This window comes from Rhinatrema bivittatum, chromosome 15 (assembly GCF_901001135.1).
Source record: "Rhinatrema bivittatum chromosome 15, aRhiBiv1.1, whole genome shotgun sequence".
NCBI classification, from domain to species: domain Eukaryota; kingdom Metazoa; phylum Chordata; class Amphibia; order Gymnophiona; family Rhinatrematidae; genus Rhinatrema; species Rhinatrema bivittatum.
The window spans coordinates 9,565,040-9,853,397 of record NC_042629.1 but is presented as its reverse complement, the minus strand read 5'-3'; the positions used below and the strand labels follow the sequence as shown (position 1 = coordinate 9,853,397).

At 43.2% G+C, this 288,358-nt stretch overlaps 2 long non-coding RNA genes across 3 annotated transcripts; both read left to right on the top strand.

Moving 5' to 3' along the window:
* Positions 1-57,802: 57,802 nt before the first annotated feature.
* LOC115076960 lies at positions 57,803-68,611 on the top strand. The gene is made up of 2 exons (XR_003852917.1): positions 57,803-58,033; positions 68,066-68,611. It is a non-coding gene; the product is annotated as an uncharacterized LOC115076960 (long non-coding RNA).
* Positions 68,612-105,455: 36,844 nt separating this feature from the next.
* Positions 105,456-252,356, top strand: LOC115077006. Of its 2 annotated transcripts, none has more exons than XR_003852931.1 (3): positions 105,456-105,575; positions 250,123-250,244; positions 251,871-252,356. It is a non-coding gene; the product is annotated as an uncharacterized LOC115077006 (long non-coding RNA). The 2 variants fall into 2 exon arrangements; XR_003852930.1 differs by having other exon boundaries at positions 105,459-105,575; positions 250,119-250,244.
* Positions 252,357-288,358: the final 36,002 nt, after the last annotated feature.

Below are 288,358 nucleotides of genomic sequence, written 5' to 3'. Positions count from 1 at the left end.
TGACTGCTTCTGGAATTAGTAAGCATGCAGCCGCAATGCTTCGAAGACAACCTGGCCATCCTTTTGCAACATTGTCCATTCCTTTTGACAGATATGCAACAGGTCGTTCCTATGATTCTAGAGTTTGAGTCAATACCCCAATGGCCATTCCTTTCTTTTCATCGACGAATAGATGAAATGGTTTCAGTACATCTGGTAACCCTAGAGCTGGGGATTCAATCAAGGCTTCTTTTAGTTGACGTAAGCTTGCCAGTTCGTTTCCTTCCCATTGGAAGGGTTGAGATTCTGCCTCTTTACCCCGCAGCTTGTCGTACAGGGGTTGGGCAATTACTGCATAGTTAGCAATCCACAGCCTACAGTATCCTGCAGCTCCAAGGAACGCCCGGAGCTCTTTCTTGCAAGTGGGAACAGGTTGATCTCTTATAGAACTGGTGCGAGAAATCCCCAGACATCGGGTTCCTCCACGTATTTGGAAGCCTAAATACTCTACTTCCAATTCACAGATTTGCGCTTTCTTTTTACTTGCACGATACCCTTTTGAGTACAACGTCTTTAGCAGCTGAAGAGTGGATACCGCACATTCGAGGTACGTCTCTCGAAACAACAGAAGGTCATCCACGTATTGTATGACTGGCCCATACTTTACTTGATACATCTTTAAATCTTTTGCCAGTTGCTCACCGAACAGCGTAGGTGAGTGCCTAAACCCTTGAGGCAACCGTGTCCATGTGTACTGCTGCTTTACTCCAGTATCTGCATCTTCCCATGTGAAAGCAAAAATCTTTTGACATTCCTCCGCCACCGGGACGGAGAAGAAGGCATCTTTAAGATCAATGACACTGTACCACTTTGATGCAGGAGAGACTTGAGCCAAGATTGAATACGGATTTGGGACGAGGGCTACTAGATCTGCTACTTGACTATTCACTTTTCTTAAGTCTTGTACTGGTCGATAGTCATTAGATCCAGGCTTCTTTACTGGCAACAAAGGGGTGTTCCAAGCAGATCGGATTCGCCGGAGAATGCCCAAATCATACAGTCTCTGCAGATGTATCTGGATTCCTTGCCTGGCCATATATGGAATGGGGTATTGAGGTTGATTAATCACCTGTGCATTCTGTTTCATCTCTATCCATATGGGGGTAGCGTCGATAGCTATTCCTCCCGGGTTCTGTTCGAACCATACTTGGGGTACACTATCCATCAGTTGTCTTCGTTTTTGTTGAGGGGGGTGTTGTTTTCATATCGATGTTCGATGGTTCGTTCGACTATGGGAAGATGTAGTCTCCATTCTTCTTGGAGGGGACAGATGAGTATCACTGGATGGTCCCCGAAGGAGGCTTTAACTTCCCCTGTTGGTTGAAATCTCAATGTGGTCTGAGGCTTACACAGCAGGTTCCATCCGATAAGGGATACCATGGTCCCGCCTACTTGTATACTTCATTCTTTCTGCAGAGGGGCAGTGAGTACCTGACCTGAGGCACCCACTATAGAAACAGTCTCTTTCGTCGGGGGGGCCGATTGGTGCAGTCATGACAGATCGTTGGCCTCTGAGTCCAACAGGCCCCTGATTTTTGTTGTGTTACCTCGTGGATCTCCACCAGAGGGTCAGTGGGGATTCTTCCCTCCCGGTCTCTTCAGGCTGTATGCTCCTTGTCGCCTCCCCCGCCATCTGCCAGTGGGGGTTGTCCGATCTCCTTCCTCCTCGGCCCCTTTGTGTCGGTGCAGGTCCATTTTTGTCGTTAGTATTCACTGCAGGGCTCCCGTATTTCTTTTGCCATTCTTCACAGTCTCTCTTCCAATGGCCTTCATTTTTGCAGTACGCACACTGATTCTTTCCCAAAGGGGGGGTCTTGTTCCCCCTCCTCTTCGCGGTCTGCCATTGTCTTGGCTCCTTCCCGTCCGCGTGTCCTCGAGAGCGGCGGCTAACAGTCACTTTCTCCTTCATGTCTCTACTTGCTTCTCTCTTTTCTCTTCCACTTCTCTATTTCCACATACTTGGTCTGCTATAGCTTTTAACTGGCTGAGGCTCATGCCCTCAAAGCCTTCGGCCTTCTGCAGCTTCTTTCGGATGTCGGGTCTCTATTATTAAGTTCCTGGTTGCAGGGACGGGCCCTTTTCTTCTCTTCCTGATCCCTGTTCCAATACACCTCAAAATATGATGAAAAGATCACAGTCCATCTGGAAATTGAATAGGTGACCTGCGCCTGGAGGCAAATCAGTTCTGACGAGGCTGAGAAGCTGCAAAACATTGCTTCCTTCATACTTGTAAGTTTGGCATTGGGTTAATTCAATAAAGTAAACCTGGATCTGCAGGCAAGGATCCAGGGGGGGGGCGCTTTAGGTGTGCAGGAGTGATGATCAAACCCTTGGAAGCCTTGTATCAATTACATTGCAAACACTAAGAACATATGGTAATAGCCAGAGCCCAGCCCCCACCAGTGGTCAAAGAACATAATTGCAATATATATATATATATATATATATGGGTGTGTGTGTGTGTGGGCCACTACTTTATCATTTGGGCCGACTCATATTTGCTCTTGTTCCTAATCTTGCATAGTGGCCCCTTCTCTTGCCCACAACTTCCAATAATCCTTATCTTGCGCCTGCCACTGAATCAAAATTTTTAATATTAAGTCTTTGTTTTCTCCGGTTTTTTTTTTTTTTTTACAAACGGCATCCTGTAATTCTCACAGTCAGCGCTGCACATGCTTGGCTGTCTTATCTTGCCAGTTCCTTAAAACAGGGAGTAGCTCTGCATATTTAACTACTGCTAGCCAAAGAAGCAACAAGAAAAACTTTAACAAAGAACCCATTCTTAATCATTTCTCTAAATTTCCCAGAGACAGCTTCAAAATAAACTGCGTCAGCAAAAGAGAGTTCATACTTTATCATGCGTTCCAATGTAACTTTTAAATAACAGATAATATATAGGAGACAAGTAAGAACAATAATTAACATGGTATTAGAGAATAGAAAGATAAGCATAGGGAGGACACTGGGATAGAAGATATGAGAAAACTGAAAGCTTCTGATTAATAACGTCAGCATTGAAACGCACAGCCATATTGAATGCACTACGCACTGGCTCAACGTCTTTTTTTTTTTTTTTTTTTTCCTCTGGCTCGATTCCCTCCTCTCTCCTGTAATTATCTCTGCCGTTAACCCTTAACTGCCATCAAGTTCTAAACTTCAACACCAGTAAATGCATTCTCCAGCAATCAAATCAGTATTTTAACTTAACACTGTACATTAATTTGTTGTATAGTAGTCTTGTGCAGCATCTGTAAACCAAAATCTCTTCTTATTAGGGTTTAAAACAATTAAAACAATTAAAAAAATCCCTGGTACATGTGCTTGCAATTCACAGATAGCAGTTACATACATTACAATCCTTAATTAATAATGGGGACTTCCAGTTCCCCATTTTGTGCGCCTGAGCCACCATTACGAGGGCGGCTCCCTCCACTAACTTCTTTGCCCACGACGGAGGATTCTCAATGACTGCAATCCAAGCAGTTATGTACGGTATATCCTCAGGGCAACCCGGATTCCCTTCTTCACTAACTATTTTCTGGACCCTCGTGGCCGTTTGGAAATCGAAAGTTCCTACCGGAGGCCAATTTACACACAAACTGGGCCACCTATGGGTGCATCGTTGAATCATTCCGGGTTTAGTACATTTATGTCTATCGAACACTTCCCTATAGTGTTCCGTCATGGCTTTTAATGGAGTCGAACCGCCCCCTCCCATTAGGATAGAATTCACAGACAGAGGAGGGAAGGGAAGACGGATAGGTAAGGGGTCCGTATCCGTCAGACACAAAAGGGTCACAATCGCCCCGACTAGGACGCGGTCAGCCCGGCCTAGAACTGCGAGGCCATTCACTCTCTTTCACACAACAAGAAACCTATTCCCACTATCGTATGCGTTACTTCTTTTTCCTCTTTTTATGCGCGTGGCTTTCGGAATGCAATTCCTACCAAACCACCGCTTGGGGTGTGATCAAAGCCCCCTCGGTCCCCTCACGGATGGACCGGTCATTTGCTACTCTTTTAGCTATTCTTCACTTTTCCCATCATTCCCATAATACTCGCCTGCAGGGTTCTTCCGATCGTCACGAAAGCCTTCTTCCCAGATCACCAGCCCAAAGGTCTCAGAGGATCTCCGTGGAATGACCCCCTCAGATACCTGATCACTGAACTCAGCGGTGGCCACTCACCAGGCAAGTCTGGGGGATCACTCCGCCACAAAATCCCCTGGACCAACTGGGGGGCTAAAATAGCGTCCCCGGTACCTCCTGGCTGAGGCTCGCCAAATGTAACCGTCTCTTTTTAGTCAGTAAGGAGGTCCAGACAACTGATCCGTAAAGATAGACTTTTATTGCCAGCAAGATGCAGCTAAGACAAAGGCTCAGTACAACTGCATGCCCCTCCCCTCCAGGAGCAGACTCTTATGCACTTTACAGTTCTTATCTTTTACACATGCGTTCTAAGCATTGCTGAGCAAGCATATTCCGGCTGAAGGGGCTACTGACCCCCTCCCTAGACACCCTGGAACTTTCGTGAAACTTCTCCCATGTTCTGCAGGAGAGGCTGCTGGGACTTGCAGTTCTGGAAAGGAATTCGCGAGTCTGCAGTAATACAGCCCATCACATAATACATCCATTGTTCTAATCTAGGTTACAGCAGTGAAAGCTTATCAGAGAATAAGAACAGCGAAGCCAAAAAAATGAAAATGTGCAATGTGCTGACAGAGAGTTTCTCAATGTCCTAATTACAGCTGTATTGCAGACTGTAAGTAAACCCGTCATGAAGCAGGGAATTCTGGTACATGAAGTCCTTTGTCAGGTTGAAGCGTTCAGACCCCTTCATTACTATTTCTGGTATGCTCTGGGAGGGCAATTTTCGAGTGCTAATCAACTACCCTTTATGAAAGGGGGAGTCTTTTCTAAAGGGATGGGCTCCACCTTAACCAGGGTGGAACCAGGCTACTGGCACTATCCTTTAAAAAGGAGATTGTTCTAGTTTAAAAGCTGCTCTAAGGGGAAAGCTGATAGTTGCTCAGCAGCACATGGTTCAGAGGGAGGTATCTTCAAAGGATACTAATGAAGCATTAGAGTTAGGGCATCCAAAAAGAGAGGTTTCAATAATAAGAAAAGTAGTCCAAGTGCCTATAATTAAAGGCTCACCTGAGCTAAACGCGTGTAACCCTTTTAAAATGTGCCCCTAAATGCATAATCAAATTATTATGGGTAGAAATCTTTTGTGTGTTGGGGAAGAGTGTCCACCTGGCCAAAATGGTGGACAGACAGAGAATTGCTAAGAAAAAATTAGGGAAGCTAACCAAACTGGTAGTACAGTAATAATGGGGGATTTCAATTACCCCAATATTGACTGGGTAAATGTAACATCAGGACTTGCTAGAGACATAAAGTTCCTGGATGGAATAAAAATTTTATGGAGCAACTGATTCAGGAACCAACGAGAGAGGGAGCAATTTTAGATCTAACTCTCAGTGCAGCGCAGGATTTGGTGAGAGAGGTAATGGTGGTGGGGCTGCTTGGCAATAGTGATCATAATATGATCAAATTAATGACTGGAAGGGGGACTGTAAATAAATCCACAGCTCTAGTGCTAAATTTTTTAAAGGGAAACTTTTATAAAATGGGAAAAATTGTTAGAAAAAAACTGAAAGGTGCAACAGGCATGGACGTTGTTAAAAAATACCATCCCAGAAGCACAGTCCAGATGTATTCCACACATTAAGAAAGGTGGAAAGAAGGCAAAACGATTACCAGCATGGTTAAAAGGTGAGGTAAAAGAAGCTATTTTAGCCAAAAGATCTTCATTCAAAAATTGGAAGAAGAATCCATCGAAAGAAAATAGGATAAAGCATAAACGTTGGCAAGTAAAATGTAAGTGTTGCACTCCTGCTCGAGGGCTGTGCCACAAGCAGGTGCTTACCTTGCGGTCTGGAGGCCGCCACTGCCGCCAGTCCTTCCCGCGACATGAAGCCAACCCCGGACCTCTCCACGCGGCAGAAGGCCACCTTCCTTCTTCGGCAAGGCGGTGCTGGCGTTCTGGAGTGGCAGGTGCCGCTGATGTCATCTTCGCTGCGGCCCGGAGGCCGCAGTTCCCAACCTTGCTTGCGGCAAGGAGCCGCTTCCAGCATCTTTGTGGCTCAGATGCCGCCCTCCATCATCGGGGCCTGTTCCCCGACCCAGCTCTGCTCCTGCACTCTTCATGGCATGGATGCCGCTCTCCATGGTCCTGCCCACTTCCCCTAAGGGGTGAGGCCGCGCCTTCCTTCTATATTTAAAGGGCCTGATGTTCCAAGTCCTGATGTTCCAAGTCCTGATGTTCTTCTTGTTAGCAGCCTGCGCCTCCGGAGGTTCCTTGTTTTTAAAGTTCCAAGTTCTGAGTATCCTGTTCTGACCAAGGAGGGTCTTGGGGCTGCTTTGTCCTTGACTCATATTTGATGTCCAGAGCTTGCCCTGCTCTCCTTGTGATCTGCGACCAGCCCACTGGCTGTGTAGGGTGCATAGGGAACAGTGAGGTCCTTGACCAGCCCAGCCGGGCTGTGTAGGGCACCTGAGGGTCCTTGCTCGTCTACGTCTGAGTCTCCACGTTCCACGTTCCTCATCTGAGTCTCCACATTCCAAGTTCCTTGTCTGAGTCTTCATCTTCCTCAGCTCGAGTCTTTGTCCGTCCTGGCTTCTTGTCTGGCCTGCTACGTCTGCCGTTTCCCAGTGGCAGGTCCAAAAGGTTTTGGAGTGGGAGGACTACTCAGAGACCAACCTTGCGTGGTTGTCCTCACGGAGGCCGTGCAGGTTGGCGAGGGCCTGGGCTTCCGGTTTCCTCCCAGATGAGGTTCCATCTCACCTGCCTCGGCACTTCCTCAGAGCTCCTCTCCCAGTTCGCCAAGTTCCAAGGGCACACTCCACTCATTCCAGTGCAACAGGTTTCCAAGGCCTTTGAGTGCCTCAGATAGCCAAGGCCTCACCACTTCATCTCCCAGAAGCGGAATTGCTCCCTAGCACTCCTGCAACAGTTTGCCAAGGCCATGTGTGCACAACAGATTGCCAAGGCTATGTGAAAAGGCCTTGTCCCGGGTTTTGTTCCTGGACTTTATCTTCGATCCAAGAAAAGATTTTTTGGGGGCTTCTTACGACCTGCAGGAGGCGCCTGCACTCCAAACATGACCATCATTGGTTGGGCTCTGGATTACTTTGTCCTCATGTTGATACAGCAAGTTAGTCCCGCCCACCTGCCCCGCACTCAAGATCCAATCAGTTTCCATGTTTCAGCCTGGTTCACTATCTTCTTGTGTCCTTACGCTTCCAGAGCTTCTTAACAGTTTGTGAAGACTCTAGTGTTCCTGCGTTGCTTCTTCCAGTGTTCCTGCGATGGGCCACCTTGGATTCCCAAGAGATTTTTTTTTGTTTCTCTAGGAAGATTTTTTTTTTTTGTTCTGGGTTTCAAACGACCTGCAGGAGGCACCTGCGTCCAGAATCCCATCTCCAGAGTCCAGTTACTGTGTTTCCAAGTTTCACGTTCCAATGTTTTTTCCTACAACCTGCAGGAGGCGCCTGCACCAATTGATGTTCCAGTTTCAGATGCTGTGCTTGCTTTTCAACCTCCTGAAGGCGGGGAGGGAACCCCCTTTGAAGGGGGGGTGCTGTTGCACTTCTGCTCGTGGGCTGTGCCGCGAGCAGGTGCTTACCTCACGGCCCAGAGGCCACTGCTGCTGCCTGTCCTTTCCGTGGCATGAAGTCGCCCCCGGACCTCTCCACGTGGCAGGAGGCCGCCTTCCTTCATCGGCACGGTGGGGCCGTGCTGGCATTTCGGAGCAGCAGGTGCTGCTGACATCATCTTCACTACGGCCCAGAGGCCGCAGTCCCTGGCTACACTTGCGGCAAGGAGCCGCTTCCAGCATCTTCTTCACGGCTCGGATGCCGCCATCATTGGGGCCTGTTCCTCGGCCCAGCTCTGCTCCTGCACTCTTCGCGGCATGGACACCACTTTCCATGGTCCTGCCCACTTCCACTAAGGGGTGAGGCCGTGCCTTCCTTCTATATTTAAAGGGCCCGCGGACGGATATGCCCCAGGCTCCACCTGAACGCCTCCCTGGGCGTATCCTCCTCTTCAGCCCTATTTAAGGGCCCTGCTTCTAGTTCTTCCTTGCCTTGGCAAGGAGCTTGTTCTCTTCTAGACATCTCACTTCTGCTCCTGCCTGGCATTCCATTGTCTTTGTTTTGGGATCCCTCGTCTATGTTCCTGATCTCTTCAATGAATGTCCTTCGTCTTGTCCTTTCATCCGCCATATGTTAAGAACATAAGAAATTGCCATGCTGGGTCAGACCAAGGGTCCATCAATCCCAGCATCCTGTTTCCAACAGAGGCCAAACCAGGCCACAAGAACCTGGCAATTACCCAAACACTAAGAAGATCCCATGTTACTCATGCAATTAATAGCAGTGGCTATTCCCTAACAAAACTTGATTAATAGCCGTTAATGGATTTCTCCTCCAAGAACTTATCCAAACCTTTTTTGAACCCAGCTACACTAACTGCATCCTCTGGCAACAAACCCCACAGCTGCCTGATGTCTCTCCTGTTCCAGATGATCTTGTCCTCTTCATCTATGCTCCTGATGTTCCAAGTCCTGATGATTCAGTCCTGATGTTCTGTGACCCAGTCCTGATGGTCCATGACCAAGTCCTGATGTTCAGTGATCCGGTTCTGATGTTCCAGGTCCTGATGTTTCAAGTCCTGATGTTCTTCTTGTTAGCAGCCCGCACCTCCGGAGGTTCCTTGTTTTTAAAGTTCCAAGTTCCGAGTTCCATGTTCCAAGTTCTGAGTATCCTGTTCTGACCTTGGAGGGTCTTGGGGCTGCTTTGTCCTTGACCCATGTTTGATGTCCAGAGCTTGCCCCGCTCCCCTCGTGGTCAGTGATCAGCCAACTGGCTGTGTAGGGCACGTAGGGGACAGTGTGGTCTGTGACCATCCTGGCCGGGCTGTATAGGGCACCTGAGGGACCTTGCTTGTCTGCGTCTGAGTCTGCACGTTCCAAGTTCCTCATCTGAGTCTTCACGTTCCAAGTTCCTCGTCTGAGTCTTCATCTTCCTCAGCCCCAGAGTCTTATTCCACCCTTGCCTCCTGTCCGGCCTACCGCCTCTGCCGTTTTCCAGCAGCAGGTCCGAAAGGGCTTGGAGTGGTCGGAGGACTACTCAGAGACCAATCTTGCGTGGTTGGCCTCACGGAGGCCGTGCAGATTGGCGGGGGCCTGGGCTTCGGTTTCCTCCCAGATAAGGTTTCGTCTCACCTGTCTTGGTGCTTCCACGGAGCTCCTCTCCCGGTTCGCCAAGTCCAAGCGCACACTCCACTCATTCCAGCGCAACAGGTTTCCAAGGCCTTTCACCACTACAGATAGCCAAGGCCTCACCACTTAATCTCCCAGAAGCAGGATCACTCCCTAGTGCTCCCGCGACAGTTTGCCAAGGCCTGTGTGCGCTACAGTAAGACATTGATAAAACAGGCTAGGAGAGAACATAAGAACACAAGAAAATGCCATACTGGGTCAGACCAAGGGTCCATCAAGCCCAGCATCCTGTTTCCAACAGTGGCCAATCCAGGCCATAAGAACCTGGCAAGTACCCAAAAACTAAGTCTATTCCATGTAACCATTGCTAATGGCAGTGGCTATTCTCTAAGTGAACTTAATAGCAGGTAATGGACTTCTCCTCCAAGAACTTATCCAATCCTTTTTTAAACACAGCTATACTAACTGCACTAACCACATTCTCTGGCAACAAATTCCAGAGTTTAATTGTGCGTTGAGTAAAAAAGAACTTTCTCCGATTATTTAAATGTGCCCCATGCTAACTTCATGGAGTGCCCCCTAGTCTTTCTACTATCCGAAAGAGTAAATAACCGATTCACATCTACCCGTTCTAGACCTCTCATGATTTTAAACACCTCTATCATATCCCCCCTCAGTCGTCTCTTCTCCAAGCTGAAAAGTCCTAACCTCTTTAGTCTTTCCTCATAGGGGAGTTGTTCCATTCCCGTTATCATTTTGGTAGCCCTTCTCTGTACCTTCTCCATCGCAATTATATCTTTTTTGAGATGCGGCGACCAGAATTGTACACAGTATTCAAGGTGCGGTCTCACCATGGAGCGATACAGAGGCATTATGACATTTTCCGTTTTATTCATCATTCCTTTTCTAATAATTCCCAACATTCTGTTTGCTTTTTTGACTGCCGCAGCACACTGCACCGATGATTTCAATGTGTTATCCACTATGACACCTAGATCTCTTTCTTGGGTTGTAGCACCTAATATGGAACCCAACATTGTGTAATTATAGCATGGGTTATTTTTCCCTATATGCATCACCTTGCACTTATCCACATTAAATTTCATCTGCCATTTGGATGCCCAATTTTCCAGTCTCACAAGGTCTTCCTGCAATTTATCACAATCTGCTTGTGATTTAACTACTCTGAACAATTTTGTGTCATCTGCAAATTTGATTATCTCACTCGTCGTATTTCTTTCCAGATCATTTATAAATGTATTGAACAGTAAGGGTCCCAATACAGATCCCTGAGGCACTCCACTGTCCACTCCCTTCCACTGAGAAAATTGCCCATTTAATCCTACTCTGTTTCCTGTCTTTTAGCCAGTTTGCAATCCACGAAAGGACATCGCCACCTATCCCATGACTTTTTACTTTTCCTAGAAGCCTCTCATGAGGAACTTTGTCAAACGCCTTCTGAAAATCCAAGTATACTATATCTACCGGTTCACCTTTATCCACGTGTTTATTAACTGCTTCAAAAAAGTGAAGCAGATTTGGGAGACAAGACTTGCCCTGGGTAAAGCCATGCTGACTTTGTTCCATTAAACCATGTCTTTCTATATGTTCTGTGATTTTGATGTTTAGAACACTTTCCACTATTTTTCCTGGCACTGAAGTCAGGCTAACCGGTCTGTAGTTTCCCGGATCGCCCCTGGAGCCCTTTTTAAATATTGGGGTTACATTTGCTATCCTCCAGTCTTCAGGTACAATGGATGATTTTAATGATAAGTTACAAATTCTTACTAATAGGTCTGAAATTTCATTTTTTAGTTCCTTCAGAACTCTGGGGTGTATACCATCCAGTCCAGGTGATTTACTACTCTTCAGTTTGTCAATCAGGCCTACCACATCTTCTAGGTTCACCATGATTTGATTCAGTCCATCTGAATCATTACCCATGAAAACCTTCTCCATTACGGGTACCTCTCCAACATCCTCTTCAGTAAACACCGAAGCAAAGAAATCATTTAATCTTTCCGCGATGGCCTTATCTTCTCTAAGTGCCCCTTTAACCCCTCGATCATCTAACGGTCCAACTGACTCCCTCACAGGCTTTCTGCTTCGGATATATTTAAAAAAGTTTTTACTGTGAGTTTTTGCCTCTACAGCCAACTTCTTTTCAAATTCTCTCTTAGCCTGTCTTATCAATGTCTTACATTTAACTTGCCAATGTTTATGCTTTATTCTATTTTCTTCTGTTGGATCCTTCTTCCAATTTTTGAATGAAGATCTTTTGGCTAAAACAGCTTCTTTCACCTCCCCTTTTAACCATGCCGGTAATCGTTTTGCCTTCTTTCCACCTTTCTTAATGTGTGGAATACATCTGGACTGTGCTTCTAGAATGGTATTTTTTAACAATGACCATGCCTCTTGGACATTTTTTCTTTTGTAGCTGCTCCTTTCAGTTTTTTTCTAACAATTTTTCTCATTTTATCAAAGTTTCCCTTTTGAAAGTTTAGCACGAGAGCCTTGGATTTGCACACTGTTCCTTTTCCAGTCATTAAATCAAATTTGATCATATTATGATCACTATTGCCAAGCGGCCCCACCACCGTTACCTCTCTCACCAAGTCCTGTGCTCCACTGAGAATTAGATCTAAAATTGCTCCCTCTCTCGTTGGTTCCTTTACCAATTGCTCCATAAAGCTATCATTTATTCCATCCAGGAACGTTATCTCTCTAGCGTGACCCGATGATACATTTACCCAGTCTATATTGGGGTAATTGAAGTCTCCCATTATTACTGCACTACCAATTTGGTTAGCTTCCCTAATTTCTCTTAGCATTTCACTGTCCATCTCACCATCTTGACCAGGTGGACGGTAGTATACCCCTATCACTGTAGTCTTCCCTGACACACAAGGGATTTCTACCCATAAAGCTTCAATTTTGTATTTAGTCTCATGCAGGATGTTTATCCTGTTGGACTCTATGCCATCCCGGACATAAAGCGCCACACCTCCTCCCGAGTGCTCCTCTCTGTCATTGCGATATAATTTGTACCCCAGTATAGCACTGTCCCATTGGTTATCCTCTTTCCACCATGTCTCTGAGATGCCAATTACATTTGAAAAGAAGTTGGCCACAGAGGCAAAACTCACAATAAAAACTTTTTTAGATATATCCAAAGCAGAAAGCCTGCAAGGAAGTCGGTTTGACTGTTGGATGATCAAGGGGTTAAAAAGGCACTTAGAGAAGATAAGGCCATCGCAGAAAGATTAAATGATTTCTTTGCTTCGGTGTTTACTGAAGAGGATATTGGAGAGATACTCGCTCTGGAGAAGGTTTTCATGGGTGATGATTCAGATCAACTGAACCAAATCAGGGTGAATCTGGAAGATATGGTAGGTCTGATTGACAAACTGAAGAGTAGTAAATCACCTGGACCGGATGGTATACACCCCAGGGCTCTGAAAGAACTAAAAAATTAAATTTCAAACCTATTTCAATTTATTTGTAACCTATCATTAAAATCTTCGATTGTACCTGAAGACTGGAAGATGGCCAATGTAACCCCTATATTTAGAAAAGGATCCAGGGGAGATCTGGGAAACTATAGACCGGTGAACCTGACTTCAGTGTGGGAAAAATCATGGAAACTGTTATAAAGAATAAAATCAAAAAACATTTAGAGAGACATGGTTTGATGGGACACAGCCAACATGGATTTACCCAAGGGAAGTCTTGCCTTACAAATCTACATTTTTATGAAGGGGTTAATAAACATGTGGACAAAGTTGAACTGGTAGATGTAGTGTATTTGGATTTTCAGAAGGCATTCGACAAAGTTCCACATGAGAGGCTTCTAAGAAAACTAAATAGTCATGGGACAGGAGGCGTTATCCTTTTGTGGATTGCAAATTGGTTAAAAGACAGGAAACAGTCAGAGAGTAGGATTAAATGGTCAGTTTCCACAGTGGAAAAAGGTAAACAGTGGAGTGCCTCAGGGATCTGTACTTGGACCGGTGCTTTTTAATATATTTATAAATGATTTGGAAAGGGGTACGATGAGTGAGGTGATCAAATTTGCATATGATACAAAATTTTGCAGAGAAGTTAAATCTCAGGAGGACCTTGTGAAACTGGGCTTCCATATGGCAGGTGAAATTTAACATGAACAAGTGCAAAGTGATGCATATAGGGAAAAATAACCCTTGCTGTAGTTACACATTCTATCTTAGGAGTTACCACTCAGGAAAGAGATCTAGAAGTCATAGTGGATAATACATTGAAAATGTTGGCCCAGTGTGCTGTGGCTATCAAAAAAGCAAACAATTTTAGGAATTATTAGGAAGGGAATGGAAAATAAAACAGAGGATGTCTTAATGCGTCTGCATCGCTACATGGTGAGACCACAGCTTGAATACTCTGTGCAATTCTGGTCACTGCATCTCAAAAAGGATTTAGCTGCATTGGATAAAGTGCAGAGAAGGGCGACCAAAATAATAAGGGGCATGGAATGGCTGCCCTATGAGGAAAGGCTAAAGAAGATAGGGCTGTTCACTTTGGAGAAGAGACAACTGAACGGGATATGAAAGAGGTCTACAAAATCATGAAAGGACTTGAACAAGTTAATGTAAATCTGTTATTTCTCAGATAATAGAAGGACCAGGGGGAACTCCATGAAGTTAGCAAGTAGCTCATTTAAAACAGATGGAAGAAAATTCTTTTTCACTCAGTGCATAGTTAAGCTCTTGAAATCATTGCCAGAGGATGTGGTTACAGCAGTTAGTGTAACTGGGTTTAAAAAAAGGTTTGGATAAGTTCCTAGAGGAAAAATATATAAACTGCTATTATGGTAATTAATAAGCAATAGTAGCTTGTGATGTTTGGGTACTTGCCAGGTAAAGGTTTATTGTGGTTCATGATGTTTCTGGACAGGCCTGTTTCAGTATATGAGAGAGAGAGAGAGAGAGAGACTTGCTATAGTGCCTCCTACCTAGACAGGTATTTGTATCCCTATGGGAGGCCCACCTAGTAACTCGAGGTGAGGGTTAAGTATTAGTGTAGGGGGGTAGGGGCCACTTTGACATTCAACGTGAGATGTACGAACAGAACAGTGGTCTCTTGTGAAGATTTGCTGGCCTTTGGAGTGAGGAAACTCTCCAAGATGGGATTTGAGCAAGGTTCTCTCAACCTAGCTTGATGTTACCCAGGTAGAGAGTCCCTCAAGCTAGGATGAGAGAACCTTGCCCAAATCTCATCTTGGAGTGAGGTTCCTTACTCCGAAAGCCAGCAAATCTTCACAAGAGACCACTGTTCTGTTCGTACATCTCACGTTGAATGTCAAAGTGGCCCCTACCCCCCTACACTAATACTTAACCCTCACCTCGAGTTACTAGGTGGGCCTCCCATAGGGATACAAATACCTGTCTAGGGAAGAGGCACTATAGCAACTCTCTCTCTCTCTCTCTCTCTCTCTCTCTCTCTCTCTCTCTCTCTCTCTCACCTGTCCAGAAACACCATGATATATACTGGCAATGTAGCCCAAATTGGGCTAATAGTGCAACTTGTGATAAGAGCTGATATTGCAATGCACATGCTTATTAGCATAAGGTACACCCCTTTTTTGTATCACATGTGATATTGGAAAATGAGGCCCTTGGATTGGCCACTGTTGGAAACAGGGCTTGATGGACCCTTGGTCTGACCCAGTATAGCATATCTATGTTCTTATGTACCCATGTAAAAGGAATGTCAGAAAGTGCATCTGCCAGCTAAAATCACACGAGGGATTCCATGACTAGCCAACTTTTAGCTGCATGAGGTGGTGGTGGCATTGCTGGGAGTGTGTTTAAGGCCGGGAAGAAAATAAATGCACACAAGTTCTTTTTCAAGCACCCTCCGACTTAATATCATGGCGAAATTAAGTCGGAGGCCCCGAAAGTAAAAATTAAAAGAAAACATTTAAAATTGACCCGCGGGTCGGAAGACAGACGCTCAGTTATGCTGGCATCTGTTTTCCGAACCCGTGGCTGTCAGCGGGCTCGAGAACCGACACCAGCAAAATTGAGCGTCTGTCTTCCGACCCGCTGACAGCCACCGCTCCTGTCAAAAAGGAGGCGCTAGGGATGCGCTAGTGTCCCTAGCGCCTCCTTTTACCGCAGGCCCTAATTTGCATAGGCCACCCTCCTGAATCGCGCGCCTGTGTGCGCGCCGGGAGAGCGGGCGCTCGCCTGCTGTCCCGCGCGTTTTTCTGAATTGGCCTGAATGTCAGCATTATGGAAGTTGACCCATGAAGTTTCCCCTTCTTTTAATTCTTGCATTTTTCCAACCTTTGGACTATTTTTCCTTAAATACATTTAACGGTGTTAATCCCAAAGTGCTTCCCACCCCAGTGACTGGTAATTATGGATAATGGTGGAGCAAGAGCAGAGATATGCAAATGAAAGAAAGTGAGATCACCCAGGGCTGAGCAGGAACTGACCGCATGGCTTAGCTAATCCTTTTGTTTCAATTTGCAAGAGCTCTTTAAAAGCTGAATCCCTAATCCTGACCTGAATTTCTTTTTGTGAATGAAATCATCTTGATAATTACTTGTACACATAAAAGCCTAACAAGAGCTCCATTCTATGGCTGTTTTTCTATTAAGCTCTGCCCATGCCACATGATGTGTTTTCTATCAAGATATTCAGATCATCCTTGCACAGAGATGATATTTTTTATTAGCGCATAAAGGAGTAAAAAAGAAGTTTATCTGAAATAAAAAGAATTACTTGTGATAAAAGTTCAGCTGCCTGTTCTATGTAAATATGTGCATAGGCTTAAGAAGACATGGACATCATCTTTACAGTAAGAGTGCACACAAACAGAATGTTTTGCATTGGAATCAGTGACCTCCTCCATCTGTCCCACTGTGAAATGGAGCCTTCTATCCAAGAGTTTCAAAAACTCATTTGGAAGGGAATTTGGTGTTCTTCAAATCTAAACCGAAAGGTATACATTTAATCAACCTTGCAAATGAGATGGCAACAGAATCAATGCTGAAAATGAGATGGCAAATGAGATGGCAAATGCAGATGGCAACAGAATCAATGCAGAAAAAGATGTGCTCAAATATTAATTGTTTATTCTGATTCAGAAAGGATCCTGTTCCTTTAATCCTGTCTCTTTAACGCTGCCACTTTTGCACAAACAGTAAGTAAACAAGTTCTTTTTTTTTTTTCCATGTTCATCATTTGGGAATAGTTTCTCTTTCCTCAGATTTGCAAAAATCAAGTTGAAGTAGAGAACAAGGTTAATTAAAGGGAACAGAAAAAAATATTTGTGGACATGAATAGGTCTAATTACTGTAAGGCATCAAATGAAAAGCTTCAAAGTTGTAATTAATCCTTGCCTCCCACTCCCCACCCATAGACTAGTCCCCTCTGAAACGTTGTCAAAGGAATCATACATGTTAGATTTCATATGGAGCCCTGTCCAGGAGGCCTTGTGATGGTGGCTGCAGATAACACTCAATTGGTGATCAAAAACGTTGGATGCTTGGGAATGCTAAAGGATTTAAGAAATGGGATGGGACAGAGTGGAGGGAGGAAACATCTTGGATTTTGAGAGTTCAGCATGAGGGGGCAAGCAGTTAAATTGCATAGAAGTGTGAGGGAACACGTTCAGTAGGGGGCAGCAGAGCACAATGTCAAATTGGGAGTGGAAGGGATGAGTATGTTTTTTGTTGTGTTGGATGTGAGAGCTTAGATACAAAGAGGTGAGATTGTTGTATGCATTTGTATGTGAGTGTAAGGAGTTTAGAGAGGATTCTGACCATGCTATATGCTAGTATAGCAATGATTAAGGGTGTGCTATTAAAAATAGTGAGGGAGACAGTAGAGGAAGGGGAGAGCAGATTTTGAGCATTCTGCATATTAATTACAGAAGATCCTGATGACCTAAATGATGGCCTTTAAACCATAATGTGATGCTTTTAATTCAGTGTGTTAATGTTATTGTGCTGACTGTATCACTCAACACTCACACGTCAAAGAGCAGACTTCTGTTTTAGCACACAGTGGATAAAAGAATGTCAAAAGCCAGAGATTCATTGGGGGTCTGTGAAATAAATCGGTTTTATTTCATTTTTGGCCATCATAATCTTTCTTTCTATGCTTCAGTACTGGCTGCAGTACAGCAATATGTTAAACATATAATCAAACCTTGTTAAAACTATGGTTTAATAATTGAAGGTTAGAACTCTAAGGTGCAGTAAAATAATTATAATGAACATTGTAAATTCTTCAAATGTTTTCTGTTGGAAATACAGATCTTTAAAAAATATTACATGAAAATTAAAGCCTGATGAAAAGTGCTTATATATTTAAATATCTTGTTCTAATGAAACATTTCTTGCAAATTAACATAGTGGTTCAATAATTTAAAACATTGTGGTGTCTGTGCTTGTTAGAGTGATACAGAAATGATGGTTCACATTTTTCTTTCTTCAGAGGCATCATGTGCACCAGACAAAAGACAGATGGCATGAGATATTTGAATCTGGGCATGTCAATATGTACATAATTATATAAACACAGGAACATTTCTAGACTGGGTACTGATAAAACAAGCTGAAGAATAATGTCGTGCAGTACAGTCACCAATGTCATTAATAATTTTTGCTAACATTGTTAATTAAAGGTAAGCACATAGTTTTACCCCCTTAATGGCCATATTTAGTTACTGAAGAAATAGGCTGCACCGGATTTGGTGTTGATTTCCAGCACTAGGTGGCCAAATGACAGTCCTAAATCCAACTGACCTAATTTTGCCATTTTCAACTGCAGTTTTATGTGACTGAAAATGAGCCTAAGATTGCTAGCTGAGAATTGGCCTTTGCCTTTTTCTATTTCCACCCCATTTCATAGTATATAGGAATCTAAACCAAACTGTATTCAAAGAATTACAAAGAATAGTACAACCTAGTACTGGACTTTAATCTGTAGTGAAGGAAATGTTCCTTATATTAGCCATTTTTGTATGCACTGTAAACTAACATTTCACAAACTGTAAAGATACCTTTCAAATAGCCGCACGGGTGTATATTTACGCTCATATGTCAGCTCGCAAGAATGGACGCAGCCATTTTATAACATGCACATGCTATAAAATTGGCAGTGCGCACGTACATGTATGCACAGTTTTATATGGGCATGCACATATGTGTGCAAATGCTGGCTGTAGTGTGTAGTGTTATTACAAATGCTCGCCGATACAATTACCAGTTTCCCCAGTCCGTTGCCAGTTCACCCAGGTAAAGGCTAGGACTTCCTAACCCCCCTAATTAACCTAATTCCCTTTTACCCTTTTAGCCCCAAATCTTCAATCCTCGCTAACTAGCCTTGGTTTGTTTTTTTTTATTATTATTATACTAGTTACACCCCATCCATAGCAGAAGTAAAGATCCGCAGATAAGGGATCCCCGACGTGCGCTTGAGCGCGTAAACAGTTACGTGCTGTTTTAATGCTAAAACATGGGAATGCCCATGCCCCACCCCTTTTTACCCCCCAAATCTTTGTACGTGTTCCAGGAGATACGCACATATTTGTGCATTTAAAAAAATCCATACAGTGCGCACTGGCCCAAATGACGCATGCATCTCCTGGTTTTGGCACATGCCGAGCTCTTAACATGCAGCCCTTACTGTTTATATGTAAATAAATAAAAATGTTAAATAGTTTGTACCAAATCGCTAATCTCAGCAACCACTTAACCGATTGCATTCAAATTTGGACACAAGTTTCACCTCACATACGGCAAGGATCTTCTACACTTACATTACATATATGTCATACCGGGGGCTGGTAAAAAAGTTTTAAAATTTGGTTCCACAAAACAGCGACATCTGGTGGACGTAAGCGGAAGCTCTTACACCTTGCACAAACGCTCACACCCCACACACACGTGACCAATGTTTGCAATTCACGTACCCTCCGAGAAGACACAAATCCACCCTCCTCGCACCCCCCGCACACATGCCAATTGTACTTATTTCACACACCCTCAAAAAACACACAAAAACCCACTAAATACAGCATGCTACACCAGGAGGCCACTCACATGCCACATGTTTGCAATTCCCACACCCTACGAACTCACACATAAACACCCTCCTCACACCCCTCACGCACATGACTTTTCTACTTACTGCCCTCAACCTCCGAACGCACGGAAAACTGCAGAATAGTTCGGGCTGCTCCAGCGGGAGGGGGCAACACCACTCCGGGACACATCGCATACACTACACGGCTGTCAGCTGCCAGCAATCAAAATGGCGCCGACGGCTCTTTCCCTTACTAGGACACTCGGGAACGCCAATACCAGCAGTAGCCCATGTGACATAGTAAGGGCAAGGGCCCGTTGACGCCATTTTCTGAACTGGCAACCGGCGCACCTTCGCCCTTACTATCTGAGCAAGACGACTGCTCCCATTGCTCCACCTCGAGGGCCCAGCGCCAAAACTTCCATGCCGGAACGAACGCCCGCTCCACCGACTACCATTTTTAAAAGGTATCATCGGGCCTGCAAGGGGGGGGGCGTGCGTGGGGATGTTCTTGCGTCCATGTTCGGGGGGGGGGGGGCAGGGGGCAGTTCCGAGATTCTGCAACTCTTGTGGGTTAGTCTATTTCGCCGGCCTGGGGGGGAAGGGAGGGTGGGGGAGGCTTATATAAACACAACATTTCTGTGGGGATTACTTTGGGGTGCAAAGGGGGAGGGCACACACAAACACATACACAAAATGTGCACCATCTCCGAAAGGTTACAAAACAGCCCTCACCAGGTGGGGAGTCACTGAGGTGACAGTGAGAGGAGGGAGAATGAGGAGGGAGGTAACTGTCAGGGGAGGAAGAATGAGGGGAGAGGTGAGTGTGAGGGGACACAGTTGGAGTGGGGACAGGGGAGGGAAGGGGGGGGAGTGACCAAGGGGGAAGAGGATGAGTGACTGTGTTGCGATCCCCCCTGTTGCTGCGCTACAGGAGGTATCTTACCTTCCTTCCGGAGGCCGCTGCGAAGCCAGGGCCTCTCCTGTGCACCATCCGGGACTTGCTCCAGGGCCTAGGAGGCCTAGCGGTTCCTGAGGCCTGCCTGTGGCTTGCTTGCTGGCATTTGGACTTCCTGTTTGGCGACGCCCTTCTCCTAGGGGCCGGCCCACAGCTCTCTACCCCACTTATAGGGCCAGTGAGGGGCGGTCCTGGCAAACTCCTCCCAGGGAGTTGCCTACTACCTCCAGTATATAAGGACTTTCTTGTTACTTGCAACTTGCCTTCGGATTGAGTGCTACAGTTGCCTGTACTTCTTCCTCGATCCAGGTCTTCGTGGTCTGCCTTGTATTGATGGCTCCTTGTCCTGTCTCTGTCCGGATGTTTGCTTCCTGATGTTCCTGACGTCTGCCTTGATGTGTTCCTGATGTCCTGATCCAGTTCTGCTTGTTCTGCCCTACGTCCTGTCTGGCTCCTGAGCCTTCTGGCCTGTTGGGCCCTGGAGTGGCCAACAGGTGGGATTCTTCCCTGAGCTCTGGAGCTTCCCTGCCTGCCAGCCGAAGGGGCTTTGGATGTCAGTATCCCAGCATCGGAGTTCCTGCTCGCCTGGATCTTCCCTGCGCTCTCCTGTTCTCAACGTGGTCCACGACCAGCCTTCCTGGGCTGTGTAGGGCGCGTATGGGACGGGGTGGTCCACGACTCAGTCCCGTGGGTGGGCTGAGTAGGGCGCCCTCAGGGACAGTGCCCATGTCTCCTTCCAGCCCTCCTCTTCGATGTCTGCACTAGCCTTTGTCTACGATGTCTGCACCTGCCTTGTCTACGATGTCTTCAGTGTAAAGGACTCTGTCTGCCTTCGCCTCTGTCCGGCCTGCTGCCCATTGCCGTTCCCAGCGGCAGGTCCGAAAGGGCCGGGAACAGTCGGAGGACCGTTCATCAGTCAACTTCCCAGTGTTGGCTACCATGGGCGTGCAGGTCCGGCTGAGGGTCGGACTCCCTGCTTTTGTACCCGCCTGGTTCCCCATGCCTGCTCAGCTCACCTACCACGGTGTGGCTTTGGGCTCCTCCTTGAGTCCTGCCGTGGCCCAAGGGCTCACCACCCGCTGGAGACGACCGCGCCCCCGCGCGCTCGTAACAGACTGAGCTAAATGAGCAAGGGGAAGGGGCAGGGAGGGCAAAGAATCTGACTCAGCCACTGCAACGCGTGGCAGGGGTCCGCTAGTCTGCTCTGCAATAAAAATAGAACTAACATGAGATAGGCATTGTGAATAATTGCTCTATTCTAAGCATGCTGCTCGAGATGAGGAACATTACTACATATTTCTGTATTCAAATCTGATCCCAAGGTACCTTATAGACGTTTTGTTCTATAAATATATCAGCAACCACCGGTGAATGTCATGCATGACACAAATCATTTCTGATGGAGAGAAGTAAACAGGTTATTAGTACACAATTGTGGTTGAGTGAACTAAGGCACAAGATGATTAAGGGCAAGAAGTACTAAATGGAGGGTTTTTCCCATTTTGGGTCTATGGGGAAAATGCTTAGTACACAGGCTCCTCCTAAGTGACTTGTCTAATGCTGCCACAGAGTCAGTGGCTGAACTGGGATGTGAATGTATTTATTTCTAGATAAACATTTGCTATGCTGCTTTTTACCAAAATAGGCCTCGTGGATTACAAATTTAAAAACAGACAATACTATTTGAATTACTCTACAGTTAGTATCAAATTCACAGCTAGGAAGTCTCAGCTTCAGATCACAGCTCTAATCACTGGGTTACACATCATTAATACTTCTCCTTACAGTGCTATTATTTTAGCATGTAAAATGGCAACATAAAGTTCTCATTTTACTATTGAATGTGAATTAGACTAATATTATAGTATTGAAAAACATAATTTACTCTAACATAATGTAACGTGTAATTGCATTTTTACTAACCCTTCAGGCAACAGAGGCTTCATGTCACTCTGGTGATAGTCAGTGTTGAAGAGCAATAAATGAGTTTTTAAAGTTTATGCTTGGATTGAGTTTGAGTGACTGTTGCCACAGCTTACACCTAAAGTTGCCTACAAGAAAATCTAGAATACTGAATAGGGCAATCAGCATTAATACTGGGCTTTGTAAGGGTGACATTAGCATGAAGCATCTTTACGCACACACACAAACACAAGCACGCACACACACACGCACCATTTCTGTGCTGTTTCCCTCTGTTATTTGGATCCAATTGCTGTTGAACAAGAAGTTAACAATTCGAATGTTGAAATCTCCACAGATGGTGTCAGTACAATAGGACTACCTCCAAATTTAGAAGACAGAGAGAGAGTAATTACATGTTTACACCAAACAGAATTCATCATGTTTCATGTAGTTCACCTCACAGAGAAGCATTTTTAGACAGTCCCATTTTTAATTACAGAATGCAGAAACAGATGTTCTTCAGTATGAATCCACTATATTTGTTTTTTAGTTAAAAGGAAGACCTGCAAAGCTGAACTGTAGAAGATTAATGGATAAGAAATATTTTTTAAAGAAGAGTTGTCATTGAGAAGGCATTTTTTTAAAAATTAAATCTGCAGCTTTGGTATTAGAGCATATTAAATTCCTCTTAACCATACTACATTTTATTGAAGTCTTGGAGAAAAATCCATATGTTCCTCCTTATGCACACCAGTCACATCTTATTATCTTAGTTCAGTCATCAGGTGCTTTACATACATGTGGAAGCCTCTGGCACCACAGCACCTGAATTTCCTTCATGGGTACATTTATGTCGTGTTGCAATCTGTTCCGCAGTTTAAAACGTGTGAACTTGTTTGTCTCTATTAGACTTAGATTTCATGCCAACATTTGGCATTCTTGGCTCAGGAGCTGCATCCTAATCCATTCTTCTGCTGACATCGCCAAATTCAACATTTGTAAATGTTTTGTGAAGTTAGAACTCCCTGCAGTATTGTGGAAGCAAACTTTCGGTTTGCAGATACAGTGCCCACTGCCAAGTCCATGAAAGCCTCTGAGATTTTGCAGTTGTGCTACAGACATTCAGTCAAATTCCAAGGTACTGGCCAGAGTTTCCATTGAACTCAAAGGAGACTGTCACAGCTTGCTGCAAATTCCCAGACTATTTAAAGGTTGGCGCTGTACTGTCTGAAAAGTTGGCAGCCATATGCTGGAACTCTGCAAGCATTGCCCGTTGATTGCAATACACAGAAAACCATTAAAGGTAACATAAGAAAGGATTAGCCTACTTAGTTGTATATGAACTTACTTGTGGTGCTCAGGGGCACATTTCTTTAATATACAGTAGAATTTAATATAGTTGTAACATTCAATGCACAAAGGAAATATAGAAAAAATATTGATGTAGCCAATATGTGATTGTGCTGTTTTGAAATACAGTTGGACACACAGAGAGCTGTTTGGCTTCCCAGTAATGTCACACTTCAATGAAAATCTATTAAAAGCAATATTTTACAGGCCTGATGTATGTTTTGTTTACAGGTCATGAGCAATTAGGGTTGTACAGAAGATATGTGGTATTTCACTCAGAACATCAATATTAGACAAAACACTGTAGCTCCTTTTGTGTCAGAGAACTAAAAGTACAATTCTGGACATGAAAAATGAATATATCCTGGGTGTACAGTTAGATTGTTGCTGTCTGTTTCAAGTAGGCACTCTTAATCTTGTAAGAAATGCACTACTATCTATAATGGCCACAGAAGGGAGAAACCTTTGGATTAGAATCTCAGCAAGGAAGGCAGGCTTGTAGCAAAGTGCTCTGAAGTTACTCCGGCCTGATTCCTAGCCATTGCATCTGCTCATGCCGAAGGATTCCTTTGTAGGAAAATGACTGTGCTAGCAATTCTGGTGAGAAAGAACAATATAGCATCTTTCCTGGTGGGTCTGGCTTTTCTGTGATTTTTCACAAACATAACATCTCCTGGCTTGTTGATTAGTCAATAACAACTTTTGTAATTGTCCCATTGTTTAAGAATGATGATTGATTCATCAAGGCAAGATGGCGGCATAGCAGGAGGCAGGAACGTTTGGTGCTCCTAGCTGGAAACTTTTTTCTTCTAAAATTAATATGCCTGCCAAGCGTAAGGGTAAGGTGAGGATTTACCCGGTTGAGTCCTTGCCACCCATGACCCAGCTGGAGATAGACCGCTTCCTGTCCGCTTCAGTCGTGCAAGGAACCGAGGAAGCCGTTGAGAGTCAGTGTGAGGGAGAACACGGGGCTCTCTTGGAGGAGGTGTCCTTGAGCCCCGAACAGCGTCAACCTCCAGCGCAGCGCGAAGCCGAAGCTGAATTAACATCAACCCCGGCGCCGGCTGATGACGCGGTGGAAGCGCCACGGCAGGAGGGGGGAGAAGCTCCGGCTGGAGAACACGCGGAAACATCCCAAAACGCCGTGGAAGAAGCGGAGTTCGGCGTGAGAGGGGGAAAATCTGGGTGTCAGATGGCCGGAGGGCTGGAGAAGGAGAGGCAGTCTCCGGAGGATCGAGCCCAGACTACAACAGCCTCTGGAGGTGAGTCCGCGGTCAGTTTTTTACGACCGCAGACCATTACCTTGGAAAGTCTTTGGGAGGTTATGGTGGGACTCGGAACCTCTATGGACAGGCTTGAGAAAAAAATGGACTTCGTTGCACAGAATACCCAAGAGAAAGCACAAGAAGTTAAAGAACAGATTGCACAGATGTCCACTAGAATTGGAGTGACTGAAGATAAGATCAAAACTATGCAGGAATTAAATGGGACTATAATAAGAGAACAGATATCTTGTACAAGGAGACTGGAAGCAATAGAAAATAGCGCAAAACACTTAAATATTAGGATCTTAAATTTCCCAAAGATAGCGGGAGAAATCCCTTTTACCACTTTGAAAAAGTTTCTAAACGAGGTTCTCTCTTTTTCACCTGATCAATTACCGTCTGTAAATTCATGTTACTTTATTAACAAGAGAACCTCGGCTGTAGAAACTAATCAGTTGAATATTCCCGCTAACCTGACTAGTTTTCTTGAGAGCTCAAGTTTGGATATTATAGAGAGGGGTACTCTTTTAGTATCCTTTATCTATAAACAAGATGTTAACTCAGTCATGAAATCTTATTTTAGGAAGTCCCTGTTAACTTTTATAGTCAACCTGTGAAACTATTTCCAGATGTAGCTCAGGCTACTCAAATAAGGAGAAGGCAATTTCTTTCTTTAAGGCAAAAAGTTATTGATTTGGGGTTTTCCTACACATTACGATATCCATGTAAATGTATGTTAAAGAAAAGCAACGAAGTCTATGTTTTCTTTCAGTTTGATCAGCTTAAAAAATTTGTAGAGGCAAGGGTTCCAACTACTTCTTCCCCAATTCCGACCAATGTATAAGGGTTAACTAAAAACAGTACCTGGAGAAATGCTATGTAATTGCCCTGATTAATATTAAGGTTTTTTTTCTTTAAATTCTCTCTATAGTTTGCACTTGCCTTACCCATAAGTGTTTCTTTAATGCTCTTATTGAGAATTATATAAAAATCAATCCTAGTATACTTTGTAAGGATATGCGAAGTAAATTTTCCTTATTTGTTGAAATGATATGTATAACAGTGTATGTTATGGATTGGATTTATTTCTATTATATAATGAAAAATTTGAATAAATAAAGAATTCAAAAAAAGAATGATGATTATTTATGTCTTGATTTTTGTTTTATTATATGTGATCATGTATATTGCTTAAGGCCTAGGCATAAGCAATCAACAATTTTTAATAAAATACAAATATAAAATACAAATACATTTCTTAGAATGTCTCAGCCTAGCTATGCATATTTCAACTAAATCAGTGCAGTGGACCCCTATGATTTGTAGTTGTACACGAAAAGTAATAATGATGCCCACCCACCACAGAACTGTTAAGAAATATGCAAGTCACATTCATGCAAGCCATATACAAAAATATCAACATTCATGAAGTAATTGTTTTCATAAAACAATCTTATTTTAGAAATTCTTACAAAAAACCATAACAGTTTAAAAATGATATCCATCAATTATAATTCATTTCAGCACTCATCCCTGGTAAACATTTACAATTTATTAATAGTTAAAAAATGTCCTATATGCACTACACAATCTGGAGAAACATCACTGGAGATCCAGGTCATTGGAAAGAGCACCTAGTAATGGTTTCTACTGTAATTAAGAAAAGAGCTTCAAAACTGAAGAACAGCAGTAAGTAACAAAGAGTCCAAGTTCAAAATTCTGTAACACTAAGTAAGAGAGCATCAGACCATGGTGGAGTGCAGCTATATTGACTTGCTATGGACCACAGAAATCTTTTATCTCGATAATCCATGAAAAACTTTTTAGAAGTGAGTTTTTCAAATGCAAATCAAAACCTGCAAGGTATAATGGCACCAGCCTCCATCAAGTGAAAAATCCCAACATCAGTTGATGTTTTGGCAGTGCCTTGATGGCTATGACTGCATCAGGGGAATATACAGGTCACTTATAAAACAGACTTGTCAATGGCCAAGATTAGTCACTAAGATGCAACAGGGAGTTGTAGCTTCATTAATGTATAGATTCCATTAACAAACAAACAGGTGACAACACTTCAACCCAAAGATGTGACTGGTAATCACAGCTCTCCATTCTTATTCAGGGGGGAGAAAACAATGAGTCCGGTATGTGATATTTATTTATTTTATTTAGACATTTTATATCCCCTCGTTCCATGTGTGGATCACAATGGCTTACAAAGTGACATTCATAGTTATAGATTCAGCAAACAAAGAATAGTTATAGAGTTGGTATTTGTGGGTAGGTACTGAATCCATCTAGTAAGAATTTCTAGTCCATATGGAATTAAACTAGTACATAAGGGAATGAATATTGATATTTACAAACAAAATGGTCGCTGCCATATAACAAAAACTTACTCAACTGAAACTAAATCTAAACCCAAAAAAACCTGAAATTGTGGGTTAAGGAAAGATAACAAGATAATCAATCCGCCAATCCTAGACCTAGGAATCACTAATATTATTCCCTCAGATCAAATACGAGACTTCGGAATTCAGATCGATGAGAACTTTATGATGAAAAAGCATATAAACAAATTAATCAAAACAGGGTACTCAAAGCTGAGAATATTACATTGACTGAAACCTTTGTTAACAATACAGGACTTCTGCACTGTCTTACAAACCCTTATGTTTTCAGACTTAGACTACTGCAACTCTCCATTACTAGGCCTACCTTCCAATCTACTAAAACCACTACAACTTTTTCAAAATGCTGCCGCAAAACTCTTGCTAGGAATAAGGAAATTTGACCACATCACCCTCTTGCTGATCACCCTGCACTAGCTTCCTGTACAAGCCAGAATTCACTATCAAGTTCTATCCCTAATAATGCAGGCATGCGCATGTGATAAAATCGGGGGTCGGAGCGCACAAGGGGGTGCAAAATTGTGCACCCTGTGTGTGCCGACGCCCGTGGGCTTCCCCTGTTCCTTTCCCTCCCTTCCCACCCCTTCCCCTAACCAATCCCCTCCCAGCCCTATACTAATCGCCCCCCAAATTTTAATTTACCTTCTGCGCCTGCCTCGGGGCAGGCGCAGGTTGTGTGCATGGGCAGCCTGCCAGCATGCGATCCCCTGGCACAGTGGCAAATAGCCACCGTGCTGGAGGCCTCTGGCCCCGCCCCGCCCCCAGACCACCCCTTTTGTAAAGCCCTGGAACTTAGACGCGTCCCAGGGCTCTACGCGCTTCGCCGGGCCTTTATAAAATAGGCCCAGTGCGCGTAACCCCCCCATATGTGCGTAAATCCTCTGGATTTACACGCATAGGGCTTTGAAAATCAGCCCCTATGAATAGAGAGAGCATTAGGTAATGAATGATGTGAAGTACATTGTTAGAGGGACCAGAACCTTTAATCTCTGTTAGGTCAACTTAGAAAACCCATGAATATGTAACAGATTATATGGTAGCAGCTAGTGCAATTTCCTAGAATATTTATGATTATGAACTAGAATAAGATTATGAAATAGAATATGTATACAATGCAGAAACAAACACTAAGGAGAATACTAAGAACATAAGAACATAAGAAAATGCCATACTGGGTCAGACCAAGGGTCCATCAAGCCCAGCATCCTGTTTCCAACAGTGGCCAATCCAGGCCATAAGAACCTGGCAAGTACCCAAAAACTAAGTCTATTCCATGTTACCATTGCTAATGGCAGTGGCCATTCTCTAAGTGAACTTAATAGCAGGTAATGGACTTCTCCTCCAAGAACTTATCCAATCCTTTTTTAAACTCAGCTATACTAACTGCACTAACCACATCCTCTGGCAACAAATTCCAGAGTTTAATTGTGCGTTGAGTAAAAAAGAACTTTCTCCGATTAGTTCTAAACACACAGGGGCAGATTTTAAAAGGGGTATGCATGTAAGAAACGCGCGTACCCCCCGAAAACCTGTCCCAAGCTCCCCCTGCGCGTGCCAAGCCTATGTTGAAAAGGCTTGCCGGCGCGCGCAAGCCCCGGGACACGCGTAAGCCCCGGGGCTTTCCTTGGGGGGGCATGTCGGCGTGTCGGGGGGTGTGTCGCCGTGCCGCGTCATCTGGGGGGTGTGGCTGCGGGCATGGTTCCAGCCAGGGGGCGTGGACGAGGAATCCGAAACCGCTTCTGGGCCAGGGAAACGCGCGCTGGCACCAGTCGCACGATCAAAAGTATGCACGGGTGTAGTTTTTTAAAATCTACCCCACAGTATAGGACCACTAACCGTGACTATATGTATGAGTATTTTGTAAACCGTTGTGATCATCTCTTGGAACAACAGTATATAAAATGCCAAAATAAATAAATAAATACGTTAGTTTTCTCATCCTAGTCTGTGGATTGTTTTATGTATCTTGCATATTTTTCATGACACAATTATTATTTTTGCCTTTCTGGGTTTTGTGGTTCTGTCTAATATAATGTTTTTGTTAAATTATAAGCATTTTTGAAAAGCCATGTTTTGAATTTCTTTCTATCTGGTAAAATACACAACATCTTAGGCAGAGAGTTCCAGTATAATGGACCCATTATACTTTTGTTTGCGTCAGATGTTTGCTTCATATTGTTGGAATAATCAATATCGCTTTATTTTGGGATCTTAGTGTTCTCAGAGGATTGTAAGGTTCTAGTTGTTGCGAGTGCGGAGGCGCGATCGCTTCTCGAGGGATACTGCTAGCCCTTGGATCACAGCACGGCTCATGGAGGAGCCCCAAGACAAACCGCGAGAGGTGAGCACGTACAAGCACGGGCAGAACAAGAGCAAGGTTAGACTGAAGACAAGGCAAGGAACATCTGGAACACGAATAAGGCAGGCTCGGCCCTCCACTGGACCTACACACAGCAATGAGACCCAGCAACGTAATGCTGGTCTTGAGAGTAGCCCTCTGGCCACGCGATAGCCCTTCCGGACCCGCCGCTAGGGAATGACGAGTGCGTGAGGCCAGATGGAGGCTGAGGGCAGGAACAAAAAGACTCAGATGAAGACTCAGGATATTCGGAAGATTCAGACGAAGACTCAGGATATTCAGATGTAGACTCAGGATACTCCGAGGACTCAGACATAGACTCAGGACACTCGGAAGACACAGACAAGGATGCAGGTTACTCAGAAGACTCAGACAAGGATTAAGGTTGCTCAGAAGACTCAGACAAGGATTCAGGATACTTGAAGGTTTCAGGCAAGGGTTCAGGATTCAGGAGAAAGTATTGGACGAGTGCTGCATTGCAGCGTGCCCTACACAGGCATCCATGACTGGTTGCGGACCAAGCCAAAAGCGAAGCAGACTCCAGATGAAGCAGTGGAACTTGAAGCCAGGACATCTGGAACATCAGGACATCTGGAACAAGGAACAAGTGATGATGGAGCTCTGATGAGGGACAAGACTAGGAACATCAAGATGACGGAAAACAGGAGCATGAATAACATGGAATGAAGATCCATCAAGGCACAGGAAGACCATAGAGGACCTGGAGTGGAAGAAGACCACAGACGCTGTGAAGACCGGATCCAAACGCCAGGAGAGACTGAAGCAGGACCCTTTTATAGGGATAGTCCAGGCAACACGATGATGATGTCATCCGGTGGGGCCACAGGCTTTTCCTGCTGCTGGCCCTTTAAGAGAGCAGGCGAGGCGCACACCCACACCTATGGGAAGTCCGGGGGGAAAGCTGCATCGGCGGCGTCCCTGCCGCGTGGGAGGCCAGGTGGAGAGCGGCTTCCCTGCTGCTCCGTCAGTGACGGCAATGGCACACAATGCTGCGAAGATAACAGGCAGTGGCAGCAGCGGCAGCAGCGGCTTCATGCCACTCGAGCGAGGACCCCAGTGGAAGCTCCAGCCTTTCGCACTGAGGCTATCTCCCCAAGGCCTACTGCCCAGGAGGGAAGGGTTAGGTCGGCCGTCATAGTTGGTGATTTGATTATTAGGAATATAGATAGCTGGGTGGCTGGTGGGTGTGAGGATCACCTGGTAACATGCCTACCTGGTGCGAAGGTGACGGACCTCACGCGTCACCTAGATAGGATTTTAGATAGTGCTGGGGAGGAGCCAGCTGTCGTGGTACATGTGGGCACCAACGACATAGGAAAATGTGGGAGGGAGGTTCTGGAAGCCAAATTTAGGCTCTTAGGGAGAAAGCTTAAATCCAGAACCTCCAGGGTAGCATTCTCTGAAATGCTCCCTGTTCCATGCGCAGGTCACCACAGGCAGGCAGAACTCCGGAGTCTCAATGTGTGGATGAGACGATGGTGCAAGGAAGAGGGATTCAGTTTTGTTAGGAACTGGGGAACCTTTTGAGAAGGGGGAGTCTCTTCCGAAGGGATGGGCTCCACCTTAACCAGGGTGGAACCAGAAAGCCTGTGAGGGAGTCAGTTGGACAATTAGATGATCAAGGGGTTAAAGGGGTAGTTAGAGAAAATAAGGCCATCGCGGAAAGATTAAATGATTTCTTTGCTTCGGTGTTTACTGAAGAGGATGTTGGGGAGGTACCCGTAATGGAGAGGGTTTTCATGGGTAATGATTCAGATGGACTGAATCAAATCACGGTAAACCTAGAAGATGTGGTAGGCCTGATTGACAAACTGAAGAGAAGTAAATCACCCGGACCGGATGGTATACACCCCAGAGTTCTGAAGGAACTAAAAAATGAAATTTCAGACCTATTAGTAAAAATTTGTAACTTATCATTAAAATCATCCATTGTACCTGAAGACTGGAGGATAGCAAATGTAACCCCAATATTTAAAAAGGGCTCCAGGGGCGATCCGGGAAACTACAGACCGGTTAGCCTGACTTCAGTGCCAGGAAAAATAGTGGAAAGTGTTCTAAACATCAAAATCACAGAACATATAGAAAGACAGGTGGTGATGTCCTTTCATGGATTGCAAATTGGCTAAAAGACAGGAAACAGAGAGTAGGATTAAATGGACAATTTTCTCAGTGGAAGAGAGTGGACAGTGGAGTGCCTCAGGGATCTGTATTGGGACCCTTACTTTTCAATATATTTATAAATGATCTGGAAAGAAATACGATGAGTGAGATAATCAAATTTGCAGATGACACAAAATTGTTCAGAGTAGTTAAATCACAAGCAGATTGTGATAAATTGCAGGAAGACCTTGTGAGACTGGAAAATTGGGCATCCAAATGGCAGATGAAATTTAATGTGGATAAGTGCAAGGTGATGCATATAGGGAAAAATAACCCATGCTATAATTACACAATGTTGGGTTCCATATTAGGTGCTACAACCCAAGAAAGAGATCTAGGTGTCATAGTGGATAACACATTGAAATTGTCGGTTCAGTGTGCTGCGGCAGTCAAATAAGCAAACAGAATGTTGGGAATTATTAGAAAGGGAATGGTGAATAAAAAGGAAAATGTCATAATGCCTCTGTATCGCTCCATGGTGAGACCGCACCTTGAATATTGTGTACAATTCTGGTCGCCGCATCTCAAAAAAGATATAATTGCGATGGAGAAGGTACAGAGAAGTGCTACCAAAATGATAAGGGGAATGGAACAACTCTCCTATGAGGAAAGACTAAAGAGGTTAGGACTTTTCATCTTATTGAAGAGACGACTGAGTGGGGATATGATAGAGGTGTTTAAAATCATGAGAGGTCTAGAACGGGTAGATGTGAATCGGTTATTTACTCTTTCAGATAGTAGAAAGACTAGGGGGCACTCCATGAAGTTAGCATGGGGCACATTTAAAACTAATCGGAGAAAGTTCTTTTTTACTCAACGCACAATTAAACTCTGGAATTTGTTGCCGGAGAATGTGGTTAGTGCAGTTTAGGGATGTGAATCGTTTTTTGACGTTTTAAAATATCGTCCGATATATTTTAAATCGTCAAAAATCGTTAGAGCCGCGATACAATAACAATTCCCCCGATTTATCGTCAAAAAATCGTAAATCGGGGGAAGGGAGAGGGGAAGGGGGAGGGCGTGAAAACCGGCATACTAAAACAACCCTAAAACCCACCCCGACCCTTTAAAATAAATCCCCCACCCTCCCGAACCCCCCCAAAATGCCTTAAATTACCTGGGGTCCAGAGGAAGGGTCCCGGTGTGATCTTTTACTCTCGGACCTCTGGTGCTTGTAGAAATGGCGCCGGCACTACCTTTGGTTTTTCCGTACGGAAAATGGCGCCAGCCATACGCCCTAGTCTTTTGGCAAGTCTTGTGGGGGTCAGGAGGCCCCCCCAAGCTGGCCAAAAGTCCCTGGGGGTCCAGCGGGGGTCCGGGAGCGATCTCCTGCCGCAAATCGTTTTTCCGTACGGAAAACGGCGCCTGCCATACGCCGTATGGCCGGTGCCTGGACCCCCAGGGCCAAAAGTCCCTGGGGGTCCAGCGGGGGTCCGGGAGCGATCTCCTACGCTCCTGACCTCGGGGACAAAAAACAAAATGGCGCCGGCGCTACCTTTGACCTGTCATATGACAAGGCAAAGGTAGCACCGGTGCCATTTCTACAAGCACCGGAGGTCCGAGAGTAAAAGATCACACCGGGACCCTTCCTCTGGACCCCAGGTAATTTAAGGCATTTTGGGGGGGTTCGGGAGGGTGGGGGATTTATTTTAAAGGGTCGGGGTGGGTTTTAGGGATGTTTTAGTGTGCCGGTTTTCGATTTACACGATTTTCACGATATTTAAAAAACCCAAACGGCGACGATCCGATTCCCTCCCCCTCCCAGCCGAAATCGATCGTTAAGACGATCGATCACACGATTCACATTTCTAGTTAGTATAGCTGTGTTTAAAAAAGGATTGGATAAGTTGTTGGAGGAGAAGTCCATTACCTGCTATTAAGTTCACTTAGAGAATAGTCACTGCCATTAGCAATGGTAACATGGACTAGACTTAGTTTTTGGGTACTTGCAAGGTTCTTATGGCCTGGATTGGCCACTGTTGGAAACAGGATGCTGGGCTTGATGGACCCTTGGTCTGACCCAGTATGGCATTTTCTTATGTTCTATGTCCTTATGAAGATGAAAGGAGGCATCGGGTGGCTCGGTCTGCTGTGAGGGATGGCGGTGGTGGTGGCAGACTGCCAGAGTAGGGGATTGCCTACGGCTAGACCTGCAGGCAAAATTCCAACGCTAGTGTCATTCCTAACAAGCTGGTGTTGATGGGATGAATGATGCTGAATATTATCATTAGCTCTTTATAGTAGATTCTGGATTGTACTGGTAACAAAGCAGTGCCAACAATGAGGGTGTAATGTGATCATATTTCCTAGATCCTAATAATATTCTTCCTGCAGCATTCTGTAATAGTTGCAAGGTTTTAGGTGACTTGCTGGAAGACCTAGAAGTAAGGAGTTACAGTAATCAAGGTTTGAGAAGATTAAGAGTATGCAGTACTGTACAGGAGTCCTGAAAGGTTAATAATGGTTTCAGCCGCTGTACTATAAGCAGTTTTACGTAACCTGTCTTAATTTATTTATTTATTTAGAATTTTTCTATACCGACATTCTTGAACAAAATATCAAATCATATCGGTTTCCATTTAAACAGAACAGTCGTGGCTATGGCGTTACATAGAACACTGAGCAATGAACATGGAGCAAGTCAACAATAACAAACAACAGTAAAATAATTCGTCAATGAATAACATAATATATAGAGCAACAGCAACTGGGGCAGCTGTGGGCGTAACATCAAATAATACATTTAATGCATAATAGATAAGGCGTGGCGGGGGCCTAAGGCATAGGGTAGCAATGAGAATCTGGCTGAAGGATGGAGGGAAGGAGGAGTAGGGAGAGGGGAAGGATGTGAGGCGTTGAATCATGATTGGAGGAATATGCTAAGGAAGTAATGGATGATCAAGTATCTCCTTAAAGTCCTGATATGTCATATGCCCAGAGGTTTCCTGTCCTTTAACCAGTTTGTAATCCACGAAAGGACATCGCCTCCTATCCCATGACTTTTTAGTTTTCTTAGAAGCCTCTCATGAGGGACTTTGTCAAACACCTTCTGAAAATCCAAATAGACTACATCTACCAGGTCACCTTTATCCACATGTTTATTAACCCCTTCAAAAAAATGAAGATTTGTTAGGCAAGACTTCCCTTGGGTAAATCCATGTTGGCTGTGTTCCATTAAACCATGTCTTTCCATATGCTCTACGATTTTGATCTTGAGAATAGTTTCCACTATTTTTTCCGGCACTGAATTCAGGCTCACTGGTCTATAGTTACCTGGATCGCCCCTGGAGCCTTTTTTAATTATTGGGGTTACATTGGCCACCCTCCAGGCTTCAGGTACAATGGATGATTTTAATGATAGGTTACACATTTTAACTAATAGATCAGAAATTTCATTTTTTAGTTCCTTCAGTACCCTAGGATGCATACCATCCGGTCCAGGTGATTTGCTACTCTTTAGTTTGTCAATCTGGCCTACTGCATCTTCCAGGTTCACAGTGATTTCATTCAGTTCATCTGACGCATCACCCCTGAAAACCATCTCCAGAACTGGCATCTCCACAACATCCTCGTTAGTAAACATAGAAGCAAAGAATCATTTACTCTTTCTGCAATGGCCTTATCTTCCCTAAGAGCCCCTTTAACTCCTCTGTCATCTAATGGTCCAACAGACTCCCTCACAGGTTTCTTGCTTCGGATATATTTTAAAAAGTTTTTATTATGAGGTTTTGCCTCTATGGCCAACTTCATTTCAAATTCTCTATTCGCCGGTCTTATCAATGTTTTACACTTAACTTGACAATGCTTATGCTTTATCCTGTTTTCTTCAGATGGATACTTCTTCCAATTTTTGAAGGATATTTTTTTGGCTAAAATAGCCTCTTTCACCTCACCTTTTAAGCATGATGGTAATCGTTTTGCCTTCCTTCTACCTTTCTTAATGCATGGAATACATTTGGACTGCGCCCCTAGGATTGTATTTTTAAACAATGTCCATGCCTGTTGAACCCTTTAGCTTTGCAGCTGCACCTTTCAGTTTTTTTTCTAACTATTTTCCTCATTTTATCAAAGTTCCCCTTTTGAAAGTTTAGTGTTAGAGCTGCAGATTTACTTTTTGTCCCCCTTCCAGTTATTAGTTTGAATTTGATCATGTTATGACAACTGTTGCCAAGTGGCCCCACCACTGTTACCTCTCTCATCAAATCCTGCGTTCCACTAAGAATTAAATCTAAAATAGCTCCCTGTCTTGTTGGTTCCTGAACCAATTGCTCTATGAAGCAGTCATTTATTACAGTGGTCCCCAACCATATCCTGGGGGCCCACCAGCCAGTGGGGTTTTCAGGATATCCACAATGAATATGCATGATAGAAAATTTGCATGTTATAGAAGCAGTGCATGCAAATTTTCTCTCATGCATATTCATTGTGGCTATCTTGAAAACCCGACTGGCTGGTGGGCCCCCAGGACAGTGTTGGGGACCACTGATTTATTACATCCAGGAACTTTATGTCTCTAGCAAGTCCTGATGTTACATTTACCCAGTCAATTTTAGGGTAATTGAAATCTCCCATTATTATTGCACTGCCAAATTGGTTAGCTTCCCTGATTTCTCTTAGCATTTCATCATCGGTCTGACTATTTTGTCCAGGTGGATTGTAGTATTCTCCTATCACTATACTCTTACCCAACACACATGGGATTTGTACCCATATAGATTCTACTGATCATTTAGTCTCTTGTATGATCTTTATCCTGTTGGACTCTATACCCTCTCGGACATAAAGTGCCACATCCCCACCAAGTTGATCCTCCCTATCATTGCGATATAATTTGTACCCTGATATAGCACTGTCCCATTGGTTATCCTCCTTTCACCAAGTCTCTGTGATGCCAATTATGTCAATCTCATCATTTGCTGCTATACACTCTAACTCTCCCATCTTACTTCTTAGACATCTGGCATTGGCATACAGACATTTAAAAGTGTGTTTTTTTGTTTGTATTAACAACCTGCTTTTCAGTTGTTAGGGATAATTCGGAAATCATTAGCTTTGGTGATTTTTTACATAAAGGCACATGGACTATGTTTGCTTTTAATGGAACCTCTCTGTTGGGATGCCTTAATTCTCCTGTTTCATTAGTATCCTTCAAGGATACATTTCTCCGAACCATGCACTGCTGAATGACTGTCAGCTTTCCCCCTTGTTCTAGTTTAAAAGCTGCTCCTTTTTGAAAGTTAGTGCCAGCAGCTTGGTTCCACTCTGGTTAAGGTGGAGCCCATCCTTTCAGAAAAGTCTCCCCTTTCCCCAAAGGTTTCCCCAGTTCCTTACAAAGCTGAATCCCTCTTCCCTGCACCATCCACGCTTTGAAACCCTGGAGCTCTGCCTGCCTCTGGGGACCTGCACATGGAACAGGAACAGGAAGCATTGATTTGAGGAATTCATTTGAGAGTTACCCAGGTCTAGCGCTACTGGTTTAATTATTGATGAGTTTCTACTCAATCAAATTATTTCGGTCTTTTTAGGGTTTAATGTCAGTTTAAGTTGCAATAGTTCTTGTTGTATTGCTTTCGTACACGTAGATAGTATCAAGGCTGTATTTTCAAATGATGTGGAGAGTGGTATGTAGAACTGTATGTCATCTGCATATAAGAAGAAATGTATTCCTAATTTAGTCAGTAATTTACACAATGGGAGCTTTTTGGGCTTATAAAAGTTTGGTGAAAGGTGAAATTAAGGGATATATTCTTTAGAGTTTGTGTGTGTCTGAGGTAATAAGCAAGCCAGAGATAGTTAATTCTAGTGCCTGTCTTTCCCACCCACTCAACCCTTGATTTTTAGGCACGAGACACTTTCTCATTAAAAATCAATCAGGTTCTTATCTAAATCATATTATTTTGCCAGCCCTTACTGAAAGTTTAATCATCCCCTTGTAGGACACTAGCTGATTAATTAGTAAATTCACCTGTAAATTTAAACCACTCATTCCAACTCCCTTAGTATCCTAAACTTAACTAGGAACTCAATAAAACTAAGATGAAGGCAGCAGTCCAGCAGCAAGATGGGGGCTTTCCAGTCTTTTGCATTGAGTATCACATGTATGATTTTTTACCTGCCGGTGAGATATTGTATGTGTGCGCTCGGTGCAAAGAGCTCCTGGCTCTCAGGGAATGAGTCCGATCTCTGGAGGCTAGAGTAGCAGATTTGGAGGAGCTGAGGGAGACAGAGAGGAACATTGATGAGACCTTCAGGAACATAGTAGCCAAGTCCCAATCCAGTCTGGCAGCCCTAGTGCTGCCTTGGATCAGAAAGTTCTCCCTGTAGAACATCACCCTGGTGTAGCAGGAAGTTATCCTGTAGCAAGGACCTGCTCTCCAGGTGATGTATTGTCCTCTCGCACCGAGGACAAGTCTCCCAGGGCTACTGCCCAGGAGGGAAGGGTTAGGCCAGCCATCATAGCTGGTGATTCGATTATTAGAAATGTAGATAGCAGGGTGGCTGGTGGACGTGAGGACTGCCTGGTAACTTGCCTGCCTGGTGCGAAGGTGACAGACCTCATGCGTCAACTAGATAGGATTATAGACAGTGTTGGGGAGGAGCCGGCTGTCGTGGAACATGTGGGCACCAACGACATAGGAAAATGTGAGAGAGAGGTTCTGGAAGCCAAATTTAGGATTTTAGGTAGGAAGCTAAAATCCACAACCTCCAGGGTGGCATTCTCTGAAATGCTTCCTGTTCCACGTGCAGGTCCCCAGAGGCAAGCAGAGCTCCAGAGTTTCAATGCGTGAATGAGACGATGGTGCAGGGAAGAGGGATTCAGCTTTGTAAGGAACTGGGGGAACTTTTGGGGAAAGGGGAGACTTTTCCGAAAGGATGGGCTCCAACTTAACCAGAGTGGAACCAAGCTCCTGGCACTAACTTTCAAAAAGGAGATAGAGCAGCTTTTAAAATAGAACAAGGGGGAAAGCAGACAGTCACTCAGCAGTGCATGGTTCGGAGCAATGTATCCTTGAAGGATACTAATGAAACAGGAGAGTTAAGGCATCCCAACAGAGAGGTTCCATTAAAAGCAAACATAGTCCATATGCCTATATGTAAAAAATCACCAAAGCTAATGATTTCCGAATTATCCCAAACAACTGAAAAGCAGGTTGTTAAAACAAACAAAAAACACACTTTGAAATGTCTATATGCCAATGCCAGAAGTCTAAGAAGTAAGATGGGAGAGTTAGAGTGTATAGCAGCAAATGATGAGATTGACATAATTGGCATCACAGAAACTTGGTGGAAGGAGGATAACCAATGGGACAGTGCTATATCAGGGCACAAATTATATCGCAATGATAGGGAGGATCAACTTGGCGGGGGTGTGGCACTTTATGTCCGGGAGGGTATAGAGTCCAACAGGATAAAGATCATACAAGAGACTAAATACTCAGTAGAACCTATATGGGTAGAAATCCTATGTTGGGTAAGAGTATAGTGATAGGAGTATTCTACCGTCCCCCTGGACAAAATGGTCAGACAAATGATGAAATGCTAAGAGGAATCAGGGAAGCAAACCAATTTGGCAGTGCAATAATAATGGGAGATTTCAATTACCCCAATATTGACTGGGTAAATGTAACATCAGGACTTGCTAGAGATATAAAGTTCCTGGATGTAATAAATGATTGCTTCATGGAGCAAGCGGTTCAGGAACCAACAAGAGAGGGAGCTATTTTAGATTTAATTCTTAGTGGAACGCAGGATTTGGTGAGAGAGGTAACGGTGGTGGGGCCACTTGGCAACAGTGATCATAACATGATCAAATTTAAACTAATAACTGGAGGGGGACAATAAGTAAATCTGCAGCTCTAACACTAAGGGGGTCATTTTCAAAGGAGTTATGCATGTAAATGTGACATACTATCGTAGCAATTTTCAAAAGCTATTTACTCGAGTAAAGTGCACTTACTTGAGTAAATCCTATGGACAATTCAATGGCATATATTGTAGCAATTTTGAAAAGCCCACTTACTTGAGTAAAGTGTATTTACTCGAGCAAAAACCAGTTTTGCTCGAGTAAATGCTTTTTAAAATCTACCCCTAAACTTTCAAAAGGGAAACTTTGATAAAATGAGGAAAATAGTTAGAAAAAAACTGAAAGGTGCAGCTGCAAAGGTTAAAAGTGTTCAACAGGCTTGGACACTGTTTAAAAATACAATCCTAGAAGCACAGTCCATATGAATTCCACGCATTAAAAAAGGTGGAAGGAAGGCAAAACGATCACCATCATGGTTAAAAGGTGAGGTGAAAGAGGCTATTTTAGCCAAAAAATCATCCTTCAAAAATTAGAAGAAGGATCCATCTGAAGAAAAAACATAAGCATTGTCAAGTTAAGTGTAAAATATTGATAAGGCAGGCGAAGAGAGAATTTGAAATGAAGTTGGCCATAGAGGCAAAAACTCATAATAAAAACTTTTTAAAATATATCCAAGAGATCACGTGACACGTGAGAGGGAACGGATGTAGCCGACCCTCTCGGGCTCCCTGATTTCTAATCTAACCCCATCCGGCCCTAATTGCTGTTCATTTTTGCGTGGAAGTCTCTCAATATCCCAGCGGCTATTATTGGTGAGCGGAACGGTAGCCAGATGTCGACCCGCACGGCGCGCAGGGACAAGGATTCGGCAAAAGAAAAAGTCAGGCCTACTGACTCGGCCTATGAGGAGGAACACAGCATGGCAGACTTACCGGCACCAGCGAGCTGGGCAGATCTTCGCACCGCGGTAGTAGAGGCACTGGAGCCAGAGTTTAAAAAACTTTCGTCCCAACTCGGCGAGGTGACCGCAGCGCTTGCTGGCTATGAAGCGCGATTCTCAGCCCTAGAGCAACGGGTTTCGGGCGGCGAAGATGGCGCCCAGGCCATGCGGTCAGAGGTAGCGGAGCTACGTGCGGAGATCACCCGACACACAGCGCGTATTGAAGACCTTGAAAACAGGTCCAGGAGGTCCAATCTATGTCTGGTAGGCCTCCCAGAGGAAATTGCGGATCGAGATTTGCCCCAAAAAATAGAAAACTGGTTGATTCACGAACTGTCTCTGGGCACTGAGCACGGTCCCCTGAGAATAGAAAGAGCTCACCGGTTTTGGCAGAAAAGGGCTCAGCAAGAAAAACCAGGAGTAGTAATAATAAAACTGTTAAATTATGCTCACAAAGTAGCGATCCTGCAGGCCAGCCGTCGGGGGAAAGCGCTGCTGTATGAGGGAAAGAAGATTCTGATCTTCCAAGACTTTTCAGGGGCCCTATCTGCACAGCGCAGGGCTTTCTCCCCATTGTGTACACAGTTGTTTAATCTGGGTCAGAGAGCTGTGGTAGTATACCCAGCGAAGGTCCGTGTAAGTACACCTGGAGGACCCAGATGGTTTAGTGAGGTCGCTGACTTAAAAGCTTACATTGGAACCCTGGATCGTGGGGCTGGAGAAAGACCGGGCGGACGCAGCCCTGGGTCGGATACTGGATAAATGTACAGGACAGGCAGCCAGCTACTTAAGCTGAGAAGTTTCTACCGGCATGGCAAGCATTGCCTAATCTATTGCTTATGGGGGCAGGGGGACCTGCACCCTCTGGTTACTTAATATTTGACAGTTAAGTCTGTTCACTGTTTTTTTTTTTCTCTCTTTTTCCAAGTTTCTGGCACATGCTGGAGCGGTGTGAACAGATCTCCACTTTGTGCTGCAATGGGATATTGGTATACTATAGGTGTTTCAATATTGTATTGTAAAATTGTTTATAGGGGGGAACAAAAGCTGTTATTTGTTCAACTTTTATGTTATGTTATTTCTATGGAGTCCCATCCCTTGTTATGTTGCTGCAAGCTGGATGGGGGGTGAAGAAAGGGGGGAGGGGGCAGAGGAGCCCGAGTGTCTTAACAGGATCTCTTAGGTGGGGAATTAGTGGAGATGAGACTTCTGGGGAGTCTAGTTAGGGGAAGGGGGGTGGGGGGGGGGGGGGGGAAGGGGAAGGGGGGAGGACTGGAGCGGGGAGGAGGGTCAGGGAAAGATACAAGGTGCTGGGATGATACAGATTTCAAACATTTTGGTGGCATGTGGCATGGGGAAATCACATTCACAGGGAGATGGCCAGAGCTGGGGTGGTCATCATTCCCTTGGAGTTGGGAAATTCTCATTGTTCAAATTACTTTTCTATGGCGTGATATGGGGTAAATGGCTATGCGTAATCTCAAATTGATATCCTGGAATGTATGAGGTATTAATACACCTGTCAAACGGTCGAAGGTATTACAGGCCTTGAAGAGACAGGCTGCGGACATAGCATTCTTGCAGGAAACCCATCTTACAGATGTGGAGCACCTGAAATTATGTCAGTCTTGGGTGGGTTCGGTGTATTATGCCTCCGCCACCACGAGGTCAGCGGGGGTAGCTATCCTGGTGCGCAAAAATCTCCCGCTACAAGTTCTTTCTGAACATAAAGATCCTCAGGGTCGCTTTCTTATTTTAGAAGTAACAATTAATCAGATGCCTGTGGTGTTGTGCAACCTGTATGCCCCAAATTCTCAGCAAATGCCTTTCTTTCAGAATATACATAAAATGTTACTTTCATATATGGACAAATTCCTGGTAGTGGGGGGAGATTACAATTCTTTACGGGACTCCGAATTAGATAGCTCTGCCACTCTGCGGCGGACGGGGGTCAAGGGTCGGGGGATACAGCTCCTTGAACAGAGTTTGCACCTGGTTGATGCATGGCGAGCTCTAAACCCTTTTGAGCGGGACTTTACACATGTCTCCAGAGCTCATTCCACACAATACCGTATCGACTATTGGTTAGTCAGCACACATTCCTTCTCCAAAATTTCAGGAGTAGGAATTGGAGACATTATTGTCTCAGATCATGCCCCAATTTGGGTGGATCTGGCAGTGCTCCCTCAAGTGAGTGACTGTAGGGGCTGGCGCTTCCCTTATTATCTGGCAGAGGACACAGCGTTTCAAACCTTTTTATTGGAACGATGGACAGATTTTGCAACCCTAAATGCCCAACATAGCAGTGATCCAGTACTGTTCTGGAACACTGCTAAAGCTGTCCTTAGGGGAGATATTATCTCGTATATATCACATCGGAAAAAAGTGCTAAATAATAAATTATTGACCCTGACAAAGAAATTGCAACAGGCTAAAGGGGCACTAAATCGTTCTTGCACATCAGTAACCAAGAGTGATTATAGAACCATTCAATCAGCTTTGAACTCGCTGCTACACCAGAGGGCTAAACACAGCATTCTATATCACCAACATAGGCTCTATAGATATGGTAACAAATCTGGGAAGCTTCTGGCCAACTTAGTTAAGTCTAATAGAGGGTCCCGGCATATCACGGCTCTTCGTACGCCACAAGGCCACATAGTTCATGAAACCCCTAAAATCCTAAAAGTTTTTCGGGATTATTATGCGGCATTGTATCGGGCTGAGGGCTGGGACTCAAGTCAATGGGACTCATTTAGTGCTGCGTTAAACCTCCCTATCCTGACCCAGGCTCAGCAAGAGGGGCTTAACCGACCCATTACGGAGGATGAGGTTCGACAGGTTATTCGGAGTTCCCCAAGGTTTAAGGCCCCAGGGCCGGATGGATATAGTGCAGACTTTTATAGGTGTCTTTCAGAGCCCCTCTCCCCCTTGTTGCCATTAGTTTTTACAGCACTAATCTTGAAGGGAAGTTTTCCGGTGCATGGGAATAGGGCCCACATCACTCTAATTCCCAAGCCTGGGAAGGATACCCTGCACCCTGCTTCCTATCGCCCTATCTCTTTATTAGATGTGGACCATAAACTGTTGGCGAAAATTATGGCAGATAGATTGAGTGCCGTTTTGCCACAGATGATTCAACCGGGCCAAGTAGGCTTTGTGAAAAAACGCTATGCCTTGACTAATATCCGGAAGCTAACAATTGCTATGGATCTCTGCACCAGACACAATATTCCCTTCCTCATTGCTAGTCTAGATGCAGAGAAGGCTTTCGACCGGGTGGAATGGGGGTTTATGTTTGCCCTATTGAGAGACATGGGATTTGGAGGTTTTTTCTATCAAGCCTTGCAACTCCTATACTCGGGCCCGGTTGCCTCGTTAATGGTGAATGGTCAAATTTCCCCTGAATTCCAGGTCTTTCGGGGTACCCGACAGGGCTGTCCCTTATCCCCTCTCCTTTTTCTCTTGACCCTGGAGCCTCTATTACTGGCTATTCAAACGTTCCGAGCGATCCGAGGGGTGTTATTTCAGGCGCCGGGGAAAAAGGAGATTTTCAAATATGCCGCGTTTGCGGATGATCTCTTGGTATTCCTTACTAATCCAAGAGACTCCTTGCCGGCCCTTTTGGAGGTGGTTAGGGACTATGGTGGTATTTCGGGTTTTCGCATTAATTGGGAGAAATCAGAGGCCATGGGATTCCCGATGTCTATACAGGAGCAGTGGGAGGGCCCTTTCCCACTGCACTGGGCGAACGGTGTAATAAAATATTTGGGGATTGATATAGCCTTAGATTTACTTAAGTTATACGACTTAAACATCCAAAAATTACTGAGACTCACGAGAGATAAGCTCAAACTCTGGAAAAGCCTCCCTCTTTCCGTAGGGGGGCGAGTTAATTTGTTTAAGATGATCATACTACCTAAATGGTTGTATGTGTTGCAGAACCTACCTCTTATTCTAAAACGTAACGATTTGGCCGCCCTTCAACAGATGATGCGGGCATTTCTTTGGCAGGGGAAAAAGGAGCGCATACCATTGTCCTGGCTTATGTTGCGTTGGGGAGCAGGGGGAATGGGAGTTCCCGACCTTCAGTCTTATTGTGTGGCGGCCAACCTCCGGATTGTTAGGGAATGGATATTGGGAATCCCCTTTTGTACTGACTTGGTGGCTGAATCCACATTGGTGGCCCCCTTCGCGTTGACCTATGTACTGATGGGGCCGGGGAAGGAGCTACCGTCTGCAATCTCTCGGAATCCACTGGTTGTCCCGTTTCGAAAATCCTGGCAATACCTTACAAAGAAGTTGGGACTGCCTCGATGTAACTCTTACCTTCTCCCAGTTCAGGGCAACCCAGAGTTTTTACCAGGATCCCAAGATGTTAGTCTGCGGGGATGGGCCTCGAAGGGTATCACTCATTTGGGGCACTTGGTGAACCCGGAAGGGATACTAATGCCATTCCCCACAGTACAACGTATATATGGTTTGACCCGGGTCCAGTTCTTTGGGTATCTACAAATCCGACATTACATATTATCATTGCAGATTGGTACTCAGACTTCCACACATTTAGCGGCGTTAGAATCCTTTTTTCAGTTGGGAAGGGAGCGGCCATTATCTCTCTCGACATATTATAGGGCTCTTCAACGAGGTATGTCACAGCGTACCTATGAGACTTCAGTAGAGCGTTGGACCAAAGATGGAGTATTCACGGTTACAGTGGCAATCTTCTCTGCATGTATGGGGAATTTAAAAAGGTCCAGTGAAAATATGTATTACCGGGAAATGCAATACAAGTTTCTGCGGAGGGCCTTTGTCTCTCCACAGGTTGCGTGGAGAGCGCGGCTCATAACAGATTCGACATGCCCTCGTTGTCACCTTGCAATTGGCACTTTGTCTCACGCATTCTGGGCTTGTCCCCTTGTTCAACAGTTCTGGCAGAAAATTGTAAATTACTTACAACGCCTCCTGAAAATACGTTTTCAAGTTACCCCGCAGCTAATTCTTTTTGATTGCATTCCCCAGTCGGTTATAAGAAAAGCGGGATTGAGAACTCTGATTAAAAAGGCCTGGCTGGTGGGGAAAAAAGTTATTCTACTTAATTGGTTGGAGATATCAGCACCATCGTATTGGACTTGGCGTAATCATTTTCATCGAATGATGTATATGGACAGTTTTACTTCTAAGTTGTCGCCAACACACCGAAGACTTTTCTTGGAGACCTGGGAGGTATATGTGCAGACTTTGCCACATCGGGCTCGCAGCTTGATCCTCAATGCCTGATGTTGTTTGTTCTTCTTTTTTTGTTTTTTGGGTTAGTGATAGACCCATGCCTTCAATGTTATGATTGGACTCTAGTATACATGGATGTCTCAACTGGTTTGTCAGCCAGGCCTTGGGTAGGGGATGGGGGGGGGGAAGGGGGGTAAAGGGGGAGAAGCGGGACTGGGAGGTTTGGAGAGGGTGAGGGTTTGGGGATAAGCATACTGGACTCCTGTTCCTTCTTGTTTAAGCAGAGCTAGCCCGCTATAGTTGTTCAATATGTCAGACTGGGGGAGGTATCAGAGTGCAGCCTCTCCTAGTTTGTTGGCGACATGAGTATTCTCTAGGGTGGCTCTAGAGATGTCTTAGACACAGTTATAGATATCTGGAAGGGGGAAAATTGAGGAGTGTTTCCTTATGGTTCTGTGATTTGTGTCATCAATATCGTTTGCTGTATTATGTTTGCTTGTCTGTTATCGGCAAAGTTTCATATTGTGTCTGAGGATCACTCAATAAAAATTGTATTACAAAAAAAAAAAAATATATATATATCCAAATCAAGAAACCTGCAAGGGAGTCGGTTGGACCATTAGATGACTGAGGGGTTAAAGGGGCTCTTAGGGAAGATAAGGCCATTGCAGAAAGACTAAATGAATTATTTGCTTCCGTGTTTACTAATGAGGATGTTGGGGAAATACCAGTTCCGGAGATGGTTTTCAGGGTTGATGAGTCAGACAAACTGAACGAAATCACTGTGAACCTGGAAGATGTAGTAGGCCAGATTTACAAACTAAAGAGTAGGAAATCATCTGGACCGGATGGTATGCATCCTAGGGTACTAAAGGAACTCAAATATGAAATTTCTGATCTATTAGTTAAAATTTGTAACCTATCATTAAAATCATCCATTGTACCTGAAGACTGGAGGGTGGCCAATGTAACCCCAATATTTAAAAAAGGCTCCAGGGGCAATCCGGGTAACTATAGACCAGTGAGCCTAACTTCAGTGCCAGGAAAAATAGTGGAAACTATTCTCAAGATCAAAATCGTAAAGCATATAGAAAGACATGATTTAATGGAACACAGTCAACACGGATTTACCCAAGGGAAGTCTTGCCTAACAAATCTGCTTCACTTTTTTGAAGGGGTTAATAAACATGTGGATAAAGGTGAACCTGAAGAGTGGAGATGTAGATGTAGTGTATTTGGATTTTCAGAAGGCGTTTGACAAAGTCCCTCATGAGAGGCTTCTACGAAAACTAAAAAGTCATGGGATAGGAGGCGATGTCCTTTCGTGGATTACAAACTGGTTAAAAGACAGGAAACAGAGAGTAAGACTAAATGGTCAATTTTCTCAGTTGAAAAGGGTAAACAGTGGAATGCCTCAGGGATCTGTACTTGGACCGGTGCTTTTCAATATATATATATAAATGATCTGGAAAGGAATACGACGAGTGACGTTATCAAATTTGCAGATGACACAAAATTATTCAGAGTAGTTAAATCATAAGCAGACTGTGATACATTACAGGAGGACCTTGCAAGACTGGAAGATTGGGCATCCAAATGGCAGATGAAATTTAATGTGGACAAGTGCAAGGTGTTGCATATAGGGAAAAATAACCCTTGCTGTAGTTACACGATGTTAGGTTCCATATTAGGAGTTAGCACCCAGGAAAAGGATCTAGGCATCATAGTGGATAATACTTTAAAATCGTCGGCTCAGTGTGCTGCAGCAGTCAAAAAAGCAAACAGAATGTTAGGAATTATTAGGAAGGGAATGGTTAATAAAATGGAAAATGTCATAATGCCTCTATATCGCTCCATGGTGAGACCACACCTTGAATACTGTGTACAATTCTGGTCGCCGCATCTCAAAAAAGATATAGTTGCGATGGAAAAGGTACAGAGAAGGGCAACCAAAATGATAACGGGGATGAAACAGCTCCCCTATGAGGAAAAGCTGAAGAGATTAGGGCTGTTCAGCTTGGAGAAGAGACGGCTGAGGGGGGATATGATAGAGGGCTTTAAGATCATGAGAGGTCTTGAACGAGTAGATGTGACTTGGTTATTTACACTTTCGAATAATTGAAGGTCTAGGGGGCATTCCATGAAGTTAGCAAGTAGCACATTTAAGACTAATCGGAGAAAATTCTTTTTCACTCAACGCACAATAAAGCTCTGGAATTTGTTGCCAGAGGATGTGGTTAGTGCAGTTAGTGTAGCTGGGTTCAAAAAAGGTTTGGATAAGTTCTTGGAGGAGAAGTCCATTAACGGCTATTAATCAAGTTTTCTTAGGGAATAGCCACTGCTATTAATTGCATCAGTAACATGGGATCTTCTTAGTGTTTGGATAATTGCCAGATTCTTGTGGCCTGGTTTGGCCTCTGTTGGATACAGGATGCTGGGCTTGATGGACCCTTGGTCTGACCCAGCATGGCAATTTCTTATGTTCTTAAATATTGATTAGTGTTGCTGAGAAGGCTGAACCTTGAGGGATACCTGATTCGCATTGGAAAGTGTCAGATTTATGGTTGCCCAGTTTGACTTGGAATGTTCTGTTAGAACAAAATTAAGAGAACCTCTTGAGTACCATATCATCGATCCCAATGCTTCTCATTTGATGGCATAACTGATTATGGTCCACTGTGTCAAAAGCGGCTGTTAGGTCAATTAGTACAAGACAGTAAGATTTGTCTATATTTAAGAGAAGTAATGACTCAGTTGAGTGATGTTTACTAAATCCAAATTGATTTGGTTATAGAATGTTTTGGTCTTCCAAACAGTGTTTTACAAGTTGTGATAACACTGCTTTCTCAAGAACTTTTGCTAGAAATGGCAAATTGGATATTGGATGATAGTTATCCCAATCATCAATTCTACCAGACTTATTTTTTAAGGATCGTTTTTATCACCAATTGTTTTAATCACTGTGGCATAATTCCTTCTGATAGTGAATGATTGATTAGGGATGTGATTGTTGGAGTGATTACTTGTACTTGTTTTAAGGAACTGGCTGGTATTGGGTAATAGGGATGTGAATCGTTTTTTGACGATTTAAAAAATAGTAAGATATTTTTTAAATCGTCAAACATCGTTAGAGTCGCGATACAATACAAATTCCCCGATTTATCGTCAAAAATCGTTAAATCGGGCACGGGAATTATTTGGGGGGAGGGTGGGAAAACCGGCACACCAAAACAACCCCTATACCACCCCGACCCTTTAAAACTAATCCCTTACCCTCCCCCACCCTCCCGAACCCCCCCAAAATGTTAAAATACCTTGTGGTCCAGTGGGGGGGGTCCCAGCGCGATCTCCCACTCTCGGGCCATTGGCACCATTTTGGCTGCCACTAATATAAATGGCGCGATGGCCCGATAAAAAAAAACCCACCCGACCCTTTAAACCGATCCCCTTAGCCTCTCCCACCCTCCTGACCCCCCCCTCCAAAAACCTTTTAAAATTACCTGGTGGTCCAGGGGGGCGCGGGGAGCGATCTCCCGCTCTCGGGCCATCGACTGCCACTCATAAAGATGGCGCCGATGGCCCTTTGCCCTTACCATGTGACAGGGTATCCATGCCATTGGCCGGCCCCTGTCACATGGTAGGAGCACTGGATGGCCGTATTGCCAATATTCAAAATGGCGCCGGCGCTACCTTTGCCCTCACTATGTCATAGGGGCCGACAGTCGGCCCCTGTGACATAGTGAGGGCAAAGGTAACGCCGGCGCCATTTTGACTACTGGCAATACGGCCCGAGTGCAGGAGGTCACTCCCGGACCCCCGCTGGACTTTTGGCAAGTCTTGTGGGGGTCAGGAGGCCCCCCGAAGCTAGCCAAAAGCCCCTGGGTGTCCAGCGGGGGTCTGGCAGCGATCTCCTGCACTCAGGCTGTATTGCCAGTATTCAAAATGGCGCTGGCGCTACCTTTGCCCTGTCACATGGTAAGGGCAAAGGGCCTCGGTGCCATTTTTATTAATGCAGCTGATGGCCTGGGAACGGGAGATCGTTCCCCGTGGCCCCCCTGGACCACCAGGTATGTGTAAAAAGTTTGGGGGGAGGGGTCGGGAGAGTGGGGGAGGCTAAGGGGGTAATTTTAAAAGGTCGGGGTGGGGTTTTTTTTTTTTTTTTTTTTATCGGCGCGGGCCTCACTAAAAAAAATTAGTGATGTGAATTGGAATTGGAACAGATTCCAATTCACATCTCTAACGATCAGATTCCCCCCCACCCCCCCCCCCAGCCGAACCCGATCGCTAAAACGATCGGGCACACGATTCACATCCCTATTGGGTAACATGGGTAAGTAGCAGATTTAATTTTATTAATGATTTGACTAATTTCTAGCTTCGATACTCTGTTGAATGTGAAGCACTTTACCAAGTTATTTGTGTCTTCATGTGTTTTTGTTGGGGAACAGGTAGTGAATTGTTTTTTCAACTTGATTTTGTCTAAGAGTACGGTGGCATATTCATTGCAGGAGGCATTTGTGAAGCTATAGTTTCTGAAGATGGAAGATTTTGGATCTTTAATTAAATGTTTAACAATCTCAAATAGAAGTTTATAATTAAAGATAACCCTGTGAATCTATTTGGCATAATAATCTTTTTTTGCTTTATTGGTTAGTGTATGGTATTTTTTAAGGAAAGATTTGTATTTACCTAGGGATTCAGCAGACAGGCATTTCTGCCATTGTTTCTCTAATAATTTGTTTAATTGTTCAATCTGTTTGATGTAATTTTCTGTTCCTTGTTCTGTGTAAACCGAAGTGGTATGCACTAGTGCATGAACTCCGGTATATAAAAGCCTTTAAATAAATAAATAAATAAATAAATAAATAAATAAATAAATAAATAAATAAATAATATTCTAAGGTTCTGTTTAGTTCTTCTTAATTCATCATTGGAGTTATTCTTTTCTTTGTGAATAATTTTCATCGGAATAGGGCAAAGGTTTTCAGCTATGTCATTGACAATTTTATCCCATGAATCAAATGCCATTGTAGAATTTGTTAAGTTTATTTCATAGATCTTAATTTCTATTGCTTCCATAGAAACATAGAAATGACGGCAGAAGAAGACCAAACGGCCCATCCAGTCTGCCCAGCAAGCTTCACACATTTTTTCTCTCATACTTGTCTGTTTCTTTTAGCTCTTGGTTCTATTTCCCTTCCTCCCCCACCATTAATGTAGAGAGCAGTGATGGAGCTGCATCCAAGTGAAATATCTAGCTTGATTAGTTAGGGGGTAGTAGGGGTAGTAACCGCCGCAATAAGCAAGCTACACCCATGCTTATTTGTTTTAACCCAGACTATGTTATACAGCCCTTATTGGTTGTTTTTCTTCTCCCCTGCCGTTGAAGCAGAGAGGTATGCTGGATATGCATCTAAAGTGAAGTATCAGGCACATTTGGTTTGGGGTAGTAACCGCCGTAACAAGCCAGCTACTCCCCGCTTTGTGAGTGTGAATCCTTTTTTCTTCTCCCCTGCCGTTGAAGCTATGCTGGGTATGCGTGAAGTATCAGTTTTTCTTCTCCCCTGCCGTTGGAGCAGAGAGCTATGCTGGATGTGCATCGAAAGTGAAGTATCAGGCACATTTGGTTTGGGGTAGTAACCGCCGTAACAAGCCAGCTACTCCCGGCTTTGTGAGTGCAAATCCTTTTTTCCACATTTCCTCTTGCTGTTGAAGCTTAGAGTGATGTTGGAGTCACAGTAACCATGTGTATGTTTATTGAATAAGGGTATTGTGTCCAGGCAGTAGCCATCATTCTGGCGAGTCACCCACTCTTCATTGGCGGCCTCTTGACTTTATGGATCCACAGTGTTTATCCCACGCCCCTTTGAAGTCCTTCACAGTTCTGGTCTTCACCACTTCCTCCGGAAGGGCATTCCAGGCATCCACCACCCTCTCCGTGAAGAAATACTTCCTGACATTGGTTCTGAATCTTCCTCCCTGGAGCTTCAAATCGTGACCCCTGGTTCTGCTGATTTTTTTCTTATGGTAAAGGTTTGTCGTTGCCTTTGGATCATTAAAACCTTTCAAGTATCTGAAAGTCTGTATCATATCTCCTCTGCTCCTCCTTTCCTCCAGGGTGTACATATTTAGATTCTTCAATCTCTCCTCGTACGTCATCCGATGAAGATCCTCCACCTTCCTGGTCGCCCTTCTCTGTACCGCTTCCAACTTGTCTTTGTCTTTTTGTAGATACGGTCTCCAGAACTGAACACAGTACTCCAGGTGAGGCCTCACCAAGGACCTGTACAAGGGAATAATCACTTCCCTTTTCTTACTCGATATTCCTCTCTCTATGCAGCCCAGCATTCTTCTGGCTTTTGCTATCGCCTTGTCGCATTGTTTCGCAGACTTCATATCATTAGACACTATCACCCCAAGGTCCCTCTCCTGCTCCGTGCACATCAGCCTTTCCCCCCCCCCATCGAATACAGTTCATTCGGATTTCCACTCCCCATATGCATGACTTTGCACTTCTTGGCATTGAATCTCAGCTGCCATATCTTCGACCACTCTTCCAGTTTCCTTAGATCCCGTCTCATTCTCTCCACTCCTTCCGGCGTGTCCACTCTGTTGCAGATCTTAGTGTCATCCGCAAAAAGACAAACCTTACCTTCTATCCCGTCTGCAATGTCGCTCACAAAGATATTGAACAGGACCGGTCCCAACACCGATCCTTGCGGTACACCACTTAAAACCGCTCTCTCTTCAGAGAAGGTTCCATTTACCATCACACATTGTCTTCTGTCCGTCAACCAATTTGCAATCCAGGTCACCACCTCGGCACTCACTCCCAAGCTTCTCATTTTATTGACCAGTCTCCTGTGCGGAACCGTATCAAAAGCTTTGCTGAAATCCAAGTATATGATATCGAGTGCTCTTCCTCGATCCAATTCCTTGGTTACCCAGTCAAAAAAGTCAATCAGATTTGTTTGACAGGATCTTCCCCTGGTGAATCCATGTTGCCTCTGGTCCATCAATTCTCCAGACTGTAGATAGTTCACTATTCTCTCTTTCAGCAGTGACTCCATTACTTTTCCCACCACCGAAGTGAGGCTAACCGGTCTGTAGTTGCCAGCCTCCTCCCTGTTCCCACTCTTGTGAAGCGGGACCACCACCGCTCTTCTCCAATCACTCGGCACCACTCCCGTTTCAAGGGATCTATTGAACAGGTCACACAGCGGACCCGCCAGAACATCTCTGAGCTCCCTCAATATCCTTGGATGAATCCCATCAGGCCCCATGGCTTTGTCCACTTTCAAGTTCTTCCATCTCTATCTTTTTCCTGAAGGTAAATGTAAGCTTATTATCCATCCTATTATTGATTTGGTTAGTGAAGGCTATTTCTGTTCTGTGATTGGACCAGTGTGAGAAGTATTGATTATGCAATTACTTGTATTAAAGAATATTAGGTCTAGTGTGTGTCTCGCTTTGTGAGTGGTTTTTGAGATGAACTGTGACCATCCCAGGGCTTCCATTGCTTCTAAAAACATTTCACAGGCTAAGGTTCTTGGAGTTTTGTCTACATGGAGGTTAAAGTCTCTTACAATTACTGTAGAGTCTGGAGAAGGAAACACCTTAGTGAATAATTCAATTTGTGGTGAGCAATCTTTTTGTTGTAAACCTGGAGGACAGTAGACCAGTCCTATGTTTAGCATGTGAGATTTTAGGATTGCCACTTCATAGGGTGGGTTAATCTGTACTTTGCAAGGTACTAGTTTCTTTTTACTGATAATTAATAGATGCTTAGGTCTAGGAAAGTGAAATACTTCATAGTTAGGGTGGGAAATGTGGTTAAGTATTACATTATCTTTCTCAGTCAGCCAGGTTTCAGAAAAGCAAAAAATAGAGGGCTGTAAATCTTCTAGCAGGTCATTAATCAATGGGATTTTTTTAAAATATAGATTGAACCTTTAATAGTAGCAGAGTAAACATTAATCAGGAGGAGGCAGTGGAAGAGGTAGTACTTAATGCTGATAGACCATGGTTGTGGTCTTTGTTTGCTTCATACTTGTAGTTCTTCTGAGATCTCCATATACAATAAAAATGTAGGCATGACAAGCTTTCAAGAGCTGTGCACAAAATAAACAGTGTTGCCTGAATATACAAGTAATCTGTAGGCTAAGTTATAGCATTAGTGCCAGTTTTCAAAGCTGTAAAGAGATCTCAAGTAAGAAGATGAAGAGAGGTGTTGAAAGAGGGGGAATGCTAGGAGATACCACAGTCTCAATTCAACAATGGATATTTACAGACATCATTCTGTATATAGAAAACCAACTGACAGATGAAGTTACCTTCTCAGCACTGGAAACCAGGAGATAAAGATCCACAAGGCCTGATGAGGTTCCTCGGCCAGAACACCACATTAATTGGGAATCATCCAATATCTAATACATTGATTCGTTTACAGTGTAATTTCCCACTACCATAAAATAAATCTCATTAAAAATACTTTTGGCTGGAATTTTGGCCTTTTGAGAAACCTATAAATATCTTGCAAATGGAAAGATGCTAATGAGAAAATACAATTAGCAAATGAGTGTACAAATTATAATACTGGTTCTGTATGATTTGTGCTTAGTTTAGTCCTTTGTAAATGGTTTTGAAGCTAAACCAAGACACTTTAGAACAGCTCCTAAATAGTTTTCTACCTGTATTGTGCCAGAAAACCTCAAAAAATTATACAAAGTAAAGCAACCCATGTAAACTCTTTGAGCAGGATAACCTTGACTATTTCATTACAGAGTAGCCAATGAAGAGATGCTGCCAGCCTTATATTAATTACATGCTCTGTGTGTGCTTATGATGTCCAACCTAAGGAAAGCAATTTTGTCTTTTATTTAGGGTGGCTGAATGATGCACATATTAGTATAATGGGTAACACGCTGAGATGCTAATGGACTTCCTGCAGGCTCTCTCTTTATGGATAAACTAATTTTTATATCATTTGCATGATTCCCCATCTCGCTGGAACCCCTTGTCCTGCTTTTAAGTCTTTTCAAAAGATTTTCATCTACAGCACAGCAAAATAAACTTCAGAATATTCTCTTCCAAACTAATCACACGACTTTCCTGGGAATATACAAAGTTAATAAAATAACATAAATGTAAGTTTAAATGGACCTTGAAAAACTCTTTCTGAAAATAATCTATGAGTTCACAAGAAAAAAACAGTTTTAAAAAGGTGGCTGGATTTATTTTTTTTATGGGTGAAAAAGAGGAAAAATAGTTTCATGATGAAAATATTCCCTGTTTTAGGTTTGTTAGAAACTGGGGAACCTTTTAGGCAAGGGAGGAGTCTTTTCTGAAGGGATGGGCTCCTCCTTAACTAGAGTGGAACCAGGCTACTGGCACTACCCTTTAAAGAGGAGATAGTTCACCTTTTAAACTAGATGATGGGGAAAGCAGACATGGGCCTGGATTTTCTAAAATCACAGAGCTTTGTGAATCGCATGGTAACGGGGGTGGGGGCGAAGTGGGGGGGGCGGGCCTGTGAAAGCTGGCAGCGATCGCACTACCGCGGTGTTATCGCTGCCAGCTTTCACACCCAATAGTGCCACTGTGAAAGGTGGTGCTATTGGGCGCACTACTGGCGGCGATAAGGGGTCTTACATTTTTGCCGTCAGCAAAATTTCCGTGGCATCCGCCCCGACACCACCCCGACTCCTCCTCTTCCGGTCTGGATGCCGCCCTGACTCTGCCCTGACTCCACCCCTATCTAGCTATCGCACACAAAAAGGGACTTTTCGCGTGCGATAGGGATAGAAAATGATCCCCATGGTTTGGAATGATGTACCTTTGAAGGATACTAATAAAACAGGGAAGTTAGGGCATCCCGATAGAAAGGTGGCAAAAGTAGCTCAGGTGCCTTTAAGAAAAAAGCAGACAGAGCAGAAAGATTCCAAATTACCTCAGTTGACTGATGAGCAGTTTGTTAATACAAACAAAAACATACTTTGACATGTCTGTATACTAATGCTGAATGTCTAAAAAATAAGATGGGGGAATTAGAGTGTATAGCACTGGATGAAGAGGTAGATTGGCATCTCAGAGAGCTTGTAGGAGGAGGATAACCAATGGGACACTGAGATACCAGGGTACAAATGATATCAAAATGATAGGATGGATCAACTTGGTAGAGGGGTGGCACTATTTGTTAAAGAGAGCATTGAGAAAGAGGATAAAAGTTCTGCAGGAAACAAAATGCAATGTTGAATCTTTATGGTTAGAAATTCCAAATGAGAAGAGGAATAGAGTAACAATGGAGGTGTATTACCATCCACCAAGCCAGAATGAGCAAAGTCAGTGGTGAAATGCTAACAGAAATTAAGGAAGCTAACAAAATTAGCAACATGGTAATAATGGGTGATTTCAATTACTCCAGTATTCACTGGGTAAATGTCACATCAAATGCTAAGAAGATAAAATTTCTAGACGAAATAATTGATTGCTTCATGGAGTAGCTTGAACAAGAACTGACAAGAAGGAAAGCTATTTTAGACCTAATCCTTAGTAGAACACATGATTTTGTGTGAGAGGTGATGGTGTTGGGGGCCACACGACAGTGATCATAACATGATCAAATTTGACTTCATAACTGGAGGGAGCACCCTAAGAAAATCTAACACAACAGCATTTAAAAGGGAGAGTATGAAAAAAAAGGAGGAAAATAGGAAAAAAGTGAAAGAAGCAACTGCAAAGGTTGTTTACATCAGGCATGGACCTTGTTTAAAAATACCATCTTGGAAGCCTAGATCAGATGTATTCCAAGTATTAAAAAAAAGGTGGAAGGAAAGCTAAATAACTAGTTAAAAGAGGAGGTGAGAGAGACTATTCTAGTAAAAAGAATATCTTTCAAAAAATGGAATCTGAATGATGAAACAGAAAACAGAATACGAGTACTGGCAAGTTTGATGTAAAGCATTGATAAGAAAGGCAAAGACAGAATTTGAAAAGAAACTTGCTATGGAAACAAAAACTCATAATAAATGGTTTTTCAGGTACATTTGAAGGAAAAAGCCTGTGGTGAGGGAGTCAGCTGGACCAATAGATGATCAAGGGGTGAAAGGGGCACTAAGGGAGGACAAGACCATGGCAGAGAGATTACTACTACTTAACATGTCTATAGTGCTATACGACATACACAGCACTGTACAAACAGAAAAAGACAGTCTCTGCTCAACAGTGCTTACAATCTAATAAGACAAACATACAGGACAAGAGACTTGGGTATTTAATTGTTCTAAACTATTATGAAGTGGACCCTTATTATTTTTATTTATTTATTTTTAATTTTATTTGTTTTTTTTTATATACCGAAGTTCTAGTAGGGACTACAAATCACTCCGGTTTACATAAAACGAAGAACTGCTCAACAGATAGCGGAGCTTTACATGGAACCGTATAACATATGGAACAGTATAACTGGTTGACAATTTAAGCTGAAGAAAGGTGACCAGGATGTAAGTTGAAATCCTTTCTTGAGGAGGCGAGACTGGACAACACTGAAACCCCACTAATCTTCACTAAAACTAACCCTCATTCCCCTTAGTTTGAGCCCTTGGGTGCCGGGGTCAGCTGGACTTACGTGGGATTTCATATTGAGGACCGGACTCAGCACAGACAGGTGGATCAAAGTAGATAGTAAAGATCGATGGATGTCAGCCAAAAATTAAAGAATTTATTAAAAATAATTACTGGTATTTGACAACAGGAATCAGAAAATACAAGGAAAAAATCTGTAAATTACAGCAAGTCCAAATATCACAGGAAAACACAGAACCTCAGGAGATACAGGAGATAAAAAATTAAGAACTTGAAAGAAAATGTTGTCAAAGCACTAGTGCTGTGCTGGAACTTTCCTATATAATTCCCTGCATTGTGATGTCATTGTGATCTCAGAACTAGGTTCAAGAAAAAAAAAGAAACTATTGCTCCTTTAGAAACACAGAGGAGGACGACGGAGCCCTGACCACACAATCACCTCAGACTTGCAGCCAACCCCCGGCAGCGAACGATCCCAGAGGTAAACTGAAAATTAATTTAGAGACTTGACGACCAAGGCATCTGTCAGAAACTGCGCCACTCCCCGACTAACCCCCACGCGCACCGCCATTAAATTAGATACCCGACGTCCAGGGCATGCCATAGCCCGGCTTCGACGTCCGGGGCGTGCCACAGCCTGGCCCAAGGTAAGCGGATTCGACTGTGTAACAGTACCCCTCCCTCTAGACCCTCCTCCGGAAGGTTTGAGTTTTCCTGTATGATTTGCATGGAATTGTCGAATTAAATTCTTATCTAAAATGTTAGAAGCCGGTTCCCAAGAATTTTCTTCCGGACCATATCCTTCCCAGGACAAAAGATACTCCCATCTTCGTCCACATTTTCGAACATCCAGGATTTCATGTACTTGATAGATAATGTCACTCTCCGCCGTAAACTGTGGTGAATCAGGAATTCCTCGAGTGGGCCAAGAGAGTATGAGTGGTTTAAGAATAGATACATGGAAGGAATTATGAATTTTTAATGAAGAAGGTAGTCATAGTTGATATGTCACTGGTCCTAATTGTTTGAGCACTGAAAAAGGGCCAATATATCAGGGAGCCAGAAGCATGGAAGGAACCTTTAAATGGATATTATGAGTACTAAGCCACACTCTATCTCCTTGCAAAAATTGAGGTGCCAGTTTTCGATGGCGATCAAAAAATCTTTTAGCTGTTAAACCTGCTTGTTTAATCATTTGTTGGGTATGAATCCAAAATTGTTTCAATTTCTTGGCTGTCATTTGAGCTGTTGGAGATGGAACGGATAAAGTCAATGGCAAAGGTGGAAGTGGTTGTTTGCCATAAATGATTTAGAATGGTGAAACTCCTGTGGCTGTGCAGAAATGTGAGTTATGGGAAAATTCAGTCCATGGTAAAAGATCAACCCAATTATCCTATTGAACATTGATATAGGTTCTGAGAAATTGTTTTAGGGAACGATTAGTATGTTCAGCCTGACCATTAGCTTGCGGATGATATGCAGTTGTGAAATCTAAAGTTATATCAAATTTTTTACAGAGATTCCGCCAAAATTTTGCAGTGAATTGGGTACCATGATCAGAAGTAATATGTCTAGGAAGTCCATGTAAACGAAAAATATGTTGCACAAACAGTTGAGCCAATTGAGATGCTGAAGGAAGACTAGATAGTGCAGTAAAATGGGCCATCTTAGAAAAGCAATCAATTACCACCCAAATGACAGTCTTATTTTGTGATATTGGAAGATCCACGATGAAATCAGTAGATAAATGTGTCCAGGGATCCTCTGGAACTGGCAATGGTTGTAATTCCCCCCAAGGGCGACCTACCAAAGTTTTCTGTTGAGCACATACTGGGCATGAATCCACATAAGCACAAACATCTTTTCTCATATTTGGCCACCAATAAAATTGTTGAATTAATGCCAGTGTCCGTCCACATCCTGGATGTTCTGCAATGTGGGAATCGTGAGACCAGGATAATACCTGATTTCGAAGTCTCTTGGAAACCACTGTTTTTCCTAGAGGAACAGTTTCAGTGACAGAAAGAAGAATTCGAGCTGGATCAATGATATGTTGTGTAGAATCATCAGGTTCTTTGGAACAAATAGAATGTGAGAGAGCATCCGCATGAAGATTTTTTGCTGCAGGTCTGTAATGGAGATTAAAGTCAAAACACATAAAGAAAAGAGCCCAACGAGCCTGACGTGGATTAAGACGTTGAGCCTGTTGAAGATGTTCAAGATTTTTGTGGTCTGTATAAACTGCAATCCAATGTTGAGCTCCTTCAAGCCATTGATGCTATTCTTCAAATGCCAACTTAATTGTTAAAAGTTCTTTGTCACCAATGGCATAATTTCTCTCAGCTGAAGAAAACTTCTTGTAGAAAAAGGAACATGGATGTAAGGTACCTGAAGTCCCATGCTGAATGAGCACTGCTCCAACTCCGTCGGATGAAGCATCTACCTCCACCACAAAAGGAACTCTTGGATCTGGGTGTCAAAGACAGAGTTTCTGGAGAAAAGCCTGCTTAAGAGTTCTAAAGGCTACTTCAGCTTCTATGGACCATTGTTTAACGTTAGCTCCTTTATGTGTTAATGCAGTAAGTGGTGCAGCTAATTTAGAATAATTCGGAATGAAGCTGTGATAATAATTTGCAAATCCTAGGAATCTTTGAAGAGTTTGTAAGCCATTGGGTTGAGGCCAATCTTGAATACTCTTAAGTTTTGCTGGATTCATACGAAAGCCTTGACTAGAAACTATATAACTTAGGAAAGGAAGAGCTTCCTTTTCAAAAATACATTTTTCTAATTTTGCGTATAAACAATTGTCCCTCAGTTATTGTAACACTTTAGTGACATCTTGTTGATGAGATTGAAGATCCTTGGAAAAAATCTAAATATACCACCACACAATCATAGACCACCTCCCCCCCTTGCTCTTCTCCTTTTCCATCTGTGCCCCTACCCTCCCCCCCTGGAATTTGCTGCACTTCATAACTCCTGTACCACTTTCTCATTGTTAAAGATAAAGTTTTCTTAGTTTTGTATAAAGTTTCTCTTTCTTTCTACCTTTTTCCTCCATAGCTATTTAGTTCTTTTATGTTATTATATATAATCTCAGAATGTTTTTACGATGCTTATATCTTACACCATTTGCGTTTAACTTTGACATGTTATTCTGTTCATTGTATTTTCCTCCTTTCAGTTCAGTGTAAGCCGGTATGATGTGCCTCACGAATGTCGGCAAAGAAAAGTCAATAAATAAATAAATAAATAAATAAATAAATAAATAGAGGAGATCTCGAAAAATTTCATTCATTATATTTTAAGAAACAGCTGGGGCATTGCAAAGTCCAAACGGCATAACCAAATACTCATAATGGCCATCCCTGGTGTTGAATGCTGTTTTCCATTCATTCCTTTCACATATCCGAACCAAATTATAAGCCCCACGGAGATCCAGTTTAGTGAATATTTTATCTCCTTGTAAAAGATCAAACAACTCCGCTATGAGCAGTAATGGGTAACAATCTTTTAAAGTGATTGCATTTAAGCCCCGATAGTCAATACATGGTCGAAGAGTACCATCTTTTTTACTTACAAAGAAGAAATCCGCTCCTGCTGGAGAAGAAGATTGTCGAATAAAACCCTTTTGTAGATTTTCCTTAATATATTCTGATATAGCATGAGTTTCTGGAAGAGACAATGGGTAAACCTGACCTCAAGGGGGTGTAGAACCTGGCTTCAGATTATTTTCACAATCATACTTTCGATGAGGAAACAGTGAATCTGCAGGCTTTTTAGAAAAAACATCTGCATACTGGAGATATTGTGTAGTTAAGTTGTTAGGTGATAAGATGGTGGAAGAACAAGGTAGATCAATACAATTCTTCAAACAAGTTTTTTGACAAGTTAAACTCCAATGAGTTAATTGAAGTGAGGTCCAATCGAATTGTGGGTTATGTGTCTGAAGCCAGGGAATTCCAAGTACCACTGGTTGAATAGCCTTCCGAATGACATAAAAAGCTAGATGTTCCTGATGTTGTGAATTTGTGCAAAAACATTTTTTTTTATTTTTTTATTTGTCATCTTTTAACAATATACAAAATAAACGTTTGCATTAGAAATACAGAGAATGTCCACTAAAGTAACTATCATCTCGAAATAATTAACCCTCTTAACTCAGAGGGTTTATAATTACACTTACTATTTAAATTTCTCTTATTACATAGGTAAACATGGAGAGAAAAGAAACATAACAGAGGAGCATAAAGAGGAAAAAAACAAAATACAAACTTTAACTCCTGTTTTCCATTCCCAAACTAATTCTCCCCTTACAGTTCACTAGGTTGTCTCCTCCCATCCAAAAAGACCCGCAGTTGGTCCGGTAAGAAAAAATATATAAGTATTTCTGGCCAGTTTAATGATGCACTTACAAGGATAACGCAGCATAAAACTGGCTCCTAGTGCTAGGGTCTCAGATCTCATTTGTAAGAAAGCTTTCCTACGATGTTGTGTGGATTTAGCTAAGTCTGGATACACATGTACAAGACCACAGCAATATAATTCATTTAAGTATTTAAAATAATTCTTCATAATCTTTGAAACACTTGTTTCATCAAAAAAGGAAATAAAGAGTACAGCCCAGTCCACAATTTAAATACTAGAATTTTCTAAGTATCCGGTTAGGTTTTGAAAGTCCAACCTTTGAACATTTGAAATGGCTGAGACAGAATTGGTTCTTTTAGGTAGAAAGAATAATTTCTTTACAGCTGGAATCTCCTGTTGTGGAATCTTTAAAGTCTCCATTGCATATTTCCTAAAAGTTAACAGGGGTATCTCACCCATTACAATAGGAAAATTTAATAATCTTATATTTAAATGCCTCATATAGTTTTCTATGGATTCCAATCTCGACATATAAGCCCTCTCAGATATCATCGTGGCATTTAAACTATGGAGGCTTTTTATTTCCTCATTTACTTTCTTGAAAGAATCATCATATTCAACAAATTTCTGCTGATTGTCCCGTTCCTGTGTCGCAACTTTAGCTGCAATCTCATCCAACTTTAGGGCCTGATTGTCTAGTTTATCCGACATCCTCGCCATAAGGTCCCAGATTGTATCAAGGGTTACTACCGCTGGTTTAATAAATTGCAGTGGAGGGGATTTTCTTACCCCAACTCCAGTAGATACACTGGCTTCTCCCACTGGTATGGGGATATCAGTTGCTTCCTGCACCTCTCCTCCCAGCGAAGCAAAAGCTTGGGTTCTCAACCCTCCTCCAAGCGAACCGGCAGCTTCTGGGCCACCCAACCAGGCGCCCCCGATGATGTCATTGGTATGATCCTCGGCCCCTCCATTGTCGGTGTGTGGCAAAGCTCCCAGCGGCGTTCTCGGAGCTGGAGGGCTCAACGAAAGCTCCCCAGGGGAGTAAGGCTCTCCTCTCGCCTGCTCTCCAGCGGGAGTTGAAGCCCTCAAAACAGGTATGGAAGAGGTGAACTCAGATATCAAACGTTGCCCAGTAGCAATGGCAAAGTCGGCAAAGTCCGGGTGGGTATACCCGGACTTTGCCTTTTCTCTTATGAGACATGACTTTACAGGAAAATTTGCCAAAGCTTAATCCAAAAAATCTGAGAAGACGGAGCAAACGGAGTTGTGACCTCTCAGGACGCCATCTTGGTTTCTCTCCCTCGAATTTGTGCAAAAGTTTATTGGTATGGTAGTATGTGTAATATTTCCTGGAAGATAATCTCCATGAATAGAAGAAAGAGTCAGGGGTACTGGACAAACATGAGTAGGAATAGCCAATAGTTCCACAAGATCTTGCATTAAAAGATTTCTTCCGGCACAAGAATCAAATAAAGCTAAAGTGGAAAAATTCCGATCTCCAACAGAAAGAGTAACTGGCAGAGTTAATGGGGGGGGGGGGAACAGGTGAAGCTAGACCTAGGATCAATCCCCCGGTGAATCCTAGGCCCGGGAGTTTCCCGGTCGGATAGGACATTAAAATAAAATAAGAACATAAGAACATGCCATACTGGGTCACACCAAGGGTCCATCAAGCCCAACATCCTGTTTCCAACAGTGGCCAATCCAGGCCATAAGGACCTGGCAAGTATCCAAAAACTAAGTCTATTTCATGTTACCGTTGCTAGTAATAGCAGTGGCTATTTTCTAAGTCAACTTAATTAATAGCAGGTAATGGACTTCTCATCCAAGAACTTATCCAATCCTTTTTTAAACACAGCTATACTAACTGAACTAACCACGTTCTCTGGCAACAAATTCCAGAGTTTAATTGTGCGTTGAGTGAAGAAGACCTTTCTCCGATTAGTTTTAAAAGTGCCACATGCTAACTTCATGGAGTGCCCCCTAGTCTTTCTATTATCCGAAAGGGTAAATAACCGATTCACATCTACCCGTTCTAGACCTCTCATGATTTTAAACACCTCTATCATATCCCCCCCTCAGTCGTCTCTTCTCCAAGCTGAAAAGTCCTAACCTCTTTAGTCTTTCCTCATAGGGGAGCTGTTCCATTCCCCTTATCATTTTGGTAGCCCTTCTCTGTATCTTCTCCATCGCGACTATATCTTTTTTGAGATGCGGCGACCAGAACTGTACACAGTATTCAAGGTGTGGTCTCACCATAGAACGATACAGAGGCATTATGACATTTTCCGTTTTATTCACCATTCCCTTTCTAATAATTCCCAACATTCTGTTTGCTTTTTTGACTGCCGCAGCACACTGAGCCGACAATTTCAATGTGTTATCCACTATGACACCTAGATCTCTTTCTTGGGTTGTAGCACCTAATATGGAACCCAACATTGTCTTGCACTGTATTTTCATATGTTACGTATATCAGTGCAATGTCTACATAGTGTTCTTGCAGCATCACCTCCTGCTGACTGCTTCAAATTGATGGGAGTAGCTAAGCATCAGGAGCTTTCAAAGAGTTAAAACATTAGTATCTACTCAGAAATAAAATAGTGCTACAAGATGTGTGTTAGTGGGAAGCCAACACCCACTCCCTAATGCAGAGATCACTTCAAAAATTTTGTTAGGACAGAATGAGAGATGAATTGTCGTCATAAAAGGAAGACAAGCCCATCGCAGTCACTAGGAATTATCAGAAATATTTCCTGTGGGTCAGTCATGTTTTGACCTTCCCAACATGGCTACAAACCTCAACATTAGTCGAGCAGAAGGTATTTTAATTAGATATACCTAACATCTGATATAATGCCTTTTGTTATAACTTTTATATACTAGGTCCAAAGAAGGCATTACTCCAATTTGTTGCTTCAAATAATTCTTGGTTAGCCTTCTGTGTTTTCAAAATATTCTTATAGGCTGATTACAAAGATTTTTCTCCAATTCTGTGTCTATAGGAAAAGATCTTAGTGAAGCCAATTTTCAATGGGTTTAGGTTCAAACTTTTGTAGTTAGGCTCCTAAATGTGAGTGGCTAGACTGGGGAAAATGGGGGCTTTGCAATAGAGTAACATGGGTTTCAACGGCACACCTTTGCATTAGCGGGGAAAAGGTTTTTGTGAGAGAGAGAAATCAATATGTCACTCTATTTATACCACTGTAAGAGGGGGTACTTTTAATTCGGTGTGCAGTTTGGGGGATGGCTTGGGGGAATGGTTTGGGGGATGGTTACACAGTCAGAGGTACGAACAGCAAAGTTGCACACATGTTATAAAATGTGTGCACGTGCGGGCGAATGTCTGTCATGCGTGCAACAAGGGAATTTTTTAAAACTATGTGAGGCAACGCAGGTAGGCCTTTCCCAGTTCCCTCCCAGCCCACTCCAATTAAGGAGCCGACTGGGAGGGTACTTCCCTCACCCTATCCTTCCTCCCGACCCCTAACCTCACCCTACCTAGCCCCTAATTTTTTATTTCAATACTTACAGCTCCTCCGGAGAAGAAGTAACTTCCTTGCGCCGGCAGCCAGCCGAAGCATGCTTCCCTGGGTCAGCATCTAAAATCATTGTCCTGGCCCGCCCCCCACCCAGGCCACACCCCCAGCCCACCCCTTTTACTTGGCCCAGCACTTCTGGTTGTAACAGGGATTATGCGCGTGGCTGGACCCTTTGTAAAATGTGCTTAAGGCCCAACCATACATTTAGTCTCCAGATTTTACGCACATGCGGGTTTTCAAATCAGGCCAATAGAGAACACTGAAATACTTTAGCAAAAGCTAATAATGGCAAACTAAACCAATATTAGCTTAGTTTTGTGTGTCATTTTGGATGGATGAAACAAAAAATATTGTTGATGTTTTCATGTCATTTTAAAATGGCAGCACATCCCTAGGACACACTTTGATATCAAAAGATACAGGAAAATGATAAATAAAGACAAAACATGTGACTCAGTAACACCACGATTCCCAGTGCTTGCTTCTGCAATCAGCTGAAGAATCAATATGAATAAGAATTTGTTTGAAAAAATGTCTCTTTCATGCTAATGAGTGAAGAACATATGAATGCACTGGAAATTATTTGCAACAGCTTACATTGTAAACTTTTTTTTTTTTTTTTTTTTTTTTTTTTAAATATTTAGGTGCTTATTCATTTATTTTATTCTGTCTTGGAGCAAAACTCTGCTATTATTTTCTATAAATCTGGAAAAGTGAAATCTCTGGCAAAGAATATTAAACATGCTTTTCACATGCCCTGGAAAAAAGTGCTCAGATTTCAAATATTTCTGCTGGAATCCTGCATAGCTGAAGTATGGTGCCCTTTGGGGATTATACCCTTATTTGATTTATTAAACTGATTAAAGCAAATAGAGACTCGTATAAAAGAAAAAATAAACTTTGTTACTACTCTTAGCAGAAGGCATGCAGAATACTACCCTTAATCGATAAGCCTTGATGCTTTTAATGGAATTACAACATTGCTCCCTGCTTTAACAGCAGGGGGAAAAGGGTAATTGGATTCAGACAGTAACCAACGAGGTTCCCGACTTCTAAGGTCTGGGTTACTGATACTCAGACCTAAGGGAAAAAGCACAGGCCTGCTTCTATGGCCAAGTCCAAAAGCAAAACACACAAAGCAACACTGTCTGAATTTTCAAGAAAGCTCATCACCCAGTAAAAAAATGTTGCTAGGTGCAGGTTTTATGGGTTATCATAAGGCTTAGGGATAACTGCATGGACCTGCAGTTAATACCCTTAAGAGAAACATGGGAGTATCCTACACAGTGTGGCAGTTTCTACCTTAAGAAACTTACTTGTCAGACTGGATGGACCATTTGGTCCTTTTCTGCCATCATTACTATGTTACTATGAGAAGAACTGGCATTTAGGGGCACAGTATTGACATGGTCCTCAACAAGAGATTGTTTCTAGTATCAATCATAAAAGTTTTTAATCTGAGATATATATATATATATATATATAAAGAGAGAGAGAGAGAGAGAGAGAGAGATAGATAGACAGACATACACAGAGGTTCAGTTGAAAAGATTCCTTCATAAATATACTGACTCAAACAATATTCAGTTTCTCTATTAAAGTAATTCTGATGAACACAAAATGAGACCAAATCCTCAAAAAGAAACAAAATAAAGGATATTTTTCTTGTACTTTCATAGCAATCTGCACTACCCTTGTACAACCGCTAATGAATAGCATCAGGGAAGAAGGGTTCTTCTTGTACAAAGTATCCTTTATCCTGTCAAAGATGATGTCATCAGTGTGGAAGAGACATTAATTCTTCATAGAGTTGTGTTAGGCCTCTTTGGGCCTGATTAATTAAGACTTTTCTCTATTCTCTGCCCTGTGTGTGATACAATCCAGGAGCCCAAACATGGCCTAGAATTCTATTTTAAAATTTAAAAAATCCCATAGTGGCCAGAACATAAACATTTAGGGGTAGATTTTAAAAGCCCTGCGCGCCTATTTTGCATAGGCCGCCGGCGCGCGCAAAGCCCCGGGACACGCGTAAGTCCCGGGGCTTGCTAAAATGGGCGGTCCGGGGGCGTGTCTGTGGTCCGGGGGCATGTCTGGGGGTGTGTCTGTGGCCCAGAGCGGTCTGGGGGCATGGCCGAGTGCCCCAACACAGCGGCCTGTGTCGGGGTCTGGCCAGCCGGTGTGCACAAGTTATGCCTGCCAGCGGCAGGCGTAACTCCATCAAACAAGGTAGGGGGGGATTTAGGTAGGGCCGGGGAGGGTGGGTTAGATAGGGGAAGGGAGGGAAAGGTGGGGGGGGGGAACAAAAAAAAAAAAGTTCCCTCCGAGGCCGCTCTGATTTCGGAGCGGCCTCGGAGGGAACGGAGGCAGGCTCCTTGGCTCGGCACGCGCAGGCTGCCGATTTTGTGCAGCCTTGCGCGTGCCGACCCCGGATTTTAAAAGATATGCACGGCTCCGCGAGTATTCTTTTAAAATCCGGCGTACTTTTGTTTGTGCCGGTTGTGTGAACAAAACTACACGCGCACGCTGTTTTTTAAAATGTACCCCTTATTTTGTGGACCTATTGGTTTGATTATTTATTTTAAAAAAAAAAAAGTTATAATATCAGAGCCCAAGAAACATGCACAAAATCTGTTCTACTGGAAGAACGAAGTACCTAAGGGGATTGGTTTAGACTTGCTGAAAAATCGTTCAGTTCTTTTGCTTGTCTTTTATGTCGCTTGTTGCCTTGCTCTTTCTTCTCTTTAACCAACACCATCTTCTCCCTAGGCAAACAAACTGGCAAATCAAAGACTAAAATTATCAACTGGGGCTACTCTAATGCCAAGAACAGATGTGAGTGAGAAGTGCAGACCATGGACCATCTGCTCTTTCATCCACTCCTTGGGCAGACCTGTATGAAGGAGGACCTTGCTGCAGCCACAGGAAAGAGGCATCTCTTTTGCATGATTTTGGAAGAGAAACTGCCAAAGACACGAGTAATGATGTAGTTGCCATCTGTTCTTTCCAGGGAAAGGGATGTTGTTGTGGCCTCTCTGGATGGTGAACCTCTTCACCAAAGAATTTGAAATGAATGCCTGGACCAACTCCCTACAGGAATCTCCTTTTCCATATGTACAGAATGCAGGCTTTTACCTGAACACAGCATGTTCTTCCAACCCAAATCATGATTCCTGACCTTCTGGGCAATCAGGAAATCTTACTGCCTGCACACACGGAAAGAGTAATGAGGAATATTTTGAAGACTAGGAAACAAGCAGGAAGTTTGTAACTTTTCGCCCCTGTAGAATAAATCATAAATCTATAAAGCTAGTATAGACATGCTGGTTCCTTTGTAGTTTGACTTTTAAGTTTTCTGCTAGAAGTGTCACTGGAATCTTTTTCTGAAGGAGGAGATAAAATAAAATTTCCAAAGAACTGAGTCTGTCAAGACAGATGAGAAAATTCCTGCAGCCAACTATTCAAGCGATGGCAGCAGAATAGAAAAGCAAAATTCAAGAAAAGCATCAGTATAGCTTACATTCAAAATTTATTGTAGGTGTGAGAAAAGCAGAAACAGTCTCTTACTACCAAAGTTAGAATGAAGAGAAATATAATAATAGGATCTATAAAGCTTTTATTGATGTGACATGGACTTTCTTTATCATATCATGAATCTAACTCTGGTAGGTAGGAAACAAATATTCTCCACTCTTGTAGCTATGACAACCAACCATGTCTTCTTCTGAGGATTAGAAGGTGCCGTACCTGACTCGTATGGTTTATTTTTAGTCACAAGGATTAGCTCCAGATAACAAATTGTCTCACAGGTGGGCAAGTAAGGAGAAAATATAGCCTTTTAATGCTTTCCCTTAAGGTTCTTCCTTCTCTATCAGCTTCAGGCATGATAAATATGGAACATTCAGTTTAGTTAATGTGACTTTGAAAAGTTGCTTTTCCAACCATGACTACTATTTAAGCAGACAGGAATCTAATGGAAAGGAAATCTTTAAGGGAAAGAAGACAACGTTGTGACAAATGTTTGCTTGTAGAACACTAGCATCCGTCAACTGAGGAACTCGTAACATCAGAAATTCAGAAGGTTGCCATTGATATTCCGAGCTGGTCCACAATAATGTTCAGGCATGAAGTGGGCTTTTGACTTGAAAATAAAAGACATGAATGTCATTTTTTGCTTTTATGAGAGAGGGGACTAATATCGGCCCTGCTATAAACATGTCCGAGGCAGTGAAGCTGTCAGTTATAGGTGCACAGTGATGTTTACACAGCTATCAGGTGTTATATACTACTACATCTCTGCTATCATTCCCAGGACAAACCAAATCAACTACTCAAATCAAATATTTTAGGCGTATAAGCTCTTGTAGCCTGTTTATACTTTAAAAGTGGTTTTCTGGTCACAACTAACTGCAGGAATGGGAACTTCTTTTTGTCTAAAACTACAGGGCATTTTTTTTTTACGTCTAAAGATAACTGAACAATGTCTTTCTGGCACAGGGAAGTAATTGCACATAGATGATGAGTTCCTTTTAAATATTAGGGATGCACATGAAAAATAATCACTTTGGGGCAGATTTTTAAAAAGTACACGAGCGCCTACTTTTGTTCGCGCACCCGGCGCAAACAAGAGTACGCCGGATTTTAATAGATACGCACGTAGCCGCACGTATCTTTTAAAATCCAGGGTCGGCGCGTGCAAGGCTGCGCAAAATTGGCAGCCTGCGCACGCCGAGCCGCACAGCCTGCCTCCGTTCCCTCCGAGGCCGCTCCGAAATCAGAGCGGCCTCGGAGGGAACTTTCCTTCCGCCTTCCCCTCCCTTCCCCTACCTAACCCACCCCCCCAGCCCTATCTAACCCCCCCACCTTTATTCTAAAAGTTACGCCTGCCCGAGGCAGGTGTAACTCGTGCGCACTGGCCGGCTGCCGGCGCACGATTCCCCGGCCCGGGAGCAGTTTCAGAGGCCTTGGCCATGCCCCCGAAATGCCCCCGGGCCGGAACCATGCCCGCGGCCCCAACCCCCAGAATGCCCCCAATGACGCGTTGCCACGACATGCCCCCTGACACGCCCCCGACATGGCCCGTCCCGGGGCTTGTGCGCACCACCGAGCCTATGCAACATAGGCTTGGTGCACGCAGGGGGTGGAAGGGGCAGCTTTTCAGGGGTTACACACGTATCCTACGTGCGTACCCCTTTGAAAATCTGCCCCTTTATGTCATTGGGCTTTTATGTCAGTATATTATTTTGTATTGTTTCTGTCATTTGTGTAATTTCCATTAAAACCAATAGGGGGAAGCAATGAGCATGCTATTTTTTGCCTTTAGCATTGTATTTTTCCCATCAACTTTTTATGAAACTTGCAGGCATTGAAAATCCCTCTCTGCAGATCACCTGTAAGCACTGAGAGAGGGTTAGAGCAAACAGCAGGCTGGCATAGATTACCTATGGGGCAAAGTAGCAGAGGCAGAGGCATCAATGCCCCAAATACTGAGGGCAAAAAGTGTGAGCATTGGTTTTCAGTAGGGGGGTGAACCTTCAAGGACAGAGCATTTGTGTCCAGTGGGTGGGGAAACCCCTGTGGCAGAGTGTCCTACAGAAACCCTCAGGACACCTTAATAGACTGGTCCCACCTTATCACAGGGCATTCTGGGTCCAGGGTGCCTCTTCTGAGCAGGAATAAAGTGTAGGCCCTGGGGAAGATAAGGAGATGGCAGCTCCATTTAAGTAAGAAGTATGCTGAGGTAAGCTGCTTCTTTGTACCATTGTGAGTGTGTATAATGAAAGTATACAAGGGAAAACTGGAGTCCAGATTGTAATCTGTCCTTCAGCCAACCATAGACCATTTGTACTCTGTGAAATTATACTATATGCTCAGTGCTCTTGCCTCTCCCATGGGAATTCAGGGGAAACTCAGGGGAGGTTATTTTAATAAAGACAAATATTCTGCTGCCAGTCATGAACAGTGTGGACTCATAAGGACCCTTCCCCTCTAAGATAACCCATCCACTCTGCATGCTCGGCAGAAAGAAAATGCTAGGCAACCTTAGCAAGGTCTGGCCAGATTTTGGCCTTGTGTTTCCAGTGTGCTAAGACCTCAGTTATTGTTCAAGCATAGTTTCTGCAGTGGCCGCCTCTGGAGATCTTGACAAAACCCTTGCTGCCAACTGCTGAAGTCATAGCCTATGTCAGGAGAACCTATCCTGCCGTGGCAAAGGGGGGTGGCAGCTTAAGAGGTAATCAGTGGGGTGCTGCAAGGGGACCCTGCTCTGTTCTTCACATTTGCACTGTTTCTCTGCCTCTTCTGTGTGGGAATTATGAGCTTTGCTCCTGAAAGAGTATGTCAGGGGTTAAACTCTATCAACACATCCAACTTCCCCTTTCTCGGGCCTGCACTGAAGGCAGCAGAATTGTGTAAGCTTTAGCCTGCCACTAGCTGAGACAAGAAATCTGTCTGACAATCTACTTGCACCAGACATGCCTGCACCAGGAATGGAGCTCAAACTGTAGCAGATCGAAACTGCTCTTTGCCTACTTCCTCTTACACTTAGTCAGCTAGTTTAACACATCTTAAACTGCTTCAATGTCCAGTTTATGACCTTTCCCCTCCCGGCCTGCCAGCTTACACGTAGTCAGCATAAAGGCCAGGAAGGACATTTTATTTTATTTTTTATTTAACACTTTTTTTTTATACCGGCATTCGTAGGACACATCATGTCGGTTTACAAGTAACTGAGAAGGGAAATTACAATGAACAAGGGAGGGGCTAACTGGGTAATATGCAAAATACAAAGGAAGAGAGTCAACAGCAGAATTACAACTTTTTGCATTCAAGTTAGGGTTAAATATGCAAAAGAACTTATAAACAAATTAAGCGAGGCATGTACACTTGAGAAATTAGCATATGAGGGCTTATTTACAGTAAGAGGAGGCAAGTGCACATATGTATAGTTAAAAGCTAGTGGGGGGGGGGAGAAAGGAAGGAGGGAGCAGGGGGAGAGGGGCGGGTGGGGTAGAGTGAAGAGGGGTACAGTAAGGCACGGGTACTTTGAGGGAGGGGTTGCTAGGGGGTGAGAGGGAGGGGTAAAGGGGGGCTAGGAGTGCAAGGGAAGGAAACAGGAAGGGGTGGTATAAAGGCTGAGTGTGAGCTGAGGTGGTTCGTAGGACAAAATTAGGATTGAGAGGAGTTGGGGTATGCCTGTCTAAAGAGCCATGTTTTGATTCCTTTTTTGAAGTGGCTCAGGGATGGTTCTAGGCGGAGGTGGACGGGGATGACGCTGTAACAGCCAATGAATGATATATGTATTTGCAAAGAACCAATGATGTGATAACAAATCTGCATGCTATGCTTTATGATGGAATTATGTACAATAAAAGGAGCCCCGGGGAAGGAGGAGGGGATGTGGCCTTCCCGGGGACACGCTTCACCACGAATCCTGCCTGATGGGTCTTCATTGCTGCAACACTTCTGCTCACATTTCCTGCACCCCAGCCACCAGCTTTTCTTTCCATAGGGTGTTGGACTAGAGGGCTCCCCATGATCCATGTTTCACACGTGATGGCCAACACGGTAACAATGCAGCAGGGTGTAGGATGAGAGCTGATTTGGGGGTAATAGCTATAGTCCCGGCTCCTCCTCAGCTGGTTCAGCTTATACAAAACCCCAAAAACCCAGCAGCTTTGAGAGTTGAAAACAAAGCAGCTCTGGAATGAAACAGGTTTTGTGTAGTTTCAGTTGGAAAATGATACAAAATGATAAGTAACTGTTGTTGTTTTCACATCATTTTAAAATGTTAACATATCCCTAATTAATATTTAGATAAGAGAAGCTCATTTGCCTCAAAATTCATCTGTTAAATACAATTTATAATCTATGTTCACATTTCTGCTTCCCAATTTACTTAAGCACTGCTCTGAAACTGCGCTTTTGGTGCGTATTATGAAAGTAAGAAGCCACAAATAATATTCTTCCAGGCATTTGAGATTTTAAGTTGCAGCACTCAAAAAGTAAATTAAAAAAAAAATAATTTGTAAGTAACTGGTGGAAAGAGAATACGACAGGAAAAGACTAAAGGGTGTTTCATTTAAAGATGGCTTGCTCTACATCCATAAGGCAGAAAACTTCATCTGTTGCCTTCAGAAAAAAAAGAGGAAAAAAAATAAACATCTTCCAATTCCTCCAGCAGTTTTCCTAAGTGCCTCTAATCTTATCAAATAATACGGTTTACTAAAAACAATAAAATCTATCTTTTTTTATGTTTAGCATCTTGTATGCACATCCAATGACAAATAATTTAGCTCTGTATCCCTATGCGACATTAAACTTTGTTTCATTTGCAGGCAATAAAACATTATTTTATGGTATGCTGGTTATTTTATTTATTAAAAGCAGTTCACCGGCTGTATAGAAAATAGGTATTCATGTTGCAAATTTAGATTTGTTTAGGTAGAAATAAGAGCGAGTTCATTAATTTTGACTGCTTATATTTAACTAAATTGACTGTCTTGTAGGATAGCTGCTTATTGTGATTCTTCCTGTCCCTGTTTGACTAGAATAGTAGATGTACCGTGGACACTATCAGCTATCTGCAAACATTTTCCAGCTGTGGACAACCGAGCTTGCTGCATTCAACTAGGACGTTGGCTTCTCTGACCAGTGGATCCAGAAGATAGTCTGACTTCCTCATATCAACACTATTTTTTTCTTCTCTTTGCTTAACTTCACTACATTTCTTCTTCCTGGTGCTAACCCCCCCCCCCCCCCCCCCCCCACACACACACACACACACTGGAAACCACTCCAAACATCAAGTCTCTCTCTCTTTCACTCGCCATTCTCCCTTCTGCCTTGCCCACAGCTCTTCCTCTCATCCAATCATTGACACTCTCAGATTTATTTATCCTTCTCACTGTCATCACGCTTCCCATTCTCCTCTCCAAACTCTTGGATTTGGATTTAATTACTCGCTTTTCAAAATTCAAACTCAAGGCAATAACATTTTAGCTGCAGAAGGTATTTCAGGTACTTTCCTCTTCCTCCCCTCAGCTAGAGATCAATTTCAATCCTAGACCTTCAAGGCAACTTTCACCCCAACTGTACACATCAACCCAGTATCCTTCCAACTTTATCCCTGCCCCCTCCTTCCTCCTCCTCCTCTCCCTTGCTCATGTTCCCCGTGGAATGTCCACTCAATCTCCAACAATTCATGATCTATTTCTCTCTCATTCCCTCCATTGTCTGAGACCTGACACTGGCATAGACCACATGATCAGCTCAAAAGTCATGGTTATGATCACATTTTAAATTATTTCATATCAACCTTAAACTTCTTGGCCTTTTTGCACTTTGACCCATAAAAAACAAGTTTATCAAAATAACCAAGAAACTAAATCAAATTTTAAAACAATCACAAAATCCTTTTGGAACATAGCAGGACAATACATATGTGAAAGTCAGATTTACACTGAAAGGTAATTGACTCACCTAAGTCTCTTGAAGCAAGATAAGCTTTTCTCCAGTGAAGGAGATGGATACAGAGGTGGATAAGTCTTCTTTTTGCAAAACATAAACTCTCAAAAGTAGATTAAGCAAATAGTATTGGCATGTAAAATAAATGTTGCTGAAAAGCACATGGAGATTTATGAAAAAATAAATAGGAAATGCAGAGACCTAGTAGTTCTGATACATAGAAAGATTTTAGGATTTCAGCTTCTGGATATAATTATCTACAAACCTGATAATGAGCACAAAATATATTCAAAAAATGCCTGATCAATGATATTATCAAAGTTCTTTTTCTTACAATAGTTTTCTAGAGTCAATTAGCAATAAGCTTGCATTGGTATGAAGGAGTTCTGAATAACACAGAAACATGATGACAGAGAAAGACCAGTTGACCTATCCAGTCTACCCAAAAGTGGTCCTCAACTGACATAAACCATAGAAAATGCCACCTCTAAAGAGTGCATGATAAATCAAACCTTGGGAAAGGTGAGCACCGCCTGATCAGAAATGAGAGTTGTATGCAACTAAGGGGGTCACTTTCAAAGGCTTATCACATGCGATAAGCCTCTATCACACTTGAAAAGGCCCTTTTCGCGTGCGATAGCATGCTGGGAGCAGAGTCAGGGCGACGAGGGGAGGAGTCGGGGCGGTGAGGCGGACTCAACAGTGTCTTCGCTGGTGGTGATAAGGTTAGTAACATTATCTTCGCCAGTAGCGCGGCCAATAGCACCACCTTTCACGATGGCACTATTGGGTACAAAAGCCGGCAGCAAAAACACTGCAGTGGTGCGAAGGCTGCTGACTTTCACAGGCCCATCCCCCTTCGCCCTCCCACCCCCCTTTTTCACTGGATTTACCATTCTGCGATAGAATGGTGACTCCAGGCCTAAGGTAGAAATGATACCACAAGGGGGAAATAGATGCATCAATTCAGCATGCCACCAAAGATTCCTGGTAGTTACTTCTAAATGTGCAGCATCAGCACAACCATTTAAGTTAGCTGTTGGGAAACAAAGTGATTCTAGAGGATGCCACAATACTGTGAAATAAAACAGTCAGCCCTCAGAATAATTAATATGATGTTTAAGGAGTAAGGGTTGTATAAGAAATTAGAAGCATGCTTGATTTAGCCTCTCCCCTCCTCCTAGATGTGGGCTAGTAACCTTTTGATAATATATCGTGTAATGTTTGAATGTTATGCTCTTCTTTGGAATGCCTGTTTATATCATTTATGTTGTAAATGTTATAACTAATAAATAATAAATTTAAAAAAAAAAACAGTCAGTCCTTTCAGATGATCTATAATGAGACAAAATTGTCTGGTGCATTAGCCTAAACTGCTTCAGTTCATAACTGTGGTTAAGTTACTGTGCTTTTACAAACATTAAATATCTTTTTCCCAAAAGATTACTGCAGTAAAATGGCTTCTAGACCCAAATTAAGCATGTTCATTCCTTGAAGTACAATATCTTCGGCCATTTTATGTTAGGTCTTAAAGATTGCTTTTATAATTGGCTTATAGTTTGAATGCTCTTACTATGAGGTAAGAATTCTAGAAATGTCCTTTTGACTGCAGGTAAGCAGTGTACATGGAGACTTTTATGGCTTTTTGTGGAAGACTAGAAGACGTCTCTTGATGGAAATGAAGTTTATTAAAATCTTTACTCTACATCTCTAGAGTGAAGGCAATTTTTTAGATTACAAACCTCACTGAAGCTCTGAATATCCCAGCAGGCCTAAGTCATCTACAGCCCTCAAGGAAATAGAGAATACCCGCATCAGGCAAGCACTCTCTAAGCCACACATCCAGGCACAGTCATCCTTTTACAGCTCGCCATTTCTGTGAACTTTGCAAAGCTTATTTCCTTCAAATTTTGGCTGCAGGCCTCATAAAGCTGAGATTTCAGTCAAAAACTCTTCACGCTCATGCTTCCAAAAATTAATTCAAGCTTTATTCACAGAGTGGTAATAAAAATAATTGAACCTTTTATGAGTAATAAAAAAAAAGACACATTCAAAGCTTAGAACAAACTTTTCTGTAATCCCTGGGTTTAAGATTCAATGTATTTTGAAACTGTAAAATATATATATTGACCTAGATTCAGGTTTATATTTGGTTGCTTTTAATGGTTATGTTCAGTTGAACAAGTGACACTGTGTAGATCTATTCCACCTTTTTCTCTCCCTGTGAGTTTTGGTTTTGAAAGCAGTAGTTAAAAGTTGGCAGCATAAATCAAGTTAGCAGTGTTCATGATGCTCTAGTTTTTAACTGCTTGTCCTCATTTCATGCATACAGCCTGACCCACTGTAATCTTCACTGAATGGTGGCTCTCTGGATATCTCTGGATAAAAAATGGCATTGCCACAAAGTGTGGGATGGGTGTCTGTCTTTATGGCATTCTCAGACTGAATACCTGGAGGAGACGAGGATGAAGGAGCCAAAACCTACTATTCAGAGCAATGCCTGGGCAGCAGAGCTCAGCAGGGGCCAGTCCTCATTAAAGACTTTACTTATCAATAAATGTCTTAAGTGTTTAAGCAGACTAAATGCTATTTAAGACCTGAAATAACCAATTCAGCCTCTTATGCGTCCTTAAGGTCATTCTATATAAGCAGCTAGATATTTGTGGCTGAACATATGCCAGGGTTCATTCATCAGCGCACTGTTAACCTGCCCTTGGACGTGTGTTTTCCCTTATCCCTTATTCAGTAAGGGGAGGAAAACACGCGTCCAACCCGCAGCACCTAATAGCGCCCTCAACATGTAAATGCATGTTGATGGCCCTATTAGGTATTCCCGCATGATACAGTAAGTAAAATGTGCAGCCAAGCCGCACATTTTACTTTAAGAAATTAGCGCCTACCCAAAGGTAGGCGCTAGTTTCTGCCGGCACCGGGAAAGTGCACAGAAAAGCAGTAAAACTGCTTTTCTGTGCACCCTCCGACTTAATATCATGGTGATATTAAGTTGGAGGTCCCGAAGTGTAAAAAAAGTTTAAAAAAAAAATTTTAATGGGCCGGCGGCTGTCGGACTGAAAACCGGAAGCTTAATTTTGCCGGCGTCCGGTTTCTGAGCCCATGGCTGTCAGCGGGCTCGAGAACCGACGCTGGCAAAATTGAGCGTCGGCTGTCAAACCCGCTGACAGCCGCCGCTCCGGGCTAAAAGGAGGCGCTATGGATGTGCTAGTGTCCCTAGTGCATCCTTTTGCCTGTTTCTACCGCACCACCTAACTTGCATACTGAATCGCGCGCACTGGCGAGTGGCCGGTGCGCCCGCTGTCCCGTGGACTTTACTGAATCGACCTGAATGTTTTAATATAGAAAGTCATTTGTTATTTTAGAGCAGGTCTACACTAACAAGACTTGCTGCAATAAATATATCCATTCTTTGCATAGGTGGAGAAGTGTACTGTCTGCACACTGCTGGTGCAATTGTCCATTTCTTTAGTTTGGGAATGCAGAGATACTGAAGATAAACCGTTGAATCATTTAATAGCTCCACCTTTTGTCTTCAATGGTCCTGGAGGCTGACACACTACTTCATTAAAGTACACTGGTTAATTTCCATAAAACAGATGAAATAACCACTTTGGAACGGCTAATTAAATTACCTGCGGTCTGGCAAACCTCACGAGTACCTCATTACTCATGGGCTTTCCTGCAAAATGTCCACAGCTTATTTTGCTTTGATTATTTTCTCCCTTGAAAGAACCAATTCAAATTTGTGCCTGATCTTTGTGCAGGTATTTTTTAAAGGGAAAATCATATATAGATTTAAATATCCAAAACTACATGAGTACTTTTCTCTTCCAACCTAACTTTGCCTCTGGGAATTCCTACCAATTACATAAGTAGACGTAAAAGAACATAAGAACATTCTATACTGGGTCAGACCAAGGGTCCATCAAGCCCAGCATCCTGTTTCCAACAGAGGCCAATCCAGGCAAGAACCCAAAAACTAAGTGTTGCGGTCCCGGTTGCAGGTTTTGCGACTGGGCCCTTACCTCCTCTTTCGGGGCTTCAGTACCGGGATCCGCGGCCCGGTCCGCCACTTCCAGGCCCGGGAGACCGGCGGCGATCTCCGTGCTCGGTCGGGCCTGCTTTGCCTGCCTTGCAGCGGCTTCTCCACAAGGGAGACAACGCCGAGCCTCTGAACTCAACCCCTCCCCTCCTAGGCGCGCATGCACACAACACAGCCCAATTTAAAGGGCTTTTCCCGCCGGACCGTGGGCCGCCCCTTAGAGTGACGTCAGACGCCGGCAAGTACTTAAGGCCGGCGTGTGCTTCACTCAAACGCCTTGCAACAAGGTTACCTGCCGGTACCTAGTTGCTGTGTGCTGCTGGTTTTGCCGGTTCCTCTCCTTGTCTTGCCTTTTGGACCAGTTGTGCTTCGTTCCAGCTCCAGATCCGCAGTTCCAGTTCCTGATCTTCATCTTCTGTTCCAGTTCTCGCTTCAGTTCCAGCTCCGGATCTTCTTCTTCTGTTCCAGTTCCGGACCCTCTTCTCCTGTTCCTGGTATTGCCTCTCTGGTTCTTGACTCCTGTCTGCCTCCGACTCTCCGTGCCTGCTGCCCACCTTGACCTCGGACCGTCCCCTTCAGCTTGTCTCCTCGCCTAAGTCCCAGCGGCCCGGGTCCTCACGGGCTCCTCCCGGGGAGGGACCTCGTGTCTCCAGGGTGAAGACATCTTCATCGATCTCCTAAGTCCCAGCGGCTCGGATCCTCACGGTCTCCTCCCGGGGGGATTCCGGCTTCCAGGGTGTTCCCTGCTCTGCTAGTGTCCGCCTCCTGGCCTGCTTCATTGTTACGGAGACTCCTCCTCTCTTCTCCTTCACAATCTGTCAGGCCAGCCCAAGGGTCCACTGCTATACTCGCAACACTAAGTATATCCCATGCTACAGATGCCAGTAATAGCAGTGGCTATTTTTTAAGTCAACTTGATTAATTGCAGGTAATGGACTTCTCCAAGAACTTATTCAAACCTTTTTTAAACCCAGCTACACTAACTGCACTAACCACATCCTCTGGCAACAAATTCCAGAGTTTAATTGTGCACTGAGTGAAAAAGAACTTTCTCCGATTAGTTTTAAATGTGCTACATGATAACTTCAGTCCTTCTATTATCCGAAAGAATAAACAACCGATTCACATTTACCCGTTATAGACATCTCATGATTTTAAAGACCTCTATCATATCCCCCTCAGCCATCTCTTCTCCAAGGTGAACAGTCCTAACCTCTTTAGTCTTTCCTCATAGGGGAGCTGTTCCATCTCCTTTTTCATTTTGGTCGCCCATCTCTGTACCTTCTCCATCGCAACTATATCTTTTTTGAGATGTGGCGACCAGAACTGTACACAGTATTCAAGGTACGGTCTCACCATGGAGCGATACAGAGGTATGACAATTTTCGTTTTATTCACCATTCCCTTCCTAATAATTCCTAACATTCTGTTAGCTTTTTTGACTACCACAGCACACTGAGCTGATGATTCCAATGTATTACCCACTATGACGCCTACATCTCTTTCCTGGTTGGTAGCTCCTAATATGGAACCTAACATTGTGTAACTATAGCATGGGTTATTTTTCCCTATATGCATCACCTTGCACATATCCACATTAAATTTCATCTGCCATTTGGATGCCCAATTTTCCAGTCTCACAAGGTCCTCCTGCAATGTATCACAATCTGCTTGTGATTTAACTACTCTGAATAATTTTGTATCATCTGCAAATTTGATTACCTCACTCGTCGTATTCCTTTCCAGATCATTTATAAATATATTGAAAAGCACATGTCCCAATACAGATCCCTGAGGCACTCTACTGTCCACTCCCTTCCACTGAGAAAATTGTCCATTTAATCCTACTCTTTGTTTCCTGTCTTTTAACCAGTTTGTAATCCATGAAAGGACATCACCTCCTATCCCATGACTTTTTATTTTTCATAGAAGCCTTCTGAAAATCCAAATACACTACATCTACTGGTTCACCTTTATCCACATGTTTATTAACCCCTTCAAAGAAGTGAAGCAGATTTGTGAGGCAAGACTTGCCCTGGGTAAAGCCATGCTGACTTTGTCCCATTAAACCATGTCTTTCTATATGTTCTGTGATTTTGATCTTTAGAACACTTTCCACTATTTTTCCTGGCACTGAAGTCAGGCTAACTGGTCTGTAGTTTCCTGCATCACTCCTGGAGCCCTTTTTAAATATTTGGGTTACATTAGCCACCCTCCAGTCTTCAGGTACAATGGATGATTTTAATGATAAGTTACAAATTTTTACTAATAGATCTGAAATTTCATTTTTGAGTTCCTTCAAAACCCTGGGGTGATTACCATCTGGTCCAGGGGATTTACTACTCTTCAGTTTGTTAATCAGGCCAACCACATCTACTGTGATTTGGTTTAGTCCATTTGAGTCTTACATTTCACTTGCCAATGCTTATGCTTTATCCTATTTTCTTCTGTTGGATCCTTCTTCCAATTTTTGAATGAAAATCTTTTGGCTAAAATAGTCTCTTTCACCTCATCTTTTAACCATGCTGATAATCGATTTGCCTTCCTTCCACCTTTTTTAATGTATGGAATACATCTGGTCTTCCTGACCCCCCCAAGCTGGCCAAAAGTTCCTATTGGGTGCAACGAGGGTCCCGGAGCGAACGCGCGGGGAATCACGTGACGCCGCGTCACTCCGACGTGACGCCTCGCAAAGGAGTTCAGAAATGGCGTCCTGACTCCCCGCTGGACCACCAGGGAGTTTTGGTAAGTCTTGGGGGGGGGGATTAAGGAGGGTGAGGGGTTTAAATTTTTATTTGCACGTATGGAATTCTCCATATGTCCATATGTCCATATTGACCGAAATTGACCCCCCCCTTTCGACTTATGGACTTATGAACATAAACTTTTGGTCTGCACATCCCTAGTGAGGAAGCATGTGTGTGTATGTGGGTGAATCAGGAATCTTGTGAGAGAGATAAAGAGGAAGCGTGTACGTGTAAGAGATATGGAGGAAATGTGTGAGTCTCTCTCTCTCTCACACACACACACCCCTTTTTCACTATATCCAAGCTCTAGATTCCAGGCTCAGTTACTGGCTATCACCAGAGCCTTCACCTCTAGGAAGTGACCGGAGCTAAGACTCCATGTCCAGTACGTGCACAGTAAGCAGACTCACAAAAAGGATTTTATCTGAGGAAGAGATAAAATCAGCTCTTCTTTTCCAACAGGTAAACATTTGCATGCATTCTATGGGGCTCGGTTTCCATTTTTTTCTTTGAAAGAAATCAATTGAAAATTGCTCTGTGTGCTTATGTCAATTATAAATAGAAACAATCAAGAGTATGGTTCTAATTACTGCAGGGCTGTATGTTCTTTAGAATGCTACAGCCATAATTACATATAATTATGTTTCCAGAAGATTTAATAAGGAACTTAATAGCTGATACATTCTCACCCATTTTGCTATGCAGAAATTATAGATCGGAAAATGCTATCCTTTATTTCAAAGTTTCTTTTTTTTTTTTTTTTAAATCAAACCTGATTATACAAAATGTTAGAATCGAATACATTTCACTAGGCCTTTGTCACAACTCACCAGTGACCGGGGACTGAAAAAAAAATAGAACGTTTTACAAAGCTTGAAGTTTGTCAGAAGTTCTTCACAGTTCATGGTTCCCACCCGCAGGCTGTGCCTCCTCCTGGCAAACCAGCAGAAGCAGAAGAGCCAGTCATGCACCCCGGGCTCTGTACGTCGCCTCCAGCACACCGAGCAAGATTTCCAGAAGTAGCAACGCGTGTGCTGGTTCCTTACCCTAGTAAGCGCCAAGCATGCCTAGGAAGAGTTTCAGTATGTTAAGCACTGGGAGGGAAATGTTAGCTGTACAGCGTTGAAACATATCCATCAATGCCATGCCGATGTGGATAGAGATTACAACAGGCCTCGGCCGATGGATGCACCCTCGCAGTGCAGCAAAGGGGCGGGGCTGTGTGTGTGCAATTTTCAGACTCCTGGGCTGCTTGTACTTCCCTGCATACTTTGTATTCGTGGACATAACAACTGATTTTCAGAGCGAGCTTGCCTTTGATCCTCCATCGGTTTGTACGGCACGGGTATAAGAATATACACCGACATTACAGGCTGGAAAGTAGTGTGCAGCAAATGCAAAATGAAAGCTCAATGTGCACTTTGCATTCCCCACCCGCAATTCCTCCTCCCTTTACCCTCAGCTAAAGGTACTCAGACATGAGGCCATTCTAGAAACATAGAAATGATGGCAGAAGAAGACCAAACGGCCCATCCAGTCTGCCCAGCAAGCTTCACACTTCTTTCCTTTCATACTTATCTGTTTTTCTTGGCTCTTAGTAACCTTTGGTTCTATTTCCCTTTCACCCCCACCATTAATGTAGAGAGCAGTGATGGAGCTGCATCCAAGTGAAATATCAACCTTGATTAGTTAGGGGTAGTAACCACCGCAATAAGCAAGCCACACCCATGTTTATTTGTTTTACCCAGACTATGTTATTCAGCCCTTATTGGTTGTTTTTCTTCTCCCCTGCCGTTGAAGCAGGGAGCTATGCTGGATATGCGTGAAGTATCAGTTTTTCTTCTCCCCTGCCCTTGAAGCAGAGAGCAATGCTGGATATGCGTGAAGTATTAGTTTTACTTCTCCCCTGCCGTTGAAGCAGAGAGCTGTGCTGGATATGCGTGAAGTATCAGTTTTATTTCTCCCCTGCCGTAGAAGCAGAGAGCAATGCTGGATAAGCGTGAACTATTAGTTTTACTTCTCCCCTGCCGTTGAAGCAGAGAGCTATGCTGGATATGGGTGAACTATTAGTTTTACTTCTCCCCTGCCGTTGAAGCAGAGAGCAATGCTGGATATGCGTGAAGTATTAGTTTTTCTTCTCCCCTGCTGTTGAAGCAGAGAGCTATGTTGGATATGTATTGAAAGTGAAGTATGCATTGAAAGCCACATTATCTATCAACAAATATTGAATAAGCCTAATAATTGGTAATACCTATAGCTTATGAACTCTTCGTTAATTTCACATACTCTTGCCCACCCCTGTTTTTTTTTTGGTTTTTTTTTTAAAATATGGAGATGGCAGGCCTCCATCCTTCCGCTCCATGAAGGTGGAACACCAACCACTGGCCACTGGCATCCCGCTCCATGAATGCCTCTGTGGCTACTGCCGCTCTGTGCAGTGTTTTGCTGCCTCCTCTTTATACACTTCCTCTAGACCTGATGGATCCACAGTGTTTATCCCACGCCCCTTTGAAGTCCTTCACAGTTTTGGACTTCACCACTTCCTCCAGAAGGGCATTCCAGGCATCCACCACTCTCTCCGTGAAGAAATATTTCCTGACATTGGTTCTTAGTCTTCCTCCCTGGAGCCTCAGCTCGTGACCTCTGGTTCTGCTGATTTTTTTCTGACGGGAAAGGTTTGTCGTTGTCTTTGGATCGTTAAAGTTTTTCAAGTATCTGAAGGTCTGAATCATATCACCCCTGTTCCTCTTTTCCTCCAGGATGTACATATTTAGATTTCTTCAATCTCTCTTCGTATGACATCCGATGAAGACCATCCACCTTTTTGGTCGCTCTTCTCTATACCGTTTCCATCTTGTCTCTGTCTCTTTGTAGATAAGGTCTCCAGAACTGAACACAGTACTCCAGGTGAGGCCTCACCAAGGACCTGTATAAGGGAATAATCACTTCCCTTTTCTTACTTGATATTCCTCTCTCTATGCAGCCCAGCATTCTTCTGGCTTTTGCTAACACCTTGTCGCATTGTTTCGCAGACTTCATATCATTAGACACTATAACCCCTAGGTCCCTCTCCTGCTCCGTGCACATCAGCCTTTCCCCCCCCATCAAATACAGTTCATTTGGATTTCCACTCCCCATATGCATGACTTTGCACTTCTTGGCATTGAATCTCAGCTGCCATATCTTCGACCACTCTTCCAGTTTCCTTAAATCCCGTCCGATATTTTTTTAAATCGTCAAAAATCGTTAGAATGCGCGATACAATAGAAATTCCCCTGATTTATCGTGAAAAATCGTTAATGGGTTAGTGTCCACTAACGGGAGTTATTTGGGAGGAGGGCGGGAAAACGGGCACACCAAAACAACCCCTAAACCCACCCCGACCCTTTAAAACTAAACCCTTACCTTCCCCCACCCTCCCGACCCCCATAAAACATTTTAAAATCACCTGGTGGTCCAGTGGAAGCCCCGGGACCGATTGCCCGCTCTCGGACCATCAGCTGCCACTAATAAAAATGGCGCCGATGGCCCGATAAAAAAAACCCACCCCGACCCTTTAAAACTGACCCCTTAGCCTCCCCCACCCTCCCAACCCCCCCAAAAACATTTTAAAATTACCTGGTGGTCTTTAAAGATGGTGCCGGCCATCCAGTGCTCCTACCATGTGACAGGAGCCGGCCAATGGCATGGATACCCTGTCACATGTTAAGGGCAAAGGGCCATCAGCGCCATTTTTATTAGCGCAGTCGATGGCCTGAGAGCGGGAGATCGCTCCCCGCACCCCCACTGGACCACCAGGTAATTTTAAAACGGTTTTGGGGGGGGTTCGGGAAGCAAAGGGGTCATTTTTGGGTCGGGGGTGGGTTTTTTGTTTATCGGCTCGGGCACAGCCGATAAACAAAAAACCAATCGTGCCGGACTATAAAAATTGTAAGATTTGAATCTGAACACGAACCGAACTGATTCCGGTTCCGATTCACATCTCTACAAGCAAGCACAGAGTCTCTCAGACAATAAAGATAAGGACTCTTCTGTCAACTAGCTAAACTCATCCCTGAAATGCTATTAAGGCATGCAAATGCTCAGAAATAGATATCAATGTAGGCAAAAAGGTATCATTTCTAGCTAACTCTGTACAATTGTAATTGTAGAAAGGAAAACAGTGATAAGATCATTCGATTCTGTCTCATAGCTACTTTCTCGTAAAGAATGGTAACTGTAAGAGCACAATATCATTTCTAAATCCCCAAATAATCCTGGGTTTCAATGGTGAGACAATTTTACAGCAGAGCAGATCACACTGGTGGCCAAATTACTGAAAAGCCGTGCTCTGATATGCCAGGGTGCAAGAGTCTGTGGATCTGGCCCCAGTGCTTGTACTTTCAGGCTGTTTTCATCTCTTTCCGAGGCAGTCACTTTTTGTCACCTGTAAACAATTTAGCCGTACTTTATCCAACCTGTAAACTCTCCTGTTATGTTTAAATCAAGAAGTAGCAAATATGGCACTTAATGTACTGTTTCAAGCAATCGCAGACTTCTCAGATTATAAATGTGTGGGTTGATTCATAGGATATGCTTGATCTTTAGCTTATTTATAACAATTTTTTTATGTTCTGACTTTCATCACATTTGAAAGCAGATTACATTCAGATACTGTAGGTATTTTCCTCTCTCCAGAGGCTTCACAATCTAAGGGGTGAATTTTCAAAGAGTCACCCATGTAAGTAACATGTAGTCATGTAAGTGGTATTTTAGAAACCTCAAAAACAGGCGCGTACTTTACATTTTGCGTGCAAATAAACATGACAGCTTAGAGGCATTCCGAGTCGGGCCAAATACATGCAAAAGTTGCTATTTAAAAAGAAAGACTAACTCATGTACATTTGAAACTTACATAATTTTCAGCTACTAATTATTTTGCATAATTGATATCAAACTTGTTTATTAAGTTCTAGTGCCTGAGTGGGAGGTTGGGTTGAATTGGGGAGAGTCCAGACTGTAGAACCAGGAGGGTCTTGATGATGGAGGAGGACTGGGTCAACTGGTGAAGGAATTGGAAAATTGCTCATTTCAATTACACACCTGTTTTAAAATATAAGAACATAAGAATATAAGAAATTGCCATGCTGGGTCAGACCAAGGGTCCATCAAGCCCAGCATCCTGTTTCCAACAGAGGCCAAACCAGGCCACAAGAACTTGGCAAGCACCCAAAACACCAAGAAGATCCCATGCTACTGATGCAATTAATAGCAGAGGTCATTCCCTAAGTCAACTTGATTAATAGCACTTAATGGACGACTCCAAGAACTTATCCAAACCTTTTTTGAACCCAGCTACACTAACTGCACTAACCACATCCTCTGGCAACAAATTCCAGAGCTTTATTGTGTGTTGAGTGGAAAAGAATTTTCTCCGATTAGTCTTAAATGTGCTACATGCTAGCTTCATGGAATGCCCCCTAGTCCTTCTATTATCCGATTATCTCATGATTTTAAAGACCTCTATCATATCCCCCCTCAGCCATCTCTTCTCCAAGCTGAACAGCCCTAACCTCTTCAGCCTTTCCTCATAAGGGAGTTGTTCCAGCCCCTTTATCATTTTCTTTGCCCTTCTCTGTACCTTCTCCATTGCAACTATAACTTTTTTGAGATGTGGTGACCAGAACTGTACACAGTATTCAAGGTGCAGTCTCACCATGGAGCGATATAGAGGCATTATGATATTTTCTGTTTTATTAACCATTCCCTTCCTATTAATTCCTAACATTCTGTTTGCCTTTTTGACCGCTGCAGCACGCTGAGCCGACAATTTCAAAGTGTTATACACCATGATGCCTAGTTCTTTTTCCTGGGTGGTAGCTCCTAAAAGCCTGACTATACCAGATCTACCTCTCTCTTCACCCCATGGAGAATTGAGGTTCTACCACAGATGCTTCATCTGTAAACTGAAGGGCTCAGCTGGGATTTGAACCCAGGACCACTTGCACCCAAAGCGAGAATCATACCCCTAGACTGACTTATGCACATATATCAGGATTTAAGTGATTTATTTTTGCACATAAAAAGTATGGACATATATTTTTTAAATTAGAAGGAAAAGTGTACATATTCAATATATTGAAATACTTGCTTTCAATGCATTGTATGTATTCATGCATAAGCATAAATAAGCATTTTATAAAACGCGCGTATTTGTTTAAAAGGTTTGTATCCCAAACATGTCCAATGTTCAAGGTGCTTTTATAAACTACTGTTGTAGAGCTCTGTCTGCATGGCCATATGCATGTGTATATGCAGCTATATGGAGTGTGAAAGTTTAAAACTTATCCTGTAAGTTTATACCTGATGCATTGGAGGGTGAAAGATTTACCCAAGGAGTGTCAACTACTACTACTAGGTGGCAGAGCAGGACCTATGTACAGTACGGATACTGCCTTCTGAATGAGACTATGCTAGGAAATCACATCTTAAGATAAAATAAACACAATTTGTCCACTTTAACAGCCCAGTGAATAAGTTCTAAAACGCACGCACACACACAACTTTCAAAACACACAATTGCAATTTACAGACTTTCTATGTGTTAACAGCAAACTGTCTGACACTGACATAAAAAACCTTGGACCGTTTCATCCACTCTTAGAAATCTTGAAAAATGATTATACCATTTGCCAGAGGAATGTGAAAATCATTGAGAGGAATAAATTGCCCTAGCCTTAGCAGAAAGAAGGGACTTTCACTTCAGCAAAGCATTTGAGTGCCTGGAAATAGGTTTAGGTTTTGCATGAATACACTGACATGCACAAAAGGAACACGACAGATGCCACCCTGACCTCTGCACAATGAAATCCAATTTTGCTGCTGCTCTTCATGTCTAAGGACATTGCAGTGCTAAAACAGAATGGAATTATCAGGATGACAGAGACTTCAGTCTTAGGCATAGTCAGCTGCAAAATTGCAACTACCACATGCCTCGGACCTGGGAAGTCGACTGCTCTAGTGCAAGTTGAACGTTAGCAGCATAATTATCCAGGCAAGTAGGCGCGACAGTACAAGAAAACCATTCTTAATAAGCATACATAGTGCCCAGGGTAAATCTGATCATTTGTTCTTTAGTCCAGATGGAAAGAAGTATTTTTATCCTGCTCTTCTCCTCAGAGCAAGAGGAAATGAATGGCTTCCAATAAACCATAAGAGGAACTTCCCTTACGTTCATTGCAATGTTCCCACTAAGGTGCATGGGAGACCACCAGCACCTTTCTTCCCACGAAGCACCCTGCGGCCTTCCTGCAGCTTAACATTTGCAGGAATGGCAGTTCCCACAGATTACTGGGCCCAGTGCACGTTAAACCACAGGCCAGCAAAAGCAACCCTGGTGAAGAGAAAGGCGCCTGGGATTTCCCACCCACCTCAGAGGGAACCTCGTTCCCGAGTCATAGAAATAAATAGCTAAGTATCTGGAGATACTCAACTGACTGCAGGTTTTCTCATTCTGCAATGAGGCCAGCAGGGAGATTATTTGTTTCTGTCCCCTGGAGATTTTCCCTGTGCAGAAAGTTGTTTTTTTTTTTTTTAAAGAAATGTAAATTTTACAGAATAGATGGCTGTGTGTGCTTAGCTTTTTATTTCCCTCATCTGAAGCAATGAACATGATGCTGCTCTTTTAAGTATCATTATTATTCACGCGGGGTAATGTCTCCAAAACGGGTTTCTGTTGCACTCACCATGACAACAGAGAGCCTGGTAAGCCAAGGTATCTCTTGCAAATGTCCTGCTAGTGCTCGCCTCAGTACTTGCATCCTGCCAAAAAGATGTACGTCTGCAGGGTCTTAGGTTGTCCGTGGGGGTAACTTCCAAACTGTGTGCAAAGGTCTAAACTCTGGGGGTACGTTTAATCGTTTATACTGCCGACTTTCCAGCCCAAAATGACTCAGAAAGGTCCTGGGCACAGATGTGCACCTGTTACCTTCTCTCCAGCCCTAGCCCCAGCAGCGCCGCTCTGATCTATACATAAAGTTTCACACATAGGTAGATCATTTTCAAAGACCCCATAAAAACACTGTCCATGCCTTCCCTACAATTAATCATTTCTCTCAAGGTATATAATCATAAGAACATAAGAAATTGCCATGCTGGGTCAGACCAAGGGTCCATCAAGCCCAGCATCCTGTTTTCAACAGAGGCCAAACCAGGCCACAAGAACCTGGCAATTACCCAAACACTAAGAAGAACCCATGCTACTGATGCAATTATTAGCAGTGGCTATTCCCTAAGTAAAATTGATTAATAGCCATTAATGGTCTTCTCCTCCAAGAACTTATCCAAACCTTTTTTGAACCCAGCTACACTAACTGCACTAACCACATCCTCTGGCAACAAATTCCAGAGCTTTATTGTGCGTTGAGTGAAAAAGAATTTTCTCCGATTAGTCTTAAATGTGCTACTTGCTAACTTCATGGAATGCCCCCTAGTCCTTCTATTATTCGAAAGTGAAAATAACCGAGTCACATCTACTCGTTCAAGACCTCTCATGATCTTCAAGTCCTCTATCATATCCTCCCTCAGCCGTCTCTTCTCCAAGCTGAACAGCCCTAACCTCTTCAGCCTTTCCTCATAGGGGAGCTGTTCCATCCCCTTTATCATTTTGGTTGCCCTTCTCTGTACCTTCTCCATCGTAATTATATCTTTTTTGAGATGCAGCGACCAGAATTGTACACAGTATTCAAAGTGTGGTCTCACCATGGAGCGATATAGAGGCATTATGACATTTTTCGTTCTATTAACCATTCCCTTCCTAATAATTCCTAACATTCTCTTTGCTTTTTTGACTGCTGCAGCACACTGAGCTGACGATTTTAAAGTATTATCCACTATGATGCACACCCTTAAAGGTTTCATCCCTTTTGTTCTTCCTACCCCCTAATGAAGTTCTTTGCATTGTGCAGAAAGAAATCATACATTTCACATTCCTCTCAAATAGGTTTTGGGCAAACTCCAGGATAAATTACATGGCATGTGGGATTTGTCTCCAGAATATGAGTCTTTTCCAAAGCTTTGATTTTTAGTAGCACATCAAATTGAAAGTGGAAAATGGTTTACTGATGCAGAATAGGAGAGCTGTATTCCAATTGGTTGATTTGGCAACGTCAGTGGGCCAGAAAAAGACCAGAATGGTCGAGTAGGTTTCATTACCTCAGCTGTAGCACATCTGTTACTTCCTCAGTAAGGCAGGGGCGGCCAGGTACCCCCAGCTCTTAGGGAAATTGTGAAAATGAATCACTTTTGTGTTCTCTTTAACTTTTTAAATTCAGACAAATGAAAACAATGGATGCTAGGCCTTTCCCCTCACCACTGCAGGCTGCCCCAGCACTAAATCACTAAGATTCAATTGTAACAAATTAAGCAGCCAGACAATAGCTTGGTAAAGATCTTGCTACAAATTAATGAGGTTAATGGCCTATTTATTAGACAACAACTGACTGCCGACAAGATAAGACATCAGTAGGTTATTCAACTTATCCTGGCCTTGAGAACTGTATTGATTTGGGAACTCGTGCTTGATGCTGCTCAGGGTTTATAAGAAAGTAAAATAGCTCATTTTGATGCTTTCTATTTTTAAATGGAGAAAAATATCTTAAATCTACTCTAATTGGGACATTATTCATTATCATAATTAGACTTTAAAGCAGAGACAGACAGACTTTTTCCTGACAGATTTTCTTTTGTAGAATATGAATCTGAAATGATTAGAAAGAAAGAAGTGTGTGTGTGTCTGTGTGTGTGCGTGCGCGTGTGTGTGTACATGTGTGCGTGTGTGTGTGTGTGTGTGTGCGTGCGTGCGCGTGCGTGCGTGTGTACATGTGTGCGTGTGTGTGGGGAGGGGGTCAGTGTACTCCTGCATTGTAGCGCCATAACCAGCAGGAGATGCTAGGAGGCAAAACTTTATTTATTTGTACCTTTATAGCAGATCTTGGACATAGAGCAGCATATATTTCAAAACCTCTCTCCTGCCTTTCCTTTTTTTTGATGTAATGACTTCTTCCTGAAGGCAAAAAGTCCATTTCATAGAAATGTGATGAAAGAAAAATACAATATGACCTGTCTAGTCTGCCCATCCTCACCAGCTCCTCAGCTCTGCAATCCCTACCCCTCCCTCAGAGATCCTCTGTGCTTGTCTTTACCACCTCCACAAGGAGGCTGTTCCATGCATCCACCTCGGTAAAGAAATGTTTCCTTAGATATCATTCCTGGCAGGAATGCAGCTTACTCCAGAAGACTTTGACAACTTCAGTTCTTCATATTTGTTTCATTTAGATGTATCGTAATTTACCCTTGAACGTGGACCCAGGAAATTTCCCCTAATGTGCCGATTGTAATGGGCGAGTGGCTGGATGTAATGGGCAGGTCCTGTGGGGAAGCAGATAAGATAGACACAGGAATTCTACAATCCCTAGCCCTCCCTCAGAGATCCTCTGTGCTTGTCTCTACCACATCCACATCTGCGCATGTCCCTGAATATGCTCCACGAGTATTCAGCAGTGGCAATCTGCTTATGCCTCTGGAAGATTAACATCAGGGTGTAATATACTGCTGAGCATTTGCTTCCCTCTGTACTGAAGAATTTGAGGCAGGAGACAATATATAGTGGGCAGAGCACAGGCATGCATAGTGAGGATTGCTTTGTTCAAGCAGTCCCAAACTACGAAAATGTGTGGCTCAAGGCTCTTTGTACCAAGCAATCAGGCCGATACAGTTAACAGTGCGCTCCGGTGGAGCGCACTGTTAACTGTATCGGCCTGATACAGTTAACAGTTATTGGACGTGCTAGCTTTACCCCTTATTCAGCAAGGGGTCAAAAACGCACGTCCAACCCCCCCCCCCCCCCCCCCCCTGAACCTAATAGCGCCCGCAACATGCAAATGCATGTTGATGGCCTATTAGTTATTCCCGTGCGATTCAGAAAGCAAAATGTGCAGCCAAGCACATTTTGCTTTCAGAAATTAGCGCCTACCCAAAGGTAGGCGCTAATTTCTCCGGGCACCGGGAAAGTGCACAGAAAAGCAGTAAAAACTGCTTTTCTGTGCACCCTCTGACTTAAAATCATGGCGATATTAAGTCGGAGGTCCCGAAAGTTAAAAAAAGTAAAAAAAAAAGAAAAAAAAATTTTGAAATAGGCCCGCGGCTCGTGGGTCGAAAACCGGATGCTCAATTTTGCCGGCGTCCGGTTTCCGAACCCGTGGCTGTCAGTGGGCTCGAGAACAGACGCCAGCAAAATTGAGCATCGGCTGTCAAACCCGCTGACAGCCGCCGCTCCTGTCCAAAAAGAGGAGCTAGGGACGCACTAGTGTCCCTAGTGCATCTTTGTACTGCCAGCCCTAATTTTAATAAATTAAAATAGTGTATCGCCCGCTCTCCCACGATTTTACTGTATCGGCCCTAATGTTAGACTATCAGAGCTCAGTGCTTCACTTTCCCATGGGACTATTCGTATATGTACATCTCGAATGAAGACACAGCAATAAACTTGTATTTTACAATAGAGAAGTCACACTGCTTGTTTCTTTGGTTGTTGTGACTGCTGGAGACAGTATGATGAGATGGGAGATATTTTGTAGTGACTAGGGATGTGCTGTCCTTTTAAAAAGACAGTGAAATAAAGTCATCTAAAACACAATGAAATGCTGAGCTGCCTAGAGAGAGGTATAACTAACAGGAAAAGGGATATCCGCATGGAGACATATACTCCCACTTTCAAAAAAAAAACTGAAAACCTGGCTCTTTCAACAAGCCTACACCATGTCACCCCCCATTACATAAACTTCACTGTGATGTATCCACTGATATTTTATTATGAACGCCTTATGCCCGATGATTTTGTACTATGCACTCTTTTGTATATAGTTAGGGTTACAGCCCTTTTCATTGCATCTCCGCATTGATTTTGTTATATGTAAGGGCTCCTCCCAAAAGTTAATTGTATTTTTCCTTGTTATCTTTATCTGTTATTTGTACGGGCCCCGCCCAAAAGTTTTGTTTTTTGTGAACCGATGCGATGTGCGAACGGACATCGGTATAAAACAGACGTTAAATAAATAAATAAATAAATAAATAAATAGTAATGCCCTTGCCTACGAGCAAATACAGTAAAGTCCGCGATTCAATATGCAAATTAGGCCCGGTGGTAAAAATAGGTAAAAAGAGGCGCTAGGGACACTAGCGCGTCCCTAGCGCCTCTTTTTGGACCAGAGCGGCGGCTGTCAGCGAGTTTGACAGCCGACGTTCAATTTTGCCAGCGTGGGTTCTCGAGCCCGCTGACAGCCACGGGTTCGGAAACCAGACACCGGCAAAATTGAGCGTCCAGTTTTCGACCTGCAAGCCGCTGACCGACTTTAAATTTATTTATTTTTTTTTAACTTTTGGTAACTTTCGGGACCTCCGACTTAATATCACCATGATGTTGTCGGAGGGTGCACAGAAAAGCAGTTTTTACTGCTTTTCTGTGGACTTTCCCAGTGCCCAAAGAAATTAGTGCCTACCTTTGGGAATACCTAATAGGGCCATCAACATGCCTTTGCATGTTGATGGCCCTATTAGATTCTGGGGAGTTGGACGCGCATTTTTGACCCCTTACTGAATAAGGGGTAACGCTAGTGTGTCGAAAATGCGCTTCCAATCGAGGGTTAACAGTGCGCTCTGTCGGAGCGCACTGTACTGTATCGGCCCGCTAGATAGCTGTGTTCAGTTCTGGAAACCGTATCTCAAAAAGGATAGAGACAGGATGGAGGCAGTCCAGAGAAGGGCAACCAAAATGGTGTTTGTATCGGAAGACCTTTGAGGAGAGGCTGAATATGTATACTCTGGAAGAGAGGAGGTGCAGGGGAGATATGATACAGACCCTTAGATACCTGATAGGTATTAATGATGCACAAACTTCAAAACTTTTCCACTGGAAAGGAAACAGTACAACTAGATTTCATGATATGAAACTCCAGGTGGAATAACTCAGAAACAATATCAGGAAATATTTCTTCACGGAGAGGGTAGTGGATTCCTGGAATATCCTCCCAGAAGAGATGGTGAAGACGGGAACAGTTAATGAGTATGTGACAAACACTGTGAATCCCTAAAGACTTAAATAAAGGGATGATATAATATTTCTGCATGGAGTAATCTGCATAGAGTGGCAGTTACGAGCCCTTAACAGAAAGCATGGGGGTAACTTGCATGGAGAGGCAGTTACTAACCTTAACAGAATGCATGGGGGTAATCTGCATGGAGCGGCAGTTACTGCCCTTAACAGAAGGTATGGGGGTAACCTGCATGGAGCAGCAGTTACTACCCTTAACAGAATGCATGGGGGTAATCTGCATGGAGCGGCAGTTACTGCCCTTAACAGAAGGCATGGGGGTAACCTGCATGGAGCGGAAGTTACTGCCCTTAACAGAAAGCATGGGGGTAACCTGCATGGAGCGGCAGTTACTACCCTTAACAGAAGGCATGGGGGTAACCTGCATGGAGCGGCAGTTACTACCCTTAACAGAATGCATGGGGGTAACCTGCATGGAGCGGCAGTTACTACCCTTAACAGAATGCATGGGGGTAACCTGCATGGAGAGGCAGTTACTACCCTTAACAGAAAGCATGGGGATAATCTGCATGGAGCGGCAGTTACTGCCAACAGAAAGCATGGGGGTAACCTGCATGGAGAGGCAGTTACTACCCTTAACAGAAAGCATGGGGGTAACCTGCATGGAGTAGCAGTTACTCCCTTAACAGAAAGCATGGGGGTAACCTGCAAGGAGAGGCAGTTACTACCCTTAACAGAAAGCATGGGGGTAATCTGCATGGAGCGGCAGTTACTGCCCTTAACAGAAAGCATGGGGATAATCTGCATGGAGCGGCAGTTACTGCCCTTAACAGAAAGCATGGGGGATAACCTGCACGGAGCAGCAGTTGCTACCAAAAGCAAATTGCTGGACAGACTAGATTGACCATTTGGTCTTTTTCTGCCGTCAATACTATGTTACTATGAAATGTCATTTTGTTTCTGTCATTTTAGTTTGGTTTAAAACAATTTAGCAGGTGCTAAAAATGACAAATGAAATGAAATAAATAGCAAATAAGACAAACCCCACCCAAATGTATTTTTCCATGCACATCCCTAGTACTAATAGCTTGTGAGAAAATGATCAATAATTTAGATCCATATTGTAAAAATCAAATGCTAAACCTAATGTGCTCCCAGGCTATTAGAACTGACTTTAAATATTCCTATCTGGAGATAAATTGTACTATGACCAGCAACAAAGATTCTGGGTTGGTTTTTTTTAAAGAAAAACTGTTCCAGTTACTGTTGGTAGGCCAAATTATTACCAAAAAAAAAGGAAGGTCATTAGTCAATGCATAAATCATTTCTGGCTCATCATAATCCTGAGACTGGAATTTTCTCTCCAAAGCATTTAAATGTAATTAAAATTACTTGTTTAATTAACTCTGTAAACACTGCAGGCTCTGTTCTGTGAAAATTAAATGTGGAAAAAATTTCTGAAGAGGAATAAATGTCTCACAGGACAGAGCTGAAAATTCCAACTTGGAACAAATATCTTTTGGCACAGGTAATTTCTCACTAGCTTTTCAGTCCTTTATAAAGCTGGCATGGAGGAGTATCCTAGTGGACATAGCAGTGGGCTAAGAGCTGGGGAAGTCAGGATCCACGTTCTGCACCTTGTGACCCTGAGCAAATCCAGGCCCTGACAGAGAATGGGGGAAAAGCCTCAGTAAACCATGCCCTTAGATTGCAAACAAAGGTGAATATGTAAAAATACCATGTATACGAGTATAAGCCATTTCATAATCTTGAAGGTATGTGTCTATTTTTAATTTCATGCATACATTTTACTGGGGGAGGGGGGAGAGAGAGGCGTGGTCTAAGGGAGTTCCAGGGCATGGTTCAGAAGTACATGTGATAGTTGCTATTTTGTAATTGATTTAAATTAGCAAACTTATTAGTGCACTTTTACACCTGCTAATTGACTCATGCAAGTGAAATTGGAGAAACCTGTTGTTTGCAATTTTTGGGTGAGAGGTCTGGGCAAACTGGTGGAGGTTCAGAATGAAGTGCTAGATCATCTAGGAGGTGAACTGGAGATGGTCTGTGTGAACCGGCAGAGGTATCGGAAAACTGGTGATTTCAAATACATGCACAAGTATTTTCCAAATGGTTATTGCATACTCTAATATAACTTCCTCCATATTTAATTACAGATATTTATTAATGCAGTGTCATGATTGTTTCATGAATATGCATATCATTTGCATGCTATTGAATTGGTAACCAATGTAATGAATAAGATACACGGCTGATGTGTTTATGTGTGCTGACAGTCAAAATACGCGCTGCAGACTTTGGACAATTTGTATGGCCTTGAGCACAGAGGTCGGGAGACCTACATATAGAGGATTATAGTAATCTAATGAAGGAAAAATCAAAGTTTGTAGGGTGGCATGGAAAGTGCCCAATTCCAAAAGGGTTTGAGCCTTCATAATATCTGCAGTTTGAAAAAGGATGATTTGATCAGGTATTTAATGTGACTACACATCAGGAACTAATATTACACCCAGATTATGCAATTGTGATTTAACTGGTAATTGCGGAGCATCAAAAGTAAAAGAAGGGGCATCTACAGAGTGATGCCTACCCAATATCAGACTTTGGTTTTCCTAACATTGACAGCCAATCTGTTATGTGATAGCCAAATCTTAATTGCAGACAAACAAATAATTATAAATTAAAGGTGGTAGAGCATGATGATGTAAAAGACAAAATGAATTGTACATTTGAAAATGGTTGAGTAAATTTTGTAAATTTAGCCGTCTCTGTTCATTCGATGATTCCATTCTGCGAAAATCATTTTGTACCAACTTGCTGAAGGCAATGCAATGCTAGCCACTCAGGCATCGAGTTCATCCTATAGAAAGCTATTGCCTTTATCTTGTTTGCTGACTTTCATTGCTCTGCATCTCATCAGTCTAACATGGCCAAGATGCTAATGTTTATAGCAATAGGAGGATTTATGTGTGTAAAAGTAACATATCAGCAATTTTTATAAGCCCATTTATGTGCATAAAAACCATTTTTAAGTGCGTAAATCTTTTTTAAAATTATCCCATTGTATCTTTAATATTGTGTATGAATCAATAAAAAGTGTTATATATATTTTGTACACATGCAAAATATTATTGAATTATTTGACAAAAGATAAATTCATGTAGTATTTATTTTGTTAATATTTGTACTGCATTTTTTATATCTAAGTTTTTACATTTTGCGGACTACTTGAAAGCCTCAAGGGAAGGAATGCTTGAAGTTAAGAGAGATGCCTCACAAGAACACAACTTGTCTGCTTGCAGACAGTTGACTGGTTCTTGGCATCCCAAGAAGAAATCAATTCTCAGAGACAGGGCATAGCCTTGAAATTCTGTACAAGACCACTAAGTGTATTGAGCCAGAACCATTTACCATGGATTGCATGATCTATTTTTGGCTTCTTTTTTTCTGGCAGGCAAATGGGAACTAATAATGGTTGCATTGCTTCTTCATGTTTTCCATCACAAACTATTACAACTATCTGGACTGAAGGTTGACAGTATTTGGAATGAAAGCCGAGATAGCATTTAAATGTAATCCACTTCCAGCCTCCCTTTATCCTGTTGTCATTCATCTTTCTTTCATCAAATCCATCTCTATATTTCTCTTCTGCTGAAGAGATTCTAGGGCCAATGAGTGGCACATATTCAATATGTACTGCATATTATATTATATTATTAAACTGTCGGCAAAGCCAAGGTTAATGTGTAGGAGAGAGGAGGCAGTCAGCAGAGATGGGTACCAGTTTACATAATTTGTTTATTAGTTTAGTGCTGAAAAGGGGATATAACCAACTCTTTATCATACTTCTGGATTCCGGCAGGGGGCGCTTGATGCTTGTGGTGTTTTCTGAGCTCTCTCACAAACTATATACAACACCAGATTTCTAAAACAGAATCCAAATGCTGGGTCAATATGTGCATGTCTGATTGACTTTCTTATGGCTCACAGAAGCCAAGGGGTTGTGGGTCATCAAGGACTGATGAAGCATGGCTGTTAGAGTCTGCATTCAACAGTTTGAAACATGGTCACATGATCCCATTATTTGTCAACTCTTCAGAAACGTGTGGAATGTGTGTCATAATGTCATTAGTTGAACAGCTGATGACATCACACTTTGTTTTCTGTACTAGCTTTTTTATAGTACAACAAACCATGATGTCATCAATATCCTAAAGTCCCTTCCATATGGGTCATGAAGAGCTGAGTTTTAGTGCTATATTTTTTAAATCTGCATTATTAAAATATTTATGGCCTACATAAAAATTTGGTATAATGGAAAGCGAGACAGACAGAAAAGTGTGATGGTTCTCCATGACCTAGAAGGTACACCCAGATATTTTCCAAAGCAATTCAGTCCATTTCTAATCAACAGAATGGCTATGACAGGAATCGATCCATTCTGAACTATCTGTTGCCATCAAATTATTTCTGAAAGTCTTAAAAATAAAAGAGAAGGGTCTGGCAGTTGTTAAAAAGATTTTCGAAGCACCTTTGTACTCCTTTTATTCTTCATTCATTGCTGGCTAGAAAACTTCTGCTCTCCTTTCATGCTGAACTTTACAAAGGTTACTTGGTAAACTGAATCCAGAAGTTGCATCTCAGACAAGTTTATGGCAATATGTACCTTTGAGCTTTGACAAATACACAGAGCCAAAACAGTTCATCCATCATGCTGGAAGCAAAGGGAAAAGTTCATAGAAACTTTTCAACCTTTTATTTTCTGACTCTCTGGGAAACTGAGTATATGAGTGAGGAGATTGGAAGAGGGCGGTTTCAATAGAAATACTCATTTGACTGCAAATATTTTGCATGTTTCAGCTACTGTATGTGTGTGTGTGTGTATATACACACACAGAATGTATCAAATAGTTCTTTATTAGAGAAAGATGGTTCTCTACTAGATAGAGGTCTTTACACTTTCATTGATTAGGAGCTGGGAACCAGTCTCCATAACTGTGAGTAGTAAAGCTCATGAGTGAGGCCACCACTGAATGGATGATCCCTAAGGACCAGATGTATAAAGGTTTTATTTTTCCTTTTTGTGTGGATGCTTAGTAGAAGTGGAAAAAGTACACATCGATCGTAATATTTCCAGAAGCCCAACGTTTATGTAGTTGTTGTTCCATCCTTCCTTTGTCAGTGTGACACGATCAGGACCTCTCTCAGCACAGTTGTCTTAAAGGTGCAACCTTTCTATTAATGTGCAACCAGTATGTTTCATTCTGCATGAGTGGCATTCAGTTTAGAAAGGTGTCACGTTGACCCATAGTGTGGTGCTTGTAATCCGGTTGTATTATTTTACTTCTTTTTGTATGCCTGTGTGTGTGTATAGCATACAGATCCAGTAAAGAGTTGGATAATGCGAACAGGAACTGAAAAATCAAGTGAAGAACATTCACATTATCCACATTGTGCAATTTACCTGTATCATATTTATACATTACGCACACACACACACATACATATTTATTTCTTCCCTGCTGTACACTATCATAGACTGTGCCATAGACCTTTTTGATGAATTTATTATATTCTTCCACTTTGGCATACAACCAATAAATATATTCAGTCATTATATCGCTTATTATTCTTTTTTACTGACATTTTCATGCATTATTTCTGCAAATAATCATATGCTGTAGAGGAGGAAAAAAAGCTACACTATTACCAAAATCTCATCTGAAACCACAATAAATATTCCCATGTGAAAGCTGCAGAGAAACAAAGTGGAAAGAGATATGAGGGAAGAAAAATTGTAGTGATTTGTTTTTGAGATGTGGCTAAATTGCAAGGCTTGGGACTGAAGAGCAGTGATTGCCCCCATCATTTTCCAGGGACTGCTTATTCTGTTCTCCAATCAAAAGCAGCTCAATAGATCATCTGTACACAACAGCTTGCTAAAGTATGGGAAATCTGCTCTTTTATTAGTATGTTGTCTGCAAAGCAGGAAAAGGCAGAGCTGTTCAGCCTGACCTCTTCTTGGTGGAGAGGTCATGGGGAAAGACCACTTAACTTTTCACTGTTCTGGTTTTTTTTGGGGGGGCACCATTTGAATGTTTCAAACTGTGACTTGGATCATTTTCCACAACGTTTGTTTGACAGATCATTCTATACCTTTATATCACGTCTAATATTTAACCCTGGGTTACAGACAAAGAAAAACCTTGCTTCTGTTCACATAGCTGCTGCCTCTCATATCCAACTGAACTTTCTGGAAGGGTTGGAAACAAGCCCCCAATAGCATGGTAAGAAGCCATAAAGACAGAAAGAACCTATACAACTTAATCCCCAAAAGGCAGGGTCCCCTCCCCCCCGAATTGGTTGTACCAAGAGTGAAGCAGCCAATGCGTCGTTGCTTTCTCTCGTCCCACACTGTGGTATAAATACTTTGCATGATGGGTCATTCACGAGGATGTCACCAATAATCACGCTGCAATAATGTGACAGAAAGGAACTGTGACACTGGCTCATATCAGGGGTGTAGGGTGACCGCAATGACACCAATCCTCTGAGCTTCCAACCCAGCCTGACATCATCAATGACCAGGCCCAAAATATCTCTTTTGACACAGTGGCGTAGCCAGAATTGATTTTTTGGGTGGGCTCAAGGTTAACATGGCATGCAGGTCTGAGACCAACTAGTTGTTTTTTTACTGATAAATAATGCCATATACTGCACCCTAGAATGGCTTTCTAAGTAATTTGCAACAGCCATTATGCATCATGCGTGAAACTTTAAAACGTTTTACCTTAATTATTTCAAGCACTTACCAGCATTAAAAATTCCTTATTAATCAGAATTTATTTTATATTTATTGCAGTTTATAAATGCACAAGTATAGAAAACAATCAGATCCAATCATGTAATAAAACAAAAATTAATGTATTCTTTCATGAACCATCTTTGCAGAAAACCAGGAATCTTCATAAATACAATAAAATATAATTAATCATCAGAACAGGTGCAGCACTGAGCTAGGGCAATTCACATTACAACATGAAAAAGACATTTCAAATTCTGGTGTCACCTCAGCAAAAAATAACCCTCCACTGCTATTTTGTGAAGTAACAAACTCTTGCAAAGAAAGAGGCATCTAGAACCTTGCCATACAGTCACAGCACTGACTCTCAGGATTCAAATAACAGCAACCTTATGAAAAAGCAGCAATGCAAATACTACACCAGGCCCTAGAACATTAATACATCACCTACGGGAATAACAGAACAAGCTGGATTACTACTACTACTACAGAGAAACTACACACTAGCAGAAATACTGCATTTCAGTCACACACACAGGCAAAACTGAGACCGACCCTTACCTAATATAGAAATAAGAGACCATAAATTAGAAACAGAAACATGCAGATAAAACCAAAATAGAAAGCCTGAGAAACTAAAGTCTCTGAACAGTGGAATACTGATACAAAAATATAAGAAATGCACATTCCCAAAGATGGCATATGTAACATATCAAAATAATTATTTTTTACCTTTGTTGTCTGATCTTTGTATTTTTCTAATCAGTTAGTCCTGGTCTCTTTTTCCTATTTTTTCCCTTGTCGCTCATTTCCTAATTCCTTTTCAGTGTCTTTCTTCTACTACTGTCTTCTTCCCTTCCACCCACACACATACACACTTTCTCTCACAGACTCCCTCACACAAGCTCTCACTCTCATATGCTCTCCCCCCCCCCCACCCACACACACACAAGCTCACATTCTCTGCAGACACACATACAAGCTCTCACTTTCTCACCCCTCCCCAGGCTTACATTTTTATGCACACACAGACACACATCCAGGCACCCATTCTCACCCACACACTCAAACCCAGACTCCCAGTCTCACCCACAAACCGATGCTCCTATTCTCACCCACACATACACACCCACACATATTCAAGCGCCCATTCTCACCCACTCACAAACCCAGACTCTCATTCTCACCCACACATACACACACTTAAGGTCCCATTCTCACCCACATATACGCACATTCAAGCACCCGTTCTTACCCAGATATTCAAGCTTCCATTCTCACCCATACACAAACCCAGGCTTACATTCTCCCCCCCACACACACACACACACACACACACACAAACCCAGGCTCCCATTCTCACCCATATATACACACATTCAAGCTCCCATTCTCTCACACACACAAACCCAGGCTCCCATTCTCACCCACACATACACATTCAAACCCAGGCACAGCTTCCGCTTCCTCCCCCTCCCAAGCAGGAAGATCAGTTGGCCTCTCCTGCTGCTACCGGCCTCCTGCTATCTTTGGACCATACGGCCCACCGATCTTCCTGCTTGGAGGGGGAGGAAGCGGAAGCTGTGTGTGGTGCTTCTGCTCCCTTCCCCCCCCCAAAAAAAATAGGAAGATTGGTGGGCCATACGGCCGCAGGATCGCTTCCCCATGTGTGCACGGAATGGCGCACCGGTCCTGGGTCCTCTTCGCCGCGCGGAGATGGGATCCCGCGACGGCCTTGCAGGTCTGGTGCTCCACTTCCGGTTCCAGTTGTGTGGGCCTGAATCCAAATTGGGTGGGCAGCTGCCCACCCGTGGCTACGCCACTGTTTTGACATGTTAATACAAGCAACATTCAGCTGGCCTTTGATGACGTCAGGCTATGGGAGGCAATTCAGAGTGCTGGCAGCCCAGAGCAGGAGCAGGGCTTGACTTTATTGGTAACTGGTACCAGTAGTCAGGAATGAGTCAAGGCCCTCTGCTGCCTGCGCAGAGGGATATGATAGGATGAGATGCCCCCCAGCTGCCCCTGCTGAGGTATCCAAAAGAGATACACTCTCCAAAAGACAGGTCCACACCAACTCCCCATACCAAAATAGATTCTAGTGTCACTTCACTAACAGCCAGAAATGTTTTGAAGTAACACAAAATCATTTTAAAAAGACATTCAGAACCTATATAGAAAACATGCCAAACCATAACAAACTTCCAGGCTTCAAACAGCAGCAATTGTTTCTGGGAAGTAGCAGCACCACAAATATTACAACAGGCAATAGAACACCAATACACCTTCTACTGGAAAAAGAGAGAAGCCAGACACACATGCCAGCAGAATCCCTCACCGCAATCACACACAGAACACAAACTAAGGGAGCACAAATTAAAAACTGGAAAATGCAGACAAAAATATCTACAATACCTGAATGTAATCTGCTTTGAAATGCCAAAAAAATCCAAACAGAATCTAAATTAAAAAACAAACAAATCCCAAAACCCTGAAATGGAAACCCCAAGAAACCAAACTCTGCATGCGGTGCAACACCGGAGAAAAAGAAACAGCAATGCATTTCCTCCTGAAGTGAGCAAAATGTGAAGACATAAGAAATGCCCATTCCCAAAGCTGACATACTGCACACTCTAAAAATATTTTCTACCTTTGCAGTCTGGTTATTTTATTTTTGTGGTTGAGACTTCTCCATTCCACTTTCCATTTCTTCTCTTCTCCTTCCCTTCCTTCCCTCATCTGTCTCAGACATTGTTCTTTCCCTTTCTTCTTTTTCTCCATTTCTCTTTTCTTTGCCTTTCTATCTGCCCATAATTACATTTCACTAAAAACTGAAAATTAATGCATTTTCCTACCTTTCTGATCTTTTTATTTTTTGTAATCAGGGTGGTCCTGGTTTCTTTCACTTTCCTTTTGTTGTTCTTTGAAGTCCTTTTCAATTCCTCTCTCCTCCTGTCTTCTCTTCTTTCTCTATATCTGTCTCTGACATTCATCTTTCCCTTTCATCTGCTTCCTCCATTTCTTTCTTCCTTGCTTCTCTATCCTCTCATAGCTAGATTACACCTCTCCTCCTCCAGGCCCCATCTCCCTCTTTTCATCTCTTACCTCTCTTCCACTATCACCCCCTCCCCAGTCCTTCCCCTCCCCAGCCTTCTATTCTCTGTCTTTCACCCACTCCCTAGTTTCCTATTTCCTCCATCTGTACTCACCACCCCTCCCCAGCCCTCATCTACCTCTCTCATCTCAACTGCTCCACCTGCTTTCCTCACTCATCCCCTTTCTTCTGCCCCTACCCAGCCTCCTATTCCCAGTTCCACCATCTCCAACCTCTTTCACAGACATGTACCTCCACATAAGGAGTGCCCTGCTGGTCAGGGCAATGATAATGGTTCACGAAGCCCAGCATCCTGCCTCTGATCAAACCTCCTACCAAATCACCAAGTCACTACAAGCCTGCATACCCATTCCAATCCCTGACCCCCTACTCTTCCACTGAGTCTGTTTTTGTGCATCTCTTCCCTCATCCTTCCCTTCTTCCTCTCCCACTACCAACCTCCCCCTCTGCCTCTCTCCCTCCCCTCTCTCCTACTGATGTGCTCCCCATATCCCCCCTTCTCCTAACCTATGAACCTCACCTCCCACTCTTCTACATTTTTATCTTCCCTCTCCCATTTCCTACTCATTTCTCTTCTTCCCTTTCCAACCCTCCCTCTTTCTCCCATGTACTGTCTCCATTTTTCTCCCTCTACTTCCTTCCTTCCTGCTTAGTCACCCCAAATTCCTGACCCAGGGGAGGGGCGGCTCAGAAGAGGTGCATCGTGGTGCCTGCTTTGCAGGTCTATCAGCAACACGGGCACAAAGAAGCCAGGGCAGGGCAGGCCGCGGGGCCTTTGAGCATGCTCAGTGCCGCTTGTTTCCGTGGCTCCTCCCACCTCTCCTGCTGCCAGTACACTTTGCTGTTTCAAAAGCAGAAGGGCGGAGTAGCAGGAGGGGGCGACAGGGACCAGCAGCACTGCGCATGCTCCGAGGCCCCGCAGCCTGCGCTGCTGATAGAGCTGGAAAGCAGGCAGCACGGAGTGACAAAAGGCAGGGTCGATGGGGTAAGTTCAATGAATTAGAATATAAACCTTTTCGTTTTCGTTATTTACCGCGACAAACAAGACTCTCAGGGCACTGATCATCAGTCTCGGCAGGGGTGTAGCGCCCAGAGAGGACGCCACTGATTGGTGGTGCACGGTACACCACTTTCTAAAGTGCCCCTGAAACTAGTACTCCTGTCTATGACTAGTTCTGATAGCAGAAAATGTTGCTACCTTTTTCCTTCCCACTCATCGGATGCAGGAGTTCTGGACACGTCTGTATTTGTGATAAGCAATAGACCTTAGTATTGAAGAGGACAACTCATCATGATACAAGCAGAAATGCTGGAGAAAAATGGAAAAATAAAGAGCACCTGCATGATTACTTGCTTATATATTACATCACCCACTAAAGTAACTAGACCAGTGCTGTCTAGCCACGTTAGTAGCCAAATTCAAGTGTTATCATTTTGTAACTTTAAAATACAATTCAGTCTTCCAAGATTATGGACTTTTAAGAGCCATAAATTCAAGAGAATTGTAATAGGAAATGGTCTTTACAAATAGAGTAAAAATACTTTTAAATTAATTCTCTTTTGTGATGCAAAAAGAATTATAAAGTCAATGTTTGATCTTAAAAATAAATAGGCTAGTTTTCGAAGTGTTTTGGCACCTAGCTTCAGAAGTATGCTGTACGACTGCAAAACAAAATTGTGTAGGCTTCTGGACCAGCCAGCACCAGCAGGGCAGGAATCACTGGAGACCACAGGTCTGGATGTGAGAGCTGGGGAGAGGTGGAAGGAAAATGTTACATATTCATGTTTTTCCATTGACTTTCTCAGATGAAATTTAAAAAGAAAAAAAAAAGAATTTCAGGATTTTTTTTTATTTTTGTTTTTAATTGAAATGCATGGGTTTCATTGTATTTTTCATTACATTTAAAAAAGAATGCACATCCCTTCAAATAATTAGACTAGCAGACTGGGTATTTTTCATGCTTTGTCATCCTTCACAAACATGGCACTTTCTGTCTTTACAAATAAAAAATGCCTTCCTAATTTATCCTTTGCATTTATTATTTTACTGCTTAGTTATGGTATTTTTTGTCAAGAAGAACAACTATTTCAGTGATTCTCAGTCTGGTCCCTGCAGACCACCTGCTATTCTGGTTGTCAGGATATCCACAATGAATATGCATACTGTACTTAAAAATATCTCATGCATATTCATCATAGGCATCCTATAACCAGACTGACTGGATAGAGAAGCACTGACACATTCCACTGATATTCTGCAATCCGACTTCTCTCTTTCCCTTTGGTCTTCCATCATTGTGTTTCAGAAAATGGTAAACACAACCATGCTGCATTAAATTAAGGTGACATAACATTTTCTACCTGTGCTGTAGAAAGAGAAGTGTAGTGATCTGTTGAAGTGCTTTTGGTAATGAAAAGTCCTGACAGCAACAACATGAACAAGATTTATGAGCATAGTAATTGCTCAAGAGAGCTTTTTACAGAGTTTCTTGAAGGTTAAGATTAAACTCAAACTAAGGATTCATTATTTAATCTAACCATCTATTTTTACTTTAGAAAACAAAATTGCATTTCCTCACTGAATGTGAATGCAAAGTATTTCTCTAATGTGGAATATGTCGATGTATTAGTTGATATCCGGCGTCTGACTGTGACAAAACATTTCATATCTGAGAGACCTTGCTATGCAGCAGCTTCAAAATACACAATGAGAGTCACCTGATTTGGGGACATAACAAGGGAAGGAATAAATTGTCACAAAATAGGTCATACTATGTGTCTTCATATCAGGAGCAACTGGGACTTCACTATAGGTGACTGGAGAGAATGTACCAATACGCAATGCACAAAATCCCTCACAAGAAAAGAAACTACACATATTGCTTGCAGCATGCTATGGCAATATCAAATCTCCTAGTGATATGCTAAGTTAAATTTAATGGAGGTAATTTTCAAAGAGTACATGGGGGTTGCGTGCACATGGTGTTTCATGTAAATGTTAAGGGGGGGGAGGGGTTCAGGAGTAAGTGTACAAGTTTATGTGCACACATTACCAAACTTGTCTGTGCTCTTCCACACCTGCTATCTGACTCACCCAATTGAAACCACACTCACCTTTTGTCTGTAGTTTTTGGGTTGGAGGTCTTGGTGAACTGGTGGAGGGTCTAGGGCAGTGATGGCAAACTCCAGTCCTCGAGTGCCACAAACAGGCCAGGTTTTCAGGATATCCACAATGAATATGCATGAGATAGAGTTGCATACAATGGCAGCAGTTCATGCAAATTTTTCTTATGCATATTCATTGTGGATATCCTAAAAACCTGGCCTGTTTGTGGCACTCGAGGACTGGAGTTTGCCATTACTGGTCTAGGGGAACTGAAGAAGATATCAGCAAATTGGTGATTACAAATCACAAGCAAGTATTTTCAGAAGTGGAACATGTGCTTACTTTATAAAATACTTGCCTTTGTATTTAATTCTGGGTTATTACATAAAAATTATTACAATCATTGTGCATGTAAAATGTACACACCTTTTACAGAATAGGTGGAGAAAATATTCATGTTCCTGTATTACAAATACTTATTTGGTAGTGTTGCACTCTGCTGACTCCTGTTTGGAGGAGGGTTCAGAACCTTTCTTTGAAATCAGCAATGTTATATTTGAGTTGAATCCTGTAATATATCTGCTAAATGCTGTGGTGGAAGGTGTTCCTGTTAAGATAGCTAAGTTGATTGCTCATATTCTTTGGGCTGTGAGATGGTGGCATCACTGGAGGAAGATTGAGTTGCCTACTATGGATGTGCAGAGCAAAAGTTTATGTTCATAAGTCCATAAGTCGAAAGGGGGGGTCAATTTCGGTCAATATGGACATAAGGAGAATTCCATAAGTTGAGTCTATGTCCATACGTGCAAATAAAATTTTAACTCCCTGGTGGTACAGCAGGGAGTCAGGACGCCATTTCTGAACTCCTTTGCGAGGAGCACGTGACGTCGGCGTCACGTCATTCCCCGCGCGATCGCTCCGGGACCCTCGTTGCACCCAAAAGGAACTTTTGGCCAGCTTGGTGGGGTCAGGGTGAGGGGTTTAAATTTTTATTTAGGATCAACAATCGCAATTTCCAACGTATTCAACATAGCTATGTTGAATAAGTTGGAAATCCGATCGTTTTCGCCTCATCACTTTTTTAAGTTAAAAAAAAAAATAAGTTGCGTTTTACATTTAAGTTCAAAACTAATGCACACCCCTATTGCCTACTGAGATTGATTTATATAAGTGAATATGGGGCGTTTACCAAATGGACTGCAATTTGGAGAGAGATATCTAGCTTTTGAAGGAATGTGGAAGCCTTTTAGAAGGGGAGGCATTATGAATGTGGGCATCATGAGAGGCATAATCATCATTGTTTACTTGTAGTCGTGCTTTTCCACCAATAGAGCTCAAAGTGCATGACAGGGAACTGTGTTACAGAGAGTGAGGTTTGAGATTACGAAGGAGCATGGCTGAATTACAAGGAGCAGGGATTACAAAGGGAAAGAGTAATAACAACAATTAACAGTAGGTTGTAATATCTAGTTTAGTAATAGACTTACAGGTGCAGTAGTTTATAGTTCGAGATCTACTGGCGAAGCAGAGTGAGAGATCTAATGACTTGCGAGAATTAAGAGTACTCTGATGGTTGGGTGGGGGAACAGAGGTCCATTCCCAGGTTTGATGGGGAGTTTGCATGCCATAGGCTTTTATAAACAGCCATGTCTTTAGGGATTTCCTCAATGTAAGCAGTTCAGGGGCAAGTCTGACGTCATCTGGAAGAGAATTCCAGAGAATGGGGGCTGCTCCTGTGAATGTGCTTTTTCTGGTGGTTGAGTTTCAGTTCTCTGGGGGCTGGCACAACCAAGTGTGCTTGGGGGAGTGAGCATAGAGGGCAGGTGAGATGGGGGGGGGGGAGATGGTCGTGCAGATAGGCAGGCACTAGGCCATTGAGGACTTTTGAATATGAAGACCAAAGTTTGAACACTGCCCGGTAGTGTGTAGGGAGCCAGTGAAGGAATCTAAGGAGAGGTGTGATGTGGTCGTATTTCCTGGCCTTAAGTATAGCTCGAGCTGCTGTGTTTTGGATTGGCTGTAGGTGGTGGTCTAGTTTCTTGGGAAGACCAATGTACAGCGCATAACAATAGTCCAGCAGGAGATAACACAGGCCTGAATCACTGTTGCAAATGCACGGTCGTCGAGGCGAGGTCGAAAGTGACATAGTTGAAGTAACTGGAAGAAAGCAGATTTACTTACGGACAGAATGTGGGTGTCAGTGTTGAGTTTAGAGTCCAGGAGGAAACCCAGATTTCTGACCTGGTGTATAATGAGACAGCATAATACAGACACAAAGCAAAACCTGTATCTGGTTATTTTGCTTGTTTAATGAAAAAATTTCAATAAATATTTCATTAAAATGAAAAATACTCGCACGGTGAAATATATGCAGGTTCTTTTGTGCCTGAAATAGTAACATAAATCTCCACAGATCCACTTGCACCCAAGTGGTGTACGTGGACAGTTTTGAAAGTTGGGTTCAATAAGCAGAAAATATATTGTAGCAAAGAAGAAGAGGGTAAACCTTTGTGGGGAGTTTGTTCCCAGATCACAGTCATAAGCCAGTAAAACTACCATCTTGTTTTTATGGAGATGGGTAGACATCTTGAGAGTTGATAAAACATACAACTAAAAGCATGGGCGAATGCTATCATGTGAGTGCTTGGGAGTGCTCATACATTAATAACTTATGGTAAGAGACAGAGATGCATCATATAACTGACTGACCATACAACTCATCTCTCGAACATCATCACCAGCAGATTAACATGAAACTTCCAAATTCCACGAGAAGTGACATAGCCCCTGAATATGATTCCATGCTGAATACACAAGGTAGATCGCCTCCCACCAAAGCTCAGAGCTATCATCATTTCAACATATGGGGCAGGCTGGTATGGGTGGAAAACATGTGTACTGGGCCTCCAGTCCCACTGCCACTTTCTGTCAGTAGTGTGCCAAAAATAAGACTCAGTGACTTTAGATAACAGGCACATTTATTTGGCTCCTCTAACATGATTCCATTCACGGCCTTTTCCTAAATTATGGAATTCATGTTAGTTTATATTGTTAATTGAAATTCATATTATCCAGAAAACAACAACTACTCCAGCCACACATCAAACATCCCTCTATCACCCCAAGTCAGAGACCTAGGAGCCATAATTGACAATAAAATGAATCTGAAAGTTTTTGTAAACCACACCACTAAGGACTGCTTTCACAAACTCCAAGTGTTGAAAAGAATAAAACCGCTCTTCCATTTTCAGGACTTTAGAACTATACTTCAAGCAATAATCTTCGCAAAATTAGATTATTGCAACGCTATCCTCCTGGGCCTTCCATCTTCATACACCAAACCCCTACAGATGGTACAAAACACTCCAAAAGAAGAGACAACATTTCACCCATCTTAAAAAATCTTCAGTGGCTACCCATCCACTTCAGAATCATCTACAAGTCCATCACCATCATATACAAGTCCATCCATCACCTAACAGCTCTGGACTTTCAATATCCATTTAGCCTACATGTCTCCCAAAGACCAACCAGAGAAGCCTACAGAGGATCCCTCCAGGTACCGAACACAAAATCCACCAGGCATACAACTTCAAGAGACCGGGTTTTCTAGACTGCCGGACCCTCACTCTGGAACTCCATCCCTGCGAATCTGCGCCAAGAACCTTGTCTACCAACGTTTCGAAAAAGATTGAAGACTTGGTTATTTAAACAAGCCTTCCCTGACAACACAACCACCTCCATCTCCTCCAAAATAATGTAGCCACCTGGCACTGTAAATAATTATTAACCTATGTTAACCTATACTGCTATTTTTTCCTTCTCCCAGTTCTATTACCTTGTTTCATTGTAACTGCAACCCTTATGCACCAGTTAAAGTTTTATCATTCTATGCACCCCCTGTTCTAATGTAAACCGGCATGATGTGATCCGCTCATGAATGCCGGTATAGAAAAAACCTAAATAAATAAATTAAATAAAATAAAATATTAGACACATACAGTTACATATATAGACTAATAATTGAACTGAGGCTATATGGCACTTATGACATGCAATAGATAAAATCCATGGATTTTGTATAGATATGTTGATATATTCTGGATTCTGAAACATATTTCCACTTTTATATCCTGATTGCACCTTCCCCTCATACTCCATTATAAAGCTGCCCAGTATTTCATGTTTTAAGCCAGGGGTGGCCAGATTTTCAGGATGTCCACAATGAATATGCATGAGATATTGTACATCTGCATGCAATGCCTCCATTGTATACAAATCTATCTCATGCATATTCATTGTGGATATCCTGAAAGCCTTGCTTGCTCTTGTTTCTCAAGGACGGAGCTGGCCACCCCGGTATTATACAATTCTCTGCTCTGCAATCCAGACCTGTTGACAAAGAAGAGCAAGAGAACACGGAAAAGAAGCGAGTCTCTCAGGTTTCCTAAAAGTGTTCTTGTGGCCGTTGTGGCTGTGCTATTTTGAGGATGCCCGAGCTGTAATAAATCATGGCATCTACCAATGACAGTTTGAAATGAACGTGTTTATTGAGACAGACAGGTACATCAGTAAGAGTGTTATTTACCTCAGGTGCTGACATGCCAGCTGTTGGATTTAAACATGGACTTGGTGATTGCGACCGAAAACTATATCAGCATTCTAACAAGCATCTGTTCGATATAACTGAGCAGGGCATGCACATGGATAGGATAGGCTAGCAGAAAAAATGCAGATGGGGGCTTACATCTGGACCCTTGGCAAGGTCAAGGAAGTCACTGTAGGCTGGGACACACAAAACTATTACTGCCAAGACCGCTTAAATAAATGGTATTTTAGATGAAAAAAGCAGAATTTTGGCTGGATGTTTTCTGGTCTGGTACAATCTGATTATCTGATAATGTATTCTTTTGCAAATTTCTTAGTTACAACTGAATTTGTAAGTCTAGGTCAGGGGTCCCCAAACCTGTCCTGGGGGCCCACCAGCCAGTCGGGTTTTTGGAATATCCTCAATGAATATGCATGAGAGAAAATTTGCATGCACTGCCTCCATAACATGTAAATTTTCTCTCATGCATATTCATTGAAGATATTCCAAAAACCCGACTGGCTGGTGGCCCTCCAGGACAGGTTTGGGGACCACTGGTCTAGGTGTACTAACGGGCAATAAGGCATTTATCTTGCCCTAAAGCAGTGGACTGTGTGATAAATGCCTCTTGTTATGCACTAACCATTTACCACATCTCCTAAAATATAAGTGGTGTTATTGCAGCCACAATAAATGTTATCATGGGGGTCCTATAGAAATATGGTAATGGCCAAGCTAATGAGGAATAATTAGCTGTTTAGAATTTTTCTGATATGTTCTAAGGCACGATTAGTGATGCAATATTTATCATGATATTGAAATGGCAAAAATGTTGATGCCTGGCCAGTGGTGAGAAGTGCAAATTGCATGAGGTAGACAAGCTTACAGGAAACAAGATGACGTCTTTCGCTAACTAACATGGTCTCTTACGATGCTCTGTCTGCAGCCGCAGAAACAAAGGGAAGAATGAGACGGTGGGAAAAAAAAGGAGAGAGAAATTAAGGGAGGGGGAAGGAACTCAGAGGCAGTAAGGTAGATGGGGGAGAGGCCTCAGCAAGCACCACTGCAGGGGAGGCCACTCAGACAGTACAGAAGTAAGGTAGACGGGGGAGAGGCCTCAGCAAGCACCACTGCAGGGGAGGCCACACAGCAGCGTAGAAGGTAGACAGGAGGAGAGGCCTCAGCAAGCACCACTACATGGGAGGCCACGCAGGCAGTGCAGTAAGGTAGACAGGGGGAGAGGCCTCAGCAAGCACCACTACATGGGAGGCCACGCAGGCAGTGCAGTGAGGTAGACAGGGGGAGAGGCCTCAGTAAGCACCACCACATGGGAGGCCACGCAGGCAGTGCAGTAAGGTATACAGGGGGAGAGGCCTCAGTAAGCACCACTACATGGGAGGCCACGCAGGCAGTGCAGTAAGGTAGACAGGGGGAGAGGCCTCAGTAAGCACCACTACATGGGAGGCTACACAGGCAGTGCAGTAAGGTAGACAGAGGGAGAGGCATCAGTAAGCACCACTGCAGGGGAGACCACGCAGGCAGTGCAGAAGTAAGATAGACAGGAGGAGAGGCCTCAGCAAGCACCACTACATGGGAGGCCACGTAGGCAGTGCAGAAGTAAGGAAGACAGGAGGAGAGGCCTCAGCAAACACCATTGCAGGGGAGGCAATGCAAGCAGTGCAGAGGTGGGTTGTCGAGTTTTTTTTACCTCTGTGCATTTTTTCACCTCTTCTGATCCCAGGTTGGCTTTCGGCTTTTCCTCCAGGGCACAGGTCTGGATGCAGCTCCTCCATCTCTTCCTCCATTCTTGCTTTTCCAAGTGCTGCTGTGATCTCACTGTTGGCTCTGCCCTCGACTGCCATGAGTGCAGACTCAGAGAGTCTGCCCTGGGTTATGGGGTGACTACTGGTGGATCACTGCCAAAGGGGCATGGCCCTTAGTGAGCCATGTGAGAATGTTGTTTAGAAGACTTTGCCCCAACTTCTGCTGTGAGAGATTTATTTGAGATGGATTGTATTTTATAAATGTGCATTGAGGAAATAGTACTGTTATCTTGTATTTTAAAGGGGTTTCATTTAATTTTATTATACTATCTGCTTTTGATGTTTTGCATGCTCACTCTTATTGTTATACTTAGCTCAAATAGAGATACAGAAAACAATTGCATGCATTACAGAAAAGGGGAGGATTCTAGACACGGTTAAAAGATGCAGCCTCCTGACGTGAAATTCAACAGAAAAATAAGCTTTGCTTTGATGTCATCTTTCCGAAACAATATACCCTTAATTACTTCCAGTAATTAACTTCCCCACAACCACAAGGTATTTCTGAAGCATCAGTGACATGTTTCTCTTCTCTCTTTATTCCAAGTATTTTTTTAACACTCCTGCATTTCACTTCGACGTAACACTGTTTAAATAAATATTAAATGATTTCAGAAACTGTTATTTGACTTTCACTGACCTTCAGATTACCTTACATTTTAAATGGGCAAAGCTGCTCAAATCCTTAACCTGATCAAAGTGAAATGAAATGAAAAGGCACCTGAGCTGAAGTTATAATGCCCAGGAGAAAGGTACACATAGCACGGAGATATTTGACTAGACAGTATCAGCATCCGGCAGCAGGAAGTCTGGGACGAGAGAAGAAAACGGCCGTAATGAATCTGTATTCATTGCAGAGTCTCGGCTAGGGCACATGCTTTCTTTGTTTCAGTGCACACGCTTTTAAAGTGCCCACAGAGAAAGACATTTTGGGGGCGAAATTATTGTGTCCAAAATAAATGATGTTTTTAAGCTCATTTCTGTGCTGCTCTGTGGTTTCCTAATACTTCTGCTGAGAGAAGTCACATGTCTGGTAAGCTGAAGATGATTTCCCCCTTCAGGAGGAGCTCTGACTAATAATATCCTCTATTATTTTTTATACAGACTGATCTCTTCAGAGCGTTCACCTTACAAATGGAATAAAATACTGCATCAGATACTGCAGGCCTTCTTTCAAACCATGCCAAGACCAAACCATAACACCATGGATAATGCTTTGTTCATATCATCACAGTGAGGGCCACAGAGAAACAAGGCCCTGTGCAATCGAAGCCGAGATAAAACAAAAAGTTTTAGTGTGCAACTATAAAATGTTTACAAGCATGTACCTAGGGCATCTGACAGCTACCCTCAATGGCTGGGGGTTGCTGCCCCTGGCTGTGGCAGCCAGAGCAGTGCCAGTAGCAGGGCTCTCACCTGCCACCTCCTAGTGAAGATTGACATGGAAAGAATTCATTCTAGAGAGGGCAGGGCTCTCCAACCATGATGGGGTTTGATTTAAGAGGGGTTTAGCTATGTTGGAAAGTCCAGATTCTTGATGGTGTTGGGGTTGATCTTGTAGAGGTTGAGGTTCATGATGTATCCTGAGAGTTTGTGATGATCCGTGAGAGATGAAAGTGTTGCAGGGAGGATTTGTGAAGGTCCGAGGGGGGGGGGGGGGTGTTGAATGATGATGCCCATCAGGGGTTGGGGTGTGTGTATGTGTGGGATGTGCATGATAATTCTAATGCAATTTTTAGCACACACAAAATGCCCTTACAGTGCACAATACACATTATTTCATAGGCCCCCTAAACACATGCGCTAAGTATGCCCATTTCAACAAGAAAACATACACTAACGTCCACAATTACTAAATACTCTTAAAATACTTTTAATACGTAGAAACATTTAATTTGGCATCTTCTTCCAAAGAACACCACAGCATAATGACCAGTCCTTGAGAGACACTAACCGGACTGTACATGCAAATCTAACTCATGCATATTCATTGTGGGAATCCTGCAAAGCAAACCTGTTAGTGACTCTGGAGGAGTGGAAGTCGCTACCTTTCCCCTATCTGCCTCCCTTACCCTAGCAGTCTGAGAGAAACACAATAATCCCAGCCCACTCCCAGACTGCCTTTCTGTTTCATTCCTGAGGAGATATTTGGATTTATAGATCTTTTACTTAGGTACTTCTATTAGTATGAACCTAATTAAATTGCTATGTTGGCTCTTTTCAGAACCCCATATACTCATCACATTAATACAATGCAGATTCTGAATCCAGCAGGGGAAGAATATTTAAAAAAATGGCATGGGGGTATTAAAAGTTCTACATCGTTTATTGTTAAAAGGATGAAAGCACCAGAAAGCAAACTATTAGGACAAAATAAAGGAGACCGAAGCAAAGGAGCGGAAAGATGAGGCAGCAGAAGCAGGAAAGCGTCAACTTGATGTTTTGAGAATGGTAGCGGGTGCTGTCTCTGTGTGGAGAGACAGGGGCTACCTCAATGTAAAGCATCTGCTAACGGGCTCTGTGTGGAGAGACAGGGGGACCTCAATGTAAAGCACCTGCTAACGGTCTCTGTGTGGAGAGACAGGGGGACCTCAATGTACAGCGCCTGCTAACGGTCTCTGTGTGGAGAGACAGGGGGACCTCAATGTAAAGCGCCTGCTAACGGGCTCTGTGTGGAGAGACAGGGGACCTCAATGTAAAGCGCCTGCTAACGGTCTCTGTGTGGGGAGACGGGGGGCTACCTCAATGTAAAGCGCCTGCTAACGGGCTCTGTGTGGGGAGACAGGGGCTACCTCAATGTAAAGCACTTGCTAACGGTCTCGGTGTGGAGAGACAGGGGGACCTCAATGTAAAGCGCCTGTTAACGATCCCTGTGTGGGGAGACGGGGGGGACCTCAATGTACAGTGCCTGCTAACGGTCTTTGTGTGGAGAGACAGGGGGGCTACCTCAATGTAAAGCACCTGCTAACTGTCTCTGTGTGGAGAGACGGGGGGACCTCAATGTAAAGCGCCTGCTAACTGTCTCTGTGTGGAGAGACGGGTGGGACCTCAATGTAAAGCACTTGCTAACGGTCTCTTTGTAGAGAGACGGGGGGACCTCAATGTAAAGCGCCTGCTAACGGTCTCTGTGTGGAGAGACGGGGGGACCTCAATGTAAAGCACCTGCTAACAGTCTCTGTGTGGAGAGACGGGTGGGACCTCAATGTAAAGCCCTTGCTAATGGTCTCTGTGTGGAGAGACGGGGGGACCTCAATGTAAAGCGACTGCTAATGGTCTCTTTGTAGAGAGACGGGGGGACCTCAATGTAAAGCGCCTGCTAACGGTCTCTGGGTGGAGAGACGGGGGGACCTCAATGTAAAGCGCCTGCTAACGGTCTCTGTGTGGAGAGACGGGGGGACCTCAATGTAAAGCGCCTGCTAACGGTCTCTGTGTGGAGAGACGTGGGGACCTCAATGTAAAGCGCCTGCTAACGGTCTCTGGGTGGAGAGACGGGGGGACCTCAATGTAAAGCGCCTGCTAACGGTCTCTGTGTGGAGAGACGGGGGGACCTCAAAGTAAAGCGCCTGCTAACGGTCTCTGTGTGGAGAGACAGGATCTACCTCAATGTAAAGCGCCTGCTAACGGTCTCTGGGTGGAGAGACAGGGGGACCTCAATGTAAAGCGCCTGCTAACGGTCTCTGTGTGGAGAGACGGGGGGACCTCAATGTAAAGCGCCTGCTAACGGTCTCTGTGTGGAGAGACAGGGGGGACCTCAATGTAAAGCGCCTGCTAACGGTCTCTGTGTGGAGAGACAGGGGGACCTCAATGTAAAGCACCTGCTAACGGTCTCTGTGTGGAGAGACAGGGGGACCTCAATGTAAAGCGCCTGCTAACGGTCTCTGTTTGGAGAGACGGGATCTACCTCAATGTAAAGCGCCTGCTAACTGTCTCTGTGTGGAGAGACGGGGGGACCTCAATGTAAAGCGCCTGCTAGCGGTCTCTGTGTGGAGAGACGGGGGGACCTCAATGTAAAGCACCTGCTAGCGGTCTCTGTGTGGAGAGACGGGGGGACCTCATTCGATAGGAATTACTTTCTTTTGATATTATGTTTCTTTTCGCAGCTGCAGATGAAGGCGGAGCAGCTCCTATCTTACTTCTCATGCCATGGAAAATATCCAAAGGCAATTTTTCAGATTCTCAAGTGGGAAACATCTCGGCAGTGTGTGTTGTAGGGGAGGGAGGGGGATTCAAGGTCAAACTAAGACCTATCAGGTAGGCGCAGGTCATGCCTGCAGGAAGGCGATGAAATCTGACATGGCATACGCATCACGCCTGACAAGACCTTGGAAGATTGTTCACTGCTTCGGTGACTTTGCTGCTTTCTCTCCTGCTCTTGGCCGGCAGCCATTGTAAATATCAGTGCTGGAAAGCTTTGCGGACCACTCCTGGAACTCCCCTTTTGTAACAGCAGTCACCCCTGCTCACCTCCATGTCTGCAGCCGCTTTCTTTCCTCTCCTACTGTTCAGCTGATTTCTTTTTAGCCCAGACTCATGGGGCAAAGCCAGGGAAGACAGGATTCAAATTCCACTTCTCCTACAGACACTGCATGTGACTCTGGGCATGCCGCTTTATCTCTGCTTGCCTGAAGTACCCATTTAGATAGTAAAGTGTTTTGGAGAGGGGCTTATATTTATTTATTTAGACATTTTATATACCATCATTCCATCTATAGATCACAACAGTTTACAAAGTGACATTCATAGCTACAGCTCAACAAGCAAACAATGGTTTGCTACAGAGGTGTTATTCATAGACAGGCATTAATATTTATCAAGTGAAATTTCTAGTATATATTATTAATAAATCTGGTACTTAAGGCAGTGTATTTAATATAAACTGAAATGGAAGTTTTCACATCTTATTCAGTGGGTTATTTTTAGAATCTTAAATTCTCTCGTTTGATTTATTCTTCATGATTCAATTATTATCTTGTGTCCTTCTTGACTTTGTGGGTTTGAATATTCTGAGGTTTTTAAGTTAATTTATATGAGTTTTTGAATAGAGTATATAACATCCAGAGCTTTAGACCTGCTATAGAAAACGCATGACCTCTTGTTTGCATCAGATGTGTCTGTATTGTGGGAATAGCCAATAGTTGTTTATTTTGAGATCTTTGTTCTTTGTGGATTGAATGGTTGTAGTGTCACTCCTAACAAGCCAGTGTCATTGGAATGATGTTGAAAATGATCATTAATGTTTTATAGTAGATTCTGGATTGTACTGGTAACCAATGTAGTGACATCAGAGAGGGTGTAATGTGATCATATTTCCTAGATCCTATTTTGCTGTGGCATTTTGTAGTAGTTGTAGTGGTTTTAAGTGACATGCTGGAAGACCTAGTAGTAAAGAGTTGCAGTAGTCTAGGTTTGAGAAGATTAAAGTTTATAGTACAGTCCAGAAGTCCTGAAAAGTTAATAATGGTTTCAACTGGTGAAGTATCCCTAACTTGACGTAACCTGTCTTGATTAAGTTATTGATGTGCATTTTCATTATAAGGTTCTCATCTAGCTGTATTCCTAAATCCCATACTTGATTTGAGGGGTTAATTTGAAAATTAATTACCCAGATTTAAAGCAGGTGTTTTAACTATCAAAGAGTTTCTACTCAGCCAAATGATTTCAATCTGTTTTGGGTTTAATGTTAATTTAAGTTGTGAAAATTCTTGTTGTATTGTTTTCATATTGGTAGAGAGTAACAAGACTGTAAAACTGTATGTCCTCTAGGGATGTGAATTGGGCTTTGGACGATTGAAAATATCGTCGATATTTTCAAAATCGTCAAATCGGGGGCTCCCCAAAAATGATGGGAAAACCCCACGAATTGATTGTGGGGGTTCTCTTATCGTTTTGGGGGAGGGCGGGAAAAACGGCACACAAAAATAACCCCTAAACCCACCCCGACCTTTAAAACTAATCCCTTTGCTTCCCCCACCCTCCCGACCCCCCCCAAAAACATTTTACAGGTACCTGGTGGTCCAGTGGGGGTCCCGGGAGTGATCTCCCGCTCCCGGGCCATCGGCTGCCACTAATCAAAATGGCACCGATGGCCCTTTGCCCTTACCATGTGACAGGGTATCTGTGCCATTGGCCGGCCCCTGTCACATGGTAGGAGCACTGGATGGCCCATGCCATTTTTAAAGATGGTGCCGGCCATCCAGTGCTCCCTTTTTGTGACAGGGGCCGGCCAATGGCAAGGATACCCTGTCACATGGTAAGGGCAAAGGCCATCAGCGCCATTTTTATTAGTGGCAGCCGACGGCCCGAGAGCGGGAGATCGCTCCCGGGACCCCCACTGGACCACCAGGTACCTGTAAAATGTTTTTGGGGGGTCGGGAGGGTGGGGGAAGCAAAGGGATTAGTTTTAAAGGGTTGGGGTGGGTTTTTTGTTTATCGGCTCGGGTGGGTTGTGGGTGGACGGTGAGTGGTCCCCACCAGAGCGGTGCCTCCTATCTCCACTTTAGCCACCTATCAGCTTCCTTATGCTAAAATTGGAAAGGTAGCCTAGAAATACAAAAATTATTGCCATCAAACTTCAGAGAAAGGCAGCTAGATCATAGCCTTGAAATGTTATTGGTCCTGAGAGGCTAAATTGAGCCACTTAGATTCTGGGAAGTCCAAGTAACAGAATTAGGTTAGGTGAAGGAGCTCACCTGCTGGCTAATTAGGTTGGACAATCCTAGGCACATAGGTGGCTTAATTGTATAAGGCTAATCCTGCACCACCTGGATCATCCATGCACTCGTCCTCTTCCCGTGATCGGAAAAATAATCCACATGATCTGCTCTTCTTCCCCAATGTAGCTAATAGCATTGCGTTAAATGTAATAATTATATTATAATGTTCAGTAGGCAGAAGGATGTATGGGAAAATTATATGCTTTACTGATGTTGAGTAAATTATTCATATGCAATAGATGTTTGTTCTTTAAGGATGGTTGTAAATTACTTCAAGTCGATTTGAAGGTGATCTATAAATTCAACTATAAATAAATCAATCTGTTTCCCTCCCAGCCTCGTGGTACCCACTTTTCTTCTAAAGCCATGATAGCAAGTCTGGTTCCCTGTGTACCTGGGGAAATACCTCCCTGATTGCCTGAAACCTTTTCCCTTTTCATATTCATTTGTATTTCAAGGAATAATGTGTTGGTGTCTGCTCACAAAGCATTGGGGAATGTTCTGAAATTTGGCTGGAGCACGGGTAGAAACGTTATGTAGATACTTAATAATACACACTGGAGAAAGCTTAACAAACCTGCCCATAGTGATAAAGAGAAAAAACATTGCCAGTACAGTAGCAGAATAAACACCCAGAATAAGGAACTGGGATTTGAAATAGTGGCTCCCCTAGTTTTCCATACCTGCAGTATGACTCTAAATAGGCCGCAGTAGTAAACATTATGCTTGTAATCTGCATACCCCCTACTCCGCACTCTGAGAGCTCTAATTAGAAGCACTTTACAGACCCTTGAATGCACGCATTACCAGTTATTTGTATTGGACAAATGGCTGCAGAGCAAGTGATGGAAATACAAGAGGTGACAGCCTCTAATCTTTGTTTATTTCTTGTTGCTAGTCCCTGCTCTATATTGTTTTTTTTCCCCTATACTTCTATTTGTCATCCTTTGCTGAACCAATATCATATATATTCACTACACTGTGTGTTTTATGGCACAAGTATTTTGTGTGTGATTTCCTACCTCAGCCCCAGGTGCTAAGTGCCGTTTCATTAATGGTAACCAGGCTTTTATTATTAGACTGCATATCTCCGAAAGAGCACACCAAGACCCTCTTATTTTATAAGAAGGTCTCACTGTGATGGAGGTTCTCAGTGCATAAGACTCATTTATGCTGAGAGTCTTTTATATACTAAGGTCCTTTTAAAGTGAACACGTCTTACATATTGAGATTCTCTAATACACTGAGACCTATGGCCATGATATTGCTGGAGCGTATAAGTCCCTAGTGAGACCTCATTAGGAATACTGTGTACAGTTTGGAGACCACACTTCAAAAAGATATAAACTAGAGGGAGTTGGTCCAGAAGTTGACTACCAAAATGGGCTCTGGTCTTCAATGTAAAGCATATGGAGATGGAATTAAAGATGTAGACATGAATGCCCAAGAGGAAAGGTGGGATACAGGAGATATAATAGATACATGTAAATTTCATCATGCAATCGTTCCACAGAAGTGGGCATTTTTCAATGGAAAGGAGCTTCTAGAACAAGAGATCATCAGATGAGGGTGAAAAGGGGTAGACAGAAGTAATGTAAGGAAATATTTCTTTATAGAGAGGGATGTGCCTGCATAGAACAGCATCCCAGTTGGAGGGGGTAGAGACAAGGACAGTATCTGAATTTAAGAAAGCATGGAACAAGCACAGGGGATCTCTGAAGCAGTGATAGGGATTGTAGAAATAGACATTTTCAAGAGGCTGTTTCATGATAGGAAATTTTCTCACATTTGGACACTGATAAAGGACACCTTGGATTATCCCCTGAAGAAGGAAATTGTTCTGAAACACTGACCGTGTCGGAGTGGTCATTGAACCCAAGGAATATCGGGGTGGCACCTCGTTTGTGGATTGATAGCCTTTGAGAAGCTAAGTATTGATGTTCATATATAGAAATGTTTTACATGCACACAAACATTTTTTGAAAAAAAATGGGCACAGGACTAATGATTATATAATATGGGCATGGCAAGATAAGATTGCTCAAATGATGTTTTTGCCCAGGATATGAATTTCCTTATAATATTTAGAAATTGATTCAAGTGGTTGGATGAGTCTACTTTGAACTGCAACTACATTTGTCATTTGGTGTCAAGTTAAAAGATTCAGTGTTATTTTGAGAACTACATGGTGGAATTATTTTGTGTGGATTGTTTGAAAGTTCTACCATCAGATTTAATTTGGTTTAGCATTTCTAAAAAAATAAATGAATCCATCATGGCCAGCTTTAAGAAAAGTTGAAATCTCGGTCTGAGCATAGATTGGCTCTCAGAAGGTATCTGATAGTATCCCCTACTCTAGGATTATAAATTGTCTTGCAATGTAGAGAGAGAACCCTGGATTCATGGAGTGCATCAAGTTTACCATGAAGATGTGACAAAAGACTCTCCCTGTGAATTATGAAAAGGGGCAGTTTGTCATTCTTGTCATCAAGAATCAGCAACAAAAATTTCAGGGAGATTCTCAGTCACCCTTTTCCTTTCATCGGGCACTTAATTCATAGAGTACTCTTATTAACTCTTTGGGCTACAGATTTAGCCAGAGATTCAAATGACCCACAGAGAGCACCATTCCTCCTATTTTAGATGATTGGAGACTTTAAAATTCAATTGATCATCATTTAATGGAGTTTCTCAGGTGCCATTCATTTATTTACAACATTTCTATCCCACTGATCCACAAATCTCAACAGGTAACAAAAATACACGCATAATTAAAACTAGTCAGACAGCAGCAATAACAAATACACTTTGCATAAACACATTAGACAAAACCAAACCAAAGCAAAGCTGTGTCTGTTTGACCTGGCAAGGGAAAACCTTGAATGCAGTCAATGACATCTGTCTGCAAAAGCCATAGCAAACAAATGTGTTGTAAGATGTTTTCTAAAATGAAGCAAGTAATTTTCAGCTCTGAGCTCCTCAGACTGGACCAGCTACACTAAAGAGGCATTCTCTTGATGAACCTCAATGGGTATACTTTATGGTCAGCACTTCCAGTAGAAGCTGGGAGGAAGTGTGAAGGGCATACACAGGGGAGTAGCGATGGATAGCAAGTTGGAGACAAGTTGAGCAAGACCTTAAAAATGATATTGCGAACCTTAAATCTGATCCTAAGGACATCAGAACAGGGGAAATGTGTGCATATGAGGGGAAGCAGAAATCAAATCAGCTGCCTAACAGAGTTCTGAATCAATAGCAAGACTTTAGATGTGAATGCAGAAGGCCTAGAAACAGGGCTTTACAGTAATCCGGTGCAGAAAGAACTATCCGGAAACCTGAAATACCAAGGAAAGGTTTAAGAAAACATAACAGATGCAATTTGAAGTAAGAGGACTGAACCAAATAGCTAATTTGTGGACGCAAAGACAAAGGAGAATCCAGTTAATACCCAAATCATGTTCTTGATGTTTACTTGGGATGGATATATTATTAAATACAAAAGTAGAAGGAAAGGTGTCGAGTGGCGTCCTAGCCAGAAGCATCGGTTTGGTCTTGTTGATGTTCAATGCAGGCCTGTTATCAGCCAGCTCTTGAATTTTGAAAGGCAGAAATTTAATTTTTGCAGTGCCGAACTGAAATCTGAAGATATAGGAAAGGAAAACATTGTCATCAGCATATAATTTAAAAAAAAAACCTTTAATGAACCCAACCGAGCAAAATGGTGCCAATTAAATATTAAACAACGTCGCGGAAAGGGTGGATCCTTTTGACACAGCAGTAGATAGTAAATGTAATTCAGAAAGGCTGCCTGCAATTCTGACTCTAAAGGTATGATCTGACAGGAAGGAAGCAAACCAAGAGAATACTGTGTATGAAATCCCTAGAGAACTCAAAAGCTGAAGATATGTCTAATAATACTAGCAGAAAACAAGATCGCTTATCGAATCCATGCCAAATGACATCAGAGCTATCCAAAAGCAAAGATTCAGTGTTACAGTGTGGGCAAAAGCCAAATTGGGATTGATGAACCACATTATGACACGAGGATGCCATTTGGTCTGGACAAAATGTGCCAAGGCTATTTTCAATGAAGAAAAACTAAGCAAAACTGAAAGCATCTTTGATTGAGGACTGTAATATAAAAGGCATATATAACTTACATAACTTGTGTAGAGTATGTGCCCGAGTCGTAACTCTGCTCCCAGAACTACTCAGTGAGCGACTGCTGCATGCACCGAGGCCCAAAATGCCTCTTACACGCATGCAATCAAGTTTGCAATGTCAGACAAGACTTTTCCCTACTTTTTACTTGGAATATGAGAAAAACAAATCAAATTATGTGACAGTGCCTAAAAGCAACCCCCTTCCTATGATCCAGCTGTGAACTATTCTCCTTAGGGGTCTGCGTTCAGTGGTTTTAGCAGGAACTAAAATGTAATGAACAAAATGTGTTTGTATTTTTGTTTCATTTCAGATTGCAAATGACAAAATGAAACTATAAATTTTGTTATTGTTGCCCTGCCATTTAAATGAGCACACATCATGAATGCTCTTTAATGTAAGGGTGAGTTGGAAAGTAAAAGTGCATCTTCATGTATCCTAAACATTTCATCTTCGCCTCTTTGGCACCTCGGCATGGCATAGATGGTTCCCCGTCACAAGGATCTTCTCCATTGAAATGCATTGAAATAGCAGCGGCACTTTTGAATGGTTTCAGGGCTCGCAACAGGTCAAGGCTGACTCTTACTGGTTTCCACTATATGTTTGACATTTCATATTAAATATTACCAAGGTTTTTTTTTATATGCAATACAGACAGAGGATAAAACAAACAGCTTGGGGAAAGAAATCTATTTTGGAATCCTAACCAGGTAACATACTTTTTGCTAAAATAAATGTGGTCTATTCATTTAGACAGTTTGGATGGAAAAAGGACACAGGGGGATTGGAGAGCATTTTACTTCTCAGGGTTCAATTGCTAAGTTTAAAAAGTGCCTCTGTGCATCTTCCTGTGATGTGCCTGAGCTCTGATTGAGCTTCTGATCACGTCCTGAGGTAACGAGTGCTGAGAGAGCTCCGAGATCTCAGAGACAGCAGATTCCGAGAAAAGGTTATGGGCTGGGATTACCGGGGAGGGCAATTTTTAAAGTAATTTTCATGGGTATAGAGCATTAAATCTGCATAAACTGGCTATGCGTTCACTTGCAATAAGGCTAAAAGCACGCTCTTCCACACATTCATGGAGATGTTTTGTTTGAAAATGAGCCTGCATGTTTGTGGATACAAATGATAGAACTTGCCCTCCCATGCTACAGCGTCCAGGCAGCCCAGGGCTCGATTCTCTTGGCTTTACTGGGGCACAAGACAGCAATTCATACAGAGCTGCATCTCGGTATCTCTCCTCGACTACCAGGGATCAGTGACATACCAGGTTTCTGACTATACAAAGAGCAAAAGTCAAAATAAGAGTAACTAAAGGCATCACGTTTCTTCCCCACCCCCTGCAACCCACCCATACAAAAATACCCCCCCATACATCCACACACCTCCTCCCACACATCTACCCTGCCCTCCATACACACATGCAGAAATACCCCCCCACACATCCACACTTACCTCCTCCCTCACATCTACCCTGCCCTCCATACACACATGCAGAAATACCCCCCACACATCCTCACTTACCTCCCCTACACATTTATTTGAGGTTTCTTATATACCGAGGCACGTTTGAAAACAAACATCACCTCGGTTCACAATATAACATAACTTAGCAACCAGCTTTACAATATTAACATTAACAGGGAGAGGGTTAACAGGGGACAATACATGAATTATATACAGGAATAATATACAAATGTACATATTAATTTTAACAAATGAGTTAAATAAGGCAGTGACGGTATTTGGGGGGAAAGTAATGGATGGAGGGGAGGAGGAGGAGAATACCTACAGGGGTGGGGGGTAGGGAAGGAGAGGAGAGGTCGGGGATCGGTCAGGCGGTCAAGAAGTATCTTTGGTGAGAGATAGTTCGTTAGTCAGGGAACGCTAGTTTGAAAAGCCATGTTTTAAGGTTGTGTTTAAATTTTTTGTGGCAGGGTTCCTGGCGTAGTTGGGAAGGCATTTTGTTCCAGTGGGCGATTCCTGTGATGATGAAAGATCGATCTCTAAAGGTGGAATGCTTCATGAGTTTAGGAGAGGGTATTTGGAGTTTGGCCTGGTGATGTGTTCTTGTGGGTCTTGTTGGAGTGTGGAGCAGGAGATGTTCTGGGAACCATTGCATGTCTTGGATATGAATGGCTTTGTGTATGAGCGTGAGTACTTTATATATATCTCCCCTGCCCTCCATACACACATGCAGAAATACCCCCCCACACATCCATACTTACCTCCTCCCTCACATCTACCCTGCCCTCCATACACACATGCAGAAATACCCCCCACACATCCACACTTGCCTCCTCCCTCACATCTACCCTGCCCTCCATACACACATGCAGAAATACCCCCCACACATCCACACTTACCTCCTCCCTCACATCTACCCTGCCCTCCATACACACATGCAGAAATACCCCCCCCACACATCCACACTTACCTCCTCCTACACATCTACCCTGCCCTCCATACACACATGCAGAAATACCCCCCACACATCCACACTTACCTCCTCCCACACATCTCCCCTGCCCTCCATACACACATGCAGAAATACCCCCCACACATCCACACTTACCTCCTCCCACACATCTCCCCTGCCCTCCATACACACATGCAGAAATACCCCCCACACATCCACACTTACCTCCTCCCTCACATCTACCCTGCCCTCCATACACACATGCAGAAATACCCCCCACACATCCACACTTACCTCCTCCCTCACATCTCCCCTGCCCTCCATACACACATGCAGAAATACCCCACACATCCTCACTTACCTCCTCCCTCACATATAACCTGCCCTCCATACACACATGCAGAAATACCCCACACACATCCACACTTACCTCCTCCCTCACATCTACCCTGCCCTCCATACACACATGCAGAAATACCCCCCACACATCCACACTTACCTCCTCCCTCACATCTACCCTGCCCTCCATACACACATGCAGAAATACCCCACACACATCCACACTTACCTCCTCCCTCACATCTACCCTGCCCTCCATACACACATGCAGAAATACCCCCCCCACATCCACACTTACCTCCTCCCTCACATCTAACCTGCCGTCCATACACACATGCAGAAATACCCCACACACACAAATCCACACTTTTCTCCCCTCCCCCCCCCCCACACACACACACTCGCACACACGCGTACCCTGCTCCCTTGTCTGCTATACATGTGTAAAACATCTCAGAAATGCACATGCAAGGATTCTGCCGCCACATATATGCAGATGCAGTCTTCCTTACACACCAAACACATTTTCCCTGTAAAACAAATGAAGAACACTATGTTCACCGCTGGAATAAGTCACATAGAGGTTTCTGGTCCTGTGGTGAAGAGTAGAGGATGTAGAGAAAGGAAATGAAACAGAGAAAGAACAGAGGCAGAAAGCAGATAATAAGACTAAATGTGGCATGGCTTAGGTACAGGATCCCTTCTCTTACAGGTGACAAGCATCCCTCTCCCAAGAAGAGCTGAAGAATAAGATATCCCCTGGCCAGAGAACAGCAGAAGGTTACGAGCAGTGCAGGTCTGTGCATTAGAATCTGCAGCTGGTAGCTGTGTGTGATTCTGTGATATACCTACAGTTCATTGAACAGGAAAGAGGAGACAGAACTAAACTGGAAAACACCTGAGAGGGCTTTCAGAAAAACAAGGCCAATATTTATTCACCAGATGGCTGTGGTATGCAGGCAGGTGATTTTCACATTGTTAGTAAGTCCATGGGTACTTTTTATCCACGGTCTTCACAACAATTTTCCAAGGGAAGTGTGAGTGAGTGCTGACTTTGAAAATTGCTATGGATACAAAGTTCACACGGTCACCTGCACCGGCTTTTTGTACGAGTAGAAATTTCCTGAAAAAGTAAGAACATAAGTTTCCATACTGGCTCAGACTGAGGGTCCAGCAATTCCATCATCCTGTTTCCAAGTTACAAGAACCTGGCAACCATTTGAAGGAGCAATTTTTAAATGTCTGCAAGCAATTTCAAAATCCACCAGTCTTTTTACCCACTGAGTTTGTACCGGTTCTCAGAAAGGAAAGGACAAGCATAGTTCACTGTTCTTTTGATATTTGCCACAGGAGAAAATTACCCGCAGAGATCTACACCTGCTTTGTCTACAGTTACTTTCTGTCTTCAAAATAACCCACGTAGGAGACATTGGCAGTAGTGGCCCAAAGTGAACCTCAGTGGCTGGACATATGAAACATCCTGTCTTCTCAGAAGAGACTGTATCTATATCTAATTTAATGGAATATGGGAAATGTTTCTAAAAACTAATGGTCAAATGCAGCAATATGAGAAGAAAAATCATAAGAACATAAGAACATAAGAAATTGCCATGCTGGGTCAGACCAAGGGTCCATCAAGCCCAGCATCCTGTTTCCAACAGAGGCCAAAACCAGGCCACAAGAACCTGGCAATTACCCAGGAAGCCACCTGGGTGAAGGATAATCTCAGTTTACATCACAAATTAGAATTACTGGCATACAATGTTAAGAGTTGTAATCTTCATTTTATTAATTTTCCTGCAGCTGTTCACTTCTTAAGGAAATGTTGAACAGATATTTGATTGAATAATTACCACCTACAGCATCCGATTGTTGATTTAGCTTTCTGCGTGTTCCAGCTAGGGATGGGAGATTCCCCTTCCAAAATCATGAGTTGCACTGGACTCAAAGGCGTCCCTCTCTTCAGTCATGTCAATCAGCCTACAATAAGGGTGGGGCCACATAGAAACACCGCTTCTAGTGATGGGATGCACTCCTGGCAGTGGCTCAGCTGCTCCTATGCAGTTGCCTACTCCACCTATTGGGAAGCCCTCTCCAGTGTCTGTCCTGTGTCTCCCTTCCCCGTCACAGGTATATTTTAAAATGCACTGCTCGTGCAAAAAACAGCCCCGTACACCCGTATGTGGGCCGTGTGCGAGCAACGTGAATTTTAAGAATCCACGAAATACGCACGTGCGTCAAGCACAAGCGGCAGGGCATGGGCGTTCGCAAGAGTTACATGCATAACTCGCAATTTTAGAAAAGCTGACCATGCCACACATCGGTGTGTCATCTGCCTACCTTTATTGCTAGTCCTGATGAGGAGCGAGTCTGGAGATCTCAAGTTTTATGGATTTTCAAGTCTATGAACTATCATATATATGAGAGAGAGAGAGAGAGAGCAAGAGCGAGAGAGAGCACTGTAGGAGAGACAATATGACACTATATATATATATATATATATCTACCAATGTGGGTTTGAATCATAAGAACCTTATCCAAACCTTTTTTAAACCCAGTTTCTCTAACTACTGTAACCACATCCTCTGGCAATGAATTCCAGAGTTTAAATATGCATTGAGTGAAAAAGACATTTTTCTGATTTGTTTTAAATGAGCTATTAGCTAACTTCATGTAGTGTCCCCTAGTCATTCTGAGAGAGTAAATAACCAATTTACATTTACCTGTTCAAGTCCTTCATTCCCTCCCTCATGGCCAGGGTGCAAGGGTCTTTTGTGCACCAATGAAACAATAGACTCCTCCAAACCCACCCTGTTGAAAGTGCCCCTCTTAAAGTGGTAGATATATATAGTGTCATTGTCTCTCTCTCTCTCCGCCCCCACCCCAGTAAGGAGATGGAAAAGCTGGTATTCCCCTTATGTGAGCATACGCGAGTAAAAGCCGCTAAAGACCTGGTGGTAATATGTGTGGGACATTTACCCGAGCCGCCTCTTAAGATCATACGCATGGTGGGATATTTTAAAGGACGTGTGTGTATGTGCGCACATGATAGCTCAGCTCACGTGTTTATGGATGCACACGCGTTCTTTTTAAAATTAGCCAGTTCTGTTCTGAAACTCTTAGTGTAAGAGCAATGCGCACGTCCTCCAGATACCCACTGCCATTCAAACCCACTCACCCATTCCAACAGCTGAAGGTTTTATATTCTTTACAATTCTAATTGTTACAATTTAGTCTTAAGACTTCCTGCCCAGGGCCTTCTGCTTTTTCTAATTATTCACACGCAGAACTATAACAATTGTAAGATGCACGTTGGGGGATGCTAATTTGTAGGGAGAGGCTCTTTCAGGTTTAGGGACTTCTCATGTTTGACTTCAGCGAGGCTGTAAGTGGATTTCTATGGTTTGCTTTGCTCAACTTGAACATCAACAGATGGAGAATCTTAGATTCTTCGTAGAATCTTCAGTGCTCCAAATAATTAATTACTATCAAAACAATTAATCTTAGTAATTATTACATTCAGGGACATCACTGTCTGGCTTTGTTAACTTGACTTTATTCTTGTTACATTTTTAATTTCATAATTACTTGCAAACTGTTAACCCATTCAGGGGATTATGTACTAAAAGTCATGCTGCAAACGTCAATGTGCACACCAAAATAGCACTTAACATGTGATGCATTCAATGTTTTGGCACAATGCTACAAATAAACCACAATAGGATGGATGCAATTTTAATGTGCATCCTATCCCATACAATATAGGGTTTCCACAAGATCTCCACCTGGTTGTTTAATAGCATGTAGATGCTACACCAGTTAGCATGTACACACGAAACCGAGTATACATGCTTCTCTTGTTCTCATGGCGCTGTCTTTAATGTGGCAACCCTTATAAAAAAAATAAACCTGGCACTTAGGACTGGTTGTTGGTACTGACAGCAGAAGTGTGAGAGCATTTGGATCATGGGAGAGAAATTGAAAGATGAGACGAGACTTACAGAAGAGGAAAACTCAGAGCAAAAGCATACTTATGACTCCCAAGAAGGGAGGAGGCAGCAGTGGAGGAGAAATATATAGATGAATCAGAGCTGGGAGGTGAGGGAATAACATAAGAAATTGCCATATTGAGTCAGACCAAGGGTCCATCAAGCTAGCATCCTGTTTTTAACAGTGGGCAATCCAGGCTGCAAGTACCTGGCAAGTACCCAAACACTGAGTAGATCCTATGCTAGATGCCAGTAATAGTGGCTATTCTCTAAGTCAAATTGATTAATAGCAGTTAATGGTCTTCTCCTCCAAGAACTTATCCAAACCTTTTTTAAACCTAGCTACACTAACTGCACTAACCACATCCTCTGGCAACAAATTCCAGATCTTAATTGTGGGTTGAATGAAAAAGAATTTTCTCCAATTAGTCTTAAATGTGCTACTTGCTAACTTCATGGAATGCCCCCTAGTCCTTCTATTATTCGAAAGTGTAAATAACAGAGTCACATCTACTGGTTCAAGACCTCTCATGATCTTAAACACCTCTATCATATCCCCCCTCAGCCGTCTCTTCTCCAAGCTGAACAGCCCTAACCTCTTCAGCCTTTCCTCATAGGGGAGCTGTTCCATCCCCTTTATCATTTTTGTTGCCCTTCTCTGTACCTTCTCCATCGCAACTATATCTTTTTTGAGATGCGACCAAATATATTCAGGATGACCAACACATACTCTTATGACATCAAGTCAGGAAAGTCTGCAAGGAGGAGGAGAACTGGCATCAGAAGGTGCCTCAACCAGCCTTGGCAAATCCATCCCATGGATGCCAGAAAGGGAAAATCTGCCAGCTCTGAATGGGGAGGGCACCAGCATTCATGAGCATCCTGTAGATTTAGGGCCCAAACAGGCCTTGGCTCTGGTGGTGCCCTGTCCAAGGAAGGTGAAGAAAATGTGGGGAAGAGAATTGTGGTTGCATCCTTGGCTTTAACTGACACAGTCCAGGAGATTTTCAAAACACTTGAAAAAGAGATCTGCAGTTAAACAAAAGAAGTCCCCATTGTCCTTACTGTTGTCCTAGTCGGGATTCAGAGCACCTGCAATGATCTTTGCATTGATAGACCACATCAAGGACAGCAATGAGCATCACAATCCAGGCAATTTATGGAGAAAAGCCCCGCATTAGATGCTGTGAAATGATTGTCTTTATACATTGTGGCATTTACAACAATGTTGGAAATGATTACATATTCAATTTTGGCGTGAAAAGATTTTCTTGGTACAAATAAATGTGTAATAATTTATATATAAAAGGTGTGTTGATGTCAGTTTTTCAACAAGAAGTTTGGGAAGCTTTTATATAGGACTACAGTCTGAGTAAACTTTCAGGGTCACCTTTTGCATGTTTGATCCAACCATAGGCCACACTGTTTGCTGGTAGCTGATCCTTTAAAATACAATGGCATGCATTCCAGTTAAAGTTTAGGCCTTGGAGAACATGTGCTAAACAGCACCTGGACTCATGGCTCGTTTTAGGGGAGGTCAAGCAGGACCATTTCCGGGGGCAACTGAGATGTCACTGAGGCAGATCTTCAAGGCACCCAACACTGGCTGCCCACCCCCCCCCCCCCCTTAGTTACCCCTCTAGCCCCCATTTTTCTAATGCCGGGTTTGTGAGGACAGCAAGCATGCCATGCGATTTTATGTGCACCTGCTAAGCCTCATTTGCATCTGATGTTCCTCCAATTGTCTGTTCATCTCGCAGAAATCCTCTCTCGCCTACACTTGCTTCCCTTCACTGGCTTCCGATAAAATTTAGAATCATGTATAAAGTTTTAACAATTACTCACACTCTCATCCAGCATACTTCTTCTACTTGGCTTTGTACAACACTACGTATTTATAAACCAGCTAGACAACTGTGTTCTTTATCAAAAAATCTCTTAGATGTCCCTACTGTCAAATTAGCAAGCCTTGAATGTACTCGGAAAAGAGCTTTCTCTGTTCAGGCCCCCCTATCTTTGCAACTCTCTACTGGATTCCTTGCGACTTGTGCCATCATTGCAACAATTTAAGAAATCCTTAAAAACATTTGTTCCAAAAAGCTTTTAGTATTTCCTCTTCAAAATAATCATTCAATACACTCATTTATAATTATCACAACTTTTCCCATTAATTCATACCAATATTCCATTATGGAGGTGCTTTTTTGTTTGGTTTTTCTGCTTAAGAAAAAGGATGTGTTTAAGATTTTTGTTTGATTATCGTTTTCAGTGACAATTTTATTTAAATTATGAATGTTTTAAATATGTAAACTGTTTTGATTAAATCTCTATTTGTAAAGGCGGTATACAAACATTTTTAAATAAATAAATAAATTCCCTGTGCATATCCATTAACCTTTGCATGCACACACTAATGTCTTCAGGGGACAGTTTAACTTTCATGCTAGGGCCATTAAAAGGCTTAGTGCGTAGGCTTCCAAGTGCCTAAGCATCAACACTTTCTGTTTCCCCAACTGTACCACACTGATGAACCCTACAAAGGACAATATTATGTCTTGAGACCCAGGTCCACTTAAACCAACTGCAGAGGTTCTTGGTTGGTTCCTAATGACATTTGTTTCCCCGCTGCTGCAGTCATCCTTTTGACTTGTAAAGAATTAGCCCCAAGCTTGTGATTTGATTTTTAAAATGACCTCTCTTGGTACCAGTGCTAATAAATATTCCTAATGCCGCTTTCCTATCTTCATGATTAATGTATGCCTATACTCTGCTGTTACTTCACCCTGTAGGTGCTAAGCATGGGTTCCCTTTCCAACTGATGCATGGTGCTTAATGAAGATATCAGGATAATTGATCCTGCTTTAAACAGAATCCAGCTTGAATCTCCAATGGGGCCTAATGTCCATTTAGCACTGCTCAAGTCACAGGTCAGCAGTTATGTTTTGGATCCTGCTGTTATATAAACATTTTTTACATGCCATTTCTAGCCAACAGACGAGGCTAGAAATGGATATGAATATGTATGAAATATATGTGCAGACACTGCCTCCATTGTATGCAAATTTATCTCATGCATAATCATTGTGCATATCCTGAAAACCTGGCCAGCTTGTGGCTCTATAAGACCAGAGTTACCTACATGTGTGATAGACTGCATCCAGGTCACATGTGTGATAAGACTGTATTTGAATTTATAAATAAATATCTCCATCAACAGGGAAATCCACACTTTTGTTCTAATTTTCATGAAACTGGAAAACAGTTTTGCTATCTGTTGTACACTGAATCTATTGACTTATCTGGAACTACACGTCCATAGGCTGATCCTGCATTCGGTGACTAGGAGTCTTCAGGTAATTGTCTCTGGTTAGACGCCTCAGGTACTACGGTAACAATACCAAGAAAAGATACCATTTCTTACTCTAGGCCTACAGCTCATATTTTTATCTTTTGTAAGGTTTTGAATTGATAGTTATGGTAAAAGGAATACTGGGAAAGATAAAAGCGCAGGAGATTTCTTGAAGAGCAAACCAGAGTGATTACTCAAATTCTGAGATAAGTGAGGAATTCAGAAGTTTATTACAGACAGCATTCTGCTGCAAAACTGTTTGCATTCCTAAAATGCCACTTGCTCGATCACTCTATGACATTAGCTTCAAAGTGCAACCATTTTCAGCAGGAAATCATTTCTTTTTGCTTCAATCACCTGGTGGCGCTGTTGTTTAAGCCAGGAAAAGGCTCAAAGCTGCAGAAGTCCCTTCTAGGAAGGTGCATCTTATTTCTGTACTATGGAGAGTAACCATTGGAAAGTAAAATCTAGATGTTTACCAGATAAGATATAATGAGTGTTAATAAGGTCATGAGAAAGATAAAAGCCTGGAGGAGGCATGTTTCTCCAAGCATTACATACATCCAGATAAAGTTTCTAATAGAATTTCTCCAAGAAATTTTTATTCAAATATAATCTAAAGGTGCTGTTCGCAGGTTAGAGTAAAGTCATAGAACCCGTGTTTCAGGAGGAAGCTGTCTTGGGAAGGACTTACATCCTTATCAGCATAACAGTTCTAAAACAAAAGAGGCCACAGTAGCATCAAACTACAAAATAAAAGTATGGGATCACGAGCCATATGAGAGCAGTAGCAGAACTTGCTCGATAACCCCTGTTGCTTGCTTCTATGAAATCGTTTCTCATGATCTCAAAATTCGTGTGGATTGCAAGTCCGGTCATTGAAAGATCTGGTTGTGACAGCTAGTCAGAAACACTGGATTTGACAGCAGTTATAAGACCATAAGGCCCATCCAGTTTGTAGAGCATACTTCCTGGTACAACGCCATAGACCCCCGCTGATATCTCCTGCTTTCCCCGTATGTCTTCTTAAGAAGGGATCCTTCATGCTCATCCAAATCTCTTCTGAAGTTTGTTAACATTATTGTCTCTACTACCTTCAAAAGGAGCCTGTATCATGAAGAAATATTTTCTGCATTTGTTCCTGAGTCTATCTTGTGCCCCTCCCCCAACAGCCGTGACCTCTTGTTCTACAAGAGGCAAATAATGCGTGAAATGTTAATACGTTAGAACAAAATTGATCACTCAATGATTTTAAGCAGTCTGATTACTTTTTTTTTTAATAAGTAAATATAGACCATCAGACTAATGCTGTCTAATTTATTGCAGATTTCAATCACTTGGTCTAATATTTTGTTTAAGAATTTTCCCACTGTTGCATATACAAAATAGAATCCTCGGAGAAACATGATTATTGGCGCTAAAAAATAATCATGCACCAGATTGGAGCAAGTGGCAGCCTCCAGCTTGCTCCAACTCTAGCTACAATGGGGACAAGGAAGTAATTTGCAGCAGTTCAAAAAGTTCCAGGTCGGTGACCTGTTGTGCTTGGTCAGAAAACCAGCACTGTCATCTACATCCTGCAGAACAGGACCTAATATTCCAGGTAAGGCTTCTCCAATAACTTGCACTGAGGTTATTTGCCTCATTTTTTCTGCTCATTACATCTCTCCCTGTGATCGCCAGCTTCACTCTGGCTGCTGCTGCCTTATTGCATGGTTTTGCACTTTAAGATCATCAGATAAGATTAAACAGTGGAATTAACCCCTACTGATATAGGCAAATGAATAGCAGCAATACATGGCTGTAAACCCTATGGGGTAGATTTCAAGACGTGTGCACATGGATGCCCGATTTTATAACATGTGTGTGCAGGTGCGCGCATGCCATAAAATCGGGGGTCGGCGCGCGCAAGAGGGTGCACATTAGTGCAACTTTCGTGTGCCGACGCCCACAGGCTTCCCCCGTTTCCTCCCAGGCCACTCCAATTTAGGATTGGCCTGGGAGGGAACTTCCCGACCCCCTAATATATCCTTCCTAGCCCTATCCTAACCCCTTCCAAAAAGTTACCTTTTGCGCTTGCTCGTGCCAGCAGCCTGCCGGCATGCGAACCCCCGGCACAGTGGCAAATGACCGCTGTGCCGGGGGCCTCTAGCCACTCCCCCACCCCTTCTCTTCGGCCTTGGGACTTACGCATGTCCCGGGACTTTATGCCCATGGCCGGGCCTTTTTAAAATAGGCCCAGCACATAAGGCCACCTACGCGCGTAGGCTTTTGAAAATCCAGCCCTAAGCTCTGGCAGGGACAGGAACAGAACAGGAGTACATAAGAACATAAGAAAATGCCATACTGGGTCAGACCAAGGGTCCATCAAGCCCAGCATCCTGTTTCCAACAGTGGCTAATCCAGGCCAAAAGAACCTGGCAAGTACCCAAAAACTAAGTCTATTCCATGTAACAATTGCTAATGGCAGTGGCTATTCTCTAAGTGAACTTAATAGCAGGTAATGGACTTCTCCTCCAAGAACTTATCCAATCCTTTTTTAAACACAGCTATACTAACTGCACGAACCACATTCTCTGGCAACAAATTCCAGAGTTTAATTGTGCGTTGAGTAAAAAAGAACTTTCTCCGATTAGTTTTAAATGTGCCCCATGCTAACTTCATGGAGTGTCCCCTAGTCTTTCTACTATCCGAAAGAGTAAATAACCGATTCACATCTACCCGTTCTAGACCTCTCATGATTTTAAACACCTCTATCATATCCCCCCTCAGTCGTCTCTTCTCCAAGCTGAAAAGTCCTAACCTCTTTAGTCTTTCCTCATAGGGGAGTTGTTCCATTCCCCTTATCATTTTGGTAGCCCTTTTCTGTACCTTCTCCATCGCAATTATATCTTTTTTGAGATGCGGCGACCAGAATTGTACACAGTATTCAAGGTGTGGTCTCACCATGGAGCGATACAGAGGCATTATGACATTTTTCGTTTTATTCATCATTCCTTTTCTAATAATTCCCAACATTCTGTTTGCTTTTTTGACTGCCGCAGCACACTGAACCGACGATTTCAATGTGTTATCCACTATGACACCTAGATCTCTTTCTTGGGTTGTAGCACCTAATATGGAACCCAACATCGTGTAATTATAGCATGGGTTATTTTTCCCTATATGCATCACCTTGCACTTTTCCACATTAAATTTCATCTGCCATTTGGATGCCCAATTTTCCAGTCTCACAAGGTCTTCCTGCAATTTATCACAATCTGCTTGTGATTTAACTACTCTGAACAATTTTGTGTCATCTGCAAATTTGATTATCTCACTCGTCGTATTTCTTTCCAGATCATTTATAAATATATTGAACAGTAAGGGTCCCAATACAGATCCCTGAGGCCCTCCACTGTCCACTCCCTTCCACTGAGAAAATTGCCCATTTTATCCTACTCTCTGTTTCCTGTCTTTTAGCCAGTTTGCAATCCACGAAAGGACATCGCCGATTGGAGTAGGAGTAGTGTAGTCACTGAGACCAAACTTCTTTTGCTGGTTCAGCATAGGATTTATTTTTGACAGGAAGGTTACCACAAACAGCACACAGGTTGACTTCACCTTCAAGGATTCAAAACTAAGTTGTACGTTCCTTCCAGACATGGAGCAGGGAGCGCCCACGGTCCCTAGGAGTAAGTCCAAGTACAACAAAGCAGAATCAGTTCACAGTCACAACAGGTCCATTCCAAGGTCAAGGTGCCAAATTCACTTCTACATTTATGGCAACAGGTGCACACATGCAGTCCTTCACTACATCTCACTTTGGGAGGCACAGAGCACAGCAAAGCAGCCCTCAAGTTGCCAGGAACAAGGCTTTCCCCAGAGATCCCCTTGTCAAGGATGGACATTTAGCTCTGCTCCTCCAGGGACGTGGCCAGTTCTCCCTGCAGCCACATGCCTTCTCTTGCATGGACCAGGTTTGTTGGTGCTCAGAAGGCAGGGTTCTGGTCTCACATTCAGTGGGCTCACAGTGCAATGGAACCTGTTTGTGCGTAGAACTATTCCTGCTTTAGATTTGGTGAAGACCATTTCATAATTGTAAACCAAAGAAAAAGCACTAAGTTAGTGCAGCGTAGTACAGAGAAGGATGAACCTTTCATTTGTGAGCATCCCAGACGAGTGGGCTGGGGCTACTGACACCAACTTGAGGGACATTTATTAGTTTTTCCTAGCTGTGAGTACTCTATAGCAATAAAAACGTCTTTGGGGAAGACTAGTTTGACATGGAGCAGCCAAAGCAGCTGAGCTGAGGCTGGATGAAAGTTATAGCAGGGTCTGAAAGTACCAAGGTATTAAGCTGAGGCCAAAATCCTTTTCTTAGGATCAGTGAAAATTGACATTTTCTGGCTCATTTGTCTATTTGCCCAGGAACAAGTCTACATAAATATTCAGTCAGATCCTCAATTTGCTCTGGGCAATTTCTTTGTAGTCCATACTAATCCAGTAGGTTCTCACTTATATTGTGTTTTAATATCTGCTTGTTACATAGCCAAAAGGACACAGGCTAAACTTACAGCCTCTAGAATGCCATCTACACTTACATCATCTAGAATACTGTACCACACGCCCACCTCATTTTCAGCATCTGGAATAACGTACACACACGCCCACTACACTTACAGCATCTGGAATAACGTACACACAGGCTTGCTACACTTACAGCATCTAGGATAAAGTACACACACTTACATCATCTAGAATACAGTACACACACGCCCACTACACTTACAGCATCTGGAATAACGTACACACAGGCTTGCTACACTTACAGCATCTAGGATAAAGTACACACACTTACATCATCTAGAATACTGTACACACACGCCCACTACACTTACAGCATCTGGAATAACGTACACACAAGCTTGCTACTCTTACAGCATCTAGGATAAAGTACACACATGCCCACTACACTTACAGCATCTAGAATACTGTACACACACGCCCACTACACTTACAGCATCTAGAATAATGTACACACACGCCCACTACATTTATAGCATCTGGAATAACGTACACCCAGGCTTGCTACACTTACAGCATCTAGGATAAAGTACACACACTTACATCATCTAGAATACTGTACACACACGCCCACTACACTTACAGCATCTGGAATAACATACACACAGGCTTGCTACACTTACAGCATCTAGGATAAAGTACACACACTTACATCATCTAGAATACTGTACACACATGCCCACTACACTTACATCTAGAATACTGTACACACCCACCCACTACACTTACAGCATCTAGAATACTGTACACACCCACCCACTACACTTACATCTAGAATACTGTACACACCCGCCCACTACACTTACAGCATCTAGAATACTGCACACACATTCCCACTACACTTACAGCATCTAGAATAATGTACATACATGCCTGCTATAGTTACACAGTCTGGAATAACGTATACACAGGCTTGCTACACTTACAGCATCTAGAATGAAAGTGTAAAGAACATACACCGGTTACACTTACAGCATCTAGCCACATGGTTTTCTCTCCCAACCAAGGTTTTGCCCATGAGAAAGCTTCTTTTTATGTGGGTTAAAAATAAGCACTTTGTAATAAGTAAGCAATGCATGCACTTTTAACAGTCATATTGTGAACATAGCAAAATTCTTTTGTAAATTTGTGTGTTTATAATTCTCAAAGTTGCATTGCAAAGTGAAAACAAATTATTTTGTTTTCATTCTCCAGTTGCTTTGCTGCCCCAGATCTAGCTGCAAGTAATTTAGATGGCAGAAAAGTCATAACAGCATTTACTGTTCTGATTTTCTATTTAATGTGGCCCCACATTGGTCTGGACTATGAATTACCCCTATGTTTTGGGTGGGGAGTACCACATGAGAAATTATATTTACTAATACGATTCATCTTTGGGTTCGTAGTCTGAATGGGGGATGAGACAGGGTCCTGGTCACCCTGATACCACAATTCTGTGCCCTTCCCAAACAGCCTCTCACTTGTGACACCACAGACCAGATACAATCATCACACCAGAATAAAACACTAATTAACCCTTTTACTGATATTATGTGAGTAGACAGTAAATCCAACCAGAACATTAAGGGGCGGATTTTAAGAGCCCTGCTCGCCTAAATCCGCCCAAATCCGGGCGGATTTAGGCGAGCAGGGCCCTGCGCACCGGTGAGCCTATTTTACATAGGCCTACCGGCGCGCGCAGAGCCCCAGGACTCGCGTAAGTCCCGGGGTTTTCTGAGGGGGGCGTGTCGGGGGCGGGCCCGAACCGCGCTGCGTTTTCGGGGCGTGTCAGGAGCGTTCCGGGGGCGGGCCCGGAGGCGTGGCTACAGCCCGGGCGGTCCAGGGGCGTGGCCGCGCCCTCCGGACCCACCCCCAGGTTGCGTCCCGGCGCGTTAGCGGCCCGCTGGCGCGCGGGGATTTACGTCTCCCTCCGGGAGGCGTAAATCCCCCGACAAAGGTAAGGGGGGGGGGGGGTTAGGTAGGGGAAGGGAGGGGAAGGTGAGGGGAGGGCAAAAGAAAGTTCCCTCCGAGGCCGCTCTGATTTCAGAGCGGCCTCGGAGGGAACGGGGGTAGGCTGCGCGGCTCGGCGCGCGCCGGCTATACGGAATTGATAGCCTTGCGCGCGCCGATCCAGGATTTTAGCGGCTACGCGCGTATCTACTAAAATCCCGCGTACTTTTGCTGGCGCTTGATGCGCCAGCAAAAGTACGCCAAATTGCGCGATTTGAAAATCTACCCCTAAGTGGGAAAAGTATAGTAGTGTAATATAAACTTGCAGTTTTATTTTAAATCAAGCAATGCAGAAATAACACTGGGTATGGCCTGTTAACCACACAGGGTGCACCCTGTCCCAAACACAAAATTTTGTAAGAAAAAAAACAAGCAAGAAAATGAAGAAGTCCCTCTTGATAGTGGAACTGGGTAGATGACTAACCAAATAGATGAGCACTGCAGTGTGTGAAAGGTCTCTCTCTCTCTCCTGGGGAGCTTCCCCAGCTGGTTTACTTGGTACTTAGCAGAAAGCTGGCCTGGTTTCAGTCTCTTACAGAAAGATCACAGTCCATCAGCTTCTCTGTCCTAGCCCTATCTTGTGTGTCTGTACCTGTCAGCAAGGGTTTATGCTTGACTTCAGCTGAAAGGATGAAGCAGTTAAGATGAAATACTGAATTTGTGACAAAAGGCAAGGAAATAAACCTTCTCCCTCCTTTATGCAAAGATAACTTAACTCAGTCTCTTAAGAGGATATTCAGCCATGTGCTTCTGGGCCTGGATAGATACGGATAGGAAGTGTCTCGGCTCCAGGCTCCTCTGTCCCTTGTTGGGATTTTACATGTAGCTCGGATATGAAGCAAGGCTTCTGTCTCCTTCTCGCTGATTAGCTCTTCAGAAGAAGTACTGATTGCAGGGCTGGCAAATTCACCCTTTTCTTCCTGGCTCCAACTCACAGCCATCCCTGCCCCTCACAACCAGACAGAGCCTGCCAATTTGAACCTTGTCTTCCTTATATGGTCTCTCAGCTATGGCTTCCTCCTCTGCTAGTTTGTAGTGATGTTCTCTGGGCAGGCTAAACAGTACAACCCTTTTCCCAACTTATTAATACTGAGTGCTGGATGCTAGTTCTTACAGAACATTTGTCATTCACAGGTGAACACAGATGTTTTTGATGTATTTTTATATTCCTTCACCTTGACTGCAGTGGCTTGCAGTCTCTGCAGGGTTAAAAACCCATTTTTGACAAGTTCAAAACACATCACTCATATCCTGACATTGTAAGGCTTTAACACATAAGCTCATGAGGGAAGGAGCCTGGTTTATTGTAGCTTGCTACAATAATAAATCATGGCACTATACTGACCTGCTTTATTAGTTTTTGTTGTGTTCTTCTAGGCATTGGAACTGCGCTCTTTGTTCAGACTGCTTGTTACAGTTAGGAAAATGAATGTTTTCCACGTTACATGTGCTGTTCTCATAGGCACCAGTTCAATTTGTTGTACCTCTGGGTCAATTTCCAAAACGTTGCAGAGCACCAGTTAATTTGAGCCCATTATCTTTAGGAGAACATGCAGACTTTGGCTAAGATTTAGGGTGATAATATTCCTAGCCAGGCTAATTTAGGACAGTTATTTGTGTGACTGGGTGTCTGGTAACTTACGGCAGCTAACCAGTCAAGTCATAAGTCCACCAAAGTGGGGGATGCCCTTTCCTTGCCTGGCTAAACATGGCCAACTTATGAATTGAAATTGGGGAAAAACACATTTAAAAGCAGAGTTTTAACAACCTAATTCACAAAGGGGTAGATTTTAAAAAGTTGCGCGATCGTGTCCATGTGTGTGCACTACCTGGCGTATGCACATGGACACTCGATTTTATAACATGCGTGCACAGGTGCACGCATGTTATAAAATTGGAGGTCGGCGAGCGCAAGGGGGTGACAATTGTGCAACTTGTGCACGCCGACGCCCGCGGCCTTCCCCCGTTCCTTCCGCCGCTCCAATTTCAGAGCGGCCTCAGAGGGAAGTTCCCAACCCCCTAACCTAACCTCCCATCCCCTTCCCCTAACCTTCCCGCCCCCACCTTTATTTTTCCTGTTGTGCCTGCCCCTGGGCAGGCGCAAGTTGCACATGCGGGCAGCCTGCCGGCACGCGATCCTCCGACACAGCGGCATATGACTACTGTGCTGGAGGCCTCTGGCCCCACCCCACCCCTCCCTGCCCCTTTCCTTTTTCAAAGCCCCGGGACATACAAGCATCCCGGGCCTTTCTAAAATAGCGCCGGCATGCGTAGGCTTTTTAAAATCTACCCCAAAGTGAGCCAGTTAAACCTTTTGAGGCCCTATGTATTTATTTGAACACTGCACACTTTGCATCAATGTGCTAGATGTGCAGCCACTGAAATTGACTACTCAGAACACCAAAAGTTTTACTTTACTCAGAAGACATTTTTGTCCAGTTAGAGAATGTGCAAACCTTTCTTAAAGCAGCAGCAGCACTAGCCGGGTTATTCTAAACATCAGCTTGCCTGGGTCTTGCTTAGGTTGCCTTCCTTTTCCAGAAGGTCTCCTTTCTTACTTTGTCTTGGAATAATTTGGGTTTGTATTTTTTTTTTTTAAGGATGTGTGTTTCCTATTGCGGCTACAGCAGTCACTCTCTGAATCTTCTCTTCCGCTGATCTGGGTCTCACTGGTGCCTGTATGGGCAGCATCAGCACGAACATATCTTGATAGAGATATGGTAAAGTAGGAAACCCTTGAAAATCTTGGGGGGGGGGGGTGAATTTTCTAACTGGGACAAAGTCTGCAGGTGCTTTTTATCTGTGGGCTTTGTATCGAGCTTCAGGCATTGGTAGGAGTAGAGTAGGCACAACCCTTCACTTTGAAACGTAGCTGCAGCCTCTGGCACCTGCTCTTTGGGTGGATAGTTTTTTCCAAGGGAAAACGTGCCTTGTTTGCTTGCCTCGACCTAATCACACCCCATGAATACCTCTTTTGAATGTGGATAAACTTATATCGCTCTATTCTCAGAAGGCCAGTTTACATGGGTAAATCACTATTGACACAAGTAACCGGCTTTGAAAGTTCTCCTCAGTAATGCTTACAAGCCTGATGTACTAACGAGCTTTTCCTATTCTGTGTCCTATTTCTGTATCCATGAGAAAAATGCTTAGTACATTGACCTCTCCAATTGTTTTACTGCCAATTTATCTAATTTTTTTTCCTTTGGTACTGCTGCTCTAATAAGGTCTTTAAACAATAATTAGTCTACTGAAATCACAATTGTTCATTAACCAATCATGTATGCCAGCTGCAAGTCTATTGATGCAAATTATTTCCTTAAATAACTGACATGCATTATCATATATTTTAATGTTATGCTTTTACATATTTTTAGTATTGTTAAACATAGTTAGCAATGTTCTAGTAATTCATTAAATAACTATATCTTGCATCTAATTATACTAGATGACTGATAGATGAAGATACTAAAATTATCTGAATGACCTGAATATGATAACAAGATTAACATGCCTTGCATCCAAATAAGGAAATATGCCATGATGGAAAAAGATCTGTTTATTATCACCTGATTGTACCTATTTTCTGTATAGGTCTTTTAGATATTCATTTTTGTATTTTAATAGGTAGGAATTTGAAAATGCCACTTTACATTAAAAAAAACCCCCCTACACATAATATCCTACCCCATGGGATGAGCGTTCATGATGTTTGCCAAAATTAAAGCAGAGAGTGCAAGACTTTAAAATGATAGAATGACTGCTCTAAATCTTCCCAGATAGACTTTTAGATGTCTTCCTTTCGATACTGTGTCCCAGTTGCCAGCATCACAAATGCTTGTCAGCTTTGGTACTTGGAAGGGACTTATCCACAACATAGGCACAAAAAAAATGTCCTGTACCTTTCATAGGCAGACTCTTTAATTACCCTTCCTGACCCTGATCCTTAATTATATATATGGCAGTCCTTGTTACAGTAAAAACAATGACATCGATGACAATGGGAAAGTAATGAAGATGTACAATTAGCACAACAAAGAGGCAAGTGGGAGATTCTTCTATTGACATTTCTCAAGCTGCAGGAATTGCTTGCTAGGAGGGAGATTACATCCCTGATTTGCAACTTTCATGAAAGATTGCTTTCTCTATCACCAACTGAGAAAACAGAGTACTGAATGGTAGACGTCACAGATAAAGTTATCAACAGACAAACTCCTGCAGGTAGGCATTTTGAATGGTGGTACACAGGGCAATGTGAAAGCATGAAAGGCACAGAATGTTGGTTAAGCAAGCTGAGAGAAGTGAGATAGACAGAACAACTCCTGCTAAGCCCCTGGCATTAAGCCATGAATTGTCCAATTGCCCAGCCAAAAGGATCCTGCCATGGTGAACACATGCAGCAAGATCACTCTACCTGTGGGTTGTCACTTATCTTGGGCTCAGGGTGAATATATTTTCTCATCCATTGCTATGGATTTAATTTCCTAATTAAAATTTTGTGCTATTTAGAAGCAGATTGGAAATTTAACTCAAATGAGACCCCAATGAATTGCAATAAGATTTCCACATGCAGTGAAGCAAAGTGCCAGTTGTCTGAATAGGAGAGCCTGTACGTTTCTTTGGCCTGAAATGTCCAGCTGAAATATCCCAAAGTGTTTTTCACTTAATCACCTCAGAGTTGATAAAATCTGTAGCTGAGAAATATTTAGCACCAATTGGTGTGAATGTTAATGGCGCTGATAGTGTAGCATGCACATTCATGACTTTATGATATGGTACAATGCTTCCTAAAGGGATGAACATAACATACAAAGTAATACAGAGCTCAGACTTGTGAGAGAATTTATCTTAACTCCAGGTTGGTTGCTTCATACTGACTTACCTTTCAAGGACAATCTTGGCTATGCTTACCATAAAACTAAAGTATTGAGTGAACTTTCATCACCTGAGGCTCATGCTTTAAGAATTGGGTATCGCAAGTTAATGCACCATGTCCTTTGTCCAATACTGTCAGAGAGGTAACTTCTCAGTCCACATTAGCATTGCATTGCTCATTTTATTTAATTGATTAAATATTAAAGTGTAAAAATGCACTGAAGGGTCATTGATTTAGTCCATGTTCAAATAGTTGGCAGGGATGAATGTGTATAGCAGCAGTTTATTTTATACTGCCTTTGTGGGGGCTGTTGAAGGCTGCCAAGAACTCTACTGGTGTACAAATCACACTGGAATTGTGATCCAAAATCTTATTATAAAAGAACATTTTTTTCTAATGGATTCAAGTTTTTAGACTTTTAACCTTCAATGACGTTAATAACATTTTCCCCCGCCCCGTCATCACCTTCTCTGAGTCCAGGGGAACAACTCAGATCCAACATCAGGAAATATTTCTTCATGGAGAGGGTGATGGATGCCTGGAATGCCCTTTCAGAACAAGTAGTGAGAACTAAAATAGTAAAAAAATTCAAAATGGCATGTGATAAACACTGGACAGCGTGCATGGGTCAATGCCCCCTCCAAGGGGGCATTGCCCCATGCACACTAGATGTGTGCACATTTTTTTTATGTGAGCAACAATTTTTTTAAACCAACAAAGTAAAGCATTACATTTCTGTATATAGCACAAAGAAAAATGTATGTGAGTGACCATGTAAAGCCTGTGAGTAATGCTCCAAAATGTATGAGCAATCACTCACACACTCAGTTTAGAAGGAACTATGCATGAGAATAACCTGTATGGAGTGGCAGTTACTCCCCTTAACAGAAGGCATGGGGATTACTACCCTTAACCAATTAGCCTTGATGCTTGTGAAGCAATTACAATATTGCCTTGCTTTGATGGAGAGGGAAAAAAGGGAATTGGATTCAGAAGACAGCTAATGCTGGGCCCTTAACTTTCATGGTCTGGGGTACTGATACACAGACATTAGGGAAAAAGCACAGGATTGCTTCAATGGACAAATCAAAAAACAAAGCATGTTCAAGCAGCATTGTCTGGAGTATCAAGAGTGCTGCTCACCCCGTAAAAATGTTGCTAGCAGTAATTACATAAGAAACATAAGAACATGCCATACTGGGTCAGATCAAGGGTCCATCAAGCCCAGCATCCTGTTTCCAACAGTGGCCACTCCAAGCTACAAGTACCTGGCAAGTACTGAAACACTAAGTCTATCCCATGCTCCTGATGCTAGTAATAGCAGTGGCTATTTTCTAAGTCAACTTGATTAATAGCCATTAATGGACTTCTCCTCCAAGAACTTATCCAAACCTTTTTTAAACCCAGCTACAATAACTGCACTAACCACATCCCCTGGCCACAAATTCCAGAGTTTAATTGTGTGTTGAGTGAAAAAGAACTTTCTCCAATTAGTTTTAAATGTGCCCCATGCTAACTTCATGGAGTGCCCCCTAGTCTATTATCTGAAAGAATAAATAACCGATTCACATTTACCCATTCTAGACCTCTCATGATTTTAAAGACCTCTATCATATCCCCCCTCAACTGTCTCTTCTCCAAGTTGAACAGCCCTAACCTCTTCAGCCTTTCCTCATAGGGGAGCTGTTCCATCCCCTTTATCATTTAGGTTGCCCTTCTCTGTACCTTCTCCATTGTAACTATATCTTTTCTGAGATGCGGCAACCAGAATTGTACACAGTATTCAAGGTACGATACAGAGGCATTATGACATTTTCTGTTTTATTCTCCATTCCCTTCCTAATAATTTCTGATATTTTGTTTGCTTTTTTGATTGCCAGAGCACACTGAGCTAATGATTTTAAAGTATTATCCACTATGACACCTAGATCTCTTTCCTGGGTGGTAGCTCCTAATATAGAACCTAACATTGTGTAACTATGGCATGGGTTATTTTTCCCTATATGCAACACCTTGCACTTGTCCACATTAAATTTCATCTGCCATTTGGATGCCCAATTTTCCAGTCTCACCAAGGTCCTCCTGCAATGTATCACAATCTGCTTGCGATTTAACTACTCTGAACAATTTTGTATCATCTGCAAATTTGATTATCTCACTCGTCGCATTCCTTTCCAGATCATTTATAAATATATTGAAAAGCACCGGTCCAAGTATAGATCCTTGAAGCACTCCACTGTTTACCCTTTTCCACTGAGAAAATTGTCCATTGAATCCTACTCTCTGTTTCCTGTCTTTTAACCAGTTTGTAATCCAAGAAAGGACATTGCCACCTATCCCATGACTTTTTACTTTTCCTAGAAGCCGCTCATGAGGAACTTTGTCAAACGCCTTCTGAAAATCCAAGTATACTATATCTACCGGTTCACCTTTATCCACATGTTTATTAACTCCTTCAAAAAAGTGAAGCAGATTTGTGAGGCAAGACTTGCCTTGGGTAAAGCCATGCTGACTTTGTTCCATTAAACCATGTCTTTCTATATGTTCTGTGATTTTGATGTTTAGAACACTTTCCACTATTTTTCCTGGCACTGAAGTCAGGCTAACTGGTCTATAGTTTCCCAGATTGCCGCCGGAGCCTTTTTTAAATATTGGGGTTACATTAGTCACCGTCCAGTCTTCAGGTACAATGGATGATTTTCACAATGTGTTTGACAATTGTCTGGTTTTGATGATAACTATTACTACCCTTAACATAAAGCTTGGGGGTAACCTGCATGAAGCAGCAGTTACTATCCTTAAAGAAACACTATTTATTTATTTATCTATTTATCTATTTATTTATTTATTATTTTTATATACCGATCTTCTTGCATGGGATACAAATCAAACCGGTTTACAGTGAAACAATAACCTCGCATGAAAGCGTTATATAGAACATGAACTTGGGGGTAACCTGCATAAAAAACTTGCTGGGCAGACTGGATGGATCATTTGGTCTCTTTCTGCCGTCATTAGTATCTTACTATGTATATTACTATGAGTACATTCACTTTTTAAGATCAGATTACTCCTGTTTACAATATTTCCATTGCATGTCCAGAAAAATATCAATGAACCAATTGATGAAATGAGATCTATACTGGGCCAGGGCACAAATAAATATTTAACTTTTGGCAGGAATAAAATGCCACACTGCTTATCTCTCAGACATCCTGTGATCTTTACATTCTGGTACTGAGCAATCTCATCACAGAATCAGGGCCCACACATCTTGTCATGAGTTGGAGAGCTTAGAAGCTCGACACAGGGCCTAGGGATCTATGTGAAATGCATTAGTAATGCAGTTCCAAATCACTAAAAAGTATCAGCGCAATTTGGCACTATTTGGCATCGTTATTGTCAGCAGATAAACCAAGAGTAAATAGGTATGGAGACCAAATTACCCTTCAGGGTGGAGGCAGATTGGCAGGGCAGGATGTGGAAGAAGGAAATGCTGCTACTGGCTGTGCCATCCCTACTCCAAAGAGAACAATGCTGTTGATTTAGCACCTTACCCACAGGTAATTATAGTATTTCTGATGTGTATATTCTGCCTTTCATGATTGGCCAGCCACTTCACAGTGCTTTAGGTATTTCTCTATCTCCAGAGGGCTCCCAATCTATTTTACTAACCATTTTTCTCAGACACAGAATGGGAGAAAACCTTTGTGTAAATAGCTCCCTAAGTTTTACGTGAGGCAATGGAGGGTGAAGTGGCTTTCCCAAGGTTGCAACGAACCAAACTGAAAACCAAGTCATTCGTCATGTTTCTTCCATTTGGAAAGCACGAATGCACATCCCTTCATACTTCAATTTTGTGGCTATGATTTTTCCCATTGATTCCTATGTGTTCTGCTCAGCTCCAGATGTTCATCACATCAGGAGAGTGATGTGTACATTGAGAAAGCAATGATGAGGTTCGTGGATATTATAATGATGTTGTTTATAATTAGCTATTGAAAGCACCCTGGGTTAGGGTTCTATAGAAATAACCAAATAATAATTTATGGGATTTGGATTGGAGGCTGCTTTACAAACCAGTGTAATACAGGTTTATTTTCTTTTCCCGAGATACAGATGACTTGTGTTATAATTTTTGTTTTAACATAGAAGTGTATTATTTTTATTTGCCTCAGATGAAGAATATTCTGGAGGAACATGTTTCAACATCCCAGATTTGAGTGAAAGTACCACAGTGACTGATGCATTAGCATTTATACCCTCCAAAAACAAAGAGTTCGTAACTGACAAATTGCTAAAAAAGCATACAGTCCTGATCATAATATTTATAAGCCAAGAGAAGAAGAAAAATGAACACTACTAGGGGACAGGTCAGATTGTGAAGTGTTTCTGTAAATCTTGTACGTTAGTCACTATTGCTAATAAAGAAATACATTAAGACACCTTAAAGCACATTTGATCTCAATTAAATTATAAGTCCGACCGTTTAATGCTTGCAGTTTAAAATTTTTCGATAATGCCTCCCACCTGCTGATTTTCAAAGCAACATGCTCAGGACAAAGGCTTGGCAGAGTTTACTGCTACCCTTTTAATGTCTATTTAAACTTTTAAGAAACTCCAATAAAATCCATTTGTGACAACACAATTCATGGATTTCATTAGGCTGTCACATTAAGCTGTAGCAGAAATGAAATGCAAAAATGCTGACAGTCTCCCACTGCGCTCTTTTCTAGCTTTCAGCTCTTTCTTGCTCACTATAATTTTTTTCCATTAAACATTTTATTGTACTATAACTGGTATCCAAGTGCAATATTAATATAAGTAGTTTGCTGTTCTATACACTACTTTTTTAGTAGCAAATAATTCAACAGGATTCACAATCAAACAGCGTCATTGCATTGTTTAGCGTTCAGGACATGATGCTTGGCAGTCCATTACCATAGCATTGCATTGTGTATTGAAAAGTGTAGAATGTGCTGTACAGAGCAACACGCCTCAGCCCAAGAGCAGGAACTATGCTGGGGCCTGTAGCTCAGGTTGTTAAATTCAGGACAGACTGACAGATAAATTATCTATGTGCGAGTGTATTTGACACTCTGTGGCTTCAGGCACCATGCGCTTGCTTGGATTTGAATGGACATCCTCTGGTTTCCTAGGGCTTTCAGTTACATCCGCCCTACACTGCTCAACATTATTGTCCCATCACTAAAGACATCACAGGTGCAATGTCAAATGTTACAATACCTATCACTATTTGGGATCAGGGCTTAATTTAGTGGGGGATGGCCTGGAATACAGTTCCACAACTTCATTTCAGATTTAAAAGGAAGAGCAGAAGGAGTATTCTGCTCCAATCCCTCCTCCCTTAGGCAGCCTGCAGCAAAGAGGTGGAAGCAGACAGCCACTCTAACCCTGTTGTTCTGCTTCCTCCCCTCCTGTTTTTTACGGAACAGGAGGAGAGTGTAATTCTGAAGTAGTCACTACAGTACATAGAACAATCACAAAAAGAGGCTGAATTAGCACGTTTGAAACTTGTGAGCAGTTGTGTCAACCCTGGCTACTATCCTACTGCTCACAAGTTTTAAACTTGTGCTAACTCAACTCTACTTTGAATTGAATTTTGTCTGTTACCTAGGACTTAATTTATGGTGGAATGACCTTGAAAGGTGATCTGCCAACTTTTTCTGGGATCTGAAGAAGTGGAGCAGAGCCAATAGTATAAATCTGATAGTTAAAGGTTGAACATTGGTGGAAGCATGGGATGGAGGATCACTGAGGTACGGAGGAGGAAGTGTTTGAGAGAGAGTTCATGGCTCCACCCCCTTTGACAGGTCACACTTGGTCATGGTCCCTTCTTTGCCCCCCCCCCCCCCCCCAACACACACATTTCCACTTCCTTTTTGTCTACATATTAAGCTCTGTTCTGGATCAATTCTAAATGCATGTTTTCTTTACATTGGAATTTTTTAAATTTGAGTGTTGTTTCTATTACTAATGTATGTGGTTTCGTGTATTTACATTTGTTGTATACCACTTTTGTAGCTTTGACTGATGATGTGGTATATAAATCTGTTAAACAAGTACATATTCAATTACTATACAGAACAGTACTACATAAGAATATAAGATTTGCCATATTGGTTCAGACCAAAGGTCAATCAAGCCAACAGTAGCCAATCTAGGTCAGAAGTACTTGGCAAGATTCCAAAAGTCAGATTCCATGCTGCTTATCTCAGGGATAAATAATGGATTTCCCCAAGCCCGCCTTAATAGGTTATGGCCTATTCTTCCAGGATTTTGTCCAAACTTTTTTTAAACACAGCTATATTAACAGCTTTTACCAATGCCTCCAGCAACTAATTGCAGAGTTTAATTATGCACTGAGTAAAAAAAGGTTTTTGCTCCTATTTTTCTTAAATACCTAGTAATTTCATTGTGTGGCCCTTAATCTTTGTACTTTTTGAAAAAGTAAATAACCACTCATTATAGACCTCTCTGATACTTCCCATCAGCTACCTGTTCTCCAAGCCGAAGAGCCCTAACCTTTTTATTCTTTCCTCATAGGGGAATCATTTCATCCCTTTATCATTTTGGTTACCGTTCTCTGTACCTTTTCTAATTACGTTATATCTTTATTGAGATGTGGTGACCAAAATGGAGCAACACAGAGGCACTCTGATACTCTGGTTTATTCTCCATTCCTTTCCCAAACAATTCCCAGGATTCTCTTGCTTTCCTGGCCACTGCCACACATCGAGCAGAGGATTTCAACATATTATTGTTAGTATTCTGTTAGAATTAGTTAGTATGTGGGCCCTGGGCCGAGATGAGAGATGGTACCACCCATGGGGAGGAGCACCGTGAGCCTCACCATCAAGAGGTGAGGCCTCAGTGACAGACACAGTGTAAGTCTAGAGTCTTTATTAAAGATATAGAAACATTACCTGTGGAGCAGGGGGTACCAGAAAGGAGGTCTCATGGACCCAGAGACAGGGTCAGTGGAATGGGGGAAACGCAAACGGAATACCTCCATAGAGTTGGTAATGGTCTGCAGAGTAGGGTACACCAATGAGGTCTTCAGTAGAGATGGTAGTGGCCCGCAGAGTGGAGTACACTGAAGAAGGTCCTCAGTGGAGAAGGTAGTGGTCCACAGAGCGGGGTACACCGATGAGGACCTTAGTAAAGATGGTAATGGTCCGTGGAGCAGAGTACACCGGAGAGGGTCCTCAGTAGAGATGATAGCGGTCCGCAGAGTGGGGTACGCTGATGAGGTCCTTAATAGAGATGGTAATAACCCACAGAGCAGGATATGTCCAAGGGAGAAAAGGCCCACAGAGCGGGGTATGTCCGAGGGTGTCCTCCGTAGAGATGGTAATGGTCCGCAGAGTGGGGTACGCCAGGGAAGTCCTCTGTGGAGCAGGAAGTGATCTGCAGAGTGGGATACTCACGAAGAGAGTAGCGATGGTCCAGGGAAGCCCCAGGGAACGGAGCAAGCAGTCCCAGGCATCAGGCCCTCCAAGAAGTGGATAGCCAAAGATGAGAAGAGGGCCCCAGAGGAGCGGGTACCCAAGACGTCTACGCCAGGAAGCAGGAACTGGAACGCAGGTCCTCTGAGAGTGAGGCGGATTCAGCAAGAATGGATCTCTTTGCCAAGTTGTCCGTAAGCATGGCCAGCTCCTTTTCAAAAGGAGCTGGCCATGCTTATGGACATGCTTAAGACTCGCCTGTGTGCACGCCTAAAGGATCCCGATGGCAAGATGGCAGTCGGCGGGGTCCGTGCTGCCCCAGAAGGCCTGAGAGCATTGGGCAGGCCGTCGGCAGCTGGCGAAGGCTGACAGTCTACCCCATGGAGTCAGAGAAGTATAAAGAGAGGTGAGCAACAGCGCAGCCGTCTGCAACTGACGGGCGTAACAATTATCTAAGATGATGCCTAGATCCTTTTCCTGGGGGGTGACTCCCGATGTGGAACCTTGCATTGTATAGCTATAATTTGAATTGTTCTTCCCTACATACATCACTTTGCAACTATCCACTGTTATGGTTAAGCGGTGTTTGGGTGGATTCTTGGGTACTGTGGCAGATGACCACCCCCACGGGGAGGAGCCCCATGAGGCGCCACAGTACTGGGCTAAACGCAGACGCACAAACACAGAGTTTAGTTCTTTTATTAAACAGCTTGTAGTGTACCACCAGAGGTGGCAGTAGTGAGGTAGTCTGGATGTAGCAGTCTCAGGACCCTTGGCAGAGGGGACCCTTCTCACCCCATTGGTATAAGGGACTTCCGGTGAAGGTTTCCCAGCAAGGAAGTACTGTGGATGAGATAGACTGAGAGTTAGATTACTAACTAGATGGTTGCTGTAGGTATACGATTCCACCAGGTTGAAGAAGTTGGTACTGGCACCGAGGCAGGGAGAGCAGGCCCTCGAGGAGCAAGTACCTGATCCTGTAAGGCACCTGGAATAAAGCAGAGGGCCCCCGAGGAGTGGGTACCCAGGTTAGCAATACCCCGAAGGCAGAGAGAGCGAGCTTCCAGCGGCAGCACGGAAGTGACAGAGTAGCTTAGACCGGCCGAAATCAATCCTTTGCTAACTCAACGAGCTAGCAACTTAGTACAGGCTATATACCCGGATGGCATGACGTCAGTAGAGGGAATGTCCCTGAGGTTTGTGCCAATGCTGGAACAAAGATGTGGATGGCATGCACGTGTGCACCCTAGTAGGTCCTTGGGAGGAGCATGGCGGGAGGCAGCACCATAGCCATTCCGGGGATGCCGGAGAGGTCGGCTTGTAGATGCAGTGGTAGCTATTTTCCCAAAGGAAGCAGGAGGAGCCGTGAACAAGGTGAGGCAAACGAGACTAAGCCGTCTAGCACCGACAATGTCATTTGCCATTTGGTTATCCAGTTTCCCAGGCTACAAATTATGATTAATGATCATTACAGCAGCTATATTCAGAACAGTTCTTCCTTCATGGCTGCAAATGAGGATGTTCAATAATCTTCCACATGCCATCAGAAAGCAAAGTTTCACTCAAAGTAAATTGCACTCCTGTAGTATGTAGTATGGCACCTTGCATTTCTACAACAATCTCATCAATGCCCATGCTGCTTTCTGAGGCCTGGTACGATTAAAATGGTTTAACCCTCACAGGTTAAAAATGCAGCGAGTTAAACACGTCAGATCTTAGGGCGTAACCTTGGTGCAAAAATGTCTATTTTGGCTTCAGCATTTGCTGCACTTTGTAATCAACTGCGGAAGGAAAGAATAACCCTTGGAACCTGCCCAGTGTTTGTCACAGAATAAGGGGTTGAAGCTGTGCATTATGGGTAGGTAAAGCTTCTTCCAGACCCTTAGAAATATCTCTAATGAGAACATATCGAAACAGCATGTGTGTGAAAGATCATTTGAATACATTTTGTCCTTGAGCAATGTACTGCCAAGTCCATATCTTTTTGTTGCTGTTTGCTTATTTTTGCTCCTGCGGTTATTTTTAGTAAGTTAAGTTCTCAGCTTCTCGATTATGGTGCAATGATTGACATAGGATAGTTTACTGCTTACAATTCAAAGAGCTGGGAAAGATGGCAAGGAACAAAGCACTTAAGGCATTTTGAAATCTTTTGATGTAAAATACAAGGATGGAAGCCCAAACCCACATTATCTCCTAGCCTGACGTTTTTCTCCCTCTTCCGATCCATCTCCGTGATAAAGTGGGTGAAGCCCTGGCAGGATCAGCCGAGCACTTTAGTGCCTCTTTGTTCTGTACACCTCCACGTACAATTTACTGCAGAAAGTCATCAGATAGCTTTCTTTACAATGGTTTTAAGTCTGAATGTGATGTAAGTGAATTGCGCCTTTGATCTTTTCTTTTCTAAGATAGATGGAGCAGGTGTAGAGGAATTAATGAAGCAACTGGCAAATTGTAAGGGTCATTGGTGTGCCGAGAGCTATAAATTAGCTGGTTCTTATGGGAAATTGTGCTCTGCCTCTCTCGAGATGCTGCAATTCAGAACTTCATGTTTAGCCCCCCTGGGAAATAGCAGTCTGAAAGTTTGGAAGACATGAGTGCAAATTTATATTCTATTTTGGGACTTTTTAAACCAGAGGAACTATAAAATGATGATGCCGTGAACATTCATTAAAAAATAAACTAATGTCCCTATTATTCAACATGTTCTTTCTCTTTTTAAAGATGATGACAAGAAATGATTTGTTATACTTCTCAATAGCTTAACGGAGAAGACCAGACTAAAGCAGCCCTCCTTGTAGCCTTGCTTGTCGCCATGTATGTGAAAGAAGCCAGACCACTGCAGAGACATGGGCTGAGCCTAGATCACATCTGGAAGCGAGGGGGTTAGGAGTCCTAAAATATTTGTGATATCAGGCAGGGGGAGAGGTGTAATAAGCGGACCAAGAAAACAGATTGCATAGAAAACCACCTTCACTATTAAAGCCCCAATGAAGCCCAGAAGCAAGGGGGATATCCAGACTTTTGCTCCAAAAGCCACATATATGATTATCTGCCAGTTGGAGAGAGATTGAAAGTGCACACCTGAGTCAAAGAGTTCCTAGATCTTAGAGAATTATTTGTATTTATTTTTCACTTCAAAGCAGATTATATTTGGGTACTGAGGGTATTTCCCTGTCCCCAGAGGGCTTACAATCTAAGTACCTGATTCACTAAGGGGTTTTCCCCATAGACACAAAATGGGAGAAAAACCTTAATGAATATGGCCCTAAGTTTGTTCCTGAGGCAATGGGCACAAGGAGTAGTAGTGGGATTTGAACCCTGGTTTGTAGTTTGCTACTCTAACCACTAGGCTGTCTGGAGGCCAGAGTGGTGGACCTGGAGACACTGGGTAGACAGAGAGGTATATAGTAGAGTCCTGCCATCTAACAGCTCTTGTTCTGCTTTGGAGGAGCAAGGTCACTTGGGAGGAGACCATCGCTTTGGTGTGCCAGAAGTGATCCTGTAGCTAAGACCTGCTCTTCTGGTGATGCTTTATCCTCTTCACACTTGCACAGGGGATGTATCTTCTGCAGTTCATGCCTAGGAGGAAAGGATAGCCACTGAAGTAGAAATTTGTCAGAAAAAAACTAAAAGGAGAAATTCACAAAATTAAAAACCTGCAGAAAGCATGGGCATTGTTTGAAATTACCATCCTTGAGGCCTAAACAAAATGTATTCCATGTATTCAAAAAAGTCAAAGGGTAACCACATTTATTTATTTTATTCTGTCTTTCATTCATTTCAAAGCATTTGAATCAAGTGGTCAAAGAGGCAACTCAATGGAAAGCAGACTCAAATGAGTTAAATAGGGAAAAGCATAAGCTCTGGTTAGATGTAAAAAAAAGTAATCAGGTAGGTAATAGAATTTGAAAAGAAGCTTGCCACAGAGGTAAAAACAAGTAATAAAAACCTTTCTGGTCAATTTTAAAAGCACTACATGTGCCAAAGCCAGGAGATATGTGCATCTCTCGGGCTGGTGTATACCACATGGATTTTAAAAAGCACGCGAGTATGCACGCATCTCCCAGCACATGCACAAATCAAAACTTTCAAAAAGGGGTGGGGTGTGATCTGGGCAGGGCATGGACGCGTTGGGGGTAGACCAAGAGATGTGTGCACACTCACACGTGCAAGCACGCCAGGGGTCCATCCTGCGTAACTTTACTTCTGCTATGACTGCCATATAAGAGGAAAATTTCAAAAAGCAGGACTAGTTGGGGGAGTGTTAAGGGTCTGGTCTAATAGGAGAGAAGGGAGTTAACTGGGCAAACTGGGAATGAAATGGAAAAATGGGTAATTGCGTTGTCACGCATACCTAGCAAAATCCCCCTACTTATGCAGTAGAGCTGGCATTTGCATGTACATGCACACATCCATACCGCCAATTTTATAACATACATGCATTGTCGTGCATATGTTATAAAATGACTGCGTCCATTCATGCGAGCCGGCATAGACACATACATGTACGCAGGCGTGCCGGAATGAGTTACCGTTCCCAATACATTTGAAGCAAAAAGCCTGTGAGGGACTCAGTTGGACCACTAGATAACCGAGAGGTAAAAGGGGTGCTCAGAGAGGTCAAGGAAATACCAGGAAAATGAAATTAATTCTTTGCATCTGAAATTATCTTTACTGAGGAGGATGTCAGGGTCATACCCACATCAGAAACATTTGTTGATGGTGGTGGCTCTGAAACGAAGATGTAATAAATCAGACTGACAGACTAAAGAATAACAAATGACTGAGACTGGATGGCATTCATCCCAAAGTTCTGAAGGAATTAACATGAAATTGCAGACCTGTTTCTGGTGATTAGCAACCTATCATTTAAAACAGCTATAGTATCAGAAGATTGGAATATGGCCAACGCAATGCCAGTTTTTAGAAAGGACTCCAGGAAAGACTGGTAAGCCTGACTTTGGTGCTGGGCAAAATGGTAGAAGCTATTTTTAAAACAAGATTACTGACCATACAGACATTGTTAAATGGGGGATAGTCAACATGGCTTTGCAAAGGGAAACTTTGCCTTATCAATGTACTGGAATTTTTTGGTGTAAATAAACATGTAGATAAAGGTGAACCAGTTAATACAGCGTATTTGGGTTTTCAGAAGGCATTTGACAAAGTTCCTCATGAGAGGCTCCTCAGGAAATTGGGAGGTCATGGGTTCAGAGGATTTGTCCTATTGTGGATTGGTAATTTGATACAAAACAAGAAATAGAGGGTGGAACTAAATGGTCAGTTTTTTTAAATGACAAAGGTCATTAGTGGAGGCCCTAGAATTCTGTACTGGGACCTGCAGCATTTAGCATATTCAAAAATGATCAGAGAAAGGGCAATGGTTGAGGTAACAACATTTGTAGATGACACAAAATTGGTTCGAGTCATTAAAACAGCACCAGATTTTGAAGAATTAAGAATGACCTTGTGATTCTAGGAGACTGAGTATCTAAATGGTAGATGCAATTGTATTGTGGACAAGTACAAAGTAATGCACATAGGGAAAGATAATCTTAACTACAGGTTTACAAAGCTGGGTTCTGTGTTAGGCATCATCAGCCAGGAAAAGGACCTCAGAGTCCTTGTGGACAATACCTTGAAATCTTTATCTCAGTGTGCGGCAGCAACCAAAAAGGCAAATAGAATGTTAGAAATTATTTGGAAAGATTAGTGAACAAACTAAGATCATAATGGCTTTGTATAGATCCATGGTGTCACTGAACCCTGAATATTGTGTGTGGGTTGCTCCATCTCAAAAAAGACATAGCGGATACAGAAAAGGTCCAGAGAAGGGCAACAAACATGATAAAGGGGATGGAAGAACTCTTATGGAGAAAGGATAAACAGTTTAGGGCTTGGAAAAGAGATGAGCGAGAAGGAATATGATTGAAATTTATAAACTCATGAATATGGTGGAATGGGTAAATAGGGAAATATTTTTTCACTCGGCAAACAATCAAGCTATGGAAACTGATGCTGAGGATATGATCAAAGCAACTAACAGTGGGGCTCAAGAGAGGATTGGCTAAGTTACTGAAGGAAAAGTCCATAAACAGTTGTTAGCCAGGTAGATTGGGGATAGCCAGCGCTTATCCCTGGGAGTGAGATTCAAGAAATAGATTAACTATTGGAGATCTGCTGGTTACTTGCCACCCAGACTGGCCACTGTTGGACAGGATGCTGGGCTTAATGGACCTTGGTGTGACCCAGCATGGTACTTATGTTAATTCTTCAATCTTAAGAACAAACAGCAAATAATAGGCATGTGCAGTAAAACGGAGCAGAAAAACTAAATAAATAGGAGCCAATTTGTTTCTTTCACGGGGCTCCAAAATGAAGGGGCCCCAGGAATTAAACAAATCCTATTCATTTCATTAATTGTAAATAGAATGATTTCTATAAGCCATTATAGTCAGTGGACTTATTGAACTCATAGGAAGACAAGGTGCATGTGTATGTGTACAGTTAGAATTGATACAGTGTAGAGCAGATAGCAGAAAAGGGTAGGTTGGGCATGTTGTCAAGGAGACAAGAGGAATGACGTATCAGAGCGAAGCAATTTGCCAGTCTCAACTATCACTGCAGACCATCTACAGTAGTGATGGCTAACCTATGACACGCGTGTCAGAGGTGACACAAAAAATATCACAAAAAGGACACGGAAAAGAAGCACAAAAACCCAAGTTTTGATGTTCAAAAACACAGACTTTGATGAAATGGGGAAGTACCTGGAGGAAGAACTAAAAGGCTGGGAAAACGAGAGAGATGTGGATCAACAGTGGACCAATCTAAAAGGAGCAATCACCAAGGCAACTAATCTATATGTTAGAAAAGTAAAGAAAAGCAAAAGAAAAATGAAACCTATCTGGTTCTCAAAGGAGGTGGCTGACAAAATAAAGGCTAAAAGAACAGCATTCAAGAAATATAAAAGATCCCAAAAGGAGAACACAAAGAAGAATATCTGGTAGAACTGAGGGAGACGAAGAAATTAATCAAGATGGCAAAAAGTCAAGCGGAAGAGAGGATTGCCAAAGAGGGTAAAGAGTGGTAACAAAACATTTTTCAGATATATCAGTGAAAAAGAGAAAAGTTCAAAATGGTATAGTGAAATTGAAAGGTGGAAAGGATCAATGCGTGGAGAGAGACGAAGAAATGGCAGAAATATTAAATGAATACTTCAGTTCTGTGTTCACTAAAGATGACCCTGGAGAAGGACCGACACTAGTTAACAAGAAACTGGAGGGGAATGGAGTATAGATGTAACTCCATTTACAGTAGAAAATGTATGGGAAGAGCTGGTGAAACTGAAAAGTGGACAAAGCCATGGGCCTGATGAAGTTCATCCCAGAATACTGAGGGAGCTCAGAGATGTGCTGGCAGGGTCCGCTGTGTGACCTATTCAATAGATCCCTAGAACGGGAGTGGTGCCGAATGATTGGAGGAGAGCGGTGGTGGTCCCGCTTCACAAGAGTGGGAACAGAGAAGAGGCTGTAACTACAGACCGGTTAGCCTCACTTCAGTGGTGGGAAAAGTAATGGAGTCACTGTTGAAAGAGAGAATAGTGAACTATCTACAGTCGGGAGAATTGCTGGACCAGAGGCAGCATGGATTCACCATTGGAAGATCCTGTCAGACAAATCTGATTGACTTTTTTGACTGGGTAACCAAGGACTTGGATCGAGGAAGAGCACTCGATGTCATCTACCTTGGATTTCAGCAAAGCTTTGACACTGTCCCGCACAGGAGACTGGTGATAAAATGAGAAGCTTAGGAGTGAGTGCCGAGGTGGTGGCCTGGATTGCAAACTGGTTGACGGACAGAAGACAATGGTGTGATGGTAAATGGAACTCTCCTCTGAAGAGAGAGCGGTTTTAAAGCGGTGTACCGCAGGGATCGGTGTTGGGACCGGTCCTTTTCAATATCTTTGTGAGCGACATTGCGGAAGGATAGAAGGTAAGGTATGTCTTTTTGCGGATGACACTAAGATCTGCAACAGAGTGGACACGCCGGAAGGAGTGGAGAGAATGAGACGGGATTTAAGGAAGATGGAAGAGTGGTCGAAGACATGGCAGCTGACATTCAATGCCAAGAAGTGCAAAGTCATGCATATGGGGAGTGGAAATCCGAATGAACTGTATTCGATGGGGGGAGAAAGGCTGATGTGCACGGAGCAGGAGAGAGACCTTGGGGTGATGGTGTCTAATGATCTGAAGTCGGCGAAACAATGTGACAAGGCGATAGCTAAAGCCAGAAGAATGCTGGGCTGCATAGAGAGAGGAATATCGAGTAAGAAAAGGGAAGTGATTATCCCCTTGTACAGGTCCTTGGTGAGACCTCACCTGAGTATTGTGTTCAGTTCTGGAGACCGTATCTCCGAAGAGACAGAGACAAGATGGAGGCGGTCCAGAGAAGGGTGACCAAAAAGGTGGAAGGGTCTTCATCAAATGACTTATGAGGAGAGATTGAAGAATCTAAATATGTACACCCTAGAGGAAAGGAGGAGCAGAGTGATATGATACAGACTTTCAGATACTTGAAAGGTTTTAATGATCCAATGACAACGACAAACCTTTCCATAGGAAAAAATCAGCAGAACCAGGGGTTACGATTTGAAGCTCCAGGGAGGAAGATTCAGAACAATGTCAGGAAGTATTTCTTCACGGAGAGGGTGGTGGATGCCTGGAATGCCCTTCCGAAGGAAGTGGTGAAGACCAGAACTGTGAAGGACTTCAAAGGGGCGTGGATAAACACTGTGGATCCATAAAATCAAGAGGCCGTCAATAAAGAGTGGGTGGCTCGCCAGAATGACGGCTACTGCCTGGAGATAATACCCTTATTCAATAAACATACACATGGTTACTGTGACTCCAACATCACTCTAAGCTACAACAGCAAGAGGAAATGTGGAAAAAAAAAGGATTCGCACTCACAAAGTGGGGAGTAGCTGGCTTGTTACGGCGGTTACTACCCCAAACCAAATAAGCCTGATACTTCACTTTCAATGCATATCCAGCATAGCTCTCTGCTTCAACGGTAGGGGAGAAGAAAAACTGATACTTCACGCATAGCTCTCTGCTTCAACGGCAGGGGAGAAGAAAAACTGATACTTCACGCATATCCAGCATAGCTCTCTGCTTCAACGGCAGGGGAGAAGAAAAAAGGATTCGCACTCACAAAGCGGGGAGTAGCTGGCTTGTTACGGCGGTTACTACCCCAAACCAATAAGCCTGATACTTCACTTTCAATGCATATCCTGCTTCAACCGCAGGGGAGAAGAAAAACTGATACTTCACGCATATCCAGCATAGCTCTCTGCTTCAACGGCAGGGGAGAAGAAAAACTGATACTACACGCATATCCAGCATAGCTCCCTGCTTCAAACGGCAGGGGAGAAGAAAAACAACCAATAAGGGCTGAATAACACAGTCTGGGTAAAACAATAAACATGGGTGTAGCTTGCTTATTGCGGCGGTTACTACCCCTACTACCCCTAACTAATCAAGCTTGATATTTCACTTGGTTGCAGCTCCATCACTGCTCTCTACATTCATGGTGGGGGTGGAAGAGAAATAGAACCAAAGAGCTAAGAGAAACAGATAAGTATGAGAAAAAAATGTGAAGCTTGCTGGGCAGACTGGATGGGCCGTTTGGTCTTCTTCTGCCGTCATTTCTATGTTTCTATATGTTTCTATGACACGCCGAGACGTTTTTGCTGACACGCGCAGCGTTTCAAGGACTATCGGGATTTTTTTTTTTTTTTATCGGCTGCGCCGAGCCTTTTCTTTTACAGCTGCGCCGACCCTTTAAAATTTGTTTTTTTTTAGTATCCCCCTACCCTCCGGACCCCTCCACCAATGCCCCCTGGCTCAGGGAGGCTCATGCGGCGCAGCGATGAGGCTCAAGACAAAGATTGCGTTTAAACGCGCTGATGCTCCTCCTCCTTCCTGCCTGTGCGTCCCCGGAAGTAAACGTTGCCGGAGCCGCGTGGGCAGGAAGGATGTGAAGCATCAGCGCGTGCAGAAGAGGAGCAGCATTTGCGTTTACGGGCCGCTGCGAATTCCAAGTCGCAGCGGCCCGAGAAGAGGAAGAGGCCCGGTAGCAGGGCCGCCGTGGCCCGAGAAGATCAGGGCCGCTGCAGAGCCCATCCTGCGGCGACCCGCGAAGAGGAGGCCTAGAGGTGAGAGAGAGGCTGAGGATCTGTAGAGTGTGCATGTGTGCGTGTTTGAGATGAGCTGAGAGACTGTGTGCGGGAGTGAAGACCTGAATGTTTGCAGAGACAGCATGTGAGAGCCTCTGTGTGTTTGTGTGAGAGAGAGAGAGCATGTGCCAGTGAGAGCCTGTGTGTATGAATGATTGTATGAGAGAGAGCATGTGCCAGTGAGAGCCTGTGTGTATGAATGATTGTATGAGAGAGAGAGCATGTGCCAGTGAGAGCCTGTGTGTATGAATGATTGTATGAGAGAGAGAGCATGTGCCAGTGAGAGCCTGTGTGTATGAATGATTGTATGAGAGAGAGAGCATGTGCCAGTGAGAGCCTGTGTGTATGAATGATTGTATGAGAGAGAGAGCATGTGCCAGTGAGAGCCTGTGTGTATGAATGATTGTATGAGAGAGAGAGCATGTGCCAGTGAGAGCCTGTGTGTATGAATGATTGTATGAGAGAGAGAGCATGTGCCAGTGAGAGCCTGTGTGTATGAATGATTGTATGAGAGAGAGAGCATGTGCCAGTGAGAGCCTGTGTGTATGAATGATTGTATGAGAGAGAGAGAGCATGTGCCAGTGAGAGCCTGTGTGTATGAATGATTGTATGAGAGAGAGAGAGCATGTGCCAGTGAGAGCCTGTGTGTATGAATGATTGTATGAGAGAGAGAGCATGTGCCAGTGAGAGCCTGTGTGTATGAATGATTGTATGAGAGAGAGAGCATGTGCCAGTGAGAGCCTGTGTGTATGAATGATTGTATGAGAGAGAGAGCATGTGCCAGTGAGAGCCTGTGTGCATGAATGATTGTATGAGAGAGAGCATGTGCCAGTGAGAGCCTGTGTGTATGAATGATTGTATGAGAGAGAGAGCATGTGCCAGTGAGAGCCTGTGTGTGTGTGAGAAAGAGAAATGCATGTGAGAATGAGAACCTGACTGTGTGTTTGAGGGAAGAAGATGGAGAGAAAAGAAACAGAAAAAAAGACAATATAAAAGGAATTGGCAAAAAAATAAGAAAGGGAAGGTGGAAAAAAAAAAGCCTGTGACCAACCAATTAGAAAACTAACATCAGCCAGCAAAGGCAAAAAAAAAAAAATTACTTTTTAGTGATTGGCACATGTAATCTTTGGGAATGTGCAAGAGTAGCACTTTCTCTATGCGGATCTCATAATGTACGAGATCAGCATGGAGAAAGTGGAAGCCCATGGGGCCTGCACAGAGGAGGCAGCAGAATGGGCTTCAGTGTCAGTAGCAGCAATCGGCACCTCCCCAATAGCCATGTGGCAGCAGTGACAGTGGCAGCAGAGGAATGAGAGAGGTTCCGAGGTTGCTGGCAAAAGAGAGGGGGGTCTCTGTCTTTAGTGTGTGCATGTGAATGAATGGGACTCTGCCTGGGGGTGTATGTGTGTGAATGCATGGGTGCCTGCCTGGGGATCTGTGTGTGTGAGAATGAATGTGTGCCTGCCTGGGGGATGGGGAGGGAGTGTGAGAAAATGAATGGGAGCCAATAAAAGAAACCGACTGACAGATGAAGTTTGTAACGCTTGCTTGGACTTGAAGTGTACGAAATACCAACCTTCAATTAAAGATTTAGCCAATGAAATTCAGCAACAAAAAAGTCACTAAGCAGGTAAGGTAAAGAATTATTTGTTTTTGCTTTATTAATAAATACAGTACATATTAAAATTATAACTTTTTGTTATTGATTAGAGCTACAAATATCACAAAATTATGGGGTAGATTTTCAAAAACGGCGCGTTGGCGTACTTTTGTTGGCGCTCCAGGCGCCAACAAAAGTACGCGGGATTTTAGTAGATACGCACGTAGCCGCGTGTATCCGCTAAAATCCTGGATCGGCACGCGCAAGGCTACCAATTTCGTGTAGCCGGCGCGCGCCGAGCCGCGCAGCCTGCCTCCATTCCCTCCGAGGCCGCTCCGAAATCGGAGCGGCCTCGGAGGGAATTCGCTAACACCCTCCCCTCACCTTCCCCTCCCTTCCTCTACCTAACCCACCCCCCGGCCCTGTCTAAACCCCCCCCCTACCTTTGTTGCGGGATTTGCGCCTCCCAGAGGGAGAAGTAAATCCCCGCGCGCCAGCAGGCCGCTGGCGCGCCTACACGCAACCCGGGGGCGGTTCCGGAGGGCACGGCCATGCCCCCGGACCGCCCCGGGTCGAAACCACGCCCCCGGGCCTGCCCCCAAAACGCCGCGTCCCGCCCCAAAAACGGCGCGCCGCTCGGCCCCGCCCCCCAACACGCCCCCCTCGGAAAACCCCGGGACTTACGCGAGTCCCGGGGCTCTGCGGGCGCCGGTGCGCCTATTGAACATAGGCGCACCGGCGCGCAGGGCCCTGCTCGCGTAAATCCGGGCGGATTTACGCAAGCAGGGCTCTTAAAATCTGCCCCTATGGTTTTTTCTAGAAGTGACACACCACCCGAGTTATGCTCGGTTTTTTTTATTAATTTTGACACACTGAGCTCAAAAGGTTGGCCATCACTGATCTACAGTGATGCTGTCATGCTGATCTTGAAAACTGAGCATGACAGATTTGCTCTACATTGCTTCTCAAGTCTGTCTGTGTGAAAGCATAGCTCTGAGCTCTCTTTAGCAACAAAAGTTTTTTGTTGCGGCATATTTTATAGTCTCACTGTGCCAACAGCAGCCACTCAGCCCCACAAGAGAGGAAAGCAGTGAGACAGTGCTGCATCACAATATCTGTGTCTCATAGTTTTGTGTTGCTTTGCTTGCTGTTGTGCTAATTTTCCTTTCTGGTGATTGAAGCCTTAGGTACACTTCAGATTAGTAATTTTTCTCTGTTTGCCTGGCAGTGTGCACAGTGTGGGCAGTGAGCATAAGTGAGCAGTGAGGGCAGGGCAACGAGTGCAGCATATCAGGCTGTGTTGTGAAGCCTGTCTGGGTCAGAAGAAGTGCAGAGCAGAAAGTGTGACACTCACTGCAGCAGTTTCTCTGTGTTCTTCTCACAGCAGCATGGTACTGGCATAGTCAGTGGGCATTACAATACCAATGCAAAATATTAAATCATTGTTGTAATCTTCTCATCCCCAGTGACATTAAAACAATTATGTCAGAGATAGGGAAAGGCAGAGCAGATAAAGTACATGGATCCAAAATACTGGCACTGTCACTCACAGTGCCAGCAAGAACCAAAAAAGTAGTCCCAGTATAGCAAACCAAGAAGAGATCAAGTGTGGGAGGAACACCCCAAGGTTCTAAAAGAGGTTGCCATTTACCAGCAATGGTGCCATGAACCCTTGATGGCATCTCAAGTGGCAAACTGGAAACCAAAATGGCATTAGCATACATGAAGGGGGAACAAAGCAAGGTAGCTGTAAAACCTCCAAGGCAGGCACGATAAAGGGACCAAGCAGCACAAAGTGACTTCAAGGTGTAAGGTTTGGTTATTATTATCACACTTAGCACATTAAAAAATATGCTCAAGAGAAACCATATTGATAAGAACATAAGATATATTGTACTGGGTCAGTCCAACAGTGGCCAATCAAGTCACAAGTACCTGGCAAATACCCAAACAATGAATTCTCAAACAATGAATTCCAGAGCTTAATTATATATTGAGTGAAAGAATGTTCTCTGATTTGTTTGAAATGTGCTACTTGCTCATGGAGTGCTCCCTAGTCCTTGTATTACCTGAAAGTGTAAATAACTGATTCACATTTACCCCTGCAAGTCCCTTCATGATTTTGTAGATCTCTATCATATCCCCTCTCAGGAGTCTCTTCTCCAAGCAGAACAGCCCTTACCTTTTTAGCCTTTCTTCATAGGGGATCCATTCCAACCCCTTTATCATTTTGGTCACCCTTCCCTATACTTTCTATGTACCATATCTTTTTTGAGATGCGGCAACCAGAACTGCACACAGTATTCAAGGTGCGGTCTCACTATGGAGCAATACAGAGGAATATGACATCCACCAATTTATTCACCATCCCCTTCCTAACAATGCCTAACATTCTGTTTGCTTTTTTGACTGCCACAGCACACTGAGCCAACAATTTCAATGTATTATCCACTACAACACCTAGATATTTATTTATTTATTTATTTATTTCTTTTGTATACCGACATTCGATCGAGATATCACATCGGTTTCCAGATAACTAAAGGAATAGGGTGATAACAGCCCTATTTTACATTATAACATGGTATTAAATAGATATAAGAATATTTTACATTATAACATGGTAATAAATATAACAAGAATATTTTACATTATAACATGGTAATAAATATAACAAGTTGTAACAGAACTAACAGGAGTACATGGAACATTAGACTATAGTATATAACATATGTACATAAATGGCTTGTTGATGAGGATAAATTATGGTAAGGAGAGCAGGGAGTGTAGAGGGGGGAGGGGAGAGAAAGGGATGTGTGGGAGGAAGGTAGTGATAGGGAGGGAAAGGGTGGTGTGAGATGCTTGTGTAGGGAGGGAAAGGTGTGGGGCGAGATGCTTGTGGAGGGGGCATGGAGTGGATGGTGCGATTGGGCAGGTTATGTGTTGGGTGGGAAAGCTTTTAAAAATAGCCATGTTTTGAGGTGTTTTTTGAAGACTTGCAGTGAAGGTTCGTTTCTGAGACAGGTGGGGAGGGTGTTCCATAAGGTGGGGCCCGCTATTGTTATGGCTCGTTTGCGGGTGACGTTGAGGTGTGCAGCTTTGAGATTGGGGACGGCTAGGAGTCCAGTGTTGGTGGATCTGAGAGTTCTTTGAGTGGGGTAAGGTTGTATTCCGTTGTTTAGCCAGTCCATTTTGTTTTTATTTTTTTGTGCATGAGGGTGAGGGTTTTATACTGGATTCTTTGTGTAATGGGTAGCCAGTGGAGTTCTTTGAGCGTGGGTGTGATGTGAGGGGATTTTTTGTTGTTAGAGATGATTCTGGCGGCAGCGTTCTGTAGAACTTGGAGGGGTTTGATGTGTATTTCTGGTAGTCCGAGGAGGAGGGAGTTGCAGTAGTCGAGTCTTGACAAGATAATTGATTGGAGGACTGTTCGGAAATCGTGCTCTTGGAGAAGGGGTTTGAGTTTTTTTAGTGTCTGCAGTTTGAAGAATCCATCTTTGATTGTATTGGAGATGTGTTGTTTAAAGTTGAGTTGGCTGTCAATTGTTACGCCTAGGTTTCTTGTGGATGGCGTGAGTGAGGTTTGTGAGATTTGTGGCACTCCCGGGTTGATTGAGTTTCCTGGGTGGTCAGAGGGGGTGCACATGAGTGGATAGGAGGGATGGTCATCGTGGATGTGAATGATTTCTGTTTTGGCTTGGTTGAGACATAGTGATAATTGAGATAGTAAGTGGGATAAGTTTGAGCTGAGTTTGTTCCATTTTTCCATAGTGAGTTGAATGGAGTTGTTTATGGGGAGTAATATTTGTATGTCGTCTGCATAGACAAAGTAGGTGAGGTTTGCCTCTGATAGGTATTTGCATAGTGGGATGAGGTATATGTTGAAGAGGGTTGATGATAGGGAAGAACCTTGTGGGACTCCATGAGTGAGGGGCACTTGTGAGGATTCAGATGAGTTCATCTTGACGATGTAAGATCTGTTTGAGAGGTAGGATTTGAACCACTTGATTGTGGTGTCTTGGAGACCAATTTCTTTAAGTCTGGTGAGGAGTGTTCTGTGATTGATGGTGTCGAAGGCGGCTGATATATCAAGAAGTATCAGGAGGAACGATTTGCCTTTGTCGCGGCCTTTGAGGATGGTATCGGTGAGGGAGAGGAGGAGGGTTTCAGTGCTGAAGAGTTTTCTGAAACCATGTTGTGCAGGCTGAAGAACATTAAAGGTTTCAAGGTGGTCTGTGAGTTGATTGTTGACTGTTTTTTTCGATGATTTTTGCTAGGAATGGGAGGTTGGAGACTGGTCTGTAGTTTGCTGGGTCGGATTTGTCGAGTTGAGGCTTTTTGATGATTGGTTTGATGATGGCGTTTTTGAGTTTTTCTGGGAAGATTCCTTGTTCTAGGGATAGGTTGATGATGTAGGTTATTGGTTTGACAATAATCTCTCTGATGAGTTTTAGGGTTTTGATGGGGATGGGGTCTAAGGGGTGGGATGCAGGGTTGGTTTTTCTGATGATAGGTTCAATTTCTGTGGTAGCAACGGGAGTGAATTGTGACCATGAGTGGATAGGAGGGGGGGTGTCAATTAAGTCATTGTGGGTTTGGGGAATCTTGGCAATGATGTTGTTGACTTTATCCTTGAAGAATTGTGCTAGTTTTTTCACTGGAGATGTGCTGGAGTTTGGCGTATTGTCATTTTGGATGGGGTTGGTAAGGTCTTTGACATAGGCGAAGAGGGTCCTTGGGTTAAATTGGTAATCGTGAATTCTTGATGTGTGGAAATTACGCTTTGCTGTGTTAAGGTCAGTTGTATATTGTGTAGTAGTGTTCTGTATTTGTCTTTCAGGTTTGAGGTGGGGGTTCGTCTCCACTGTTTCTCAGTCTGTCTCAGTGTTCGCTTTGAGGTTTTCAGTTCTGGGGTGTACCATGGTGCTCTTTGCTTTGTGGATTGTTTTATTTCCTTTTTTATCATGGGGCATAATGTATTGGCTATGTCTGCGTTGATAGATATCCAGGAGTTTGTGGCTGTGTTGGCATCATTTAAGTTGATTGTTTTTAGTGCCTCAGGTAACAGTTTGGCGATGTCTTCACTGGAGCATGGTTTGGTGAATTCGATGATTCGGTTGTTTGTTTGTAGTGGGTTTGATTGGAGTTGAAGCTTGGCTTGGATGAGGCTGTGGTCAGACCATGGGGTGGGGGTTGTAGATGGTGGTTCAGTTGCAGATATTTTGTTGTTTATGAATATTAAGTCCAGGGTGTGTCCTGATTTTTGAGTGGGTGAGTTGATGATTTGGGTGAATCCAATGGCAGACATGGTGGATAGGAGCAGTTCGCTTGTGGGGGATGGAGGGTGGGTGTCGATATGGAGGTTAAAGTCTCCTAGTATTATGGCTGGTTCTTGTAAGTTTATGTGGGTTGTGATGGATTCAATCAGGGGGGAAAGGTTGTGCTGTAGGCAACCAGGAGGTGCGTATAGGAGGAGAATTGGAGATGTTTTGATTTGAATAGGTTGGTCTCGATAGGAGGTGGTAAGTTTAGGGAGTGGGAAAGAGAATTTAAGTTTTTTGTGAGCTAGGAATAGTAGGCCACCTCCCTTTTCTTTTGTTTCTGGGTATGGAGAAAATATTGTATGTGTTTTTGGGCAGTTGATTGAGTAGGGACTGTGTCAGAATGTTTCAGCCAAGATTCGGTTAACAGAATATGTCTGGTTGGTCGTCTGTGAGTATGTCATGGATGATTGGGATTTTTGTTTTTTGGTGATTGACTGTGCATTAATGAGGAGTAGAGTAATGAGTGTGATTGTGGTATAGGTATTGTAGGGTTGGGGTGAATTTTGGTGAGGCGTTTCTAGTGGTGGGTGTGGATTTAGGAGTGTGGTGGTTGTTGTGGCGATGGGTTAGTTTGGGGATGTATTGGGCTGAGGCCATTGTGTGAGTTTGTGTGAGAAGGTTGTTGCTTGGTTGCTGAGTGGGGAGTGAATGGTGGTAGGGGTTGTTAGGTTGTTTTGAGGAGTTGGATGATACTTTTCAGGATTCATATGTTGAGTGTTGGGAAGAATATAATGGGGCTGGTAGTTGTTGAGGGCTGTGGGGGGGGGTTGGAGGGGAGGAACATTGAAGACAGAGGAGCATACGGGAGTACACAAAGGGAGTGCACGAAGGAGCGCACAAAGGAGCAGGCTCCTTTGGCGTGCTCCTTCGGCGCGCGGCGCCTGGGAGCCTGCTATATTTATAATTAGAGGGTTAATCAGGGTTGTCCCCTGATTGGCTGTGCGTCGGCAGCGTGTCCCTCGGAGGCGGAGGAAGGTCGGCCGATGACGTCAGCGCTTCCCGGAGGAAGGCAGGGGCTGCCTCGTGGTCGGGGTCGGAGGCGGTCGTGGGTAAGTGTAAATTAAGTAGGCCTTACCCCGGCGGGCCTTTCCTGGGTGGTAACTCCTAATGTGGAACCTAACATGTAACCACAGAAAGGGTTGTTTTTCCCTATATGCATCACCTTGCACTTTCTCCACATTAAATTTCATCTGTCATTTGTCCGCCCAATCTTCCAGTCTCACATGGTCCTCCTGCAATTTATCACAATCTGCTTGAGATTTAATTGCTCTGCATAATTTTGTGTCATCCGCAAATTCAAGTACCTCACTCATTGTACCCCTTTCCAGTCCTAGTACAGATCCCTGAGGCATTCCACTACCTTTGTCCACTGTGAAAACAGACCATTTAATCTTACTCTTCCTGTCTTTTAATCAGTTTGCAATCCACAAAAGGACAATTGCTTTCATATCCTATGACTTTTTAGTTTTCTTAGTAGCCTCTCATGAGAGACTTTGTGAAACACCTTCTGAATATCCAAATACACTACATCTACCAGTTCACCTTTAACCACATTTTTATTCATTCCTTCATAAAAGTTAAGGAGATTTGTGAGGCAAGACTTCCCTTGGGTAAATACATGTTGGCTGTGTCCCATCAAACCATGTCTATCTAAATGTTTTGTGATTTTATTCTTTATAACAGTTTCCATGATTTTTCCCAGCACTGAAGTCAAGCTCACCAGTCTATAGTTTCCTGGATCTCCCCTGGAGCCCTTTTTAAATAACAGGATTACATTGGCCACCCTCCAGCTTCAGGTACAATGGTCGATTTTAATGATAGGTTACAAAATTTACTAATAGATCTGAAATTTCATTTTTGAGTTCTTTCAGAACCCTAGGGTATATAGCAACTGACCAGGCGATTTACTACTCTTCAGTTTGTCAATCTGGCCTACCACATCTTCCAGGGTCACCATAATTTGGTTTAGTTCATCTGAATCATCATTCTTGAAAACCATCTCCGGAATGGGTATCTCCCCAACATCCTCATTAGTAAACACGGAAGCAAAGAATTTGTTTAGTCTTTCCACAATGGCCTTATCTTCCCTAAATGCCCCTTTAACCCCTCAATCATCCAACAGTCCAACTGACTCCCTTGAAGGCTTTCTGCTTCAGATATATTTTTTAAAGTTTTTATTATGAGTTTGTCTCTATGGCCAACTTCTTTTCAAATTCTCTCTTAGCCTGTCTTATCAATGTCTTACATTTAACTTACCAACACTTATGCATTATCCTACTTTCCTTCCTCTGATGGATCCTTCTTCCAGTTTTTTAATGGAGATCTTTTAGCTAAAATAGCCTCTTTCACTCACTTTTTAACCATGCCAGCAATTGTTTGGCCTTCCTTCCACCTTTTATTAATGTGTGGAATACATCTGGACTGTGCTTCTAAGATGGTATTTTTAAACAATGTCTATGCTTGTTGAACCTTTCAGTTTTGTTTTTTAAATTATTTTCCTCATTTTGTCAAAATTTTCCTTTTAAAAGATTAATGCTAGAGCCATTGATTAACTTACTGATGTATGCATGTGATAAAACTTAGAATAGTGCCAGAAAATTTCATGCAAAACCAGAACATGGTTTTCCAGGTCTGTTCTATTTTCAGGAAATGGAACAGACCTCAAAAATGAAATTTCAGATCTAATAGTACAAATTTGTAACCTATCATTAAAATCATCCATTGTACCTGAAGACTGGAGGTGGCCAATGAAACCCCAATATTTAAAAAGGGCTCCAGGGGCGATCCAGGAAACTATAGACCAGTGAGCCTGACTTCAGTGCCAGGAAAAATAGTGGAAAGTGTTCTAAACATCAAAATCACAGAACATATAGAAAGACAAGGTTTAATGGAACAAAGTCAGTATGGCTTTACCCAAGGCAAGTCTTGCCTCACAAATCTGCTTCACTTTTTTGAAGGGGTTAATAAACATGTGGATAAAGGTGAACCCGTAGATGTAGTGTATTTGGATTTTCAGAAGGCGTTTGACAAAGTCCCTCATAAGAGGCTTCTAGGAAAAGTAAAAAGTCATGGGATAGGAGGGCGATGTCCTTTCGTGGATTGCAAACTGGCTAAAAGACAGGAAACAGAGAGTAGGATTAAATGGACAATTTTCTCAGTGGAGAAACAGTGGCAGTGGGAGTGCCTCAGGGATCTGTATTGGGATCCATGCTTTTCAATCAGTCATATAAATGAGCCCTGACTGACGTGACGCAAATGCGCAGTAAGTAGAGAGTGGCTGGGACCGACGGACCGCGCTACGCAGACGAGACAGCTCCGACCAACGTGCTGATTTGGAAAACCCCAAGGCAGAGAGATCAGGCTGACAACAGCTTGAGCACGTCCCTCCGACGCCGGGGAAGGTGGGAAGAGCTGGAACGGCCGGCAATCACTCACAGGGACAGCAGTGAGAAGACTCGGCCGCCGCTGCAGCTCCTTTGCGGTGCAGGAGGGGGAGAGAGGAGGTCGGACCGACAACAGTTTGAGCCCGTCCCTCCGCCGCCGGGTAAGGGGGGAGGGACAGACGGACCGGCACGCAGTGAGAAGCCACAATAACAGGGAGGGAGGTACAGAGAGGCAAGTCCCCGTAGCGGCACCCTCGCCCTCTGCATCTCACAGGTTCAGCAGGGTACAGCCGACCCTGTAGAGAAGAAAAAGAGGGAGTGGAGGAGGTGAGAGGGGAAGGAAAGGGAAGGGAAGGTGAGAGGGGATGGAAGGAAAAGGGAAGAGGCTATGAGTGAGTAAGTGGGAAGGGTAACAAGTTATGGAGAAAAGACCGGCTCTGACCGATGGAATCTCGCCCGTTTGAACGGGCTTAACGGTTTGTATATTTATATATGAGCTAGAAGGGAATACGATGGGTGAGGTAATCAGATTTGCGGATGATACAAAATTATTCAGAGTAGTTCAATCACAAGTGGATTGTGATACAATACAGGAGGATCTTGCAAGACTGGAAGATTGGGCATCCAAATGGCAGATGAAATTTAATGTGGATAAGTGCAAGGTGATGCATATAGGGAAAAATAACCCTTGCTGTAGTTACACGATGTTAGGTTCCATATTAGGAGTTACCACCCAGGAAAGAGATCTAGGCATCAAAGTGGATCCGAGGCATGAAGCCAGGCCATTCTGTAGGCACCAATGCCCCCTGCAGCCACCCTCGCCGTTTCAAAAACGTTGTAAGTAGACTACACCTTGTATTTGCCCGTCTCCAGGCCTTGCTGCACTAGCGCCATGAAAGCATCCTGCTGCTGCAGCAGGTGCTCTGACAATGCTTTCTTGGAGGAGAAGTCCATTAACTGCTATCAAGTTTACTTAGGGAATAGCCACTGCTATTAATTGCATCAGTAGCATGGGATCTTCTTAGTGTTTGGGTAATTGCCAGGTTCTTGTGGCCTGGTTTGGCCTCTGTTGTAAACAGGATGCTGGGCTTGATGGACCCTTGGTCTGACCCAGCATGGCAATTTCTTCTTATGGATAACACATTGAAATTGTCGGTTCAGTGTGCTGCAGCAGTCAAAAAAGCAAACTGAATGTTGGGAATTATTAGAAAGAGAATGGTGAATAAAACGGAAAATGTCATAATGCCTCTGTATCGCTCCATGGTGAGACCGCACCTTGAATATTGTGTACAATTCTGATTGCGCATCTCAAAAAAAGATATAGTTTCGATGGACAAGGTGCAGAGAAGGGCAATCAAAATGATAAAGGGGATAGAACAGCTCCCCTATGAGGAAAGACTAAAGAGGTTAGAGCTGTTCAGCTTGGAGGAAGAGACGGCTGAGGGGGGATATGATAGAGGTGTTTAAAATCATGAGAGGTCTAGAACGGGTAGATGTGAATCGGTTATTTACTCTTTCGGATAATAGAAAGACTAGGGGGCACTCCATGAAGTTAGCATGGGGCACATTTAAAAGTAATCGGAGAAAGTTCTTTTTCACTCAACGCACAATTAAATTCTGGAATTTGTTGCCGGAGAATATGGTTAGTGCAGTTAGTATAGTGGTGTTTAAAAAAAAGATTGGATAAATTCTTGGAGGAGAAGTCCATTAGCTGCTATTAATTAAGCTGACTTCGAAAATAGCCACTGCTATTACTAGCAACTGTAACATGTAGCACCATATTAGGTGCTACAACCCAAGAAAGAGATCTAGGTGTCATAGTGGATAACACATTGAAATCGTCGATTCAGTGTGCTGCGGCAGTCAAAAAAGCAAACAGAATGTTGGGAATTATTAGAAAAGGAATGATGAATAAAACGGAAAATGTCATAATGTCTCTGTATCGCTCCATGGTGAGACCGCACCTTGAATACTGTGTACAATTCTGGTCGCCGCATCTCAAAAAAGATATAATTGCGATGGAGAAGGTACAGAGAAGGGCTACCAAAATGATAAGGGGAATGGAACAACTCCCCTATGAGGAAAGACTAAAGAGGTTAGGACTTTTCAGCTTGGAGAAGAGACGACTGAGGGGGGATATGATAGAGGTGTTTAAAATCATGAGAGGTCTAGAACGGGTAGATGTGAATTGGTTATTTACTCCTTCTGATAGTAGAAAGACTAGGGGCACTCCATGAAGTTAGCATGGGGCACATTTAAAACTAATCGGAGAAAGTTCTTTTTTACTCAACGCACAATTAAACTCTGGAATTTGTTGCCAGAGAATGTGGTTCGTGCAGTTAGTATAGCTGTGTTTAAAAAAGGATTGGATAAGTTCTTGGAGGAGAAGTCCATTACCTGCTATTAAGTTCACTTAGAGAATAGCCACTGCCATTAGCAATGGTTACATGGGATAGACTTAGTTTTTGGGTACTTGCCAGGTTCTTATGGCCTGGATTGGCCACTGTTGGAAACAGGATGCTGGGCTTGATGGACCCTTGGTCTGACCCAGTATGGCATTTTCGTATGTTCTTATGTTCTTATGGAATAGACTTAGTTTTTGGGTATTTGCCAGGTTCTTATGGCTTGATGGGCCCTTGGTCTGACCCAGTATGGCAGTTGTTATGTTCTTATGAGGGCAGCTCAATGATGTGGGAAATGGTCTCTAAATAAAGTAGCCCTCACTACTTTCCTAGAAAACCACCCCATTATCATTAGAGCAGCATTTGTGATGTACTAATTGTGATAATAACCTTTATATTTGGCAAATCCATTCTACAAGAGAATCTACATTCCCCCTGCACCTTGGTGCCACTCAGCCTTGCTTCCATGCCCGGACCTTTCACCTTGGAGTTCCTCCCTTTGCTACAGTGCCTTGTTGTCGTACCCCAGCGCTAACACTTCGGCAGTCTATGGGGTTGCTTTGCACCTCTCATGGTGCTTTGGAGCCTTGCAGCCACTCTTTGCGCCTCATGGCCTCTTTTTCAGAGCCTGGCTTGAAGGTTTTACTGTCACCTTTTTTTGCTTTGTCTCTCTTCATGCTGCCTTAGGATGCGTTAGTGTCACTTTCAGTGCCAGTTTGCCACATGAGATGCCCTGAAGAGTTTATGGCCCTATTGTTGGTGCCCTCTTTTGGAGCCTTGTGGTCTTCCCATTTCTGCTTCTTTGCTCCTCTTACAGTCACTTGGTGAAATCCTGGCAATGCTGGTAGCCCTTTGCCCCTTTACAGAGTTTGTAGGCTATTCATAAGAACATAAGATATGCCATATTGGGACAGACCAAGGGTCTATCAAGGCCAGTATCTTCTTTCCAACAGTGGCCAATGCAGGCTACAAGTAGATCCCATGCTACTCATGGTACTCATGCCAGTTATAGCAGCTAATTCCTATGACAATTTGATTAATAGCAGGTAATGAACTTCTCCTCCAAGAACTTATCCAAACCTTTTTTAAACCCAGCTACACTAAATGCTGTAACCACATCCTCTGGCAATGAATTCCAGACTAACTATGAACTGAGTGAAAAAGAACTTTCTTCGCTTTGGTGCCACTTTCCAATCTCCTCAGTCTTTCTTGGTACCTTGGAGTTTTGCCCCTTCTGTTGATTTCTCCCTACAAGTTTTAAGACAATTGATTGCAAAACCCCAATTGTGAAACCTAATATAGACTGAAGATAACCTATAATGCTTCCCCCATTGACTTTAATGGCAAACAAATGAATCAAACCAAAAAACACATTTTTTTCCATCTTGAAACTAAAGAAATGAATTAGTGTCTCCATGAAATGAATTTAAAACAAAGAGATTTTTTCCTGCTGTACATGCCTAGCAAGTATATTTTCAATTAACTGACAAGCAAATACAAACACAGAATATATTAAAATTTACTTTCTATCCATTCATCTGGCTCTCCTTTCAACAATAACTTGTCACAATTGTACTATTCACCACTACAGCTCTGAACACATGACGCAGGTTCCTTCTGTCTATACAGAGACTGAAATTTGCAATTCTGGTATAGCTAATCTCCTGTACTATTATTACTTTCATTAACACTCTAATAGGAGGATGGAATCTCCAGGTTTTTTAATTAATATGAACCCCTGCACCATTAAGACTTCATAATTGGATATTCCATTGAAATTTTACATTTTTATTGTTTAGCACATTTGCTACTATTGGGTCTTGAACACATGAAATTGTCTAGAATGAATCTGTTAAGCAGGGAGTGTGTGCATGGTATCTGAATCTTTTGAGTTTCCTTTTCAGATATTGTTTAGTACAGTAGTAATCCCAATATAATGAATCACTACAATCTGAGACTCCTTCAGCCGTGCTTTTATTTTATTCTCAAGTAATACTGACTGAAAAATACTTCATTTCATTACTATAGTTTCCCAGAAATAAACCCTAGTTCTCGGATTAATGTTCAGTTTCCTGCTCAAGCATGCTCTTTGCTTGCTCCCTGGATGCTTCATCCCACAAGAGCAGGTCTCTGCTTTAGAATAGAATAGATTCAGATACTAGAGGCAGACTTTCCAGCAGTCGTAACTAAAACCAGTTCATATCTCACTTTCATGTTCTCATCCCAGAACGGTAGGAGGAAGGGGGCCAGTTTTAGAGTGAGTCTGAGTGTGAGTGGAATAATATCACTGAGGCAGAGCGTCGGGCACCTGGTACTGGTTGTGCCCCCTCCACTTTAGATTCTGCTCTAGGCCCATGGGTTCTAACAGCAGCCTCGATAAACATTTCCACTATTTTATTTGGGCTTGTGTGCTCAAAAATGCTCTCATGTGCAACATAATATGCAAATTTGTGCACACTTTTCTTTGAAACACGGTCCTGCTTTCCTTTTCTTGTGCATATTATGTTTCCGTGTGTGCATGCACACGCACACCTTACAGGGAATCTTAGCCCCGATTCGTTCTATGCTCTCCATTAGTGTTTCTTTTCTTCAGCCTCCAAAAAAGATATTTTTCTTAACTGACTACAATGTAAGGATTCTTAAAATGTTGCATAATCTAGAATACATATTAGTGATGGATTTGGTAGGTGTGATATCTTGTGCGTCAGAACACAGCTTGTACTCAGCTGGTAGTTCCTCGTTGCAGTATCCTGATTCCTGAGTCCTGTGAAACTCTTAAATAATTAGCACGCTTCGCTCAGGATGCTCCAGGAGGAAGCTAACATCACCGGTTGTTCATGCTTGCCTTATGCCCATTACAGTTCATGTGTGATAATGTCCAAATCGTTCCTCCCAAGCAGGAAAACAAGTTCAAGGCCCTTACAAGGCTTCAACCCTGCATAGGGTGTGCTGCCAACCTCCCATGCAGCAGCTTTATACAGTCACAAAAACCAAAGTTGCTTAACTATTGCGGTTATTTCTCCTGGCCTAGCAACCCTGCAGACCCTCCCCCACACTGCTGTTAAGGAAAAACTACGCTTGATAACTTCGGCTAACTAGTTGCTGGCATTCCTTCTCCCACTGCTCCATGCATCCTACCTTCTTTACAGCTCTGCTTAGGCTGCTCGCTCTGACTCCTTCCTCCTGCGCTGCTTTGTGGTTGCTCTAAAGGGCCAAACCACCCTTCCTTCCTGTCTTTATCTACTCCACCTGCACTAAAGTGGGAGGGACCTTGGCCTGCCCAACTCCCTAAGGTCACACCCCCAGAACTTCCTTCTGACACCCAATCCCTGGAAGTTCTTCTGACTTACTTTGCTTTGTTCTGGTGGTTTTCTTTCTTTGGCCTGGATTTATCAAAATGCGATAAGTATCGCATGCGATAGCCAAAGGGGCGTGGTTTATGTTAATATACAGTTTATTGCAATTTGCGCTAGTTACCTATGCAAAGAGCTAAGTTAGCGCACATTGCGATAGCCTTTTCAGACTTTGCGATGTGCTGTTAAATCACTCTCCAGGTAGAGAGTCCATCAAGCTAGGTTGAGAGAACATTGCCCAAATTTCATTTTTGGGTGAGTTTCCTCACTCCGAAGGTTCATCAAATCTTCACAAGAGAGCAGTGTTCTGTTCGTACATCTCACATTGAATGTCAAAGTGGCCCCTAACCCCCTACACCAATACGTAACCCTCACCTCGAGTTACAAGGTGGGCTTCCCATAGGAATACAAATACCTATCTAGGGCAAGGATGCTACAGCTAGGTGCTCTCTCTCTCTCTCTCTCTCTCTCTCTCTCTCTCTCTCTCTCTCTCTCTCTCTCTCTCTCTCTCTCTCTCTCTCTCTCTCTCTCTCTCTCTCTCTCTCTCTCTCTCTCTCACTCACACTCACACTCACTCCCTGGTAATGCAAGTTATTGCATGGCTTAACCCTATTTAAAAAAGGTGTAGTTAAGTCTGTGCAATAGTGTTTTGCCCGCCCCTAACCAAATTTGCATCGCACCATTCGATATGGTGCTATGGCATGCGTTAAAGATGTTTTTGCATGCGGTAAGGGCCTATCGCATGTGTTAATGGGGCTTTTCGCATGCGAAAGCGCATTTTGATATATGACCCCCCTTTGTCAGATCCCTCTAGCATTTCTTCTGCTGTCCTTGGGGTCTGCTCTGTGACATGTCTATCACAGTAGGCAACAAACTATTAATGCACTCTCCTTCTAATATACATACAATTATAGATTTCACCAGAAAATTTGACTCTTGCTTACTTATTCTATTGATAGAAAACATTGTATTTGAACATGAGAGCTCTTCATAGCTTTATAAAACACTTTTTTTTTGTAGAAAATGGTTTGGACTACTTTATCACCTGTAAGGCCTGTATTTAAATTTTTACGTTTCCTGAATTTAAGAATCCGCAAATAAATGCCTGTGAAAACTGCAGCATCACAATGATTGCTGGAGGCAAAGCCATCCATTTGGACTTGAGAATAGAAAGTGATCCAAAGTCATCTCAAACACTGTTAACTTTTTATATTAAGTAAAAAAAAGGATTTTAGGCTAGACGTTTCTACTATGTGTTAGGGAAGGAGGACTCTAGGAACGCAGAGACAAGAAGTTGAGGAAATGCAACTCATCTTTTATTCATGAGCAGACAGGAAGCTATGGAAATAGAGATGATGTGTTGCGGGCTTTGGACATTGAAAACTGTAGCTCTGAAGCTGCTCTGTTGTCTGCTGGACAGCTTTCCTCGTCTACAATTACATGTAAATTCTTATGAATTGCTTTAATATAATTAAGCTATGGGGAGTGATTTAACTAAAAAATTGACTTAATAGTACAACTGTTAATGACACAGGGTGAGTGTTGCTACTTGTGATGTGCATTTTTTTGAAATGCTGCTTAATATGTGAAGGGCCTTCTCTGTTTCAAGCATTTATTTGCCCTAGCAACACTAAAACAATTTGTCATAGTTAAAAAGGCAGGCACTTCAAAATGACTGTAAAAATTACACTTGCATTTAATTATGTGCAGAAAAATCTGGTTCAAGGAGCCTTCGTTCATGTATTTGAGTTTTTAGTGTGAGATTCTACCCTCACCAAGAACACTGGTTTTTCATTTTCTTATCTCATTTTTGGTGTAGTGCTGGTTGACTGGTTTTCTCTGCAAAACCCCTAAATTTAATGGCATGGCCTCATTATTTCTTTAGATGAAATTCATGTTGAGACTGTGCTGTCAACATTACTCCAAGCTTTAAATCTAATGATTTCTTAAGTTGTTTAAAGTGCAGAAGGGCATAAAACAAATCTGCAGAGCTGGAACAATGTAAAATGCATGCACTGTTTACATCTAAAAGAGACATAGCACAGTAGGGATGCCAAAGAGTGCAGAAACAGCTGTTGCTGTGTATGTGTTATAGATAAACTGAGAGATGATCTTCGTAAAGATGGCTGTAATCCCTTGAGTACAATCAAACATCAAAACGTTTGGAAACAAGACATAGGTACCTTCTTTTAGATTGTGAAGAAATGTCAGCTCCCTTAAGCAGCTCTTATGCTGTGTTGTGTCATTTCCACGTAAACCACATGAGCTTGACATGTTTACAATATCTAAAACCTTTACGTATCTGAAATGCACTGCTACACGTTTGCCATGCATCAGAAGAACGGTTTCCAATCCAACATGATGTTTTCGTTTGTGTTGAATTTGTGATGCATTGTACTGTAAAAATCTGTTATGGAATAAAAGCACATCAATATGAGAAGCTAGATTCACGGTTCCTTCACTCAGTGGGAGCTTAATAGTTTTTTTTTTTTTATTTGCTGTTTAGCTCTATGTTTCCTTCTATTCACTCGAAATCCTGTGGGTTTCCATGGTTTATTAAAAAATGTAGGATGGAAACTTCTAAGCCTCAGTGTCAGGTGTAGAGTGTGTTTCTTATTACTGGATATTTGGAGTGTATTTGGTGATGTATAGGATCAGTGCATACAGTTAAATTATCCATGATTATGTGTAATCTTTCATTGTCCATATTACTATGATATTTTCTCTTAGCGGAGTTAGTTCTTGTGAAAGGTGATAGATCGATAGCACTGGAAAGTAACTACCATAGACCAGGAGCAATACAAACAGTACAGGTTGCTTCTGAACCTTGATTTAACTGGGTAGCACTGATATTGAGTGTTACCCGGCTGAACATAGCTGTTTGGAGAAAATGCTGCCCTCCAGGTAGCCAGGTAATTTAGGGGTGCATATTCAGCAACACACTTGTCCAGGGAAGACACGCTGAATTGCTCACCTATGTCTACACATGTAAACCTATCTTAGTATCTTCCCATTCTCTGCATTGCTGAATATGGATCTCACGATGACATTTTATGCAGATTTTAAGAAAGTTGAAAACCAGCATCACGTGCCCACAGCTAACATACAAATGTAACTCCTTATTTTACATGTCTGAGTCTCAATTCAACTTTAGAAAATTTAGCTCTAACTGACTTGCTCAAGATTGCACAGTTAACCTTTACATTGCACAATCTTTCCGCTTCTGTACAACTCTGTCAGTCGTAACCAGAGTCTATTTATGCACAAATGAAATTCAAACTTTTCTGAACAATATCCATGAAGGTTTCACCATTGAGCCTATTCAGTTATGCTTGTGTGGAGGTCAAGGTTTTGAATTTATCTATGAGAATGAATAAGGCTTCTAAGGCCACAGATAGCTTTATGAATCTTACCATAATGTAATTGAATAAGATTGCTTTTAGATTGTTTTGATGAGTAGCATTTTTGCTGCTTTTCTTGTGTACTTGAATGGCAATGTTTTAACTGTGAATGCCACTAGATCGAAATGCTGGAATTGCTGAAAAATCATCATAGAATTGAAAAATTATTCAGTCATGCAGATGCCTTTTGCTGTAAGAATACAAGTTATGTGTAGCATTTGCAAAGCTGCATGTAATGTAAATGGATATTGGGTTTTTTTTGTCAGAATGCAGCAAATGCCGCCAACCTCTGTACATTTTAAGAAAAATAATTTTTTTTTTGTGCAGTGGCTATAATTACTGTGCTGTCATTTATCTTGATTTGTTTTATAAAGTGTATGACAAAATGTAATTGGCCACTATTATATTCAATAATGTGCACATTACAGTAGATGGTTTCTGCAGTAAGCAGCTAATTTTATTTTGTTGATGTATTCAAGAAGTAGAGGAGGCCAGACACAAAAATGAGGTCATCCTTCCATTGGTGCTTTAAGTGTTGCATTAGGACTGAATGTTACACTTTGCTTTTCTAGGATATACAGTATAATACATATGAAATTAGAGTAGCTGCAAACTGGTTTGGTTATACAAACAATTTTTATTAGACATATTCATATGCATCCAGGCATTAATGCATTCTTCTTCTTAAAACCGAGAAGATGATGGGACTGAAAAACAAAATCCATTCCAAGTCAGGTATGGATTGAATATTTGGACCTACAGTGAGAATCAGAAATCGCTTTTTTTGGCAGTACAAGGTCAAATTTATACTCCATACCTCAAAAACATCAGCGAAGTTTGTGAATTCTCCTGCAATTTCATACACTTCAGTGACATGTGTAATGGCAGAGGGTCAAATTTTGATCTTCCACTCCTATGAGCATCAGATCCTGAGCAAAGCGAAGAGAAATAAATAATTCAGTCTTAGCCAGATATGGTATGGTAGATAGAGGCATTTGGGGCAGATTCTAGAGGGGAAATTACTGAGCTACCCATTCCTAAATGTGGTAATTAGAGAGGGCAATCCAAATTTTCCAGAATTGTCTTGGTGCCTAATCTACTTTTATTTTCTGCATGTTGTCTTTTCTGGGATGTTTATGCCCATTGGATTTTATTGTAAATATTTATCAGCAAATAACTACCCCAGTGCTTTATGAGAAATATATAATAGATAGTGAAGCACTTTTTTTTTGGATATTAGAGACTTCTCTGGCTATGAACTAAAGTCTAGTACTTCCATTAACACATTTTTTGAAAGAAAACCTGACCTCCATGTAATTACTTGGCCCACTTTGCAGAGCGTGCCTGCAGACATTATTAGGAACTAGTAAGATAGCTTTCTGACTTTTTATGGAAACCTGAAGAAAGTACCTTGAAAAGTCACAATGAAGTCATAAAATTGTCTATAAATTATGCACACTCAGATAGCAGTTGTGCTCAAAGTCACAACCAATAAAACTGAAATGAAGTTTGCAAATACGTTTAGGATTTTCTGCTTTGGTCCTTGAGGGCCCCTATTAGTCTAATTATAAAAAAATTAACTAAAATGTGCAAATTAACCTGGTTCTTAGACCATCATATGCAGATCCCTCTGCTGAATGTTCATCGTGGGCATCCTGACAACAAGGCCTGTTTGCAACCCTTGAAGTCTGGAATTAAGAATCCCTAGACTAAGTCAGATCCATAACAAGTTAGAGCAGGGGTGGGCAATTCCGATCCTCGAGGGCTGCAAACCAGTCGGGTTTTCAGGATATCCTTAATGAATATGCATGAGAGAGACCTGCATACACACTGCCTCAGTTGTATGCAAATCTATTTCATGCATATTCATTAGGGGTATCCTGAAAACCCGACTGGTTTGCAGCCCTCGAGGACCGGACTTGCCCACCCCTGAGTTAGAAGATTCTAATCAAATTTTATTATCAGAATGAATTCCTATGTGATAGTGTCTGTGCAGCTAAGCAGGCAGGTTTTGAAATATTTATTTATTTAAAATTATTTATTAATCACCTTCCAGACAAGTCTTCCAAAGAAATTTACAACATAAAATTAAAGCGAAATAATAATCACAATAATAAAACAAAACAATCACAGTTCATAATACAATTAATTCTAATAATCCAACAGAGCATAAAATACTAAACTAGTCATACAGTTTAGTAACTGGTCCTCTCCATTTAAAACTGTATCTTAATTAAATTCTTATCATTAATCATTAAAAGCCACTGTCATAAGCCATGTTTTCCAGTTTTTTCAAAATTTTAAACCATTCTTCTCTTCCTTTAAACCCAGTGGTTTAAAGCCTTTAAATCCATAATGCTGGAATTCCTGCTGCAAAGGAGTGATTTTGCAATTGCTTCCTATGAAAAGCTTTAATGCATGGCAATTCAAGAGAATAAACTTTTTATGATCGCAAATTCCTGTTAGCCTCATATCATATTAATTTCCCTTTCAGATGTGGAACACAAAGGCCATTCAAAGCTTTAAAGGAAAGCAGTACACATTTAAATTTACAGCACATATTCACTGGCAGCCAGTGTAAGCCAAATAGCAATGGCTTCGCAGGAGTTCTTCTAGTACTTCCAGTAATTATACATGCTGCGGTATTTTGAATTACCGGTAACTTGTATAACAAATTTACTGGCGATCATATGAACAGCACATTGCAATAATCCAAATGGGATATATCTGAAACAGTAAGCCTGTGAGGGAGTTAGTAAGCCTGTGAGGGAGTCAGTTGGACCGTTAGATGATCGAGGGGTTAAAGGGGCAATTAGAGAAGATAAGGCGATCGTGGAAAGATTAAATGATTTCTTTGCTTCGGTGTTTACTGAAGAGGATGTTGGGGAGGTACCCGTAATGGAGAAGGTTTTCATGGGCAATGATTCAGATGGACTGAATCAAATCACAGTGAACCTAGAAGATGTGGTAGGCCTGATTGAAAAACTGAAGAGTAGTAAATCACCTGGACCAGATAGTATATACCCCAGAGTTCTGAAGGAACTAAAAAATGAAATTTAAGACCTATTAGTAAAAATTTGTAACCTATCATTAAAATCATCCATTGAACCTGAAGACTGGAGCATAGCTAATGTAACCCCAATATTTACAAAGAGCTCCAGGGGCGATCCAGAAATCTGCAGACCGGTTAGCCTGACTTCAGTGCCAGGAAAAATAGTGGAAAGTGTTCTAAACATCAAAATCACAGAACATATAGAAAGACATGGTTTAATGGAACAAAGTCAGCATGGCTTTACCCAGGGCAAGTCTAGCCTCACAAATCTGCTTCACTTTTTTGAAGGAGTTAATAAACATGTGGATAAAGGTGAACCGGTAGATGTAGTATACTTGGATTTTCAGAAGGCGTTTGACAAAGTTCCTCATGAGAGGCTTCTAGGAAAAGTAAAAAGTCATGGGATAGGTGGTGATGTCCTTTCGTGGATTGCAAACTGGCTAAAAGACAGGAAACAGAGAGTAGGATTAAATGGACAATTTTCTCAGTGGAAGAGAGTGGACAGTGGAGTGCCTCAGGGATCTGTATTGGGACCCTTACTTTTCAATATATTTATAAATGATCTGGAAAGAAATACGACGAGTGAGATAATCAAATTTGCAGATGACACAAAATTGTTCAGAGTAGTTAAATCACAAGCAGATTGTGATAAATTGCAGGAAGACCTTGTGAGACTGGAAAATTGGGCATCCAAATGGCAGATGAAATGTAATGTGGATAAGTGCAAGGTGATGCATATAGGGAAAAATAACCCATGCCATAGTTACACAATGTTAGGTTCTATATTAGGTGCTACTACTCAAGAAAGAGATCTAGGCATCATAGGGGATAGCACATTGAAATTGTCAGTTCAGTGTGCTACGGCAGTCAAAAAAGCAAACAGAATGTTGGGAATTATTAGAAAGGGAATGGTGAATAAAACAGAAAATGTCATAATACCTCTGTATCGCTCCATAGTGAGACCGCACCTCGAATACTGTGTACAATTCTGGTCGCTGCATCTCAAAAAAGATATAATTGTGATGGAGAAGGTACAAAAAGGGCTACCAAAATGATAAGGGGAATGCAACAGCTCCCCTATGACGAAAGACTAAAGAGGTTAGAACTTTTCAGCTTGGAGAAGAGATGGATGAGGGGGGATATGATAGAGGTGTTTCAAATCATGAGAGGTCTAGGACGGGTAGATGTGAATTGGTTATTTACGCTTTTGGATAATAGAAAGACTAGGGGGCACTCCATGAAGTTAGCATGTGGCACATTTAAAACTAATCGGTGAAAGTTCTTTTTCACTCAACAAACAAATAAACTCTGGAATTTTTTGCCAGAGGATGTGGTTAGTGCAGTTAGTGTAGCTGTGTTTAAAAAATGATTGGATAAGTTCTTGGAGGAGAAGTCTATTACCTGCTATTAATTAAGTTGACTTAGAAATTAGCCACTGCTATTACTAGCAACCGTAACATGGAATAGACTTAGTTTTTGGGTACTTGCCAGGTTCTTATGGCCTGGATTGACCACTGTTGGAAACAGGATGCTGGGCTTGATAGACCCTTGTCTGACCCAGTATGGCATGTTCTTATAAGAACATAAGAAATTGCCATGCTGGGTCAGACCAAGGGTGCATCAAGCCCAACAGCTTGTTTCCAACAGAGGCCAAACTAGGCCACAAGAACCTGGCAATTACCCAAACACTAAGAAGATCCCATGCTACTGATGCAATTAATAGCAGAGTCTATTCCCTAAGTAAACTTGATTAATAGCTATTTATGGACTTCTCCTCCAAGAACTTATCCAAACCTTTTTTGAACCCAGCTATACTAACTGCACTAACCACATCCTCTGGCAACAAATTCCAGAGCTTTATTGTGTGTTGAGTGAAAAAGAATTTTCTCCGATTAGTCTTAAATGTGCTACTTGCTAACTTCATGAAATGCCCCCTAGTCCTTCTATTATTTGAAAGTGTAAATAACTGAGACATTATCTACTCGTTGAAGACCTTTCATGATCTTAAAGACCTTTATCATATCCCCCCTCAGCCGTCTCTTCTCCAAGCTGAACAGTCCTAACCTCTTCAGCCTTTCCTCATAGGGGAGCTCTTCCTGTTACGATCCCCCCTGTTGCTGCGCTACAGGAGGTATCTCACCTTTCCACTGGAGGCCACTTCGAAGCCAGGGCCTCGCCTGTGTACCATCCAGGATTTGCTCCAGGGCCTGGAAGGCCTAGCTGTTCCTGAGGCCTGCCTGTGGCTTGCTGGCTGGGTTTGGACTTCCTGGTTCGGCCACGCCCTTCACCCTAGTGGCCGGCCCGCAGCTCTCCACCTCAGTTATAGGGCCAGCGAGGGGCGGTCCAAGTGAACTCCTCCCAGGGAGTTGCCCGCATACAGCAGTATAAAAGGACTTTCACTTCAGTTCCTGTTTGCCTTCGGATTGAGCTTTACAGTCGTCTGTACCTCTTCCTCGATCCAGGTCCTCCATGGTCTCACTTGCCTTGAAGGCTCCCGGTCCTGTCTTTTGCCTTGATGTTTGTTCCGGATGATCCTGATGTCTGTTCCTGACCCAGTGCCTGATCCAGTTCCTGATGTTCCTTCCTGCTTTAGGCTGCCAGGAGTGCAGCAACCTGCCCTACCTTGACTGCCAGGAGTGCAGTAACCCACCGCTTCCTCTTACCTGCACTTGTCCGCTCCCGCGTTTGTAGGACAGGGTGGTCCGTGACCAGTCCAGCTGTGCTGGCTGTGTAGGGTGCCCTGAGAGACAGTGCCCATGTCTTGCTTCAGCCCTTGCCTATGATGTCTTGCTTCAGCCCTGTCTTGGATGTCCTGCTTCAGCCCCATCTTGGATGTCTTGCTTCAGCCCCCGTCTGATGTCTTCAGTGTTCTAAGGACTCTGTCTGCTCTCGCCTCTGTCCGGCCTGCCGCCCTATGCCGTTACCCAGCGGCAGGTCCGAAAGGGCTTGGAACAGTCGGAGGACCATTCATCAATCAACATAGTGTTGTTGCTTGCCATGGGCGTGTGGGTCTGGCTGAGGGTCAGACTCCGTTCCTTACTCCTGCTTCCGTACCTGCCCGGCTCACCATGCCTGCATTGGCTCACCTCCCACAGTGTGGCTTGGGGCTCCTCCCTAAGTCTTGCCGTGGCCCAAGGGCTCACCACCTGCTTTAGAGGCGACCGTGCTCCGTGCGCTAGTAACAACACTTCCATCCCCTTTATCATTTTGATTGCCCTTCTCTGTACCTTCTCCATCGCAACTATATTTTTTTTGAGATACGGTGATCAGAATTGTACACAGTATTCAAGGTGCGGTCTCACCATGGAGCGATATAGAGGCATTATTCCGTTTTCCGTTTTATTAACCATTCCCTTCCTAATAATTTCTAACATTCTTTTTGCTTTTTTGACTGCTGCAGCACACTGAGCCGACGATTTGAAAGTATTATCCACTATGATGCCTAGATCTTTTTCCTGGGTGGTAGCTCCTAATATTGAACCTAACATCGTTAACTACAGCAAGGGTTATTTTTCCCTATATGAAACACCTTGCACTTGTCCACATTAAATTTCATCTGCCATTTGGATGCCCAATCTTCCAGTCTTGCAAGGTCCTCCTGTAATGTATCACAGTTCGCTTGTGCTTTAACTACTCTGAATAATTTTGTATCATCCGCAAATTTAATACCCTCACTCATTGTATTCCTTTCCAAATCATTTATATATATATATATATATATATATATATATATATTGAAAAGCACCGGTCCAAGAAGGGCTACCAAAATGATAAGGGGAATGGAACAGCTCCCCTATGAGGAAAGACTAAAGAGGTTAGGACTTTTCAGCTTGAAGAAGAGATGGCTGAGGGGGGATATAATAGAGGTGATTAAAATCATGAAAGGTCTAGAACGGGTAGATGTGAATCGGTTATTTACTCTTTCGGATAGTAGAAAGACTAGGGGGCACTCCATGAAGTTAGCATGTGGCACATTTAAAACTAATCGGAGAAAGTTCTTTTTTACTCAACGCACAATTAAACTCTGGAATTTGTTGCCACAGGATGTGGTTAGTGCAGTTAGTATAGCTGTGTTTAAAAAAAGGATTGGATAAGTTCTTGGAGAAGTCCATTACCTGTTATTAATTAAGTTGACTTGGAAAATAGCCACTGCTATTATTAGCAACAGTAACATGGAATAGACTTAGTTTTTGGGTACTTGCCAGGTTCTTATGGCCTGGATTGGCCACTGTTGGAAACCGGATGCTGGGCTTGATGGACTCTTGGTCTGACCCAGTATGGCATGTTCTTAAGTACAGATCCCTGAGGCACTCCTCTGTTTACCCTTTTCCACTGAGAAAATTGACCATTTAATCCTACTCTCTGTTTCCTGTCTTTTAACCAGTTTGTAATCCACGAAAGGACATCATCTCCTATCCCATGACTTTTTAGTTTTCATAGAAGCCTCTCATGAGGGACTTTGTCAGACGCCTTCTGAAAATCCAAATACACTGCATCTACTGGTTCACCTTTATCCACATGTTTATTAACCCCTTCAAAAAAATGAAGCAGATTTGTTAGGCAAGACTTCCCGTGGGTAAATCCATGTTGACTGTGTTCCATTAAACCATGTCTTTCTTTATGCTCTACGATTTTGATCTTGAGAATAGTTTCCACTATTTTTCCCAGCACTGAAGTCAGGCTCACTGGTCTATAGTTACCTGGATCGCCCCTGGAGCCTTTTTTAAATATTGATGTTACATTGGTCACCCTCCAGTCTTCAGGTACAATGGATGATTTTAATGAAACATTATAAATTGTAACTAATAGATCAGAAATTTCATTTTTGAGTTCCTTCAGTACCCTAGGATGCATACCATCCGGTCCAGGCGATTTGCTACTCTTTAGTTTGTCAATCTGGCCTACTATATCTTTCAGGTTCACAGTGATTTCGTTCAGTTCATCTGACTCATCACCCCTGAAAATCATCTCCAGAACTGGTATCTCCCCAACATCCTCATTAGTAAACACGGAAGCAAAGAATTCATTTAGTCTTTCTGCAATGGCCTTATCTTCCCTAAGAGCCCCTTTAACCCCTTGGTCATCTAATGGTCCAACCGACTCCCTCACAGGTTTCTTGCTTCGGATATATTTTTAAAAGTTTTTTTTAATGAGTTTTTGCCTCTATGGCCAATTTCATTTCAAATTCTCTCTTCACCTGTCTTATCAATGTTTTATACTTAACTTGACACTGCTTATGTTTTATTCTATTTTCTTCAGATGGATCCTTCTTCCAATTTTTGAAGGATTTTTATTGGCTAAAATAGCCTCTTTCACCTCACCTTTTAACCATGACGGTAATCGTTTTGCCTTCTTTCCACCTTTCTTTGTGGAATACATATGGACTGCGCCTCTAGGATTGTATTTTTAAACAATATCCAAGCCTGTTGAACTGGTTATTAACATTGATAAAACAGAATTCCTACACCTTGAAAGAAGACATACTGAAATCGTCAAAACCCCAATAACTCTAGGAAACAACCAGAAAATAGAACTAGCCGAAAAAGTGAGAAATCTGGGAGTAATAATGGATCCAGAAATCAATCTAAAAAACACATCTCCATAAAAGTAAGGGAAGGGTACGCAAAACTCATGATCCTTAAAAGACTGGAACCATTACTCACACTTGCCCACTTCAGAACAATTCTACAAACACTTGTTTTCTCCAGTACTGATTACTGCAATGCACTCTTACTAGGACTCCCCAGCTCATCAATAAGACCACTTCAAACACTGCAAAATACTGCAGCCAGAATACTAACAGGATACAAAAGAAGGGACCATATAACAGAAACTTTAGCAGAACTACATTGGTTACCAATCGAATACAGGATAAAGTACAAAGCCTTATGCAGCACCATACACAAATTAATATATGATAAAGAAGCCGACTGGCTAAATACAGCCCTACGAGTCCATGTCCCACAAAGGAACCTTCGTTCAGCTAACAAGGCACTACTAACAATCCCTACAGTAAAATCAGCAAAACTAACCCAAGTAAGAGAAAGGGCTTTATCACTGGCTGGGCCCTTTCTATGGAACACAATGCCCACTGAACTCAGACTACAGAGTGATATCAAATCCTTTAAGAAAACCTTAAAGACATGGCTCTATAAGCAAGCCTTCCCAAAAGAAACAGTGGGGTGGAGAGGGAGAATGAAAAATACAGGAAAGCGCAGCTAAGAAAAAATTGACATCACGATATGATAAATACATAACACAGTTAAGAAGTAAACCGAAATAAAGTATTTCAATAACTTTCCTGGACTAATCCACCACTACCCAAAAATTTGATTTTATTAATGTTTTTGTAACCGTTCTTAATTGGCACTTGTTAAATTGTACGATAAACTGCCTACATATACCTTATTTTGTGCCTATTTGTAAACCGTTGCGATGGTACATGACTTAGCGACGGTATAGAAAAGTTTTTAAATAAATAAATAACCTTTGCAGCTGCACCTTTCTGTTTTTTTCTATTTTCCTCATTTTATCAAAGTTTCCCTTTTGAAAGTTAGGGGCACATTTTCAAAGGGGTATGGACATAAGATACATGCATACCCCCCGAAAACCTGCCCCAAGCTCCCTCTGCACTCGCCGAGCCTATGTTGAATAGGCTCGGTGCCGCACGCAAGCCCTGGGACGCGTGTAAGTCCCGGGGCTTTCCTGGGGGGGGGGGGGGGGGCATTTTGGGGGTGTGTCGGTGGAGCGTGTCACGGTGGGGCGTCATCTGGGGGCTGAGCCCCAGGCATGGCCGAGGCCTCCGAAACTGCTCCCGGGCTGGGGAATCGTGTGCTGGTGGCCGGCCGGCGTGCGCAAGTTACGCCTGCCTTGGACAGGAGTAACTTTTCAAACAAAGGTAGGGGGGTTTAGTTTGGGCTGGGGGGGTGGGTTAGGTAGGGGGGTAGGCGGTTAGGTAGGGGGTTAAGTAGGGGGGGTGGAAAGATTTTGGAGCAGCCTCTGAGAGAACGGAGGCAGGCTGTGCGGCTCAGTGCATGCAGGCTGCCGATTTTGCACAGCCTTGCGAGCGCCGACCCCGGATTTTAAAAGATATGCGCGGCTATGCGTGCATCTATTAAAATCTGGCTTACTCTTATTTGCGCCAGTGGCGTGAACAAAAGTACGCGCGGGCGTACTTTTTAAAAATCTACCCCTTAGTGTTAGAGTTGCAGATTTGCTTATTGTCCCCCTTCCAGTTATTAGTTTACATTTGATCATGTTTAAATTAGTTCTTATGTTCTTAAATGAGTGCATGTCAATGTTTTCAAAGAATCCAAAAATGGTCTAAGCTTCTTATTTCTTTTAGATACACATTAGAAGTTACTTGCTGTATTTCTCTAGAGAAAGCTCTGAATCTAGAATGATACCTAAAGATCTTCATTTTTCATCACCAAATCTACATCATTCAATTTCAACCCTTTTTTAATCTCTCCTGTACGAAGCTAAAGCACCTCTGTCTTACTGGTATTTACCACTAAGTTAATATTATTCAACCTTTGGGCAAGATTAGATAAACAATGATTTATACGTAGATAATTGTCATCAACAAACTTGCCCAATGGGTCAATATCTTCACATTATCAGCATAAATAAAAGAACCAGACTCCAAATCCTGAATAAGGCAGCATAGTAATAGAGAAATGATGGCAGAAGAAGACCAAACGGCCCATCCAGACTGCCCAGCAAGCTTTCACACTTATTTTTCTCATACTTGTTACGCTGACCGCTGAGGTCAGGGCCCTTATTGGTAACTTTTTGGTTCTAATTTCTTTCCACCCCCTCCATTGCTGTAGAGAGCAGTGCTGGAGATGCATCAAAGTGAAGTATCAAGCCTAATTGGTTAGGGGTAGTAACCACTGCAATAAGCAAGCTACTCCCATGCTTATTTGTTTACCCAGCCTGTGCAATTTAGTCCTTGTTGTTTGTTGTCTGAATATAAATCTTCTTTTCTTCATTCCCCCCTGCTGTTGAAGGAGTGAACTGCACTGTATATGTATTCAAAGTGAAGTATCAGGCTTAATTGTTTCGGGGTAGTAACCACTGCAACAAGCAAGCTACTCCCACGCTTATTTGTGAATGCAAATCCTTTTTCCCACATTTCCTCTTGCCATTGAAGCATAATATATAGTTCCCACATTTCCTCTTGCCGTTGAAGCATAGTATATAGTTATTTGTGTTGTTTATATCTGGTTATACAAATATAATCCCAAAGTTCTTTGGCTCTCATATGTTTCAGAGTAGCCTGATTCCTATGTTCTTTCAACCTACGTTCTTACAGTTCCTATCTCTCCATCCACACCTCCCTGTTTTATGTAATTTCCATTCTTTATGCTTTGTTGTTCGATGTAAACCGATATGATGTCCCCACTAATATCGGTATAGAAAAGTTATAAATAAATAAATAGAGCGATGTTGGAGTCGCATTAACCATGTGTATGTTTATTGAATAAGGGTATTAATCCCCAGGTAGTAGCCGACATTCCCTCAAGCAACCTCCATGCCTCTTCACTTCATTCACATCCTCAAGACTTTATGGATCCATAGTGTTTATACCACGCCCCTTTGAAATCCTTCACAGTTTTGGTCTTCACCACTTCCTCCGGAAGGGCGTTTCAGGCATCCACCACCCTCTCCGTGAAGAAATACTTCCTGACATTGGTTCTGAGTCTTCCTCCTTGGAGTTTTAAATCATGACCCCTAGTTCTGCTGATTTTTTTCCAACAGAAAAGGTTTGTCGTTGACTTTGGATCATTAAAACCTTTCAAGTATCTGAAAGTCTGTATCATATTACCCCTGCTCCTCCTTTCCTCCAGGGTGTACATATTTAAGTTCTTCAATCTCTCCTCATAAGTGCCAAGAAAATTGTAAATAGTAAAGGGAGCGAGATGATCCCTGAGGGACCTCCCCATCTAACCTCTTTCACCCTCAATATTCCACCCTGAAAACTAACCAAATGTTTCCTATTTGATAAAAAAACAAAACAAAAAACCTTTCTAACTATGACAACATATGATTTCTCAATCCTAAAGATTTACTTCGATGTAACAGTGAGTGATTTACTGCATCAAAAGTACTAGAAAGATCCAAAAGGATCAGGACTACATTTTGCCCTTTATCTATCTAGGTAAAATTTCAACTACTAAAGAAACCATCAGAGTTTCTGTGCTACATCCTCTTCTGAAGCCCACCTGAGCTGGATCAAAGATTTCCTCTTTTTTTATGAAGGTCGAGCTCTGTCTCACCATCTTTTCCAAAACCTTGGCTGAGAAAGGTAGAATAGAGGCAGGTCGATATCTGTTACATAATCTAGGGTCCAAGCCCACCTTCTTCAGAAGAGGAATCACCACAGCTGTCTTACAGTTTTCCGGCAACTTTCCATTCTCTAAAGAACCTGTTGCAAAAACTTTAAAACATTATTAGAGCAACATTTAACAAGCCATGATGGGCAGGGGTCCAAAAGATATCTAGAAGGCTTAATCTGAGACAAACATTGTTTTAATTTTATTGAAGCGATAAATTCAAACTCTTTCAATGATGCATAAGCCTGTTCTTTCCATCTGAGGTTAAGCAATCACTCTTTTCCCACAAACTCTGATTGGCGCCAATTATACCATTTTTAGATCAATTTCATCCTTGTTCTCTATCCCACTTACAGGTCCTTACAAATTAAATTCTAGACTTAACCACTGGTTCTACCTTATCAAAAAAATAAGACAACAGTGTTTCAGAATCAGTAGATCTTCATACAATAAGGTCTTCCTAGATTTATCTCCCAACATAGATTTCACAACCCAGAAAAGAACTTTAGGGTTCTTATACTTGAAATCAATCAAACCTATATAGTATAGTTTCTTCTTCAAAACTAAAATATTCAACATTTTTATCACCCCATAGCTTCCTATCATCATTGCTCCCAGAAGGTTGCCAACGCCTTTCTAATCTGCTACACTTGCATTTCAATTCCTCTGAGAACCGTGGGGAAACACTTCTTTTCCCAGCAATTCCTTTCTGTTCTTTCCAATTTAGCAGTATGGACCAGCAAGTTAAACCAACGTTACTCAACTCATCCACATCCACACTGTATATCTTTACCTGGAACTGACTTAACTCCTCCATTCTCTTTCTGAATTTATCTGAGTCAGTTTTACCCCATCTCTTAATCAATTGATCAACGTTATATGCTAAGTTATCAGATTTCTCATTCAAGAATTTAAAACTTATTTACCAAAAAATGATCTGGCCATGCAACTTTCTCTGTTCTTCAAAAAGTTAGCCCACCCTCCTTATGAGCTAAAGGAGACCCAAACACCAAATCTAAAATATATCCTTTCTCATGTGTTATATCAGTAACCACTTGCACCAAGTCACCTACCTCTAATGTATTCTTTCATGGTATCAAAAACACAGTAACACAGTAATCATCTTAGAATTCACTTTGCTAAACTATTATTTTTTTTACAATAAAAGTGTAACTTTTAATCTCTAGGCTACTGGTCTAGATTATTATTTTTAATAAAACTTGCTGTGGGTGTAATGGTAGTAATTCATTGTGGAATTATTCTGAAGATCCAGGAAACTTGAGTCATAAAAGCACAGACGTCAATATTTAAAGGCAAGATATCCGGCTAAATTCAGACTCTTGAATATCTGGCTAAATTTGAGTAAGCTAATTGTACCATAACCTTGCCAGCTTCTGTTGCTTTGACAGCAATACTGTAGTGTAAATACAAAGGATTTAATAAAAATAAAAATAATGTTAATATCACACAGGACCCTACAGTTTCTTTACAAACTCAAATCAGATCTTTGATTGATTCAGTGAATTTTCTTACAGCTAAAGAAAAGAGATTTTTGTTAGCTGATCATCATTTATTCGGTTCCTAAAATTCATGAAAATCTTCAAACATCTCTGATTAGACCTATTGTGTCTTTAAGTGGGTCTGTGCTGGAACCACCGGCTACTTTTGTTGACAAATTTTTACAACCAACAGTAATTTATAGTCCTTCATATTTAAATACACGGTACAATTTTTGAATAATTTGTCATCACTCCAGTTGGATGAGCGGTCTATATTGTTGTTCACTATGGATATACAATCATTGTTCACCCAAATACCTCAACATGCAGCTTTAAATATTATTGTACCACATAGAAATCTCAGATCAGCAAACAAAGCCCTCCTAACCATCCCGTCGGTTAAAACAGCACTGCTAACCCAGGTCAGAGAACGAGCACTGTCACTGGCTGGACCCATCTTATGGAATAGAGATGTGTATTCGTTTATCAAAAATTAGTTTTTCGGGTTTGTACGGGGGGGAGGGACACATTTTATTTTTTTAAATAAAAAACCACCCCAAGCATTAAAATTTACTATAATACAACCTCCCCCCCCCCCCCCATCACCACCATCCCGATCCCTCCCCAAGACTTACTAACATCCCTGGTGGTCCAGTGGGGTCCCGTGAGTGATTTCTCCCTCCGTGCTGTCGGGCTTTCGAGCCTGCCTCGCATCAAAATGGCGCCGATAGCCTTTGACCTACTATGTCACAGGGGCTACCGGTGCCATTGGTCAGCCCCTGTCACATGGTAGGAGCACAAGTTTTGTTCAATAATTTTTTTCATTTTCAATGACTAATTTTCTCATCAGATTCATGTATTCCCATAGGGTCATCATTAGCTCCATCAGTGGTCAATTTATATATGGTTTATTTTGAACCGTGTAATATTTACCCATCCCATTGGTGGCTCAACATTCTTAAATGGTACCGATATATTGATGCTATATCTATGATTGTAGTAAAGCATACCACAATTCCACGCCATATCGACCTTTCCTATCATACTGTGTTGGTAGGAGGGTTAGGGTTGGGGGAGCAGAGAAGGGAAGGAGAGGAAGAGGCCAGTGATTTTTTTAAACAGGGAGGGGGAAGGGGAGGCCAGCACCAACCCTCAGACATCTATTTTTAAATTATATTTGGAGTGCTTTGAGGGGGTGGTGGAGCTTGGCCCAGCAGGGCAGATTTTTAACATTTTGTCTGGAGGTTGGGTAATTGGGCTGCAGGCCTGCACAGGACTTTTTTTTTTAATGTGTATGGCCACTTAACTGTCTATATTCTTTGGAATACAGCTGATTAAGTTTAAAGTTATCTGGCCACATACAACCAGACGTTTATCCTGCTGAATATTCCACATTACCTGTGGCTAACTTTATCTGGGTGAGTAATCTGTTTTAGGGTTATTTGAAGTTTGGCCTCATACTAACCTAGTAGCAAGATAGATGACCAAAGAACAAGACCAAATGGTACAATGTGTCTCATTTTTTCTTCTCCTCATTGCAGCTTTAATCCCAGCTTCCAGCTGTAGAAGATTGACTGTTTGTAGGATATCAAGAGATAAGCATACAAGATTAGGGATGTGAATCGTTTTTCGACGATTAAAATTATCGTCCGATAATTTTAATATCGTCTTAAACCGTTATGGAACACAATACAATAGAGATTCTAACGATTTATCGTTATAAATCGTTAGAATCGTGAGCCGGCACACTAAAACCCCCTAAAACCCACCCCCGACCCTTTAAATTAAATCCCCCACCCTCCCGAAACCCCCCCCCCATGACTTAAATAACCTGGGTGTCCAGCGGCGGTCCGGAACGGCAGCGGTCCGGAACGGGCTCCTGCTATTGAATCTTGTTGTCTTCAGCCGGCGCCATTTTGGAAAATGGCGGCGAAAAATGGCGGCGGCCATAGACCAACACGATTCCATGGCAGGAGGTCCTTCCGGACCCCCGCTGGACTTTTGGCAAGTCTTGTGGGGGTCAGGAGGCCCCCCCCAAGCTGGCCAAAAGTTCCTGGAGGTCCAGCGGGGGTCAGGGAGCGATTTCCCACCGCGAATCGTTTTCCGTACGGAAAATGGTGCCGGCAGGAGATCGACTGCAGGAGGTCGTTCAGCGAGGCGCTGGAACCCTCGCTGAACGACCTCCTGCAGTCGATCTCCTGCCGGCACCATTTTCCGTACGGAAAACGATTCGCGGCGGGAAATCGCTCCCTGACCCCCGCTGGACCTCCAGGAACTTTTGGCCAGCTTGGGGGGGGCCTCCTGACCCCCACAAGACTTGCCAAAAGTCCAGCGGGGGTCCGGAAGGACCTCCTGCCGTGGAATCGTGTTGGTCTATGGCCGCCGCCATTTTTCGGCGCCATTTTGGAAAATGGCGCCGGCTGAAGACAACAAGATTCAATAGCAGGAGCCCGTTCCGGACCGCTGCCGTTCCGGACCGCCGCTGGACACCCAGGTTATTTAAGTCATTTGGGGAGGGTGGGAGATTTAATTTAAAGGGTCGGGGGTGGGTTTTAGGGGATTTTAATGTGCTGGCTCACGATTTTACGATTTTTCACGATATTTTACCCCCCCAAACGGCAACAATACGATTCCCTCCCCCTCCCAGCCGAAATCGATCGTTAAGACGATCGAGGACACGATTCACATCTCTATACAAGATCCTACACAATCCAATACACAGACCTCCCTTCTTCCCCATGTCTTACCACCAAGCTTTGCAATAATTAAAACATCTAAAAACTAGTCAGGCTGTTGCCCAATCTATCCATCCTCCTAAGTCTGGCGCTAACATGCCAGCATGAATCCAGTTGGTTTCTGGAGAGTTGACCCAGCTATCACATGTCCTGCAATATCACTAGCTTGTGTATTTTCTCTCTGCCCTTTGCTTTTTCCATCTTACCTCTACCCTTGCCTTTGGCATAGAGCAGGGGTGGCTAACTCCCATCCTCAAATGCTACAAGCAGGTCTAGATTTAAGGATATCCATAATTAATATGGAGAAAGGCAATGCATGCAAATGAATGTCATGCACTGTCTGTTCTTTGTAGATATGCTGAATACCAGGCCTATTGGTAGCTCTTGAGAACTGGAGTTGGTTACCCTTGCCCTCCCAATCCTGCACTAGGCTGGCTTCTACCTCGTCTTGAATATAGAAATTCTAATTAGGAATTCCGGTTTCATTTATATGTCCAAATGCAAGACTTAAAGAAAGTCATTTTGTGGCTGCAGTCCTACTTCAGTAATATTTCCTTCACTTTCTTATGTTTAGCTGTCACCAATCTCAGTGGAAAGATCCCCAAGGTGTGCAGGCAGGAGAAGACAATCAGTCCTATTAGATTATTGCCCAGATCACTCTATGGGAAATAAAATTCTTACAAACCAGACAACTTATAGTGATGAATGTTCATAAGCTCATTTAAAAGTGAATTAGGTTTAATTATATTAAACTTCCAGAACCTAATTTTATAATTCCCATCATTTAAATATTTTTTACCTACAATACCTGAATGCAATTCACCTTAAGCTACCAATGAAAAGGTGTGAACTAAATGCAGATACATACATATTACCCAGTTCTCCACAGATAATTCTTTTCACTTTTGGGTGGAGAACAATATTTTCCACACTATTATTTTTATATGCAGTGTAATAAGATGCAGGATAAAATTTTGATTCAGCAATTTTTTTGAGCAAAGTTGGATCTGGGTTGAATTAAAAATGTTTACCATGCTCAAACACATAATTGTGTGTCTGTAATTTTATATTTAAATTGATGTATTGCAGTTTCATTGTGCTTTACTATAAATGTACTTTTATGATAATTTTAAACAGTTTATCTGCTTCAATCAAATAGTAAAAAAGCTCTGAGAAACAGCCGAAGATACAGGGAGCAGACACTGAAGAGTAAAAACATGAAAGCACACATTTTGCTTAATGCCCTGAAATACAAGAAGATTCAGAAATAAAGAGTGCATCCCAGTGCTTCACTGGAAGGACACCCGGGTGACTTCTGCTTCCGAGGCTGGCTGGAGCTGTGGTGGCTGTGTCCACAGACCCTTTGGAATGTTATGTCAGAGGTGGACCCATAGGCTGAGGTGGGGTTGACGTGCTCGCCTAGGGAGGGGCGTGTGCCTCTCTGCGGGCCATGCAGAGAGGCCCGACGAGTAGTGGCATCAGGACCGAGAACGCTGGAGACTGGGCCAGAGGCACCAGGGGAGGCCTGAGGACAGAGCTGGCGGCCCACTGCTGCCAGCGAGGAGGAACCAGAGGCTGGAGTCCTTGTGAAAAGGTAAGAGGGCCATGCCACGGGTCTGCCGCGGATGGCACGCGCAACATGGAGAGTGGCAAGTGACAAATAATGGTCAAAATCTGGCTGCTTGCAAACTGTGTTCTCAAGGGCTATTAAATGGGGGAAAACCCCAGGCAAAAACAGAGGCTCATGGAATCATAATGTCATAAAGGCTGGGTCTGATTGATCTGAAAGGAGCCAGAGGAAACTGCTGCCTCTTTCCCCCATTGGCAATCCCAGAGAAAAGGTTCCAAGCAGAGTTTTTCAGCAATAATTTTTTTATTGAAGAATAAAAGGGACCTATGCTATCAGGGGATTTAACTAGTCATTAACAGCAGAATTACCAATATGATTCAATTTCATAAAAATGTGTGCATCTTTGTCGGGTTTATGCAATTTGGTTAACATATTTCACATTCAGTGCAAGACTGTCTGGCTACACATAGGGACCTCTTTACAATAAACCCAAGATGGCTGCACTGCTGAGAGACACTCATACTAAATTTAACATTTTCTCTTGTAAAATGTAACACAATGAGAATCTTAAACCTCATTAGAGCTTTAATCACTATTCTCCTTTTAAATGTCAGCATTTTGTCTTTTACAATTTGTCACTGTGTTACCAAGTAGGATTAGACCGTTATTTAATCAGACAACTCAGGAAGACAAAAGGTCCAGAATGCCCCAACATAAATACCAACCTGGAACACAGCAAACTCAATCCTCGCAGCCCAGAACCAGCAGGAGGAATGGTGTGTGCTAGAAGGGAAGCCACTGAGATAATGTCAAGAGAAATTTAAAGGCACCAGACTAAAAATAAATTGGAACTCCCACCTGAACACAATAAAACACCTTCTCTCTCAACTATCCCTCACCCTCAGTCACAACAAAACAGAAATCATCTACGTATCCAACAATCCTACACTACCTCCCAGTACAGACCCACCATACACCAACCAAACAACCAACTACTCTCCTCAGCAAAAAACCTGGGCATTATCATAGATACCCAATTTCAATTCAAAAAACACATCAACAACATTTTGAAGGACGGATTCTATAAACTCCAGATACTATGCAAACTCAAACCACTCTTCTACCCACAAGACTTTCGAACAGTCCTACAGGCCCTCCTGTTTTCCAAGCTCGATTACTGCAACTCCCTACTCCTAGGCCTCCCAGCATCATACCTCAAACCCATTCAAATTCTACAAAATGCCGCCGCTAGAGCTCTCACCAACAGCAGAAGAATGGAGTATATAACACCTATACTCAAACAGCTACACTGGTTGCCCATTCATCAAATAATCCACTACAAAGCTTTAACCATTGTACATAAAATTCTCCAAAGCAACAATTCCAACTGGCTAACTCCACCCCTTCACCTCCATACTCCACCAAGGAGCCTTCGCTCATCAAACACCAGACTCCAACAAACACCATCACCAAAAGAAACACACAAATTATCAACAAGAGAATGAACGCTGTCACTTGCCGGACTCACCCTGTGGAACAAGCTCCCCACAGATCTCAGAACAGAACCATCACCCCAATCCTTCAAGAAAAAGCTTAAAACCTGGCTATTTCTTAAAGCCTTCGCTGCAATAACATGACCGAACTCCCACACCAGAACAAACCCCTACAGCCCAATCAACAACCAGCCCCCTATCAACCGACATAAGCCCTTACTATTCTATTAGCCTCTCACTAACCACTGAGACTCCAATGTAAGATATTATTTCTGGGCCTGACCACTGTAAAATAGAAGCTCTTCCACCTTGTCCTAACTGTAAGACGTAAATCCTACGCCTGACTACAATATGATAAGAGTTCCTTTCACTTTGACCTCCATTAATGTTCCTCTCTCTTGTTAACCATTTCCATGGTCCATTCATATCCCTTGTTAACCACTTCCATGTTACAATTGTTCAATGTATTAAACATAGGAAACGCCCGATTTCCTGCATTTTTTGGTTGAATGTAAACCGATGTGATATGTAAAATCGAACACCGGTATAGAAAAATAAATAAATAAATAAATCTTATATGAAGATCTCTTTCTAGGAAATCTCCAGAAAGTGTACCGACCATGCCAATGGAACAAACTAAGCCTTCGTTGAAATGAAATGATGATCCTAAAGGGAGAAACTGTGTGAATTATAAGGAAGCGTGAACCTTACATGATAGACATTATCAGCACTGATCTTTCATTTACTCACATTCCTGACCCAGAAGCACTTATATTTATTTATTTATTTTATTTTATCAAGTTTTATATACCGTTGTTCGGTTTCGCCATCACAACGGTTTACAAAGTTTCGATGTTTAACAGAGTGTTCAGAAATTCATGTGCTTGTTAACATAGTTATCGTAATTGTTATAAACATAGTTGGTTGTTAAACTGTACAGGTTAAATTACGTGCTTTGTATTGGTTCTGCATGTTTATATGGGCCGGTAGGGATGGAAGTTTTAGCATAGAGTCATTGGGTGTTTTGGTAGGCTTTGGTGAACATCCAAGTTTTTAGTTCTTTTTTGAAGGTTTTTAAATTTTGCTGTGTTCTCAGTTCAGTTGGGAGGATGTTCCAGAGTTTGGGACTTCCTAGAGAAATGGCTCTCTTCCGAGTTGAGGTAAGTTGTTTGTGGCAAGCAGGTGGAATTTTTAATAGACCTTTGGTAGCTGAACGGAGATTTCGGTTTGGTGAGTGGAGTTTTATGGATGCACTTAGCCAGTTTGTTTGTTTTTCATATATTATTTTGTGTATTATGGATAGTATTTTGTAGTCTATCCTGAATTTTATTGGAAGCCAGTGTAGTGAAATGAAAGTTGAAGTAATGTGATTGTATTTTTTTGTTCCTGTGAGTATTCTGGTGGCTGTATTTTGAAGAATTTGGAGAAGTCGGATAGTGGTGAGAGATAAGTTGAATAGCAGGGAGTTGCAGTAATCCAGGTTGGAGGAGATGAGTAGTTGGAATATAAAAAAAAATGTCATCGGACCTCATCAATTAAACAAAGCCATTTGAATTGTCCGTCTGTTGCCTCCTAGAGCTTGTTGAAAGCACAGTATCATATAGTCATGTAAGGAACTAATAAGAAGTGCAAGAATTATTGTTCTAATCATATGACATAAATAGATAAATATATTTTTTTTCATTTTGTAAATGCTTCATTCTCTTGAGGCCAATATTCAGCCTCTCTGAGACTGGCGGGCCTGCCGGGTCTCATCTGAAAATCCCTTCCGCAATAGGGGCCCCAAATATGCAAACACCACTGGGAAGCATGCACAGACAGGAAAAAGAAAATGCCCTGTCTCTGGTGCCACCTCTTCCCCCTGTGCTGGGAGGAGGGGGTGTTTCATTTTCAGCTATGGATTAACATCCATTTAACTGCAGCGAATCCTTTTGAAAAATTGCTCCCATAAGGAGAAAAATACCCCTCAAAGTCAAACAAAATATATGATATTATATATAGATAGAGAGAGGCTTAAAGGTGAATTTTAAAAGCCCGGCGCATGCATTAATTAAGGGATGTGCAAATTTGTTGGGCTCCCTGCCATGTCACTTTACTTCTGTCCTGGATGATGTGTAAGTTATAAAATAAAAAACAAAATAGGCAGGGTTTTAAAGGTCAGGGGGGAGGGAAGGCTATTAAACTGGGGGGGGGGGGGGGGTTTGGAGGTGAATTGGGAACAAACTAGTAAAACTGGAAATGGTGTCAGCACGCATTATTATGTAGTAGAAGTGGGATTTGTGTGCTTGCACGCACCCACTTCAAACTTGGCATACAGCCAGGCTATTTTCTAACATGCACACACATACGTGGGCATGTAATAAAATAGCCATGTCCCTGGACACGGGCTGAGGAACACGCACCGGTTAGAAATGTACCGTCCCTGGGATAAAAGAGGGTGAAGTAACATTTCCCAACATCCAACAGTCTGAAATCCCTTCACTTTAAAAAGAAACCGTCTCCAATTCCAAGCAGGCGCTCTCTTCTGCTTCCTGCATCAGTTCTCTTTCCGATAGGAGCCTTGTGGAGAGGGAGGATGCTGACTTGAAGAAACTCTCAGGACATCCCTAATGACTCTGCTGCCTGTCTGACTTTATATATCCCATGCATGTTAATTAGGTGCAGGCTGACAGCAGGACTGCTTTGAGTACCACTGGTCTACAACAAAAGATACAAATTATGATGAAATAGGCATAACATCTCTAAGCAAAAAAAGGAAAGAAAACAGGGAAACTGTCTTTGAAGAAAGCTTTCCTGGTTCCTTTTTTTTTTTTTTTTTAAGAATGTACATTCTTGAAAGATTGCTTTTCTATTTTCCAGCTAAAGATCTATTGAGATCTCACACAAAAGAGCAAAAACATATGGGAACTCCTCTCCCTCTCCCCCTCCCGCCCCCATCCCCACCACCCTCACACACACCACATTTTTAGAAGATATGCATTTTTTTAAATTATCTATAGTAGATAAGCCATTTTACATGTACTTCACTGCCTACATACTTCTTTCATCTATGTGTTAAAAGGTTGATAATTGCTAACTTACAGCTCCTATTCAATTATATCATTATGCGAAATGTACAATAATTCAGAGCTAGAGAGGCCTTGGAGGCATTTTCATGGTTTGAGATTAAGTATTATGAGTAAAGTCTATGTTTTAAAATGGAAGTGTTTTTAACCTTTTATGTCTGCTTATAACTGCATTTCTTAGAATCTGCCTGTTTGCAGCTGAAGAGTTCAAAAGTCTTACTGCTTGCAATGGCATTTTGAGTAAATATTTTACTTTATTTCCCTGGGTTTTCCAGAATCACGGCTCTGGGTTTGCTTTGGAAATGTTTTTTCTTTCAGTATTGATGCATATATCGATTGATCCTTGGCTACACTTAACTTAGTCAAGGTGAGTTCACAGGGTCTTTGCATCGATCTCTGATTTTTTAACAGCAGAGATAAAGTAAGAGGTAATTGGAACATTTTGGTCTGTTCTTTATTTTTTTGTTTTGTTAAATGTATTGTTTTCTGCTAATGTTTTGAAATTGAGACAAGTAGGTTTCACCTCAGATGCCCTGACTACAAAGTGCCTGGATCTTTTTTTAAAGTTAGCAGTCTGATTTAATTCCCTGTGCAGCATTCTTTAACATTGCACAAGATCTTTAAAACTGAATTACTAAATGAGCTCAAACTGATCTCATCGTGTATTCGGTAAGTGGGCAGGGTTGTGCAAACACAGAACATGCTACAAGAAAGAGTTTCATCTCCTTTAGCCATGGAAGGATTGATGACACAGTGAAGAAGCTGAGAGGGTGTCAGAGTGGAAATAGTTCATTTTTTCCTGCTGTAGAGATTTTCTGTGACTTGCCTACCAAAATATATTGCTGACAAACATTTTCTTATGTAAAGCACCAGAAATAAAGACTGACAGTACAAAGTATTGCTTTGGCACAGAAAGATATTTTGATATGAGCTGAATAATAGTTTGTGAAGAACATTATCACATCACATAATGTGTTGTAGAATCAAGAGCTTGTACTTGAATAAGGACTGTCACAAAGCACAAAAAGTTCCTTAGTGGTAGTTTCGTGGTGCTCCTGAGCAGAGTTCGTCTATAGCAAACTTCTCACCCTAAGACAGTAACTTTTAAATCAACACGTGTGCACCTTTGTTGACCCGCACCCGTGGATGCGGCCATTTTATAACACACGCAGCACATGTGTGCATGATTTTAAGTGGACGCGTGCCTTTGCGCGCAAAGGCCGCTTCTACCATGAAGTGGGGAGATTTTAAAAGACATACAGGTGCGCCAACGCCTATTACCAGTTTTACCCGTTCATTCCCAGTTCACCCAGGACTCCCAAACCCCCCTAGCTTAATAGCCTCCCTTCTACCCTGTTAGCCCCTTAAAACCCTGCCGATCTATTGGTCTTTATTTTATGAGTTGCACGTCATCCATAGCAGAAGCGAAGTTACCCAGAAGAGGACCCCAGCACGCACCTGTGCACATAAGGAGTTATGCACAGATTTCATGTGAAATCCAGGAACACCCATGTCCAGGCCCTCTCTTCAAACTTTTCATTTGTACACATAGCGGCGAGTTCACACATACTCGGGCAGCTTTTAAAATCCATTCGGCATGTGCCGGCCCGACTTGTGCGCATATCTCCTAGTTTTGGCATGCGCCAGAGTGTTAGAATTCACCTTTGAGTGTTCTAGGAGGATTCTATGTGCTCTGATTCACCGCTGTAAGAATCATCCAAAGATAATACTCTACATTCACTGGAGAAGCAGCCTTAGCCAGGATTCTGGCAGCTTTTGCACAAGTAGAAACCATGTCCACAAATGCTCCTCAAGAGATGCTTTGAACATCAGTGCATTTACATATCTCTGAGATTATGTAAATAGCATTATTAATGATGACCGCCAGCATTTGTCCAATGACCAGGGGCATCAGCAGAGAATGTCCCCCTTAAGAAGAATGAGTATTTGAAATATGGACCCGTGTTGGGGTTGACTTCAGATTGGAACTTGTGCCGTAAATAATCTCTGGGGCTGGACCTTATATTTTGATTTTGGACTTTTGGCACAGGATTTGGACATGATAAGTGTTAAGATTTTATTTGCAAAAATATAAAAATAAGGGGGTTGCAAATCACATTGTTTTGTGCAGTGTCATAGGTGGCTGATGGATTTTATATGCACCAGCAGACACTGATGATTCTTATGCTTAGTGTGATTGTCATCATTTAATAATAGTAGAATGTGTTTAAATAATCTCTGAAATCTCTATCTATGCACTGACGTTCTTGCACAAGAACATGTGGGAGAGGCTCACATTACCCATAAAAGCCGAGTGTTGAATGACTGCTCTTGGGTGCAGGACTTCAGTTAGAACCACAATGCCATTGACTACATTTTTAGTTTAAGAGTGAAAGGCATATAAATGCCACCAACACTAATGGTTGAAAAGCATTTTTGGAGTATCTTATACCATATTCATGCACTTTAAAAGCCCTTAGGAACCTATATTTATAATTTCTGTAAGGCTCTAAGACTTGTGCAATCAGCACTGTGGCGATGAGGAGCAGTGTTTCAGGATGACCGAGTGCTTATTTTGATTTTCTTAAATCTCTCTCTTAAAGGGTAAACTACAGAATAGTAGAGTAGAATCAAAAGGGAATAATAAAGAAAATGGTTTAAGAGATGTATAAAATAAAAAGGCCTTCACTATAGACTACATGAAAAGTAAAAAAAAAAATGACTTGCAAAGTATTTAGAACTTTCCCTTAAATATAAAGTTAATGCATATGAGTTGTAAATAAGCCCTGCATTAGCTTCAAGATCTTATAATCAACTTGTAATCATTGTGTCAATGGATATTGATGATGAGGGATCATGGGTTTCAGACTTGAATACTGTTTTCTGAGTTAGAGACCTGAAATTGGAGACTCTTACAGTGATTTGCAATCTCTGATATATTAACATCACTCCTCTCTCTGCTCCTCTCTTCTTTTGCAATAAGCATCACTGGCAACATCTGCATCATGTCTAGATTTTCAGTTCAAAAAATAATTCATCTCTAGTGTGCCTTTTATTTCTTGTGGCTGTTTTGGAGAGAGAGTACTCGTGTCAGTACTATTCCTCAAGTTGTGAACCAATTAAGAGAGACAATCCATAGCACAATTTCTTTGTATTCAACTGTGGCTCCAGCAATGCCTTATTCCTCACAAAAATGAGACAGTGCTTTCTTACATCAGCTACCTTAAGCACATGTGTATTAGGATCCAGTCTGCATGTCCTAGCACTTCCCCTTGGTAGCAAGATGCATTCTCGTGTTTCTTTAGAAATGTCACCATTGCTCCTGATCATGCAAAAATATGTCTGCTCAAAGCACATTTTGCACATTCTGGGAATAATAAGTGAGAAGTGAATGTGCCTGGCAGCAGAATGGAAGGTCTGCAAAATGTAAATTAGGAGGCGCTGAACATTTCAGTCTATGAGCAAAATCTCACACAGTCATGCCAGCTTCCTGAACGGATCACAAACTGGCATTCTTGGCACGGGAAAAAGCTGGCTGCTCCACAGTTTGTAATCACAACTGGTGCACAGGCAAGCTAGGATCTGGAACAGAGCTCCAGTTTCTGGTTAGGCTCAGGCCCAGTTTCTACGACTCTCACTCTACAATTAAATGCCTGTACATGAATCTCTCTTTCTGTGCATCTGGGACTGTTACTGTGTGAGCCAGCACTGATGAACCCTCTCACTCTGCCTGCCAGACAGGGCCTAATATTTTTTTTATTAGACAATTAATATTTCTTCTTTGTAAAAGATATGGTTGAGAAAAGGAACCAATATCTCGGAATTCAATAAAAGAAAACAGAAACTTCCCTACCTTATAACCCAAGGCTTTATTTATCCAAAATATTCTCCTGTTCTCTACCTACTGCAAATTTCTTTTGAAAATATAATCATTGGTCTCTTAGACATTGTAGCTAGAGTCAAACTGAGTTTCAAAAATATTGTTTCAAATAGTAATTGAGGGGAAAAGAGAAGAGTAAACAATGTATGTTTTACTACAACATAGGTGTTCTTACCTTAAAATTTCTATTGCCAAGGGCAGATGTTAACATTTCCTCTGCAGGTAATAATTCCCACCTGATGGGAGGGGGAAAATGTTTTTCAGCCAGAAAATACACTTATTTCCTTTGGAAACCTTTCCTTGCAAACACAGGCAAGAGATCTTTGGTATCATCATCATGTTATTACCTACTATGCAATGCATATGCAAACTGTTGCAGAGTTGCGTGATATCAGGACCTGGAGAATTTTCCTGCTGATTAACCTGGAGAAGCAGGCAATCACTTCACACCTTCCACAGTTAGTTGCTCAAATAAAAGCAGTCAACTGGTTGGAAGACCTTGTGATCAGAGCTGTGAATAAACAATGTGGATAGTGACACAAAGTGACATTCAAAATTATACATCCCAAGGAAGCTATCAGTTACATGGCAGCACATACATTGTATGAGGCATTGCCGGCAGGTAAAATTGGAACAGAAATGACCAGTATGTGAAATATTTGTCACTAGAAGTAATGTGTATTCTAAAATATTTTATGGCAAGAACAATGGTTGTAGGATATTAAACCTCTCTCTCATCTATTTTTAAACCAGAGGCATATAATTGCTTTTGTGACAGCTTTTCACAGACCAAAGAGCAAATCTTTAAAATGTGCTTGGGTAGTCTTGCTTGAACAAACTCACTTACTGAGCATGGCTAGCAATTGTCCTAAGTTGCATGATGAAGTGACAATGGCTCTTCATTCATGAAGTGCACGAGCCTAAGAGGAAGGCACATGCTCCTTTTTAGCTTTATTTCTCCTTGGTTAATGTTGATTTTTGAGTACACACTTCATCACTTGCAGCATGACAGCAAACTTTACGAGACATTTTATCTGCTTCAGATATCCAACATCTTGCTTTATAGCATTAAAGGGGTGTATTTTGAAGAATGTTTTAAGTATGTAAATGGACCAGAGGAGCATTTCAGGGCTCAGTATTTTTATTAGTAACATTGAGGAGGGACTTGGAGGAGACAGTATGTTTGTTTGCAGATGATACACAAATCTGTAAAAGAGTGGACATGCAGTAAGAGCTGAACAAATAATAGAGGATGTGAAAAAAAGTGGTGGGATTATCAATGGTTTGAAAAATTAGCTTCCATGCTAAAAGTGTAAAATCATACATTTGTTTCTTAAAAATGCTGAAGGTACTTAATTATAAGAACAAGAAAGATGTTGGGTTTCCCACTCATGGATAGCCCCGTGAATGGCTGCTCTCACCCAATTGCCACCAGTAATCCCCACGTGCAGGACGCTGATGACAACTCCAGTGCAGCAGGACCCCTTGGGCCTTCCTAGCATGCATGCTGATGCTGCCAGATTTAAAGGGCCCATGGCAGAAAAGCCCCCACGGCACCCTCTGATGATGTCATTGATCTTCTCCTATATGCCTCAGACGTTCTCTCAACACCTCAGCAAAGGTTGGCTATCTTTTCTTCAAGCTTCAGCAGCAGCCTCGTCTTCAACCTCAGCCACAGCAATTCCATTTGTCTTCTACTTCTACCACAGCCACAGCCTTCCGTCCATCTTCAGCCTCAGCCACAACCTTAATCTGTGTTCATCTTCAGGCTCAGGCACAGTTTCAGCTTAACCTGCCCTTCAGCTCTGTCCATAGTTATAGATTTCTGGCCTGTGCAAAGACTCGTTCACCCTCTGTCAACAGAGACCTTAGGGCCCTGCCCCTGAGGTTCTATCGATTGTGCCCCAGCAAGAGGGACCGACACTTAAATCACTCGCAACAAAAGAGGTCTAGTAGTCATTTCAAAGACCCTCAAGGAAGTTAATGTAATAATGGAACAGAGAAAGGTAACAGTTCCATAATCAGAGATATCATTGGCAGGCAAAAGTAAAAATCTTACCCTTGTATAGGACAGTAGTAAGCAATATTTGCTCTAAAGTGTCCAGATGACACAATGCTTTTCGCCCCACTACACCTGCAGTAGTTCTTTCATAGTTGAATTGTGTGAAGACTGCAGCTTCCGCAGAGTAGGGGGTCACCATGTTGTTCAAGCTGAAATGGCTGGAGTATACCTCATGAACTGAAGGTGTCAGCAGTTACCAGTGCACCTGAAAGAGAAGATTGCTAGCAAGACCCCCACATTGAATACTCCAAACAGATGGAAACAGCTTAGAAAAGGGCAAAAAATATATAAGGCCTGCAACAAAAACTCTACAAGAAATGGATTGAGACATTACTCACTGGAGGAAAAAAGAGAAAAGAGTATGTATGTGTTGTGTGTGTGTTAGATAACTGAACTGCTAGCAGTAGAAACCAGAACTGTGATAGCATTCAGGTACACTTGGGACAGATATAGAGCACAGCAGTAAGAACAACATTGGGAAGCTGTACTGTTATCAACAACCATCTTTCATATCTTAAAAAGTAGAGACAAGAGGAAAACTGTTAAGGAAGAAACAGAGCTGATAAAGGAAGCACAGTCTAAATATTTCAGACCATGGGGTACTTGTGCAAGAACCAGCAAGCTACAGCTCCCCAGAAACCACCCAGGTAAATACTGGCAAGTTGGTGATGGTCACCAAAGAGGTTAGGACTTTTCAGCTTGGAGAAGAGACGACTGAGGGGGGATATGATAGAGGTGTTTAAAATCATGAGAGGTCTAGAACGGGTAGATGTGAATTGGTTATTTACTCTTTCGGATAGTAGAAAGACTAGGGGACACTCCATGAAGTTAGCATGGGGCACATTTAAAACTAATCGGAGAAAGTTCTTTTTTACTCAACACACAATTAAACTCTGGAATTTGTTGCCAGAAAATGTGGTTCGTGCAGTTAGTATAGCTGTGTTTAAAAAAGGATTGGATAAGTTCTTGGAGGAGAAGTCCATTACCTGCTATTAAGTTCACTTAGAGAATAGCCACTGCCATTAGCAATGGTTACATGGAATAGACTTAGTTTTTTGGGTACTTGCCAGGTTCTTATGGCCTGGATTGGCCACTGTTGGAAACAGGATGCTGGGCTTGATGGACCCTTGGTCTGACCCAGTATGGCATTTTCTTATGTTCTTATGTCAGATGCTGTCCAGAAAGGTGAGATGGAGAAAATAAAGGATAGATATAGGAAGCATGACCCTGCGGTAGCAAGGCTGGTACCAACAGGCTACAATTCCCCAGAAACCAGCAGAGTTGGTGCCAACCTGGTTTGGCCTCTGTTGGAAACAGGATGCTGGGCTTGATGGACCCTTTGTCTGACCCAGCATGGCATGTTCTTATGTTCTTAACAGGTTAGTGGCAGTCAAGTCTTGTTCAGTAATACTACAGTAACCTAGAAGGCCAGATGTTGAGTTTTGGTAGCAATTTGGATTATTAGACATTATGGGACCTATTTACTAAAGTTTTTCTCCAACATTCAGGCTTCTATGACCAGCAGCTGGGACACATCCTTTGCAGAGTGGACAGGAAGAACTGGGCAAACTTGGTGGACCAATTAGTCTTTATCTGCTGTCATCTAATTATGGTACTGTTACATTAAGCTATTAAATAAAAATCTTTTTATATAATATAGCAAGACAAGAGGATCACAGCTCCCTGAAAGGCCACAACAAAGTGATATTGATTTGACGATGTGCTCTTACAAAATGTTTTGGACTAGAAAATAAGGCCAATTAAGAAAACAATCTTGTTAAAGTTCCTGCCAATAGCCTTTAGTTGAACAAATTGATTTTTTTTTTTACTTTAATGAAATGCCTAAAAATATAAACAAATCCTGTTCTGTAGGAAATCTTGCATGAAGGAGGAGACCACAAACATCTGGCATGCACTATGCATTTTTGTTAGCAATCAGTGACTTGGTGCAACAAACAGAAGCTTTGCATGGATTTATGAACAAAGCAAGTTGCACAAAGTGCATTTGGTCAATTTGATTTCTTTTCTGTTGTGTAATGGGTAAGTCAATGGGTAACACCACCGTTTGGGCATTTAGAAAGGGTGGATATCTTAAGACCCCAAGAATACAGGGAAAATAAGTACAGATGTGCTGTCAGTCAAATTAAATTAGAGGCTGCCTGGATTGGAGAAGAGATATAGGACTAGGTAGCCTGGGGCCCTTTCAATTAGTTTTATGCCGTTCTGATGCAGAAATTTAAACTATTCACACAAGTGCTAAATCAGAGTCTACTCTTTTACCCCATACACTTTGCATCAATTTTCAAAGGGAAAATTATTCCCTTTGAAAATTGCCAAAGGAATAGTCACCTACACAAATTGTACTTGATATTTGTGCAGGTACTTTTGCTAGCTAAAATAAGCACGTGTTTGAAATTATAGACATGTATTTCCAAATTCTGTCCCAACTCCACCCCCAGGAACACCTCCTTCTACTGTGGGTAAGCTTACTCATGTCGTGGCACTCATGATTTTATAAACTTCTATCATGGCCCCTTTCAGGCAATATTTTTCCAAGTTGAGGGGCCTTTGTTATATCTTATTCCCTTTTCAGACTAATTCCATAGACTTGATTAGTGTCGGTAGCAACTTCCTTTACTAGTTTTTATTATTTTTCAATTTGTTTATGGACAGTAATTTTGTGTATTATCTGAAAAAGTATAAATAAAAAACAATTATTTAAAAAATGGATAAGCTGATTTTTGGGGTACCTGCTGAAAACACATCCTGCATGTTGCCATGGTTAGCACTGGATTAGGTTCTTTCTATAAAGAGCTACAAAAAATAAGTTGTTTCCATAAGATTGACTTCCTATAGCTATAGATGAATTGCACTATAGTACAAAAATTGTACTATAGTGCAAAACACATGTCAATGGGTAACACCACCATTTGGGCATTTAGAGAAGGTGGGTATCTTAAGACCCCCAGAAAATCTGACAGCTAACATTTTGTATTGCTTTCCTCATTCTGCTTGGAAATCAATAAACATGAATTTTTGATAACTTGATTGATAAGTGAGATTTAAAGGCAGTTTGTAAGATAGAAGAACATCCAACTGTTGTGGGGCATCTTTCATGATTTTTTGCACTGTAGTACAAGAATTGGATAAGAAGGAATGAGGAAAGACCTCTTATCAAAATAGAAAATATCCTGGGCTGTGATTTATCTTTGTCCTTCTACTGAATAAAGGAGACAAGATTTAGAAAACATGAATAAACCAAATCAGATTGACAAATCTTCCATTTATGTAGGAGGTGGATTCTCCAGGGCTTGTTTGAATTGGCTCCAAGGTGCATTATGTTACAGCCCAATGTCCTGTTACAGGAAAGAACTGTTTACTATAAACTGCCATACTATAAACCTTTATTCATAACAGAAACATTGAATACTTGTTGTTGAATCTAGAAGATATGTAGTATTTTATTAATCACATGTCCAGATCTCATTTTCTAAATTGGTTTTATTTTCCACATTTAAGGTATAATTTAATTTGTTTTAGTGTAGGGTCATTTATCATCAGAAATATGTTGAAGCACATAGTAGCCATCTGGGATTTGGTCACATGATTTTAGATGAGGGCAAAATAATTTTATTTCAAAGAAAAAAGTTGGAATTTTCAAAGCTGCCATCCTCTGATATAAGAGGTTTGTGGAATGTTTGATGGCCTTCTGCAGTTCTCGGACATTGAAAATGGCATGACATTTAGGCAACTGTCTATAGAAATTATGTAGGGTTCACAGAAACAACCTAGGAAGCAGCTACTCTGCCAAGCATTTTAATAAACCAGAAACAGGACATAAGAAAAGCATGGCCCATTTTATTGGTTCTTTGAAATGAAACCAGAAAATCTGACAGCTAAGATTTTGTATTGCTTTCCTCATTCTGCTTGGAAACCAACAAACATGAATGTTCGATAACTTGATTGATAAGTGAGATTTAAAGGCAATGTGTAAGATAGAAGAACATCCAACTGTTGTAGGGCCTCGTTCATGTTTGTTTGATTTTTAAGAGTTATGGCACGTTAAGGGTCTTCATTGTAAAAATGTATTTTATTTGATGTGCTAGTACTGTTCCTCTTGAATATGTATGTTCTCCTGTACATCACTTAGGCCTTTTAGTGTTAAACAATTAATACATTTTAATAAAATATAATTTATTTATTTTTATTTATTTAAATGCTTTTAAATATGCCGACATTCATAGGACATATCATGCCGGTTTACAATCAACTTTGTAGCAATGAAAGAGAAAATTACAAATAACAGGGAGAGGGGAAGCGGAGCAGGTTTGGAAAAAGGAGAGGATGGGGGGCGGGTGAAAGCAAGCGCGTAAGTAGCGGGAAGAACAAAGGTAGTCAAGCGTAATGGGAGAGAGAAAATATAGGAACTGTGTTAAACAAGTAATATAAAAATGTAAAGGTAAGATATCTAACTAAGATTAAACACAGAGGCAAATAAAGAATATGAATCTTCCTTAGGAACTTGAGGATGACACAGGATCGCTAAATGAGTTATTTATTTAAGCATTTTTATATGCCGACAGTCATTGTGAACATCTCATCGGTTTACATAAAACATCGGTTTACAGAATACAGCAACAGGTTTTACAATAAACTGGGAACTGGTGAATATAAACTGATAGCTATAAGGGGGAAAGGGGAAACTTGTACAGGGAACAAAAATTTGGGGAGGCAAGTGAATGACCTGAATAATAAATTACAAAAGAAGTAGCAGCATATGTACATTGGAGTTCACTACTTTAGACCTTAAATCTATTACATTTGGTAGTTTGGGCACTGAGAACTAGCTGGTGAGGAGACTCTTACAGCATGCAGTAGTTTAGAGCTCATTACTAATGACATAGCTTTCTGCCTTTTGTAGTTCTCAGTTTGCAGTCAGCATTTTCCATCTACAAGAAGTGTTCGGAACAGCATTCCTATCATGCAGGCTGATACAGCTCAACTGAGCGCACCGTTTAGCCCCCTTTTGGCCGCACATTTTTGACGCTCTATTATTACCCCTTATACTGTAAGGAGTAATAGCACTTGGAAAACGCGTGGCCAACCCCCCCCCCCAAACTAATAGTGCTCATCACATGCAAATGCATGTTGATGAGCCTATAAATTAGTCCTGCTCAATACAGAAAGTAAAATGTGCAGCCAAGCCGCATATTTTACTCTCAGAAATTAACGCCTGTCACAGGCAGGAGTTAATTTCAGATGGCACTGGGCAAGTGTACAGAAAAGCAGAAAAAACTGCTTTTCTGTATACCCTCTGACTTAATATCATAGCGAGGCCCCAAAAATTAAAAAAAAAATCTGCCTGTGGCCCGCGGATTGGAAAATGGACGCTCAACTTTGCCGGCGTCCGTTTTCCGAACACGTAGCTGTCAGCGGGTTCGACAACCGACACGGTAAAGTTAAACGTTGGCTGTCAGACCTGCTGACAGCTGCTGCTTCCACCAATATGGAGGCGCTAGGGACGTGCTAGTTATTTATTTATTTATTTATTTATTTATTTATTTATTTATTTAATTCTTTTCTATACCGATGTTCATGACATAAGTCATATCACATTGGTTTACATCGAACAGGGGGGAATTAACATTAGCTTAATCATTTAAAAAGGAAGGTAAGTTACCGAGAAAAGAGGGTTACTAGCGTTTGGAAGATAGAAGAAAGGTAGGGAGTGAAGGAAGGAACCTATAAATGATAGTGGTTACAACAATAATATACGTTAACTACATTGTGACTTACTGAGTGTAACATAACATTTTATAAGGTTAAGGATAGGTGCTACTATCCCTAGCGCCTCCTTATTAGCATGGACCCTAATTTAAATACAGAATTGTGTGCCCAGGAGAGGTGCCTGGGTGCATGTCAGGAGTGCGGGCACTCACCTTGGAGTGCCGGATCTCCCGCAGATTTTACTGAATGGGCCTGATGGTTAGTAAGACTATCAAGACTGGTGTGAACCTAAGAATGCCAGCAAATATCCTCAAATGACTTATCATAGTAATTGGTAATAGATACTCAATTTGCTCATCCAATTTCTCCAGCAGCTTGTTAAAGGTAGTAACTAGAGACGTGCATCATGCTGGTGATTGTTTCTGCTTTCGTAAAACTGTGGGAAATTTCGTATCTCCAGCATTGGTTATTTTTTTTTCATGGCGAATCGTTTCCATTTAGTGCGCACTAATGGGACTTAGTGTGCACAAACTCCCAATAGTGCGCGCTAGCTCTGGTTAGTGCACGCTAACATAAAACCATTAGTGTGTGCTAACTCCTGTTAGTGCACACTAAACCGAAAAACAATTTTTCCCGAAAATTAGTGGAAAATGTGATCGTTTATCGGTTTTACCGATACATGATGAATTAGGAAATATCGTACGATTTCCTAATTCTTCAAAAAACGAATGCACATCCCTGGTAGTAACTGCTGCTCAATGCAGGTTATACCCACGCAGAAATGTTACATCAAGGGTTACCAGAAGTTCTCATTTCTATCCTCTAGCCACAAGAAAAAAATGTTTTGATTTATATTCCATCTTTCCTTGCACTTCAAAACAGATTACATTCAGATACTATAGGCATTTCCCAGTGATCCTCAGTGTTTATCACATACCTGTTTGTACTTCATTACTAGGGATGTGAATTGTGTGCCCGATAGTCTTAACAATCGAAATCGTCTGGCGGTTTTTCCGATTCGTGCGTACTAACGGGAGTAAGTGAGCGCTAACAGGAAGTTAGCGTGCACTAACCATTGTTAGTACGTGCTAACAGAAAATGATACAATTTGACACTTTTCAGGTCAGTTTAGGAATGAATATGTATTCCTATTGGCTGCCCTCTTATTTATTCATGTTACCAAGGTTCCCACTGACAATATATGGGGGATGGGAAATGGAAACGGTTGGTAGCTTGAAAAAAAAAGTAATGTGATCAGTCAATATGACTAGAACTTGTGCCCTATCCCTGATACTGGGAGTGTTGTGATCTTCCTGCACACATCTCGGTATCAGGGATAGGGCACTGTGTGCAGGAAGATCACAACACTCCCGATATCAGGGATAGGGCACTCCGTGCAGGAAGATCACAACACTCCCGGTATCAGGGTTAGGGCACTGCATGCAGGAGGATCACAGCACTCCCGGTATCAGGGATAGGGCACTGCATGCAGGAGGATCACAACACTCCCGGTATCAGGGATAGGGCACTCCGTGCAGGAAGATCACAACACTCCCGATATCAGGGATAGGGCACTCCATGCAGGAAGATCACAACACTCCCGGTATCAGGGTTAGGGCACTGCATGCAGGAGGATCACAACACTCCCGGTATCAGGGATAGGGCACTGCATGCAGGAGGATCACAACACTCCCGGTATCAGGGTTAGGGCACTGCATGCAGGAGGATCACAACACTCCCGGTATCAGGGATAGGGCACTGTGTGCAGGAAGATCACAACACTCTCGATATCAGGGATAGGGCACTCCGTGCAGGAAGATCACAACACTCCCGATATCAGGGATAGGGCACTCCATGCAGGAAGATCACAACACTCCCGGTATCAGGGTTAGGGCACTGCATGCCAGGAGGATCACAACACTCCCGGTATCAGGGATAGGGCACTGCATGCAGGAGGATCACAACACTCCCGGTATCAGGGATAGGGCACTGCGTGCAGGAAGATCACAACACTCCCGGTATCAGGGATAGGGCACTGCGTGCAGGAAGATCACAACACTCCCAGTATCAGGGGTAGGGCACTGCGTGCAGGAAGATCACAACACTCCCGGTATCAGGGATAGGGCACAAGTTCTAGTCACATTGACTGATCACATTACTTTTTTGTCAAGCTACCAACCGTTTCCATTTCCCATCCCCCATATATTGTCAGTGGGAACCTTGGTAACATGAATAAATAAGAGGGCAGCCAATAAGAATACATATTCATTCCTAAACTGACCTTAACTGACCTGAAAAGTGTGAAATTGTATCATTTTCTGTTAGTGCGCACTAACAAAAAAAAATACGATTTTTCACGATAAATCTGGGGAATTTCTATTGTATCGCACTCTTTACTGATTAATGACGATTTAAACCTTATCGGGACGATAATCTAAATCGTTGAAAAACGATTCACATCCCTAGTCATTACTGTTTTTCCTTTCACCACCTCTTCTGAGAGGGCATGCCATAAAGCCACTGCCCTTTTCATGAAAAATTCTTGATTTTGCACCTGAGTCTTCACTCTTGGAGTCTCATAACATGACCTCTAGTCCTACAGTTTTCTTTCCATTGGAAAAGGTTGATGCTTATGCATCATTTATTAGGGGTGTGCATTCGGATTGACCGCATTAGTAAAACGCAACTCATATTTTTTTTTTACTTAAAAAATTGATTCGACATAAACGATCGGATTTCCCACATATCGAACATAGATATGTTCGATATGTGGGAAATCGCGATTGTTGAGCCAAAATAAAAATTTAAACCCCCTCACCCTCCTTAATCCCCCCCCCAGACTTACCACAACTCCCTGGTGATCGAGCGAGGAGTGAGGACGCCATTTCTGCAATCCTTGGCGAGAAGCATGTGACGTCGGCGGCACGTCGAGTGACGCCGGCGTCACGTGATTCCCGGCTCGTTTGCGCCGGACGGCTCGTTCGGCCCAAAAAGAACTTTTGGCCAGCTTGGGGGGGCCGGGAATCACGTGACGTCGCGTCTGAGTGACGCGGCGCCACGTGATTCCCGGCTCGTTTGCGCCGGACGGCTCGTTCGGCCCAAAAAGAACTTTTGGCCAGCTTGAGGGGGTCAGGAGGCCCCCCCAAGCTGGCCAAAAGTTCTTTTTGGGCCGAACGAGCCGTCCGGCGCGAACTCACCGGGAATCACGTGACGCCGCGTCACTCGACGTGCCACCGACGTCACATGCTTCTCGCCAAGGATTGCAGAAATGACGTCCTCACTCCTCGCTCGATCACCAGGGAGTTGTGGTAAGTCTGGGGGGGGGATTAAGGAGGGTGAGGGGGTTTAAATTTTTTTTTTGCACATATGTACATATACCCAACTCATTGGATTTTTTTTATGTCCATATTGGCCGCAAGTGGGACCCCCTTTCGGACATAAAAAATATGAACATAAAATTTTGCTCTGCACATCCCTATCATTTATACCTTTCAAGTATTTAAAAGTTTGTATACCATCCCTCTCTTTCTCTCCAGGGTATACATATTTAGGTTCTCTGGTCTCATCTAATTTCAGTACAGACCCTGCATTGTTTTGGTTGCTTTACTTTGGACCACTTCTATCCTGTATCTTTGAGATTCAGTCTCCAGAACAGAATGCAGTACTGCAGTTGAGGCCTCACCAATGATCTGTACAGGGGCATTATCACTTCCTTTTTTCCTGCTGGTTATGCCTCTCTCTATGCAGCTCAGCATCACTATGGCCCAAATCATTGCCTTATTATATTGTTTCACTATCTTCAGTGCATCAGACACTCACCCCAATTTGACCAGATCACCCCAATTCTGATGGCTCTGCATTGGCTTCCACTAGCATAGTCTAGAATATATTATAAAGTTCTATCTATAACATACAACATTAACCTGAAAAGTAACGATCTGTTAGGAATAACATTTACACCTCACATCCCCCGATGAACTCTTAGATCACAGAACAAAGGCCTCCTAGAAATTCTGAACTTGAGAAGCTCTCGTCTTACACTAACTAGAGTGATATCAATTGCCTGCCCAAAACTATGGAATTCGATGCCAGAACTTCAAACACTAACTGATAAAAAGAAATTCAAAAGCGACTTAAAAACTTGACTATTCAAAAATGCCTTCTATTACACCCAATTCCCCATGACTCAGATAACATTATTAATTCTTGAACAATATCCCCTGCCCCCACTAACCATTTAACCCAGCTCTGTTTCTACATTAGAACTCTATCATTGTATTACTTCTGTTTCTATCATTGCATATCATATCCAGCCTCACTTCGGTGGTGGGAAAAGTAATGGAGTCACTGTTGAAAGAGAGAATAGTGAACTATCTACAGTCGGGAGAATTGCTGGACCAGAGGCAGCATGGATTCACCATTGGAAGATCCTGTCAGACAAATCTGATTGACTTTTTTTGACTGGGTAACCAAGGAATTGGATCGAGGAAGAGCACTCGATGTCATCTACTTGGATTTCAGCAAAGCTTTTGACACTGTCCAGCACAGGAGACTGGTGAATAAAATGAGAAGCTTAGGAGTGAGTGCCGAGGTGGTGGCCTGGATTGCAAACTGGTTGACGGACAGAAGACAATGTGTGATGGTAAATGGAACTCTCTCTGAAGAGAGAGCGGTTTTAAGCGGTGTACCGCAGGGATCGGTGTTGGGACCGGTCCTTTTCAATATCTTTGTGAGCGACATTGCGGAAGGATAGAAGGTAAGGTATGTCTTTTTGCGGATGACACTAAGATCTGCAACAGAGTGGACACGCCGGAAGGAGTGGAGAGAATGAGACGGGATTTAAGGAAGATGGAAGAGTGGTCGAAGACATGGCAGCTGACATTCAATGCCAAGAAGTGCAAAGTCATGCATATGGGGAGTGGAAATCCGAATGAACTGTATTCGATGGGGGGAGAAAGGCTGATGTGCACGGAGCAGGAGAGAGACCTTGGGGTGATGGTGTCTAATGATCTGAAGTCGGCGAAACAATGTGACAAGGCGATAGCTAAAGCCAGAAGAATGCTGGGCTGCATAGAGAGAGGAATATCGAGTAAGAAAAGGGAAGTGATTATCCCCTTGTACAGGTCCTTGGTGAGACCTCACCTGGAGTATTGTGTTCAGTTCTGGAGACCGTATCTCCGAAGAGACAGAGACAAGATGGAGGCGGTCCAGAGAAGGGTGACCAAAAAGGTGGAAGGTCTTCATCAAATGACTTATGAGGAGAGATTGAAGAATCTAAATATGTACACCCTGGAGGAAAGGAGGAGCAGAGGTGATATGATACAGACTTTCAGATACTTGAAAGGTTTTAATGATCCAAAGACAACAACAAACCTTTTCCATAGGAAAAAAATCAGCAGAACCAGGGGTCACGATTTGAAGCTCCAGGGAGGAAGATTCAGAACCAATGTCAGGAAGTATTTCTTCACGGAGAGGGTGGTGGATGCCTGGAATGCCCTTCCGAAGGAAGTGGTGAAGACCAGAACTGTGAAGGACTTCAAAGGGGCGTGGGATAAACACTGTGGATCCATAAAATCAAGAGGCTGTCAATAAAGAGTGAGTGGCTCGCCAGAATGACGGCTACTGCCTGGAGATAATACCCTTATTCAATAAACATACACATGGTTACTGTGACTCCAACATCGCTCTAAGCTACAACAGCAAGAGGAAATGTGGAAAAAAGGATTCACACTCACAAAGTGGGGAGTAGCTGGCTTGTTACGGCGGTTACTACCCCAAACCAAATAAGCCTGATACTTCACTTTCAATGCATATCCAGCATAGCTCTCTGCTTCAACGGCAGGGGAGAAGAAAAACTGATACTTCACGCATATCCAGCATAGCTCTCTGCTTCAACGGCAGGGGAGAAGAAAAACTGATACTTCACGCATATCCAGCATAGCTCTCTGCTTCAACAGCAGGGGAGAAGAAAAAAAGGATTCACACTCACAAAGCGGGGAGTAGCTGGCTTGTTACGGCGGTTACTACCCCAAACCAAATAAGCCTGATACTTCACTTTCAATGCATTTCCAGCATAGCTCTCTGCTTTAACAGCAGGGGAGAAGAAAAACTGATACTTCACGCATATCCAGCATAGCTCTCTGCTTCAATGGCAGGGGAGAAGAAAAACTGATACTACATGCATATCCAGCATAGCTCCCTGCTTCAATGGCAGGGGAGAAGAAAAACAACCAATAAGGGCTGAATAACACAGTCTGGGTAAAACAAATAAGCATGGGTGTAGCTTGCTTATTGCGGCGGTTACTTCCCCTACTACCCCTAACTAATCAAGCTAGATATTTCACTTGGTTGCAGCTCCATCACTGCTCTCTACATTAATGGTGGGGGTGGAAGGGAAATAGAACCAAAGAGCTAAGAGAAACAGATAAGTATGAGAAAAAATGTGAAGCTTGCTGGGCAGACTGGATGGGCCGTTTGGTCTTCTTCTGCCGTCATTTCTATGTTTCTATGTATATCCACCTTGTAATCATTGTTAACTAGAGATTCTCACATGGAATGACGGTATATAATATATGTAAATAAATAAATAAATCACCCCAAGGTCTGTTTCCCGGTATGTGTACATCAGTTTCCTGCCCACCATCATGTACAGCTCTTGTGGGTTATTGCACCCCAAATGCATGGCTCTGCACTTCTTGTCATTGAATACTAGCTGCCAAATTTTCGACTTCTCCTCAAGCTTTCTTAAGATCACTTTTCATTCTCTCTACTACCTCAGACGTGTCCACTTTATTGTATATCTTAATGTCATCTGCAAAAAGACACACTCTTCCTTCTAAACCCTCCATAATATCGCTCACAAAGATATTGAACAGAAGCAATGCCAGAACAGATTCTTAAGGTTCTCCACTTATAAGAACATAAGAACATGCCATACTGGGTCAGACGAAGGGTCCATCAAGCCCAGCATCCTGTTTCCAACAGTGGCCAAACCAGGCTACAAGGACCTGGCAAGTACCCAAAAACTATGTCTATTCTATGTTACTGTTGCTAGTAATAGCAGTGGCTATTTTCCAAGTAAACTTAATTAATAGCAGGTAATGGACTTCTCCTCCAAGAACTTATCCAATCCTTTTTTAAACACAGCTACACTAACCACATCTTCTGGCAACAAATTCCAGAGTTTAATTGTGTATTGAGTGAAAAAGAACTTTCTCCGATTAGTTTTAAATGTGCTACATGCTAACTTCATGGAGTGCCCCCTAGTCTTTCTATTATCTGAAAGAGTAAATAACCGATTCGCATCTACTTGTTCTAGACCTCTAATTTATTTATTTATTAATTAACTTTTTTATACCATTATTCGAATGAACAACATAACGGTTTACATAAAACTGTTAAGAAATACAATGAACAGGGATAGGGGAAGGGGACAGGAGGAAAAAGAGAACTGAGAGAGGGGGAGGAAAAAAGGATAGCGATAACATGAGACCAGTGGAGCAAGTGCTAACAAAAGGGCATTATTTACAAATTTACAGTAGACATCATACGGAGTACAAAGTAGGCAGTTGAATAATGTAGCAATTTACAGGTTAGCAATTTACAAGGTAGGCTGTTAAGAGTTGTAGTATTTGTAAGAGGCTAGCGGGGTTTAGGTCTGGGTAGGCTTGATTAAAGAGCCAGATTTTAAACACCTCTATCAATCCCCCCTCAGCTGTCTCTTCTCCAAGCTGAACAGCCCTAACCTCTAGTCTTTCCTCATAGGGGAGCTGTTCCATTCCCCTTATCATTTTGGTCGCCCTTTTCTCTACCTTCTCCATCGCAACTATATCTTTTTTGAGATGCGGCGACCAGAATTGTACACAGTATTCAAGGTGCAGTCTCAGCATTGAGCAATACAGAGGCATTATGACATTTTCTGTTTTATTCACCATTCCATTCCTAATAATTCCTAACATTCTGTTTGCTTTTTTGACCACCACAGCACACTGAAGCGACGATTTCAATGTATTATCTACTATGATGCCTAGATCTTTCTTGGGTGGTAGCTCCTAATATGGAACCTAACATTGTGCATGGGTTATTTTTCCCTATATGCATCACCTTGCACTTATCCACATTAAATTTCATCTGCCATTTCGATGCCCAATTTTCCAGTCTCACAAGGTCTTCCTGCAATTTGTCACAATCTGCTTGTGATTTAACTTCTCTGAACAATTTTGTATCATCTGCAAATTTGATTACCTCACTCGTCGTATTTCTTTCCAGATCATTTATAAATATATTGAAAAGCAAGGGTCCCAATACAGATCCCTGAGGTACTCCACTGCCCACTCCCTTCCACTGAGAAAATTGTCCATTTAATCCTACTCACTCACCTCTCCTCAGAGTAGGTTCCATTTACCACTAACCGCTGTCTTCTGGCCCACTCCCAGGCTTCTCATTATATTCATGAGCCTACTGTGTGGTACTCTATCAAAAGCCTTGCCGAAATCTAAGTGAACCACACTGTGTGCTCTTCCTTGAGCTAATTCTCTAGTCACCCAAACAAAGGTGACTAGATCAGATATAAGAGAGGTAGTTTAGGGTTCATCTCAATACCCAATGGTTGGTGCCAAACAAAGCTGTGCTGAAGTCTCAGCTCAAGTTCAAATTGATAAGAAAACCAAAGAACTATACGAAACGAACAGTTTCAATAAACACAATCTCTACATTTAAATACTAACTTTAATATATCTAATGTATTCATAATATCACATCATATATCTCATTTCAAAAATTATTTTGTGATATGTGTGCCTGAGTCTGAGACCAACATGGGAACTGTGATTGACCCAGAATCCTCTGCTGCTTTGGCCTGTTTGCAGTTCTGGCTATGTGAATCCTAAATGCACTATTGAGCCTGACTTGGAGAAATTACAGGAGACATCTGGACAGCAGCCGGAGCTGTCTTAAAACTTGTGATGGAGGGTCATAGGGACACAAAAAAAAGCAGAAGGAAAGTCAGAATCTCAGCTAGGATTTCAGCTACTGTGCACTGAGGGTGAAAAAATGACAGGACAAAGGACTAATGGAAGATTAATGTGAGTATCAGGCAATTAGGCCCCAATTTGGTGTTGTGTTCTGCGGCCGCAGAAGTCCGCGGCCACAGTCCCCTACCTGAACCCTGACGGCGGGCCACCATGGCAGCGTCGGGAGAAGCTGCTAGTTCTGGTGCCGTCGTTTCCCGCGCCGGCGTAGGTCTCCGGGGTGGCCACTGGGTTGGGAGCCGTTCCTGCTCCTCCCTTGCGGCGTCGGGCAGCTTTCCTCCGTGGTCCGAAATCCAAGATGGCCGCCACCATCTTAGCCACAAGGCCACGCCTCCTTACTAGATTTAAAGGGACTTCATCCCTTTAATTGCTTACAGCTGTTTCCAATGCACCGGACCAGGGCAAGTATAAAAGGAGACTTCCTCTGCTCATTCCTTGACTTGGCAATGTCTTCCTTCAGCGTTGTTCGAGTCTGCTTGCTTCGGTGAGTCTTCTTGTGCTTTGGACCCTTGCTTCCTGGTTCCTGTCTTGTCTCATTGATTCCTTGGTATCTGACTTCGGATTGGCAAGCGGTGATTCTTTGTGTGTGACTTCGGACTGGCAAGCGGTGATTCCTGGTGTGTGACTTCGGACTGGCAAGCGGTGATCCCTTGGTGTGTGACCTTGGACTGGTAAGCATCGACCATCTGGCACTTGACCTTGGACTTCTTCTGGACCATAGTCTCCAAGGGCCCACCTATGTCCCAGCAGCCCAGGTCCCTACGGGCTCCTCCCGGGGAGACCTCGGGCTTCCAGGGGTGAAGCTCCAGTTGGCCCTTGCACCGACCTCATGACCCCTTGACCTCTCAAAGGTCCACCTAAGTCCCAGTGGCCCGGATCCCTACGGGCTCCTCCCGTGGGGACCGCGGGCTTCCAGTGGCGAAGATACAGTTGGCTTCTTCGACGTCACGACTCTTCCTCTGCCTCCACGGTCACCTCAGTCTCCAGTGCCGAGGGTCAGCCAGTCACATCTTCTGTTCTGCCTCATCACCCAACGGGAGAACCTAAGGATCCACTTCCTAAGGTATACCATCCTCCCGTTGGCCCAAGAGTTCACAAGCCTGAACATAACATTCGGGAAGGGGATCAGGGTAACATGTCTAATTTGCCTCTTTTATGACATGAGAAACTGTGTTCATGCATTTCAGGAACTTATTTACTTCATCTATAAAAAGAAGAGGTAACTAATATACAAAGTGAGAGAGAGTAGTGCTTCTCCTAAGCATTTCGCCAAAGAACTGCTGCGACTCTGTACCTCCCAAGGGTACCTGTATTGCTTATTGATATGCAATAAAAAAATGATATTTGTTTCTACAAATTTTGGTATGGTATCCTTGTGTCCTTGGAGAAGCACCTAAAGTATGTTTGGCGCTTAATATTTGTTAAAAATATTATAGCAAAATTCAATTGAAACAAAATTCACTAAATTTATTAATTTTTCACACTATGCCAATACATAAAACCATAAAAAATCCCTAACAATCACACCACACATCCACCTCATTCATTCAATAAATTATACTTCCAATAATTATAAACAATAATCTTCATATGAGTTGTTAATAACAGCATGTAGCAATGGTTACAGGAGATCATTGCTATTGTTATCATTAGAGAGACTTTGGCAGTTATGAAATAGTTCCAAGCTGGCTGATACTTAACTTATGGAGTATAACAATCATATTTCCAAAAACTGGAAGGCTGTCCACAAAAACAATAAGCTTGTACCATAAACACTGGTGAGGAAAATTTTCCACGCTCCAATGATTGAAATAGTGGCTGTTGACCACTGTTAGGGTTATGGACCCTTGGGCCAGCTGAGACGGTGGATGTTATGCTGTGGGAACCCACAGGAAGCATCACAGCTGGGAGGCAGCACTGAAGAGACTCTGGAGGAGGCTTCACCACTGGAAGCCCGAGGTCCCCTCAGGAGGAGCCTGTAGGAACCCAGACCTCTTGGACTTAGGCGGAATCCTATGCGACCAAGGATCCGGGCAGCGGCCAAAGAGGTGGAAGATGAGGACGGCTGGACCCAGGGAGCTGGAGAGACTTCACTCTCGGAAGCCCGCGGCTCCCCCGGGAGGAGGCCATGAGAGCCCGAGCCGCTGGGACTTAGGAGAATTGTCTAGGCCTGCAAGTACCAGATACCTGAGGTGGAAGAAGAGGTCAAAGTCGTAGTCCAGGAACGAAGCAGGGTCAGAAGCCAGAAGTCAGAGATCCAAACCAGAGCCAGGGGCGGAAGCTAAAGATGGAGTCGTGGGACGGAGCCGGATCAGAAATCAGAGGACAGAAGACAATACCAAAGCCAGAAACGGAAGCTGAAGACATAGTCAAGAACAAAACCAGGTCAGGAGCCAGAAGACAGAAGGACGATCAGGTTACACCGCAGCAACTAACAACTGAGGGGAACTGAGGAACATCGTTGCAAGGCCCTGTATAGGTGAAGCTGCAAGGTTTAAATCCCCTGTAGCGTCTGACATCATCCAGGGTGTCTTCTATGGTTTTCCTGCACTGGCCCCTTTAAGAGGGACTCCTCCTCGCAGGTGCACATCTAGGGGGTGGGGCCACCCACTGCGGATCGTCGCAGTCTGTCCCGAGGAGGGAGAGACAAGCTGGAGGCCACGCAGGCTCGAGAAGGTCCCGAAATGGCCCGGGCCATCCCCGAGGTAGGTGGAGGGACCGGGGCATGGCCCGGAACTGCAACAGTACCCCCCTTATGCCCCCTTCTCGGGGGTCTGGGTTTAACCGGGTGGTTCAGATGAAACTGGTGGAGGACACCCTTGTTCAGGATATGGGAGGAAGGTTCCCAGGAATTCTCCTCTGGACCGTACCCCTCCCACGAGAGGAGGTACTCTCACCGGTGACAGTGGAACCGAACATCCAAGACCTTTCACGGTGTACATGACGTCCGGGTCCGCAGTGGCGAAAGTGGGCTCGGGAGGCTTGGCATAAAATGCTGAGAGAACCACCGGTTTGAGCAGAGACGTGGAAAACATTGTGTATCCGCAGGGTAGACGGCAGTCGTAGCCGAAAGGACACCGCCCAAATGTGCTCTGCCACTGTGAAAGGACCAATGTAACGGGGAGCCAGCCGCATAGAAGGGATGCGTAACTGAATGTTTTTGGTATTTAACCATACCTTCTCTCCTGGGAGGAAGACCGGAGCAGGTCATCGTGACCTCTCCGCATATTCTTTGGCCTTGGCGGCTGTCCAATGAAGTTTCTCTTGGGTGGAACGCCAGAGGTTGCGCAATTGTTGTGCCATAAGTTGCGCTGCAGGCGAGGGTACTGTCAGCGGCAAAGGCAATGGAGGTCTAGGACTCTTTCCGTAGACCAGCTGAAAAGGGGACAGGTTAGTTGCAGAGTGTTTGTGGTGGTTATACGAAAACTCCGCCCAAGGTAACAAGGTGACCCAGTCATTTTGTAGATCTTTGACAAAGGACCGGAGGAAGGCCTTTAGAGTTCGGTTGGTCCATTTGGCCTGGCCATTGGCCTGAGGGTGGAAGGCAGTTGTCAGGTCTAGTTGCACCCCGATCTTCCTGCAGAGGGACTTCCAATTTCTTCGCCGTAAACTGGGGACCATGGTCTGAGGTGATGTGCGAAGGGAGTCCATGTAGTCGGAAAACGTGCTGTATGAAGAGACTAGCCAACTCTTGCGCTGAAGGCAGTTTGGCGAGAGGCACGAAGTGGACCATTTTCGAGAAACGGTCGACCGTGACCCAGATCACGGTCTTCCCATCAGAAACAGGCAAATCCACAATAAAATCTGTGGACAGGTGAGTCCAGGGCTCAGTGGGAATGGGTAGCAGCTGCAGGAGCCCCAGGGGCATCCGTGTAGAGGTTTCTGCCAGACACAGGTAGGACACAACTGGACATAGTGTCGTACATCTTTTTTGACCTGCGGCCACCAATAGAACTCTGTCAGAAGCTCTAGGGTCCTGGCAGTTCCTGGATACCCAGCGGTCAGTGAATCGTGGGCCCATGCTAAGACTTTCCTGCAGGAACGAGAGGGGACCACAGTCTTACCCGCTGGGGCCACCTCAGATGTAGCCAGCAGGACTTTGGCTGGGTCCAGAATGTACTGAGGTGGGTTGGTGGTGTCTTCAGTCTTCGTCGTATGGGAGAGAGCATCCGCCCAGACGTTCTTAGATGCTGGTCGGTAACGGAGGGAAAAATTGAAATGGCTGAAGAAGACTGACGACCAGTGCGCCTGCCGTGGATTAAGACACTGGGCTCGGCACAGGTATTCCAGATTCTTGGGGTCGGTGTAAACGACTATCAGATGTTGGGCCCCCTCCAATCATTGGTGCCATTCTTTGAAAGCTAGTTTGATGGCCAGCAGCTCCTTATCACCGATGCCGTAGTTCCACTCTGTGGGCGTGAACTTATGTGAGTAGTAGGATAACGGCAGGGATTTGCCTCTGGTGGACAGTTGGCTTAGCACAGCCCCGATGGCTATGTCAGAGGTGTCGACCTCTACGATGAACTGGCATTGAGGGTCTGGGTGGCGAAGGCAGATATCCTGGAGGAATGCGATCTTTAATCCCTGAAAGGCCCATGTGGCTGTTACTGGCCAGTTATTGGCATCAGCCCCCTTCCTTGTGAGGGCCGTCAGTGGAGCCACCATCTGGGAATAATGGGGGATGAATTGCCGATAAAAATTGGCAAACCTGAGGAACCGCTGGAGTACCTTAACTCCCAGCGGTTGAGGCCAATCCTTGATAGCTGCAACCTTATCCGGGTCCAAGTAGAACCCTGTGGAGGATACAATATACCCCAGGAAGGGTAGTGATTCCTGCTCGAATTGGCATTTCTCGTTTCGCATATAGCCGATTCTCTCGCAATTTCTGCAGCACTTGGCGGACATCGTGACGGTGCGTTCCCAAGACCCTGGAATATATTAGCACATCGTCAAGGTAGACAATTACAGAGGTATGCAACATCTCTCTTAGGACCTCATTCATGAGGTTTTGAAAAACCGCCGGGGCATTGCAAAGACCGAAGGGCATGACCAAGTATTCATAGTGGCCATCCCTCGTGTTAAATGCAGTTTTCCATTCATCGCCGGGCCGAATCCGCACTAGGTTATAGGCCCCACGGAAATCCAATTTTGTGAAGACCTTGGCCCCCTGGAGTCTATCCAGGAGTTCGGGGATCAAGGGTAAAGGGTACCAGTCACGGCGGGTAATGCTGTTCAGACCACGGTAGTCCTTGCAGGGACGAAGGGAGCCATCCTTTTTAGTTACAAAGAAGAACCCCACTCCAGCCGGGGATTTGGATGGCCGAATGAATCCTCGGTCCAGGTTCTCCCTGATGTAGGAGGACATGGCTTGCATCTCTGGAAGGGACAACGGGTATACCCTTCCTCGTGGCAGTGAGGTACCCGGAAGCAAATTGATCACACAGTTGAAAGGGCAGTACTCCGGGAGGATATCGGCTTTCTCCTTGGAAAAGACATCGAGGTAGTCCTGGTAGTGGTGTGGCAGTGCCAAGGAAGCCATCAGTAGGGGTATCGGTGGTCGAGGAAGAGCAGCCAAACAGACTCCGAAGCATGATGGCCCCCAGGACGTCACCTGGAGGGTATCCCAGGAGATTATGGGAGAGTGCTTCCGCAGCTAAGGTAGTCCCAGAATGACTGGGTGCATGGACTTTTCCAGGATGAAGAGCGAAATCTCCTCCTCATGCAGAATACCAGTGCGTAGCGTGAGAGGCTTGATATGGGTGGTGATGGACCCTGGAAGAATTTTACCCTGAATAGAAGACACACGGAGAGGGGTTCTTTGGGGTTGAACCCCAATCTGAAGTAGATGGACCAAGTCCTTGCATATGAAGTTTTCCCCTGGCTCCAGAATCAATCAGGGCTAGCGTTTCAAACTCCCCATCGGGGAGGAGTAAGGTCACCAGAACGGTGCACGGGGAGTCAGAAGTAGTGTGACCTAGGATTAGCTCCCCAACTGTCCCTAGGTCCGAGTGTTTCCTGGACACTCGCTACAGCGGGCAAGAAAATGGCCCTTGCCACCGTAGTACAGGCATAGGCCCAGGGACTGGCGTCTCCTTCTTTCTTCTTGAGAGATAGGCCCCCCGGCCCACCTGCATGGGTTCGGTGTCCTGAGCCCCCGGAGAGGCAGACGGAGAACTCCCGCTTCGGGAAGGAGTGGTTCCAGAGGTCCCAGGCCTATGAGCCAGCCTCCTCTCCCGGAACCGGCTTTGAATGCGGTGGTCCACGCGGCCCGCTAGATCAATGAGATCGTTCAAGTCATCCGGGAAATCTCTGGCCCCCAATTCATCCTGAAGTCTTGGGGAGAGACTCTCCAAAAAGATACTGTGCAAGCTGTCGCTTCCCCAGTTCAATTCGGCGGCAAGAGTCTGGAAGTCCACAGCGTGTTCCGCCAAAGGCCAGTTACCCTGACGCAGTTGGAGCAGTTCTGATGCGGCAGTAGGGTTGCGGGAGGACTCATCGAAGACCCTCCGAAAGGCAGTGACAAACTGTACCAGGTTGTCCAGGCGGGAGTCCTGGCATTCCCAGAGGTTGGAGGCCCACGCTAGGGGTCTCCCGTCCAGCAGGGAGATAATAAAGCTTGTCTTGACCCAGTCTGTCGGAAACTGAATTGGAAGGAGGTTGAATCGAATATAGCACTGGTTCGGGAACCCTCGGCAAAGCTTCATGTCTCCTGAAAACCGCGAGTGTACTGGCATTTGAATGGGTGCTATTGATCCTGAATTGGTGCTAGCTCCAGGTACCGAGGAACTGGAAGCAGTGGCTCCACCAATGCGGTCGGCTAATCCCTGCACTGTGGCCATCAGGGAGTCGAGGCAAGTTTGCTGCTGTTGCAGCCTCTGGACAATACCCGGGATGGCCTTCAAGCCTGCAAGATCCGCCGGGTCCATGGCCTTGCAAACTGTTAGGGTTGTGGACCCTTGGGCTGGCTGAGACGGTGGATAATGCTGTGGGAACCCACAGGAAGCGTCACAGCCAGGAGGCGGCACTGAAGAGACTCTGGAGGAGGCATCACCACTGAAAGCCTGAGGTCCCCCCAGGAGGAGCCTGTAGGATCCTGGGCCTCTTGGACTTAGGCGGAACCCTATGCGACCAAGGATCCAGGCAGCGGCCGAAGAGGTGGAAGATGAGGACAGCTGGGCCCAGGGAGCTGGAGAGACTACACCCTCGGAAGCCCACAGCTCCCCCGGGAGGAGGCCATGAGAGCCTGAGCCGTTGGGACAGGAGAATCCTCTGGGCCTGCAAGTACTGGATACCTGAGGTGGAAGAAGAGGCCAAAGTTGTAGTCCAGGAATGAAGCAGGGTCAGAAGCCATAAGACAGAAATCCAAACTAGAGCCAGGGGTGGAAGCTGAAGACGGAGTCGTGGGGCAGAGCTGGATCAGAAGCCAGAGGTCAGAAGACAATACCAAAGCCAGGAATGGAAACTGAAGACGTAGTCAAGAACAAAGCCAGGTCAGGAGCCAGAAAACAGAAGGACGATCAGGTTATACCACAGCAACTAACAACTCAGGGGAACTGAGGAACCTCGTTGCAAGGCCCTGTCCAGGTGAAGCTGCAGGGTTTAAATACCCTGCAGTGTCCGACGTCATCTCCTCTATGGTTTTCTCGCGCTGGCCCCTTTAAGAGGGACTCCCCCTCACGAGCGTGCATCTAGGGGGCGGGGCCAGCCACCACGGATCGTCGGCGTCTCTCCGGAGGAGGGAGAGACGCGCTGGAGGCCATGCAGGCTCGAGAAGGCCCTGAAACGGCCTGGGCCTTCCCCAAGGTAGGTGGAGGGACCGGGGCAAGGCCCGGGACTGCAACAGACCACTATGCTTCATTGTTCAATATTTCGACCATCTTAATATTATTTGAATCTCTTCCTCAATGCTGTGGCTCACAATTTGCTTTTCAAACATAGTCTCATTCACCTTCTATTGGCAATTGCCAACATAATACTGCCATGCTGCAGTTGTACTCCTCCAATATAACCAAGTGTCCCCTTCAATATTTCTCCATTGTAATCAAGTGTCCACTTGAATATTCCTCTGAAATATTATAAATGTCCTGAAGCTGGAGTGTTTTGGCACTCCTGTGTGCCTGCATCAGGGGAATATCTTTAAAAATATAAAAATATAAGTAATATTAAGCATTCTTATTACCTCCATCTCCACCCATTTGAAAGAATCCTTACCGAACGTCTCTTCAAAATGACCTCCCAAGCTGTATATCATTCATTCATTCTCTCAACTCAGTCTTTTAAATTCCCCATGTCCAATCAAAATCCACGTTTTTCAAAACTCACAGTGCATGTGACTCTACTCTACCTGTTCCACATCCTTAATTGCTTATTGACCTGACAAAAAACTGCTAAAATGCATCATCCACCACCCTCTCCAAAGGCCAGTTACCCTGCGTCATGGTAACTGGCCTTCAGAGAGGGTGGTAGATGCCTGGAATGCCCTTCCGGAGGAAGTGGTAAAGACCAAAACTGAAGGATTTCAAAGGGGCATGGGATAAACACTGTGGATCCATAAAGTCTAGAGGATGTGAATGAAGAGAAGAGGCAAGGGGTGGCTTGCTTGCGAGAATGACGGCTACTACCTGGAGATTAATATCCTTATTCAATAAACATAAACACAGTTAATGCGACTCCAATATTGCTCTATGCTTCAACGGCAAGAGGAAATGTGGAAAAAAGGATTTGCATCCACAAAAAAGCAGGAGAGTAGCTTGCTTGTTACGGCGGTTACTACCCCAAATCAAATAAGCCTGATACTTCACTTTCAATGCACATCCAGCATAGCTCTCTCCTTCAACGGCAGGGAAAATGAAGAAAAGATGATTTATATTCAGCATCAACCAACAAGGAATGAATTACATAGTCTGGGTAAACAGATAAGCATAGGCGTAGCTGGCTTGTTATGGCGCTTACTACCCCCGAATCAATTAAGCCTGATACTTCATTTGAAATGCACATCCAACATAGTTCTCTGCTTCAACGGCAAAGAGAATGAAGAAAAGATGATTTATATCAGCATCAACCAACAAGGAATGAATTACATAGTCTGGGTAAACAAATACGCATGGGTGTAGCTTGCTTATTACGGTGGCTACTACCCCGAATCAATTAAGCATGATACTTGACTTGGAATAAGTATCCAGCGCAGCTCACTGCTTCAGCAACAGAGGGAATTAAGTAAAGAGGATTTTTATTCAGACAACCAACAATGGCTGAATTGCACATGCAGGGTAAACAAACGGGAGTAGCTTGCTTATTACGGCGGTTACTAACCCAAACCAATTAGCTAGATACTTCACTTAGATGCAGCTCCAGCACTGCTGTCTGCATCGATGATGGGGGTGGAAGGGAAATAGAACCAAAAAGTTACCAATAAGGGCCCTGACCTCAGCGGTCAAAGTAACAGATTATGAAAACAAATAGGTGTGAAAGCTTGCTAGGCAGACTGTATGGACCATTTGGTCTTCTTCTGCCGTCACTTCTATGTTTCTATGTAATATTGTTTTACAGACCTGATAGAGAAAACATAGTATTAAAGAATAATCCAACCTAAAAGAAAACTGCCCCCAAGTATCAGAGTACAACAGGACCACCCATAGCAACCTATATAACCTCTTACTATATACAAAACCCTGAATACGTGGAGGAAAGTAACACATTCCCACTTTAAAAAAGCATTTCATTCAACTTCTTTATTATCCCCCTGGGGCCCTCATTTTCCATTTGAAAATATATGCTTGTTCTTTTTTAACCAAAGGCCTCCCAAGTTGATAAGAGCCAAGAGTGTGGCTGAAGTCATGTTTATAGCATGGATATAATTGCAAGACAGCGATTGTTTTCAATTGACATCTTAGATGATAAAAAGCATTGGAATAAAATCTGAAAGGCACTGAGCTCAGCACTGTGAACTGCATGGATGTGGAAAATTTATGCAGAGATCATGGAAAATACTGGGGTCAACATGATGGTGATACTGTTGCGGAGCAAGCCCTCAGGCCCTGTTAGGAGCGTGGAGGCATGGTCCCATCTAAGGTAGGATGTGAGCCCTTGGGTCACGGCGCAGCTCAGGGAGGAGCCCCAAGACAAACCACGAGAGGTGAGCAGGTACGAGCACAGGTGGAGGAGGAGCAAGGCTGGACTGAAGACAAGGCGATGATTATTAGGAACAGGAACAAGGCAGGCACAGCCCTCCACTGCACCTACACGCACCAATGAGACCCAGCAACGCAATGCTGGTCTCAAGACTAGCCCTCCGGCCACTCGATAGCCCTTCCAGACCCGCCGCTTGGGAACGACGAGTGTGTGAGGCCAGACGGAGGCTGAGGGCAGGACTCAGATGAAGACTCAGGATACTTAGAGGATTCAGACGAAGTCTTAGATACTCAGGAGACTCAGACGAAGATCTGGATACTCAGAAGACTCGGACAAGGATTCAGGTTGCTCGGAAGTTTCAGGCAAGGATTCTGAAGTCAGGCAAAAGTACTGGGTGAGAACTGCATCACAGTGCGCCCTACACAGCCACCCATAGCTGGTCACGGACCACGCTGAATGCGAAGCAGACTCCAGGTGAAGAAGTGGAACTTGAGACTGGAACATGACGAAGATTCAGTAGAGGCCTGCACCGGGGTGCACCCTACACAGCCGCCTGTGGCTGGTCGCGGACCACGCTGAAGCGGAGCAGGTTCTGGCAGAGTCTTAGGTATGGATGGAAGCAGGTACAAGGGAACTCCGAAGACTGGGACAAGATTCAAGCCTCAGGATACTCAGAAGCAAGGCATTAAAAACAGGAGTCTTCTGGAGGCTTGCGTTGCAGATGAGAAGAAGGCCTTGTACCACGAAGCACCCTACACAGCCTCCCTGGGGCTGGTCACAGACCACGCCAGGAGAGGTGGACAGATGAGGGACCTGGGAACTGGACGAAGAGCTGAAGATGAGACAGACAAAGTCAAGACAGGAACATCGGACATCAGAAACACGGAACATGGCACCTCAGGACACGGGACATCTGGACACAGAACATCTGGAACATCAGGAACAGTAGACAGCTGACGAGGGAGCTCTGACAAGGGACGAGGCCAGGGACATCAAGGAGATGAAGTACAGGAACATGAAGAGCACGGAACGAAGATCCATCAAGGCGCAGGAAGACCACAGAAGACTTGAATCCACAGAAGACCACAGACACTGTGGATCCGAAGGCCCTGAGGAAAAGCAGCAAGACCCTTTTATAGGGCTGATTCAGGAAGCAGGTTGATGACATCATTCGTTGGTGCCGCGGGCTTTTCCCACCACTGGCCCTTTAAATGCAGGAGAGAGGTGCGTGGCCGTGCCTATGGTGAGCAGGAAGTGGAGATTGCATCAGCAGCATCCCTGCCATGTGGAAGGCCGGAGGACAGCGGTGGTGGCGGCAGCAGCCCTGCTGCGAAGAAAGGAAGCAGGCAGCAGGAGCGGCTCCATGCCATGAAGAGAAGACTCCCGGAAACGGCACTAGGACCGCGGGGGAGCCAGGAGCGTCGCGGCTCGCCCTGCCGAGGAACGGCGTCGGCAGCGGCCTGGCTGGCCGCGTTCAAGCTGGAAGGAAGGTAGGGGACTGCTCGCGCCTGTCGTGGGCAGGATCACAACAGATACAAGGCTTTGAACAGTAAGACCCTTCATGGTGAGCCCAAGGTCACATTTTTATAAACATCTGTTGATCCTTCATGTGGCTATTAAATTTGAAGTAGGTCACAACAAAATTGCTATGAGAAAAGCATTTGGGAATCGAGCTAAGCTTAGGCCCAGACTCTATAGCAGCAGTTCGGTAAGATACCGTAGTTACACACATTATGCTAATACACATCAATATGGCAAATCTCAGTCTTTTCCTAACAAGGGTTAGCAGGACAGAAAATGATTGAGGTGAAGTAGGGCACAATGACTTTCAACCTTTGCTGAAATCCCTGCCCTGTAATAGATTCTTTTTGTTAGCATAAATCCTCTCTTCCCCATCAGTACACAGATTACAATCAGCCTCATCCGCATAATTTTAACTATTCTTTAAATAACCACTTTATTTTACCATCTTAGCAATTGTAAATATTTTCCATTGTAATTGAAATGATAGATTCCACATAGTATAAAACCTCTCTGAAATGCAAACAGACTGAGTCTGATTTGTAATTTAGATCTTAGCTCTCAGGTTATAGGATTTGTCAAGTATGTCTGTAGCGCTCGGCATGCTATCTGGCAAGCTCTTGAGAACGACAGAATTTTTTTTAGCTTCTGGCTGTTTATTAGTTTCAGAAAGGACATTTCTCTCTTATGTATATAATTTTGATCCTGCTTATTTTTTTTATAGCCTCGTGACTCCCAATAATCTCATTGCTAATCATAACATCTCTATTTTTTTTTTTTGAAGAAATTTATATATATGGAAAAATTTCAAAACCACTTTCTTGGATAAATAGCGATTTACCCAGGTAAATTGACCTGTGAAAATTGCCCTCATTCAATTTGGCTAAAAGCATGCCTGGAATTCCACTCTATGCATGCCATTTGTATGGCTTGAGGAGATGTTTAGATAGAACTGTAAAATAACCTGTGTGAATTGTACTGTCAATAGGGATGGTGCATTTTCATAATCCAAAAGGGGAAATTGATCAGAATGTGCTGATTATTGGTTCATCTGAAGCAAAAATCAGCTCATTCTGAAAATTACAAACATTTTTGGATCATTCATTTCAGCTAATATTACACACTATTTTCAAAAATGAATTACTCAAAAAATATGAAAAACTCTCCCCTAAAAACAAAATTTGCTCATAAAAACGGGAATTACAAATGAATGAACTGAAAAAAAAGGTGCACATCCCCAAGTTTACTTGTGCTGCTTTCTATAGAAATTTTACCCAAGTAAGTATTAAAGAACACAGGGACTTTCCTGCTGAAAATTACCCCAATGTCTGTGGACACAAACTAATTGTGCACCTCAGTGAAAAGTTTGAAAATCACCCTCCCCCCATGCTATATGGACTTTCAAACTTCATAGATAATTTATTGATCTTTAAATGTGAGAGTCAAAATTGGATAAAGACCTATAATTACAGAAATGTGTTGATGTTGTCCATATAAAATGCTATTGAGCATATCGTTGGCTCTTACCTTCCAACTTCAAAATGTGTAATCGGGGGGGGGGGGGGGGAGAAGGCAGAGAAGGTTCCAAGAGGTTAAAAGTTGGGACAAGACTCTCAGTGAAACCTCCAAGCTTATAATCTGTGTAATCTTATTAGGCTTCCTCAATATTTGCATTATTAGATAGGTGATAAGATATGTTTGAATGAGGTTGATGTTGCATGGTGATATTTCCAGCCTAGCTCACATATATTTTAACTTGATTTATGCATTTGTCCTGTTTAACCTTTAACAGCATAATATAATCTTGCACTTTCATTTCAAGATAATTATTTCAGTACAGTGACTTTCATGTTGCTGTATTAAAGTGCACAACCTGCTCTTAGCTCTAATCATCGGTCCAGAGCAGAAAGGCAATAAAATACCTTGTACAAGATAATTTCCCCCCCCAAAAAATATGTGACTTCAATTCATGAAACCCATTTCTGGTGTAAGCGTTCAGCTCTCTGTTACACACTTGAGAGGTAAAGTAGTAGAAAGCAAATGAGGTTAAATCAATGCATTAAAGCTGCAATTCTTAAAATATTCATCATTTTAGAGAGAGAGGGGGAGAGAGAGGCAGAGAACACCTTAGGACCCTTATGACTTCTATTCCTGTAAAATTATTGAGCTTATGTTGCTACTGTACCTACATCTCTGTTCAATAAAAAGAGTAACCATGGCAACAATCACAAGCTATTGTTCCTGAGACATTGAGGCACTGTATTCCCCTAATCCCTCGAGTGTCCCAGGATATACAGTTGCTGTCCAGCTAATGGGTTTTGCACTGGCCTTAGGTGACTACACTGCACACTGTTGCACTTATTAATCTACTGCAAACAATGGACTTTCCTCCAGCAGTTTTACTCACGTAGGAAGGAGAGGTAAAAACAGACCGCCTGACCTCATGATATTCTGTTTTCCATAAAATAGTAGCACATTTTAAAAGGGAATAAGCATGTTTCATGGACTTTCGTTCTGTGAGGATCTGATCTTTTGGCTTTGTTCTGCATTACATAAAACCTATAAACAGTGTCATCCCAGCGCATTGCTGTCTTCTCCTACCACCCAAGTAATTCTGACTTGTTCAAGGAAATAAAGGCAACGTGGGGAGGGTACAGGAGAAAGTGGTCGTGTTTCAACTTGTGAAGATCATGTTACTAACTTGAAGTGTGTCATTTTAGATTCTGAGGTATCTATTTGTTAAACATGATCTATTGGCTTAAAGAGAGTTTAGATATCCCCTTGCATGGCTCGTAGAGATGAAACCCGTTCATTTCTAAACTGAATGGAAGCATGATGGACAGTCCCCTTTCATAGCCTGGACACCTAATTCAGATGTTTGTTTCTTTCCTCAGAAAATGTTAAGGAAACCAAAGTCCAGTGCTGTCATTAATCAAAAGAGTTAAACATGTAGGGCTCCATTGGGATCCCTATGGAGTTGTGGCCACCTACAGACTATGCAATTAGAGAATGAGATGGGAACATACTATCTATGCCATACAATCCCACGTGAGGTTGCTGCATTCGTTTTTTTCTAGCTCTGTATTAGACACCCCTAAAGGAGATGCGGAGTTTTGTATTCGACGTCTATTGGAAAATAATGTTTTGTTTTGGGTTTTTTTGTCCTCTTTTTTTCTGGAGAAACCTTAGGCCCAGTTCACTGAAATAAGGATGTTGGGAGTTTGGAGGGATTTTATAATTCAATTATCTTTTTCAGAAGGAGAAGAGTCTCCACTGTGGAAGTTCATTTGAAGGGAAGCTTTTCCACCCTTCTTTTCCCATTTTCCCATTCTTGAAAAAAGAGAAATAGGGCCTTTGTGGCAGAACTATTTGTTGAGGAGAGGATACGCATTCAGTACTCAGTTTATAAGGAGAAAAGAGAGGGAGAAGAAGGGACACCCAGATGCTACCTATCCGTAACAATGAGGAGATAGGAGGTGATATCTATCCACTACAAGAGAGTAAAACTGGCATGGAGGCAGCAGAAAGTATCAGATGTGATCATTAGTAAAACTGAAGCACCACAGCAAGGAACTCATATCTCGCAGGATCTTTGCATAGTGTCCAGGGAGTCTCGTTTCAAGATGGAAATAGCTGGCATCTTAGTAGGGATGTGAATCGTTTTTCTGCTCCTACCATGTAACAGGGGCCGGCCAATGGCATGGATACCCTGTCACATGCTAAGGGCAAAGGGCCATCGGCGCCATTTTGATGAGTGGCAGCCGACGGCCTGAGCGTGGGAGATCTCTCCCGGGACCCCCGCTGGACCACCAGGTACTTTAAAAAAAATTTTTTGGGGGGGGGGGTCAGGAGGGTGGGGGATGCGAAAGGATTAAATTTAAAGGGTCAGGGTGTTTTTTTTTTCGGCACGACACAGCCAATTAAAATGGGTAAGAATCGTGGGAACGAAGATTTCCCGCGGTTTTTACCTGAAATCAGTACTGGAAACGAGTTTGGTACCGATTCACATCCCTACACCTTAGTGAGTTGGAGTTTGAATTGTTTATCAATCTGGAGTAAGGATTTATCAAGAAGAAAGTGTATTATGTATCAGATTATCCATAGTGAGCAAGAACCTTAGCAAGCACCTTGTTTTTATGTACTTGGACACACAGAACGCCTAGGACCTTGGAGGCTAAACTCCACCTGTACGAAGAACCCACTACAAGGGGCTTACAGACTGAGATTTAGAATGAGTGAGCCCTTGAATAATGAGTCATCCATATTAATGTTACCAACATGTCAAAAATGTGCTGGGTTTTTTTGTCCTGATCGTTTAGCAACAGTAAGAATAAAGTGCATTTCTAACCTTTCAAAATACCTCTCCTGAAAGCACATTTCTGCATCTTGATATCTGGAGGTGGGAATGGGAGCCAGGGTTGGTATGCAGGGTGTGGGGCTTATTACTAAACACGTTTGTGGTGGCACCTGAGGTGGGTTTTCTTTCTTGTAATTTGGAGCTTCCTTCAAGCATGCATGGGGGGAAGGCAGGTTGGGAATGCATGGGTGTTACTGCTGCCTAGTAATTTCCCAGTCATGGGAACACAACTATGCTACTTAATTATCACAGTTTCGTGGAAACTGAGATAATTAAGGTACGTTAAAACTGTGTTACCACATTTTAGTAAATAGAGCCCTATGATGAAATAAATATAATCATTTCATAGATGTGTGTAGCAGTTCTCTGGCTGAAAGACCAGCTAATTTACTGACAAAACGAAATGTGATCCTCACTGCCTGTAATTGTTTAACTAGAAACCTTTACAAGTTCTGCAACTAAGTAGGAGGAGGAACGCTCAGAGGAAGCTTGAGTAAATAGTTCTTTACTGAGAGGTTGCTCGATACTTGGAAGAACTTACCAGCTGTGACAGAATTCAAACACACTTTGGGGGGGGGGGGGGGGGGGGGGTATAGCAGAGGGTGCTGCTAAGAACCGGCGAGGAGCACAAGAGAATGAGTAGAGCCAATTGTGATACAGTATGCAGGAACCAACTAGGAAGAGCTAAAGGTCCTTATCAACCAACAATTACTGTGTAACTGCTGGCACCTGCAAAAGAGAAAGCTCACTAGGGCTGTGCAGTGAAACTAGTTGTGTCTGCTTTTTGTTTCATTTGTGGCTTATGTTGGGTCCTTTTTTTGTTCAACTTGTGTAAGAGAAACCGACGTTGGCCTCCTCCCAGCACCCCTTCCACCCACAGCAAAATTCCCCATTCTGTGCTCCAGCTTGGCTGCAGCAGAGCTGGGAAAACCCTCTGCTCTGAGTTCCATTCTGACCCCATGGCAGCTTGCAGGAGGTTACAGGAACGCCCGCTGCCAACTCGGCTTGGAGAGTTTAGGAAGAGTGATTGAGTGTCCAAAAGGGGAGGGGGGACCCTGGCTGAGGCTTGGAGGCAGAATATTTTCTGAAAAGGAGAGCATCTGAAACAGCACAGATCACGTAATGACATTTCATTGTGCAGTTTATTTCAATGCAGATGCAGAAATACCACAAACGACTTGGAAAACATTGTTGATATACTCCTGTCATTTGGGAACAAAAGCACACACACAAATATTGTACGGTGCACACCTCTGAGGGTAAGGAGAGACTCATCTGATGCTCTCATCTTTGGCAATTTCATAGAGTCTAAAGGCATTTTTGTCTTCTGTCTGATGCTGTGTGCGATAGAAAGCAGGGAAAGGGTAAGGAGATATTAAGACGGCAGCTTCCTAAATGAAGAAGGCACCATACTAGTGTGCAAGAGAATAACCACCTTAGCATCTGCAGGGTGCGTTACGCTCACTTTACCTACATTCTACACCATTGTCCGATTAGCCAGTAACACACACGGGGAATAACGCAATCTCTTCTAATCTTTTCTGACCGGACTGAAGCCCGTAACTTTAGCTGGACAGCACAATACCTGCACTCGCCGGCTAAAGCCTAGCCCCACCCTCACACTATCTCCTTTGCCATTTCTCTCTGGCTAAGTTTTGCACACAAAGTTTATCCACTTGTTTGGGGGGTTTCGTCCCTAGTATTTAGCATTTTGCATGATTTTTGAATAAACTGGGTGCTGTTTTGCTTTGCTACGCTGTTTTGCCACCAATTGATTTTGATCAACAACGCTAAATTGAATATAGTATAAAATCCATTTTGGTTACTGCTGTAAAATAGCCTGCAATCTCCCATTAACAGCAGTGTAATGACTTGTCAGTTCTAGCTGCAGATTTTGTGTGTGTGCACGCATTTGTGTGCTGAGGATATTTAGGGAGAAAGATGGTATGAGTCTGACTGTGAGAAACCATTTCAGTTCCCACTAATGGCACTTAACTGCCCATTTTTAATAGAGAAATGGTAGTGCTTTTCATTTTTCACTGCCATTTCTAAATAAAAGGCATTTTTTTAAAGACGGCATGATAGCAGTCCTTCTAGTTCATGTTAAAAATACTTGATAGAAATGGTAAAAAAAAGTGGTGATTATTTTCTCTTGAACAAACTAAAACCACTCTGTTGCTTGATTTTTTTTTTACTTTGAGGGTAATAGAATTAACTCCTTACTGGTGAGTTTCTTTCCTTGCGTCGTGCAGCCAGACCTTCTGCTCCAGTGAAAATGGTTCACCACCAATGGGAAAGAGAGGCAGAGTTTATAACCACAGGGGCCAAAGTTTCATGTGGGAAGAGTCTGCTCTCAATATGGTGGAATTCTGGTTGACTAGCGGCACAGAAAATGAACTCACGTGTGCGATGTTATCACTCTATTTCAGTTCACATGCAGGGGATTTAACAGATGCTATCATATTTTTTTTTTACTCACTTTCAGAAATAATCTTACTGCCTCTCTGTCACCTTCTTATCACGAACACATCAACCCTCCTCCTTCCCCTTTCCTCTTCACACCTCTATTTTATGAATTGTATTTTCTAGCAATGTCGTCTTGGGCTTATTCTGTTTGGAAATACAGACGCAAGTGTCAACTCCCGAAAGCCAGCCAAGAAAGAAATGTATTCCAATAAAAAAAAAAGCACTCTGGATTGTTATTTTGTTTGGTAACCTTATTTCCATGCGTTTGAGTGGACTAACATGACAGGCACATGACTTTATCCAATTCTGCATAAGAAATAAATAATTTAGTAAGGTCTAGTGAAAAAAAAACGTCAGTGCAAAGCCCAAGTGAAGTACTGTATAGCAGGAGCTGGCCCCAGCAGAAACCAGAATGGGAAGGGGTCATGATACTGTCTCCTACAATTCAATGATCCCAGAGAAACCCAAACTCTCTGCAGCTATCTGCAGAACTGGATAAAGTTGTGTGGCTGAATACTTGGAACCAAAGGTGAAAGAGAAACATCTCCCCCGCTGCCGGGTGGTGGACATGGCCTGATCCAGACTTCATCCCACAGTAAATAGCAACACTATAAGAGAAAACGAGGGACCTACTCCTCTAAGCAGCTTGCCAAAATGCCCAAGTGCTTTCATTTATTGCTCTATTTTTGGTAACTCAAGCTTCCTGAAAAAGCTTGAATGCAATATTTCAATGATGCAGACAACGCGCAATGTGTGGTCGCAGGGTATGATGTTCCCCCCATCTCAAAAAAGACAAAGCAGATTGCAGAAGTATAAAAGGTACAGAGAAGGGTGACAATAATGATAAAGGAGGTTAAACGGCTCCCCTTTGATGAACGGCTTCGTAGGTGAGGGCTCTTCAGCTTGGAAAAGAGACGGCTGAGAGAGAAGATGATAGACATTTATAAAATCTTGAGTGGTGTGGAATGGGGGAAAAAAGGATAGTTATTTCCCCTTTCAAATAATACTAAAGGAGACCCTCCATGAAACTAAACACCAGTAGATTTAAAACAGATTGTAGAAAGTACTTTTTCACTCAGCGCACAATCTAACTGTGGAATCTGTTGCCAGAGGATGTGGACAAGATAAGTAGCCTAGTGGAGTTTAAAAGTTGCTGGTGTCAAAATCCATAAGACATTATTAGTCAGGTAGACTAAAGCTATTGCCATCTCAGATGAAGAGTAATCAGAGAAAGATTTGCTTTTTGGGATGTGCCAGGTCCTTGAGTCCTGGCACATCCAGTCCGAGACAGGATGCTGGGCTTGGTGGACCTTGGTGTGACCATGGGGCTGCATTACCTCCGCTTCCCATGTACACCCTGCCCATTGTATATGCCTGATGCTTGATGGGGCAGAAAACTCTCAGGGAAAGGACTTCACATTGAAGGAAGAAAGGAAGGATTAGTTGGGAAGGTTAAAAATAAGACCGCAGCAGCACTTTTGGAAATACGTTTCTTCTGAACCTACTATACGCTTTTCTTTTGAACTTTTATTTTAATATATTAAATAAAGCAACATTCACATTATTGATTTTCTGTCATATTAGCAATTTTGTTAGTCCTTGTGGAAGGGTAAAACTTGATAATACAACAAGAAGAGAGGTGAAGCTTATTGTAGAAGCAACTATAACCAAGTTAACTTTTTCACATTTAACCTTTTGTTCAATAAGATTGGCCAGAGGAACTAATTTATTGATCTTAATTTTACAAAGTTATTTCATACTGGAACCAGAATGCTTCTCAGCACACAGTAAAAATGAAAGATTGTTGCGGCTGTGGACATCTTATTTGTAATATTAGAAAAAGAAAAGCTCGCCGAGAGAATGCCATCAACTTCATAAGCCAGTAAACGCTGGCCTCCGATACCAAGCTGCTCTTGTGAAGATGAGCAGTGCTGGAAAGGGGGAAATAAAGTCCAGAAAACCTTTCAGAAAGGACATAGAGATCACATCAGAATGGCAGCAAATTGCAAATGGAAGTCTGGACAGTTTGCAGAAGTCTACATTAAACTGAAATAGCTCCTAAAGGCAGGACTGAAAGGTATTAAGGGACTCTGATTGCTAAACTGGGTAGAAATAGTGCCAGGGATACTTCAGCCCGGGGATGTTTCAGAGTTTGCGTTCGTGCATTGGGAGTGCCGCAGCTCACACAAAAAGGCGTGATCAGGGATTCAGTTGCGTTCATTGATTAGATGGACACATGGTAATACCTTAGCAGGTTTTCTGCTGCATTTTCTCAACAGATGGGAGCAGTTTTAAGTCTTTTTTTTTTCCTTTGCAGTCTTTTTTGAAAATGCGATAACATCAAAGGAGCAGTTAAAATAAACTCCCCAAAGAAATTTCTACGTAATGTTCAGTTCAAGAGTCTAAAGAGACCAAGCTCTGTACGGATAAATAGTGTAATTAATAGTCATTACTAAATTTGTCATTTTAAAATAGATGTGTAAGGGGAAGTTTTCAGAGAAAAATGCAGTGTTCCCAATTTAGAAAATGCTTCGTTTCCATTGTGTACATAGGGAGGCTGCTTCTCAAAAGGCCTTTCTGTGGATAGGACAGTGTTGCCATGTTCATGTTAAAGTTCATTAGGCCTAAGCAGAAGTGATCCTGGGCACAGAATTTGCATATACACACATGCTTTGGGATTTTCCTAAGAAACCTTTCCTGCAAGATTTTGGCAGATGTTTTCATGGGTATAACTTGAAATGGTGGATTTGCCAAGATAGTTTTTGAAGTGGACTTATGCGCACAAGGATGCTTAGAAAATCTGTGTAATTTATGTGCGTTTTTTGTTGGTTAACTTATACGTGATATGACACAATTACTCCCACAGGGGAAATCCTTTCAGACATCACATTCATGCTTCTTTTTCCTTTCGTTTCTGGGCTTTGGTTTGGCAGCAAATTAGAAGGGGTTCTCAAGGCCCCATACCCTGTCTTTCACTGCACTCTGAATGCTCATGGGATAAAAAGCTACAGAGCAGGTAACGCACAACCTTTGCCAGAAGAATGCTCCAGGCTTTAGAGCTGTCAAAAGGTGCAGACTATGCTTAGCAGAATCAGGTCAGCATAACATAAAAACCCCAGAAGCCATCTGAAGAAAATATGAAGGCTTCAGGAGTTGAGAAAAGATTTGGATGAATGGACGAGTGACAATTCATGCAGTCTGGATAGTAAGCAAACTCATCTGCTAGTGGTAAATCAGGGCAAAATCAAAATGGCATTGCCTCTTTTCATGGATTGTCTGTTTGAAAAACCACACTACGGGGCAGATTTCAAAAGGTCCGTGCAGGGCCTATATTTGTGCGTGCTACCCGGCGCGCATGAAAGTACATCCGATTTTATAACATGCGCACGCAGCCGCGTGCATGCTGTAAAATCAGGGGTTGGCGCGCGCAAGGGGGTGCACACTAGTGCACCTTGCATGCGCCGAGCCCTCGGGGAGACCAGCTGGCTTTCCCCATTCCCCCCATCTTCCCTTCCCCTACCTGACCCGCCCCCAGCCCGTACCTTCATTTCACAGGTTACGCCTGCCAGATGCAGGTGTAACTTGCGCGCAGCGGCCGACTGCTGGCACGCCATCCCCCAGCCCAGCGTCCGTGGAGAGGCCTCTGGCCACGCCCCTATCCCGCCCTGGACCGCCCATTTTTTCAAGCCCCGGGACTTACACGCGTCCCGGGGCTTTACGCGTGCCACCGGGCCTTTTGAAAATAGGCCCGGTGTGCGTAGGGCTTTCAAAATCTGCCCCTATGTGCTCCTTATAAGTGTGTTTCGCTCATGCGAGCACACCCATTGAAGAGGAGACAGCTGTCCCTGACAATTCCCTGACAAGTGTTGTCAGGGAATTGTAATTCTGGTGTGAACTGGTGCAACTGTCCTGAAGAAACACATTGCTGTTTCACATCGATAGCATCATCATTTATGGAAAGCAAACCTTGCTCACATGGCTTTAGAAAAACTCTGTCAATCCCTCTGCAAAACAAAGATGAGAATTATGTAACACTGCAAGTAATGTATGTGGCAGCCACGCATAGAAGACTTTCCTATAAAATGCTTTTCTCATTTGTATACAATGGTTCTTTAAGAAATTAGGATGCCTTTTAATGGAGACTTTGGGGGGAATTTTCAAATCTATTTACATGCATAAAACATGGGTTTTTGTGACTTAATGGCTTGCTATAAAATTGTCCGTGTTTTGTGCACATAAAAGCATGCATGAGACCCAATTCCAGGTACTCTGAAGGGGGGGATTTGGGCTGGGGTTTACGTATGTACGTTTGACTTCATAAAGTGTGCACAGAAATTCACCAGCAGGTATAGCTTTATGTAGGTGGCTGTCTGTGCGTACTTCTGCATACATTTCAAAGCATACTTCTTATTGTCGTCTTCTCTGACGTAGAAACTTTTAAATAACTGCACAGGAATTTTCTAGAAGACTATGGCAAAAGCTACAACAATGCATTTTTTTTTTTTTTTATAAGAAAGAGCGAGGCAAGAAAAGGTTCATCTCAGCGGCTTAAGGAGGGACATCACCTGCAAGATGAGAAAAGAGCTTGATGTGACTTTATCCTTTCGATGTTCAAACTTGTCTGTAGAAGGGATATTGGGTAAGTAGAAGTATAAATACCACATGCTGAATTACCTAGCAACCAGTCAACATTGTCTGGATTCCTAGCTGAGCAGAGACAATTGGAAAATGTACAAATAATATATAGAGATTTTTTTTTAACTGAAGATCAGGAATTGCAGATGTTGGTGACAGAAAAGCTTCATAAATTGTTTAAATATGGTCAGAGCAGTACCAACATTTATTTCAGAAAGGTTCCCCCATGAAATGATCCAGGAGGGATTAATTATGGAGATGTTGGTAAAGTGCCTCCTTTTGCAGAAGCAGAGAGGAATTTAACAGACCTGAGCAGCGAGGACCATGCTGTTAAAGTTAGACCTGGTTTTGTAGCTGTTTTCTGAAACAGTAAGATTTCTAGCTCTTCCTGTGAGCTTTGCTCTTATTTTGTACTGTTCTGGAAGAAGCTTTCAGCAGGGGCTTAGGAACTAATTCGCAAACTAGCCATGTTTTCCTGCAGCCTGGATCCAATCCCTGGTTCTTTCAATCCCAGCCTATGTGACTTAGCCTAGATAGTACCCGACTCTCACAGACGACCCATCCTGCCCTGCCTGGATCCTGTTCTGCTCATTGCATTCACAGTCCAAACATCAGCAGAACACAACACAAGTGATTGGTGCTATTATAAATCATCCAGCATGATGGGAAAAAAAAGAAATACTTTACCAGGTACTGAGAATAGCTACTTTGAGATATAATGGAGGACTTTAATTTGCAGTGGCCTCATGTACAGTGTCAGTGCTATAGCAAAATATCTGCCATGCCACAGACCCAAACTTGCACAAAAACAGCAAAATACTTGCTGTTTTCAGAACTTGTTTAGCTTATTTATATTATTCTCTGAAAAGAGAACCACCCACTGGTCTCTCATCTGACCAGAGCCTCCCCAAGTGTTCCTGCAGGCTGCTTGCTTTCTTAAGTAATACAATAGCATGTTTAGACCTGCCTGAGCTTCTGAGCTCCCCAGAGGCTGCTTATCAGAGGTCTATGTCAGCCTTCCTTCAAGTAAAACAGCAGGGGGCATTGTTCATCTGCCATCTGAGTCCTGGGATATTTAATAATGATCTAATCATTCTCCCCCACACCAATCCATTGCTATAATACTTCTGGCTAGACAAAGGGTGTGCCACAATGCAGTGCAAACCTAAGAATGAATAGGCAGATAGTACCCTTTAGAAAGCATCTGTCAATGCTTCTCTCGCTTTTTCTCAAAAATATGAGCCTTTTGCCTGGGCCTGTACAGCAGAACACACCTTTCTGTTTCTTTGTCAGCTGGTTAACATTCTAGCCATGTTTGCAGTGCTTATCTTTTCCAGGTACAACAGTTAAATTATGATGGGAAATGAAAAAGTGACTGGAGTACAAGCATTGATACATGAAACGGTGGTACAATCTCCTGTGTCTATAGCTCCTGTGTCACTCTGACTTTAGAAATAGGCTTCTACTCCATATCTGTAATTAATAGATTATATGTCCTTAGCAGAAAAGCCACTTTTAACTAGAACTGTATTCTAATGAGTTGTTAGATTTATAGTTTTCACTGTTATGTTAAATTTATACTGCGTTGTTTCATTGAGTGGCATCAAAGGCCTTTTGACTTGATTATTAGGGTTTCCAGAGAATGTCATCTGCTTCAGGCTGGAGAAAAGGACGAACACAGGCATTTTATTCTGCAGAAAATAAAGCTGCACTTTTTCATAATATGTGCTGTGATACAGGTGCATAGTTGGAGGAGTTGAAAAACACGCCCTGAGGATTACAGCCTTCTGATTGACCAACATCCCTATCTGTGTGGCACTGCAGAGGATTTACAAAGGTTTTGTGATTTTAGACTATATATTGCAGAAAATAGGGTTGTGGCTTCCACATCCAATCATATCCTGGTGTATACTTTTAATGTTAAGAAAGGTGTGCACTGTGAGTACTAAATGCTAAACCACAATGTAAAACTCTCCATAAAGGAAGAGCTGAAAGCAGATTTAATCCTTTTTCCTAACATATCATTATTTGAGGTAATCAAGGATTCTGATTTGCATCCTTTATACTCGGTTGTTGGATCTTAGTAAAAATGCTGTGTATCTTTACAGAGCTTTGTATATATCTAGTAGTGCTGTAGAAGTAGTAATGGTAGTAAAGCTTATATGCTTTGAGGTGGTGGATCCTATGATCTGTGTGTGATTGTGTTTAATTCCACCTTTCCTAGGGTAAAGCTGCATTGAAGGTGTATTCATAAGAACATGCCATGCTTGGTCAGACTAAGGGTCCATCAAGCCCAGCATCCTGTTTCCAACAGTGGCCAATCCAGGCCATAAGACCCTGGCAAGTACCCAAAAACTAAGTCTAATCCATGTTACCATTGCTAGTAATAGCAGTGGCTATTTTCTAAGTCAACTTAATTAATAGCAGGTAATGGACTTCTCCTCCAAGAACTTATCCAATCCTTTTTTAAACACAGCTATACTAACTGCACTAACCACATCCTCTGGCAACAAATTCCAGAGTTTAATTGTGCGTTGAGTGAAAAAGAACTTTCTCCGATTAGTTTTAAATGTGCGCCATGCTAACTTCATGGAGTGCCCCCTAGTCTTTCTATTATCCGAAAGAGTAAATAACCAATTCACATCTACCCGTTCTAGACCTCTCATGACACCTCTATCATATCCCCCTCAGCCGCCTCTTCTCCAAGCTGAAAAGTCCTAACCTCTTTAGTCTTTAGTCCTTAAAAATTCCTTAACAAAATCTCTAACAGTAGAAACATAGAAACAGGAAGTCAGAAAAAGACCATATGGCCCATGTAGTCTGCCCATCTGTCCAATTAATTCAGCATTATAAATCTCTTCACTTCCTTAGAGATCCCCTGTATTTATCTCATGCCTTCCTGAATTCAGATACTGTTTTTGTCTCCACCACCTCCACTGGGAGGCTGTTCCATACATCATCACCCTCTCTGTAAAGAAATATTTACTAAGATTACTCTTGAATCTACCCCTTTTCAACCTCATCTCATGATCCCTCATTCTAGAGCCTCCTTCCATTGAAAGAGGCTAGCCTTCTGTACATAGAAACCTTTGAAATATTTGAATGTTTCTATCATATTTCCCTTATCTCACCTTTCCTCTAGGATATACATGTTTAGATCTTTAAGTCTATCCCCAGAGTATTCCAGGTGAGGTCTCACCAGGGATCTATACAGGGGCCATATATGATAGGACAGAAATTGTGAGGAAAGAGTAGACTATTTATTTATGTATTTATTTATTTGTAGGTTTTTATATACCGACAACCGTTTGCACATCGTGTCGGTTTACAGATAACTTAAAACTTTTTGGCAGTGTCATCATCATCAGTATCCTCATCATGATATATAAACACAACCAAATATCAAACATAGAGAGTGTTTCAGACAGCATCTCACAGTCAATAAGGAAATATCCACTGTGAAATAGGAATCACCACGAACACTTCGTCAAGAGAATTTACATAAGAACATAAGAAATTGCCATGCTGGGTCAGACCAAGGGTCCATCAAGCCCAGCATCCTGTTTCCAACAGATGCCAAACCAGGCCACAAGATCCTGGCAATTACCCAAACACTAAGAAGATCCCATGCTACTGATGCAATTAATAGCAGTGGCTATTCCCTAAGGGGGTAATTTTCAAAAGGAGTTACGCATGTAAATGTAACTACTATTGTAGCAATTTCCAAAAGCCATTTACTGGAGTAAAGTGCACTTACACAAGTAAATCCTATGGACAATTCAATGGCATATATTATAGCAATTTTCAAAAGCCCACTTACTCAAGTAAAGTGCATTTACTCGAGTAAAACCCTGTTTTACTTGAGTAAATGCTTTTTAAAATCAGGCCCTAAGTAAACTTGATTAATAGCCGTTAATGGACTTCTCCTCCAAGAACATATCCAAACCTTTTTTGAACCCAGCTACACTAACTGCACTAACCACATCCTCTGGCAACAAATTCCAGAGCTTTATTATGTGTTGTGTGAAAGAATTTTCTACGATTAGTCTTTTAAATGTGCTACTTGCTAACTTCATGAAATGCCCCCAGACCTTCTATTATTTGAAAGTGTAAATAACCGAGTCACATCTACTCATTCAAGACCTTTCATGATCTTAAAGACCTCTATCACATCCCCCTCTATCACATCCCCCCATATCCTAGAGGAAAGCCGTCTCTTCTCCAAGCTGAACAGCCCTAACCTCTTCAGCCTTTCCTCATAGGGGAGCTGTTCCATCCCCTTTATCATTTTGGTTGCCCTTCTCTGTACCTTCTCCATCTCAATTATATCTTTTTTGAGATGCGGCGACCAGAATTATACACAGTATTCAAGGTGCAGTCTCACCATGGAGCGATATAGAGGCATTATTACATTTTCCGTTTTATTAACCATTCCCTTCCTAATAATTCCTAACATTGTTTGCTTTTTTGACTGCTGCAGCACACTGAGCTGATGATTTTAAAGTATTATCCACTATGATGCCTAGATTGTTTTCCTGGGTGGTAGCTCCTAATATGGAACCTAACATCGTGTAACTACAGCAAGGGTTATTTTTCCCTATATGCAACACCTTGCACTTGTCCACATTAAATTTCATCTGTCATTTGGATGCCCAATCTTCAAGTCTTGCAAGGTCCTCCTGTAATGTATCACAGTCCGCTTGTGATTTAACTACTCTGAATAATTTTGTATCGTCCGCAAATTTGAAAACCTCACTCATCGTATTCCTTTCCAGCTCATTTATATATATATTGAAAAGCACCGCTCCAAGTACAGATCCCTGAGGCACTCCACTGTTTACCCTTTTCCACTGAGAAAATTGACCATTTAGTCTTACTCTCTGTTTCCTGTCTTTTAACCAGTTTGTAATCCATGAAAGGACATCGCATCCTTTCCCATGACTTTTTAGTTTTCATAGAAGTCTCTCATGAGGGACTTTGTCAAATGCCTACTGAAAATCCAAATACACTACATCTACTAGTTCACCTTTATCCACATGTTTATTAACCCCTTCAAAAAATGAAGCAGATTTGTGAGGTAAGACTTGCCTTTGGTAAAGCCATGCTGACTTTGTTCCATTAAACCATGTCTTTCTATATGTTCTGTGATTTTGATCTTGAGAATCATTTCCACTATTTTTCCCGGCACTAAAGTCAGGCTCACTGGTCTATGGTTACCCGGATCGCCCCTGGAGCCTTTTTTAAATATTGGGGTTACATTGGCCACCCTCCAGTCTTCAGGTACAATGGATGATTTTAGTGAAAGGTTACAAATTGTATCTAATAGATCAGAAATTTCATTTTTTAGTTCCTTTAGTACCCTAGGATCCATACCAACTGGTCCAGGAGACAAAGGAACACAGGAGGATGAGATGGGATCTGCCAGATTCAAGAGAACTAACAAAAAAACAGGTTTTGTGATTCTTACAATTACAGATCATAACTCTATAGGCAATAAATTCCACAACTAAGTTAAAATACAAAGAAAGTGTGGAAACATTCTCCAGTGGCCACTTTGTTCTTTGCTTGTAGTATAATTGTTATGGTGGTTGACTGAATTAAAATAGTATGACTGGCCTTGCTGAACACATTTTCCATTGGGGGGGGGCGCATTTTTTAAGACTGCATATGTGCAAAGCCTCCTTTTAATTTTTATGCATAAACTTTGCAGCAATTGTTAAAGGGAAATTATGCATGCACTTCACTTTCACTTTTAAACATTTCCCAGAAAAATGACCTGAAAACATTTACACCTGCTAATTTGGGTTAGTAGTTTTTCTGAGGCCTAGAAAAAATAGAACAGGGGTAGCCAACTCTCGTGCCCAAGAATTTTTAGAATATCCAAAATGAATATGTATGAGATAGGCTTGCATACAATCTATGCAAACCTATCTCATGATTGCCTGCTCTTTAGATGTTCCCAGCTTGGAACCTTGTCCCCAAATTATTGTGCTAACCACATACACATAAAAGTACATATTTAAACAAATAGAAGTAATTCACTGTAACATAGACATATGAAAAGCCATTTGGCATGTCTTTACATATGAACCATCATACATCCAGTTGTGATACTTTATGGATATTGACACTTAACTTTGGACACCATGGGAAATTGGAATTATATATGGGATGGAAATGTCAACCTAGAAACAGCATTGGTAAGGGGATGAGATATGTCCATTAGATACAAGGATGGAATAAAAATGACAGCATCACACTAGCAAGAAGCTGTGCTTCATGGAAAGGACTTGCACCCTTCTGCAGTGCTTTCCACATTAGCAATGTCGCTAGAGCTCATGTGAGGTACAAGCTATGCCTGGGGTCATGGTTTCTAACAGCAGCACAATACTGCTACTGTGGCTTTCGGTGCTGTTCAGGGCAAGATAGATGATGCAGTGGCACCAGGAACATCTTTCTCCGAGCTGTCAGAAAGGGTGTGCAGTGACAGACCTGTTATTGTTGAACACAAGGGCAGGGGATCCTGCTCTTGCAGCACAGGGCTTTAAATTCTCTAGTTATGGACTGGCCCCACACCTCTAATAACAAGCAACTCCCTGAACCACAGCGGACCTCATAAATCTTTATGTTTATAAGGCATCTGTTACTTGCTGGGGATGGAGAAGGAGAAAGAAGATAAACTTAGGACAGCATGCCAAGTGCATACAGTTTTGGAAACAGATAGAAACATAGATGTATGCTTGCTGGTGAATGACTTTGATGTCTTGTTAGTCATTGATTTAAACTAGGGCTTGAACCTTGACCCCTTCCTATGCATTCCTTCCTGGTGTTTTTTTTATCAGCCTTCACTTTTTGACTCTGTGGGGCTCATAGGGCTGAAGTCAAGCAAGGCAGCTGCACCGGTTTTTGCATTGCTCTAGTGACTTCAAGTTTAACTTCAACAGATTTAAAGGACACTGGAGAAATTCAAAGCTTTCATTGCTTTCTGTTTTATTCTGCATTTCTGGTCATTTTCAATTCATACAATCAGGAGAATTTGTGACATTGACTGACATGCAAATGTAAGAATATTCAGATGTAAAAAGAATTGCCTTCAATTTTTTTTTTTTTATAAATAGCTTGCGAGGTTTTCTGCAGTATAACAAAATTTCTCTGTGTAACCAAAGATAAAGTTTAATTGACTTCTCTATGAATTAACTTCTGTAATTAACTGTGGTCATCATAATATCTTGTGACAGACTTGGGCTTCACTTAATAAAACAAGTACTTAAATAATTCTCCAAAGAGTAGCTGGAGGCAGCAGCTCTTTTGGTTTGATGTAGTGTATTTAGTGCCGAGGAGTCATGGCAGGCAGCCACTAGCCATGGAGAGGACATTCGACCTCAGAACGGCTAAAGTAAGGACCAGTGGGGTAAACAATCCTGCGGCAAGGTAAGGAAACGGAGAGCACTGAGGAGAACTTTTCTATCTTAGGATCTGATTGAAACATCAAAGGAAACGGATTAATGTATTTTTAACCTTTTGCAAACATATCAAAGTTACAGCACTAATCATGAGAAGAGCAATGGAATTACAAGCCACTGAATAGTGTCATCCTATTGTCCCTTGCCCTCCCATTGCACATCAACAGTGGCCATGATTTCACTGACAAATCTTCTCCAACATGTTCTTGTTACTTAAACATCTGCTTTCTAATGGTTTGTGACATTCACTATCTGGTCATGATTTGAATCATTCATGACTATAACTTGTTGCTACCTCACATAAATATTGAATACAGTATTTAACTGTCAGTTCTGAATTGTGAAATCTTTAATTCTGTGTATCAGAGGTTACTGGAAAATTATAACACCCCCCCCCCCCAAAAAAAAAAAGCATGGTAATAAAATAACATTCATTTATATGAGATGGAAATGTTTTATTTGCAGGTCTGCAAAAAAGAAAGATGATCTAAAATTACATTGTTGAAGTGAATTACTGCAGTTATTAGACTGAAAATCGAGCCTGAATGTAATCAACTTTAAGTAATCTTTATTCTCTGCTTTCTGTATTTTAATTTTCTAATTAGCTTAGCAAGTAATAATAGTTAACCAGCATGAAAATAAACATATGGAGAAATCATTATCAAATGGCAAAGTTAATTCTGCTCCAATTTCCTGGCCTATAAGGTATGCCACATGTCCCAAAAAGAAACAGACAGTTGCTTACATAATTGAAAAATTTAGAAAACTCAGTTTTTATTTTTAATGTTAACAGTCCCAAAAGCTTACAACACTGCAGATTCACTGGCACTATAGATGTCTCAGCCTATAGAAAACCTTACTGGTTTTCTATAGGCTGATTTTATTTTTTGGTTTAGGGTTCCCTCTTTTTTTGCTTTTTAACATACCAAGAAGACAAGTTGACTTTTATTGAATTTATCAATGACTTTGGCATCTGATTTTTGTCTTTGATTGCTTGCCTACTCTTATTGGATTTTAAGGAAGTGCAGACTGAATGCACATATGAGGACTACTGCAAATTTTATTGTTTAATACATCTATATATACAGTATGGGGCGGATTTTAAGAGCCCTGCTCGCCTAAATCCGCCCAAAACCGGGCGGATTTAGGCGAGCAGGGCCCTGCGCGCCGGGAAGCCTATTTTACATAGGCCTACCGGCGCGCGCAGAGCCCCGGGACTCGCGTAAGTCCCGGGGTTCTCCGAGGGGGGCGTGTCGGGGGCGGTCCCGGTCATCGCGGCGTTTTCGGGGCGTGTCGGCAGCGTTTTGGGGGCGGGTACGGGGGCGTGGCTACGGCCCGGGGCGGTCCGGGGGCGTGGCCGCGCCCTCTGTACCCGCCCCCAGGTCGCGTCCCGGCGCGCAGGAGGCCCGTTGGCGCGCGGGGATTTACGCCTCCCTTTGGGAGGCGTAAATCCCCCAACAAAGGTAAGGGGGGGGGGGTGTAGACAGGGCCGGGCAGGTGGGTTAGGTAGAGGAAGGGAGGGGAAGGTGAGGGGAGGGCGTTAGAGGATTCCCTCCGAGGCCGCTCCGATTTCAGAGCGGCCTTGGAGGGAACGGGGGTAGGCTGCGCGGCTCGGTGCACGCCGGCTATACAAAATCCATAGCCTTGCGCGCGCCGATCCAGGTTTTTAGCAGATACGCGCGGCTCCGCGTGTATCTACTAAAATCCAGCGTACTTTTGTTTGCGCCTGGAGTGCAAACAAAAGTAGGCTATTCGCACTCCTTTTAAAATCCGCCCCTATATGTATTTATACAGCATGCACGTGTGTGTGTGCATCTCAGCGTGACCGCCCATCGCCTGCCTGACCTAGACTCCGCCCACCTACGAACGCACCTCATACACCTCCTCACAGCATTCAACATGCTGACACAACCTATTCCCATCCTCAAATACCACTCTTATAGCTTCAGGAAACCCAATCCTAACATTCCCACACCATGCCCCAAAGCACTGCTACCCATCATGCTCTCACCATTTATGCAGTTTCTTGACCTCACAACCTTTACACTGCTACTCTTCAACACACAATCCATCTAAAAAAAAATGCCCATACTCAATGACATCCTGCTAGATTCTGACCCTGACATATGTGCTGTAACAGAAACCTAGCTAAAAGACATGGACACTGTCCTTCTGAATCAATTACCCCTACGTAGTTACAACATATTTTCTCTACCTTGACCAAAAAGAAGAGGTGGAGGTCTTCTTCTCGCGGCCAAGAAAGAGCTCAGATTCTCTGTACTCCCTGTGAAAGCAATACCCAGACTCGAAATTGGCATCTTCAAATCTACACACCTTCAAATCTGCTTAATCTGCGCACCCCAGGACTTCTTGAAAATAACCCATACCAACTCATTGAATTCCTTTCTGAAAATTTAGACCTGGATAGCTCTGCCATTATTCTTGGGGATTTTAACCTCCATGTTTACTCCATCCCTTTCACATCCTCATGCGATGCCCTCCTCATTTCTCTTAAAGCTATGGGCTTCAACCAAATTATTTCCAACCCCACCCACAAAGCTGGCCACACCCTTGATTTAATATTCATAAACTCACACATTCTCTCCACCAAAGCCTCCTCGTGCACGCCTATTCCATGGTCCGACCACACACTGCTAGCTACCTCCCTTTCGATAATCACCTTCCCAACCACTCTAACAAAAAAACTATTCAATTCCATAAAGCATGTAATAAAGATGAAATCACTACTCTCTCCAACGCCCTGAAAAACCTTGACACCTCTGATACTGAATCAGCAATCTCGTCTTGGAACGAGATCACCACCAACGTTGCCAACTCCTTATGCCCCCAAACCACAAAAACACTAGATATCACCAGAAACGCTAAAAAACCCTGATATACAAATGAACTCAAAAAACTTAAACATGCCCTGAGAGCCCAGGAAAAGAAATGGTGCCAAAATCCCCACGCCTTTTGGAAATTTACAAATCTGCCCTACATACATACTGCACTACCATCCTTAAAACAAAAAAAGACTTCTACGCCATGAGAATACACGATCTACAATACAATGCCAAGGACCTCTTCACATTTGTCGCTGAATTCACCAAATCTCCCACCCTCCCGCCCGATGACACCCAATCCAAATGTGATAACCTTGCACTACACTTCTGCGACAAAATCTCCAGACTAACACAACGCTTTCCATCCACCTCCCAACTCACCACACCTCCCTCAACAACCCTTCATTCACCTTTCACCACCTTTGAACCGACCTCATACTCTGAAACTGAAGCAGCACTAAAGAAAATGAAACCTGCTCGACAGCCCTCTGACACCATTCCTACTAAAGTACTACTGTCCATTCCCAATATAATAGCAAAACCTATCACCAAGATCAGCAACTTCTCCCTTGCCCAGGGAAATGTACCAGATATCCTAAAACAAGCCACTGTGAAACCCCTTCTCAAAAAACCCAATCTTGACCCCAAAGACCTCTCTAATTTCCAACCCATCTCAAACCTACCTTTCCTAGCCAAAATACTTGAAAAAATAGTCACCCAGCTTTCAGACCACCTAGAAAAACACAACATCCTTTTCCCTTCACAGTTTGGCTTCCATAGACTTTTCAATACTGAGACGCTCCTAATCTCCCTCTCCGACACCATTTTAAAAGGCTTCAACAAAGGCCAATCTTACTTACTTGCCCTACTTGACATATCCGCTGCCTTTGATACCATAAACCACAACATTTTCCTAACCCATCTCAATGAAATCGGAATAGCAGGTACCCTCTTCCACTGGTTTTAAATCCTATCCTTCCAATAGACCCTACAAGGTTAGAATAGACAACTTTGAATCTAATGCTATACACCTCTCCATGAGCATTCCCCAAGGCTCATCTCTCTCTTCTACCCTCTTCAACATCTACCTTTTGCCGCTCTGTCAACTCCTCTCTGACCTTGACCTCGATCACTATATCTATTAGGGATGTGAATCGTTTTTGTACGATTAAAATTATCGTCCGATAATTTTAAAATCGTTCTAAACCATTAGAGTACACAATACAATACAAATGCCCACGATTTATCGTCAGGAGCATTTATATTGTATCGTTAAATAGGGCACGGGAATTATTTGGGGGAGGGTGGGAAAACCGGCACACCAACACAACCTCTAAACCCACCCCGACCTTTTAAAACAAATTCCTTACACTCCCCCACCTTCCCGAACCCCCCCAAAATGTTAAATTACCTGGTGGTCCAGGGGGGGGGGGGGGGAGTCCCCGGTGCGATCTCCCGCTCTCGGGCCATCGGCGCCATTTTGGCTACCACTGATAAAAAGGTGCCGATGGCCCGAAAAAAAACAACCCACCCCGACCCTTTTCAAATTACCCCTTTGCTTCTCCCACCCTCCCGACCCCCCCAAAAACCTTTTAGATGTACCTGGTGGTCTAGCGGGGGGTCCAGGAGCCATCCGTTCAATCGTGCCGGTGCCGGTGCTGGAGGTTTCAAAATGGCGCCGATCGCCTTTGCCCTTAACTTGTCACAGGGAGCGACCGTCGTTCCCTGTGACAAGGTAAGGGCAAAGGCGATCGGCGCCATTCTGGCAGTCTATCGCCTTTGCCCTTACCTTGTCACAGGGAGCGACGGTCGCTCCCTGTGACAAGGTAAGGGCAAAGGCGATCGGCGCCATTCTGGCAGTCTATCGCCTTTGCCCTTACCTTGTCACAGGGAGCGACGGTCGCTCCCTGTGACAAGTTAAGGGCAAAGGCGATCGGCGCCATTCTGGCAGTCTATCGCCTTTGCCCTTACCTTGTCACAGGGAGCGACGGTCGCTCCCTGTGACAAGTTAAGGGCAAAGGCGATCGGCGCCATTTTGAAACCTCCAGCACCGGCACCGGCACGATTGAAGGGATGGCTCCTGGACCCCCCGCTAGACCACCAGGTACATCTAAAAGGTTTTTGGGGGGGTCGGGAGGGTGGGAGAAGCAAAGGGGTAATTTGAAAAGGGTCGGGGTGGGTTTTTTTTTTGGGCCATCGGCGCCTTTTTATCAGTGGTAGCCAAAATGGTGCCGATGGCCCGAGAGCGGGAGATCGCGCCGGGGACCCCCCCCCCACTGGACCACCAGGTAATTTAACTTTTTTTTTTGGGGGGGGGGGGGGTCGGTGGGGTTTTGTTTATCTGCTCAGGCCTCACTAAAAATTTAACAATGTGAATTGGAATCGGAACGATTCCAATTCACAATCTCTAACGATCCGATTTTTCCCTTTCACCATCCGAACCTGATCGTTAAGACGATCGGGCACACGATTCACATCTCTAATATCTATGCTGATGATGTTCAAATACTCATCCCCATCACAGATTCTTTGGCCACCACCTTCAAAACCTGGAAAACTGCCCTTTCCTTGATTAATTCACTCCTCAACAGCCTAAATCTTGCCCTCAACCCATCCAAAATGGAAATGATCATTCTCACCCCAACTCATAACCCAATAACCTCATTCCCTCAACTTATCACTTTCTCACAGCAGGTACGAGACCTTGGTGCCATCATAGATAATCACCTCAATTTTAAATGATTTATTGGCTCAATGATGAAAAAATGCTACTTTAAACTTAACACCTTAAAAAAACTCAGACCTCTCCTCCACTTTAATGATCTCTGCACTGTACTACAAGCCACCATACTATCCAAAATTGATTACTGCAATTCCCTTCTCCTTGGTCTACCCAAAACCACAACTAAACCCCTACAAATGCTTCAAAACTCCACTGTTAGAATTCTTACTAGCTCCAAAAAAGCAGACCATATCACCCCCATCCTCAGAGATCTTCACTGGCTCCCCATCTCCTACCGCATAATTTACAAGTCACTCACGATAATACATAAAACACTCTACAACCAGCACATGCGATGGTTGATTGACTCCATCAAATATCACACCACTAAAAGACCAACCAGATCCTCCTATAAGGGCATCCTATACACCCCTTCACCTAAGCAGTCTCACTTTAACACCACAAAAGAACGAGCACTTTCCATAGCTGGCCCCCACACCTGGAACACCCTGCCTCCAGATCTCAGACAAGAGCCATGCACTTATAAATTAAAAAAAAACCTCAAAACATGGCTATTTAAACAATCTTACCCTTAACCACTGCCCTGCTGCATTGATATTTCATTCAGTGTTATCATTGCATTATTGCCTAATTCATTATTAACTACCGCATCCTCCATATATCTTGTATTCCCTGCTTCAGTTAATTCTTGTTTACTGTTAACTTCTCGCTATTGCTTAAGTCATTATTGTTAATTTGCCGCATCAACCATATATCTTGTAAACCCTTTACCCCTTTTAATACTCTGAGTCACCTGCCCTGTGTCAAGTAATCTTTGTTTACCGTTAACATTGCATTTCTGGTTAACTCGTTATCGTTAACACTGCTCCTATCATACTCTGGCACTGCTTCATGTAATTTTCGTTACCGTTAACATTGCATTTTTGGTTAACTCGTTTTTGATAATGCTGCTTCTATCATATACCTGTTAAAACCTATACTTCCGTAGATCCTCTGAGGCCCCTGCCCTGTTCCATGTAACTCTTTTCTTTTTCTGTTAACAATGTTCGATGTAAGCCGGCATGATGTACCTACAAATGTCGGCATATAAAAGTTCTAAATAAATAAATGCACAGCTATAACTGTCTCTAAGGGGCTAATAAACCAGCTGCCCCAGTAAGTGCCTGTGGCCAATAGATGACTGTGTCTAAACCCTTGATATACTTAGGATACACCCAGAGCCCATGGTTTGGATGTGCACGGTTAGATACTCGCAAAGACTTGTCTAATGAATGCATTGCACAACCTTTCCTCCTGTGTTTTCTTAAGTGAGATGTGCCAAGTCAGACTGAATCCAACATGAAGCTTTTGATCAAATAATGTGATATGCATCATGGCAGGAAACATCAGTGGGGAGCATCATCAGAATAATTAGACATCTCATTGCTTCTATGTGGACTACAATAATAATGGCTTTCAACATAGGCTCCGGTTTTGTTTTATTTATGTCTATGGCAAACACTTTATTTGCACTCTGCTTAAACATTGTGAGGTTTTTGAATGAATGCAAGAGACAGCAAATCACTGTGTTAATATGGGATGTCAAAGCGATATGCTGCACTGTGATCTCTTAATACTAAAAATATTATAGCTGGGTCTCATCCATTCACAAGGAGTAACACAGAGCTCTAGGATCTCCCACAGTTGGAGGTAATTTTATAACAGCTTGCATAAATGTTAAATTAAACACATGAGGACGTTATGCCAGTTTTCAAAGGGAAAGTACATACAACATCTGAATGTAACAAAACAAAGAACATTTTTATTTCATTGGGTAACTAAACTTTTTTATATTGAATTACATTTTATGAAGGTAAAAATGTAGGTTCAGCTTGCTTTTCATCCTTTACAGACATTGGGTCTGATTTTCTAAAGCACTTAGGTGCATAAAACGGCTTTTATAAAATTGCCCCAGGAACTGAGTGTGCAAAAGGACATGTAGACATAATTTCATGCACACCTTTACACACACCAGTAAAAGGAATTCCGGGGGGTGGAGGCAGGGGTGACGTTAGCATGCATGCTTTCCATTTTCCAAAATATACATGTAAAGCTACTCACACGGAAGCAGGAGTGCACACTTCCCCTTATTCTGCACCTACATGATGATTTTCAAAGCCAATGTATACGTATAGGTCCACTTTGAAAATTCATGGTAAAGTCTGCAGGTATTTTGTAAATGCAATGTATACGTATAGGTCCACTTTGAAAATTCATGGTAAAGTCTGCAGGTATTTTGTAAATGCAAACTTTAGCCCTCCATGGATCACTGATGATTACCTCCCCCCCCCCCCCCCCCCCAATTTAATCGCAAGTTCTGCCTTCAGATGCTCAGGGAGTTGTCTGAGCTGCACAGTTATCAGCAACATTTCAGCACATTTTTAGTTCTATATGTGGCAAATTGTGACCTTTATAATCAGAAATTAATCAGGGCTCCTCCAACTCAGAATGTAGCCCCCTGATGTTATTAGAATTAATTTCATCTTCATGTTTGATAATTCTGTTGGTTCAATAGTGCGACAAGAACTGCGTGCTATGAAGCTAGGCAACATCTGAATGGAACAGTGTAATCTATGACTCACAAAAATGATTAACATTTGTTTTACCACTTGTTCAGTTTCTCATCTAATTTCTAGTGTTTTGTCCATAGAACATATCATTAACGTTCCCCAGAATAATTATCAGTGGGCCGACACAACCCATACAATCCCCAAACAAATCTCCAAAATTCTTCAGGTCCTGAGTAGTGCTGAATGAGATAATGAGTAAAATATCCCAGAAACAAATTCATTGTCAGATAATTACCTTGCAATTATGTGCTATTTCCTTTACTCAGATTTAGTATTCTGAAACCTATCAAAATTATTCAAACAAATCAAGCAATTTTCTTCAATTAATTCCATCTTGGCGAGCCATGGACTGAATCAAATTTAATCTATAGTGCTCTATTATTTCATGTAGGTCCTGCAACACAATGCAGTTACACTGTATATTAAGCCCACATCTGAGCAGACCTCCCAAAACTAACTTTTGTGACTTCATCTGCAAGAGAAGCATCAGCTCAGTGAATTCTTTACTGCTAAGAAATGCTATTTATATAAGCTTTAAAGTTTCATGTACTGCTGTATTAGATAGGAAGGAGTAAAAGGTGTCTTGTACAGTCATTTAAAAAGTTACAATTAAATGCATCATCCGCACCTTCGGCCCTGACATTAAACAGGGCCCTGATGTATAAAGAATTTTCTCCTATCTTGTGTGCATGGAAATAGTCTCTTATAAACAAGGCCTTGCCTCTCACAAAATGAGTTTTATTTTAACTGGCATGAAATTTACAAAACTTCAAAAGACGTTTTTTTTCCAGACACGGTTCCTACTGGATGATCTTGGTTTCTCTGTGAGTTCTGATGCCAGGAGAAATAATACAACCAACTCATTGCTATAGTGAATGAATGAGCTAAAATTAGGATTCATCGTATCACACAGATATGAGAGGGCAAAACAGGTCTGCACTAGGAATGGGTATCCTAGCTGGATTAAATCTAAACCCCATCCAAAGGGAAGCCAAAAAATCTGAATCAGACAGTGAGAGGCAAAATGGTTTCAATTCCATTTAACCGGAAACATTCCAGTATTCATGGAAATTGACTTGTACATGAGACAAGATTAAGATGAGATGAGAATGGAGTGAGATGACCCCTGCATGCTGCCATGTGAGGCTCTTCTGCGCCTCCTGTCTCCTGGGGGTGGGAGTGCAGTGGAGGCTGCATTCGTGGCCCTTGGGAAAGAGGGTGGGGTGTAGAGTCGTGGTCTTCACAAGGGTGACCTTTCCTCCTGATTCCCCGCCTCAGCTGACTGGGTGAGAAAGAGTGGGAGGATGAGAAAGGGGAGCTGTGAATGAAATCAACTGAGGGGAGAAAGGAGGAACTAGCAGCACCCCCATGTCTCCACCAACATATATTGAATTAAAAACTATGGCTCCGTGCTTGTGTAGCCTGGCTACAGTAATAAAGTTTTCCATGGGGGATCTGAATTCCCTTTGCATATTCTTACTATATTTTACTTTACTGAGTCTTAGTAATATTGATGCCTCCCATGCTTTCCCACAGGGGCTTTGTCAAATCCCTAAAGAAGAAAGATGTACTAATAGGATTGTTCTGATTGGGAGATGACAAGGTTAATTAATAGTGTAATAAAGGATTTTGTGCATTATAGGTAGCAGTGGAGCTAAGAACATTGCTAGAAACTTATAAAATTCACTTTTTCTGCATCACCAACCATCACTGCAGCAATTAACAGTTTAAATTCAGTTAGGTGTAGTTTGAAAGTGGAAAGCCAAACCATATTGATATAAATTAAGGCTGTGATCTTGCTAAATGCATTCAATTAAAATCTTTCACATTAATAAAGTAGATGTCAGTTGTACTTTCAGAATCAGTTTAAATAGGAGGTATAACTATTATTTGAAAGTGTCACGCTACTGCCTATACTTAGCGAAAGAATCTTCAAACTCATTCTTACTTAAAATACATGAGGCTAAAGAGGTTAGGAGAAGGGAATATGATAGAGGTCTATAAAATCATGAGGGGGCTAGAACGGGTAAATGTGAATCATTCACTCTTTCGGATAATAGAAGGGCTAGGGGGCACTCCATGAATTTAGCAAGTAGCACATTTAAAACTAATCAGAGAAAATTATTTTTCACTCAATGCACAGTTAAGTTCTGGAATTCATTGCCAAGGCAGTAAGCGTAGCTAGTTTTAAAAAAGGTTTGGACAAGTTCTTGGAGGAGAAGTCCATAAACTGCTATTAATCAAAATGACTTAGGGAATACCTATTGCTTTTTACTGGCATTAGTAGCATCGGATCTACTTAGTGTTTGGGTACTTGCCAGGTACTTGTATCCTGGATTGGCCACTGTTGGAAACAGGATGCTGGGCTTGATGGACCCTTGGTCTGATCCAGTATGGCAACTTCTTGTGTTCTATGATTGATCTAGATCCAATATACGTTAGACCTTCCGGAGGAGGCAGAGACAAAAAATGATACCGGAAGTCAAAGATGCCTAAAACAAACACAGAAGATCCTGGTGATAAAATGATGATAATTAAGCACTATGGAAAACAGCAATGACATGACTGCACTGTGCTTTCGAGAAGGCAATGGTGTAATTTGCATGGAGTGGCAGTTCCAACCCTGAAGAATAGTGGTACAACAGCATTGAGCTTCCAAGAAGGCTAAGGTGATCTCTATGAAACTCAAACTTTGGTGAGCATGGAGATGCTGCATTTTTTTTTTTTTTTTTTTTTACAAGGTTCGCTAAAGTTGGTGGACTCGGGTTTATTACAAAATGGGTATAAAGCATGGAAGGGGACCTGAGTATTTGGCTTAAGTATTTCTTTTATAAGAAGCTAAGTTAAAGGAGGCAAGGCCTGAAAAGGATTATTAGCAGATGTGGTGGAGGCCACCACTTTAACAGGTTTTGGGCTTGCTTGGATGGCAGAGGTAGGAAGGGGGTCGAGAGGTCAGGTAAGAGACATAGGGCTGGTATTGGGTTGCATGTGAGAAAGTATACATACATTTATTTTATTTATTTATTTATTTGCAGTTTTTATATACCGACATTTGTTTAGTAACTTCACATCGGTTTACATAGAACATAAACTTGCAACCGAGCAACAAAACAAGAAGTAGGCAGCGGAGCATTACAGATAAAAGTAAAAACTTAGGGGAGATAACAATATAACTGAAAGGGGCGGGGGGAAAGGGTAAATAAGATATGAAATTAACTGTGCGTATCCATAGGATAACTAATATAAAATATGTACAAATATATACAAAGAGATATAAATTGGATTGAGATATTAACGAGATTATATGAACAATGCAATATAGTGGAAAGATATGTAAATAATTGTCAGGTAATTGAGAGAAAAAGCGGAAAATAAATATTCGAAAAATTGTGAGGTAGGGAGGGGGGTCAAGATCTTAAAGAGAGAATTGTTGTGGTAAGACGGGAGTTGATGTGGAAGAAGTGAAAGTACGAGAGTGAGAGGCGTGCAAATTAGATATATGCTTGTAGGAACGGCCATGTTTTAATTTTACTGGGCAGATTTCCTGCCGTAGTTCTGGTGTCGTGCTGTTCCAACATATTGCGGTAATGGCCCATTTCTTAGTTGCCTCAAGAGTGAAAGTTTTATGAGAGGGGTGTGTAGGGTGGCAGCATGTTGTGTTCTGGAGGTGTTCGTGGAAGTATAAATCATTATTAAGCCAAGTCACATTGTCAGTATGAAAGGTTTGGTGAATTAAGGATAAAGTTTTAAACATGATTCTCTGTGCAATGGGGAGCCAGTGTACATCAATCCAAGGTGGCAAAAATCAGTTAAGCAGACTGGATGGGTTAATTTGCTATTTATCTGCCATTATTTACTGTGTTACTAATATTAGAGATTGTACTGGTAAAAATATTATGCTGTGGGGTAGATTTTCAGACGAGCGCGAACAGCCTACTTTTGTTTGCGCTCCAGGCGCAAACAAAAGTACGCTGGATTTTAGTAGATACGCGCGTAGTCGCGCGTATCCACTAAAATCCTGGATCGGCGCGCGCAAGGCTATCGATTTTGTATAGCCTGCGCGCGCCGAGCCGCGCTGCCTCCCCCCGTTCCCTCCAAGGCCGCTCCGAAATCGGAGCGGCCTTGGAGGGAACTTTCCTTTGCCCTCCCCTCACCTTCCCCTCCCTTCCCCTACCTAACCCACCCGCCCGGCCCTGTCTACACCCCCCCCTTACCTTTGTCGGGGGATTTACGCCTCCCGGAGGGAGACGTAAATTCCCGCGCGCCAGCAGGCCTGCTGCGCGCCGGGCCGCGACCTGGGGGCGGGTACGGAGGGCGCGGCCACGCCCCCGGGCCGTAGCTACGCCCCGTACCCGCCCCCAAAACGCTGCCGACACGCCCCCGCAACGCCGCGCGCTCCGGCCCCGCCCCCCGACACGCCCCCCTCCGAGAACCCCGGGACGTACGCGAGTCCCGGGGCTCTGCGCGCGCCGGGAGGCCTATGTAAAATAGGCTTCCCGGCGCGCAGGGCCCTGCTCGCGTAAATCCGCCCGGTTTTGGGCGGATTTACGCGAGCAGGGCTCTGAAAATCCGCCCCTGTGTGTATTTCATATACTGATGTTACTGATAAGAGAAATCCTTTGGTAAGTAAGACCTATTTTGGGTCTATAACAAAACAGTTTTGAAAATAGGACCCTTTGAGGTGAATTTTAAGACCCACGCGCATGTTCACATGTGTGCACGTATGCTGGCTCGCACACATGGATGCGGTGATTTTATAACATATGCGCACATATATAAAATCAGCTGTATGTGTGTATATGTGCACTCAGTTCTATACAGAGGTGTGCACTGCATGCAAATGCCGCATCTGCCACATAAGTAGGGGGAATGTTATAAGGGATGTGAGCCACGACCACTTCCCCTTTTCCCAGTTCATTTCCAGTTCACCCAGTGTAGGGATAGGACTTCCCAACCCCCTAGTTTTAAAGGCCACTTTCTCCCCTGTTAGACCCAACCCTTAAAACCCTTCTGACTAGTCCTGATTTTTTTATTTTAGGACTTATACACCAGCAATAGCAGAAGTAAAGTTACGCACACATCTCTTGGTCTTCCCTGCCCATGCCCCTTTTTTTTAACTTTTGGATTTGTGCGCATACCAGGGGAGATACATGCGTACGGGGAGTTTCTTAAAATCTGCGCGGCATGCACCAGCCTGAGATGCACATATCTCCTGGCTTTGGTGCATGTAGGGCTTTAAAATCCACGTTTGAGTTTTGTACAAAAATGAGGACAGCCATAGCTATCCAAGGTTTGAATGCTTCCTTCTGATAACAGAGATAAAAGGTGTATAATGAACACAGTTCTCTTTTATACACACACGTGCACACTCTTAAACCAGGCTCTCTCTCTTATAAATGATAGATTATGGAAATATGTATTTAACAAAGTTATAAACCACATATTAGAGTCCCTAAAATGTTGATATCTATAGTGGTGAGAATGCTTGTCCTTGTCCCAACTTTTCGTTTCACCCCCCATAGATGTACAATTCCTCCTTTGCATAGCTGGTTGACTCTAGGAAACAAGAAAACAATTATCATTTTTCCTTTTCTAGAAGTTAATGATGACATAATAGAGAGAGTTTATGTGTATATCTTATGAATATTTTTCTGAGTATCCTTACAGTTGTTTGCAATACCAGTTTTTACCCCACATTCATAGAGGCAGAGAAAGTTGCCATGCCAACCCCACAGGATCGTCTGGGAGTCTCCAGGAACAAAAGGTCAATTTCCAGGACAAGGCTACTAGCAACTCTGGAGAAAACTTGTAGGGAATCCTAAAATAAAGAGAATGCTACCTGCATGGTGAAACAGATTTATCTTATTCTCAGCCTCTCTTTTGATACATATATTCTTGGAGACTACAGTTCAACCAGTGATTGCAATGCCACATTTAGCGAGAAATATGACAGGTGACAAGACACTCGACGGTCAGTATTCAGTAATGTGTGTGTGACTTTCCCTGGATTTTCAGCAGGACCAACCTGCAGATGCCTGCCACTGAATATACAGTATGCACGGTTATTTCTCTGACCAGGCATGAGCACGTCATTTTAGCCGGAAGGTTCTCAGTATGCATCACCAGCTGAAGTTTTGTATTGTCTCAGAATGCTGCCATTCATGGCACTTTTAGTTCAGATAATTTCTGTGCATTTAACCCAAAGACAAGTTACACACACAGGTAATTGCAGGGGACCTAACCTTTGCAATGTAAATGCAATAAAAACTTTTTGTTGCCTGTATTGGTCATACTATTATACTGCTTTCTTTTACGATGTTATTTAAAAAAGTAAATGTAATTTAATAATACACATGCAGAGAGAGAGACACACACCTTTCATTGGAGGTGAACAATTGGAGGAAAGAGAGCTCAGGTTCATCATCTCTGATGACCAAGATAGGGAATCAGCTGAACGTAGTTGAGAAAGGTAATAGTACATCTCCATTTTCCTTCACCATTCTGGCAAGAGTGGCTCCCGTGGGATGTCATAGGCCATTGCAACTTCCAGGTTTTCTTTGCACAGGGGGAGAAAGCCCTTGGGGTTCTTGCCAACAGTCCAATAGGAAAACAAACAGAACAAAACACACTGCCACTGTAAGTGGTCTTGAAAATAAAATCCTTTTGTGATTTAGATGAAGTCACAGTGGGAGCACTTTTGTCTGGTGCACATTCAGTACAGAAAAGGAAAGTTCTAAGAAGTCACAATCTCTGGGAGAAGATAGATAAACAGTGGGCTAAGTTAAAAGGGCTTTAATAATGGCAATACATGTTTATGTTGGAAAAGTAAATAAAAATAGGAGGAAACTAAAATGGTTCTCCAAAGAGCTGGCTGAAAAATATAGAGGCTAAAAGATCAGAATTAAAAAAATAAAGATCTAAAAAAATAGAGAGAAGCATTCCTGGTGAAGATGAAAGAGATGAGGAAAGAAATCAGGATGGCAAAAGCTCAAGTGGAAGAAAGGATTGCTGAAGAGGTAAAGCGAGGGTGACATCTTTTTTCAGATACGTCAGAGAAAAGAGGAAGGCTACAGGTGGACTTGTAAGACTGAAAGGTGAAAAACACCAGTGGGTGCAGGGAGATAAGGAAGAGGCAGAAATATTAAACCAATACAGTCGGTGAGACCGCACCTTGACTACTGTGTACAGTTCTGGTCACCGCATCTCAAAAAAGATATAGTTGCACTGGAGAAGGTACAGAGAAGGGCAACCAAAATGATAAAGGGGATGGAACAGCTCCCTTATGAGGAAAGGCTAAAGAGGTTAAGGTTGTTCAGCTTGGAAAAGAGACAACTGAGGGGGGATATGATAGAGGTGTTTAAAATCATGAGAGGTCTTGAACGAGTAGATGTGAATCAGTTATTTACACTTTCAGATAATAGAAAGACTAGGGGGCACTCCATGAAGTTAGCATGGGGCACATTTAAAACTAATCGGAGAAAGTTCTTTTTCACTCAACGCACAATTAAGCTCTGGAATTTGTTGCCAGAGGATGTGGTTAGTGCAGTTAGTGTAACTGGGTTTAAAAACAATTTGGAGAAGTCCATTAACTGCTATTAATCAAGTTTACTTAGGGAATAGCCACTGCTATTAATTGCATCAGTAGCATGGGATCATCTTAGTGTTTGGGTGCTTGCCAGGTTCTTGTAGCCTGGATTGGCCACTGTTGGAAACAGGATGCTTGGCTTCATGGACCCTTGGTCTGACCCAATATGGCAATTTCTTACGTTCTTATGTTCTAATAGTACATCTGCATAGCTTAGCAGTAGGTACTCTTGGGTGGCAGCCCTTCCGTGCACATTTCCACAGATGGCACTTGCACATCTGGATGCAGCTGTCCAGAATCCAGTGGATTGAAACAAGAGGCTCCTCTTTAGAAAAAAAACTGATAAGCTCTGACTTGCTTTCCTCAGACAACAGCTCTAGGATGACTTTTACCAAGCTTGGCAGTCCCCTTATGACTCCAGTTAGGAAACACAACTTACAGCTGAGAAGTAGGAAAACCTTTTCCTTGAGAACACCTCTGATACTGCAGTAGTCTTAGTGGTCCTCCTTGGAGCCCAAGACACAATCTCCTTAGTCCTGAAGGCCTGGAAACTTTGACCTTATGCCCCAGTCACCTTGAAAGACCACAAAGGAATTTTGTTAAACCATTGCTGCATCCCTCACCTTACCATCTCTGACCTCTCACTCAGGGTCTGTTGAGTCTCTGAAGCCTATTAGTAAGGGCCGGGGTGGTTTGTGAGCATAAAGAGGTATCACTAGTAGGAAGAAAGAAGTTATGTTACCTTTCTACAGGTCTTTGGTGAGACCCTAGACTCTAGGGTCTAGAGTATTGTGCTCTATTCTGGAGATCTCATCTTCAGACAAATGATAAGGTGGAATCATCTCAAAGGATGACCATACAAAGAGAGAGAAGGAGCTAAAGATGCACTTTCTAGAAAAAGGGAAAAAAGCAGATATACAGGCTTTAATGAAGTACCAGAAAGTGACATTTTCCGTATGTCAAGGACAAGGAGTCATATATGAAGCTGAAAAGGAATGTGAGAAACACTTTTTCACTGGTAGGGTGGTAGACACTCAGAACAAACTTCCAGAAGAAGTGGTAAGAGCCAAAATACAATCAGAATTCAATAATGCATAGGATAGACAGACACAGAGGGAGCTTAGGAAGGGAGGGTTACCGCCACAGATGAAGTAAAACCTGTGAAGGCACAAAGGCAAGTACTAATGGGCAGACTTGGAATCTAAGTTATCCTTTTCTGCCAACATGTTCTTCTTTCTATAATTCTAAGTAGAAATTATCCTGCCCATCATTTTAAACCTGGCAGAATCTCCAGGAATATGCCCCAAGCATAGCTGCCAGTCCTAGCAGTAATGCAGCTGAGTTCTGTGGCCTTCTTTGCAGGTAAGGGCTGAAGTAATGAAAAGTGAAAGGCAGTGACATACTCTGGATGAAAAACAGTCCTCATCTAACACTAGCAACCGAGAATATGGATATGCATAATCTCAGCATGAATATTATATGCATTGTCCTCAAGAAGCAGACACAGCAAGCAGATGGAGAATGGAGCAGGCCCACTATTAAAGACTGGAAGTTGGGTGCAGACGTTGCACTAAATAATTTTGAATTATACAGTGTAATAAGCACAGAATGCTAATAAGCTTTTAATTGTTTGGCGCTCATAACATTAAAAAATTATAAAGTCAAAGTCATCCGGTAGTCAACGGAGCCAACTTTGCTGCCGTGTGCTGTTCCTGCAAATTCTGCTGCTGCTTATGAGCTCCGTGAGTCGCAGAGTGGTTACAAAGGGAAGCCCTTGGTAAAAGGAACAGCTGGTTCCTGGATGCAGGGGGTAGAAGCGCTGCAAAGTTCACTGTCAGCATGCCACAGCACTTTAAACCCAGGCAGGAAGGAAGAGAGAGACAGAACTGGCTGCAAGACAAGAGTGCAAGTCCATCACAATATGCTGACACTTAATAAGGACTTAATTTCATCTTTACATTCAGACTACATTATTCAGGCTAACATTATAAGTAATCACATTAATCTGATACACTCTTAATAATGGGACTCAGACCATTTCATTTTGTTCGATGCCATAAACCTTTCTTCCACATCATCTTTTTTTTTTCTCCATCATTAACTTCTTAATCAAGTCCTAGGGGTTGAGGCTAAATTGTCTGGCACAGTTGGCGCTGAGCAAAAAGAAATGCACTCAGAGTCCCAGAATGAGCCTCTAAACATTAGTCCCACTTGTCAGTGCCCGCTGGCACCACGGATGCATCAGCATCAGGGCAAAATGCTGATAATGCTTGGCCTACACCTAGGGGACATGGAGCAAGGTTCTGTGCCACTTCTTTAACAAATCCTGTTTACTCTTTGGCAAAAGGCTGGGTTTGGCTCAGTTTGAGGAGTTGTACTGAACAAGCCCATTTACTCTAACAGTCCATGGATAAATCACTCCACACTGTTTTCTATATTAGGAAAGGAAACAATTATGAAAATTTCTTTCTTAATGGCCCCCACCCTACCTATTTGAAATAAAAAGGACAAAGTACAGGAGATATCACAACCAATTATAGAAATAGGTGGAAGCAATAACTGCTATACCGCAGCAGAAGGTGGGCACCTCCAGCATATTCATTGTACAGTCAGCAAGGTTATAAAGCTGCAGCGGGAGTATAATGCAAACTGCAGACGGCAGTACATTATTTATGTATCACAAATATTTAGGACAAGAGTTAACCATGTGTTTTTCTTTGCAAAGCAGACAATAATGAATGCAAGTTAATATTGTTTGATGGAAAACTTTCCATCTCTTTGAAAAAGTAAAACATAGACTGATTCACCAAATTTGTCATTTGATCCAGGTACCATGCAGTTCAAATTAGAGTTGCACGTAGCTCTACGGGAGAACAGCCACGCTAAAGCCTTAGAAAGTAAGGTCTACGAGAATTTGAGGCAACAAGTAGAAAAACACATGGACAGAACCATATTAGGGGTCAATTCAATGTGGCATTAACTTGCCAGAAACCCTGTTGCAGTGCACAAAGGATGAACTTCAGGGTAAAGCCTGTTTTTTGGTCTCTGTATTTTAGTTTCCAAACAAGTAGAATGTTATGTAAAATGTAACAGCTGATCTTGTTCATTGTTTCATAATGTAATAATTCATAGAATTTCCTTCCATTATTATATTTTTCTGTGGAGAAAACAGCCATAGATACACCCCTTTTAGGAGCATTTCTCTGCATGAGAAAGAGAGATGCTATTGTTAATAGAGATGTGAATCGGAAGCGGATTCGGTTCTGATTCCGATTCATATCGTGATTTTTTTTTCGTCCGGCCCGATAGGGTTTTTTTTTTATCGGCTGCGCCCGAGCCGATAAACAAAAGCCCACCCGACCTTTTAAAACTAATCCCTTAGCTTCCCCCACTCCCCCAAAACCTTTTACAGGTACCTGGTGGTCCAGTGGGGGTCCCGGGAGCGATCTCCCGCTCTCGGGCCGTCGGCTGCCACTAATAAAAATGGTGCCGATGGCCCTTTGCCCTTACCATGTGACAGGGTATCCGTGCCATTGGCCGGCCCCTGTCACATGGAGGGAGCACTGGATGGCTGGCGCCATCTTTAAAAATGGTGCGGGCCATCCAGTGCTCCTACCATGTGTCAGGGGCCGACCAATGGCACAGATACCCTGTCACATGGTAAGGGCAAAGGGCCATCGGCGCCATTTTTATTAGTGGCAGCCGACGGCCCGAGAGCGGGAGATCGCTCCCGGGACCCCCACTGGACCACCAGGTACCTGTGAAAGGTTTTTGGGGGGGTCGGGAGGGTGGGGAAAGCTAAGGGATTAGTTTCAAAGGGTCGGGGTGGGTTTAGGGATTATTTTTGTGTGCCGTTTTTCCCGCCCTCCCCCAAAACGATAAGAGAACCCCAGAACAATATCGTGGGGTTTTCCTATCGGTATCGGGGAGCCCCCGATTTGTGACGATTTTGAAAATAACATACGATATTTTCAATTGTCCGAAATACGATTCACATCCCTAATTGTTAATGTTTTGTCCAGCTGTCTGTATGCATCTAACAACCCAGCAACAAAGGATCCAATTTGGATGATCTTTGATACAATGAATAACAGTAAAAGTAGGTGGTCCATGCTGATTTTCTCACTGATTAAGAACATAAGAACATAAGAATATGCCATACTGGGTCAGACCAAGGGTCCATAAAGCCCAGCATCCTGTTTCTCACAGTGGCCAATCCAGGCCATAAGAACCTGGCAAGTACCCAAAAACTAAGTCAATTCCATGTTACTGTTGCTAGTAATAGTGGTGGTTATTATCTAAGTCAACTTAATTAATAGCAGGTAATGGACTTCTCGAACAAGAACTTATCCAATCCTTTTTTAAACACAGCTATACTAACTGTACTAACCACATCCTCTGGCAACAAATTCCAGAGTTTAATTGTGCGTTGAGTGAAAAAGAACTTTCTCCGATTAGTTTTAAATGTGCCACATGCTAACTTCATGGAGTGCCCCCTAGTCTTTCTATTATCCGAAAGAGTAAAAAAACGATTCACATCTACACGTTCTAGACCTCTCATGATTCTAAATATCTCTATCATATCCCCCCTCAGTCATCTCTTCTTCAAGCTGAAAAATCCTTACCTCTTTAGTCTTTCCTCATAGGGGGAGCTGTTCCATTCCCTTTATCATTTTAGTAGCCCTTCTCTGTACCTTCTCCATCACAATTATATCTTGTTTGAGATGCGGCGACCAGAAATGTACACAATATTCAAGGTGCGGTCTCGCCATGATTGATTTTTGGATCTATTTTTTTTTGGGCTTGAAATCAGCTATAAACATATTTAAAAATTCTTTCTATCCCGCCTTCTCCAAGATTCAGGGCGGGCTATATAGCATATATATACAGTTTATAGCGACAGCCAAAATCTAAGATCTGTGGACCCTTGCTGCTGTGGCAAAATTGACTCAACCTAAGGGGAAGGCCCCATATGCTCCCACTGATATCTGGCGGAGCTATGCAGGGAAGTGGCAGACTAGGGGCTTCACCTATACCAACCCCCTTTACCCTTGGGTTGTGGGGGCTAGTATTGTGATCGTGGGCCATGCTCTGGGACCTCCACTCACCACGCGGCCCGGTCCGGCCGCGGGAGCTCCTCTCCGGCCACCCAGACCCAAAACGCGGCCTACAGCGGCCTTCTCCCTGCAAGGGATCCGCGGCTGGCCCTGCCCCCTAGGCGCGCGCGCACGCTGGGGCTTCTGATTTAAAGGGGTCAGCGCGGGAAACAAGAGAACAACCTCCCTGGTGACATCAGACGCTGCCAGGTTATTTAAACCTGGCAGTCACAGCTAGCCCTTGCCTTGCAACGAGGTTCACTGCAGAGTAGCTAGTTGTGCTTCCTGCTTCCTGGTTTCTCCTGACATCTGACTCCTGGCTCCTGACCTTGCTTCGTTCATCGACTCCGGCATCAGCTTCCGTCCCTGGTTTGGCTACCGACATCTGATTCCTGGCTCCTGACCTTGCTTCGTTCATCGACTCCGGCTTCAGCTTCAGTCCCTGGTTTTGGCTTCCGACATCTGACTCCTGCCTCCTGACCTTGCTTCCTCGACTCCAGCTTCATCTCTTGCCACTGCCACAGGTACCCATTCTCCACTCGCCTGGAGGTTTTTCCTAAGCCCCAGTGGCTCGGTTCCTCACGGGCTTCTCCCGGGGGGACCTCGGGCTTCCAAGGGTGAAGTCTTGTCTGACCTCCTGGGTGCCATCTCTTCGTCGGACTACCTCAGCAGCCTGCTCTTCAGATCCTTGGTCGCAGAGGATCCACCTAAGACCAAAAGGCCTGGGTTCCTACAGGCTCCTCCTGGGGGGACCTCGGGCTTCCAGTCTTGAAGTCTCCTTCGGAGTCTCTCCTCAGTGCCACCAGCCAGCTGCGACTCTCACTGTGGGTACCCACAGCACAAAACCTGCAGTTCCAGCTGGCCCAAGGGTCAACGAACCTAACAGTTTGCAAGGCCATGGACCCGGCAGACCTTTCGAGCCTGAAAGCCATTACGGGAATTGCACAAATGTTGCAACAGCAACAAACCTGTCTCGACTCACTGATGGCAACTGTGCAGAGGTTAGCGGACTGAGTGGAAGGAGCCACTGTTTCCGGTTCTCCTGGACCGGTAGCCATCTCCAATACTGGGCCGTCTGCACCCATACAAACCGACCTGATTCGATACTTGTATTGAGAATGTCGGTATATAAAAATCTGAAATAAATAAATAAATAAATAAATAAATAAATACAGATGCCAGCACCCTCGCGGTACTCAGGGGACCCGAAACTATGTCGCAGATTCTTGAATCAATGCTATATTCACTTCAACTTACTATCAGCACAGTTTCCCACAGACCAGATCAAAACGAGTTACATCATCTCCCTATTGGATGGGAGACCGTTGGCATGGGCCTCTTCCCTATAGGAGCATCAGGACACCCATCTAGCCAACCTAGTTCAATTCGCTACTTCCTTCCGACGGATCTTTGACAAGCCTTCCCGCGGACCCACGGCCGCATCCGAACTATTCCAGTTATGGCAGGGTAACCGTCCCCTGGTGGAGTACGCAGTAGAGTTTCAGACCCTTGCTGCCGAGCTGAACTGGAGAAGTGATAGCCTGCACGGCATATTCCTGGAGGGGCTCTCTCCACAACTTTGGGACTAATTGGCAGCCAGAGATCTCCCGGACGATTTGAATGATCTTATTGATCTGGCTGGCCGCGTAGACTGCCGCATCCAACACTGGTTCCGGGAGAAGAAACCCAATCAGAGATTCAGGGCCTCCGGAACCACGCCTCCCCGAACCAGGCACTCCCCTTCTGCCTCCCCAGGGCCACACAATGCAAAACCCATGCAGTTGGGCCAGGGCCCAATTTCCCAAGAGGAGAGGAGAAGGTGCCGGTCCCAGGGCCTGTGCTTATATTGTGGTGGCAAGGGACATTTTCTTGCCCGCTGTCACGAGCATCCGGGAAACGCTCGGACCTAGGGTTAGTCGGGGAGTTAAGTCTAGGTAACACTACGACTGCCTCCCTGTGTACTGTTCCAGTAACCTTAATTCTCCTGGATGGGAACTTCGACACTCTAGCCCTGGTAGACTCCGGAGCCGGGGGGGATTTTATCCTCCAGGTCCTGGTGCAGCAACTCCAGCTTGGGGTTCAACCTCAGAAACCCCCCATACGAGTGTCTTCGATTCAGGGGACCCCACTTCCAGGAACCATTTCCACTCGTACTCAGTCACTAACGTTATACACCGGCCTCCTACATGTCGAGGAGATCTCGTTCCTCATCCTGGAGAGATCCATACATCCAATCGTGTTAGGCCTGCCATGACTTCGGAAGCACTCTCCCGTAATCAGTTGGGACTCCCTCCAGATTACGTCCTGGGGTCCGACCTGCTTTAATGAGTGTCTGTCTGCCCAGCCTCAACCGCTGGTACCACTCTTGACAACACCACTAGCGCTACCACCCCAATACTATGCCTTCCGAGACGAATTCTCTAAGGAGAAGGCCAAATTACTCCCCGAGCATCGGCCCTTCGATTGAGCGATCAACCTGATCCCAGGCACCACGACACCTCGAGGTCGGGTTTACCCGCTATCACTCCCGGAGACCCAGGCCATGTCCGCCTATATCAAAGAAAACTTGGACTGAGGGTTCATCAGACCATCCAACTCCCCGGCCCGAGCCGGGTTCTTCTTCGTAGGTAAGAAGAATGGGTCCCTCCGACCCTGTATCGATTACCGCGGTCTGAACAGCATTACGCGACGTGATCGCTACCCGCTACCCTTGATCCCAGAACTATTGGATCGGCTACAAGGAGCCAAGGTCTTCACGAAATTTGATCTCTGGGGGGCATATAACCTGGTGAGAATTCGGCTCGGTGACGAGTGGAAGACCGCATTCAACACAAGAGACGGCCATTACGAATATCTAGTCATGCCCTTCGGCCTCTACAATGCCCAGGCGGTGTTTCAGAACCTCATGAACGAGGTACTCAGGGAAATGCTACATATCTCAGTGATTGTTTACCTTGATGACGTATTAATATATTCCAATGACTTGGAAGCACACCGCCAAGATGTCCGTCAAGTACTACAGAAAGTACGAGAGAATCGACTGTATGCCAAATTGGAGAAATGCCAATTTGAAAAGGAATCACTACCCTTTCTGGGGTCCATTGTATCCTCCACAGGGTTCCATATGGATCCAGAGAAGGTTGCAGCCATCAAGAATTGGCCTCAACCTGTGGGAGTCAAGGCGCTTCAGTGGTTCCTCGACTTTGCCAACTTCTACCGGCAATTTATCCCACACTATTCCAGCATGGTGGCCCCGCTGACGGCTCTTATGAGAAAGGGGGCCGACTCTAGGAACTGGTCGGCAACAGCCTTACGAGCCTTTCAGGATCTGAAGAACGCCTTCCTCCAGGACACCTGCCACCTGCCTCCGGCACCTGGACCTTCAACGCCAATTCATCGTGGAGGTTGACGCCTCCGACATGGCAGTTGGAGCCGTTCTAAGCCAATTGTCCAATAATGGTAATGGTAAATCCCTGCTATGCTCCTATTTCTCACCCAAATTCTCCCTGCAGAGAGAAACTACGGCATAGGGGACAAAGAACTACTGGCCATCAAGCTAGCATTCCAGGAATGGCGCCAATGGTTGGAGGGAGCCCAACACCCAGTAGTCATTTACAGTGACCATAAAAACTTAGAGTACCTGTGCCGCGCCCAGCGCCTTAATCCACAGCAGGCATGCTGGTCACTCTTTTTCAGCCGATTCAATTTTTCCTTCTGCTACAGACCGGCAGCTAAGAACGTCCGAGCGGATGCTCTCTCCCGCACGACGGGAGAGAGCATCCGACAATACCATTGACCTGCCTCAATATATCCTGGACCCAGCCAAAGTTCTCTTAGCCGCATCCAAGGTGGTCCCCATGGGTAAGACAGCAGTGCCCGCTCATTCACGAAGGAAGGTGTTAGCATGGAACCACAATTCCCTGACTGCAGGGCATCCAGAAACTACCCGGACACTAGAACTTCTGAGTTCTACTGGTGGCCACAGGTCGAGAGATGTTCGGCTCTACGTCCAGTCATGTCCTACCTGCGCCCGGCAGAAACCCTTGCATGGTCGTCCCTGGGGTCTCCTTCAGCCGCTACCTGTACCTACTGTCCCTGGACCCACCTGTCCACGGACTTTATTGTGGAATTACCACCCTCTGATGGAAAGACCGTTATTTGGGTCACGGTTGACTGATTCTCGAAGATGGCTCACTTCGTGCCTCTCGCTAAACTACCTACAGCACCAGAGTTGGCCAACCTTTTTACACAGCATATCTTCTGACTGCACGGACTTACATTGCACATCGCTTTAGACCATGGTCCTCGTTACGGCGAAATATTGGAAGGCCCTTTGCAAGAAGTTCGGAGTGCAACTAGATCTGACTACCGCCTTTTACCCCCAGGGCAACGGCCAAGCTGAGTGTACCAATCAAACTCTAAAGGCCTTCCTCTGGGCCTGCTCTTCAGATCCTTGGTTTCAGAGGATCCACCTAAGACCAAGAGGCCCGGGTTCCTACAGTCTCCTCCTGGGGGGACCTCGGGCTTCCAGTGGGTTCCCACAGCACAAAACCTGCAGTCCCAGCCGGCCCAAGGGTCCACGAACCTAACAGCTAGCAGGTCTTAGGAGAATGTCTCTGTGGCTATAGCATAGGCATCAATCCAGGGCCAGGCTAGGGTCAAAGGCAGGTGGCAGGTGAGAATGGTCAATGTCCAGGCAAGGGTCAATTCAGGAGTCAGTTCAAGGAGAGGTAAGGAGACGAGACAAGTGGAGCTGAGGAGTGTCAAATTTGAATAAGTTTGAAGAGAGGCAAAGAGACAAGACCAGACAAGCAGTGCTGAGGAGGTGAGGCAAGGTTGGGCTGGAGAGATGAGGCAAGGCTGAGAACACAGGAACTAGGAACAAAACAATAATACACACTACACAGTCAGTGTAGGAGACCCATTGCTGAGACACTGGAGCATAGTCTGTGGAGCCCTTATATAGTAAGGGCTGAATGACCATCAAGGGGCATTGCAGGCTTTCCCATTGCGGACCCTTCAAAGGGAGGAGTTGTTCGTGCACGTGTCTTTGGATTTCTGGGGCAGGAGCAGGCTGGTAGTGTGATAGGCCATGATCAGTGGTGCTGGGAAGTCAGCCGCACTGGGTGACATCAGAGTGCGTACCACAGCTTGCGGGGCCTTCCCTCAAGCTGCATTCCTAACACAAAACTCAACATAAAATAAAAAAATAAATGATGATGATCATTGCTTCCAATTTACACTAGATTATATGGTACACTACCCAGTGGTAGGTTATGCTATCTGATAGACCTGAGTGAATTTTTTAGTGATTTCCTGAATACTTTGGGGTTGGTTATTGAGCATGTCTTTAGCAGAATTGAATTCCAGATAGTGGGTCCTGTGATGGAAAAGGCTCTTTCATGTGTGGCTGCGAGTCTAACATGGTTTTGTGGCTGGAATGTCAAGGAGAAACTGAATAGCTGATCTGAGGTTTCTGCTTGGTACATAGAAATGCAAGATAGAACTCATCCATGGGCTACTAATATTATGTATCAGATTGTGGACTATTACTAGGATTTTGTAGGTGATCCACCATTGACTGGTAACCTGATGCATAGCAGGTGGATCCTTGAGCTGAGGTGGGGTTGATGCAACCCGTAAGTGAGGCCCTATGGGCCTCCACCATCAGCAGGTGGAGTGGGCTGAAGCTGGAGGCCACTGGAGCTTCACATATACCAGCCCATGTTCCCCTCGGATTGAACCTTCGGGTTCCGGGGCCAGTAGGACTTAGACAGGCCTCAAGGTTGAGTATAGGTAGGAGATGTTTCAGCCCAGAGACAGCAGCCAGCAGGTGGTGTAGTCCTATCTTGAATGGGATGTGGAACAGGAACTCAAGCACCAAGGGACAAGGAGGAACTGAAGGTGCCTGAGCACAGGAAGGACGAAACCTTAATAGTCCATGTCCTGAGGATAGGGACAGAGGCATCACTGTCAAGCTTGAATGGAGGTTGGCAGCACTTAGAAGGTGTAGCAAGCAAGGTGGAACTCTGGACTCAAGAATGTCTGAGGCAAAGTCATACATAGCAATGATCAAGGCACGGAGAAGGCAAGGGTGCTCAGACGTAGCAATGGTCAAGGCACAGAGAAGGCAGGTGTGGTCAGACATAGCAATGGTCAAGGCACGGAGAAGGCAGACGTGGTCAGACGTAGCAATGGTCAAGGCATGGAGAACCGGGCGTGGTCAGACAAAGAAGAGGTCAGGCAAGGTCAGGCGTAGCAGAGGTCAGGCTTGGAGAAGGCAGGTGAGGTCAGGCTTGGAGAAGGCAGGCGAAGTTAGGCGTAGCAGAGGTCAGAAACAGAAGACAGACGAGGTGTAGCAGAGGTCGATCCAGAAGACAGACGAGACGAACATGAGGAGCAGGAACCAGGAATCACAGGAACAAGACAAGCGCAAGGCAACTAGAACTCGGAAACTGGAACAGGAGACCAAGGCAACCTGTTGCGAAGGCAACGCTGAGGGTCGCTGCCTGAGCTTTTATATGTTGAGGAAACTGACGTCAACATCTGGTTCCTCGGCCAGGTTCCTGCCGCAGTCCCTTTAAAGGTTTCACTGCTGCGCACATGCCTAAGGAGGGGCACGGTGCTGCTGGCAGCGTCTCTCCGCGAACCCTGTGGAGGGGCCCGATGGATGGAGGCATCCAGGCTGGAGGACCTGCAAAGAGGAGCAGGACCGGAGGAGTTGGTGGAAGTTCGAGGTTGAAACTGGTGGCCCATCGCTGCCAGCGACGAGGAACTGGAACCTGAAGCTTGTGTAGAGAGGTGAGAGGGATGTATTGCAGGGCTGCTGCAGGTGGCAAACATAACAGTACCCCCCCCCCTTTATGCCCCCCTCCTGGAAGTCGGGGTTTGCCCGGATGGGCACGATGGAAACTCGAGAGGAGGTTCTTGTCCAAGATGTTGCGAGCAGGCTCCCACGAATGTTCCTCAGGTCCATAACCCTCCCAAGAAAGGAGGTACTCCTATCGGCGGCCTCTATGGCGGACATCTGTTGTGTCCATTGTTGCCCGAAGTCTCCGCTCCTCCCACCTTACCTCGCTGGCGACTCCCTCCGGGGTTGATGGAAGGCTAGCTGCTGCAGCGTCTCCACATCGTCCTCCTTCGGCGTCCCTGGACCGGCTCGTCGCTGGAAGCCGCCATGTTGACCAGGTGCCTAAGGGCATGCACGCGCGGCCCGACTGATGTACCGGCGTTGGCGAGTACCTCAGGGGCGTCCCCCTGAGATGACATCATCAGCTCCAGATATTTAAGGTCTCAGTTTTCGCTAACAAGATGAGTTAGCAAGGGATAGGTTTTCCTAGCTTCCTCTAGGTTGCTGCGGATGGGATTCGCTCTCCGCAACCCTAGCTACTCTTTCTCCTCGGACTTCACTAGAGGTACCTGCTCCTCGGGGGCCTCGCTCTCTCTTTTTCTTTTCAGGTCACAGTCTGGAACCGGTACTCACTCCTCAAGGGCCCACGTCCCGGACTAGCTCCTGAATACCACTTCTGCTAAGAAGTCATTGCTGCTTATAACATTTGTGAGTTTCCATCTATCTCTCAGAGCTTTCCCTGGGACCAGGTACTCGCTCCTCGAGGGCCTACTGCATTCCAACTCCTGGGCTGCCTCAAGAGACTATGGTGTGAGTGTTATCATCAAGGACTGTTCCAGAACTCTGCATATCCTATCTACTCACTTTCTTAGTTTCTCTACAGCTCAGCCACCTTGGGATCGCTGTTCCAATACCTGAGGGACTACAGCCCAGCCGGGCACTTCCAGCTCACTACTGCCACCTCTGGTGGTTTAATATATTGTCTAATAAAAGAACTAGTGTGTGTCTGTCTCCTACACTAGCCTGACCAGTGGTCCCTCTCGGGAGCTCCCCCGAGGGTGTGGTCACTTGACACTGGTCCAAGGATCCACCCACAACTATTCTAAATAATAAAAGATTGCTATCTCCAGCAACTCCATTAATAATAGATTGCTATCTCTCAGCTTTAACAACAGAGCTCTAATGATAGATTGCTAATTCCCAGCTTTAACAACAGAGCTTTAATAACTCCATGGATCCAGCATGACTCCAGGGTTCCGGCTTGACTCCAGGGTTCCGGCTTAACTACATGGATCCAGCACAACTCAATGCTTTACAGGCTATACCGGGTCTGGCCCAGGGCATTGTGGAACAACAGGATGCCTTGGAAAAACTTACTTCAGCTTTTCATCAGCTACACACACAGAGTGTTCAAAGCACTGCTTCTAACCATGAAGGTCAGTTACAGGAGGTAACTTTAAAGACTGCTGTACCACTGGCGGCTCCGATCCGCTTCTCCGGAGAAATACAGAAGACCCGGGGCTTTTTAAACCAGTGCTGCATGCACTTTACCTTACAACCATCTTTATTTCCTACTGCTCTCTTCAAGACTACCTACATCCTTTCTTATTTGGATGGTAGGGCCTTGTCTTTGGCATCTACCTTGTGGGAACACAAGGACCCTATTTTGCAGGACATAGAAGGATTTATGGAATTGTTTAAATCCATTTTCGATGACCCTGCTTGAACTTCTGTAGCCGGTTCTGCTTTGGTGGAATTGAAGCAAGGCAACAGATCATTGGCTGAATTTTCCATAGAGTTTAAAACTCCTGTGGCAGAACTCTGTTGGGACCCCAAATGTCTCAAGACTCTCTTTTGCAGAGGCCTGGATACCCGTTTAAAAGATAAGCTGGCTGCTCGCGAAACACCTGACTCGCTGGATGAATTAGTAACCTTGGCCACGCGGATTGATCACCGGCTCCGGGACAAGGTGAAGGAACTCCGGCCTAAGATGTTATCTGGGTTGAATCAGGCTAGCTCTATACCTGCACCTCGAAAGGTTCCAGTAATTTCTGCTGCTGATAAAGATGAACCGATGCAACTTGGTCATGGACATTTGACTTCTAAAGAGAGAAGATTTCGGAAGAAGCGCGGTCTTTGCATGTACTGTGGTCAGCCTGGCCATAATGTCTCTACATGCTCCATTCGTCTGGAAAACGGACAGGATAAGTCCTGCAGGAGGACTGTTCTTAGGCCTTACCATATCCTCTCCTCCACTTTCTCTCCCAGTCTCCTTGAACTATGGACCAATATCATTTCGGACGCCTGCCCTGATGGACTCAGGGGCAGGAGGCAACTTTATTCTCAGATGTTTAGTGGAATACTTGAAGATTCCCCTCATCAAATTGTAAGATCCACTATTGTTATCTTCCATTCATGGAGAACCCTTACTGGGTAATGTGATTTGTGAAACCGTACTAGTTACTCTTCGCATCGGAGCACTCCATATGGAATCAATCTCCTTCTTTGTACTGGAAAAAGCTATACATCCTATCGTCCTGGGGTTACCCTGGCTGCAAGTGCACCAACCCCAATTTTACTGGGCCTCTCTGGATCTTTCCTGCTGGGGCCCAGATTGCCATGGGAGATGCCTTAAGGAAATCTCGCCTGTTACCTGCATGCCTTCTACTCCAGTGAGGCTAGGACTGCCGCCCCAAGGCGCATCCTTCGGTGATGTTTTCTCCAGAAAGCTGGGGTCCTTCCTTCACATGGGTCTTGTGATGGTGCCATGGGACTGGGGTCCAATGGTGAATTACCAGAAGGACGGGTGTATCCTCTGTCAGTTCTTGAGAAGAAAGAGGTGTTGGAAGATGTGCCTGATGAGCCACAGTACATAATAGACCCGAAGAAGATACTCGTGGCAACCACTCAGTCTGTACCCGCTGGTAAA